Below are 277,080 nucleotides of genomic sequence, written 5' to 3'. Positions count from 1 at the left end.
GCATGTATGTGTATTTGTGTGGGCGTATCAGCATTCATTTCTTAAATTTTGTTCCTGCTGTAAAAATGACTTGTATAGCGGTTTATTTTAATACCAAATTGCAAGGTTAGTTCATTTTACAAGATGGCAGTTTAACACATTCGGAGAAGGAGGGAGAATAGATTTTTCCTAAGTTCTGCAGTGTCTGTGATGCTCTGTAACAAACAGAGCAGAACAAAATTCTGGTGACCATTTTGATGAAAAAGTGAATGAGCTCAGTGAGCCAACAAGAAGCAGTAAGGGAAATCAAATATGAGACTTGATAATTTTTTCCTCTTCCAGCCACTCCATCTGAATTTCTGTAATTTTATTTAAGGCAAAAATATTGTACTTAAGGGGGTTTAATGCTTTTTTTAATTAAATATGCTCAATTAGTTTGTGAAGAAACGTTTCTCTGTAAAAATCAGCTGTGATACTTGGTGAGTTCATTCTTTCCCTAAAGCTAAAGTCAGCTGTAATAACTTTCCTCCTAACTCTAGAAAAAACATTCTGTAACTTTGGCACTTTAATCTCCACAAAGGCCATATGGAAACAATCACAACAAATGAAGATTGAAGAACGAAGGCAAGCTGGCTTTAGGGCTCCATTACACTAAAAATGGGAAGAGAAAGGAAGTATGTCTTCAGAGCCTGCAAAGTACTGTAGCTTATGCTACGCAAAAAAGAAAAACTCAGCTGCCTGCAGCTGGCTCACGTCCCGTCGTCTCTGCGATTTAAGGCAGTAGGAGTCTCCTTTCTCTATCTCTGCCCAGATGAAAAATTTTTGCTTGTCATTTTGATGTACCTGTTGGGTAAAATTCACATCATCTGCTTAAACCCCATCATACCTGCTCTCGGCAGGCTCTCAGTGCCCCAGTCTCCCAAAGGCTCCGCCAGGAGGGCCCTGTCTTTTAGGAACACATACCCCGGCAGCCCCACCCTGACCCAAGCACAGGATTGCATACTGTTGGCTGGGGTTCACCAGGGTCTGCCTGAGACCCAGGCGCTGTTAAAGGAGGAGGGAACACCACACAACTTGTGGCTGGGTGCAGTGCTGCAGATATATCTCCTACTGCCTTTTTCTTTGCTATGAATGACAATGGTTTTGTACTAATGAAATGCCACATACCAAACACACCATGTACCTCCATTAAACTGTCAAATGCTGTAAAAATAATCCAACACTGAAAAAAAAATCCCTTTCTTTCCCTTATCTTCATACTCCATTTAATAGTGCTGATCCTCTGATACTAATTAAGTTCTCTGCTTTTGTCTCTTCCATTGCACTCCTATGTATTCATCTATGTGTGTACACACACACATACATTGTCACACTGTGAACCCTGTGACACTGTCCTAACCATGTTCCTTTTCTACTCCAAGCCCCTTATCCCACCTACGTTTTTAACCCCAAAAGACTCCATTGCTCAGCTGAGGCAATGTCACAGCAACCGTTTGCAAGGACAAAAAGAGGAAGGTGCAGCTGGCTCGCACAGCTGGGAAGGAGCAGGGGACAAGACAGGTGGAAGAGCTCTTTCATCATTCCTATTATGCCCAGGACTAGTGCCTGCTGGCTATAACAAAGACTGCAGTGCTGAGAGGTAAGGGTTAGGTCAGCTGAGGTCCAGGGCACATTTTCTGACTGAACCTTGCAGTACTTTTATTTTTTCTGTACCCTGTGAGCTCTATAAGGGTGTGTAGCTGCTAGGCAGCTCTGCTGTGCTTTCCACCGCTGTTCACTACGCTGCAGATGTTCACCTGTCACTTTGCTCTAGGCCATCAGACTTGATAAATTCCTATTGCAAACAGAAGATAAGCTCCATGTTTACCAAAGTGGAATGATACCAAGTCTATTTTCATTTCTGCTACCCCAGGAATATGCATTAGGCATATATTTTACATTTATGCCAGTCGGACTCAATTCTGCATCTTTCTGTTAGCTGAAATTATTACCTTTGTTTTTGGCAGTGACATGATGATGCTGTATTTACCTGAACAGTTTTTAACTCATGACCCTACTCAGCAGCTTAACGTATTCTGCTTCAAGCCACCTTATTGTGAAAGAAGATGCAGAAGTTGGTGTGGTCGTTTCAGTAGCAATGGTAGAGCAGCCCCCATAATCCTTTAATGTTCCCCATCCCTTGGAGTTTTAGCCCCTGTGGGGGCCATCTGTGACAGGGGGAACAAGGTCACAGTCCTGAGCAGCAGCAGCACTCAGACTGCACAGGTAGTGCAGACCCTGGGAGGGTGCTGGCCATGCGCCAGCACCACTTCCATGGCAGTGTTTGGCCATTAATGCCAACCTGGGACCATTCCCAACAGGCTTTCTGGACACAGCCACCCTGTTCAGTGGTATGAAAGCATTTAGCCCTATAAGTGCAAGCTGCACCAGGGCCAGTCAGCTTCTGAGTGGTCCCCGGGCCATTTTGCAGACATAGCCCACAACTCCCATCTGACTTTGCTCCTGTCTTTCCTATTTTCACCCCATAGATTCAGCTATTTCATGCTCAGCCACACCTCTCTAAACAGACACGCTCTCTCTCTCTCCCCCTCTCTGCATTCTCATTTGCAGCCAACTCTTGCATGTTTCCTCTTTAAACTCTTTTGGTCCACCACCTCTTACTGTCTTCCATTTCTTGTCATCTGAACACTCTCTCCTTCAAATCTTCTGTAAATTCCTGGTGCTCTTCCATCCTTGCTATCTCCCTTCTTCTCCTTTCTTCTGTTGATTCTGATGGCAGCACCCTGGTAATAGCACTTTTTATTCAGAAGCGATAACATATGGTAGTAAAGGTTTTAAATCTCATAGTTCTTCCTTTACTCTCTCATTCCTTTTTCTCTTGGTTATCATCTTCTCCATTGACTTTCTTTCCATGTCATTTCATATTCATTTTCCATATCTTTAGAATTCACCAGCACCCTGCTATTCCCTCTGCAGCTTTGCAAGCTTTTTTTTTTTTCTCTTTTTTCCCTTTTTCTTTTTTATAGGCAGCGGCCACTCTTAATCTTCGCAGGAACTATTCATCTCTGTGCAACACCTGTCATCTTTCGTACCCCAGCTTCTCATTTTACATCTGGTCTGCATTTGCATAGTCTAGTCTTCAGCTGGGTTTCCTGGTGCCTTTCATAGCTTTCCCCACATCATTTTTAATCTTTTCTGTACTGCTTCTCCCTTCCTTTTTATCCCAGAGGCAGAAGGGCCCTGTTAGCTACTTCTGTTTCATAGGAAATTTTCTTTCAACATCAGAGAATACCAGATTGCAAATACTGTTAAAATTAGTGCACAGCTCTAGATCCTGGTGAGTTATAACCTTGGAAAAAGATTTATGCCCCAAGATTTCTTACTCATCCTTGGTTTTAGTGCCAATCAATTTTGTCTAGCCCAGAGGTTTTAGCACTCAGTTCATCTCTTTTTCCATGTCTGTACCTCTATGTCAGTTTTGAAAATCATCATTTCCCTAAAGCCTTGCCCTGCTGTTCTCAGTCACTCACTTTTGCCACTAAAATGCACACTGAAAGTATACTTCTTGTTCTAGGATTAAATAATTTCTCAAAATTCCTTAGTGGTGGAGCTCCCACAGCCTTCTCAAGCGACCCGACCCCTGCCCCACTAGCGTTGCTCCCTGTCCTTGCTTATCCCTGTTGCAATGTCAGCCTGCTTTCTTGTGCTAACACAGTGGACATGGTGAACTATTCACTCCTTCCTCTTTGCAGATACTATTTAGATTTTGCACTTACCTGCTTTCTCCCTTCTCTGGGTTGAGCTACCACAGGGATTTCTTGATCATATTTTCTAGAGCTCTGACCATTGTTCTCTCTTCAGGTCCCTCAGGATCTCTCTCCCTGCCAGGTTACTCATACTAACCACACTAACCCTGCATTACTGAAGAGAAACATTTGCCTCTCCATTAGTCTGCTTATTCCCCAGTAAAGTTTATGCCTACACTCTTCTGTACTGGAGAGGAAGTCTCGGTGCTCAGGTCTGGGGTTTATATATGATCTAAACATAAGTGTGGAGCATTTGAAATAATTCTGATATCATGTAGATATTGATATATAAGATATAACACTTGCTTCACTCCTGAGTCATCCTTGCACCACAGGGTATGTTGCTTTTTCCTAATAGTTGTTCTCTGAATTCCCTTAGTAGTGTCTCTGGGCTGAGGGTACCATTGGTTTCACTGTCAACTGCTCTAGTTGACAAGATTTTACTTCTAAGTAGCAAATTTCATTTTCACCAGCAGTTTTCTTTCTTCCTAAAATAGCAGGGGTTAATTACAGGATTTGTATTATCCATCAGTATTTAATTTCTAGAATTTCCTGAAGACATATAAAGGGCCAAACACACAAAGTTCAGTGCTGTATTTCTATTTGAAATAACAGAAGGATATAAATCCACCTACAACCAGTGACCTTTCAGGATTTGCAGCATTAGATCACATTGAAAAAACTCTGACAGATGAAAAATATAAGCATTAGGGAAAAGTAATATTTGGGATCTCTGGTGTAATGTCTGCAAGAAAAGATTTTATAGCAGTTATTCTACCCTTTGATTTATTCACACCTTCTGCCTCTATCCTCAAGCCAAAGTGCTCAAACTTCTCCATAAAAAATTCACATTTGGCCAGATTTTTCCTCTAATGAGATGCTAGCTACCTGTGGTAGTTTTTCTGAGAGTCCTATCTAAGTTTTTCCTGCGACAAAGGTTGCAGATAATGTTAAGCCTGTAATTTCCTTACAATAACTTCATGGCTCCTGACAATACTGTAGGAAATGAGGATGCCCCAAAGGGCAATACAGTAAAATGAATGGTGAGAATTTGCTCTGAGTGATAGGTAAGACCTATCGGAGGTGGATGTCCATCCACAGACATGCACAGACACACAAAGCGTGTGTTAAGGTCACAATGTGAATTTTTACACTGATGTTTATTACAAATCTCACCAGAGAATCTTTTCTACTTTTAAAAACTATATAAGCATTAATCTGAAAGAACTATAAATGCTGACATACCACTTTTCATGATAGATGAATCCAAGAGAATAAGCAACACCAGTTCTTTCACCCAAGATTCCTTCATCTCTAGCTTTGGTTCAAGTTTTGCTCTCAAGTCACACAAAGTCAAATAAGTCTTTCTAAATCTTGTTTGGTCCCCTTCTTTCAATAGTCCAAATAGCCTTATATAGGCTGTGGATGTTTTCTACCTGGACTTTAGCAAAGCCTTTGAGACTGTTTTCCACAGTATTCTTCTGGAGAAACTGACTGCTCATGCCTTGGACGGGTGTGCTCTTCACTGGGTAAAAAAACCAGTTGGATGGCCGGGCCCAAAGAGTTGTGGTGAATGGAGTTAAATCCAGTTGGTGGCCGGTCATGAGTGGTATTCCCCAGGGCTCAGCACTGGGGCCAGTTCTGTTTAATATCTTTATCAACAATCTGGATGAGGGGATCCAGTTGCATCCTCAGTAAGTTTGCAGATAACAGCAAGTTGGGTGGGAGCATTGATCTGCTCGAGGGTAGGAAGGCTCTACAGAGGGATCTGGACAGGCTGGAGCGATGGGCCGAGGCCCATTGTATGAGGTTCAGCAAGGCTGAGCGCCAGGTCCTGCACTTGGGTCACAACAACCCCATGCAACACCACAGGCCTGGGGAAGAGTGGCTGGAAAGCTGCCTGGGAGAAAAGGACCTGGGGGTGTTGGTTGACAGCCGGCTGAATATGAGCCAGCAGTGTGCCCAGGTGGCCAGGAAAGCCAATGGCATCCTGGCTTGTATCAGAAATAGTGTGGCCAGCAGGACTAGTGAAGTGGTTGTCCCCCTGTTCTCGGCACTGGCGAGTCCACACCTTGAATACTGTGTTCAGTTTTGGGCCCTTCACTACAAGAAAGTCGTTGAGGTGCTGGAATGTGTCCAAAGAAGGGCAACGAAGCTGGTGAAGGGTCTAGAGAACAAGTCTTATGAGGAGAGGCTGAGAGAACTGGGGTTGTTTAGTCTGGAGAAAAGGAGGCTCAGGGGAGACCTTATTGCTTTCTACACCTACCTGAAAGGAGGTTGTAGTGAGGTGGGTGTCAGTCTCCTCTCCCAAGTAACAAGAGATAGGACGAGAGAAAACAGCCTCAAGTTGCACCAGGGAAGGTTTAGATTGGATATTAGGAACAATTTCTTCACTGAAAGGGTTATCCAGCATTGGAACAGGCTGCCCAGGGGAGCAGTTGAGTCACCATCCCTAGAGGTATTTAAAAGATGTGTAGATGTGTCACTTAGGGACATGGTTTAGTGGTGGAGTGGGAAGTGTTAGGTTAATGGTTGGACTTGATGATCTTAGAGGTCTTTTCCAACCCAAATGATTCTATGATTCTATTTTTACTCAAGCCATTAATGCTAAGATTAGCACCCAGAATTTGTTGTGCTCTTTCTACAGCTGTGAATGCTTTGTCCTGGTAGGTGGATTGCAGTAAATGAGCCTGACAGCATCCTTTCTCAAATGCGTATCATCCTGGCCAGACAAAGTTGACACATTAACCTGCAGTTCACCCAGCAGCTTTATTTAGCCTCTTGGTTTCTGTCAATGCACTGTGCCTGAGTGAAGGGCGCTAGATAATACTCCAGTCTTTACATGCTGTACCTGCCCTGCCTACATCTTTTTTGAAGGCATTCCGGTGTGTTGCCAAGGTCAGAACTCTGAGGGGGATTTTTTAGCCTTGTGTCTATTCCAGGTACCTTTACCTGCATAGGGCTTTGATGCAGTAGTGATGCTAGTCTAGTGTATAGCACTCCTGTCCTGAGCCATTTCTTTGGGGCTTTCCTTAAAGTCTCTGCAGTATTTCTCACCACATGACAATATTTCAGATCAGGCTCTGCCAGAAGACAACATAACTCAGATCATTTACCTAACCCAGCCACAAACCTCACACAGAATGCCACCCCCTCCAAGTCACACTAATTTCTTAAATGCATCTGTACCATACATAGCTTACAGACTTTTGAAGGCTTCTGGACCTCTGAATGGAAACAGGAATATTCCATACAATAACCCTTACCTGTTGATGTTTCATAAGATAATCTTTATCTGTGAAAGGCTTGTGCACTTCAGAGCTCTTCATTGGGCTTTAGAGGTGAGATACTTGAGTATGTGTAAAATAGGGTGGATTTTACTCTCCATAAACAGCAACCTTTACATTTCTTCTTGTGGAAGCAGGTTTAAAAGAAAAGGGAAAAAAAAAAAACCTCTGCCACAGTGATCTGTTGCTATAATAAAAGCATAAAAGCAGCCATCATTCCTGAGATCCTCAAGGCTGATTAAAGAAATGTTACATAAAGCTGTATTCAATGACTAACAGAGCAGCTGAATAATTCTACCTGAGCCAATACCCTGCAACCTGCAGTGGTAAAAAACAATCCTCTGACATGTCAGTGAGTGGAATTTGCCTTTAATCCTTAAAGGTAGACTAGAAATTTAGTTTTCATTTTGTTCCTGCTTTAGAGTTAGCAACCTGAATAGCTATGAAGAGCTTTTCCTAGGAGGCTTAACAGCAGGGATAGACATTAAACTCTTATATGGTGCAGTCTTAGGAGTGAAACCAGCTAACACCTTTGGAGTGGGCTAACAAAGGCTCCTTATTCAGGTACAGTACCCTGAGCATCCCTCCCTAGAGAGGTGGGGGCTCTGCAGGCAGAGCCTGCCTGTGTGTAGGCTGGTATGCGGAGCACCCATAGCAGCACCCACCCAGCCACTCACCCTGGCCTGGGATCCCCAGCCAGGGGCTGAAGGATCCGGCAGCCCGGGGGATGTATAATATGGAAACAACATTAGGGGGAGCTCCATTACCTAGTCCAGTTTTTTAAAAGAGTGAGCGTTTGTGTCAGTGGCAGAGCAGTGACTTCAGTTCTCTGAATCACTGTCTTTCCAGTTCAGTCTCAGGCTGCTGCACAAGGATAACGAGTGCTGGTGAATAATAAGGTCAGGTTGATTACAGATATTTTCTTATTAGAAAAACTGGCAGCCAGCTAATCCCACCCTTAAAAGTGGCCAATTATCAACAATGATTTTATAATTTTTGACAAAAAGTCAGAAATGCCGCAGAGTTACTTTTAACTGTAGTCTTTACATCCACAGACTTATTAGCTAATGAGATCAATAATTAGTCATGGGAACTTCATGCTCCCAGGTTGTGGTGCTTGTACAATGAAATGCTTTGGCAGTTTCCCTGCAATTTTTAGGGCTTATGACCTGGACAGTTTACCGCAGTAATTATCCCAGAATATTTATTATTTTCATATAAGCTGTAATGTGCATAATTTAATTCATAATAATCATTAGAGAAGAAATGGAGAAAAAGTGAAATAAAATTCTGATTCAAAGGAGGTGGGATGAATTTGAGTTACAGAGAATAATTGTGGGCAGATCATGGCAGAGCAGTTGTGGGGAAGGGCTGAGATGGGTACTCTAGGAGAGTGGAGGAGAGCAGGAGACACTGGAAGAGACAACAAAGTCTGTGTAATGCTACCAGAGGTATTATTATTCTCTTTTAACGTCTTTAGTGCTGGGACACGAAGATCAACTCTAGGCTTATTTCAACAGGAAACATAAAATGCTTTGTACTAAATGGTCTCTTACCCATCTTAAAACGCTTCCTACCCTAACTTGTCCCGGAAAGCAGTGGCAGTGGTCACACAGCGGTCCACCGTTATGCCTTGAAGCACATTTTTAAGCACCTAAGACAAAAGGAGGAGGCTTTGTGTTCAGGTTCTGTGTGCACCATCTGCTGAGAGGAGACACACAGACTTTCAGAAGGCTGCCAGCTGGCTGGAAACATTCAACATGTTTTCAGTAAATTCTGAATGATAAAAGTCTGCTTTTTCCCTTCTGCAGTTCTCACTGGAGAGGGTGAGAGCTTTTTTTTCTCTTGGCTATATTATATATTTCCAGCAAGACGAACTTTCATTTCAGACTGTTATTATCTCATAAAAATAGCCCACACGGAATAATATTCATTATTAGGGTATTATATTATGAACTTTAAAGGGGTTATTATCTCTTTGAAGAAGGATGAAGAATAAGATCACTTAAAGATCCCTTACAGAGCCTATACCTGAACTACTCCAAGGCTGTTCCAATAAATGAAGTAATTTTAAAGAGAGATTTTTCTTCCTAACGTGTTTCATTTATAAAAAGTGAGGAATGCAGACACAGCTACTTTCACTGCATATAGTGATCCAAGATAATAAGCCAATGCCTTGTTTAGCTAGGTATAGGACATTGATAAGTATCATGACTCGATCACTCTGTATTTAGCAAAGACCCTGCAGCCAACACTGAGTGTCTTCAGGAGTTAAGATCTCAGTTTTATGTCTCGGAGGATGCTCATCATCCATGGACATGCAGGTGTTCATGTTTGAAGTGAGCAGTATGGAGCAGCCTGGCATGGGGAAAGATACTTTTGTAATCCAAAAGCAAGACACACCTGAACCACACTGTCACCCTCAGTAGGAATGCAACACTATAACACCACTTTCAAGTTTTATCTCAACATTTTCTAAATAAAATCATAAGGAGTATCAAAGTTGTTGGAGTACCTGATTCTTTCCGCCTCTCTTTTTTAAGGCCTGTGAGAATATGCAAGCAATCAAGTTATTGTTACTAGAGGAAATTCCAGAGCATCAGCTACTGTTTGATAATTGCTCATCTGAATACTCTTCCTTGCAGGACATGTGAGGTTATTTTCCCCTCTTTCATTCACAGATAAGCAGTCTCAGTTTCCTTGATCTGGAGACCTACACACAGACAATTGCCATGTAGCCCTAAACTGTAACTCCCATTTTGTCTGCCTCCTAGGAATCTGTGCCTATGACCATACCATTTATACAGGCATTAACTCTTAATTTCAGACTGTTAATCTGTCCTGGCACTTTCTTCCATCTGCTGTTTGCATCTTGCATAAAATAATGTAAATTTTTGTTCAAATGTTTTTAATTTATGATCCATGCACTATGTAAGATGTTTCATTGTTCAACCTCAAGTATAAATACCAGGTTTATGTCAAAGGATTCAAAAGGTTTTGGGTGGCAAAGACAGGTGGACAGGCAAACATAAAAAACACAGTGTTCTTTGAGAGACCTGGGTAAAAATATTCATAGCAACAGCCTGATCCTTCAAACATTCAGGTCAATAACTTTTCTTAGGCATATTCTCTTATCACCTAAGTAAGTTTGTGTAAAATTATTCGCATGCATAAACATTGACAGAATCTTTCCAGGGGTCATTTCACATCACTCAGTATTTTAAGCTCGTATTTTTCTTTGGTGATATATATTGTTCACACATCAAGAAGCTAAATAAAAAGCACAGTGGTATTTTACTGGTTTAAAATCCCTTGGCTCAAACCATAGGACAGTTTCCTTCCCAGGAGGATGTGTCATCTAAAAGAAGTTCTGACATAGCCTTTCACCCTCCACCCACCCCAAAAATGTAAAAAATTTCATATTTATCTCATTTCCTTCTGGGACAGAGAAATAATGTAAGTGAGAGTACATAGGAGATTTGTGACCATTAATTTACTGGCAATACCAATAGCCTGTCCAATGAAGTAGGAAGGAAGTATAGTTCATTTCAACTGCAATTCCTATTGTAAGAAATGTTTCACATGCTGAAATGTTCCGTATGGCCATGAAAATACATTCTCATGATACTAAAAACAGACTAGGACATTATTACATACAGAAATGTAAACAAAAAAATCCCAAAATAGCATAAAAGAATGAAGAAAACAATTAAGTTACGGAAATTCCAAATTAAGGTGGTAACTACATTAGGCAGTGGCATAACAAATATAGCGCACATAAATAAACTGAGACATAATATAAAGTAGATTTACTGAAGTGTATTCTGCACAACTCATATCCTGCTGCATTACTTCCTGTCATTAATTACCCCATCTGCATCCAAATATCAACCAGCCAATTGGAAGTGCAAGTTAAGGAGCAAAATTTCATACTCTGGGGTCAAGTTCCTTTTCTTTCATTTGTCTTCATTAGCAGCACCTCTCAAGGCTTTCCCAAAATAGAAGGCAGTGAATTAGTCAAAGAGATTTTAAAAGTCGCACTCAAGAATGCTCAGAAATAAAATGTCAGGATTAACCTCAGAGCTCTTAGGATGAAATGGAGATTGTTATTGTTATTAAATAAGATTACCAAAACTACGTGTCTTGCCTTCCTAATTATTTTAACCATCTGTACTCTTGACTGGGTGTTACATTTGCCTGGCACCTTGGCACTGAAGGATAGACAAATGCTTTACAAATTACTGCCTGGTCTGTAAACTGTAATGACTTCCTCTTCCTGGTTACTCCTGTTCAGTACATTGCAGTCAGTGAGTTTCCCTTCACAACACCCTGTCCTTTCTTCCTGCTCCAGTTAAACTGGGCTTATCTCTTTTCTTCCCAAGGACGAAGCAGGAAAATCAGGCACCACTGGTATTCCATAACATCTGCACAGAAATAAGGAGACCAATGCAGCCATGGGACGACCACACGGAGGTCCTCCTTCTCTGCAGCCCCCTCTGGGAACCCAGTCTCCTCCAGCTCTGTTGCCCTTGAAGAAGTCATGCACACCAAGACTCCTCTGCAGAGTCCAAATTCCTTAAAAAAATAGTTATGGGCAGGAGCTGGAGAGGCAAACAGGGAAGTGGGGGGTTCCTGTGCTCATTCTCCCAGGAATTTTCTTTGGCTTATATCATTTCTGCTCCTGAGCTGCCAGGGAAAAGGAGAAGACAGCGTCTTAGGGAGCCCTTCTTTATCAGTAGCCAGAGTCAGCTTGAAACCTCTGCCCTTGACTCACAGTTGGGAAAATACAACATAGCCTTATAGTCCTAGGAAACATTTTGGTCACCATAGATATACACCAATATGGGGTGATAACGCAGCAGTTATTTAACAACTCCGGCAGTTTGCACACACATGGTGAGGTCAGAAGCATCAGCAGCACTGAGAGGCAGCACATGGTGGAAGCGTTTGGAGATTAAAGGTGCACACAGCACATCTCTGCACTGGGGCAGAAACTCCTGGGGTTTCCAATGACCACGTATAGAGGGATCTCAGATTTATCTCATGAGAATTCTGCGCTGATCCTATTCTATTTAGCACTAACACAGAATCTGTTCATAAAAGAGCAAGTGATAAATGGCAAAAAGCTGCGCTTCCCTTGGAGCAGAGAAGTATTTTACTTGAGGGATATAAAACAGACTTCCAAGGCTCAAATGGTGTCACATAAATATGATCAAAATCACCCTTTAGTGCGGTGCTGCCTACACATAAAGGAACAGGAAAAGAGGAAAAGATTTGAGCGCTTGGGGTTAAGATGCGTTGGTGGTGGGGAGGTTCACTGTGTCAATGAAATCCAAACAGTTGGTGTAGTTTGAGGTCTCCAGCCATGTGAAGGCGGAGGGCACTTGCAGGGATCAGACTGAGGTGGTGAGGCACTATTCCCCTGCTCCGAATCCCTCTCAGGAGGCTTTGCTGGATGACCTTGGCCAAGGGCCTGCTGTGTCCTCTGCCTGCTGCCTGCTCTCTAAGAAAACCAGGAAGATTTAAAAAACCTGACAACAGTCTGATTTTTGTGGTAGCTCTTTTAACACTGAGCTTTCTAACCAGGTGTTCAGGACCAGGTGGGGACTGACCCCCTCTGTTTCCAGGAGTGTTGGTCACACTCAGAAGCAAAGTTGGTCTTTGTGAGGACCTGACCAACCCTCCTAACAGAGCCACTCTTTGGGGCACCCTTTAGTACCCCCAATGCAACCTTCTGGAGAGCCTTTAAATCACTCAAGTTAAAAACTGCATTATCATTGTGAAAAAGAGCCTTTTCAAAATAATTTTAATGTCTTTTTGGTTTTATTCTTAAATCATAATTCAATTGATAACTGTTCCTCCCAGGGACTAGCTTTATTCTCAACTATTTGGCTTTCTTATCTCCTTGTCTCCAAACAAAACCTCTCAGCTCTCTGAGCCAGATCAGCTTTCAGGTCTGGGTCAGGTGTGTGAACCGATGGCAAGTAAAGCCATGGCAGGCCAGTCCTCCATACAGCGGGCCCCGTTGCTGATTCCTCTCAGTGCACCACTGAAATTAAGCCAATTCCTGCCTTAAGGCAGCTGCTGACAGTGAGAGCAGGTGATACCGAGGTGGTGCAAGTACTGCATGGTTAAACTACCTCTGCATAACAAGGTTCTCCAAGGACAGACACCTGGACCAGGGCAAAGGAGGTACTGAGGGAGGTTGGTAGTAGGACATGGTGCTCTCACAGCACTGGGGCCCGGAGGGAGGCAATCCCACTTCAAGGAACAGGAATGACTGAAAAGTTCAGGGTGCACAGTCCTACCTGAACACTTACCTGCCTAACCTGGCTGGGCAGAGAGAAGAAAGGGTTGGTTTGGTCTTTTTTAGTTTATAAGAAGCCTTCACTAATGCAGCTGAGTGGATATTTAATAGATGAAATAGGAAAATTAATTTGCTTAATTTTATCATCAATTTCCTTGAAAAAGCTCAAGAGAATTGCAATGCCAGACTGTAGATATAAAATTATTTCTGCAAGAAAACAGATGCTGAGCTGCAAAACTGGGCCTTGGAAGATTAGCCCGGGTCTTCATAAAGCAGGCTGGGACTTCTTTTGAAGAAATCTTCCAAATCTAATTTAAACAATTAACTCATTTCTAGTATTTCTAGATCCCAAGACAGTCCCTGTGAAAGAAAGAAAATAGGCCAGCCAATGTTTTGACCCTACAAAGAAGCCATATTAGTGACACCGTCATGGCTGCTAATGAGACAGCTATTATTGCTATTGATTTTCTTTGGCAAATTGACAGAATTGTGTAGCCAAGCCTGATAATATGAGATATATGATTGATTTTTATACCAACTGTCCATGTACCTTGTTCAGTCATTTATACTGGCAGATTGATTCTAAGTGGAATAGTGATCATTTTGGAAATCTGTCTATCAGCAATTTATAAATTCCAGTTAAAGACTTCTATTACAAACTCTCAGTATGCAATAGCAACTACATATTAAATTGCAAACTTCATTTTGTGAGGCTAATCTGCCTTTCTTGCCACTGACTTTCCAGTTCTTCTGGGGAGTAGATGCCAATGCTGACGACAAAAGACAGACTTCAAGATTTGCTCAAGTTTACGTGCCTCCTACTCAAACAGAAACCTTCTTCATCAGAGAAGGTGGCCAGAAGAAAACTGACTAGTGTCTACTCAACAGATCCCCGCTGTGAGGACCTTAAGCTTCTGGTGATGTTGATCAAGGATTACACAATAGGCAAAAGTGATACCCCAAAGCCCTAAAATTGTGAAGCCTTATTATCATATCTGTACAAATGAAGCAGTGTTGTCCTTGAGCGTGTGACAGGTAAGCCATTAGACATTATGCCTGCCTGTGATCCCTCAAAGAGCTGACAAAGGTTGAGGTGAGACAACTGTGGTACTGCCTTGAGCAGGACGTGCAAACAAGGAAATGGCTACACATGGCATTAAAAGACATGCAGCATGAACGGCACACACTGTTGTATAAACTTCTTGAATAATCTTAATTATTCAATATATTTCAATATTCAGTATTATCATGGGCGTTGGTATGTAAAATAGTATAAAATAATCTAGAAGAAATTTAAAGCAAGAGAGGTAGAAGAACATGACTGAATGTTACCACAAGCCTCAGCCTGATTTAAATCATGCTAATTTAGGTTAATAGGAAATAAAGTAACAGGAAAGCATTAGAGGCAAAGACTGTCAGACGTGAAGGATAAGCCATGATGTCCTATCCGCTGGTTTAACAGAAAGAAGCTGGACTGCAAACAGCGAGGAGGTGTATCTGCTGACCTTAATAAGACAGAGATAATTTCGTATTAGAGATAAGCTATTAAAGGAAGAACTCAACCCATATCTGAGCTCATGTTCAAGGAAAGATTCCTATCTGCAGATGTCTTGGGAGCTTCCTTAGAGCTCAGGTAAGTATAGGTAAGATTTCTTCCCTGCCAGAGAACTGGCCCCCTTATCAGTGAGGGATCTTTAAGGCAGGGCTCAGAGCTTTCAGCTATAATTCCCACTCCTATACCTGTTATCAGAAATTTAGTACTGAAGCCTTAGAGAAACTCTTTGCCTTAGCAATATCACATTGTCCTTTTTCTACTCTTTTTATCATGTGTTCAGAAATAAAAATAAAACTCTTTTTGATCCACAACAGTGAGCACACCATTTCTGTGGAGTGCATTCATTGGACGTTCTTCCTTTCAGCTCAGGTTTACAGATCAACAGCTGCTAATGACAGGATCCCACTTAGCACATGTTAATATAATTAAGCCATTAGAAAAATGCATCATGGGAATAGGAAAATAATAAAAGAATATATGCTGCAATGTATAGGGAAGCAACTGAACTGTATAAAGGATGATCACCTGCTGCAGGTCAGCTGATCAGCTTTCTGTCCACACCAGGTACAGAAATCTGCATAACAAATCCAGCATCAGGCTAAAATGAGGAAGGCAGAGGGAGTTTGGTCCTAGAAAGTGGTGGCATTAGAGCAGGCTCCAGCACAGCTGCCCATGCCCGTGAGTGAGAAGTGCTAATGGTGACCAGTGCTCACTGTCACCAGCAGCTGGTAGGGGAGTCAACCCTGGAAGGGGCATTCAACACTCAAGATGGTGAAAGAAGGGTCCTTCACCTCCTCAGCTGGCACCTGGCAGCCAGGTATGCATTTCCATTGACCCCGTGAAGACAGACTAAACCACCCAGAAGTTGGAGCCCTGAAAAGAGACATACCATGAAATGTGTGAGGTAGAGAGTTTGTCCCCTGCAAACCTGCAGCCAGGCCAAGCAGACATCAGGCTGGAGCTGCCCTGCTGGTGCAAGAGAGGCAAATCTTGTTATGAAACACAGCCATCAGGTCAGCATCTGCACAGGGCATTTAGAGAGGACCACTTGATGGTGTGCAAACCTCTGGTGGGTGCTGGAGTGCAGGGGTGTTGCTCCAGCATGCCCAGGGAAGCACTGCAGAAATCTCTGTGCCTGTGGAGATCGGAGCAAGCATTTCCAGCAGCTCAGTGCAGCTTACACAGTGCAGTTTGGGCCTGGGTGTCTTGATCCCATTTATGCTGGACTCCATTTGAGCAAGGAGACTAATAGGTCTCTTGGTGGAATTTATTAGCTCGGATGAAGCCTAATGTTTGTGTTGGGGGGACGGGGAGCATGAAACACTGCTGTAGTACCTGACTAAAGGTGCACTTGCTGCATTAAGCTGCTTCCCCCATAACTGCTTTGGCCTGTCTGCAGTTGCGTGGCACGGCATCACCACAGCTCACCAACAGCCACGTCTGAGCTGGCTGCCTTGACAAGACAGCTGTGGCTGCGTGTCCTGTCTCTCTGCAGCCATGCCCACAGGTTCATTGAATTTTGAACAGTTGGACAGACTCAGACAGCCATGATCCTTGTAGCTGTGGTCCTTGTCATTGCAGGGAAAATCTTTAGCATACGAATTGGGTGAATCCACAGCTTGCAAGACAAACAAAAATGAACACAAACATATTACATAGAAAATCTTGTGATTTTAGGTCAGTCCGTTCCCTGGCAATCAGGGCTAGTGGTATAAATACAGCTAAATGCAGTTTACCTACCCTGATTCTGGTCTATGCAGTGTCTACCCACTTTTCACTGCATGACCTAAAAATCCAAGCAGGAGGTTTTCCCCAGCTGTTAGCACTGGCCGCCTCCAGCCAACTGCCTGTTGCCATGCTCATGGTGCTACCGCCTTCTCCTCAGTCCCTGCTCATTGCAACAGCTTCCCATTATTTTTATCCATCTTTTTCTTTTTTTTTTTTTTTTTTTTTGTCCTCAAACTCCCCTCTTTTGCTCATCTTTCTCAACAGCTCTGTCAGGCTGACATTATCCATCTTACTGTCTTGCTTGATTAGAAACCAGTTTGGTTAGGCTACATAAAGGGTGTTATATGAAGTAAAGCCATGACAGATAGGTCTTCTTTCCTTCTCCTGAAGTCTGCCTACATACCACCCTAAGCATCCAGCTTCCAGGCCCAACGTGCAGCTGGGTGTCCCATCAGCTGCTGACAGTTACATTTCTTTCACTTGAAGTGGGGCTAGTTTCTAGCAATGTTGAAGCTGATTAAAACTCTTCACAAGATCAGCTGATTAATCGAGACAACAGAAACATTGATCAGCAGGAACCAGCACATCATGAATATTCAGGAGGCCCTAAAGTAAAATTTCTTTAATAAAAACACCCCCTCTTTCATGATGACTGAAAGTGTCTCATTCATGACTACTGAGCTAGTAGCTTCCCCTCCAGCCTCCTTGCATAGCAGAGTCTGTTCACTGTCATGCTCAGGAAATACGCTGAAAATACTCAAAAAGAGTGGCAGAGATTGTCATGCACTGATTACCTGTCCCAAGAGAAAGCAATAACTTAACCTTGATAGAAGAAAGAAATTTTTTTACAGTGAGAACAACCATTCACTAGAACGACCGTCCCAAGGATGTGGCAGAGTCCCCATGACTGAAGGTTTTCAAGATGGGCCAGTCCCAGCATGCTAGATAACAGGCTTCCTTCTCCACAAAGGTTGGATCAGATGGTCTTTTGAGGTTCCTTCCAACCTGGGCTGTTCTATGATTCTGTAATAAAAATGAACATGAGCTCCTGAAAATATAAAGCAGGTGATCATGCTCCGCAGGTCTGTCTTTCTCTGTTGGCTTTGACCAGTGATACCTCTGAACCCACTGCAGCCTGGTAAAGCAGGCAAGGGTGACCTCGGAGTCGCCTCAGTAGCAGCGTCCCTCTTTCCCAGGCAGCAGCAGCAGCTGCCAGGATTTTGCAGGAGCTGATTGTTTTGCAGTGTACCCATACCCCAGCCCCATGCAGAGCAGCTCCAGCAGCAGAGACGGGGACAACATCTCCAAGGCTGAAGTGCTCTTCCTTACTGTGAGATTAAATACAGGTAGTTTGGCATATTTCTGTATACAGAGAAATCTAATTGGATTCATTATAGCAGCATTTGCATACATTAGCATCACCGCTGACACAGAGCTGAGTTATTATTATGTAACTGTCCCCATTTGGAAAGGGCCGTCAGTCAGCCACCTACGACGCTGGCAGGAGGCATTTTGTTGGCGGAGAGACTACTGCAACCCGTTCTCTATGCCATTTGTTTGACAAACAGTATTGTATCAGCCAGGAGACTTAGCTATCTGTCACTGTGATGACACATATCTGGTCTATCATTAAAAGGGAAATCTCTCTAAATATATATGTATGCAAATTTAAAAAGTATTGTTTCAGCAGCTTTTTAACCTAACTAAATTCTGAGCAAAATGAATATAAATATTCCATTAGACTTTTTGCCCTGTTTTGTAAATCATAAAAGAAGCTGTGAACCCTTTAATCTGTGACTGTAACCAGAAGCACATGTTGAAGCAAAATTTCTTACATCAGTTATTCACAACTTCTTGTAATGTATAGAAAATTATAAGCTTTGTAGCACAATCAATAAGTAGTTGTTGTATTCTGAATTAGAAGACTTTTCATAGAATCATAGAATCATTTAGGTTGGAAAAGACCTCTAAGATCATCAAGTCCAACCATTAACCTAACACTTCCCACTCCACCACTAAACCATGTCCCTAAGCACCACATCTACACGTCTTTTAAATATCGCCAGGGATGGTGACTCGACAACTTCCCTGGGCAGCCTGTTCCAATGTTTTACAACCCTTCCAGTGAAGAAATCTTTCCTAATATCCAATCTAAACCTTCCCTGGTGCAACTTGAGGCTGTTTTCTCTCGTCCTATCTCTTGTTACTTGGGAGAGGAGACTGACACCCACCTCACTACAACCTCCTTTCAGGTAGGTGTAGAAAGCAATAAGGTCTCCCCTGAGCCTCCTTTTCTCCAGACTAAACAACCCCAGTTCTCTCAGCCTCTCCTCATAAGACTTGTTCTCTAGACCCTTCACCAGCTTCGTTGCCCTTCTTTGGACACATTCCAATACCTCAACGTCTTTCTTGTAGTAAGGGGCTTGATGGGATCAGCATAAACACTTTGATTTCTAAAAGGTTTTAATGCAGTTTTTTCTGGTTTTCTTTCACTGGACAATGAACATACAGGATGACACTCTTAGGAACCTGATGTTAATCTCAGCCCCTGACAATGACATCATTCCCTCTGTGCCCATATGAGGTCAGTTCTGTTGACAGAAGAAGAAATAGAAAATTTTGGAAACAGAAATTGTAATTACTTTTTGATACAGAATTTGCCTGGAATGTTTTATAAACCAGATAGATATTAAATTTAAAATTATTTTTATTTTTGCAAATAATACTACATATTTGGTATGCAAATACATGCCTCATGAAAAAAAACATGTTATCAACCTCAGAGGTGCACTCTTTTATCACACAAGTGTGCTAACAAACAGGACCAAAGATCACAGAGCAAAACCTGAGCCATTAATGACTCTGTGGAAAATACAGCTAATGAAAATAACAGAGCGGCTCTTCAACCTGCAGAAGCCAAAGCTTTGTAGAGATGCATCTTCCTGCTGCACCAGAGGACTTTGTGATGATTAGAATCCCACGGTCCTAGAGAGACTAGTCAGTGACAGCCACGTAAACTGGGTGCTGATGGGCCCTTCCCAAAACCTGGGGATAAGTACATTTGTGACAATCTCTGTGATAAGTGCAAAGCAGCCCCTATTCTGAGCCTCATTACGGATAAAACTTGTGATGGAGAAATAATGGGAAAGGTGGTGAAATACTGTCAAACTCCTGTCAAGGCAAAAGCCAAATGTCATTTTCTAGACAATGCTGCTGTATTAAACAGGCGCTGTAAAAGAGTGCATTATGCAAAGGAGGCACAAGATGGACAGTTTGGCAGCAATTCAGTTACTTTGGACAGGTAGATCACTGCCAGTTTTTCTAGAGGACAAGTATTTTGCTAATTGATAGGAAATGCCAATGAAGGAACCTATGAACCACAGACCAAACTCAGAACTTTGTTTGATTGAAGAGATCTACCAGTTACACTGAAATACAAGATGACTGTACACTTTTTGCTAGGAGAGGTTTGGAGCAAGTCTGTTTTCTTCTCTCTGCAGATATATGAGGATTAAAGAGAGCAGACACATAGTGTTGCTCTCAGATTCCCGTTTAGGACACCTCTTCTGACAAGACTGGTTTGCTACAGCCCTGGCCATTTCCCAACACAGGACTGTACACTTGTGTAACATATAACGTGTTCAATATGCTCTCTGGAGACTTCCTCATCTCCACAGAAAACGAGCCACAACACAGTCAAGTTTGGAAAGAATGTGAGAAACCATGCGGAAACCTGAGAGGAAGTGCTTCAGAGGGCAAAATGCAGTTACCAAAGCAAATTTGATCATGACTTTCTTAAAAATGTGTTCTGGGCTCTGTCATGTCCACAAACAGAGAGGACTACGCTGTTGCAGAATGAGGGTAACTCCTGCCAGACATTCAGAGTCTGTTGCAAAGCTCTCTCAGACAGAGTCAGATCATCTGTCAGGGGAAACACTGAGCTCCATCTATTTGCAAAAAAAAAAAAAAAAATCTGTGTCAGACATCACTAGAAAAATACAGGGGCGTTTATTAGCCACAACTTTTTAAAAATAAATAGCTTTTTAAAACAAAGCCATGATCTGGAGAGCATAGAGCTACTGCTTTAGAAACAAACTGTTCTGCCCTTTGCTCTCCTTGAAGGAAGGTGGATGGTAGATCCCCGCTGCACAGTCTCCCCACAGCCCCCTCTCCAGAGAACATGGCACTGCAGAGATAAAGAAGCTGTTAGAGCAGCCGTCGCTTCCCTCCCAGATAAGGATGACTAATAAATCACTCAGCAGGCCTCTCTTTTTTGGAAGTGCCATTCTTAAAGGCTTACAATTAGTCAAGTCTGAGTGAGGAAAATAATGTTTCCTGGGGAGTGGTAACCAGCTGAGAAAGCTGGTGGCCCAAGATGAATCAATTAATCCTCGGCAGCCAGTTCCCAGAGCAGTAGATGGGTGGAGGTCTTCAGGGCTCTGCATGAAAACCCGATTTTACTGAAGCATGAGCCAGCGTGTACTGGTACCAGGCATTTTTAGAGGATGGGTCCCCTTCCATCCATCAGCATAAAATCCTGAAATGACTAACCTGCCTGCAAGAGAGACCACTGAGACTGCTGAGTCCTAATGTGAGATTGTTTTGGCGAGTGTCTTAGTCACATTTTTACTAAAAGCTAAGCTTGCCACTCACTGGCTTGACTGGAGGAACTCACCAGCTGGAGCCAGCATGCTCTGGCAGAAGGGAGGGCAAAAATATCTTCACCCCAGAGCTCGGTGCCTGGCGCCTCATAGTCAGGGGTACTAAAAAAAGGCAGGATCTCAGCTACTGTCACTGATGTTTCCCCAAATGTGTGCCCCATACAGCAACACAGATGCACTTTTTAACCTCTTGGTGCCTTCAGCTGCAGTTCCCCAGTGCTGCTGCTAATGCACATAATAGAGGAGGTTCAAGTGCCCGGAGAAATCTCAGCAGCAAAGGCCAGGGTTGGGGACAACTGTCAGGAGGAAAGCAGTGCTTTTCCTATCACTGCAGAGTGCCCTTGCTGTGAGCAAACTCCTCAGTGAAGTGATGCCAAAATCTGAAGGCACAAAAGCACAGAGGGTTTGTGCAACCACAATGCAGCATCGGATGCGTCTGAAAAAGAAAGCAGGATGGTATGGCTGCGGGCTTGTTATTGAGGGGCCTCAGCTCTCCCGCTGCACTGATCCAGGCACAGTCCCTGCTGAACAAGAAGAGATTGGAGCAAGCACACCATTCCCTGCATGTCAGCAAAGGGAAACAACAGTCGGATTAAACCCTGCAGACTTCAGTCAGCAACCGCCGCTTACACTGACAATTTTGGGTTGCAGATAGAGGTCGTGTAGATGTTTACATACAGAATTTTAAATCAGTTCCTGTGCTTCATCATAATACAAATATTTTCCTCACTGAATGTAGGCATATAAAGATTACCTGCAGAACTGCTGCCACATTTAACTGCTGCCGTGTTGTAAATATCAATAATTAAATAGTAACCATTCTGAAGATCACAGGAGGAAACAACAGACTAAACTTATGATGTTGTGAGAAAAGGATATTTTCCTATAATAACTCTGAGAACATCTTAAAAAAAATCTTGAGACTGTGTGTTTTCCATAATCTATCTAGTAACTCTTCAGCTTTCAAGTGAAAGCAATATAAAGGATTAAACAAACTGTAATTTAAAAAATTCAGTTAAGATAAAAAAAACTCATAAAATGGTGCTTTCATTCTGCAAGTACATGCTCTCTCCTGCTTTACCCAGCCACATTACCCACCTAAAAAAATCGATTTGCCAGCCCCCCAAAGGCAATAGCACAAGAGGAGTGCAGCAGAGTCTTTCTGCCCTTTGTATTGTTGGGAAAACTGAATGCTGCCTTCTACCTTTCAGCTATGAATGTGCATACACTGCAGAAAACCAGTCTGGCTTTCCAGCATACAGGTTATGTTTAAAGGGACTGGGGTGAAAAAATGTAAATTGTAAGTCAAGCAAATAGTCTATGGTGTTTATTAAAAAAATAATAGGCCACCCCACAACTGATAGCTGCAGTTATGGCTCTAATACTGCTTGTTTTACAGGACAGAAGGAGGGTTGGAGAATGGTCCTGAAACACAAAACCAGGCAGGCCACCATTTCAGTGCATATTAGGTAGCAACATAATGATCTGTATGAAATGAGCTGGTAATATCACCCCACTTTTGGAGGCAGTATATGCTCCCTTCAGAAAAATCATCATCAAAGGTATTGTCTTTCTTACTGGAGGCAGACAATTCAGACATGGGCCTCCATCCATTCCCAGAAATGGTCTTTCTGCGCAGTGTAGGGATAGGCAGGGATGCGGATGCCCAGGCCGCGCTCCTCGGGTGCCGTCCCTGTGCTGCTCAGCAGGCAGGCTCAGGCATTTGCCTTCCCAGGGTCTCAGGGCAACACTTCTACCCAGGTAGCAGCTCTTGTAGGTGAAAGAGCTGTACCAGCACATGTTAACCTGCCACTGCAAACTGTTACAACCATGTCAGTAAAACTCTCCCACACATAGTCTTATTCTAGGATCAAGGTCTTTTTCATTAACTGTACCACGGTGGACTAGAAATCAAAAATCCACTGTTATTCCAGAGGTGGAGTTTCCCCATGGGGATTTATACCCATGCATCCATGTTGGCTTACACGTACTAGAATAAACATATTGGTAACTGGTAAATACCACTAAGCTGTTTGGAAGTATAATGGAGACAAAAAAGCCTGGGGAAAGGGGAGAAAAAGGGAAGGAGGAAGAAGGAGAGGAGGCAAAGGGCTGCTCTGTTTAACTGCTCTCCAAACTAAGAAATCTTGGAGCTATGTCTTTAAAGTAAGGTTTTTCAGGTGATGCAGACGTCCCTTTCACATGTGCTTTATCAATTCTAGGAAAGCTGATGAGGCTCTCTTTCTGAGAAAGCAGGTGGCTCTGCTCCATCCAGCTCTTTGAAATCACCTAATGAGATCATTTCATCCAGGAGACAACTGAAGAGCCTGCACTGCACGGCAGCCGCTGAATGGCAGAGCAGTCTCAGAGTGAAGGGCATTCAAGGTTTCAAAACCACATCCTTCCTCATCTGAACATGATCAAATCAGTGATGAGATGGTGTCTGCAACAGCCCTTGTCAGCTATGAAGAAGAGTGACCGATCTGTCGGTCAGTGATCAGTGGGTGAAAGGGAGAGCACCCCAGTCCCGGGGAGAAAGTAATGAACCTTCATTTCCACTGCTGTCTGCTCTATGACAGATAAAAACTAGATTTCACTGCTGACCTTGTCAGGTGATAAATTCAGCTTAGTTTAAGGCAGGAAATCTGGAAAACGCTTATGAATGTTGTCAGCTGTGAGTGCATGGCGGGGACCGTGGCAATGCCCCTCCTGTCCGACAGGAACGACCTGAGCAATCAGCTGCACTGTGGAAGTGTAAAAGCTAAGCGGAGAACTCATACTTAATTATCTTAAAGTTCACATAATGTCATACAGAAAATGTCATCCCTACAGTGTCAGGAGATCTGTTCTTTCAGCCACTGAACTTTTTATGCCCTTAAAGAAACAGCCTGTCTGTCTCCTCAGTCTGGCATGATTCTCCAGTACACCTCTCTGGCTCATGAGAAGCCAGCTACTCAGAAAGGAGAGAGTGCCACTGCTGGTAAAACAAACTCAAAATTCAGGTGCTGGATTTACAGTCCTTCCTTGGGGTCAGTGTTTGGCCAGGCAGGAGAGGGGGGAAAACATCTTCTGCTGTTATTTCTTAGTAGATGACTTATGCCATAAGCAGTGTTCTTGACATAGCCTTCTTTTCTCTCCTCAGCTCTACAGCAGCACTCTGAGGTCTGGAGACCTGATTTCTGTCCTCAGCTACTGCTTTTCCTGGCTGCTCACAAGTGATCATCCAGGGTATGGAGGAGCTTGAGGTGGGAAGTGTGTCCCTGAAACACTGCCAAGCATCTTCAAAGCATGAGATCCTGGGTTCGATAGAAGCGGCTTAATACAGTAGCTGTTTCCCACTGAGCTACAAAACACCAAGATAACACAAATAGCAACAATAGCAAGGTTGCTGTGCTGCAGTGAGATACTAATTTACTTGGTTTTGATGAGGATAATGCTTGTGCTTGTTATACAGATAGTGTAGGATTTACACTCACTTGAGGATAAGCAAGTTTAGAAATGCTGAGTATTTGAAAATGCATTACTGGGGGGCAGAGAGGGAAGCTGTCCTTGAAGGCAGAGAAGAACAGAGACCTAGAGCAGACAGCCAGGTCACTAAGTCCTGTCCCCTGCTGTCACACAGCCCAGATTGTGTCATCCCCTCCAGATGCCGGCCACTTTTCTTTGGCAAAATAGGAAAGCATTTCCTCTGTGAATAGCTTGGAGGACTTACTGAAAAAACCTCAGTATCTAGGGGGGTAGAAACTTCCCAACTTAAATATACTCTATGTTCTCTCTGCACGCTGGTTCGTGGGCTGATACTGCCCTTTCAATAGATGCATCTCTTCTTTCCCAATGTTTCCCCTTTGGTGCATTGGCAGGCAGGGACAGTGGTTTGCTGGACTCATCCTGCAGCCACATAGGATGCTAACAACCCCTAGGCAGGCTGGACACATCCCTGAGATCACTGACAGAGCTCTGCAAAGAGGCCATGCAGTCATCCCTCAAATGACAGAGCATCCTTCTCTCCAGTCCATACCGATGGGACAAAACCTCCTGGGTCTCCCTGATGAAATTTCCCCGATGTAAAAGGGAAGAGAGCAGTAGTCGGAAGAGGGTCAGGACAGGACATGTGAGCCTGCACGGTAGCTGATGCAGCCGTTCCTTCTGCCCATCACTAAACTTAATGGTGAGAAATGAGTTAGTTTTCTATTATGATTTCTTCTTGCCATTGTCATCTACAAAACATGCTGTGTTTAAAAGAGGTTTGTACAAATATTTAGTTAACATGCTTTAAATACCACTGCATATTGTCCCAGTATGAAGAAATATTGTCAGGACTGTTTTGATCAGGCTTTTCCCTTGTGGGACACCTGCTACTGTTTATTTGGGTCCTACATAGAATCCATCCCAATGAAAACCACACTACAGAGCTTTGTGACTATTCCTTTCCCTTTGAGAAATGCACCTGAGCCATCTTCAAAGAGGTGCAGTGACTCCATTCCTTTAATGTGTCCCCATGTCATTTCACCCAGGGGGACAATCCCGCTGTGGCAGCAGGCAGGTGCAAACTGGGCAGCCTCACTGGGGAGGCATCAAGTGTTGGCACAAGTTTTTGATGTTCCCATTCTGCAAAGCTCCCCAAAGGCTCAAGGACATTCTTTAAATTCCTTTCTCCCAGCCCCTTGTTTGATAGCCCATAAATAGCTCCTCTTCAACCACAATGCTGAAAGCCCCAAGTAATGAGCCAAAAGTGAAAATGTTTCAGTATTTAAGCACTTTATTGTATTTGCAGAGGCCAAAAGCTTCAGTGCTCTGTTCAGCTTTAAATAATAAAAAAAAAAACCATATTCAAGAAATGTTCTCATTCCCAAGATTCCCATAAAACAGGGCTGTTTTCCTTTGGTCATCACAAATATACCTACAGAGCACAAAAGGTTGTGAAAATAGCAAGGAAGGGCTGAGCTGCAGCAGCTCTGTGTACTTTCATGAAGTCAACTTGGAGATCATGGCCAGGGTTTTCACATTCAGATACCTAAATATAGAGCTGAGCATACTCACCATGGCTGAATTGCCAGGAGCCTTTATGTTCAGTGCTGGAACATGATGAACAATTTGTAAAAAATTCTCTGTGATGTCTAATTTTGGGTACCAAAAAGCAAATCTATTTCAGAACACAAATTACTTATGGAAATATTGAGATCTATTTTCTTTCCTGTATTGTTCATGGGATTAATTTGTTCCATGACTGTGAAGGCAAGACCAGGGAGCAGCAACCTGAGCTTTCTTAGTATTAATATATAATATTAATTTATAAATATCATACCAATACATGCCAATAATAACCTCGTTATCCCAACCTGTTCATTCAGCACCTCCTCATAGCAACATGAAGTCAATTTTCTGTTTTTAAGGCAAAGCAGTGCTTTTGAAGAAAGCATTTTCCAAAGGGAAAGAAAAATGTTTTGCCTTCCTGAAGAACTTTTCACCTGTGCCTGTGTGTGTTCTGTTAACTGCCCCATTCAGCACAAGTCTTGCAGTAGTCGCTGGGGTGCACTTCTGCTGTACATGCATGCACAATGCAGCATTCTTGAACTCCATGCCGGTGATTAGAATTATTAGGAGTAATTTGATGTCATTAGATGATAATCCATGGGTTATAACAGAGTAAAATATATGTTATCAACTTCCTCTGGGATCAAGAAACACTGCCTAGTCTTTTTTACCCTGCCAAATCTGACCTCTCTGTAGCACAATTAACATTCCACATTAAACGGCCCATAGTATCAGGGATGTTTATTTAGCCCCTAACCTAGCCTTACTCTGAAGCATGTGTTTACCTTTCCACCTGGGAGTATTCTTTTTAAATGATACAACCTGTGTGATCAGTTTCAGCATGTGTGAAATTGCCAAAGCAGACGAGGGCCTCCAGGAGAAACACCACTCCCTTCCCTGCTTCACTGCCAAAGACCTCTGCATCGCATCCATCCTGGAGCAGACTAAGAGACTGAAGATGTATTGCACTCATTTCGGTGATAGCTGCTGTAAATGTTAAGTGGACTGTGAGGCTGGGAATATCCTGCGGAAAGCAGCTGTGATAATAAGTCATGATAAAAGTATTAGAAATGCCTCACAGTTTGCCAGCTCGTGTATTTTTGTAGAGGAAAAAAGCACGAGGAGCAGAAAACTCACCTCCAGTCTGGTCACTCTCACATAATTTTCTTGCATTGACAGGAGGTGGTTGAAGGTGCAATTAGGTCTTGTTGTGATTGTTTGGCTCCCTGTCCCTGGACATGGTACTAACCTCTGCATTCACTGAAACGCAGCCTGGGAACTCAGAAGTGAGACACTCCCATCCCATCTTTGCTGAAAAAATACATCTGCCTCCCCTGCTCAGGTTGCTGCTGTCACTCTTGCTGCCCAGCTGGGAAGAGACGTGTGCCTCTCCGAGGTCTCCGCTCCAGCTTGCCCCTGCACTGCTGTGCCAACATGGATGTGGAGGAGCTTGTCCTTCTCCTGGACTGGCTCTGTCTCATGGTTCTAATAAAATGACTTGTTGGGTTAAGATGAAGCTGTGTCTCAAGTTGTCTTCCAATCTTAGGAAATTAGACGATTTGTTTTTCAACTTGATCCGTAACTCTGACAGTTTGACCAGCTACTCAGCCAAATGCAAGACCAAACATTATGCCATTTTTCTTCCTTCTGTAGGGTGTAGATCCAACTTTTTTCCAAACATCTTGCTACTTTTATATAATCATTCACTCACATGTCATTCAGGAAACAAAAATGGGCAGGAGCTGCGAAAGATGTGGCCCCTAAAGATTTGAGGAAGACCTTCAGCTGGTACAAATGGCATTTCTCCAGCTGGACAGTAGAGTGCTGCAGCTGTAGAGCAGCTGAGCTGGCCAACCCTCGTGGTGCCTGGACCGCGGAGACCTGGCACAGTGTGTATCACAGTGCCCAGGCTGGAGAGAGAGGCAGTGGAGGCATCCTCAGCCACAGGAATCCGGACTCCAGACAAACCCAGGCTCACCCTGCTTTGAAGGAATGCCAAGAACTACTCCTAACACAGAAAAATGGGTGCACCTTAATGCTCTTCACAACATTAGGCCCAAGCACAAGAAAACTGCAGGTCCTTTTATAAGCAAGAGGAGAGACAAGCTCCGTAAAGACTACTAGGTGCTTCCCTGTTGCTGAACTGCATTACTCAGGAGGTGACCTTTGACTGCAGTGATGGGATCTGTCAAGTAGCTCATCACAGTTTCACATGTTCTTAAGTAATGCAAATGACAGTGGGTTTGGTTTAACATGTATATCTACTCTGCCTCCTGCTCGCAAACTGTAGCTGGTGATATCCAAACCTAAGAGCCAAATAAGGATGCAGATTCATTTACAGAATGATATTAAGGAGTTTTAAATAAAAGATATACAGCCCCTTCTCTGGGGATAAAATTTAATATAAAACAGTCACAGCTTCAGAAGTAAGGTTGCTCTAGTATAGCAGTCAGAAAGAAGTAGATCAGGCTTACAGACTTTAAGCACCAGCTGTACCAAAAGGAGAAAGTGATGCTGGCAACTATTTGACTATCAGTTCAGGAAAGGGAATCCCCTCCAGGCCAATGTGGAAATGATGGGGGAAGAGAGAGTATCTTTGCTGTGGTGATATTAATAGCTCATTTGCAAATTTTTACCCAAATCTATTCACTTCAAAAGCTCAGCTTGGGGACTGAGAGAGATATTTTTCAACAAAACATTAGTCTCAATTAACTAAATGTAACTAAGATAAATGAGCTGGGAAAAAAAAAAAAAAAAAAAAAAAAGAACCAGATAAAACTGGTGAGGCCATTAAATCTGTAAAGGAAGGATGCTGAAACTTGGAAGGCACCCAAATACAATCCTGCAAGTATTCCAAGGCAGGGTCAGAAAGGGATAATGGGGCCCTCCCAGGCTGGAGATGCTGAGTGGCCAGACGGTATTGACACAGACAGTAAAATAACAGTGTAGCCCAAAGCAAACACTCTGCACTAAGGTGGGAAAGAATTTTAATGAGCAATTTCAATCTCATACATGCTATGAAAAAAGGACATGGCATTGTTCCCAATGATAGTGCCCTCCAGATTAGAGACTAAGTCACAGCATCCTCAAGGGAGTGTGAAAAGAGGCAGCAATAGAGTTTTTCTCTTTCTTTCTTTGATCCTGATATACTAATAGCAACATGTGTGCATAAGAGCTATGTTGGAGCAAAAAGAGCAAGCTGAAGAATAAAAAATAAAATAAAATAAAAATAAAATAAAATAAAATAAAATAAAATAAAATAAAATAAAATAAAATAAAATAAAATAAAATAAAATAATAGAATCATAATAAAATAAAGTTAACTAATTTTAAGTCATTAATCCAAAGTTTTATGAACACGTATAGCAGGTCAAGCACTCTTAGGTAAATGTAACTTATTTAACCAGTAGGGCCCCTTTAAAAGACTATTTTCTGGTGTCTTCAGAAGGACCAACATCCCAATTCTCTCAGACAAGGCAGATGTACAAAAGCAAGCAATATCTTGTGGGATGACAGGTTCTGCTCTCAAAAACACCATGGAGGAACCAGCGTGTACAGTGAAGGCAAAAGGAACAAAACGCTCTTCAGGCATCAGGGGGCATCAAAAAGCTCAGCTGCCTTCTGCAAAATATCTGCAATATGTTATTAGCCCAGGGTAAATGAGTCAGATGCTTCCCGCAGGAGCCATTACAGCCCGGCTGGGCCGGGGGCGGGGGGCTGGCAGATGGCTGCTGGGGATGCCTTTCTGTCCAGAAAACGGGGAATGAAAAGAGCGCGCCTCCGAGCACAGCTGATCTCTTAATGACAGACTCATCGCCGCTCCGTCCCCGAGCCCAGCGTGTCCCAGGAGCTCTCCCACCCCAGGCTGTGCCAGCACCAGAGCTGTCGTCGCTCTCCCAAGCAGAACACAGGCTGCCACGGCATCTTCGTGGCCTTGATCCTGCTTTAGACTACAAAAGTATGATATGAGAAGTCAGCAAAACTCTTGAAAAAGCCTACTGATACCATTGTAAGGCTGAAAGAGCAATGTGCATGTTATTTCCCCACGTTATTTCCCTGCACTACAATGTGTCGTGGAAGCCATCCAGGAAAGCAGCATTTTCAGTTTTTCGAGCAACTGTGCTGCCACGCTATTGAGGGCTCGGCCCCCTCGTGAGAGCGATTCCCCAGCCAAGCTGCAGAGCCAGGGATGGCCGGTTTGCTTCATCTGTTACTGCCACAGCTTGTTAAAAGGACAGATCCTCTCACCACTGTGCCGTTCATTTCCATTTGATCCTGTTCATTATTTCTAACCAGCTTTTTATAAATCAGTGTCCTGCAAGAAAACTCAAAATTGCATATAATTGAGACCTGGGCACATATGGTGCTTATAAGCAGATAAAGAAATGCCCATTAAACTGCAGATGGCTCTGTGTGACACTGAATGTGCAACCTCCCTGCCATTCACATGGCTTCATACATAGGTCTCCAGCAACCCTGAGCCAGCTCACGCAGCTAGGACCACCCTGGGTGTCACCTGGACATCAGACAGACACATTTATCCTTTCAAACTTTCCTATCGCAATAATCAGGAACTGGAACACCTGAAAGCAACTAAATGTTTGAAAGGAAAGATATGCAAGCTCTTTGTTCCCCCACGAACTTGTGAGTAGCGACATTTTTCTACTTATTTGGAGAGGTTATCATTATTTTTGAAAACATAAGGTATATCTTTTACAGAAAAGGCTTTAAACTATTGGTTTTTTTCCTTTTCTTTTTCCCTAGGTAGACCCAAAAACCTTCAGTGTTTTCTATATCAGTGGGTTCCCTCAGGTTTTTCACTTAAAAATCAAAAAGGTATAATTTTGCCTTGGTAGATTATTTCTATTATTTATTTGTGCATTTTCCTGTAAACAAGACTGACTGCTTAATGGAAAGTCATCTCCTGTGTTTCTCAAATAAGAAAGTAGCTGCTGTCCCAGATGCAGACATGAATAATTGCTTGGTAACAGCCAGTGCAGGGCTTTGCTTTTCACCATGGACCTACTCCCCTCGCAGAGACTAATTAGCTACTGCCGAAAGGAAAACGGAGACTTGAAGAGCTGCTCGGCCACTCTCGTTCCCAGTGATTTGCAAGGTGTTTCCTTACACCTCCCAGTCTCAGATCAGCCATGGCCTGACTCCAAACTCCTCCTTAGCATGTTTGGCCACCTGCTCTGTGCCCTTCCTCTGTGATAGGATTTAAAATCACACTGCATTTTTCCTGTCTCTGAAGCAAAATAAAATCCTCAACCCTCAGCTAGCAAGGATGAGCTCTTCCAACCAGGCAAGGGGCTTTCTGGTTAATCAGCAAGTGGTGGGGCTGTACTGCTGGGGAGGCACTGGGTCATCACTTTGGTCACTGTATTTCCCGTGAAATATAAGGGAGAAGCGGATGGGACAAACAGGCACATGGCTCCACTCTCTCTTCTGTGAGGCCCCTATAGCTATCCTCAGCCAGGGTTGTCATGCCAGGTTGACTTTGCCTTTGAAACTTTAGGAAATTAAAGAGTTTAGATCAAATCTTTCTCTGCTGGGTTCTAATCCATTACTTTCTGTGAGACATGAAGACCCAGCTTATAGGGCTACATAAATACATGTATGCTCACAGTAGGTATTAGGAGGGAATTTCAGGAGGAAATTATCTGTGATGATATAATTAAACACTGTATTATAAAGGGTATATATAGGGAAACTGAGCTAAGGCTGCCTGGGAAGTTATGACTTGGTTATTTCCTAGCAGTTGAATATTTGACATTGGAACTGTAGCATTTTTTTATCCAACTTTTCACATGTCATATTAATAGGGAACTTCAGTAGCTTCAGTCACAGACTTGACAAGTATCTCCAGTGACCATGTCCCTTGTTGTCTTTCAGCTTCATTACACATGGCAAGCATGAGGGAGATGGAAAGAGTGAATGAGAATTTTAATTGCTTTGGAAAGAATGATGTTCTGTTTAGGTCCAAATTTATATGAAGTCACTCGTTGGGGTAGCTGGCTTTTAGCCTGTGTAAAACAATAATGAAAGGGTTAAGAGGGAATGTCATGGACAATTATTTAAAAGTTAATAAATATATAATTAATTTCCAGTCTGCATTTTGCAATAATCCAGTCTTGCTCCTGCCTATCTCTACAGCAGTTTTGTGATTCACTTGAAATTAATCAGGTTGCAGAGCTATCATAAAGTAAAACACAGCACCTAAATAAACCCTTTATTCTGTAATTCCAGGGTCTTCTTCAAATATGCATAGTACTGTTACTCCCATTATACAGACGTAGATGCTGATGTCACACAGAGTCACCCAGGTGGTCAGGTGACGGACAAGAAAAGAATAATTCATAGGCTGCTTAAATAAATGAGCTTCAATGAAGCTACAGATTGTATTTCCAATGGATAACATCATTTTTATTATTTACAAGGGAAGTTCAGCTTCTTCTTGCAGTCCATTTTTAAATGCCATTTGGAAACTGCATTCCAAATATTTATTCCAAAATAAAATATTACCTTGTCTATTAACTGTTAAGACATCTGTTATCACCTTCCCTAAATACCCAAATCAGCCCAATGGCTCTCAGCAGTGCAGGTAAAACCACTCACTGCAGGGAAGCAGAGTGGCACAGCCAACACTGGCCGTGCTGGGAAGCTGGACCCAGCCCTGCACTCATCCCGGGCGTGATACCCACCTGCTCCCCACGGCAGGGTGGTGAAGTTCCCCAGTTCCTGCACTGGCAATGCTCTGGGGAGGCCACATGAGTTCTGTTGCATCAACAGCCTCTACAGGAGGCACATGGCCTCTCCTAGACCTCAAAGTCAGGCTTGGCATCTGTAGATCTGCAAAAACCTTTGATGAATCAGGAGTGAATCTTCCCAGTTTTCTCTAAAAGTGCCTGACAAATACAGACAGTGCATTCACAGCTGCATCTTTCAACACAGCTTCCGAGCTACTCCTTCTTGGGTCTTTTTCCCGTTAGGGTACCCATACCAGCAGTTTGGGTTTAGGCATCTTGTCAGCCCTCTAACACACTCTTATTCCCCTTGGACAGGCTCTATAAAGCAATGGGCATTTGCTTTGCATCATTATTCTGGGTCCTGGCTCCCAGCTGAACGCTGTCCAGACTTCTTGTGGCATAAAGGCACCTGGACTCCTTCCAAGAGCAAGATGCAGATTTCTGGTAGTTACTCCCTACTAGGGATTGCTGATTTTGTCTCACAGCAATGAGTTATTTCCCTTCGTCCGATAACTCAAAGTGTTTCTTTTGGAAATTATGTATTAAAAGACTCAGCAAACTGAAAATTATCAGTGATTTTCTTTTTTTTTAACAATAAAAGCAACCAGTATTTCCAAAAATACTCTTCTCATTTATGTATCAATCACAAGGCAGAAACTGCTCTTGAATTACCATGGCTTGTAGGAAATTGCCTTAACTTTACAGATACCAGAACAAAGTGCTTATTTTTGTAATCATGAAAGAAAAACTCATACACCCTTCAGCCTGCCTATATTTCAAAGCCCATCTGAAGCAGAGCAGCAGGTGTAGTAGTTTCTCAGTCAGTTGAAAATACTGATGATGAATTGCATATTATGCCCCCAGATCTCTGCCCCCCCTCCAAAAGCCAATCTCTCGGACTAGGCTGAACACAAACAGGGCTGCACCAGACCACCTGCTCTCCCTTGTGCTACATAATATGTTCTCCAAGCCCAGACGCAGCTGGAAATTTAGTGAATCTAAGTTCAGAGGAGGCAACTAAGGACAGTAGAGTATAATGGAGCGGGCTGCAGAAGAGGATCATTTATTTTCCAGTTGCTAGACTGCTGTGAGTCTCTCTCCAAAATGTACCTTTTGCCTGTTTAGCAAATGCCCAAAAGTAAATGCTATTGTACGCTGTGCAACAACCTTTCTTGCTTCAGCTTACACTAAACAGATGGATTTGCTTAGAGGAGCTTGAGCAGCAGCAGCTGCTACAGAGCAGGAGCTCACAGTGCGACTAGGAGGCTTTTCTTCCTGAGCGCCTTCATCTCTTTCTTTTGTATGAAGTCCCACTTCTCCAGGTTCCTGAGTGATTTAATCAATCACGGCAGGTTAGTTCACGGGATACATTTTCCTGCCTTTTGTCTATATCTAGTTCACACTTTGTAGCTTTGTAGACCTCTCACCAATATCACGTCTCACTGCTACTTTGCAGTTAACATTCATGGTTTTTTTGTTGTACAGCTGCAGAGGGAAAATCATCTGACAACAAAGTTTATAGGTCAAACTGAGGTCACATCTTTCTCTGTAATAAACAGCCTTCCAACATCACTGCCTAATTTCTTCCCAGATAAAAAAAATCTTTTTACAGCTACATTTTGTTTCCTGCTTTTTGCCCAATTATCAACCCAATGAGCCAACTTTCCACTTATTCCATTACTCTGCATCACAGACATTGTACTCTGATCTGAAATTTTGCCAAATGCTCTAACAAGCTATTGCACTCCCCTTCTACACTATAACATTAATATCTTAAACAATTCCACTACATTAATGAGTTATGACCTTTCTTCCTAACACTACAATCACCTTCCCACCTTCTGCCCCTGCATTTTGGTTGGTTTTCCATCATTTGTTTATTCATGTCTTTAATTAAGAATACGCTGAAGGAATTTCTTAATCACTTCAAGTACCAATTCATATCTCTGATTTCCCTGAATGTTTCTATTTTCCAAGCTTTAAGGTTTTTCTTTAAATATCAGTTGGCAAGTAGCAAGCATCATTCATGCATTTGAAGTTACAGCTGAAATCCACACAATGTTATTATATACTATAATAAAAATGTATTGATTGGCCTGATTGAAACCAGTGAATCAAATGTAACTTTCACTATATGCCAAAATGGATACTCTAAGCAAAATCTGAGATAAATCCCATTTCAAACCTGCTCCTCAGAACTGACATTTCAGGGGCAGCTAAATTGCCAACCATTTTGTGTTTGCATCTTCATTTAAAAAACAAAAAACAATCAAACCCAATCAATCAATCAAATAAAAAAAATAAAATGGATGGAACCAACGTATCCTTGCAGTCCAGTTTAGATTATCCAGGTAGTCCCTTCTAGTCCAATGCCCTTCTGCTTGCTTAATCACCTGGTTTGAGAAGTGAGGTGAAGAGATGGGCAATGAGAAATATGGTGCTGGCAGGAATGGGCCTGTTATGAGAGACACGCGGAGACAAGGAGACACAGCATCTCCAGTTAGGCTGGAGGAGCTGCAGAGCAGGTGCCAGTTGGCACACACATTTCATCCATGTCCGAACCAAGTGAAAAACAACACAGGTTCAATAAGGCTTTGCTACATCTGAATGACATCTATTTATACGCATAGTATATCCAAACATTAAGCCTATAAAGGCTACTAGACATTCCCAAAATGAAATTATTTCTTTAATCAGAGGGATCCAAAGGCAGCTGAGAGTCTACTTCTGCCATTATGAAACATGGCGTGCTTCTGGGGACAGCTGCTGGCTTTAGCTGTGGCAGCAAGGGAGGGCCTATGCCAGGGCCCAGCAGCCCGGGTGACCACTGTGATTGGAAATCAAAGCTATTTTCATCTGGGTGCTTGCATAAGCAATAGTGCAGAGTCTCTTTGCCCCCAACCCTGGATACCCACATTAGGGCTGGGAATATTGTTCTTGCTCCTCCAGCCCTGATGCCAAGCTGGACACCTGCTTGGGTGGCCAGAGGGCTGGCTGGTCACTGCAGCACTCCAGGGCCACCACACCATGCTGCTGCAGACATCGGGGGCGAGAGCAGCCAGAGCACAGTACCACATGCCAAGTGTGCCTCAGGGGTTATAAGCTTCAAGTGATTTTGCTGAGTAAAATGACAGCAAAGCAGTAAAGGGTAACAAGAGGCACTTTTGACCAGAGGCTGATTAGAGAAGCATTGCTCAGACAGGTAAGGAGGCAACTGACAAGAGGAGATGAGGATCAGTGCAGAAAAAACGTGGAAAAGGAAAAGGGAGAGGGGAAAAGGACAGAAAAGCATATGAGGTGGTTTCTGTTGCTATTTATTGGTGTTGCAGATTTTATATTTCATAAGAAAAGTATTTCAGTCATGTCAAAATACCCCAGCAAATCAGTACAAGTCCTCACAGTTGCAGAGATGCAATCTTCTAAGTCTCTGCTTTCTCCCTCAGGTTCTATAGATTCCACGCCAGTATTTTGTCCCCAATCCCCAAGACACTCTTACGAGCTCAGCACTTCCAGTTCTGCCTGTTTTTACTTTTCTTATCTTGCATGGTTTCAGTTTACATACTCTCACAGCTCAGTGACAGTGAACCAAGGTCAGGCAATGGTGCTGCACAAAACCAGCCACAGGTCAAGGCCAGCCGGAGCCCTGGGCCGCCAACCACGCTGCCTTCCTCAGCCTGACTGCACGGCTCAGGAAGGTCGTGTGGTCCCCCGACGACATCTCACACTCATGGCATAGGAGGGACAACTGCATGGGCCAGATCCCACCTGGAACTGCTGATGGCACAGACTGGTGGTACCCATGGGGACGCACATCTCCTTCTACACATGATCTAAGATGCATCAGTTGAGATGACTTTCACAATGATCCTATGAGCATGATATTCCATGTACACAGAAAACTGAAATACATATACAAACTATATGCATAGACTTTATATATACGTGTACATATGCATAAATTCTCTCACGCTTTCGGTCTCTCAAAACATTCAGTAAATTGAACAAGATACTCTGGGAACCTCCATGATCAGGAAGAAGTCATACAGCTTCAGTTAAACAGATGGCTAAAGTATAAATGCTCATTCCATGTTAAACACAATTTTTGAGGTTTAAAAAAAATTTTCAATGCTTTCTTCTTCCTTTATCTGAGAATTATTGCCAGACAAAAAGTAGAACCACCCCCTCCAGCCCCCCAAAAGCTGTTTCCTTGGTATCTAGCCTCACTCCAGCAGGAATTTACACAAATCTCTGAAGAAAACCACAGCTCCAATTTTATAGTAAGATTTTAAGTCTGGAGATGGCTTGTTTTAGTCATGGCCATGTTTAAAGGAATTGTTTAAGGGGTCAGAATTTCAATCTTGGGCACTAATTCACAGACACTTAGTAGAATTGTGTCCAGCTTCTAGATCTGATTTTTGCCACTGGTTTTCCCCCTTTTTTACTTTCTACATATTGAAGTCTGATTTTAAAAATAGCTCTTCATTTTTGTGACATTTCAAAAAAAACCCAAAATCCCCTAATCAATTTGAACAAAAAGCAATGTTGCAAAAATCACCATTTTCAAGCTGAGAAAGATATCAGCTTATCAATTATCAGTATATTGATGCATATACACCTCTTCTCTAGATCAAGTTACAATAACAAATTAATGTCTTCTGGTTTTCCTCTTCACTGAAAACTGTTGCATACATATACTTTTCCTTCCGTTCAGAACACATGGCAATTTGTAAAATCCTGCTAGCTGTCAGAAGTAGAGTTAATGACAACACAGTTCACAGAACTTAAGTATGAACATTTCAAAGGGTACCTGATTTCAGAAGGGAAATAAAACTCTTGATTTGCAGTCCAAGCATCAGCCTGAAAGGAACTTAATTACATTAACTACAAAATGCTTATTACAAGATTCTTATTTTTTTAATTTTACGATTCTGGTACTTTGAGTTGTAATATAGAGTTAAATTTACTCTACAAAGACTGATTTTAAATTCTCCTGTGAAAAGGATTAGAAAATTAAGAAATAGTTATGCTAAAATGACTTTAAGAATTTCAGTGTATTACACAAACATCTGCTTTGCAAGACAAAAAAAAAAGCCAAGGTGGTCTCAATGACACTCCAAATGTGGCTTATTTCTTCTGTCTACCCTGTAAAAACAGATCTACAAACCACATCATCACTAACAACATCTATTGTGGCTATCATAAAAGGAAAAAAAAAGGAAAGGCAAAGGAAATACGGTGCATATAGAAGGGAATTTAGGAACATGGGACTGGGCAAATTGCTTTCATAAATTGATAAAAAAAATGTTAAATTAAAGTGACAGGAAACTCATCAGGGGAAAGCTAAGGGACACTGGAGGTTAAAGAGACCAATTTTTGTCTTTTTGGTCCTTACCCACACAGTCACAGTAGCCATAAGGCACAAAAACTCGTCAGCTTCTCAGCTGCACAATTACTTCTAAGCTGTTCCATTTATATGTAATTTGATTTATGAAGCAGATCATGCAATTAATACAACGAACAAAACCTCATCACTAAAGAGGATGATGCTTCTGCTGCCCCTGAACTGACCGAATAGCCACCACTGTGGGGGGTGGGAAACCCACTCTTCAACTCATAGGCTTAGTACAACAAGCTAAGCACTCACAGAAGGCAAATTTTATTTTGGATGGTTTTAAAAAAAAAAAAGAAACGTAGTTTAAATTTCTTCATTTCCCCCGTCAGCTGTCAGCTGTGCCTTGCGGAAATGAGTAACAATTTGTTGTATTGGGCACTACAGAGATCTTAGTAGTTTGTGAAGTAGTTTTCATCTAGCTTTTATACTGGCTCTATACAGCATTGGAAAGTTCACTTTGCACTCGGTATCTTCTGGCTCAGGTTTGCTACTCTGCATTTTGAAAGGGGTTTGACTGTGTATTAGGTTGGATTTGTCTTTAGAAAATTCTAGTGTCAGGGAAAAGTAACAGTGGATAATTGTGTCTGTTTTATATTCAGATGTCTTTGAGAAGGAAGGGACCTGTACTTATAACTATCTCTTTTCACAATAATATAAATTAATAAGGAATAAGAAATGAGAGCTCTATCATCAGTGACCCAGGAGCACAAGGAACAGATATGTTGGCAATTCAGGTGCTGCACACTTCCTGGAATATGCACTTAAAAACTAGTTTTAACAGTTTGAAAATATAACATCTTTTTGCTTTTTGTAAAGGAAGTGAGGACTATTTTTCTGTTTTCAGTAATCACCAGTGTATCTTCAGCATCCAATATAAATTCAGAGAATCCAGCATATTGATCATAGATAAAGTAAAATGATACAGTTTGGAAGTATATTAAATATTTAAGTATCTGATAATTTTCTAAAATGTGTATTTCTAGATTTCTGAGACTGAGGAAGTGAAAGGGAGACAGTGAAAGAGGTTATGTTACTAACTCGGGGAAGCAAATCCCCATGCTGCATAATGACCCTTTGTATCCCACCTATTTAAAAACCTCATGGAAGTGTTTTATAAACCTAACTTCTGTTCAACAGGCAACCCTGGTCATCTACTGAAGGTAAACAACTAATTTCATTCAGAGTACAATTATTCCAGAAAAATCTTTCATCAAAAAATGTAACCCAGAGTGATAAATCATTTAGAACAATAAAATCACTTGCATGAACAAACACAGCTTCTGTCAGTAATTGTGCTTGCTTGCCCTAGGCATAAGTTTGTTACATATGGGAAGTGATAATACTTGTGGTTACAGTTCCCAGTATCACATTTTCCTTTCCCAGTTCACACTTACTCATAGCTATGCTTATCCAGCAGCAGTTACATAAGATGCAATTCCAAACATTTATAATCCACCTCTGGCAAACAATAAACTGCACCAAATTAGCCCCTGACGTGCTTTGTACTAGCAAAGCAATTTGCAGATGCATCATGAAGTATCAGTACTATTATTTGTCAGCATCAGTATTGCCATTTTTTCTGATACTGTTACCTGCAAGTGCTTGGTTATATGAATTTATAGTGGCTGTCATGTAACTGAGAGACCCTGAGGCAAAAGGACAAATTCAGTGTCATTTATACCCCCCACTTCTGGGAGCTGGAGTACATATCCATCTGATTCGACATCATGAGCTGTCCCAGAAGTAACATAAGCAATAGCGGAGACCACTGATTCCTACTGGTGGTGTCCATCGACCCCTACTCATCATGGTATTTTGTGGGATCCCGAACCCTGCTGTTGCCTGGACTAACCTGTTTCACTAGTTTAGCTGTGTATATTTCTACTTACAGACTATTGCTCAGGATAAGCCCTCTCCACATGCCAGCCATCAGCCCTTAAGAGCAGACAACAGTTTCTTTCCTCAGCACATTTGTTTTTCCTCTTTTTAAACCTCCTCTGTGGGACAGGCTTCTTTGCTCTTCTCAGTGGAATCCTGTCCCCATCTACTCACCTAGTGCTACACCTAACTACTACAAAGGAAATTCAGTGTGTAACTTAACTTGTAACAGCAACAGATCATTTACTTCCACATCAACATTTCATAATTATTACGTATAACTTTCTTTGTACTGCCATTTCCACATCCTTGAAATAGTAATTTTCACTTCATCACAATTCTTTAAAATTTGCAGCAAGTGGGAAATGTTCAGGCCCTCAGATTTTACTGGTAGTCAACACGAGATACTATTAACTCAGAAGGTTTGCCTCTGCACTCTGTGCCAGATTCAACCAGCAGGTAGGTTCTACCAACTTGATCATTCTGAAAGTGGTTTTTTGACTGACAATTGTTTTCAGTGAACAAAAATTCATATTCTGTTTTGCATAGACACCTTTGAGAGATGGCAGAGGTATAACAGCATGTTGGGGAAAAAGAACATCTGCTTAATGTCAGAGTAGTACCCGCTCACTCAGCAAAGACTGTCATTAGTGTCAGCAGTGGCTGCAGCTACTACTCTGTCCTCTCAGCTGTGTTAAATGATAGGAACTAAAACCAGAGGGCTGAGGCATCAGCGGGGGACGGCACATGGAGCAGAAGGATTAGTAGGAAATGTACACATGCATTAGAAAAGATGTCATGGAAGTTTTGTTACCACAAAACAATTTAAAAAAAATTCTATTATAATCCTTTCTGGTGACTTGAAATAGACTCAAAAAAATTCCACAGCTTACATTGGATCCCACTTTAAGCACAAACTTAAGGTAACGTCTTTTTTTCAAACCAAAATGCAACTAGGGCACTAGCTAGAATGGAAATATAAAAGATTACTTAGCTCAGGTTTGATCTTACAGAGTCAGCAAAATAAGCAAAGATCAGGACTTTAGCCGCAACGGTTATATAAAATCCAGTGGATTTGTATAGGTTTAGTAGGTTGCATTATGCTCCCTTCATGCTTGTATTTAAGGAAAAAGAATAACAAAGTATTTGAATTTAGTATGCAAAGATTACAAGAAACTGAAAAAGATACAAAGCCTGAAAGAAAGCAGGGCTGCCTCTGGGGTCTGTTACCAATCTGGATGACAGGCTTTTGAAAATATGTTGCTTGGTCATTTTAATATTAAGCTTTTTCCTGTGAATGCTGTTATCCGCTCTTCTTCATCCCAAAACTCACTACAAGCCCCATATGCTGCATTGTATTCAAAACCCCAAACACTTGGGTTTTGCATATAAGACCATGGTATTGTTTGGGCTCTTGATTTAACTATTAAAGAACTGAGGGGTTTTAAAGTTTAGATTCTTATAATAAAGCAAAATTGATTCAAGATTTACAGCTGAAAATCCTCTAGCAGCATATAATGCCATGAATTAACATGTTTCGCTGACCTGGAACCATCACATATTGCTGGGTACTCCACATATCAATGAGTATTAACCTAGTTATCATTAAGGTTTCTTCCTTAAATTTCTGTTAATTACATTTTATAAGAATGAAAATATAAAAAGGTCATATAACATTACAAATGCTTATGATGGCTTTTCATTTAGAGCCCTTCAAAAACTGCAAGAAATTATCATGTCTAGCAAACTTCTGTTAGGAATGCCATCTTGTGGTTAAAAGCTGTATATAACAACGATTCGAGGTAATTTTAACTAAATTTTTACTTGCAAAATACTGTTTTGGCAGAAATGAGCTATTCATGTACGACCTTTCAGAACTGTAGAGTATTCTTTTATTAACCATTCTGGATGAAAATGACTGTGAATATGGCTTTCCCGTCCTCATCTGTATACAATGCTAGTTAATTATGCAGGGAGCACTCGTTTCATTAGGAGATGGGATGCATTTATTAGCATTTTAAACAGAGCCAGATTGCCACATGTACTTAGCAAAAAAGTCCACTAAATGCCTACTCTAGTAGATATAATTTAGTGAATTAGTCTAAAATGTATAGAAAATACATTTTTCTCAAAATATGCTTGTAGAGCAGAGCCCTATGCGCACACTTTACCTTCTCCAAGCTGTACGGAGCATCTTTGGTCGGTATATAAAGGGTTGAGTTTAACTATAAAAAGGAAACACTGGATTTTTCAATTTGTCTTATATAGATCTTATTACGAGCTGAAAATTAATTGAAGATGGCCACTGGATTGCAACTTGTTCACAGAAGTAGAGAGAAATGCCAGGTAAACAAGAAAGGAGAGAAGGGGTCCAAAAGCATCTAATAAACTTTAAAAGATCTCTAACTTTTAAAAGCTTGGAAAAATAAATAATAATTAGCTAGATACAATACAGCTGACATTTGCATAGGCACTTTCCTCCTGTGTATGTTCGCCTCATTTTCATAATGAAAGTATATATCACCCAAACCATCACAACACATATTGTATAATGAAATTTAAAACTAATGAGCCATATCCTAATGGCCATGAGTCAAGTCAGGGTGTGCATTAGTAGTCCATTTGCAATTCTCTAGAGACAGAAAGAACGAGGCTAAACATATCCCGTAGCCTATTTAGCGCACAGCTTGTTCTGTGTACTGATAATACTATAGCAGAACTGAAATGAGTTCACAATCTCCAGCACTCAAACCCCTGTGAAATACTGTTCATACTTCTGTTAGCGTGCAAGTTACTCCTGGGGCAGCCAAACAGGACCACCATGATTATTTAGTTTGACTTCTTGCATAACATGGATGTAACTTGCCCAAATTAGTCCTCTTTCTATCAAATCACATTTTTTCAGGAAATCATCTAACACATCCAAACTAAAGAAACCTTTAACACTCCGTTCTGAGACTTTGTCTCTTCTTGTAACGTGTCTAACTTCTAACTTACAATCGCTGGATCGCTTTCTCTGCTAAATGGAATAGACCTTTATTTTATTATCAAATTTTTATTCCACAGATGGTTCTTCTAGGCTACCTCTCCTCTCACTAAACTAAGTAGATTCTGCTTACTGAGACTCTCATGACAGTGCTTCTTTTTAATCCTTTTATTGCTCTCCTGACTCTTTTCTGTGCAATTTTCCAGCATTACTGGAAATTGTGACCATCGGAGTTGGGCACAGCATTCTTCCAAAAGGTTACACCAAAGTCAAATAAAGACTGCAATATTACTTCCCTGACAGCCTTCCGATTTCTAAACCTGAGGATCTCTGGTCCTTTTAGCCACAAGGCATGCTGAAAATTCATGTTCAGCTGAGCATGCACATCATCTCCAGACACTGTTCAAAGTCAGCATCTCCTACAGCAAATTGTTCTACTTAGTCAGTATGTTCTCAAGCCCCCACTCCTAGAAACACAGGTCTACTTTAGGCCACAGTGAAATGCAGATTGCTTACAGCTCCCAACCCAGTCAGTCATCTTACTCTGCTTAAGTAGCTCCTTAGATTTTTGTGGCACCCATAGATTTGAGCAGTCATTATTTTATTTCCTTCTGTGTTCTTAAGAAACTCATGGTTAAGAGACAAATCCTGTGTGAACTCATGTAACAAATCTGTTCAGTCACAGCTGTCCTCTCAGATTTACATTTTGAGATCTTTCAGGTTTGGACTCAGTGTCATGATGAATTTTAAATTTGGGGGTGATACTTTGCATGTTTCTACAGCAATAACTTATTTAAAATAAAATAAACTATTTGAAAATCTAAGGGTATGCCAAATACCAGTGATGAAATATCTAAATAAAATGCTAGAGCAACAATTCCTGTGCTACGTAACTGAATTTCTGGAGTCTGAGATACACTTTTGATGAAAAATGTGTTCCTATGTTGCGCAGGGAAAACACTGTGGTTTCTCTACTTCGTTAAATTTTACACATTATTGTACATAAGCAAGTAAATCAGGTGTTTTCTTAAATCTGCTGAACAATTTTCCTATTAAACATTTTATTTCCTGTGCTTTCAAGAAATCTAGCCAGAGACCATCTTAAACAGTTACCAGGGAATAATCTTGAGTAAAAGTCACAAACAGCTTAGATCCACCTCCACACCGGGAGACCTTCAAAAGTTTTTCCTAAGTTGGAGAGCAAGACCGAGGTTCATGTCTTTCAGATTGCTGCATTCTGAAAAACTGTTGAAGCAACAGCTTCCCAGTTCTGATAAGCATGCTGAGCACATTCATGACTACCGTGAAAAGACAGTAACATTTAAATCCTCCTCAAGCTGCTAATATATGTTCAGAATTAACTGCTTGTTCATGTTAATTCACTGAAATTACTCGTTTCTTATTGCTGTTTCAACCGTTCGGTTTTTAAGCCTGTAATCCTGAAATTATATTCCAAGTGAACCAAAGTTGCTCTGCAACTGTTAACAACCAGCTCATCCCTCCACTGACCTAAGCGTGAATAAGAAAGATTAAACTGTCAGAGATCTCCTTTTCCATATTAATTCCTCAGAATACAGACTTTCCATGCAGCACCAGACAAGTCTGTGGTGCAATGTAAACAGAGTGTTTAGACATTTGCTATTTTTGATGTGGGTTTATTTTTGTTATACATACTTTCCTTCCAGGATGATACAAATTATCTCACTAACATCTGTCAATCTCAAAGTGAATTACTAGATCATTTACTATACACCTAACTTTCAAGTAAACACAGGACGGAACACGTCTTTCAAGATTTAAGAATATCAAACTCTGAAAACACTTCTTTTAGTGGATTTTCTTTATACCACGTTGATAAGGATTTATGACCATATTTGTAAAGACAGTGCTACAGAGTGGATCCTGCAGTATTTATTTAGAAAAAATATACTGGATACAAATGACTAATGTATATTTCAGGCATGCCAAACATGATATACCTAACAATGTCTGTTCCTGATGTCCTTGAAGAGCAAAGTTGACCTCTTGAAAAACAAGAATCTTCCCTTTAGAATTCCATTGCTAAAATATTCCATCACCTCAAAAACATAAATAGCAATTCCTTCTAAATTGTAACATACTGAGAAAAACAGAATTATCTTCTGAAGTCATTCCCATCCGCTCTATTCACCCTTTACCTCAAATCACTCTGTGTCACCCTGAGAAGCAGGACTGTGACCAACAGCAAGCAATGCGCAGCTGGTAAATGTGTAAGCAAAACAAAGTATTTTCCACATAAATATTCTTATAATAAAAGGGTAAATATAGATGTTATATTTGTCCTTATATTTGCTACATTTGTCCTTAAGGTTTTTCATGTAGTATCAGCCTTTAGCAAAGATTTATCTATACAGAAGAATAATAGCTTAACTAAAGCTATGCTATTACTCCAGGTCGACAAAGCTAGTGGAAATGTGTACATATGCATGCTCACACTCTGTAAACCTGGCTTATATTGATTTAGACTGCAACATTCTATCTTTAGACAAATAGGAGCAAACTGTGTATACACTAAGCCTAAATGGCTTAAAGAATCCTACTAACCGGCACAATGTAGATTTGCTTTTGTGTATCATTAGCACACCATTTTTACCTTAAGAAGTTAATAGGAAATATTGCATGACCACATTCAGTGTGCACAATGTCTGCAAAAGACAAAAAACTAGCACTTATATCCACATTTAATGCCCTTTGAATCTTTCATAATATAGCGGGGGAAAAAAAGTACAATAACAGCAGCATATATATTTTGCTGACTGACATTCAGAAAAGCTGGGCCAGGAAGGTGGAAGGATTGCTTGCCTCACAATTCTATGCCCCCGCAGCCAGCTATATCAAGTATGCTGCAAATTTTTCTTTTCCACTCCTCCAGGCCCAGTGGGACAAGGCAAGCCAGAAGACTGTACATTACAGCTACCACAACACAGCACCAGCACCTGGTCACAAATACCGTGTACATCCAGGATCACGACACTGCTGCAGCATTTTATAGTGCCCATTACTAGAATCCACAAGCAGATGTGGTGCACAAAAATAGTTCACTGAAGTTATAAGAAAGTCCAAAAAAATAATTATTTTTTTAAATGAGTAAATACTGTATTGTAAAAGCCTTTAGACATTCTGAGAAATGTACTAATAACCTACGTGCTCTTTAACCACTGCCTCTATACACCTTAATTCCCCACTGAAAGCCCATAGCTAAGTACTCATTTTTTTACTTATTTAATTCATATCAACTGTTATAATGGCTCATGTGATAGGAAAATATCAACTAGAAATTTTACTAATACATTACTGCCATGAACTTTGAAATATTGATTGTTTGAGTCATGCCAAAATAAATACTCTGCTAGTTTAGTTCTGACTGTTTTATCTAATAACAGGCTAACTCAAGGTAGGACATTGGCTTCTAGCCTAATCTGGCTTAGAATCTCATCTTTTCTCATTTAAGTACTTTCTATGAAAACAAGCTCTTCGTGGACATTTCTATAAAGCACTGTAACAGCATGTGAAAAATTGCCCTATGGTGTCAAATGACATTAAGCCCCATGGAACCAGGTACCGCAGAATTTCCACAGAGTCCTTATGCTGAAACCAATTCCCGTTCCAATAATTCAATCCAGGCAGTTGGGTTTGTTTGGAGGGTTTTTTTTTTTTTAAGATTTAGAATTCTGGTTTTGTACTGAGCATATCCAGAGAAAGCATTACATTTTTTTCCACTCGGAACTACTGTAAGAATCAAGACTGAAATATACTGAAATGCAAGGTAGATATGCACTTATCACCTACACAAGCAATGTTTCTTTTTTAGCAGTATGCTTATGCAACTTTTTCTTACAGAACACAGATTATTTCTTTTAATTACATATTTATGGTCTTTCTCATTTGTGTCTGGAAAATGACAAAAATTCTTCTGCCCTAGGAGAAGATTGAGAGTTAGGTCTTTTCACGCTGGAGGAGGCTCAGGGGGCACCTCATCACAGTTTTCTAATACTTAAATGGTGGCTAGAAGGAGGACAGAGGCTCTTCACAAGGAGCCACATGGAGACAACAAGGGGAAATGGGTGAAAGTTGCACAGAAGTTTCATCTTGATATAAGAAAGAAATTTTTCACAGTGAGAATATAAAGTCAACCTCCCCATTGCCAGAGGTTTTTAAGATGTCACTGGGCAGGGTGCTAGATAATCTCATCTAGGCTTCCTTTCCCACAAAAGGTTGGACCAGATGATGTTTTGATGTGCCTTCCAACCTGGGCTGTTCTATGATTCTGTGAAAATAAAAAGTTATTTTCCAAAGTTACTGCAGAAATAGTGAACAAGGATTGAGCAGAGAAAAAAACTAGAAAGGTCCTAAAAAGGCATCCAAGAATGGCAGAATCTAGAAAGCTATTGTGTCAGCTACATTTGTTATCAGCTACATTTAATTTTATTGTATAATGTGTTCACTGTGGCAAATGCACATCATGCTTGGGTCTTTTACCTTACACTGGAAGAAATGGCATTTCTTTAAAATAGTTCACTAGATGGTGTCTTCTTTACCTCTAATGTGGCAAAAAGTACAAGCACACACACAGAGGAAGCTGGTGGGTATGACAACAGTTCAAAGCCCCAGATGAGGCCTGACATCTAGGAGATGTTGCCTCTCAAAGAGGCAAAAAGTGTTATCAAATACCACCTCTCTTGCCAATACTTTCCCTATTTGAGTCTTGGTGGGAAACACAATCTCCCATAGCTGTATGTCCTCATGTCTGATGACTCCTAGCTCTTTATCTCTGACTGCATGCAATTCAAAACTTGCCAACACATCATTTTACCATTTCTCTTAGTGTGAAATGTAGTTATATTTTACATCCTTGCCAAATATACTACAGTTAGCAGAATACATTTGCCTATAACCACATGATCTCTTAGGGCAACTTGCTCTATTTTTTTTTTCTGATGCAAAAAAACCAATAAAGAGGTCTCATTAGCAAAACCAGCTTGCTAACATAGATCTATTTTAAGTTACACAATTAATACCTCTGATGCTATCACACTTGCCAGACACTGGAATTCTTCCTTCACTTTCCTTGATGAGATGCCAGGCACTTTGGGAAGCTTCTTTCTTATACTAATTCATGCAAAGCAAGAATGGAATGGAATGGAAATTAAGAAAAATATGAAAACAGAAGTAATTAGAACAAGAAAGCCATATGACCTCAGAGATGAAACTTATATTCTAAAAACTTAGAATACAAGAAATAAATGTAAATGGTGAAGTCTGGTTCTTATTTAAGGAGACTGCTGCTACTACTAGCAAATTCTTCTACAGCATTAAAAAAGGATTCTAAAGTTGAAAGTTCAAATAGAAAAAAATCTAGGAAAGAGACTATAACACATTGGAAGAAGAGTCACAGCTCAAAAAATATAGAAAATATTAAAAATATTGAATGAAGGGTTCTGTTTTACACAGGAAAATATATGGGAGGAAAAAAAGCATGAAAAACAAAATGACTAGATTTTTTTATGTAAATGCTGGCCTCACAATACAAAAACAACATTCTAAAAGAAGATAACGTCCCCAGACTGAATGGCTCAAGGTTTAACAACAGAAGTGTACTTCAATCTTTGTAGTGAAATCAACCCTCATTAGTAACATATGAGCACCACTGCAGTATCTTCTTATGTTTCGGTGCCCTAAATAAAGTGAGTTGAAGTTTAAGTAATCACCCACTGACCGAATGATCACATCATTCTTGCATCAAAACAAGATCTATTAGTTTCAGAAAGGTCAGACTTCATTATCTTCCTCCTTCCATGGAGAATACTTCAGGTTTGTGAAGGAGACAGCAGTGCCAAGGAAAGCCAGCAGTACTGGTGTCTCTACTGTGTATGACCTGCAAAAGTCTTTTATACTCTCTATTCACAACCTTCCACCACTACTAGAATTCTTACAAGCATTACTTACAAATACTGTTGACAACTTGACAACTGAGTAAAAAACTGCAGACATTATTCTGTGGACTGGGCACAGGCCAGATGAATCATGACTTTATTAAAATATGCAGCTTGTTGTCAACTGACAACAGTTGATATCTGGTAGGTTGCTCAGAAAAATCTCGTAAAATGATTTTGAATTAAGGTTTCTATACAGGACATCAGCATACTCATATCAGCAGCACAGACCTGGTGCTCCTCATTCCCCTTCTTTTTCAGGGTCTCTAATAGGCCCCAGTGGACTGGAGGCAGAGGGCTGTAAGAACTCAGCAAGTGAAGCTGACTTAATGGATTCTGGTTTATTTCTGCAATCCTCAAGGCTCTCAAGATAGCAGGTGCAAACTTAGAATAATGAGCCGTAGATGAAATAATAATTGGGCAAGTTCTATCTTGTAATCGATCTGCAACTACTTTAGCAACAGCTGTGTGTGTATCCAAAATATATCCCGTAGTACTGTACACAGAGTGAATGGCAGCTAAACAGTCCTCCTCAGAGCACCAGCCAGCCACCAAGTCCTGCTGAAGCTTTTCAAGTAGATCTTTCCGTAGCTGGAAGTGACCCTGATTTTCCAGCTGGTTATATAATTGTGTCACCAGTTGTCCATCCTCATTAGCAATCAGGTGCAAGTATCGCTCAAGATTGGAGGACTTCAAAATATCTACCGCTGGTGAAAAAGTGGGAATTAATTTTCTTCCCCTCAAATCATAAACACCTGCTCTTATGAAGTCAGTCAAAACATTGTTTTCATTGGAAGCACAAATACATTTTCTAATAGGAATTCCCATCATTTTAGCATACAAAGCAGCTAATATGTTGCCAAAGTTTCCTGTAGGAATGCAAACATCTACAGGGCTTCCTAAAGGAATAATAGCTTGATGAACAAGATCAAGGTATGCAGAGGCATGATAAACTATCTGAGGAAGCAGTCGTGCCCAGTTTATGGAGTTTGCTGCAGCCAAAGATGTTCCATATTCTACTGTAAGAAAGCCAGTATAATCTGAATTAGTAAAGATTTGCTTTATAGCTGTCTGGCAAAAATCAAAATCAGATTTGACACCTACTGACCAGGCATTTTCTTTCTGACAGCCAATCATCTGTGATTTTTGAATTGGGCTTACTCCATCCTCAGGAAAAAAATTCATCACAGCAATTCTCTGTTTGTCAGCGTCATGGAGACGACTAAAGCCATCTAGGACAGCGCTCCCTGTGTCACCAGAAGTAGCTACCAGAACCAAGTAATTGCAGCTTCTGGGAATGCAGTATGCAAATATATGTGGCACCATCTGTAATGCAAGATCTTTAAATGATGCTGTTGGTCCATGAAATAACTCAAGGAGAAACTGATTGCCTGCCAGATGCCGAACTGGTGCAATTTTAGAACAAGTAAAGTTTTCTCCATAAGCAGTTTCAATAATTTCTGCCAGCTTAGAAGCAGGAATATCAGCAGGATGTATGCACCTTTCTAGTATCACCTGGGCTCTTTCAATGTAAGTTGCTTCTATTAGGCTTTGCCATTCTCCAGCAGTGAATTTTGGAAGTCCTCTCTCAGGAACAAAGAGTCCTCCATCAGGGGCTAAGCCCTCAGTAACAACGTCACTGAAATATTTATGACAGTCTTTTTCCATACTCCTTCCAGACCTACTAGACCTAGTTGAAATGAAAGTTTCCAGTTCCGAGTTTTGGTATCTCTTCACAGCATCAAGTACCTTTTCTGCTACAACCTCTGCTGCAACATCCCCTCCACAAAGAACACGAATGTCGTACCACCTTTTGTAGAACTGCTTCCTAAACTGAAGTATGTCCTTGAGAGAAATACCAAGGGACTGGCCCACGATGCGATCCACTTTCATTGATTTCAGCCTGCTCATAATGACTGTTGTGGGCACATCCAGATAGACAACTATTCCAGTTTTCTTCATATGCTGCATGCTAGCAGCATGCATTGGATTGGACCCAGTAAGGGAAATGACACTTCCAGATGCTGAAAACTTCAACAGGGCTTTTCCTTCCTCCTCTAAAAATTGCTCGTTACCAACATCCTGCAGTTTTTCTGACACACTCATATTCCAGGTTGTTTCAAGGACATCATCATCAATGTCTATGACAGGGCAATCTAGTTTCTGACCTACTATTCTCCCAATCGTTGTTTTCCCAGCACCCGGAGGTCCCATCAGGATAATATTTTTGTTTCCAACAAGAGAACGGCTTGAGAACCATGACTTCCATATCTGTGCAAATGCAACAGGCCTTGAAAGCACCACTTTTAAACACATACTAAAAAGACTGGTTTGGGTTATTAGTCTCAAAGGCCGATACTGAACAACGTGCAACATCTTCTGCTGGGTTGGTTTTGGTTTTTTTCCAAGCCAACTTGACAATCCACTTAACTGCTTCAAAAAGAAGAAAACAGTAATTAGTCCTTCAGCAAACATCTAGGAAAAAAACCTAAAGGATGTGAAATTCAGAACAAGAATTCAAACATAAAACCAGTTACGACTTCATCAGTGACAGGGAGGCATTTTTCAGAATAAGACTCATTCCCCTCTCCTGCATAGTTCCAGCTCGCTTCCACTGACAAATCCAACTTCAAATAGCTCATGTCCTCAGGGTAAACAAAGACCTCCAAACCTAACACTACAATACTATTTGGAAATAATATTGTTTATAGGAATTCAAAATCAATTAGTTTTTCCTCTAGTAGACTTAGTTGCAGATTAACTAGATTAACTTCTTGTAATCAAAATGCTAACAAAATGTACATTTGTCCCACCTCCCGAAATACTTTGATTTCTTATACTTTCTAAGAAAACAAATGCAAGATCCACATAAATACACAAAAGACTCACAGACTTGTGCAACAGCAAAGCTAGAAGAGATGCATCCAGTTCTCTTCTGAAGGGATAGCAAACCAAGCAAGTGATTTGTGAAGAATTCCTATAATGGAATTGTATTGAGTGTAGTTTGTGTAAAGTGACAGAGAGAGAGAGAAAGAACACATCACGAAGACACTCTACCCTCAAAAAAAAAGTCACTAGGAAAGTTGTATCTCCAACAAAGTCTAAGCAAGAAGCTCTCAACACTGTATTCTGTATGCTTAGAGAAATCAACACAAACAGTATCAGCACAAATTGCAGCACATGATTTGTGCATGATATTTAGGGCAAAGGGGGAAGGACTCAAAACCTCCATAAAGTTCAGGTGGGGTGGGGGAGAAGCAAGCACAAATTTGCACAGAAAATCCCTACAGAGTAATTTTTTATTTTAGTTAGGCAAACAAGTATCACTTTGTTATTGTTAATTTTTCAATATTCATGATGAAAAATGGTTAAGGAAAAGCAACACTGAACTTCCTTTTAGGAAATTATGAAGTTTTATATGGAAAAATCCAACTCAGTTCTTGCTCATCAACTGTAAAAAAATAATATACATATAAAATAAAAATATCTATTTGCAATATATATAAATAAAATTTAAAATGAATACTTTTAGTTGCTGGAGTCTGCAATACAAAGAGATGGTTGACTAAGCAGCAAGTTGTACTTTTTTTTCCTCCTGGCACTGTAACATGTAACCAAAACAGCAATCAGCAACTTCTAATAACTACATTTTAAAGACTCAGTCTAGCTGCTAGCACCCCAGCATTTGCTTTGCACTGCTTATTAAAACATTTTAGTTTATATACCAGCTACTTTTAGCAGTGAAAAAAATTTTCATGAGAAGGTGCTTCCCCACATTGATCAAGACAGACTAAAAAGAACAATTAAAGGAATTCACTACAGACTAGGTTTCCACATCCTTCAATTGTTCAGGCCTGTTCTCTAGATGCTCTCCAGTCCAACAGCCTTTTATCACTGTGAAGAGCAGAAGGTGGCCTGGAATTGCAGTAGAAGGCAGGTGAGCACCCAATGGGAACTGCATCATCTTCCAAAGACCTATTCGTGATTAATCCATGTTTACAGTTGTCACACCAGTCCTTTAAAGACCCTGCTGTTCCCCACCAGAGTGCATAATACCAAATGACTCCAGAGACACAGGTCACAAACTTCAAAAATGACACAGAAGCTCAAGTTCTGTAAGAGCAAAGCGCAAAAACAAAGACTCTGCTTCCAGATGCTCCTTGCTCTAGATAGTGCTCTGTGTTCCTCAATCTGTCTTTTACACTCTACTTTCTTTACCAAACTATTAGCATACATTACAAAGTCAAAGGACTTCCAATAATTTAAATCTTTGCATTTGCTCACTTCTGCGTGGAGAAATGATCTTGCAAACAGTAAGTATCTGTGTTTGCATCCAGCGCTGTGACGTGATAAAGATGCTGTAACTGCAAGGCATAGATCAGAGTACAGATGGGCAGTCATACTGTATATTTTTTCTCAATACTTGCAAAAGTATAAGGGAATCATCTTGTGTAGATGCAATATAAGTTTTTTTCTAATAGTTATTAAAAAAACAATCTGCAAAGAGTAGTTGTAATATTCAGTATCATTATAAAGCTGTACTGCAATAGTAATGCACTCTAGCTCTGTATGTATGTATTCACTATAGGGCCAGAAAGAGAACTTCTTATTAAACTTCCAGATTTAAAAAAGGTAAACAACATTTTAGTGATTTTATTTCTTGAATGTAAGAATCACTTCAAGAATTGTGTGTGAACTGAGGGAGTACAAACCATGCTAAGCATAGTGACCTTCCTACCATGTCTAGTTGCACTACAGATTCACCTGGAGGTGCAGTCGCTTGGTGTGCACTAGACAGCTGCTGGATGTAACATCTGGACTGCTTCATGAATCTAGGCCATAGGTATTGTTTGAAATCAATTTAGTTAATCTGGTGCAAAAATTTGCAGGGAAGTCCTTTATTCAGCTACTCAATTCAGCCTATTGCAGTGTAATCCGATTTTGCACCCACGTAAAGTACACGTACACAGAAGCTTGCAATCATTGAATGCAACTTGTTTCTTTTAAATAATTTTTTGTTCATTTGGCAAAACTTTACTGCAAGACCAGCTCGAATTAGACTGTACCACTGGTAGAGTTTACCGGTCTAGTTAGAACACCAAGCTATCTAATTTTATATATAAACCCCATGCAAAAAGGGTGGGGGTTTTTTGAAGCAGAGCTTACATCCACACCTGCAATGAAATTTTAAGTTTTGACAATACACCTTGACCCTTCACTTGGATGCTGACAGCACCTACATATCATTAGCAATTATCCACAATTTTAACAACCATTGCCGCTGACAAGAGTTCTAGTGAAAACCAGGCTTTGGTACTGGTATAGACACAAAGTTTGCAACAACATAACATACAGTTAAAATTCAGTAACCAAACAAGTCAGTGGCAGTTTGCAGCTGTCAAAGACCTCAAGGTAGCTCCAGACTAATACGTATCCTATTTCAAGATTGTTAACACTGGACAACTTCTATTTGACTTTTCTCAGAGCTTGTATGCATAGGAAAAAAAAAAAAAAAAAACGCCAATCCCACAGCAAGCCATTCAACTTCAATCTTCTCGTGATCATCCTACAGCCCAAGATCCTGCAAAGGTTCCCGCCTCACCACCGCGCTCCCTCCGCCTCACCGTTTCGACGCCCCAAAGGTGTCAAAGCGCGGGTGGGAGAAAGGGGCCGGCCGGGCCGCTCCGCGCCGGGGAAACGCAACACCACAGAGCCGAGTGAGCCGCGCCCGCTCACCCACACGCCCAGCGCAGCCCCGGGCTCCCCACCTCCCCTCCGGAGCGGCGGTGGTAGTGCCCCTGCGGTGGCGGTGCCCGTGCCCCTGCCCTGCCCTGCCCCCGCGGCGCGGCTCCCTCGTCCTCAGGCGCCTTCAGGCGCCCTCAGCGCGGCGCGCGCGCGCACGTACCGGCAAGGCCGGGGACAGCTGCCGCAGGCGCCACAGACACCGCGCGCGCCTCACGCGCCCCCAACATCCCCCGCACCGCACCGCACCGCACCGCACCGCACCCCTCTCCCCCACCGCGCACGCGCAGGCACGTGCCCGCCCCGCCCCCTCGCGGCTCCGCCCTCAGCTGCCCGGCACGCCCGGATTCGGCCCTGCCGGCTTCACCTCCTCGAAGTACGCCTGCGCGGTTCTTGACGTCACGCGGAGCGACTGTGCCTGCGCTGTTGCTCCCGGCCAGAGGGAGGCGGAAGCGTGATGGCGTAGGTTCCGTCCCCTCGTGGCGCGGTTACTTAGCAACGGGTTTCCCTAGTAACTGCGGAAACAACAGCGTGCCGGCCCGCGCCTGCCTCGGCGGCGGCCTGAGAGGGCGACCGGACGGCCACCGGCTGGACAAGCGAGGGCCGTGCGCTGAAGTAGGGTGAAGAGGGAGCTGTGAAGAGGGAGGAAACGTGAGGCCCCCTCATGGAGGTGAGCGCTTCCCCGTGCCGGGGTCCCCTCGGCCGGAGGGTGACGACGCAATGTGCTGAGGAGAGCATCCGTAACTTCCTGCCCCACCTGGAGGAGAAGCCTGTCAAACCTCCCAGGTACGTGGGTGTGACAGTACCACTTGCAGACACGGTGACTGGTTTTGGCAAGGCAATACAGCTTACGGGTAACAGGTATTTAAAAAGCCCCATAACCTAGTTTTTGCGTAGTTATTGCTCCTCCTAATGAGTCACTAACATCCGAGGGTTTACAGCCTGCTCCATGAGCTGATGATTTGTGTCTTCAATGCCATCTTGATCATTGACAAAGCGCTCTTTCCACGCAGAGGAATTACATGGCATCTTTGTTATTTCTACTTTATAACACTTTTTCAATGAGCAGCTGGAAAGTTGGGTTTATAAAAATTTTTTCTCAGTGCTGCACTTCCATTCTTTTAACATGTCAGCTGTGTCTCCTGACATTGTTTTTTTTGCTTCTCTTTCTCACCCCTTACCTTAAGAACATAAAGGTGTTTTGTCCTCCCTAGTATTACTTCCTTTGAGAGTTTTTGTAAAATTCTTATTTGATAATTGTGCAAACATTGTTTTTTCAAGTCCCTATTACTTTATATGAAAGAAAGCTGTTAGCATTTTTAGTGAAAGGTTAATGTAGGTCATAACTCAATGTCTTTAAAACAAGTAGAAACATCAATGACGCTATTAGAACAAACATAGTTATCCCTTTTCAGGTAAAAGGGTTCAGATTTGTGAGATTCCTAGTTCTGAGCCTTTTCCATGTAAAAATAGATCATACATCTTTTTTTTGTTTCCAATGTGAATGAAAGACACTTTTGTCAGACAGAGGAAAGTGAAATGACAATATTGCAAAGCACGCAGCACACTAAATCCATTCCTGTCCTAATACCATTCTGAGATTTGGATACTCCATAACCCTCAGGTTCAGTTTAGGCAAGAGATTCCTTAGGTTGGATGCAATCTGACTAAATCCCCTTCTGATCTCACTGACTTATGTTGTCACCCCACTTCCTGCTTTGGTTCTCAATGTGCCAAATATCCAGCTGCTAACAACAGCGTTGAACCTGGTTAATATCATGATCTGACCAGTATTAACTAATGCGTATAAAATCTAGAGTCTCTTTTTCAAATGAAATCATATATATTTCACTTCCAACTGACCGGGTACTACTTATTTTCCCCAACTCTGATGTCCCAAGATGACACCTAAGGAATGCTAACTGTCTTCGTACAAATGTGTTATCTTTTTTCCCCTTGCCCAGTGATGAATGGATTAACATTCTTAAGTCTGCCATAACCATGTTTTCTTCCTTGCAACCCTCTCTAACCATATTGGTGTATGACAGCATTTAGCCACTGTCTTGGTCTGAAAATCACTGAAAAGATACAACTGCCACATCTCTTTGTCCAAAGGAATGCCTATAGCTGTCTTACAAAAGTCATCTTTACCTTATGCCAACATGTAATAAACTCAGTACTTTCTCATTCCAAGACTGTAGGAACCCTACTAGGTCAAACTCCTCATACAATCACTACCTTTCTCTACCGTGTGGCTACAATGCCACTCCTAGCAAATGGTGAGGAATGCAAATATTTATGAATGTGGTGGGTTTGTGCCTGTGGCTATAGCTGTTTGCCCTGAATTTAACAGAAAAAATAAATCAAACCTCATTCCTTATAATTAGGGGTATTTCTGGAATTATATGTAATCGTATGTACATAATCCTCTTTCTGATTTTGGAGACCAAATCTCCAGAAAACAAAATAACTCCCATTTTTAATGAAGTCCTCTTACACATTCTAATGTTATGATCAAGTACAAATACATCTATTGGACATTTGCAGCTCACATACAAAAGCTTTTATCCGTGTTGCTACTATGATTCCCATTCACTGGCCCCGCATGACATCATTTCTTTCATACAATTTCAGTATTTCCGTAAAGTAGGTTGTGTTATAGGTAATTGTTTTTGTTCTTTTTTTCCTTACCTGAAAACATACTATAGTTTTTTCATAAACATTTACATTTTTCCTGTGGAAGAAAAGCGTGACTGTTTTATCAGCTTTTCTCTACCATAAATTAATATGACATGTTTCCTAAAGATGGACAGATTTTAAAAGGTATGATGAGGTAGCCTTAACCTCAGGAGCAGGGAGTTCTGCTCCCTCAGGAAAACATCTGTGACAGCTCAGTCCTTCAGATAGAGGCAAGATGCTGCTCATCAGCTAATCATCAGCATTTGGCTTCTTTTGGAGAACATGTTTGCATACTTTTGATTAAAGCAGAAGTTGCGGTGCCATATGTAACATTATACCAAAACAGCAGTGTGTGCCTACCATCTGCATACAACTTTTCATGTCTGAGCCCTTACCAATTTTCACATTAGCTGTTTCAGTTAGGGCCAAAACCACCACTGATTACAATAGTTCAGGGTCATAGTTCAGGTCTGGGTAATATAAGAGTTTGCTGTGCTATTTCAGAGCAGTTACCCATCTCATCTAGTCTTTTATAATAGTCTGTAACAGATAGTTCAACAGGAACATTGAGACAATGACACAGTGGACAGTAATTAGATAAACTGATGATCAAGGACATTCTGTCCAACTCTCAACTACATTTGACATGTTTTCTGAAGCATGAGGTTTTACATACGTCTAAAGTACGTTTCATCCCATAGAATGAGGCAGTGAATGTTCTCATTATCAGTACAGATCTCATATTTTTTTAAGCCAGCTGAGCTTTTCCCTAGATGTGTTTGATTTCTGTGTAAGGCCCTACAATGTACTGCAACTGCAGCTCCTGAAACAGCTGAGGTACATTGGCATTTACATCTGTCTCATACTACAAACTTTCAAATGTAGAAAATCTAGCAAAATAGGTTCATGATTACTATTTTTCTGTAGATGCATAACAGCTGCCTATTTTGGATGCATTCTTGCACAAAATAAATAGCCACATTAAAAAAACTTCTCAAAATTGATTTAATTAAAAAATAAAGATTAAAGCATGTAATGTACAACCTCATAAAAATAATAAATTCATGCAAGCAATACTCAAAGCAGTTTATTTCCAAAATTTAGGTTTTGTTGAGTTTCAAAATGTCTGTGTTCAGTATTTATATGAAAAGTGCATATAGGAACCATTTCCCAAAGTGTGATAATACTGACCTTGGAGACACAAGAGAAGAAGGAAGAAGCAAACTAACTTCAGATTCAAAAAAACCACTTGTCAGTGCAGTGCTGGGCTTAGCCTTAGTACGGAGGTTGTATAAATGATGGCCTTTATTTGGGAGAGGGTACAAACCAAAATAGCTTAGGCTTTTGACATGAACTACTGCAAAAATGTATATTCTTTGAAGAAGTATTTTTAACAGTTTTCTGACCTTTAACTTTATGGGCATTTTTTAATGTCTAAGGTATATATCCACATTTAGACCATCCGTGAAACGTGAAGCAGAGAAAAATAAATCTCAGTGGAAAACTATGGGACCAGCAAAAGTTGCAGAGCCAGCTCCAAAAAATTTTCTGCAGAAACATTCAAAGGAACCCAAGCTACCAGCAAGTAAGTGTACATATGAAATGTGATGTATTTTTAAAGTTTTTAAATTGATAATATTAATGTTGAAAGTAACAGTTATGGAGAATCAATTTTTTTAAACATTTGAAATAATTTTTATATACTGGGGCAGTTTCCATTGTTCCTTTTATAGTATCTATGATACCAAAATTATTTCTGTATTTCACAAAAATGTTTATTATTGTGTAAAATACTGAAACAAGCAACAAGGAGATTACATATGTGATTAGAAAATACAGTAAGTATTTACTCTTGTGTGGTACAAAACCAGCTGAAATATAAAGAAAAATTATATCTCTCTTGGCTGCAGCTATTCAGATGTTGAAGATGGGTTGATGGTACTTCCATCCTGCTGATATTTCAATTTGTAATTATATAGTTGAGATTTATACATCATTGTTTTCTGCAACTGAAAATTAATATTAAAATAAATAATATGAATGGGGGTATTAAAAGTGAGCTAATTATTTTTAACGCTTGAAGAGATATGGGAAAAGTATGTGTGCCTTTCTTGATGTTATAAGCGACATAGAGCTTTTACTCTTCAGCACTCACTGTTGGCTCTTAATCCCGTAGCATTAAATTGGCTGGCAGCATTCAAAGCATAGAATTTTTTGGAGAGCTGCATGTCGCAGAAATAAGAAAATTGGAATATTTTGTTGCAAAATGCACCCTATCTTTGGGCACAAACCATAATTCTGAGTAAAAGGAGTTGGCAGTTCTAATGTTCAGCCCCACGGCAGGTTCTGCAAGGGTGGAGTGACCTTCTTAGTGCTGCTGGAGTTATTAAGTACATTGCTGTCAGAAGTTGTAATTGAGTTATAAACTTTTGGCTTGAAATTGCTTTTAGCCTGGAAAAATAGAAGAGCTTAACGTACTGTATAAAAAAAAAAAAAAGCTGTCTAAAAGAATGTCGAAGTCCAGCACCCAAATTTGCATGACACACGCAAATGGCTTTAGCACTGAAAATACAGGCTGTCCCAGGAGGCTTTGGAGGCTTAATGCCTCAGGCAATATGGGTTATTAGAACCTTAAGGTAGGCTTTGGTCCCAAAGGTCCTGTAGCCATCCTGGGTTGTTTTTGAATAAAGCCTTCACTTTTTCAGGGAATCTGAACAGCATTCAGTATACTGGAATGTAATACTTCATGACATCTGAGCGTGAATGCTTCCAAGCACAAGACCTTATTAAATTACCACACTAGTGTTTTAGATGGGCATAGGAAAGGTTGATACACCAATAATTTGGAGCAGTCCATAAAATCCCTTTTGAGTACTTGTATTATAAAATGAGTGTTATCTACTTCAAATTTGCTATACATTGAGATACAGCGGTCTGACTCTCTTAGGCAAGCAGCTCACAATATTTCTATTTCAACTTGTTGATTCAGGGCTTCATAATAGCAATATGTGCTTTGGGGCTTGCATTTGGAGTCAACGTTCCAGAGCCTCAAAATTGCTATGACACATCACAGCTTCAATCCAGGCTAGTAATTTCATTGCCATGATTAGATCCTAACAGATCTTGAGAAGGAACTGTATCATTAACTCTTGTACCTTTGTTGAATTTCATACTTACCTCAGAGAAGTCAGGCCGCTTAATCACTTCTTTTAAAGCATGGCACTTCCATCACTTGAAATTTAACCAGTTATCAGTTGTCTAAATGGGATCATGGCATTGTGTTTGTGGTATCTGTGCCGTCTTCAAAACTGGGTTTGATCCAACTATTTAAAAAATAGATTGCAAGGACAGAACAGAAAGATTGAATTCTTTTTCCCTGAAGTCTGGGATAGTGTAATTCTTTTAGAGACTGATTACTCACCACTTCCTTACAAAGGGTGTGTTTCCTAACCTTCAACTGAATCTTGTTGTATTACTGGACTTTGGCATTCATTTTAACCAAGCTCAGTTGATGGCTCCAGAAGAAGTGGGGGCTCCCAAAAAGTGTGCACCATTGTATTGCAGGTAAGGGTGAGCCACTGCCCACTGAGAAGCTTCAGAGATCTTGTTTCTAAGAAGACATCCTAAGAGAAATAGAGGTTTAAATCTGTGTGTCCTATGGTACTAAGTTATAGCAAGCTATCACGTTGTAAAAACAAAACCCAGGAGAAGAGCACTGGTTTGTGGGTCAGTATCAGGAAACCAGCTGTTGTAGGAATGAGCTCTGCCACTTCTGACCTTACACTTATTTTTTGCCAAAGAAGAACATGAACTCAGACAACCTGAATCAAATAATTATCTCTGATAATGACTGTGAGTTAGAGTTATATCTCATGGGAAATATGGTGGGAAATTAATTGTCTTTCATCATTCACCTGAAGTGAGACTACTCAGGAGACTACTGACTTTCTGTTGATGCCTTGGTGAAAAGATTACACTGAAAAGGAAGAGTTTCTGTATTCTCTGGAGAAAGGATTGTGGGAGGTTGTTTACGAGTGTTAGGAAGCAGCAAGAGCAGGGCTTTTCTCTAAGGAGAGGTGAGCCAGAAATTGAGGGCAACCACAATGCAGGCTGGGAAATAACCCCACCAAAAGGATGCAGTCCCACCACAGCAGAGGCAGGCAAGCAGAGTGGAGTGGTGATGAAAATGTGTCCTATCAATGGCCTAGTGACCATCAGGCAAGATGGGGTGACAGGCCAGGTTCATCCACTGATTCCCCACCATCCTAGGACTAGGGCAGGCATGGCTGAGACAGCTCAGCCAGGGACTGACAGCACAGGGCTGAGCTGAAATGGGGTTCCTGAACCTAAGGGTGTGGGGTGGATGCCCCAGGTGAGACTGGGCAGGGCCATTAATGCCTAAGGGACCTGACAACGAGCTTCTCTAGTAAAAGTATTTTTAATTACATTTGAAAAAAGTCCCGTGCTACTGCAAGAGGAAATGAGTGGCATGTTATAAGGAAAACCCATCTGAAACAACATAGTATTTCCTAGGTTATGAAACTTCTGTTATGCCAAACAAGCATACTCATTTTCATCACAGTACATTCCCAGTCAATTCTTTCATTGTAGATACAGTTGGTTTCTATTTTAATGTAATTTTGTACATAATTTTTCCCTTTTGAAAAATGTAATAACATTAAATCACAAAGTTCTTCATGGCTATTGCTGAGAATGTTTACATGCTCAATTTACAGGAAAAAAAGAACAGGATAGTAAGAAATTGCCTGCACTATCAGTGCCACGGAGGACAGATCACCCAGTTATGGGAATTCAGAGTAAAAAGAATTTTATAAATGCAAATGCAGTTGCTGCTATCACGGGATTGCCTAAAAAACCTCAACCTATTTATGTCGATAGAAGACAGGGAGATAAATATCTGCTTGAAACTTCAGGACTTGTTCCAAAATATATTAAAAAAAAGGTACGTTTTATTAAATTATAGTGGAAATACTAGTAGCAATGCCTATTTTAGGTTCTCTATTGCATTCTCCTGTGAAATGTTTATGATTCTTTTTGCAATTTTTAGATACCACTGCTGTTTGTGGTAGACCTTTAAAATTCATCAAGGAGAAATCACGGGCACTAGAGTTGTGCCTTGCCTTTGCTCTGTATTCACTTGCTTATGCTGTCAGCCAAAAATTAGCAGAATGGTGCTGCTAAAGCAATAGCATATGTGTTGCATTGGGAACCCACGGAGTATCTAATGAGGAGACGAATGGAATTCTGTGATGAATGAATGCTGGCTCTGTAGGAAAGACAGACAGGGAAGAAGAGGAGGGCTTGTCCTTTGGATGAAGGAGCTGTTCAAATGTATGGAGCTCTTCTGTGGAATTGGCAACAGGCTGGTTGAGCTTGTGGATCAGGATAAGAGGAAAGGCCAGTAAGTGTCAGAAGTGTGTTTGTTATGGACCATCCAATCAGGTGAGGAACTGGATGAAATCTTTTTAGGCAGCTTGAGGAAATCTTCAGATCACAGTGCAGCTTCTTATGGAAGACTTCACCCTCCTTGGTATCTGCTGAAAGGACAACCCAACGGGATGAAAGCAGTCCTGGAGCATGTCAGCAACAGCTTCTTAGCACAGAAGGTGAATGAGCCAACCGGTGGTCATGCTCTTCTGGTTCTGCTACTTACAAATGAGAAAGAACTGGTCAGAGGTGTGATAATCAATGGTTGTCTTGGTTGTGCAGGCCATGAAGTAGTTCAAGATCCCCTCCTCCTCAGAGAGGCAGGTGATAGCCTACAGACCCGGTACTTCAGGAGAGCAAACATCACCTTGTGCAGGGAACTAGTATGTAGGACCCCGTAGGAGACAGCTCTGAAAAGCAAAAGAGTTTGAGAGAGCTGACATGCCTTTAAGGACAACCTCCTCCAAGCACAAGAACAGTCCATTCCACCATTCAGGAAAACAAGAGGTATCCGAAGGCTGGCTTATCTAAACAGGTAACTCATGACAGAGCATTATGCAAAAAGAGGCATGACATATGACATAACTCATGAGATGCAAAAAGGTGAAACTGTAGCCCTTGCGGTACCTTTGCATGGCTAAACGTATATTAAATAGATATATATAATACATATGTATTCAATTTCCAAAGGATAAGGCAAAATAGATGTGTTCCCCCAGCTACATCTGGGATATTCAGAAATTATTTTTCCTCCTGGAAACACAATTCTGCCACATCCAGTATGGGATAGTTTATCATTCCTAACTAGTCCAATTTTCATGTATGTGTTAACACTATTCACTCTCTTCTGTGGTATGCAATGTTCAGTAAAAATCAGGATATAGGAAGACATTTCAAAGAAAGTATCTGAGGAATGTGCTTCAGAGAATAGAATCTGACACCATATAAAAATGTAGAATAGCTTGCTGTCATTAACAGGTTTCAAACTCTTCATTCAACCATCAGTTCTTCTAAATAGATGTTTTGCTTTCTGGATTCTGTTGTCTTCCAAGGTTGCAAAAAGGCATTGAAGGGAATTGTTTATATGTTTTGCTCAAGCTACAAAGACAATCATGTTTGATACTTCTAACACAGTGATTTAAGATTTTTTTGCTCAGTGGCACAAAATTCCATTTGAAGCTCTCTTTGCAAATGTAATATACTATGGATTACAGGTATGTCTTTGTTTCCTTCTTAAAAGCACATATAAGAAACTTCTTCCTTACCCTTATAGGATTATGGTGTTACACCAAAATACGTAACACGAAGAGATGAAGAAATGAAGAGAGCTCAGAAAGAACAGGAGGCCAGTAACTTGGAGCATCTCAAAAACAGAGCCATGAAACAGCTATCTGATGAAGAAAGGAACAGTCTTCTTCAGGTGCATATTTTAACTTAGTGTAATTAGTTACATGTACAAAACATTAAATAAGGTAATGTAAGTCCATACAAATAAGAAAAGTATACTAGATTTTTTAAGCGAGGCAAATGAGTTAGCTACTTTTTCACTAGATGGAGCTGTAGAACAGTTGTAAACTGAGCTGAAGAGAGCTGATCTAGCTACAGTTTTAGTTCAATTTTACAAATACTTAAGTTCTGTTAGATTCCTATCCACATTAATGACTTGGAATTTCAGTGAAACTTCAAACGAATGCAGAAAATCACCTATATGGATTTAGTGACAGTTCTGACTCTCTACTTGTGAGAGAGCACACGTGTGCTTTTTTTTTTCCTGATGCATAACATTGCCACTTTTATTGGCAGTTTCTATCTTTATATTGTGACCTCACTGACTAAAGCATAAGGTCATGCTATAAAATGTGGCAAAACCAGAAAATGGAATTCAATTGCAGTATATTTGTAGAACTATGGCTGGAAAAACTGTATTTTGTCAAGCTGTTTTGGATACTGTCTTTCATACAGTTTTTATTGCACAAGATTTTCTAAAGAGAAATAATACCATGAAAGAAGTAGAGCGGAAAAGAGACATTTTAAAAGTATATCCCATCCTTGAACTGGAATTTCTCATGACCATATTTTAGTCAAATTTCCTGTGAAAATGAGGTTTACATTACTGTGATATCTATTTATCAGTCTGTCCTTTAATAACTTGATCTTAGTAGCCACCTGAAACAAATTAGCAGATGGATGGACATCTCCAAGACACTAAATCCCCACAAAAAAGCCAGCAGAATATCTAGAGAGAAAACACAGTGTCTAACTTACAAAGATTAAGTGGTTAATCAGCAAGATCCAAAATAGTTAGCACAGTGGTGTCTCTTGCTTATGCAGCAAGCCATAGAAGGTAGGAAGGAGAGGTGAGGGCATTGCATTGACAGTAATATAAAGAACATAACAATAAGGCTGAAGATTAAGATATTTTTATGGTGGGAAAGGAATGGGACAAGCTGTGACTCTGTGATGGACTGGCAAGTTAACTATGCAGCAAAAATATATGTGCAAAAAGGCATGTGAGTTCAGCTGCTCACAGTTCTGCATTTAGTTTGATAAAATTATGTTCTATATTTTTAAAATACAAGAGTGCACTGAAATATTTTTAATTAAAAATTCTTTAGATCATTTTTATTAACTCAGTATTTTCTTTCTAATTTTTTCAAAAAAAGTTTGCTCTTTCACATAGGCCAGATTACTTATACAGTTATATTGTCAGGAGGCATTAGTGTCCCCAGGGTATGTGGCTTCTACCCAGTACTCAGCTGTAGACATATGGGAATTCCTGTCTTTTAAAAAAATTGACATTGCTAGTGAACACATGTGCACTATCTGATTTGAAAGAATAAGTGGCAATAGATGTCTGAGAACAAAATCAAGCCTCATGAACTTACAAAAATGAAGGGAAATAATTTGTGCTAACATTTTTTGAAGTCTCCATTATGCTTGCTTTGGTTGGGATTTTATGAGAATAAAAGAGAATGTTGATAAATGCAGTACATATTTCTCACTGATCCAGCATATATTAGAATTCCTTATATAGAGTTAGATATTCAGTTTTGTGATCTAGCCCATAGCAATAGTGGTTAGCATATTTATATTGCTGTTGGAGGAGCTGTGAGGGAGATTTTTACGGAGGGAGTCATGATATGCATTTGATCTCTCCACTCTGTAGGGATGGAGTAAATTGTGATGAGTACATGCTCTAATGTGTTTTAAAATTCATTGTTTTCAATGATTTCCAAACTAGTTTTTACTAATGTACACAAAGATGAATTATTTAAAAGAGGCTATGAATGACTCTTGTTTGAAAGTTTTGGAAATATGGTAGACTCGGAGCTTTATTTAAGTACTTTACAGCCATGGATTGTAAAGACCACTAGCGATAGAAGACAGTAAATAAATAGCCTGTTGCTCTAAGTTTCATGTGTTGAGGTAGCGTTTTTAAATTCCTATAGATATTACAATGAAGATTGCTGAAGAACCTTTCCGGACAACACTTAGATGCTTAATACGAATATGCAAAAAGCACAATTTGCTATGCAATAAATACACTGCTTTGAACCAGTAAAATATTAGTTCATATTCAAAGCTATGCTTTTTCTTAGGCAGTACTGGCAGGAAGAGGTAACTTTTTTCTGTTAAATCAATTCATACAGTGGACAAAATCAGTCAAGTTTTTAAGCACAAGCATCCTTGAGTTCTGAAATAGAAGCAACAATTTTCAAAGCTAAATATGTGTTAAGAATAATTCCTCTAAATTTAACTTCAGTATGTTAATCAATTAGCCAGTCTGGGAGAAAAGAGCTTAATAATAGTGGAGAAGAGGACATGAGGTTGGAAATCACAGTGTGCCATAAAATCAGTGTGTCAGTTGAAGCTGGTTTTAGTTATGGAGGAGAGTTGAAAACGTTATCTCCCAAGAGAGCAACTTCAGTTCTTCATTTTTGAAGATACTTTGTGATCTGTAAGGAAACAGAACTGAGAGCCAAGAACATTTTGTGAAAGTGTTTTCTCACTGATAGCCATATTGTATTATTTACTGATTGCTGTATGAGTTCCTTGTAGTAGGTGTGACTATTAAGTTCACACATCTAGTTTTCATGAGGAAATTTGATGCACTGAATAAACTCTACTAAATCCTCATATATGCATGTATAGGATGTGTAGATTTTGTTTATCCTCTTGAGGAGAGAAAGTAAGAGCAATTGTTGCAGTAATTGTGAGGATGTAAAGACAAGTTTCAAATTTTATTTTTCTACCACAATCTGGTTTCATTCAGCATATATTGGTGGATTGTCTCTGATGTTGAATTAACAGGTTTATAAGTATGTTTCAGACAACTGCATGGTTTTTTTAGGCAGGGTTTTAGTCTTAGGCTTTTATATATGGAAGATGCAGTTCACTATATTTAGTAAGGTAATTCTTTGCATAGCGGCATTCAAGAGAGGTAGCAGGTATTGAAATTATTGTTGATAGGGTCAGTGACAGCTAGGTTTTTTAGTCCAAATGATAAATAAGTTGCCTATAAATTCCTGTAAATGTAGATTAGGAAGGGAATGCAATAATTTAGAATTTTTTAAAAGTAGTTCGTAGAAGTTAAAATATTGTGCGATCAGTTTGGTGTCCATGGTCTGAGCAAAGTCTCAATTATGGAAAATGAAGCTGGTGGTTAGGTGAACTGAAACTGCTGCTGAATTTTGGCTGGAGTTCCAAGTATTGGTATTCTTGTGAGTAGTTAAGGTAGGTTACACCACTGCGTGTGACGCGGTGATAACTGTAGTAGCCAGGTTGCTGTTTGTGGGAATGTGGTTTCTTTAGTGCAGTTTGATAATTCCTGTTGCATTTTGGAGAAAAGAAGTGATACGCGTTTTGAGGCTGCTTTTATGAATCCTAGTAGTTCCTCAGTGAGCATGTTAGCATTAGATACAATGGAGCAGTCAAAGTTGCCTACCTGTAGGTGATTGAAAGCAGAGAAAGTCTCTTATATAGAATAAGGAAGAGTCAGTTGTCATTAACCTTGTGCAGTTTTTCTTGAAGATGCTGAAGACTAGAAATGAAGTGTACAGGCTTCCTTCAGTTCCTGGTAGGCTACAGAGTTGACTGTTAGTCACACTGACATACTTCTCTTCAGTTTAGCATTTTGTAGCTCATCCTTCATTGGCTAGTTTAATTAATAAGAGTAAAAATTATTTCTGTTGCAATTACTTTGACTTTTAAGCGTTTAATTAATTTGGTTCAGTTAAGATGATTAAACATTATCCATATATTTATCTAATATTTTAACGTTGCAGTGACACTTATCAAATGCAATATTAACAAAAATGCTTAAGTAGTTTATGTGCATATTATTCTTAATGAAGTAAGTTTTTTATCATATATTTCCTTTTCATGTAACGGCACTAGGGGCTGAAAAAGAACTGGGAAGAAGTGTATCGTGAATTTCAGGGTCTTTCATTAGAAATAGACACCATATCGAAGAAGATGTATAAAGAAAAGCTGGAATTACAGATGAAACAACTGGAGCATGACATAGAAGTAATTGAGAAGCACAAAGTTATCTACATTGCAAATGAGTAAGAACTGTTTTTCAAATACTGCCTCTTTCCTCCTTTTCTTTTTCTCTATTCCTACATCTCCAAGAAGCACCCCCCTAAATTCTCAGCAGAAGTTGACAGCACCACCTTTTCAGAAGGAAATATTCAACTAATATATGTAGCTTCTTAGAAAAGTTGTTACATATAGCTCTCATCTGTATAATTCACAAAATATTTTGAAATAAAGTTCTTAATTAAACTTTGAGTATGAAAACATGAATTTTATTATTCTTTGTAATTTTTATTAACTACTAAGATTTCTATAAACATCATACAAAAAGCATTAAAAAATACTGTTTCATATGTTTGGAACACTTCTTTCCTTGCATAGCCAAAACAAAATGAAATAACTGGCTGCTGAAGACAGCTTGGTAAATATAACTTCAAGGTGGGATGGCTTTTGGACTAATTATTAAGCAGCTGTTGCACTTAAAAGCTTGAGTGATAGTATTTCTAAGCAGCTTGGCCTCTGCATAACATTTTGTGTACTCATTTTTTGTTACCAAAACCAATTTTTATAGTGGAAGTGCATAATAATATAGACTTCACGCAATACAGATACCACATGTAGCTTGCTGTGTGTGTTTATGTATAATTCTGCAATACTATAGTAAATCTACAACTAAAGTAGAAAAATGTGGTTTGATTGCTGTTATATGTGTAATGTTAGAATGAAAGCAATATACTAGCATGTGAGTCAAGACCTAGGCAGAAATTAGCACACTATACTGCAATTATTTGCATGAAAAAGAAAAATTGTTTTTCTTTCCTACTGCTTAAGCTTTGCTTCAGAACGCAGGTTTTTCTGTATGGTATCAATCATTACCATGAGCAGCTGTTGTGACATCATAGTATCTGACATCAGCAGAGGATGAAGTAAATAATTTTAAATGAACTAGTAAAAACCAAATTTTCAAGTACATTAAGTTCCTTTCATAGATTTGTCAGGGAATGGCTTTGAAGGCTTCACAGTTATTCTAAGCTATATTTCTTGTGCATTTTAAACTTGTCTATGCTGTGCACTAGGAAAGCATGGGTGAGCAGGAATGTGTATTTTGTTCTTTGTTACTTAATGGTAAGCAGCCATGTCTATTTTTGAAAGAGACAAGCTGGAAGAAAGCTGTGGTCTTGTAAAATATGAATTTCATTTACTGTTTAATAAGGACTTTTACTGTATATTTTAACAAAACCACACCAATTGTAAGCACTTAACATGTCACATTATCTCCTAGTGAGGTCCAAGATGCTTTTCTTAAGAAATGCAATATAATCAAACATGGCTTTTTCTTATGGCTTAAAATAAAAAACTAGATCTGACTCCAAAACAGCATGCACACTCAGCTTTTAGTTACTCGTAGACCATTTGGCTGATTCAGTTGAGGATCTGGATTTGGTTCTTCCATTTATCATCAGTGCTGACTTTATGGAAATGCAAGTAGGTGATAGCCTATCCCAAAATTTGGGACAGGCAACTAGACCACAATTGGAAACATTCATCAGTCACCAGTAATAATGACTGCATTTTAAAATTGGCAGAAGGGTATCAGTATATTATTGGGAAGTTAGGAAGTGAACGGGAAGGGATGCATAAAGTATTCCTGCTTAACAGGAGAGGGAGAGACTAAAGCCAATGCACTTCTGTAGCTGAGTGGGCTGTCACTAGTGTCTTTCAAAACTGCTGTGGGGTTTTTTTGCATAAACCTCATGTAGCTCTTTGCAGGTAGCTCTGCTGCCACGCAGGATGTTCCCCTCTTGATACATGTGAATAGCTTCTGTCACCCTTTGGGGAGATTATGACCTATTTTGATGTATATTCTGATTATGGAGAAAATATAATGAAAACCATTGAAAATACACATGGAAGGATAACATTCTTACCCTTTAACTCTCTCTGGGAAGTTTGACAAAATAAATTTACAGAATCCAAAGAATGTAATTCTGTATTTGTATGTTCAGTAAATGCCAATAATTGAAGGTCTAATGTTCATGAATCCACTAATAGGTACTGTTAGTGTAACTAAAGCAAAAAGGTGAGTAAACTTAATTGTTCTGATTCAATCGTTCCTTCATAAAAGATATTAAATATTTACAGAAACAAGCCTGTCCACAGGCTAAAAAGTAGCATTACCAGTTGAAATGTTTTCTAAATTCACTAGTCAATTACTGATAATCAATGAAATAATGAGAAAGAAAATCATCAAAATGCTTCTAGTACTTCATAACTATCAATTGTATTTTTAAATGGTCCATATTAAATTGGATAACCGTCGCTAAACACGGTATGAATGTTTTATTGGTCAGTAAGAGTTATGTTGCCACAAACTGAAAATATTTCCTGTTGGAAGTTGTGCATGACAAAACTGTGTATCTATTTTTTAAAAATAGCAACATGAAATTATGATAAATATCTCACTGGCTGTTCTTCAGAATGAAACTATTTATATCCAGGAAGGAAGGGATCAGATATGGCATCGTCACAAACACAGGGAGTTCCTGATTGTATGGCTCCGATAGAGCTGCCTCGAGCAAGCATCAGATCTGACAGGAGCATATGGGCTCCATGTGGCTGGTCTCAAAGCACAGTGGTTTCTTGGGCTCTGCGTGCATTCCTGGGGACTAAGTCTGGGACAGTTCCTCAGAATCTTCCTTGCAGAGGGGTCACCTCGTTCCCCTCACGAAACAGTAAGGGCAGAATTCTGTGGGAGAACTAATATGGGAGAAATGCCTTACTGATTTAATTTTCCTTAAGTCTTTGTAGGTTGGCTTTATTGTAGGAGGGCATGTTCTGTCCCTTTGTGTATTTTTTGTAAAAAAACTGGCATCACAAACAGCTGCTGTGATCGCTCTGCCACAGAACTAAAATCTAGTTCTTTCACTGGAACACGTTTCAGGGAAAACAACATATCTAACAATTTCAGCCCTAATGAGGGCAGACTTCTCTCAGATAAGAAAATTTCACATATATGCAGAGTAATGGGAGTCTTAGATAAATGCTAGTCCAAGTCAACACTTTCATCCTCGGCTGTATGATGCTTATAATATTAATAATATAATTACAGGAGAGACAGGTGGCAAAACCTATTATTAAGGTTGCCTGACTTTTCCCATAGTCAAGGAAGCCAGCTGTTGAGCCCTGCAGCTGACTGGGATTGTCCAGCAACTAGAGGCATACTGAGCCTGACCAAGCTAAGGAGGCCGTTTCTCCCCACGAGTGGATATCTGAGGTAATGATGTATACTTGACTGCTGAATGCCTAGATTGTTTTGTTTGGTTGGGGTTTTTTTATTCTGTTTTAATCTTGCTCCAGCTCCTTTTTGTTATGTGATGTTATGTAAATAAAATGTGAGTAAATTCAGGGTGTTCATCCTCCAGGCTAAGCAGCGGCATTATGGTAGGAATCCAAGGTGAGCTGAGTTTCTCATTTGTGTGTTTTTCTTTACTGTTTAAAGGGTGCTGAAGTAAATGTGACTTCCATTTCACCAAGTTATAAAAAACATAATTTTTTTTCTAGACTGTACCTCCAACAAGTGGTTGTAGCCAAGTAGACATAGGCAAATAGTAGACTACATTCATGTCAGCTGGTCTTGTTGATGCTGCGGTGAGGATGAACTGTTCAGTCACAGTACTAGCCTGTGTTGTTAATTCATTATTCCATGCCTGCCTGCCTCCACAGCATGGAGAAATTCACACAAACATGCAAACACGGGAATAACTTTGTCTTCAAATCCTTCCTCAAATGTTCTTTGCAATGGTGCCCCACCAAAAGTTTAACAAGAGCTAAGCTGTTGGTGAGCTGAGATTAGGGCTTATCTCTCTGACCTGTGCAGTTTCCTTGAACTCCCTTGGCACTGTAGCCAGTTGTTTCTTGTTTTAGGCTTAGATTCTAAGTTATCTGTCATGTGGATCATTTTTCTCTCTTTGCTTAGTATCTGACACAATAAAATTTTTGTCTGTAAGTACAGCTCCTACGTGCTTATAATGATAATAAATATGATCATCTGGGAATGAATTAAGACTGTGCAATAAAGGGAACGGATTCAAGTTGTTTACTAAAAGGATCTGTTTTCCAAGAACCCTCATCTCATTTGTTTCAGCAACAGGAAAGCAGGAGTTGAAGGAAGAGAAATGAGATTTAAAGCACTTAACTTATTCCCTGGAGCAATATGATTTATTCATGTCTTTGTCATAGAATGTTTTTGAAATGCAATGGTAAATGACTTATACCTGTCTTTTTCACTGGTAGCCATTAATACTACATTTGTCATTTTGGGGGTTCCTGACTTCTGCAGTATGAGCCCATATGTTTTAAATACAGGATATGTGTGCCTAAAGTTAGAAGCTATTCTTTGAACCTAGACAGCACTGTATACTAGTTTGAAAGCTATTGCCTCAAACTGGTCACTCAAAATTAATGAATGTTTAATTTACTCTTGCTGGGTGAGAGACCCCATATACAAAAATCAGGTGACTCAATCCTTTGATTCCCAGAGCTGCTGTAAAGATAGACAAGTACCTCTAGAACTGTTCCTGTATTGCTTTGAGGGCCATATTAAAGCTGAGGAAGCAATGTAATAATTCTCTCTTCAGAGGAAAAAAATTTCAGTAGTGTTCAACATGTGGCCCCAAGCACTGCACAATGGAGAAACAACCACGTTCTGCTGTTTGCTCAGGAGGAATGGTCTGTCTTTTATACAAACAATAAAATTTTGCTGGTCTAAATCCAGCATTCCAGCACCCTTAGGGAGCAGGTCATTCTGTGCAGCAACAAAGCTGGGGTTGGCCGGCCATAAACATTTAGCGTTCCTATGCCCACGCTACAGGAGAACTTGCTGGACCAGATTCTGCTTTTCAATACGCTTTTGTTACTGCAATGTTTATTCTAGGCAAGCTGTGAAGTATACAAAATCACATCAAAGACGACTGAGCTATTCTGGGGGGAAAAAAAGTCCTTAAACTGTGATTTGTTTACTTGTTTAAAACACTCAGAATTCTTTTGTTTTGCAGATTTTCTCAAATTTGCTATGGTTTATTAAAAAAAGAAAAAGAAAAGAGGGAGGAAGCCAAGTGAACAACATCCTTTAAAAAGAAAACAAATTCTGATGGTTAAATTCATGACACTGGGTGTGACCCTCTATATATTTACAATTCCCTGACTAGTGTTCATGGCTGTCCATGATGAATTTGTCATAGGATATGATGTGAGCAGCATTTCTTGAAAATAATTCTTTATCATTCAAACTTCAATACTTCTCAACAGCTGGTTAGGGGAAATATTTGCATAATATTATGAGGGAAATAAAGTTTATTCTAGTAGTAAAGGATGAGAGGAAATTTTTGTTTGCATTTATTTCAGCTATAAAGAACTCTAGATTAATAACATGAACCTGAAAAGCAGGAAGAGTATCTTCAGGAGCCAGGAAATTGCAAAGTGAAGCTCTCGCTGCTCTGGTCTGGCACAGTGAGATTAATAACAAACAAAAATGTAGTTTTGTATTAAAGATGTTTATCATAGACCAAGTAAGTCAAAGCCCAGAATTCTGTCAAGCAGTGTCTAACACTGATTTAAAAAATTAAAAACTAGATTAACATCTTGAATGGCAGCCTTTAGCCATTTTCTTGCTATCAAAGTTATCGTAGTTAATTTTCAAAGCCTGTCAGTCTTGCAGACTCAGTACAGGTTAGCTCTGATAGCTAAAAGCCCTGAGCTTCCCTTGGGGATCTTAAATGCTGCAGTTGCTTTAAAGCTGAACTTTCCAATTCCTTAAGGTGCTAATTCTGCTGAAATTGAAGGTGGACAGGAGCTAGATTCCAACTTGCGGTGCCACTCTGTCACCTGCTGTTGTTGTAGTCACAAAGGGGGAAGTATAGCATCTATACTAGGGGAGGTATAGCATCTATACTACTGTACATCATAGGATGCTACCTAGCTCTGCCAAATTGGACAGCTTTTCCTATGGTCTCCCTAAATTCTTGATGTAGGGGAACGGTTTGAAATACTGCTTCATGTTTTCCCAGATGTCTGTAACACTGTCTGGCAAATATGTTCTGCTGCACTCAGGGTCTTCAGCAGCCACCCTATGGACTGGGTAACTGCCTCAGGTAATGCAGAAGAACTCAAAGTTCTGCTATATTAAAACTGGATATGAAAGCAATTTAGAATTGCTTTCAACATGCCCTAAAGTTCTGTGTATGCTGGACTTTAATATTCTTGTCAGTGACCATTTTACCCAGAAATGTCTTTCTCTGCAACTAGGGGGGTTGCTTACCTTTAAACCACCAAGAAATGAAGGTTTATGTTTGATAAGATTGTTTACAGTCCTGCTGTTCACATAACAGCTGCAGCAACAGGCAGAACCAGAGTAAGAGCTCTTACTTCATTCTCTAATTGGCAAGCTTCTACCTAGGTAAACCATACCTCTTGTAATATTCTGGATTTTCATGCTCTTCTTGTCTGTTTTTGGTGTTTACATATTAAACAGAGTTGTCAAATGTTTTTTATAACTTCCTGGGAGGAGAATACATAATGGAGTTGCAAAGGCTAACAGGTAACCCCATGATACTGTTTGTCTTGGACTGCGTTCTTGATATATCATCCCTGCTCCCAACCTTCTGTTTTCAATATTTCTTTACATTAGAGTTGTGAAAGGGTAGATACTACACGTCCTGCTTTTATCAGTAACAGGGTAAGCGCGGAAAAGATGTGTAACTGAAATTATAAAGTTCATTCTGTAAAGGCCCAAGATACATCCACAAGGGATTTGTGTGCAAGTCTTAACTCTGGTTTGTTTCTCTGTGTGTCGCTTCTTCCATCTGCTCCTTTATGTCTTTTGGCTATGTGTCCAGATCTACTCAGACCTACTTGTTAGTATGATCTACCCTATTTTCTTTGTTCTTTCCTCCTTTGATCATTTCCCATGGTCGTACATCTAAAAGTGTTTATTCTTTTCCTCCTATTTTTAGTTTATAAACAAACAGCTAAACAAAGGTAATAGGAACATTCTTCAGAATGCTTACAGCCTTCTTCACAGTTAAAGCCCCAATATCATATTTTAAATAATCTTATTTTGGTCCTAATTAAAAAAGGTTTTGAAAATTCATTCATTCTACACCAGTTCATACTGTATAAAGCCAATGTAAACATTCAGTAACTACATATACCTCCACACCAAAATCCTTAGCAGCTTCATTTCCATCCTACAGAAAGAACCTCATTAATTCTGGTCTCTATTAATTCTGTGGATTTACAGAACCATGAATTTGTCTCATTTGCAACAGAACTAAAAAAAATGTATTACATTTTATGCCAATGAAAAAATCTTACATGGAGAAGAGCAACTTTGTGGATTGGATCAGTGGCTGCTGATAGCAGTACTACCCTTCAAACTGTACCCCAGCTAATTTTCATTTCCATTTCCATACTCTTATTTATTGTTATTACCAAGACATGACACTTCATTACACTTCTTAACTGTAAAATTACTGGAAGAGAAGAATACCAAAAGGAAGACTTGACAAAATGCAGTTGTCCAACCTTGACAGGAAGAACAAACATTTCCTGCTTAAGTTTTTCAGCAGAATGCCAGAGGAATTTATTTTCTAGTATCTTGTTCATGTTAATCTTTTGCAAATAGTTAAGCTTCTGTCTGTAGGGTAATTAGAACAATCTCTTGTATTGCAGTGGTCTAACAAAGAATGTGGTTAAAAAAACCAGAAAACTCCGTAATAGTAACCCAACTAGTCCAAAAGGTAGAAGAAACCACTAACTCATACAGCAGTGGCAAAATTAATCTGAGTTTCTAGCTGTAATACAAACAGCTTCAGAACTATAGAGCCCAGTTCTGTGATGTTTATGCAACACCAGCTTTATCTGTATCGTGGTGGTAACTGAATCAGATTGCATTAGCTTTAGTGCAAATATGGGCTTTAGAAGGGGTTCTTGCCCACCTCCAAGCAAGAAGAATCTTCAAATCTTGAAAAGTGATTGTGGGTACAAATCAGTAGCATTTAATCCCAAAGTTTAGATGAAACATTAGACTTTCTTTCTCAATAGCTGTATGAAATGTTGACGTGCAATTGAAATGCAAAAGTATTTAGGGATTTTGCCCATTATGAAAATCTATATATTTCACAAAAACATTTTTTATTTACTTTATATAGGTTTGTACAAATCTGTATATGCTGTTTATCAAATTCAATACTTCTTACAGTTTATTTTAAAGTTTATTTTAAAGCACTGTGAACAGGAACTATTCTTTTCCAGCATACCTCAGTCTTCATATACAGGCATCACTTCCGAGGCAGACATACTCTGGAGTTGGCCTCTTTCACTTTGTAAGCCTTGTCTTCTATTCTTTCAGACATGTTGTCAATTGTAATGATACTTCTTCTAAGAGTAGCTCCTTAATCCACCAAAAAGCAAACAGATCTGACTTCAAGAAACAAAGCATTTATCACAAGATAAATTTCAATTGCTTTAGTACTTAGCCAGACTTTAATTGGTGATTCATTTATAGAAGCCTTCTTAACACCAGATTCCTAAGCTATTAATTGTCCTAACAGTTCTGATGTAAGTGCACTAACAGGATGCACCTAAAAACCAGCCCACAGTGGACACCAAACTCCTAGTGTAGGCACACCCATAGCGTTCTCTGGATTCATCTAAGTTGTGACCTACCAGTCTCCAGGACTAAATTCTAGAAAAGCAGTGTAACGAATTGAAACGTCTTCCAACTTCATTGGTAAGAGCCCCTCAGGTATCATTAGACATATTTCATTATGCCCAGGTCTCCCCTAAAAGCAACTTTTTCTTCCTTTAATAGTTTCTAGTATAGTTTATAGTATAGGAATGGCAGAAATCATACCCAACTTTCACTTTTAAGAAAGAAAAGCTGTAATTTTACCCACAGTGGACTGACAGGCTGTCAGCATTGTTCGCGAGAGACAGGATACAAAAAGGACAGATCAAGTCCAAATTTGAACTTCTTATATTGGAATGTAAAGGTAGACAATGATCAGACCAACGCAATAGAAGAAACAATCCTCATCTGTGAGGCTGTGAAAACAAAATATTAACAATAATTTTAACAGAGTTGGAAGGGAGGGGTGGCAGAAGGCTGTGTGGTTCCTGATCTGTTTTCCTTCTACTGGACAGACAGCATGAGCAACGTGGCGGTGGGCTGAAGGCATCGGGACGACACAGCTTGCTCCAGCATGTACATAGTGGTGGGGAAGAAGGCGCATCAGTTCAGAAGTCAGCAAAAGATTAACGAACTATTAGAAGTTTGCTTTCTAGCATCCTTTTTCTCCCTAGAGTATAAGCAAAAACCTGTTAAAACATCAGTTTAAACCACACCAGCTTAATCTTATCCACTGACTCAGCCCAGGCCTCGCACCTAGCTCTGTCCAAACCCTCCTGCCACCCTGCCAGCCCGTCGCTAGTGCCGGCTTCTTCAAGCCGCACATATGCCTGGAGCTGCTCTCATCTCGTACCACTTCACAGACAAGGGCAGTTCAGCCCGTCTCGTCACGGCGTAAGAAAAGCTGCCGAGTGCCTGTTTGGTGAGCCCCGGCGGGCACACCGCAGGCCCTCAGGGAGGCGGCGGGACCGGCCCCAAACCCAGGGGTGCAGCACCCCGCCCCGGGGCCGGCTCCCTCGGGCACCCACCCCACAGCCCGCCGGGCCCCCCGCCGCCTCCCTCCGCCGCAGCCAGCCCGGCCCCCGGCGCGGCTCCAGCCCCGCTCCCCGGCCCGGCCCGGCCCGGCCCCGCCCCGCCGCAGCCCCTCGGGCGGGCGCGCAGGAAGATGGCCGGGCAAGGCGGGAGCGGCGCGGCGGCGCGGAGCGGTGGAGGCCGCGGCATTGTGGTAAATGCAGAGCGTCTCCCGGCCCGCCTCGGCCGCTCGCCCGCCGCGGTGCGCGATACCCCCGCCCCGCTTCCCCGCCGCTCCTGCCCGCCCGCCGCCGCCGCCGACCGCGCGCCGCCCGCCCGCCGCTCAGCGCGGCTCCCCCAAGGCCGTCGCTCCCTCGGCGCGTTGTGCTTGACCCCCCGCGCCTGCCGGGCCCCGGCACCGCTCCGCTCCCTGCCTCGCCCCTCTGCCCGGCCCCCACCCCGAGGCCGCCGCCAGCCCCCGCCCGGCCCCTCACGTCCTTCCCGCCCGCGGGCCCCCCCCGCCACAGTCCCCGCTTGCTCCGGGCTCCCCCGACCGGCGCTTGGGCCGCGTCGCCTCACCGTGCTCTGGTCCCCGCTCTGGCGTCGCCTCCCGCCACACGCGCCCGTCCCCAGCCCCGCGCGGGCTGCCGGAGGGGGACGGTGCCCGGCCCGGCCCGCGGGCTGCGGCGGGAAGGGGCGTGTGGGGCTCCCCGGGCTAGAGGCGGGCAGGCCGGCCGGCTCCCCAGGCTTCACCGGGCTTTTGGCTTCCGCCGTAAAAATACGGTGCTGAATGATCCCGAGCGGCGGCTGTGGCTGTGGCTGTGGCTCTGCGTTTCACCGGGTTGCTTGAGTACTTGAGATCAGGAGCCCCCGGGATCCCGACCTGTCTGGCTCCCACCGACATGCTTAGAGGCCTCCCAGGATCTGGGAGCACCGAAAGCACGCGGTTAGGCTGCCCCTTGCCCTGCGGTGGTGGGAGAACCCCCGAACTTTGGCAGGACGTTCTGAGTACCTGTGTGGCTGAATATATTACACAAAAAAGAACAAATATGCTCCGTATTCAGAGGGACAAACCAGATTCTCTGTGAAGCAGATACCATCACTGCCACCACCTGAGCTATGTTCTTATTTTATGTGGCACTGGGATTTTAACCGTGTGGCAGAACAGCCACCCAGATCGTGGCCCAGAGCTGGGAGCGCCGTGTAGGCAGCAGTTACACCCTGTCCACGCCAGCGTCCCCTCCATCCCCCTGCCTGAGAAACCCAGCACTGTATGTTTGAGCTCTGTCTGAAACCACTGTGCACCAGTGGCCTCTCCTGACACCCGTGTAATAAATGACCTTTTTAAAGTGGGTGACTCTGTTTAGTGCCAAAGCAACGTGAGGATATTGCAAAGGAGGAGGTGAATGCTCATAACCATGTTCGTTCTGATTTCATTTCTTCAGCTTGCTACACTCAGATGCATGTGCTCCCCAATCCCCCCAAAAACAACCAGAACTAAGGCCAGTGCAGTATGATTTAAGTTTACAAAAGGCAGACTTCGCTTGATGCTCACTCACTTACCAAAGCAGAATCCAGATTGTTGTTGCTGTGAAGCAAGTACTGTGCTCAGACCTCACATGCACCCACTTTGCCAGACAACGAAACTAGCAATGTTCTTCCAAGGGTGGTGCAATTGAATGTCTCCAGCTTTTCTCTTATGCCTCAAGGGAATGCTTTTGGGTATTGCCATGTATTTGTATTCCTTTTTATATACATTCACACCAACTTTTTAAAGACTTACTGAAGAATTCCAGCTGGGCTGCTTGAACATGCCAAGCCTGAACTTTAAAAATAGCTCTGTCTTTCACTTTTTTTTACACACTTGTGTACCAGTGTATTTAGTAGATATATTTACTTATCCAGTTGAATACTTTCTATTGAAACAATCACAAATATTTCCTTCATATTTTGAAGGGCTAAAAGGCAGAAGTAAATAGGAGTTGAGTTTAATTTGAGATGGATATTTTTTGATGCTGAGGATAATTGCACTTTTTTTAAATTCACAAGCAGAATACTCATAAAAATTTAATTACTTGAAAATTGTCCTATAGCATAATGGTGTGAATAGCTTTAGGGTAAATGAGAATTTCTAAGCCTTATTGTTGGGAAGTGCCTGTTCAAAAGAAAGACGAAAATGAAATAGGCTTATCATATTAGAAAAATAATTAATTAGAAAGTACACGTGGATTTAATTTTATTTGTCAAATGCCAGTGAGCTCTTGTAAATGAGAACTATATTATTGCAAAGTGATGCAGTTAATGTTTTATTCAAGAGAACCAGCATAGATAGGAGAATCAAAATTTTATCCTGATCCTGTTTCATAAAGGACTTACTGTAACCTAAGTAAAAGCTATTGGTTTGTATGAATTCTGAAGTAGTTTCCATCCATTTAGTTTGGTCTTCTGCATCACACTAAAAATGTGCACTTTGACGAGAATGCGTAAGTAAGCAATACTGACAAGGGTTCTTAGTAGGTGTTTATAGTTCTTATGCAATTTAAAGCACTATATGAAATTGTTTCATTTTATGTTAAACCACTTTTGAACAAAATCATGCCAGACAGTTCATTGCTACAAAATGTTTAAAAAGTATAATCCACCCCTATGTATTAAAAATGAAGATGGGAAAATAGGCTTCCCAGGCCTTCTGCAGGAGTGTTTTTGGAGCAAGATTTGCCTCTAATTAAAAACCTCCCCAAGGAGGATATTTATAATCTCCTGTTTCTATGGAAGTGAGGAACATAACTAAGTAACTTTTTTCTTTTGTGTTTTCTTTTGTGTAAGTCAGGGGAAAAGCTGTCATTGATTCCAGTGATCTCCGAGTCATGCTCTTTATGTGCAAATGTACAGTAGTAATTACCAACAAATAGCTTTTTTTTGATACAGGAACTGCTGGGCAGAGTTAAGAAAACATGACAGCTGAGGTGTCTGTAGCTGTCAATGAGTATGTAAAAAAAACCCCAACCAAACAAAAATCCATGAGGCAGAACACTGTTTTGGTACAGCATGAGGCAGGGCTATGCCTAAATTCAAGAAGACTAGGTGTGGAGGAGCAGCTCAACACCAAATATGTTGTGTTAGCCTAGATATTTTTGAGACATGGTTTATTGTTCTACTCTATGAAATCATAAACAGAGGTTAGTTTCAGTGATGGTCCTTTAAAGGCTATATTTAGCAGAAATGCCATTAAGACATGTGCTTTACAGAGGCAAGTTTCTCACCATTTATCCTTCTACTCAAGGTTAATGTGGCCAAGCTGTAGAAAGAAGAAAGACATAACTTGAGGAACATGGTTGTAAAGAAAACCTGTTAGGTGTCGCTTTTTATCCTGAACCAATATTGAAGCAAAGCTTTGTAATGATTCCAAGGTACCTTGTGAATCTGCAGGTGTTGTCTTTCATAAGAAATTGTGAAAATTATTGGTTTAGAGTTTGCTTAGTTCTTGTGCTGATGACTTTGCATGTTCATAGCTTTCTACAGCCTTTGCCTGTTGGCTGATTTTTTTCCCTACTAAATCTCTCCTGCCATTGTATGCTGTGGGATCTCCTCATTGTTGTTTTCGGATACTTACGAAACTAAGATACATTAAATCTGTAAAATATTTTTTCTATAAATGTATGGATTTACAGAGTAGCTGATAGTGAGGTGAGATGTGAACAATTTGCAATCACCTTTGATGACTTACCTAAATTAAAAATCCCACTTTTGGCAAGAAGTACAGTCTTCCACTGATTTGTACAGATACCATCCATGAACCACATAATTTATCCTCCCCTTGTGCTGTTTCATCTGTAGAATATTAATTTATTTATGTGCAACTTTAAAATACCTCTAAACCAGAAATATATGATTTTATGACTTATAATTTAATCCCACTGTCTGAATCTCCTGTTGGAGAATCCCTTCTTACATTTGCATTTTGAGTTTGAAAGTAGTAAGAAACTTTGACTCGCCACTAGTTTGGTAACAAATATTTCCTCCTATGTAGTTGTTCATAATTTCAGGTGAAATTTCCCACACTCTGTGGGGAGAAACCATAGCATTTGATTTCTGAGATATACTGAGGAGCAAATTACTTATTAGGAAAAGTGAAATAGGAAATTATAACTGGAAGAGAGTATGTCATATGGTTAATTCAGCCAACAGAATGTACTAGAACACTGATTTTATATCAGTTACGTATTGCCAAACACCATGAAGCATTCTTAACAGTACTTTCTGATATGCAGATTTCAGACAATTGGCCCGGATACAGTCTGGATTTGTTCACTTATCCTCAACACTACTATGGAGATCTGGAATATGTGCTCATACCTCACGGCATTATTGTTGACAGGTATGTGTAGTTTGAATGTTATTAAATAAATTCTTCGGTGAGTAATATTATTCATTTTTATAAAGCCTGTCATCCACAGACAGTGTGTATATAACATTTGTCCTAAAATATTATATTAGCAATTATAAAAATATTTCTATTTATTTAATTTGGAAAGTAAATAAATGCTTGAAGGTTAGCGAATGCTAGACTTGTAGTTGCCTTTGCAACTCCGTGTCTCGTTTTTTTCACCTGATTTCTGGTTTGGGCATTGAGACAAGGGGTCCCGCAAAAAGGAGAGTGTGATCATAGAGTGAAATTGGCATTGGAGCGTAAATTACAAGAGAGCTGAACTGAAGGTGAAAGGACGAGTACAAAGCTTTGTCTATACTTATACCTGAGTGTCCCACTTGCACTCTCACCATCATTTTTAATATAAAAAAAGAATAAACTACATTCAATTATGTACAACTTGGGCAACTCCCTAGTACAAATCATTAATGCCGATTAACCTAATGGTTCCCGACTGCACCATTGACTTCTGCCATTCAGCACAACCAAAAAGTATATTGTGGACTGTTTGGGTCCAGATGTTAGGTTTGGAGGGTGGCAGTGGGAAGGCTTGATCACACCTCATTCCTTACCTTGTAGTAGTTCCTATGTGCTCTCAGTGTAGGCATTTGATGGTGCTTTGGCATTTGTGGTGGTCTAGCCCAGTGTTCATGCTCAGCTGCTATTTTGACATGCTGTTAAAGATCTTATGAAAAAGTTACAAAATGGAAATGGTAGTTTTCAACAGTGTATTTATTGGGAATATCTGAATGGAATTTCATGGGACGTTTTCTACCTACTACATTTAAACAGCTGGTTGCAAGTACTGAAATTATTGAAACTCCTTGAAAGAAGATTGTAAACATCCGTCATAAGGAAGTGTTATGACTCCTGTATTTGTTTTTAAACACAAGCTTCCTTTCATTGCCTTTTCAGTTACCATTGTGTTGAATTTTTTATCTCTTTTGGTTAGAGTTAAATGGCTTTTAATTCCTCTTTTCAAATAAATATGTTATAACCTCGGTTCTCATAGAATTCAATATAAATTTGTTTGAAGTAAGCATTGAACTCCGGTGTTGTTTTTTGTATTCCAGCAGATGAACTCCACTGTTTTTTCTTACTTTAGTAGAAAAGACTGATTCTGTTCTAATGGAAAAGGACACAGAAATGAATATATTGTGATCATGCAAAATTTTCATATAGGAATAAAGCTCAGCACTTGAGAAAATTCTCTTGTTAGTAGCAGTTAAGTATAGGTTAAAATCTGGTATGTTTTTATTTTAAAATTGAAATTAGTATGTTTTTGTCTGTGCTGGACTTCATACTCTTCAAAAATACAAAGTGGTCTTTGGAATTTTTGTAAATTTCAGCTCTTCAGACAATATGAGGAAGAATGTAAAAAAATGAAAATCACCAGAGAAATATTTCTTCTTAATGAGAGTTTTTCCCCAGTACTCTCAGACTCGCTGAAAGATGATAAAAGACTATTTTACTGATCTTCAGTAAAAGAAGTGAAAGTCTTTTACTAATCTTCATTCTTACATCAGTAAAAGGAATTACATATTTGAGGTCAAACAAGATGGTCTGATGATACCTTCTCTTTTTCAAATCTAAAAAATACTAATTACTGCTGTATGGAATTTACTTGAGCGTTCCAAATACGAAGATGTGAAAATGAAGTGACAGCTTTTGCTCTTAACTAGTATATTATCTTCAATTTAGAGCTTATTCTTCTCTGGCACATGCACGTGTAGATTTCTCTAAAGTTCAATGTATTTATGTAGTGGGAAATGGATTCCCATATTACAGTGGGTAGAGAAAAAAAAAATACGACAAATGTATTTTGAGACGTGGGATAAATTGCATCCTGTCAAGAAGTCCACTCTCATTGAAATTACTAATCCAATTCAGAAAGCTATCAAAGAACTTTCCAGCGAAGTGTTTACAGAAAATAATGCACTGAGCTGTTCTTCCTCAAAATATCACATGACATTGTCCATTTTTTTGTTGATACCTGCTTTACATCTAGAAATTACCTGGTACCCTGTTTTAGGTCTAGAAACACCATCTACCTTGTTCTTTAGAAAGCAAAGCTACTTAAAATAAGCATTCATATTTGTTATTTGTATCTTGAAAATGTATGTACTATTGTATGGCAGAAATATGTATCTTTTGGTTTCAGGCATCTGCCGCATTGTGTTTGCACTGCAGAATTGTCAAAGAGAAGACAGATATGGGAAACCTGCAATTGCAGATTCATTGGAGCATAACCTTGATTATTCTCATGTGTGTGACCTTGAACAAGTCACTTTAAGCTCTTCACACTCTTCTTTTTTTGCTGTATGAAATACCAATACTGTACACTCTTTATACAATTTTGATTGATGCTATATTTGTTTATGGTATTTGTGTATATTTTTATTAAAAAGTGTAGGGGTAGTATCTTCCAAAGCCTATCAGTGTGAAATATTTCTAATAATTCTCTTCCCTATCTTTCACTTAATCTACTGTTCTTGCAAGGTACTAACATTACGAGTTAGGGGATTGTACAGGAATATTTTATATTGATGTTTCCTGAGGTAAAATTGAAGGCTAAGTTTCATTCTTTACTCCAAATCTCTGAAATGCTTCTGAATTCAACATGTACTGAGATGAGTAATTCCCTTTTCTATAACTGGGGAATTTACGCATTTAAGGTTAACGAGTTTGATTCACATGCTTTGCATCTTGCATCCATCACTCTATATCTGCCTACTGTGAACTTGATCCAAACCCAGTCAAGACAGTTAAACAGACTGTAAGTCAAGCTATATACTCACCATAGTGTTTCTTTGTAACCACATGGAGAGCATACCATGAACTTAGAGAATCTGCATCTAATGTTATTTTATTCTTTTTTTTTTTTTTTTTTGCCACAGGACAGAAAGATTGGCCAAAGATATTATGCAAGACATTGGAGACAATGATATTGTGGTTCTCTGTGTCCTCAAAGGTGGCTACAAGTTCTGTGCTGACCTTGTGGAGCACATTAAAAATCTCAGCAGGAATTCAGAAAGGTTCATCTCCATGAAAGTTGATTTTGTGAGACTGAAAAGTTACCACGTAAGTCAACAGCTTATTTATGTAGATTCTGGTTGTATGTTCATCGTAAATAGTGGACTTTTGTAAATTGGAAATTTATTTTTTTCCCCCCCAAATTATAAGAAAAATGGTGTGAACAATATTTTTGTTTGAAAAACCTGTGAGGTTTTCCTTCAAAATATTTGCTCATGTCCCTTCATACTTTATGGATAGTATGAATGAGGATATGAAGCATCCTCAAGCTGTATTTTTTTATTTAGTCTGTCTTAACTTTTGGACAGAAAATTATTCAAGTTTCTGTCATGTAAAATGTCGGCATGTTGTTTGTTCTCAAAATCCTTAACAGTTCTGTCAAGTTTATTTCATGTTACTTTATTTTCCACCCCCACCTCCACATAGTTTGGCATAACTGCAAGATGATAAATCTATGTCTTATTCTAAATGTTTAATGCTAAGTAAATGTAATGCTTTCATCTTCATAACATGCAGTTTACATAGTAGCAAAATATACCACTAGATGATGATAGTGTTTTATAAGAAAATGAAATAAGTCAGTGAACCAAATCCAGTGTTGAAGTAAGGATCAAGACTTCCTCTTTAGAGGAATTATGCAGTAATGATTCATTTGTGTCAGTGAGGCAATGATAGTGAGATGACCGGCCTTTTTTTAGAATGCTTGATTACAATTTCTGTTTGCATAAGCTATACATTTATATTCCACCTTGTAGTGCACACTCCATAGTGAGGGAGCATTTCTAGAAGTAAGTTGTCCTAGAAATGTCTGAGGAAGTACACTAAATAAATGGAGTGATAATAGCTTCTCTCTGAGCATAAATGCAACTTGCTGAGTCTGATAGTTCCCACAAGACGTCCTTTCCCCAGACAGGCTGTTGGCATTTTGTTTTGACCCCAGTGACCATAAACTTTTCTTAACTTTCACAAATCCCATCTGAATTTTTTCCATCGTAGAAGAGAAGTACATGAGAGCACTTTGTAGCCATTTGGTTAGGATTTGGTCCTGGGACTTCTCTTCCAAGACTTAGTCATGTCCATGAAGGACATGTGCAATACTAATATTATACAATTTCTAGATATTTAGCAGTACTACGGAACTAATTAATAAAGTTGAATATAATATTTGTCTCACATAAAGGCACATGGGAATTATACTCAATTTTTTTTGGTGTAGTAATGATAGCACTTCAAGAATACTGCTTGGCGAATAGTGGAATTACTTAAATTGTTTTTTGTATTGCACCTGGCATATAGGTAATGCACATGCTTTTCCTATTGGGTTATCTCTTACCCAGTATGAAGATACCCTGCTTCCAAAATTTCTTTCCTTGGTGACAAGTCAACTCTTACTAGCCAAACTAACCCATAACCAATGAGTGACAGATGTATACTGCAAAAGTGTGGAAATCTTCACATTATTGTTTAGGAAATACAACAAAAGTGTGTTACATCAAGCTGAAACTGTGATACAAATTTTGTTATGCAAGGATGCAATTATCAAGACTTAAGTCTTAGATGATCCTAGCATTTAGTGGCTGTGCATATTTTGGATCTTAGCCTCATGCTTTAGCAGGAAGGTACTGCCTTCCCTAGAACTAGTGCTTGCATCTAGTTTTTAGAAAATAAATCCTTTTTTCTTATAAGTGCTTCTAAACAGGTGTCATGTATTTAGAGCCTGAAGCTGTGCTTGATTTAGTGCTTGTAACAGTGCTTGATATCTGCTTGGTCTTGAGAAGCTGAATGACACTGCAGTATAAATTTGAAATTACATTAATATTGGTAGATTCATTCCATGAGATATGCATAAATGTAATGCTGACTACAGTATCAGTACCACTACCTGTCATCCTTTGCATTTTATGTGGTGTCCGGTCCAATTGCAGGTTTTAGGGAATGTACCCTTGTCAGCATAGCTGTGGTCAGAACACTTGAGGAACTCACTGTTACTAGTTTGAAGGACTCTTTATCCCAGCCTTATATGAGACTCCCAAATCCCCCATGTCAGTTTATTCTGTAATAACATACCTCTCACAGTGTTTTACACTTTAATCTGAGGCAAATAATTACAGATTTAGAATTAAGACTCTACATGAAGTCTTGGAGCATCACCAGTTCCACTCCTTTGCTTCATTTTGCTTTTCCTGTTCCACTTTCTATTAAGATTTATAACTGCTCTCTCTTTTTATCCCTTTTTCATTTTATATACACTGTTCTCACATTATTTATCCTGCTTCCTTTTACTAACTGTTCTCTGTTTCTCTCCTAAAGGGAGTCCTGCTGCTCTCAATATACCTCATTCAGATATGTCTCCCTTCCCCCTTCCAGCTGTTTAAATCCAACAACTAATTTCAGCTCAAACTCATGGGATTTTTGAATTGTCTCATTCCAACATCAATACTGAAAGGTTAGTCGATTTTTAGAGGTTGCAATTTAAAGTGGGATTTCTTGTTTTAATCATGTAGCAAAAATGGGCTCTGACTGTCTCCCAAAGTCAGATCTTGGCATCAGTGAAAGTACGACTTAACTGCAAAATATCAGTGGAAAATGTTGTACTTTGATATCTGGTGTATGTACATGACTACAGGAAAAGGATATTGCAAATATGACCAGCTTTACATGGCTCTTTGTTTTTCAAACCTGTCATCATATTCCAGAATTTAGACACTTAATTAGTATGTTAAGATCTGCTTTCACAGTAAGTAGCTGAAAGTTGGGCATTTTTAGACTTCTTCATACAAATGAATTGATTTTAAAAAGAAAAGCATAGGACATTTATGTTCTGTAGATATTAATGAGATGAGGGGCTGCTTGTATTTCCATAATCAGGATGGTTTTATCTGATTTGCAGAGTATTGACATATGTGCCTAATCATGGACATTTTTAGGAGAAACTTTCCTGTTTTTTACAAGGAGTGTCTTGTTTCATTATCTCAAATTGGCATGTCAGATTACTGAATTTAGTATATATACAGGTAATGTTGGAAAACCCCATTTGGTTATTATTTTTAGAGGAAACAAAATGGAATACAACTTCGGAAACCATAGCCTAAAAATAATGTTTATAGCATAATAATACTGTTTATGTTCTACTGACATCAGTATTCGTTCTTAGACCTTTAATAGAATTTCTGCAACTGAAACTGGAGGTGCATCCTTGTCTGAAAGCATATTTTTATTTCCTCTAGAAATAGAACTGTATTTTTCCATTTCTTTAGGTTTTTTTTCACTAGAATGCTAAAATGATACAGTAGAGAAAGTTAAGGAGTTTACACGTGGACAGAAACTAATAGGCTCAGGTGTACATCAATAAAGAAAAAATTAGGTGTGCTTAATTGTAAACAAAGTTTCTATCTGTAAATTGAGAAATATACAATTTACAAAGAAACACTTGATAACATTGTTATAACTCAGAATTTTAAGGCTTCTTAATCAGTAAGAATGACATTAAAAATAATTGTGAAATGGAAAAGAATCATGACTGGAAGATATATGGATAGTTTCCCTCCATAGAAATACAATTTTTGGAGAATGCCATTTCTTGTAGACTTACAGGTGATACGATATCCTTGTTCTCATTTTAATTTTGTGTATTTAAAAGAGCTCAAAATAAGGAGATTGTTTAAGTGGGGACTTGATTAGAGGCTGTATGGCCACTTTACAAGCTTCTAGCGCAGCGGGCAAATTAAAAGAAAGCACCAAGGTGAGAGTTAGAAAATATGATTTCAGAATAAACATATGTGGAGGTATCCTGTAGACTTAAGGGCAAGAGTCAGGAAATAGATGGAGAGGAAAATAAAATCCAGTGATGGAAATTTGAATGAGAAGCCGTGGCTCTGAGTTTTAAGAGGCAGAACAGAGAAGACACACTTTTTGAATGAACTAAAGAGAAGTGAGGCAATAAGTATAGTGGGTAGGCAAGGAAGCACTAGAATAGTCCTCACATGAAATCTGATGCAGGTATGGAGAGCTGCATGACAAGTTTTAGGGGAAAACAATATATTCTGGAAACATTGAACTGATAGAACTGATAGAATTTGGCAGCTCCTTAGATATTAAGTTCTAAAATATTGGATTTTAGTAGAAGTTAGGAACAATGCAATTGACTGCAGAGATTTTTGAGTTTAAACGTGGATGGATAAAATTTAATATATTCAGTTTTCACTGTACTGAATTTTTTTCCCGGGTGATTGCTCCTCCACAGGGAATCAGAGCTCTGAAGTTGGAAAGAGGTGAGAGTTTCAGATTGATAGAAGAATTCAATATTATTTTCAGAAACATGGTAGTTTGAAGTCAAGGATGAAAACTAATGGAGGAAGAAGCTGGGCTTGGGAATGTCATCTAAGGAGAAAATGACACCAGCAGGAGATGTAAGAAACATGGATCCAGAAATTCTTTAATATGTTTGTTATATTGATAACTTTAGGAGATCAAAGAATGAATTAGGAAGAATCCAGAGGGAGTACAACAGAGGAAGCAGGAAGGTGTTTTACTAGGGTGTTTACAAATTAATGGACAGGACTAGACAAGAAAGAATGAGGATGAACCAAAAGAGAGTGAACAAAGGAATAGAAGGACGTGGATGTCATGAAGGACAGAATGGGATATGTTTTAGTAAAAAATATAGCATGAGAACCATAGCAAAAGAGTGTTCACAAACAATAATCAGAGCTTCTCTCTGTTCAGCGTGGAAGGGACAATTTAGGACAGGCTGATAAAGGTAGAGGTTGAATTAGAGTTTGAGACAGAAGAGGATGTTCCGGCTCATCAAGTCTAATCCCCTGCTAATAGATGTAACAATATCACCTAATCCTCTTCCATGGGTATGCCAAATGTGATATTTAAACCAAAGCTCATTTTTGAAATGGAATTGGAAAAATTTAAGTGGAGGAGTAGAGGAAGTATGCAGAGTCTGTAGACTTTCTGGAGAAGTTCTCAGCAACCTGTCAATAGAAGAGAAACTAAATATGTGTGAATTAAGACTTCTTTAGTGGGCAGATGATGGAAGCTAAAAATTGAAAGAATCATGCTAAGGCTCATTGAAATTGGTGGTGGGAGCTGGTGGAAGAGAGGAAAAACACCACATACTTTTATTAGGCAGACCAGTGTGCTTTCTACATGCATAGCTTCCTGTTCTTGTGAAATATCCTTATCCATAGATGTCTATTTAATTCTCTTAATGACTATATTTTACAAAGTAAGTTTGATAGTAAACCTCACATTTTGGGAGAGGGCAAGTGAATCTTGGTGGTATAGCTTTTTTTCACTGAAAAACATGGAGAGCTAAATTAGGACTGAGATTGATTCTTTTCCTTAAGACTTTGTGATTTATTTGGTTGTTCCTGTGTGGACTAAAGTGACAGAAGACCAGTCATCTCTGTTATTTTGAAATAACACTGTTATAATAAACTCTGTTATTTTGAATAACTTTGAGACCCCACCTGGAGTACTGCATCCAGCTCTGGAGTCCTCAGTACAGGAAAGACACAGATCTGTTGGAGTGGGTCCAGAGGAGGGTCACAAAGATGATCAGAGGGTTGGAACCCCTCTCCTGTGAAGAAAGGCTGAAGGAGTTGGGGTTGTTCAGCCTGGAGAAGAGAAGGCTCCGGGGAGAGCTTATTGTGGCTTTTCAATACTTAAAGGGGGCCTATAAGAAAGATGGGGACAGAATTTTAGCAGGGCCTGTGGGGATAGGACAAGGGGTAATGGTTTTAAACTAAAAGAGGGTAGATTTTGACTAGATATAAGGAAGAAATTTTTTATGATGAGGGTGGTGAAACACTGGAACAGGTTGCCCAGAGAGGTGGTAGATGCCCCATCCCTGGAAGCAATCAAGGTCGGGTTGGATGGGGCTCTGAGCAATCTGATCTAGCTGAAGGTGTCCCTGCTCATTGCAGGGGGGCTGGACACCTTTAAACGTCCCTCCCAACCCAAACTGTTCTGTGATTCTATGAAATTGTGCAAATGCACTTCTGAAAGAGAATGGTAGATGAATTGTTGATAATCAGATTATACATCATAGTTGTTAATTCCATTCTGAGCAGAGATTATTACAGAATATTGATCTGTTTTCCATATAGTATCTGAATTGCAGATTCTAGAAGTGCAGTTTTCTTCTGATGTCAAGAAGATACTGTTGAAAATCATCCTGAAAAATATGAATGAACTTCAAAGTAATGTTGTTTGCTAGTCACTTGGAGGAAACTTCTAGAGGATTATGTGGATTTGGTCAATTCATAATTCTTTAAAATTGATACATTATTTATGATTTCTAGAACATAACTAATTTTAAAGTGACCTCTGAATTGTAATCCATGCACAATGGTTGCATTGAAGTCTGTTCACAAACAAATCCATTGATATGATCTGTTTCCTCTTCAGCCTCCAGTTTGAAATATATTTACAACTGTTGGTTATTAATCTTGGCATAAACAGGAACATTAGTGCTGTAAAATTCTGAAAACAAGCAACAAAACAAGCATTGTTTAGTAGAAATCTGAATGGTTTTGCTTTATGAAGCCATCTCAGTAAACAGTTTTGCTAAATCTCTCTACTGTAGGAGTAAGAAAACAGGGATTTTATAACAAGTAAGTTGAAAGCTGGTTGGTAAATGTAGTAAAATAATTTATTTTTCTGCCATGTAGCTTTAGTTCTCATACACCATTACTAAATACTTCCATCTTAAAAAACACAACAGCATGAAGCATCAGACTATCATCAGAGAACGGTGTAAAATGTACATTCCTGCTTTGCATAATAACCTATTCTTATTCAGTATAATTTTATGGTATGAGACTTGTTTTTTTAAGATCAGTATGAACTCTATGTATGAAAACAGTATGCTGAATCCTGACCCTAAAAAGCAAGTAACTTCAAAATGGTTTTATTCATTTAACAACACAAAAGAAACAATAAGTGTATTCCTTGCATTTAATGATTCATGTCTATACCCAGACTCTACACCAGTGTTACAATCATTGTACAACCTCCATGCCTGTGTGTCATGAAAACACAACATATGATCGATCTCCTGAGAAAAATGTGGATCCTGAGATGAAAGAGAATCCACATTAGCTTTTGTGCTTACAGGTTTTCTCTTGGGCAGATTGTGTGTTCCCTTTGTTTTGCTTTATGCACACAATTTAACTGATGACCACGTCATCTTCTTCACGCTGAGTAGCCATGAAGGAATTACAAATTGGAGTCTACCTGGTAGAATGAATTCCTATCAACTTTAAGGCCAAATTCTGCAATAATTTCAGAGGATTGAACTCCAAATTATCAGTGAATTATCAATGTGACATGCAAATAAATATCTTCAGTGTAGGCAAAATGTGGTTTATTTATTTAATTTGGAAAGAGTTTGTGCATATACTAGACATTCCAAAACTAAAATACACTCTTCTAACCTTTTTCAGATGCATGGCTTGCGGTCAGCACTGTAGACAGTGAACACCTGTACAGAGAACTTTGTAGCATGATATACTTTTAGAAGCATATTTAGAGCAATAAAAATAGGACATTAATTTAGTCCACACAGGCTACCAGTGTCATGGGTATAGGCCTTAAAGTTGTTGCTGTTCTGAGAAATGTGTTCTGGTGATTGTAGGTGGTGCTGCCAAATAGATGTCTTATGGGCAAGCTAAAGATGAGAGATTTAGGACTAGAAATCTACTCCTAGAATTGCCAAAGGGATTTTATCTCTGTGTACTTTTCCATGTCTCTGAATGGATAAAATGGCATTTGCATCCTGAAGTAGTAATATCTTTCTGAGTGAAAGCTCTGTGAAATGCTCAAACCTGATAAAATGAGCAAGTAAAAGGTCCTTTACAGTTCTAAGCCAAAGATATCCCAAGTCTTAAGCAGGCACTGATGCTATCTGTGTACCTCTGGTGCTTCAGTTATCTCCTGAAACGTCATAAGACCTGAGATGGTTAAGGTGAGGAACAGTAGAAACAGATCATATTTTCTGTGAATAGAATGTTTGGAGATGCTGCAATTCACAGTCCTCCTAACTGTGTCCAAATGTTCATTTTCCAAGTGTTGACTTGTTTAAAAATAGAATATTTTCGTGAAAGAAACAAAAACCACTTCTACACGCAGCAGTGTCTTACTGCAAAATGTCAGCCTCAGAGACACTAAAGCTTTTTAGAGAAATAGCTGAAAATGTGTTAGTAGCAGAAGTTGTCCCAAAAGCTTATTCTTGCAACTAGGTAATTAATTTTTTTAAGAAATTTACAAAATTGAGAAGAACAGCAGCCTTGCTTAAATTGTGGCTGGTGTTATTAGAGTAACAGCGTGATTCAGGCAACTTTGAGAATAAACTCTCCTGCCAGATTCATCTGTACATCAGCTACAGATAGGTAGTGGTTTGGTGTGAAAACTAAGACACTGGAAATGGGTCTCTTTTTTGATTACATCGGCACTGGCTGGAGCAATTATAGTCTCCAGTTCATTCCTCAGCGACTGCAGTGCCCTCCTGCCAGTCACACTTGCCAGCTCAGCTGCTTCTGAGCACTTCCTAACCTGTCTCAGCCCAGATGAGACCAGTTATGAGAGACTCTATTTGAACCGCTTCAGCTTGCTGGATTCATTTTTACTGACCCAGATGCATACATGCATCTCAGCGTGCCAGTAGGCCTTGCCAGAGGCAGAGTTACAAGCAGCTGGGACAGCTTGTGGGCAGTAACCTCTTTAGCTGGCACAGCTCTTGCTGGAAAAAGAAGTGTGCCCATAGTTAAGGAATCCTCGTTACCAAGTGTGCAAGCCTCGGGCTCTCCTCTTCTTTATCTGAGATGCTCCTCAGAGGTATCAGAGGGAGTATGGATATTCCAACCCTAATTATTTTTGTGAACCAACCTACTTTTCATAGTGTTCTAAGGCAAACTGAAGAAGGCTGTACTATATGTAATAAAATGTGACCTTAAAATTCAGTGTTGTGAAACTTCTCAGGCTTGGAGGCAGATGCTCTCCTTTCTAGGCATCTACAGCTTCCATTTAACGTGATGCCAGAGTTGTGAGACACAAGAACTTAAATTCATCCCTCGCTCAAGGCTGTCTTGAGTGTGAGGAGGAAGAAAATGTTTCTGATTTAAGTTATTTTAATTATACAGTATTTTCCTGTTGGACACAGCTTAGGGGCTTGGAGTGTTACTAATAATATAAGTAGGCGTTAATTTGTGGGCATAGTTCAGGAAAGGTCATAATAAACCTATCATACTGTCAGTTTATCAAGTTTATCTGTAATGTAAAACTTACTCATAGAGGGGTGATCTTTGTAACTGTGTGCATCAGATAACACACCTACACACCACTTAAATATGTTAGCACCATCTGAATTCTTAGTGACTTTTTTTAAGTATGAGTAAGTGTTTCGGTGACTCACATGTAAAAGGTTTGGGGGAACCAAACATCTCTGCCGGGGGAGAATTGAGTAGGAAGTGGCCTGATTGCCATGGGGACAGAACGAGAACAGATGTGGCACTGAAAGCAGAGTGGTACTGAGCTGTGCTACAACTCTCTAGCAATATCAAAATACTGTTTTAAGGCATTTATGGGGCATATTAAAGCAAGTAATTACTTGCTTTGTCAGGATACTTTTCATTTTATCCGTTGTTCCATGCTTAGGTGTTACCTTTCTTTATGCTGATTTGTGATTTTTAGCTGTGGCATTCTTTTTTCTAACTGAAAACATTTTCCACTTTTCCTGTATTGTGGGTTGATACTCTGTTCTTCCGGACTTCAGATCTAATGCAAACTCCACAAGGGGTATTTTCTAATCTTTCTGGAGAAATTTGTCTCCCCAAGGGTCACGTTTTTCTACCAAGCTGTAATTTTTTTTTTTTAAATGTTTTCCAATTTGAAATAAATGTTTTAGATTACAGTATGTTACAGAGGGTACAGCTACTATGTATAAATGGAGTTTTAGATCTGAAGTTCATTTTTCTTTTTTTTTTAAATATGTTTTTCGCATGAGCTTAAATCTTTGGTATTTTTAAGCAGTCCAGGTTTCTGGAACATCTTAACATTTGAGACTGTGGATTTTTTAAAATTGGTCTGTTTTAGAGCAGATTCAAAGCATCAGGGGATTTCATTAAAAGCATTCAAAAGGCCATCTTTTTAAAGAGATTCTAAAGTTCCCCTGGATACAGTGTTTGTTGTAAAGCAGTGATTTGTTATAAAGCCTAAAAAGTTGAAGTTTAGTCTTAGTAAAATATTTTGTTTCATATTCTGCCAGAAATACAGCAAGCTACTACTAAATTATGGCATTTGCAGCAATACTATATGCCATCATTAAGAGAGACTATCGTCTGTATTTTCAGCCTGCTTCACAGATTTTTACAGTGACAGGGAGAAACGCTCTTATGTATAAGGTCCAGAACATAATGGTTGCTAATCCTGTTGTACAAATAAGGTCTGACAGGTTTGAAAGTACCGTGACATGTTTATGCATTGGAAAAATATCACCTTGATTACTTATTTGGATACTAATAATACCATCTAGTGTGTGGTTTTTTTATATTGAGATCTGAAATGGGGCAAAATTAATTAAAAGAAGCCGGAGGGTTCTAATTTTCCTGGGGAATTCTATGACTCTCTTTTACTGGCATCTCTTAAATGCTGTTTCTTAAAACAGATCATAGCATGTGAGATCTTCATGCAGTGCCACACCCCAAGGGTGCTGGAAGGCATAAACCAAAAAGGTTACTTTAAAGGAATATAGCAATAACAAGAAGTACTGTATTATTGCAGTGCTTATCTGTGTGACGAATACAAAATTCTTTTCCCTCCTCATTTGATAGGTAGAAGTTAGAATACTTAAATAGAGAAGGGATACTATAAAATAACCTTGCAAGAAAACTCACAAAAGCTATGTGTGTTGTCAAAAGTTTCCAAGTTGTCACTAGCCAAGGGACCAAACACAGTGGTATGAAAGAGAGTGATACTGAGTTGTGAAAGTCAGTGATACACTAGACTCCAGATTGCTGGAAGGGGCTAAGCATCTGAGGTTTTTATCAGTCTCATCTTTTGTGAATTTGCTTACACCTATCTATCTGTTTTCTCAGCCTGTGGCTATTTGACAAATTTGAAGATTCTTCTCCTACCTTCCTTTTATCACCAAATCCTAGGAACTTCTGATAGTCAGGGTCATAAGGTTAGTACTTTGTGCTTAGTCTAGAGAAAACTGTTTTATCTTGTGCTTGCAGAAGCCCCCAATGACAGTGTTCTTAGCTACAAATTCACTATACAATTTTTTACAATGTTCATTTGCTTTTGTCCATTACTTTACAACACAATTTAAAAAATGGGGTAAGATGGTACACATGGATCTAGTAGTGTCCCAACTGGCATGCTGAGACCCTCTGTTGATGCTGGGAAACATGACTTCTAGTTCTGCTGCTGTAATGTTTGAGGAAGGTTTTCCCTACACTCTATAGCTTATGGCGGTCTTCTGACAGCTGAGGAAGAAAAGAAGCCCAAGTCTCCTATTCCAAGAGTGTGGGCTGTATTACATTATTATCACAAAAGGTGGATACCCTTAGTAATGCCTCCTGGCAGTCCAGAATGAGTACTTGAGTAAGATTATGGCAGTTCTGGAGAGTACACTTCCTAAATCGTTCTTTTGTCTGTAAGTTTTAAATTTTATTTGCCTCCCATCTCTGGAGACAGTGTATGTGGTCTGAATCTCACCTCACGCGACTGAACAGCCCTACGAAATTGCTAGTACCTTTTCTCATCCTGGAACATATGCAGATTTTATTTCTATGTTTTAAATACTATTGTACAGGATAAAAGAAGTTATAGTACAAGGAAACCTCAGACTACACTCTGTAGAAACTAACCTGAGTTTTGAGGATCTATTGTGTTTCTGATTTATATACAATTCAAAACGTTTGTTATCACATGTTCCTGATTTCAGTTCTTGCTGATCTTTTTAAGTGTACAGGTGCTTTTTGTGCCATATTGTTGTATGTGGTGATGCAGTCTTAATGCCTTATTCTTAAACAAAATAGCCCATTGAACCAATACCAAGCAAATATATAAAATTGAATTGCTAAACCAGAAAGGAAAATATGAAATAACTTATTGTCTATGATCCTTATTAGCCAAGTTAATTGGTCTGAATTGTACTGTGATTTACAACAGTTTAGCCCATTTCCTGTAGAGTTACTTCATGTTTATGCCAATAAAACTGAAATCATATCTCTGTTTAGAGATTTTAAAGGAAGTTTTACCCACAATAGAACTACAGGAGTAGGTTATGTATGCAGCCATGTTTTTAGAAAATTTTCTTTATTTGAAAATACTTGAAATATCTTCAGTCTGTATATCAGTGCTAGGTTAACGGTTGGACTAGATGATCTTCAAGGTCCTTTCCAACCTAGATGATTCTGTGATTCTGTGAGATCTACAGAACTTATTAATAGGTGGAAATATAGTGTTGAACACATGCTTCCAGCAAAATAAAAAGAGTGTAAAGAATTTACAGCTTTTAATATTTGCCCCTAGCAAATACACATTATCATTGGATGTGAGTTCACCTTTGTTGATGTCTGAGAGTACACACAAGAGAGATCAATTCCGGATGCCTTATTGGGTAGGGAGAAGCTTCAATGGCAGTTTATGCTTCATTAGATACCACAGACTCTCTGTGGAAGCAAGTCCTACAGGGAATGAATTTTCTGGTATCTATTTCAAGATACCTTCTTTGGATTAAATAGAGAGAAGGCGTGCAGGAGTCCTGGTACACAAGAAATTACTGAATGTGTGAACAGATGATTGTAAACAATCCAGTTTATTAAGTTTAATAACTTACTGTTGCCCTGGGAAGAAACATACATGTGTTACCACAGGTCAGTGGATAAGGAGTACCTTGCTGTCAGTAAGTTTGTTGTTTGTCTTTCTCTGTCCAAAACCAACTTCCTCATTGCAGAACTTTGGCTTTCCCTGGAACTGGATAGACTAGCCTGAATTTGAAGCACTTCCAAACCTGTGTGATGAAACTTTTACTTAAGGAATAATAACAAGGAAGAAAAAGAATTTTTAAAAAGTGGAATCTTCAGATTAGTTATATTGTAAATGTAACCATAGAGAAGTACACTGTAGTAACTAGAGCTCTGATAGATATAGCTACACCAGTTTAAAATTTACTACCGCAGGTTATCCTGGCAATAGCAATAAGGCAGATCTCAGTGCGGCATAGTCAGTGGTGTGGTTACCAAGCAGCTCAGGAAGGCAGCTTTAAAGCTGACAGGTACGAAACCATCAGTGCTTCAGTGCTAATGTACCTTTACTGTCCCTGTGAGATGTGGATGATGTGCTGATGGTGGGTGTATGCCAGTTTACTGTATTTGATTTCCAGTTGGTTCAGCATTGTTGGCTTGTTTGCAAGGTATTCAAAGCACCTCCTTCAAATATATCAGTGACCTGGCACTTGATTATTTTGAGAGTGGGTGTGCCCTGGAGGTTGCAGTCTGCCCATTGGTATACATTTGATTCTGGACAAGGGAAGTCATGCTTTCCAGTCTTTACTGGGAAGCGATCCATATCATTCCCACTCATTTGCACATGTCTCCGGCTTAACAGTACTTACTAGCTGTCATCTGAATGTTGCTACTTAAGCCTGGATAGTCCTTCTAGTTGCCTGCCATGAAAACCTTGACGGTCTGTGTTCTGACCTACACTCTTGAGGTTCGTTGTTCTTGGCTGTTGTTCTTTAGAGAAGAAACGCAAAACGGTATCAGTTCAAGTGTATGTTGCTTGTACAGCATCTTATGTATTACCACTCTACTGATGTCATTCTTACTTCTGCTGATATAGTGGGGATAATTTTAATTTCATAGCCTATACTTTATATATCAGTTTCACTTTACCTAGTAGTCAAAATAGGTTAACAGGTGATGTAGGTGCCATACTGACACTTCCCTGACCAACATATTCGTATATTGAAGTACTTCTCAGGAGACAGGCTACAAAGCAATTAAGTTTCATACTAGGGTGTCTGCATCCAAACTGGAACATCAAAATTTTCATTTTAATTATTATGTTCATGACTGAGATGGTAGAGCATGGTCATGTACCAAAAGGTATCATAATTATTGAACATTATATAATTTCAATGCAGAAGTCTTTATAATTGCAGATACATCTATCTAAACTCTGACAACACCTGCAATTAATTTCTGCAATGCTATTTTTTAAGTGCAGAAAGCTTGGTCATATTGTGAATCAGTTTGCTGCAGCTAAGTTACATAGAAGTAATAATTTTCTATTTCAAAGTTGTGTGAGAGACATTGCTCCTGTGGTGTCATTTTTGAAAGATATTAACTGGAAGGTAATTTCTTGTCATATCTGCTCTATTTTCATCTGAGCATTATGCTTTTTCTTAACTGAAAAACATATCTGTAATATGTGTTAATTTTTATGCCAGAGTATACAGTTCTGCTTGGGTTTAATGTCATTTTCAATTTCTGTTATAGTAGTGTATTGTAGCCATGTCTCTGAAAACATACATCCATTTCATAAATTAATTGTGTCCATGTGATGTTTCAAATCTCAGCTTTTCTTTACTTTATGAAGAATTTGGTTCAAATCCTCATCATTCATTAACTTGGTAAATGTCTTCTCCCCTTTGGCTTTAATGCCATCCACCTTGTTCCCTTGCCATTCCAAATGTAGCTGTTCAGATCACCTTCAAAGGTGTAGCCTAATTGGTTGCTATCCTTCCTCCAGTATCAAATGCAAGTTATTGTTTTATTGAGGTTTGTTGAGACTCCATTCTTGATGTTCATGGATCCCACACACATGAAATCCAATTGTTTTCATTTTCCAGTGGATAGACCCTATAGGTAAATTTATATTTCTGCTCCAAGAAGTTCAGAGTGTAGACCCCTATTAATCATCCAGTGTAATCTTTTTGTAAAAAGTATCCAACAACTAGTTGCTAATTTTTTTTTGTGACATAAGTTGGAAGAAATATTAGATTGGTTGTATATTTTGAAATCCCTCCTCAAATATATTTCACCTAGATTAAAATGAAACCTCTGAGTAAACATGCAAGCAAATTATCCTGGAGTGGTACCAAAGAGAATTGTGTTAAATGTTTGTGAGACAGCCTGAGTGGATAGTTCATGATCTTAGTTGTTCTCTGCAGACCTTACCTCTCATTCTTTCTCTTTTCCCACATTAGTAATGGAAAATAGTCAAGATCATTGCTTCTTATGAGCCTGTGGTAAATGTGATTGAAAATAATTTCTTTCTGAGTGCTCAGTGAGGTTTTTAGGAAGAAAATATTGATCTCTCCTCTTAAGCTGGGATTCATCTCACCTAACTTCAGATTTCTTACAGATAGATGTCTAGGTTTAAGTTATTTGTTGTAGATTTCCCATATGGTGAAATACATGATCTATGTGATCTATTTTGTTTTCTCCATTGATTATAAAGGGAGCCCAGGATGCATAGATTTAGATGTCTTAACTTTCAGATACCTAAATTAGGAACAGAGTAATCCTCTTTAATGAAGACATTTCAAGGTTCTGGGTCACCCTAGGAGAGCAGAAGCAGCATAGATCATGTGCAGTTAATGACAGTCTCAAAGGAAAATAAAAAGGGGAGGCCAAAGTGAATGTGAAGACTGAACTCTACTCTGCTTTAGTGGACATGTCACACCAAACCTATTGGTGAAGTGATGCTGGACTCTTGCTTTTCAAACTCTGCCACTTGTGGGTATAAGTCAGAAACTTTACAGGCAGTAATTCTGTCCTAACCATTTCATTTAGCCATTAGGGAGGGATAAGGTAAGCCTTAGAGATGCTCTGTATTCAATAGCTTGAGGTTCCAAGGGACAACTGAAAGTGATGGTCTATCAATCACTTCTTTTTGGTCAAAACCTTCCTGGAAGGCTGTTATGGTTTAACCCCAGCTGGCAACTAAGTCCTACACAGCCACTCACTCACTCCCCTCCCTGTGGGATGGGGGAGAGAATCAGAAGAGTAAAAGTGAGAAAACTCATAGGTTGAGATAAAGACAGTTTAATAGGTAAGGCAAAAGCTGCATGCACAAGCAAAGCAAAACAAACCACTTCCCATCAGCAGGCAGGTGTTCAGCCATCTCCAGGAAAGCAGGGCTCCATCGTACATAACTGTTACTTGGGAAGACAAATGCCATAACTCTGAACATGCCCCGCTTCCTTCTTCTTCCCCCAGCTTTATATGCTGAGCATGATGTCATATGGTGTGGAATATCCCTTTGGTCTGCTGGGGTCAGCTGTTCCAGCTGTGTCCCCTCCCAACTTCTTGTGCACCCCCAGCCTGCTCGCTGGCAGGGCAGTATGAATCACAAAAGGCCTTGTGTAAGCACTGCTCAGCAATAACTAAACCATCCCTGAATTATAAACACTGTTTCCAGCACAAATCCAAAACACAGCCCCGTACTAGCTACTGTGAAGAAAATTAACTCTACCCCAGCCAAAACCAGCACAAAACCCCAGATGCAGGAGATGGGATCACGATGCAAAGTGAGAGAGCTGTTCTCATGGGATTCCTCAGGTTGGCAGATCTACTGTATCATCCAAGTGGCAGAAAGCAAAGTAGAAGAGGCCCAGTGGTCACATCCTTCTTTGTTAAGTGTTGCCCTGATGAATTTTGGGAGAAAAAGGTAATCACATTTTTTCAAAGAAATTCCATATGAACTCTGCAGACTGTAGTAACTAGATGTGTGATAATGACCTGGTGTCCATATTTCATAATTTAGTTATACATTTAAACTGTTATGTTAGAGCTACTTTTTTGCCATGATTAAAGAATCCTTGTTTCACTGAGCCCAGTATTAATGTACTCCAGATTCCTTTTCTTTAGAAGAGTAACAGATGTTCACAGTTTGGTGCAATTTTCAGATGAGCAATGCTGTTTATAATAAATTTTCCTGAGACCACCCAATTCATTTCACTTGCAACTTGAACCATGTCCAAGTGTTGATCTCAGGAGATGTAAGAGAGATGTAATAATTCTGTGCCCCACCCAGTTCAAAAGACATGACTTAGTATAGATGGAATTTAAATATCTATACTTCCAATCAACATAGAAAGTCAAAGTTGTATCTTGCATGCCATGAAAAATGGAGGTGGAAATAGCAACATTCTTGCTTTCATTCATCAAGTATTCATAGGGTCTGAAGATGTATATTGACAAGGTCTGAATGAAATAAAGTTATAAACCAAAGATGAACAGGTGAAAAAGCACAACACAGCAAGTAAAAACAAAGAAAGTGATATTTATCCTGGAAAATGCAGATTTATTAAACACAGAAAAAATCAGAAATGCAGTATTAAATATAGCTTGGGATGAGGTGTAGGGATGCGACACAATGCATCATATCTTGTTAGAAACAGATGCAATAAATTTTGTGCTGCATTAACCAAAACAGTGTGATTTTGATATGTCTCTATCTGGGACAATATGTTTAGTGTCAAGCATTGAACAGCAAAAATTCTGTTGATGGGGTTTAGGGATGTTAGAAAGGAAGTATTGAGGAAATTTGTGTGACAGAAAGTGAACCTTTAATCCATGTCTGTGCATTTATAAGAAGTCCTAACAACTTGATCATATCAGTTTTGTCAAGGTATGGAACAACTCCCAAAGGAAAAAAGAAGCTCTGAATGACTTGAGACCATAAAAATTAAACAAACAGTTCTGAATTGACAGTAACTGGTACTGAATGAAACAGATTTTTTTCTTTCCTGACATTTATTGTACTTTATACTTAACATTTAGTGCAGTGTTATTTTGAGATTATAAACCGAGAACTCAGAAAAAAGCATTGAGAGGTTCCTATGGCAACCAGTGTGCACATTATCTATATGAGCATTATGATTACAGTAATGTGATATTGTGGTATTGAGTCTTGGTGTTTGGCAGGTATGTATTTTGCAGTATGAGTTAATAGATGAATGTAGAGTTGGTTATAAATGGCATTCAAATCAATGATCTGAATTTATTTTTTGCAAGAGAATTGCTCTACTGCATGATGAAAGTAATTTCTTTGAATTTCTTGAAAGCACCTTGGCTGGAGGGTTCTGAGCTGCATTTTTCTTACGTGGTTTTTAGTCACGGTGAATACTCAGCCTTGTCCTCTGACAGCAGTCATTCTCCAGTCAGAACACGAGGATTTTCATAATTGTGTGCAGTTGTGTCACAACAGCCAATGTATGAATACGCAGATTGACAGGACGCTCTGATCCCCCAGCTCTCAATGGCTTTTGTGTTTGCTTAACTGCTTTTCAGCAATGAAGATGCTATTTCAGCATCTTCCTTTCAGCTGGAGCCAGAAATACAGAATGCAAAGGAAACAGTGCTGCTGTGAAGACTGCTGAAAGAGATTTTTTTTTTTTAGTTAAAAATAAATAAATTCATTAATCATTGCACCTCACTGTTATCGTTTTTTTCCCTCTCTTTTTCAACTAGCAACTAAGGGCAGACTGCCTCTTCAGTAATTCTTGTGTGCTGGTTGTTAATGAAATTCCAGACTTTCTCATTTGGAAATGAAAAAATATTTTGTCAATGCCTTGGTTACACATGCCATGGTAGATATTAGAAACTACCTGCTTTTTATAGTCTTATAATAGTCTTGAACTGAATATGTCCCTGACTTTTGAAGAGTGACCTGTCTTGCTCAACAACAAAAGGCTTATGCTTTTAAGCCTGAACTTAAAATTTTCTCTATTTCCACTTTTTATTTAGTTTTAAAATAATCTCCTGAGAAAGTCAGTTGCTTGCTTTGTTTTTAAGTTTTTCTTTCTGTTTTTCTTTACAAAAATAAGAGAAATGTTGAAACTTACATTAGAAAACATATGGGATGTAACCTTAATTCCTGCTCTAGCTCTGTTTCCCAGGAAACGAATCAGAGCAGCATGAAAAGGATCTAAAGCTCCTCGATCCAGTGCAGAAAAAGTGAAGGCAGGTCTAAAAACTGTCTTTTAAGGCAATGACTGCTAAGGACCTCTTACAAAGCTGTGGTGTGAGAGCTTTTTGGGGAGTGGAGTCTGAGTAAAAGGGGAGCCTTTTGGTGGGTCTGCAGTATGCAAACCTGGAGAAATTGTCATCTAGGCGATTCTGCAACCTTTACTTACAGTTACTCAGGAAAGCTGTATTAATTTAGACAATCCATTCCCATGGGGACCACAAATAGTTCCTGGGGTTGTCAGATTGCTTGTGATCAAGTGGCTGCAAAGGTGTCTTGGAAGTCCCTGGACTTCTGCCACCTGGGCTGTGAGAGTGGGCAGATGCGGTTCCCATCTGCACAGGCGTGCAGCTGTAACCGTGCTGCATGGAAGGCGCATCCGTGCTACCTCTGCTGGTGCTGCTTTGTCAGGGGAAGAAGAGCTATAAACCCCCTAGCCCAGTATATCCTCACCTACCTCATAAGTCCTGCTGTGCCATTCATGGAGAAACATTTTACTTCAGAGCAGCGCATTTATGAAATAAAAGCAAAGTATTCAAGTATTGCATTTTTGTGAGTTGTTTGTAATGATAAAGCTTCCAGATGTTACTGGTAAACTACAGTGTCACATTATGGTGCTGCAGCTGTTACTGAAATTGGACTAACGCTGTCTTCCTATGGATAGGGAGATTAGATTAGCACATGCACCAATTTGGCAAAACCCCCACATTAACTATACTTAGTTTTGCTCTTGCTTTCTCTGGAAAGTTCATACAGCCTGGCCATGACTTTGTATTTTTTAATTTGCTACCTTCTTTACAGCCTCTTTTGTCTTCTCTTAAAAGTGTGTCTCCCTTATGTGATCTTAACTTTGTGTGCTGCTGATAATGACTTTGAACTAGAGCCGGTTGAGAATTTTCCATCAGAAAAAATTTCAGCTAGAAATGACTGCAAAACAAACCTGTCAAAAATGTTTTACTGTTTTTTTTTAAAAAATACCTTTTCTAATAGGAAAATCAAAGCATACTATTCTGTTGCGTTTGGTTTGACCTGGTTTTCAGTATTTCATTTTACAAAATTGGACTCAAGATTTTATCTTTGAGTTAGTTGAAAAAGCAAAACCAAACCTCTTGAAACTGTATGGCACACTGAAACTATTCTTGATAACAAGTGATAATTTTTGCAAAACTTTTTTCCCCTGAAAATAAATACTGAGTGAATTTCTTCAAAAATAGCAGAGTTCTCTGTGTGAGTGACAGATATAAGCACATTTTGCCTGTGTTTCTAAAGACTGCTCCAAAAAAAGAATGTGCTTACAGGTGTTTGGTCAAGTGTTGAGATGCTCCTGTCCTCCCGTTGTGAAAGGGACAAATACGTTACTCAACATGTGTCATATTAAGAAATAGCAAGCAAGGAAACATTATTTTAAAAAGAAAGATGCAAGTTTTTCTAGTTCAGTAAAGCCTGGAGCTCAATGTTAGCTTAAATACAATCAGGAGATGATAGAAGCCATAAGAACAAGTGAGAGTGTGGTTTTGTCATACACCAATACTAATAAGTATTAGAAATACTGGTAACCAAGACTGTGAAAGATCCAAAAAAAGTTAACGTGTTTATGCTTTTATTTTATACAGTTATATCCAATTTCAAGGTTTGATCTTTCTTCTTTCAGAATGATCAGTCTATGCAAGATATGCAGATAATGGGAGGAGATGATCTTTCAAAGCTGACTGGGAAGGTTTGTTAATTTTAAATTTAAGAAAGAAAATAGATTTGCTAAAAGCACTTGAGAAAAGCTGTGTAATTTTTCACATGGACTGTCAGATACTAATACTGGAATCAAAGAAATTTATTCATCTATTAAGTTGCTGTAATGACATTGCTTTCAGATTGCAGATGCCTAAAAATGTCAGAATGTAGTCCCTCCATCCTAGTGTAGGCATTTTCCAATAGGTATACACATAACATCAGTGAGACTGTGGGCAAAATCCTTGCTGGAATGCTTCCCCTGAGCTTGTTTATGTCTTGGAGCCTTGTTTTTTCTGCCTTTGATGGGTGCATGCAAACAAACTGCACATTGAGTATCCCTATTGAATTCAGCATATGAAGAGTTTAATACAATTTTGCCTACTGGACAAAGTTCAGTTGTGGAACCTTTCACTCAGATGATCAAATGGGATTTTTTTTTATTTCAGCATCAGGCTGGCTGCATGACTGAATTTGCTTTGCATTATGCTTGAACATTATAGTAATGAAAGAGAATGGTTTGAGTCAGTGAAAAGGCTACTTTCATCCAACCAGGGTAATACAAAGCAGTACTTTGAAGAGGAAGGAGGGCTGATTTCATTAGGCAAATGGTCTATGTGAAAAATTATCAGAAATGGATTCTTTACTTATGCATTGAGGCAACATAATACTTATCTTGTTATTTGTACTGCATGTGCAGTTACTCTTTTATTAGCTGGCACTAAATAATACCAGTTCCTTCAAACCACTCAAATGTAGCACTAGCAAACTTGTTTGTTGTACTATAGCACACAAGAAAAAGAAGAGAAAACCTTAACTTTAAATTTTTCATTAATATTAAATAGGTTTTGATGCAGCTAGAACTTAAATGAAAATACTGTAATTTAGTGATATGTATGTCCTCAATTTGCACTTCTAAATACTCCTGCTAGGCGTTTGTTTCCAAATGATCACTAAAGCATTAGTCATGTTCTTGGGAAATATTAATGAATTTGCTACTTTCTAATATTCAAACACTGGAGCTACCTGTTTTTCTATGATGATTTTGCGTATGTTTCTCTACCTCACAGGTAGTCCAAACGCTTTCTAAGCTTCCAGGTCCAGCTCCCCTTCCCCATCTTCCAATCCCAAATTTTCTCAATGAATGATTTCAGTTATTAATATCTTTTCCAGACATAATCTTTCTAGTATCATTTGAATTCACTGGGGCAAAACATTATTTTCTTTTGCAGGACTTTTGTGTATTTGTGTATGTCCACACGTGTATGAGAGAGAAGGAAAATTTCACCCCAAATAGTTCTGTGTTTTCCAAAACTGAAGTAAATTGTTTTGTTATAGTGAAAATCCCAGTGACTTTTTCTCATTGGCACGGCCCTCCTGTTCCCAGGTATGGAGCAGGACATAAAATTTGGCTGTTGGGAAGCTAGGAGATACTTGGGGAGAAGACTGAACAGCAATATAGTTTAAGGGGCTGGTAAGGAGGCTGGGATCTTGGGTAGGCGTGAAGAGGCTGGCTTGGGAATGAAGATGGTTGCTGATCAGGAAGGGAGCCCAGTGCTGGAAGCTGGCTGTGGAGAGGCTGAAGCAGAGCAGGAGGCGGGGGCTGGGACTGCCAGGGGAGCAGACTTGATGAAAGGGCATATTTGGTGGTTGTTTGGATGTGTGGTTGTCTGTGACACAGCTGATGTATGAATAATTAAATAGCATTTTCACTATAACACCCGAGAATGGGGTTTCCTTAAGACTTATTTTACTTACTGAAAAGCTGGGACACAGCGCTTGAGCTCAGATGTTCATACTTGCACGTCTAAAGTTGGATATGTGAAGGAGTGGCCTTATGTCCACAGATGCCAACTCCTCCATCTGTTGTTGACTTAAGCAATTAGTGCAAGTATTCAGCACATTTTACTAATCAGCCATTTGCAGACTGATTCAGAGCCTCCTACAGTCAATGTAAATCTTTCCCTGAAGTGTTTTTTAGTACCTTAGTTTAGCTGCTGGCTTTTAAAACTGCTGGCTTTAGTAACCATTCTAAGTCACTGAGTGAATTAGTGGAAGACTTAACTGATAGAATTCAGCTTCCCTGCTTTTAAGTGAGCTGGGTGCTTCTTCTGCCTGCTTGGAGTACTTACTAAGAAAAGATTGTAATTGTATTGAAAAATTAATATGCCAGGTTAAGTCCCATTAACTTAATGATCATGGAAGATGTTTTCAAAAGTGCCAGCATGCGTTTGGAGTGTAAGTTCCATTAAGTTTCTGTAAAGTTTAAAAGCATGAATAACGTAAACAGTTTTGAAACCTGCAGACAAAATATTCTGAGATTTTGATCTTAAAGTGCTTTTCATTAAGTAGTGATACCTGGAACCTCAGCTAGCCTATAATCTTAGTGAACAACAAAATCATTTCCATGCATTACTTATTTTTGGAAAAAAAGATTACTGAGTATATTCATGAACATGCTGTTCTATAACAATTTTTTTTCAGAGAAAGCTTAAAGCAAAAAATTTTAAGAGCTAATTAAAAAGAGGCTGTTAAGGATAATAGCTCTTCAGAAGGAAGAATATCTCCTATGTACTTCTCTACAATATGCCTTTGTTTATAAAAATATAAGCCTGGGAAAAACATATAATGACCCAAACCATGAAAAAGATAAATATTCTGACAGGAGAGTTAGCATACAGACCCAAACTGTTAGCTGAAGAAGATCATCCCAAATTTGAAGTTCTTCTTCTGTGAAGAACAAGTCACAGAGGCAAGAATGAAGATTTCCATGGCATGAATCATTAATAAAGGTACTTGAAGAATGAGTCCTGATATAGCTTAAGACTCTAGTGCTTTGTAACCGTTTCTATGCAGAAAAAATATAATTTTAAACCCTCTGCTTTAATGATGTAAGTAGTGAACATAAAATTTCTCAGTAGCTGATTTCATAGTTAAGTAGCTGCTTAGTTTTCAATTACTTTAAAGCTGAAATGCTCATTTGGGTAAAAATTATCATTAATGTTTGTAAAGAGGAACAAATTTTGAAAACAGGGAGATAATTAATAACTGTCCAGAAAACTAGATGCACTGTTTCAAAGCAAAATGTCTATGAAAATTTATGTAGATGTGGAGAAAGAACAAATAATATAACCCTGTTTATTATTAATACTGTAATCATACTGTAAAAATTCATAACATATTTTAAAGTATTTGTGACATTTAAACAAAGTTAATTTTAAAACATCTAGGAACTTCAGTAGATTCAGCTGTACCAGAGTTGTGAGTTATCACTGCCATTTACGTCTTATGTGTGTATATTTTGTCCCAAGAGCTTTGGAGCTGGTTACGTGATCCAAGGTCTCTGCTGACAGGAATTATTCTGTATATCACTCCATATGTAGTATGTCCTATAACCTTTCAAAAAAGCTCCTATACCACTTGGACTTGTCTCCTTGCAAATGAGACAAGTTAGACAAAATCATAAACTTAGAGTTTATATCGTTTTGCAATTAAATACTTATTACAGTTGTATAATGTATTTGATGTCAAAATTAGATCTATATATTTCTGTCATCACTACTGCATAACATAGAATGTGAACAAAATCATTCTTATATGTTAGGTTAATAAGAACTTCTAATTAAAACAAAGTAGATATGTAGTTAGCATGACACAATTACGGAGCCAGTGAATTTCTGATATTCCATCTGTCTGTAATATGGATCAATGCTTATGTTCTTTATGAAGGACTATTCCCCTTGTTCATATTGAGTAGATCTTGTTGACAGCCAGTGGTTTTGGTATTTTCAGAGAAGTGTAGAAGGTAATAAATAGCGATCAAGAAAATAAGAAAATGAATGTCTTGTATTCTCTCTGTACTTCATTGCATTAGTTTGAGCATTCCATCACTACTCTGATGCTCTCCTAAAATGACTGATCAGCTCATATCAAAAAGAGGTTTCACTCAGAGGAAGATGTTCACCATGCAGCACTTCTCACTTCCTTCTGGCAGGATTTGTGCTATAAAATCTCCAAACTTCCTTTATATGTCTCACCTAAATCAATTCATGCACTATCTATCATTTTCTTGCTCCACTTGTCATATGAGAAGATGTTCCAGGAACATAATGCAATCTCACTTTCTTATGCCTCTCATTTCTTCTTTTATTTTACTGAACCATTTTCTCTGCACGTCATAGGTTCTAACAACAGTTCTGAAAGCTGTTTTTCTAGCATCCTCCTAAACATGTTAGCATTTTGGTATTTAATAAACCATACATGTGGCAGCTGTGTAACACAAAGTTTTATTCTCTAGATTTAAAATACATATTATCCTCACTATTCCAAGTTTGTTTCTCAGAATTCTGTTGGTTCTATACTTATTATTTTTTTCTCCTTCAGTATTCGCTGCCTTGACTAATGTTGTACTTTCTCTCCCTATATGCATTCCTTTCTGGAATAGCACCCATAAATTTGTAGAAAAAATAATGGCTTTCTCCTTAGAACATTATGTACATTAGCATTATTTATATGGCAGTAAAAGTATACAAAATCCACTATACACTTCTGCAACAATCACATCCCCCACTCGTATCTACATCTTACTGTATTCCTATCAGACGTGCAGCCTTGCCTTTTTCATCTTTTCAAAGGTTGACTTTATGTGTCTTGAAGCATTCTATGTCTTCAATACCTCTACTTAACTGCCATCCTTAGTCACTTCTGTTGTTCTGCATTTTTGCTTAATTATATTTTATGGTGTCTACACTTCTGACAGTTGCCATCCTTCACTGCTTTTTCCACAGCAAAAGACACTATTTTTTTCTTCCCCAAAGTCAATCACCTTTCTTTGCACTTCCTTCTTAGGTAATCTGTTCTATTGTTCATCATTATTTTCTTTTTTTCTTGTTGTTCTGAAAGAAGGAAAGTACAAAGAAAACTTCCCAGCCTTCCTATCCCATTTTTCACATGGGCTATGCTCACCCACTGTCTATCTGCTTCTACATCATACGTATTCATAATTCTGTTGATTTTGCCTGTGTCCAGAAAATCCTTTTCCAATTCCAGATGATCAGAAAATTACACTTTTTCCTTCAAGTAAGAGAATGGAGACAGTGATCCATTCCTGCATTACCTTTAGATTGATTATGGTAATTTGCTCTACTTCTTATGCACAACAGAAGCATGCTGTAAAGATGGCTGCAAGCAGAACACGTGCTTGTACAGCATTCAGCACAATGCTCTCTAAGAACAAAACATCAGTGAGAGCATATCATCCTGCCCTCCATTATGTCTCCCATTCTGTTAACTCTTGGAGATACTGAACTAGTTTTACAGACTTCGAGTAGCTGGAGTCTGTATACATAGACTCTTAACGCACTAGCCAGCTTGCTCCCATCAGTATCTGACACTGACTAAATCGAGTTTCTAAAAAAAAAACCAGTTCTGAGATATGATATATGTCCTTTCAGGAATCAGCCCAGCAGAAAAGATTAAAATCAGACACCCATGACCTTTTTAGTAGAAAGCTCCTACTTAGATCTCAAAAGTCTTTCATACTATTTTCTAACATTTTGATGATGTCATAGTATATGTGGATTTCATTCCTGTGCATACTGTAAAATGATTTCACTTCTAATAGCAGTCCTTGTAGCTTCCTTTGGACCTCTTCACTGAAACTTGATGCATTATTGTTTAACCTTTTGTTTGCTGATGATTCTGCAGCCCTATGGCACTGCTTCTTCAACTTAAGTTGTCATAAAATGTCTTGTTTAATTGGTGGTACCTGAGGTTCGCCAAATACAATGCTAAGAAAGCAAGTACTGCAGGTGTGGTGACTAAGCTGATAATCCATTAAGAATTGTTTGAAGAATCACATTATCAATTTATGTATTTCTGATGATATGGAGTACACATGAAAAGAAGGTGTCTTTAGAAATAATGTAACTGAAAATGCAAACTTCTGAATGGAAATTGAACTAAAGGGAATGAAAATGCACTGTTTTGTAGCCTTCCACCTCCCCCCCAAAAAAAGAAATAGAGATAGGTAAAAAGGGGCTGAATCTTTTTTTTTTTTAGTCTTTTGTATTTTTTACAAATATGCCTTCATCTGTGGAACTGGATGTATAAAAGAACTCAGCTTTTCCAGCAACTGTGTATTCATGCATACTTTATAAGCTGGTATAGCTAACTATATGTTACATGTATCCCCAAATAATTTAAGAATAGTTCTATCCAAGAAGGAGAGAGGAGGGAACTCAGGACACTGATGGGGACTCGATAAAAGTATTTCCATCATTCCCAATTTCCATGTATTTTCTCCACTTGTAAGACCACCATTACCACCATATGAAGTAGGATGAAATGTCTGTCTAGGCTTGTATCATGTCTTCAGCAGCAGACAACTGGAATTTTATTAGGGAAAGGATATATGAAAGACAGCAAGAACAGAGACTTCCAAAATCCAGATTACATCTGGACTATCATTTTGAATACACCCAGTGCTAGAATTGTTACCAATGTCTGTGTCATCTCTTTGTAGCTGCAGTTACACCTCTAGTCCCACAAGATTCTATAGCAAGGAATTTCATATTTAAGTAGCATCTGAAAAAGTTCTTTCTTTTAAGCTTGCTACCTGTTTATCTTTAGTGAGTTTACAAGACTTAGGTAAATCTGCCTTTTTGAATTGCTTCCTTAAAAATTTCTGCAAATTTTGCCACACTAAGGTTCATTTTCTTTTTTTTTTTTTTTTTCCCCAGTATGGTTACTTGGCCTGATCACAAACAGAGCTTTGCTTAGAGATTCCTATATTTTAAGGTCCAAAAGCACGGTTATATTTTTGTCCAAACTTCTGGGTAATTAGATTGAAGGGTCCCAAATGATAATTTCTTTGCTGGGCCTACAGTTTCTCTTTTGAGTTACCAACTATTTTGATTTAAAGGCTTGATGCAGAAGCCTCCATACTTCAGGCATCTATTGCCAACAGTCAACCATCGTCACTGCTAAAATGGTGAACCTGATTTTCTCTTCTGAATTTGGATAACTTTTTGCCTTTCATTGTTGCTTTTTATAATACCTTTGCCTACTAGATTGAGCAGCTTGCCATTTATCAAATTTATCTTGCCACATGGTTGCATATTTGCCTATCATCCAGTCATTATTTAAGCTTCTTTTGGATAAACTAATACAGTGGAAGCCTGCTGTAAAGTACTGGCATAGGATGTAAATGAGACAAGGCTAGAACATAGAATTAATAACAGGAAATTAATGCTAGGCAATTGATATAGTTGGAAAAAACAAAATTTCAAGCAATGCAGATCCTTCTCTTGGTCTGAACAGAACTGGCAAACTTCAAGCTAAATACAGATTGGGAGAAACTCTTAATCTAATGTGGTTATCAGACAATTTGGGAGAAAAAAGTAATTGCCCTACATGATCACCTACCCTGTGACCAAAAGGGCAGATAAAAATGTTAAGAATTCCTCTGAGCTAAAATAAGAGAGCAAATTATCAGCTGTGGAACACTGATAAATGAGTTGGAGGTCAGCTGCAGTTGAAGATTATAATGTGCCGTAAAGCCAGTATTTTATTGAGTCCGTATTTCTAGTCCATACTGCAGTTCTGGATTTTTGTTCCCAGGCTCAGCTTTTGAAGGTATTTTGTGGTCTCTTTGAGGTTGTGGACTGAAAGGTCAAAGTTCTTTTGTGAAAAATGTTCTCCCACTGGGAACTGGGCTGTTAATTAAATAAAAGCTATTACTTCCTGCTACAAACCTTACTTCACTCACTGTAAGGTGTTTTTTCCAGGTCTCAAATCATTATTTCTCAGTCTTAAGTTCTTTCTGGGTTTTTTTTAATGGCTTTTATCCTACTGATTTTATGCTGAAACATTTAAGGAGAAAATACCCTCTTCATGTACCTACCTGTTTTTCTTGCTATATATGCAAGGGCTGTGTTTGTCCTCTTAGCTGTAGTATTGCATTAAGTATGGTTGCTTATTTGATTACTTAAGTAGAGTTTCTGCTTCCCAGGAAATACTCCCTCTTTCTAAATATGCAACTTAGCATTTTACATTGTTAAAATTTTACATTTTATGTGAATCCCAAGACAGCCTTTTCCTCAAACTCTTATTCAGTGCTAATTTCAAAGCACTGCTATTTCATAGCAGTTTTTCCTTTGAAATCAGTCTTCTGAATGGAACATAAAATCAGAATCTAGAAAAAATTGTTATTCTTCTCCAGGAAGGTGAAAAATAGTTTCCATAGCACTTACTACTGTCAGGCAGGAGGCATACGTGATCTCATTACTCTGCTTGGTCTTGTTAACTGACATTGTTCCATTTATTACTGACCTGTAGGAAGGTCAACAATAGAAATGTTTTGACTCAGGGCCGGAGTATTTTTCAGTTTATTACCAGTCAGGATTTTTCTTACATGTATTATAATAACCTACTTTCTTGCCATGTATAAGGTCATGTGGCTTTGTAAAGCAGCAAACTACAGATTTTCAATTTTTGCAGATTTCCAGTCCATTATTAAAAATTTTAAAATTCACAGATACATTGAAATTTATTATAAAAGTGGAAATGTGGCTTTTTAACATGAGACAAATTCACATGGAATGCAGGGATTAGAAATTATTTCTTTTTCATTTTACATAGTACTACTATTGTAAAAACCCTCCTGCTTTTTCCAGATGTCCCAAGACATGCTGCTCTGAACCATATCTACTACTGTCTAAAAAAGGATATAAGAGCAGAAATTTTATTTTTGTGTAGATCCAGTTCACACCCCAAATATTATTTCTGCTCAGTGCAAATGTCCATGTGCAGAATCAAAAATTGTGTGCACCCTGATCACTCAAAATGGGAATTTTAAACTTCACAGCACCCCTTTGCATTTTAAAACACAGTTAGAGTACAATTTTAGGGCCAGTGCTCTTTAATATTTTTATAAATGACTTGAACACAGGAATTGAATGCACGTTAAGTAAGTTTGCCAATGACACTAAACTAGGAGGAGCTGTGGACTCCCTTGAGAGTGGAGAAGCCTTACAGAGAGATCTGGATAGGCTAGAGAGCTGGGCAATCACCAACGGTATGAAAATTAACAAGAGCAGTTGCTGGATTCTCCACCAGGAACGGGTTAATCCTGGTTATACGTACAAACGGGGACGAGAGGCTGGAGAGCAGGCCCGTGGAAAGAGATCTGGGGGTTTGGGTTGATGGCAAGTTGAATATGAGTCAACGGTGTGCCCTGGCAGCCAAAATGGCCAACCGTGCCCTGGTGTGCATCAAGCCCATCATAGCTGGCTGGTTGAAGGAGGTGATTGTCCCACTCTACACTGCACTGGTGCATACTGTGTGCAGTTTTGGGCACCTCAGTGTGAGAAGAACATCAGACTATTAGAGTGTGTCCAGAGAAGGGCAACCCAGATGGTGAAAGGTCTTGAGGGCAAGACTTACGAGGAGTGGCTGAGGTCACTTTGTTTGTTCAGCTTGGAGAAGAGAAGGCTGAGGGTGACCTCATCCCAGTGCACAACTTCCTCAAGGCGGGCAGCGGAGGGGGAGGTGCTGATCTCCTCTCTCTGGTGACCAGTGATAGGACATGAGAAAATGGAATGAAGCTGCATCAGGGGAAGTTCAGATCAGACATTAGGAAAATGTTCTTCACTGAGAGGGTGGCTGGTCACTCAAACAGGCTCCCCAAGGAAGTGGTCATGGCCCCAAGCCTGTCAGAGTTCAAGGAGTGTCTGGACGATGCTCTTAGTCATATGATTTAGTTTTAGGTAGTCCTGTGAGGAACGGGGAGTTGGACTCGATGATCCTTATGAGTCCCTTCCAACTTGAGATATTCTATGAATCTGTATTGCACCAGTCTACTTCCTGCCAGCTACATGGTAGAAACAGCTGTAAACACAGGATGAATCACAGTCATGCATATCTATCAGCTCCCAACCATCCCTCTGATCCATCAGCAATGAAAGCTGCTGATTCTCTTGGAACAACTCAATAGTCTCGGAGAGTTGAGCCATGCCCCTTCTTTATTTGGACTATATAAGAAATCTTTCCAGGACATATTTTAAAAAACTGACTGTTCTCTGTGTCTCACTGTAAGATAATATTAGCACCATTATCAGATTTCTGGACATACTTCACAGATTGTATCGGTGAAGATGGCTGTACTCAGAAATTAAGCCATCTTAGGTCTAGTCAACATGTCAGTAAATATTCCTATTTCCTGTTCTCCAAGCTCCAAAAATAGACAGAAAATATCAAATGCATGCCAGAAGGCTGGGTTACTTTTCTTGTGGCTTCATTATCTGCATTTGCCTCAGATATATCTGAAAGGACAAAACAGTCTTAATCTATGTGGTACAGGAGCTTCAAACACATATACTTGAAAAAAGATCTTTTCTTCAGCACCCTTTAGCTTCCTATCATTTGTCCAGCTGTCAGCTACTGCTGTAGCACCACAAGCTGATGACTTTCACCAGTCTCCTGCCCACCAGCTCATGGGTGGATTTCATGGTGAAGCTGAATAAGGTCTTTAACCTAGCTGTGACCTTTCACAAGATACGCTGGATGTAGCCAGCTGTGCATTTAGGGTGATGGTGACATTACTGATAATATACCAATTTGTTGTATCCATTGCATTCTTCTTTTATCTTCTTCTATCCATCTGCTCAAGGATAAGCTAATCTATTTCAACAAGTTTTAGATACACATCACCACTATCTACTCTTGGATACTGTATATCAAAACATTTCTTGGCAGTTTGTTCTACTCTGCTATGCCATCCCTTTTCTGGAACCCTTCTATCAGTAGCCTGCTTGAACAGGAGAAAGGTAGGGGATAGGCAGCAATACAGTCGGTTTCCCAGCACATCATGTCATTTTGCCGGAGATGGTTTCTGGTACCAGAGGATGGCAAACCATTTTGAATACCTTCAGTCATGAGCAAAGTTAAGTATGATGACTTTAGTCAAGAGTAACCCTGCCTAATCAAAACAGGGATTAATGTATCACTCTCAATGATCAGAATGCCTGCTGATTAATATATACAGAATGTTTTCATATCTAAATATCTTATAGTGGCTTTTCCACTACAAAGTCCTTATATACAGGATTTCTCCATAGCACAGAAAATCCTGATCAATGTTTTGGAAATCACGAGAATGTGCATAATACAAAAGAGAATCTGTGTTTCCTGACCTAGACAGCTGCCTGATTAAAGGGACTTTCAAAGGCCCAAATGTCCCAGTGCGTATCATTTGCATCTGTTGGACTCGTTGACTCTGAGGAGAAGAGGAAAGAATAACAGAATGCTGGTCAGACAATTTCAGGGTCCACCAATATCCTTCCTTCACAAGTTAGTCAATAAATATGAGATCTTACACTTCAGCTGAAGTCATGCACAGGTGACTATCATTCTTGTGGCCAGACAAACCCTTCAGGCATGTCTGGATCCATGCTAATCTTCTTTCCTTCATATGAGTCATTTGTGATAAGGAAACGTAGACAAGATTAAATTTCTATTAGACGGATATATAACTGGTTGGAAAGCTGTTCTCAAGAACAGTTAATTATGCTTCACTGTCAGACTGGATGCATTAAAGCATGTTCTCCAGGGACTTTACAATATTTAATTCATGATTTAAAAGATGGAATTAGCATTTAATGCTAGTGATACTACCTGGAAAAATACTACAATATAGTATTATGATCTTAAGAAATTCTTTTAAGAATTTAGTTCAAAAAATGACATGTAATGACAATAAAGATGAATACTAACTTCTGTGTTTATATAGAAGTAATCTTTTGCATAAACACAAGTGAGGAAGGACTGACTAAGCAACAGTTCTGAACTGGAGACGATAGGTGGATCACAAGTTGCACATGAGGCAACAACATGTCTTTATAAAAGATGTAACTGTTGTACTGGAATATATAGAAAGGAGGATTATTTGTAAAGCCTACAAAGTGGTTCTTTTATTCTTCTTGACACTGGAAAAAGCTTGTCTCTGATTTGGGGCTCCATGACTGGAGAAGGATTCTGACCAACCAGACAGGTTCCAGAGGAGAACAGAAGAATGATCAGAAAGCTAGAAAATATAACATGAGAAAATATTGAATAAATAAGGGTTGTTTAATCTGAAGAAGAGGAAACTGAGGAATACATCTGTCTTCAAATATAGAAGAAGTTCAGAAGAAAATAAATCTTTGTCTATGTCCATTGCAAAACAAGTTCAGGTCAAATAGCAACAGAAGTTTTCTAACTGTATTTTTGCTCTTAGATAATGAGGCACTGAGACACATTGCCTGGGGAAGTTCTGAAGTCCTCATCATGTTCAAGAACAGGTAAATCAGGTATCTGTGAGAGATAGTTTTAAGTTGATTCTTTGAGCCAACCGAATAGTCTTGGTGACCTTTCATGATCTCCTCAGCCCCATTTTCCGTTAATGTGTATGATTTTTTTCTCACAAGTTAATTAGTAAGGTCTGCTCCTCCCTGTTTGTTTAATCCTGATTCCGTGGCCAGGGACGCTGCTGTCTCCTCATTCTGTCTTAATTTTATGATTTCCACTTGTGAGTAAGCAAGAGAATCCCTGTTGCTGCTCATGATAGGATAGCTGAAGCAGCTGTGGTAGCAAAGAAACATTTGTCTATCAATGAAATGTCCCAGGACTATGCTTTTCTCTCAGTCTGTCCTGGCCCTGTGTGCACTAATAGGCCTTAATGGCTGTGACCTGTGTCACTTGGGGCCTCTCTCCGCACCTGTGGGCACAGGAGCCTCAACCCTGGGCTTTTAGTCCATGCCTGAGCTGTGCTGTGTGGGTACTGATCTTCAGCTCAGCTACAGCCATGCCTGTACATTACTACAGATACTGATCCAGACCCTAACTCACAGACTGACTTCCCAGTTTAACCTCAGACCTGTCTCATCACCATGGGCCTGCCTGTGTTTGATCATGGTTACTCTCACTGGCCCTGATCCCAATCTGTGGATTGACATCCCAGCTTGACCTCAGATCTGCCTTGTCACCGTGAACTCACCTGATGATATGCACTCTTGGTTGAACAAGTCTCAGGTCTGCCTGCTGGCCTCGCTGGGGCACTGTGGGGCTGGGCCCTGGCTGGTGAGGACCCTGCACTGGCAGCTGTGTTGCTGCACTCAGCTCATGGCTACCCTTCACTCAGGGAGCACCCAGCCTTTGCTGCACCTTGACTCAGTCTGCTAATGCAGGACTTTGCAGCCCTCTGCCATGTCAGTTTTGGTATGTCCCATCTCCTGCCATAGCTGGTCTTGTCACTAGAAGATCTGTGCTTTTCCTTTCAGAGGAAAGTTCTTGTCAACTGCATGAAGAACAGCAAGAGATGCACGAAACTGGCAGAATGGGTCAGGATGTCAGGCTGATGTCAGGTCAGCCTCTCTTACCAGGTTCCACTCACAGTCATCCTGGACTGTTTGCTGGTACTAAAGGAGTTCATTTCTGTCTAGTTCTGGTGAGGTTCTTTCCCTGTCAGCTCTTCTGCTTTCTCCCTATATCATATATATGTGTGTGTATGTATATACACACATAAATATTTGCATATATCACCAGCTGTGCAAATTCCCTGGGGGATGGTTAAACCATTACTCCTGCACATAATCTTCAGGTGTCCACTGACTGAATCAAGTGATTTGCTTATGCCTCAGACCCAGGTGTCCTGGGCTAGTCTTTGGAAGTGTTTTTCCTAGTTATGACTTCATCCAGGAAGCCAGATGAGAGCCAAACCCTTTTTGAATCCAGATAGCTTCCTTCAAGAAAATGTGTCCCTGCACACCTGTCATAAGCTTCTCCTGAACACAGTTTTGGTCTCTTCTATCTAGAGGTCTGACATACTTCCATTCTTTCTTGAAAGAAGAAACTTCTAGAGGCAGGGCATCTTTGGACTTTTGTTGTTAAGAGGCCTTTGACTTTTTACCTCTTCAGGACTAGGTCTTTCAGATCCAGAGTTGTTTGTGTCAGCAGCTGAGAGGTTGAAAGTCAGGAGTGCCAAGCAGGATAACCACCAGTGAAACCTGTTATGAAAACACCAAAAAGGAGCCACCCTCCAAGATTAATACACATTCCACTGGAGCTCAGTCTAAATTAGTGGCTTTCTTGAGTGATATCTCCATTGCTGACATCTGCTGAACTACTGCCGTGAGTTCCCTCCACACCTTTACCAAGTGTTTTGCTATTTCAGAAGCATCCAGGTATAATACAGTGTGTGGTAACATGTTTCTGCAGTGGTTGATGCATGAAGCATGCAATGTCTCCCTACCAAGTACTGTGATTGTTAGGAGGAGCTGCAGTACGAGCATAAATATGAATAATCTATATTAATAATTTCTGTTTTGAAGATTAAACAAAATATTTACATATCAGTTAATGAAACTGTCAAAGGTGTGTTGTTTATGAGCACACTCCCTTACACAGTCCTTATTCATGGTGTTTGAATTTCTTGGAACTCTGAACCTTGGGATTCTGTGATGGAAAAGGAAGTTAGACAGTCGCCACATTATGTATGTAGCAAAGCCAACAAGCCTGATGGAAAGGAAGTGGAATGTAAGCTAGTCTGGTGAATACTGCATGGATATGAAACTATCTGTCTCAAGGTTTTGCCAGACATACAATGTGCACATGCATGTAAGATGCATGCATAGATGGATAGATAGATACAGGTATTTGTGAAATAACTTTCCTCTTGCTATTGCTGGTTTCACTTCAGAAAGTAGATCTTAATGCAAGATTGTAAGAGTCCATCCTTTTGAACATGCATATGATAATGGCCACTAATAAATGGATTTTTATTTCTTCTAATAAGGACGTTACTTCTTATTGCTTCTAAAAGAAGAACAGAAGTCACATTAGATACTGTAATTCCTGGAACAGTGATGAATCATTTCAGAAAAAAGATCAGCCTGTGTGATCGTGCTGTCATAAGGCTTGACATCACTGCTCTTGACTGGACCACTCCCCTTCTCTTCAAGTAATAACTACTGATTTCAGCAGCAGTATTTGAAGAGAGAGTGCTTCACAGTATGAGAATGGGTGGCACAACTTGACCTGTAATCCTTTACTGTGAGGGTTTTGAGGGGTAGGGGAAGGGAAGCGGAGCATTTATTTCAGACTAAGAATATTATTGCTGTAGTCTCATATCAATATTGAAAATAGTATTTTAGTGAACTATAGGGTTCACTGTAGTACACGGCTAGACACACTGGAATGAAGTGAAGCTCATCCCATTTGGACTTCTTCCATCTAATTTTATTTTCCAAAGCTACATCCATTCTTGCACAAAGAGTAATCTAGACAGAACTGAATAAAGTCATAGCCCCTGACTGCAGGGCTTGCTCTTATAGCTAGCTCTTTTTCAGGGCACAAAAATGAAACAGGTAACTCCTTGTGTCCTACCATGTTGTACCTATGCATATGGATCTCTCTTATCTTCATTTCACTTTTTCAAACATTTGTTTCTTTTAGCTTGTGAATATTGTGTAATTGTATTTCTTCTTGTTTGTTTCTTTCAGAATGTTCTCATTGTGGAGGTAAGTTGGGTGCTTATGTCATATTGTGCTTAGATAAAGTCACATAGTCAAGTTGTGATTGTGTGTTCAGTTGCTAAAACCTGTCTGTGTTTATACTTCTTTAGCTGGGAGGTGGTGAAGAGGGAGAGGGGTTGATTTGCTTAATGACCTCTCAGTCTGTTTGCAGTTGCGTGACGGATCAAACTACATTGCTGCCACTCTAATTGGTAGTCTGCCTTGTGATACGCAGGAGTCTTTGTTTCTGCATCATTTGTTCTTTCTGTGGTTTCATCAGCTCCTGTTCTGCAAGTTGTTCTGTTCCTTGGAGGACAATAAATCAACTGCAGTGATGCCCCACACTTCTCAGTTTGCATGACTTTGAAATAGTAGCATAGCCCTGCACACACTTTACAACTTCAGCGTTGTTCACATGCTGGCTGAGAATGTCAGTCATTCTCTTAAGTCCCCATGACTTCTGCTCGTGAGCTTTGCATCCTGCAGTGTCCCCCAAGGAGGAAGACTCACCACAGATACGTTGCTGATGTAAATCAACAGTGTTCAGTTGTAGAGAAAAAGAATGTGTCACCTCACTGGTGCTGCAAATTCTCTCTTCATTAATGCAGGTGATTCTCTTTTAAAATGTTGGAAAAGCAGCTGGGATGGTTAGAGAGCACATCAGGATCTGACTGGCATTTCAGGCCCAGTCTGCTTGCGTGGGAAGTAAGCTGGACAGTGTAATGAAGGAAATGTATAAATGTTGGAATGTCTTTTTTTAGCAAAGGAGGGAAAAAAAGTCATCAGCCACAGAGATGGCTGGTTACCTGAATAGCTGCTAGGAGCTTTGTATTTGCTGATGCTAACTGCTGTAACAGGAATGAAAAACATCTTCAGCAAATTTTGTTAAAGCTATTAGATAGCTGGGGAGCAGAGACAAGGTGTTGCTAATGAAAAATCCACACCCACAGAGTTCAGGATCAACAGCTGCTCTCCGTTTCATGGTCAGTTTTGTAGCCAGACATCTATGGATCTCATTCAGATCAGGTTGGGTACAGCAGCTCTGGAGAATACTCATTTATACTGGACTAATAAAACAACAGATAGAGCAGATTTAGCCCTGACATGGGGAGATGTTGACATACTGTAGACTTGAGCATAACATGAAAAGTTTGATCCCTGCATCCTTGCAGTGCCCAGTAAAGTCATCTCCAGTCCCGTGTTACATCCCAAGTACTAGAAACATAGCTATTTTGAAGAGGAAGTGGACAGTCCTTTAACTGATTATTTTATGAGTAGAAAGTACTTGTTTCAAAGAATGTGAGCTCAGTTATAACCTTTTTTGGATGTGGCTCACAATACACTGGGAAAAATACATCATTTCCACAAAATAAGAAGGTGGAACTGCTCAGTCATTGTCCATATTTACTCTTTTCAGCTTTCCAGTGTTTTTTACTTACTCTGTTTTTCATGTTTTGTAAGGATATTGTTGGAACTGGAAGGACTATGAAGGTTCTGCTTAATAATATAGAAAAATACAAGCCAAAAATGATTAAAGTGGCAAGGTGAGTAAAACGATCACAAAACTTAGTCATTAATTAGTCTAGCCCAACATATTTTCCAGTGGAGTTTCCCATTCCGAGATCCTGCTTTAATTTGCAGCTGCAATGGCGCATGGGGAGTTCTACAGAAGAGCTGCCTGAGTCAGTAAGAGGAGGGTAGAGGAAAGGAGAGGAAACGCTTTTGTATTGTTCTGCAGTGGCAATGACCCTGCAGCCATTTCAAGACTGGCACTGATGGACTTGGAAGGGGAACACACCCATCTCTTCCCTGCCATCAGGACGTTTTTGGGAGGAGAAGCAGAATGAGAACAGTGATTCACATGGCTTGGAAGTTTTTTTGATAAAGGAAATAGTTTTTATGCATGCTATTCAGGTAAATATCTATATTTACATGAGTTTTATTTTGTTTTTAATTACAGTTTGTTGGTGAAAAGAACATCTCGGCCTGATGGGTACAGACCAGATTGTAAGTGGTTGTGTGAAAATCTGTACATGACAGTACGAGAAGTTACCACTATTCTACCACTTGCCTTTGATATCATTCTGTGGACTGCTAGAAGCATTGTAAAATACCAGTGTAAAATACCAGTTGTCAATGGGACTATGGAATGCAATGGAAAGATTTGTACAATTATGGTTTGGAAAGCCCTGCCTCCTTACAGTCTGATGTTTTCTGCAGAGTACTAAATTTATAAGGAAGCTATGAAAGGGTTTAATTTTATCTTTGAAATGTGAGTGTTTTGTCTTCTGTCTCTGACAAATTATATAGAGGAAAAAGTCTCTTTCTTTTCCTTCCTCATTGCATCTGTTTGGAGGGGCTGCAGGATTCCAGCTGAACATGAAAGGTGTTTTATTGTGTCCTAGTTATTCACAAGTTTTACATTTTTATAACAATAACATTTTCTATTATTTTTTGAAAAGTATTATTGTTTAAAGGGTGAACAATGATATTATCATTAAATCCCACCCCTCAAAAAACAGAAGATAAATTGGGCTTTTAAAACTTCCTCCTGCTGTTTTATCACACCAGTACCACTTCTCTCTGAATTATTGGTACATGTACTATGATGAACCTGCAAATGGAGCTATGCCAAGCTATTGTTACTTTAGATTTATTAGAATAAATGGTATAATAACAGGTATGTGGTTAAATACTAAAAAAAATAGATCTCTCTAGAAGAGATTGACCAGTGTTTGCTACTGAAGAAGGCTCTGGTCAGCTGAGCTGGGGAGGAGGGTAGAAGGAGAGTAGGCAGGTGAGTACCAGGAGACAGCATGAAGGGTCTTGATTTGGGATGTGGGAGAGAGGGAAACTTTATGAAACAAAAGTTACTCAGTGTTGGGCATGGCCCTGTGATTTTAGCCCAGTAGTCTGAACTGTAACCCAAACATTTTGTTGTACAGCTTTTTATACAGTGGTATTTTTAACATTTAGAATTTAATCCAGTAAATTAAAGTATATATTTAACTGGATTCACTAATGTTAAACATATAAAAAATACAATAAAGTTACTTCATGAAGGGTAGCTTAAAATTTTTATGTAATAACTTGTAAAATGAAACAGGTTTTATCCTTGTTTATTCATACTGTGATGACTTCTATAAAACATCAGAGATCTCTCTTTTAAATCACTGACAGTGCTGTGTCATTTCCTCACTCAAATTTATGATTCCAAAGTACCTATTACCCACAATTTTTAACAGTTGAATACATTCCTTAGTTGAATACCTGTAAAATTTTTTATGCTGACCTATTTTTGTGTCCATAAGGTTGTGTTTTTCTCTAGTTACTTAGTGAACAATTTGGAGAGAGTCTAACTTGTTTTATATAGTCTGATACTGCACAGACCTTCACATTCAAAAAGATACATGCCTATGCTTAGCTTCAAGTGTGTGAGTTGTATGATTCAGCTACACTGCATGCATTTACTTTGTTAAGCATGTGCATGAGTCTTCATAAGGCTGGGGCTTTAATTTAAGAAGCATTTGACATGTTTTGGTAGCATAATATGCAAAATAGTTTTTGCTATTCTCAGAAGAAAATATATAAAGCTCGGAAAGTTACTTCTGAATTAAAACTGTACATTTTTTTCATCTTTAGCATGATACTGGACAGTTGTCATCACACATGTATACCAGTGGAGATTCCTAACGTAGGCAGAATTTTCCAGCTCTGATTTTGGCTTTCTTCCACAGTGTGTCTGTTGTGCCAGTGATAATCGTATACAACTCTCCTACTCTCCACTGACTATTCACATGCCTGTCACAAATAGTCTGTGAGTGGGAACTGGGTATAGGGCTACCGCTGACCTTGATGTCTCGGAGTCAAAAGTAACATAACCTCAACTGACTACATATATCTATAGTTTGCTTGTCAGAGAATGAACATATGAATTTAAGGGCTATATAATTGCCACTGATCTTCTATTGATGGTGTTTGTTATTTGTCTTAATACAGATTACGGATTTGAAATTCCAGATTTATTTGTGGTAGGTTATGCCTTAGACTACAACGAGCACTTCAGAGATCTAAACGTAAGTTTCTTAAAAAAAAAAATAGTTTAAAAAAATCACTGTTTTACTTTTCCAGGGTGTCTTAAATACCCCATAATTTGCCTCCTCCCTGGGACCTTAATGTCATGGTTGGGATCCTTTCAGTGAGTGTAGAACTCCCTGCAAAAACCACAAATAATCCAAAGGAGTCACTGCTCAGCGCAGTGAACTGTTCCTTCCCATCTCTTCCCCCTAAGAGCAGAAGTTATACCTCTGCTACACTTCCATCTTCTGTGAACCTAGGACTTCACAGGTCCACCATTCCCAGTATATGCAGAGACAGCAGTACAGTTCAGACAGGTTTGGACTTTTACTATGTTGCCTGCCCCTTTTCTCAGTGAGATAACGATGGAAAAAAGGTTCAAGCCTTGCCTTTGCTTCCTGTGCTACTGCCAGGGGTGGACCTCAAAGCGGGGAACTGCAAATGAAAAAACTTGCTGTAGCTATAAAGTGAAACCAGAATTAAATTCCAGGTCACTGGAAGGGAAGGGGTAATCACAAAATCACTAGATTGGTCAAGCAAAAGTATTTCTGAACAATTCACTAATAATAATGTAATCAACTATGCTGTTGCAATCAGTGTTATATTTTTTCAGCACATATGTGTTATCAATGATCATGGCAAAGCAAAATACAGAGTCTGAAGCGGTAACATCCTCACCTGAAGATTTGTAAGATCAGTGAAGCAGAAATTTGACTACACTCCCTCAAGCATCTGTCAGAAGAGCGGTTCAGCTGACTTGGGTTTCTTTCAACTCATTATACTAAGGGGTTTACTCTAGAGATACTGATTAATATTTACAGAAGTGAGAGCTCTTATCTAAAATGTGAAGTAGAGGGCTTTTTAAGTTATTACCTTTTTTAAGTATTAAAATTACTGCATAAGATGCCTTTTGACTAATAATTTGTCTGCCTCGAGTCTCATTGTGAATGCATCTGTTCTTCGCTCAGTCCATCATTCTACCCATTGCAATTCATGTACTTCACTGTGTTGCATAAGATCATTCAAAAGTGCCTTTCTGTGCATGGAGATTATTTTACAGAATTTTATTGACTTCAGCATCCCCTTAGTCTTGGTCAGAGATGCTGCTGCCAAATTGAAAGCATTATTTTGATTTAATGCCACAATTCAAAAGTTTCAGCTGAAGCTGTATGTTGTATGATAGTACACTTCTAGCAGTTCATTACTGCCTCTTCAGAAGTTTTAACCCTCGGAATGCACTGAACTGGACTGCTGGTATAAAATGAACCTTTGCAAGACACTGGTGATCTGAAATTGGAAGATATCATGGGTTTGGTATGTCATGTAGCCATAGATCTAACCCATTTAATGTGCTGAATTTTAATCAAGAGAAAACAATGCCAGGCAGGTTTCAATTTCTGCATTGTATCCTTTTACGTCTATAGGACACAAACATGTAAAAAAACTAACATAGTATTCTCCTGTGCGTATATTCTTAATTAAACCTCATTAAGAACAAAAGTTCAATGCTAGTCAGACAATTATTCAGTTACTATTTGATTTTTGTAGCATGTCTAAGTAAGTTGAGACTTTTTGTAACCATCTGCCACCTTTAAGAATACAGATCTAGCAATGTTGGAGAAGATGATTAAAAAAAGAAAAAAAAAAAGGTAGGAAAACATAGAAAACAAGTTAACCTATGAATACTGTAGACTCGAGAGATTCCTTCCTTCCCTTATACATTGTGTTTGAAGAATTTTGTTAATTTACATGCTGTATTGTGAAAAATTTAATTCTGTACTTCCCGAGGGAAGCCGATGCAAAGTAAGTAGCTGTATATCAATATCTTTGCTCTGAACTGTAAGAGCTAGATTGTTATTAGTTTCAGGTTCCTTTAAACTAATAAAGAAACAGTAAGAATACTTGTTACATTGCACAGTTGTTTATTTTCCTGCTTCAGCATATTTCATGCATCCTGTAGAAGCTTTTCAAAAATAACGCATTTAGTTGGTAATCTAAACATACCTTATGTATATATCCTGCGGCTCACAAGCTATTGTTATTTGGATAAAATCCATTATGTTAATGGCATGGAGAAGTAAGATCAAAGAATTATTGTGGTTGCCAGAGAAGTGCTTTAGCCCTCTCTTCTTTACTCTTTTAACCTGTATTAAAAATACAGGTTAAATACAAGAGTTCTGTTGAAAAGCTTTCCCTCATAGAATAACTTTCTTCTGTTACAGAGGAGAAAGCACACCTGTACAGCCCCTGGAAGAAGCTGGTGAAAAGAGTTTAATCTCTTTTTCTTTTATGAGAGTGTTAATTTTTTTCTTAATGCTTCTGATTTCTGTGGATCTAGTAGTATCGGCACATTGCATGGGCAGGCATGCTTTTAAGCTTAGGCTTAGTCCAGGAGATCCAGGATTAGGTTATTTACTTTTTTCCTCTATTCTTAAAAAGGCACAATCGAATTTGCCTTGATACTATGATCAGCCTTCAGCAACAACAACAACAAAAATGTAACAAGTGAATTAGCATGAAATTAGTGTGAAAATATGAAGTAATATAAATGCAAATAATTCAGGCTGTGTTAAAGTTGTTTCACTGGAAGACTGACATTATTAAAATCTACATAATTAATAGAAAAGACCAGAGTTATAGAAAAGATAAGAACTGGAAAGTTTCTTCAAATTAATTTTATTTCCTCCTGCCATCATATTTTTAACACTCTGATAAAGCACCATACAAATTTCACTAGTGAATTTACAAATGCAATTATACTGTGAATAAGAGGTGTTGTTCTCTTTTAATGTCATATTTGAATTTTGTACCTTTATATATCTGAGCATGTCCCGATGTCTCAGTTGCCATTGCACATTACTCTTTGCTTAAAGCAATTCCATCTGAAAAATTAGTTTTCAGTTACTTTAATAATCTGATTCCAAAATATCATTAGTGTAACTGATGGAACAGGTAATTATGCATATATGTCTGATTATTATGCAGTCTATTTTCTTCAGTGTGCTCAGATATTTTTAAAAAATCAAACTGTAGCTGTCTCCTGGTTCAACAATAGTGTTGATTCCTTGTGTCACAATGTACTTTAACTAAAAGGCCACTAAACATTTTTTCAGTTGCAGTTGAACCCTATGACCCACAAAGCAATGTATTTTTTGTTTAATATCAGTTCAGCAACATCTGTTGCTGAAGAAGAGAGGATGTTCTTTACAGTCAGTTATTTTTCTGGACATCGTGTTTATGTATTTGGCGGGCATCCATTTTTATCTGTTTTTCTTCTCATGCACTCTTACCAGCATCCTTTCCCTACCCGTTGAATACAAACTAACATGGGCAGTAATGTGTTTTGAAGTTACATAAATGTTTAGCAGCCATCAAGTTTTAGACTTTATTCAGTTCATTCATGCTTGCATCTGATCCAGTTCCAAACTATCTGAAAGTAATTTTCTGGAGAGAAGGCCAAAGTAGGAAGAGTAATTCCTGCAACTTGGTTAACTGAATATCACTTAGGATTTCATGGTACAAACTATAGATATAGTCTGAATATCTAGGAATTTCTGCTTAAAAAATAGAATTTAAATAGTCTAAAAGGTCTGTAATTAAAATTTTTTTCAATTTAATTAGGTCGAACAAAATAGAAAATAGTGCCTGGTTTTTTTGATCGCTTACTATTAGTGTTATATTTCCTGGCCATACTGTGTTAATCCTCAAAGTTTTATTATTAAATTTCTATAATGTAAAACTTCAGCATTTCCTCCAGAAGTACAGTATTAACTGTATGCAATATTCAGCTGCAAAACAGTTTCTGATCTGTAAAAGAGTCAAATCATCACAGTTTATACACAGTAAAATGCTTAACTTGGAGGTGTACTTAATGTCATGAATCATCATTATTGCTCTGTGGTGAGAGTAACATTTATTTCAATAAAAATACTGGAATTTTAAGTTTTAATATTTCTTTAGACTGAAGAAGATAAAGGCCAAATCATCTTCTCTGCATATGTTTGCATTTTGATTTTCTCAGATAAAGTAGAAGTGAAAACCCCTATTGTAATCAAACTTGCTCTACATGCAGACTGTAATTGAGTCTAGCTACCTAGAAAACTTTAGTTTTCTGTTTCGGTTTAAAATGAGAATCTCAAAAGACAAACATTACAGGGTGGCACAGCAAGAGCTAGAAGGATCATTGCCTTTTTGTAAAACCATCACATTTGGGAGTGGTTTTCCCTTTTGCTTTTTTTAATGTTTTCCAAAAACTCTGATAGTCTACATATAAAGATCTGAGATGAATGCAATATCTGCATGTACTGTGTCTCCTTAGATTGGAGGGAGAAATTTACACGTAGTTATATACAAGTTCATGTAGGTGTGTGTTGCCTCAGTTCAGTCTTCCAAAAGTTAGCTCTGGCTGTACTCACCAGAGCGCACACAAGATAACTAAGAGGATGAGTCAACCTCTTTCTGTGCTTATTTCAGCTGTCCCCATTTGAAACCTCGTAGGGGAATGAAGCAGAGTGTCAGGTACTTTACCCATCCTCTCAACAAAATAAAGTGAAAGGAAAATAAAAGCTTTCACCCTGATTTCATAACACCTTTCACAGTTATTCATTTAATGCTATATGCCTTCCTCTGGGAAGTCAGCCACACACAGCTATCCCAGTACCTGAACTAATAGTGTTTGTACCAGTAGGGAATGAATGACTGCTGTCAGAACACCGCAACAACATGTAGCTGGATAGAAAAGATTGATCACAAGCCATAAACTATACCGTGGGATTATTTTGTGGTGTTAAAAGGATAATTCTATATTCTGCACTTACCATAAGTGACAAGAGGGGAAAGATAACCAAAATAGAGAAGGGAGTGCTAACATAATGAAGAAAGGGGGTCATTTATTTTGCAGAAAACATGGAGAACACCCAATACTTTTTAGAAGGGAAAAAGAAGACATCAGTTCTGGGTGAGGCTCTGTAAACCCCTTGAAGGTTGCCAGCTGTAGTTTGGATACTTACTTGTGCTGTTACGAAGTACTGGCTGACGCTACCTTCCTTTCTGTCAATAAACTAGTGCTTGGTTTCTTTGTACCTTCACATGAACACACATCTATCCACAGCTGAACTTTTCACTGTTGCCACTGATTGTTTCGGAACACAAAGGGGGTTCCCAATCTGCAGAAACTTAGACTCAATTAGTTAAATACTTGCTGTCATGCATTGTTCCTTCTGCTGCTGCATGTAGCAATGAACTACTGACTACTGGAGATGGCAGTACAGCAATTTATCTGTAATACTAAGAGAGAAAAAGATTTGGATACCATTCAAAGGCTGACCTTTAGTTTGTTTCAGGAGTGGCATGAAAGATTTCCCCTTTTTTTCTGTAGCAGAAAGAGACAAAAATGACTTGTAATATTGTGATCTAGCAGTCTTTCTTAGACCTGCATGATTTGGCCCCTGATAACAATGAGAAAATCTCATTTCTAATCATGACACAAAATTTCATTACATTAAATCATTAGTACACATGTTCCAACATCCATTGGTCCTACTGTTAGTAAAGCTTTGTACATTTGTCAGCACTCTTAAGTCATGAGGTTATACAAGGGACAACTCTGTTGCTGGAAGATGTATGTTATGCCTCCATACCTATTGACTTTGCATCAAAAAAACATTGGAATTTAGCTAAGATGTTTTGGAAGCAATGCCATAAAACAGAGTTATCTTGAAGCGCCTCTTCTCAGTAATTTTTCATTTTCCTAAGCTGTTAGAAGTATTAATCTCTTTTCTTCAGATTGCTTTTCTCTAGTTACACCCTATTTTTATGTTGTGTTCTATCCTGGTGTCTTTTAACCAAATTTGTGCCAGTCCTGTCATTTTTAATGACATTCACAAACATTTGTTGTTTTCTGGGAAAGTTAAGCCCTTATTCTGAAACATTCAAGGGCAGATTTTTGAAGGTGCTTAAGCATCCAAGAAAATTTTATGGAATTTCACCTGCTTAGGTAGGTACCTAGCTGCACCCTTCAGTGATTAGGTACCTTTGAAAAAAATGGTTCTTGCCTAATATGGATAGACTGGGAGAACATGCAAAAATATAACTTGGAATAAAAACAGGAGGTACCAGAATAAAAAGAGGCGGCAAGTACAATTGTGTTATTCTTTGATGTGGGCATGAATATATGTTTTCTGAATCATTCAAGTGTTGTTTAATTGATTTATTTGTTTGGATTTTCATGAGGATTATTGTAATAGTGTTTCTGCTTTTTCCTAGGAAATTTGGAATGAGGTGTGAGTGCTCAAAATTTAGCTTTTGGAAATTAGAGCTCAGCATAAACACTAGCACAGAGATTCAAAAAGTAGAGCAGATACAAAGGAATATTCAACAGTAGCATGAGCAGCAGAAGAGTGAGGGAGGGTAAAAAATGAAGTGTCATTAAAAACTTTAACTGTAGCTTATTGACTGGAATGGATCCACCAGTGAGTGTACAGGAAGGAAATTGAAATCCGTTAAATATGACCTGCTGAATGAGTGCAGAGATGGAAGGCTTTCTGCTGCAAGCCAGTTTGGTCCTGGGCCCATTTCTGCCATGTGGGAAAGAAAACCATAATCTTCCTCCAGAAGGCATTTCACATAATAACATGATGCTATTAACTGCATTCAAGCTTTTAACTACAAACACCCAATTTAAGCTTCCAGTACTATTTTGCCTAAGCTGTATACAAGGCAGTCTCAGCTCTGTAAGGTCAATCTGAATCTCTCTGTGTCTTAAACTTAATCAACCACATTAGACACCTAAGTTACTCCATCTGAATAGACCTCAGTGTTGTTCCTAACATTCTCTTTGTTTTATTTTCTGAGGTTTTTAGGTCTTCCCATCTCAGGCTTTATCCTATTCCTTTGATCTTTATTTCCATTTCTCCCAGTTCCTCTTAACCCATGCTGAGCCAAACCAATTTACAAGCACAGCAGGTGCTGGGATCAAGGTGAAGCATTATCTGGAGACATGGTACAAACTCTGGTGAGTTCACAACCCTTAGAGAAAAAACACCATGAACCACTGAGATACTCTACTAGGTGGCAGTTATTGGTCTTTTCATGGGAGATTTTTAAGAAAAGTAGAAAGTAATTTAAGGGGAGAAAAAGATCTCTGTGTTGTGTCCGAAACTATCATAGTGGAGAAGCTAACTGGCTTGCGAGGCGTGGAGAGAGGACTCTGTGCCATTACCATCACCCAACGTGGTTTTGTTTGCTCCCAGAGTTTAGGCAGCATCTGCAGCTGGAGGAGAAATCCAGCCATTGAGATGCAAATCAGCATGACAAACATCCCACTTTGCTTCGATATTTCTAGCTCCAGTACTTAGAGAAGCACAGAAGAGGGCTTATCCAGGTCAGGTCTGGTACACAGTTGATTCTGTCAGGCCTCAGCCATATCCTGCAGCAGCCTAGACAAAATATGCCCCAAAATATTTTGATATTTTCCCCACACAGGTCACAAGCTGGAGTCCAAAGCTAGCGAGTGGGGCTTTTTTATAGAAAAAGAGTCAAAAATAAGAACACATTTCCTGTCCAGAAGGGAAGAAGGAAGTCAAGGCACATCATGTCACTGCCCCAGGCTGATGTGAAGTCTTCGTTTGGGCACAGATTTACAGGGATTATTTTCCATTCCTTAAAATGTGTTTAGACTGTCTCAACGTCAGCAGTCTCTGAGACATGTAAATTATTTTATGCAGAAGGACAACAGCATTTTGTGAAGTCAAAATAGGTTGTGAAAACTATGTAAAGCTACTCAAGAGGGAGTGCATGTTCTCTGTATTTGAATAGCAAGCTAATGTCATAGCATGTGGGCCCCATTCCTACAGAGAAACACAGACCAGCTGAACACAATGGCTCATACACCCCGAGTTAAGCTCCTACTGAGTCTTGGAGCCACAGCTTTTAGTTAGTACAGGTGTACACATGAAAATAGTACAGTCCTTCAGCCTCCTTTAGTATAATGGCATCGGCCTAAAAATGGAGATGCTTGTACTGTTGTTAACTACGAGAATTTAAATTTTTGGTACATATAATACATTACTAAATAATATGGAAATGCAGTTGTGCAGTTCATGGTAAGGGTCACCAAATGTTCATCCACCAACATCCTCTGGGAGTCATGGCTGTTGAGGTAAATCTTCATTACCTGAGGAGAGAAAGGCACATCATAGCTGTTCTCAGCTGTCATTAAGTAGACCTTCCAAAGTTCATAATAAAAACTTACAACTCCTATTTCTAGTAAGAAAAAAAAAGAGTAGAATATAAACTCTTGTTTATGAATCATAACAATCAGCATGGAGCACAGCTGCTTTTTTCTGCTCTGTAGTTCACCTGCTCATACATGCCTCAAGCTTTCTTCCTCGAGGCTCCTCAAGGCCAAACTTGGCCTGCCTAAAGCCATTGTTCCATGTTGTAACACAGCCATTATCCTGACAGAGCGGGCAGAACCTCTGCATCTTCCACCTTAATTTCCTAAGAGAAACCCTTCCCCAGCTGAAGCACTAAACTATGTAAAATTATTATAAATTATGTGTTGCAGGAGCGACCACAAAGTACTAGGTATCAGCTAAGCCGATGAGGTAACAGACTTAGGTTGAATGAGGATGTGGATAGTGCTGTTTTACCCTGCCATTTTTGGAAGAGTTGGGAGGATGAGAAGGACTATCATAGTCTCTGGTTTACGCAGCAGCCTGAGTGCCTCACCAGAATCACGGTGCTCCCTCAGGACTCAGAGGCTCTCGTGGCAGAGAAGGGACAGCGATGCAGCTACCAATGTCAGCTCCAGCATCCTGCCGAGGTCTCCTGGTATTTTCCAAGCTCAGCTCTCAATGTTAGAACAGATGGGATCACAGATTAAAACTGTAAAGACATAGGAGTTAGCTTTTCACCAAGAACAAGCTCTAAATAAAAAATATCAAGTTAACTTCTTTAAACATCCCTGCCCTTCTCCTGGGGGTCTGTGCTGCCCTCCCTGACTCCCAGGGCTGCCTATACTCAGCTTCTTTTCAGAACCAGTTTTTCTCACCCTCTGCTGGCTCTTGCCCCCAGACTGCTTTATAAATGTGTATTTCTCAGTCCAAAAATACCATTTCTGATTTAACATTCCCTTGCCAGCCCAGGGTTCCAACTGAAATAATTGGGTTGGTGGGAAGTTATTTTGAAAATCAAGGAAGTAGGTGATTTCCATGTTTAGGTTTAATCAAAATTATAGTACCAATATATGTGAAACACTAAGGCAACAGGGCCTGCCTAATGTCCTCGCTGCTCTTGAAAGGAGCTGCTGCTTTCACTCCTTCGGATGGCTTTGATATACAAGAAAATGTAGTGTCCCAGTAGATAGTACTGTATTTATCCATAACGTAACTGATAGCTAACAGATAGAGAGCTCAAACTTATAAACAATTATTTAAGAATTTAGGGTTTAGAGAGGTTGTGGGGTTTTTTTAATCTTAGTCTGTCCTGCCATGCTTTGCAAAAGCCCTTTGCCAGCATATTTTCAAATGTCTTCTAATTAGTCATTCCAGGAAAACAAGCATCTATGATTTGATCTTTTGTCTATAGGTTCATCTAAGGTGAAAAATCCTGGGAAGTTGCCATTACTCTTCTGAGTTAATTCAACGCAAAGTCGTCATACTAAAATTGCTCTAAAAATTGGTTTTAAAATATGCAATTAAGCATTCATGTGTCGCCATCTGCATTAATTGCTTTCTGAAAGACAAAAAGTAGTTCTTATTTATGTATAATATTCCTATAATAATAGTTGTTAAGAGAAATGTGGACATAGAAAAACAGTTCAAAATAAAAATCAGTAATTTTACTCCTCTTTTTAATAAGGTCTCAGCTAAAAGGTATTTTTCTATTTCTCATATTCTTAGTTATTTTCCAGAGCTCTACCAGAACTTCTGCATTCAACATTTTAAGTCAGTCACAGGATTCCTGCTTGATTGCCTATTGAGTGTACTTCATTAGCTCAACTTTATTGACCTTAGAAATTACAGTTAAGGGAACCCTCACAAGTCTGGGTTTAACTAAGGATGCTCACTTTCCCTCCTTCCAACCAGTATATTTCAGAGGTGGCATCCAGATTGCTCATCCAAGTGAAATTTCTTTTTGCCCTTCCTTGTGCTTTCTGCAGCAGGTCCACTCACCTTACTTCTTCCGATACATCAATAGCACATCGCAGTGCTCCCATTTAAATGCTGAATTATTCAACAACTAGGAAATTGTTTTCTCCTTCTCCAGTGACATTTTATGGCACGATAAGGCAGCCTTAAAGTGAGAACAACTAGCTTTAGGGGAATACCCTTCATCATTTGAGCCCTTCTGGCCATGACAATAGCATAAAATATACGTTGGGCCTCATCTTAGCTCCTGGCCCAGACTTTTGAGGCAATGGCAAAGCTTGCCAATCTGCTTTTCTCAATGCATTGCAATTTCCAGTTAACTGAGCAACCCCAAGTTTGCTTTCCCTGACTCTCTGAACTGGGCAGGCTCCTGCACAAGCCTTGCACAGTGCCAGGATGCCATAACCCCCACCTGGCTCCCACCCTCAGTACTTGTTTCACACACAGGTGCAGCATAATGCAGGATTACTGTCTGATGCCTCATGCCTCTCCTACTATTTTTAATTATTTGCAACACCTGGAGAAACTTCTAGAAGTCCTGCTTCTGGTTTTAGTCTTCTTCACCTGTCTGCCAGCTCACTTCTCTTTGTCTCTAAAGATCTGTCAGTCTTTTCAAAAACAAGAACTTTTATTTCCTGACAAAGCCAGATTCTTGGCTCATTCGTCCAGCATTCCTTTGTACAGCCAGTCAGCAAACAACAGCGCAAACACTCGCCTGCCCTCTCATTGTTTCCTGACCCTGATTTACAAGAGGTCAGTGTGATAGATGTTTAAACTAACCACAGGCTCAGTTTATGCCAGGCCATTCCATCTGAGCTTTCATGTCATATTAATTACAATTCCTTTAAATTCTATTGCAATTAAAATCAAAAGCAACAGTTGTACGTTTTGAACACCTCTCACCCAAATATCGTGTATTACTTGTGGCCAGATTCTACCACTCTCCTTCTTTCTGAATATCATCTTCCCTTCTATTATTCAAATTTCAAATCACTCTTGAAAAATGTGGAAGTTCATCAAATCAAGTGGACAGCCAAGCGTAGCGACATCCAAGAGCAAAGTTCTACTTTAGATAAGAGTGTTACAAGCTGGCCCGTTGCAGACATTTCTAAGCTGGCTTTCACAACATAAATACACAATGTGGACAATCATACGGTCTTAGATTTTCTGTTTTGATAATCAAGAAGTTAGAGTCCTGATTTTAGAGGTACATATCAGCTCTACTTTCAAACTATTAGGGAGTGTGCCACAACAAATGTAAACAAGGCACTGTAGGATCCATAGTATCAATGCTTTTTCATATCCAGCAGCGGCACTGCACATGGCAAAGTGTCCTATTTAGCAGCAGCAACTTGAGAGGATGCCCTTGTCACAGCACTGGCCAGTTGCACTCGGGTTTAGCTACTCGACCACTTGCCCCATAGATCAACTGCTGGATCATACTCTGCTTGCTGCACCTTGGCCTCTTCCTAATACCACCTCCTTTTTCCTTTGCTGCATTTCTTTTCCTGTCTTCCCTCATCTTTTGTTGTATTTTTAATTCTGCCTTTTCTTAATTCCACTGGAACTAGCAGCCTTCTGCTGGGCTCTCAGACTCTGAAGGATCTGCTGCACTTCCTTTCTGGTCTCACAGGACTGCTGTTGAAGCTTCTGGCAGAATTTCTTTCTTGGAGCTTTTTTTTTTTCCCCCAGACTCTACTGAAATAGCTGTTTGACTTTCCAATAAGAGATGCTGCATTACTACCAGGAGCAGGTGGTTCTCATTTCAGCAATTTCAGTCAAGAAACTGAAGCATGTGACATCTTGTGAATCACAGATTCTTGCTTTCTGTCCTGACATTTCTCTTATCTTTCTGAGTTGAAAACTGATCCTTAAAATGGATAACTAAGTGAAATTGCATACCACACCACTACAGCCCAGCCAAGTAATATCTAGACAAATGGCTTAGGTGGAGTCACTGCAAAATGCAGAATTAAAAAAGATCACTAGATTTTGGCCTATACAATATTTTTGTATTTGTACTATTGCTTTCCAGATGAAATAAAAATGACGTAGCCTGACAACTCCTAAGTCAGTGTTTAAAATCTCCTTACATCTTCTCTATCAGCATAACCCCATATTTATTTTCTTTTTCAAAAAGTTCAACCTGAGATCCTATTTGCCATTTTGCAGCCTTTCTTCATTCCTGCCTGAGAACTGGAGTGCTGGCAACCCCGGCCAGCCACCAGGAACTTCAGCTTGTTCCATGCTGTAGGAAGTCAAATTGAAAACCATCTTAAACCTTACAATCTGTCCAATGAGAAAAAATGTATAAGGAAAAAAAGCAAGAGATCATACAGAAAATTATTTGTTAAGCATACATTACAGAAGGTTATCTACAGCAAGAGAGGCTATCGAGTTTAAGCATCTAAAATTCAAAATATGAATGCCTTACACATTTGAAAACATATCTCTGGCTAGGGTCTATCTCTCTATTTGGTGTTACTTGAATTGAGCTAGTTGAAAGGAGATTCTGCCGTCTCCAGACAAGTTCATCCAGTTTCTATCACTAGCCCATCACATAACAACAATAACTTTACAGTTAGCTCATGAAGATATGCCAGAAAATCTTCTTCCACACCTTGCTTCAGTCAAAAGGGGCTGGAGGGCAGTGTCCTGGGAGTAGCTGTGCCTGAACCCAAAACAACCGAGGGTTTTGTCCCACTTAGTATCTGAACATTCTTTATGTTTTCAGTTGTGTGCAGAGGACAAGAGCCTGGAGCTTGTGCATGTGCTCTCTGAGCGGCTGTTGATAATGTCAGTGCCACAGAGTTACAGTCATTATCCCTGATAAAAGTAACGTTCTCTTGCTGTCTCCTCAGTGGATGCACTGTGAGAGAGGAAATAGCATATTTGCAGATGCAAGGAGCAATGCTTCCCAAGGATAGGTTAGTCTCTCCCACCTTAAGGAACCTGTCCTTGACTCCAGTTGCCCATCCAGGTGTTCTCTCCTTGCTGTGGGTCTTCTCCTTGATCAGCACATCTACACTCATTGTTCATAGGTTTCTTCTTCAGTTCTGACCTAGATCTTCCCTGATTTGGCTTCTGCCATCTGTGCTCCAATGAATCAGTGTACTTAGCTCGTAACTTCCATAAAGTTCTGAACTGGAGGTAAGATGAGTCTTTCACTCTAATTTTAAACTGTCACTCTAAAAACATTTTAAACTGTTACCTGTAAAGCTCGAGTGTTTTAAAGACACGAGCTTGTGGGGGAAGGAGAAGGAATAGTGCAGCAGCTTCCTTATGATGAAGGCTAACAAGGAAAAGACTGTTCTATCGATGCTGCATTTCAGCCCAAACTTTCCAGCTATCTCTTCAGCGTCCCACAAAAGCCTCTGTTAATTTATTTCTAGCTAATACTACTGCTCCCTCCTCTGACCTGTCTCCTACTTTCAAGAGATTTGCTTAGGTTACTCTTCATGCTTTAATTTGGCTTCCAAAATTCTATTTCAGCTTCTGCATCTTTAAACTTTCTTACAAGGTGTTAAGGGATCCTCATTCTCTTTTCAGCCTTTTCTGCAAATTCAAGGAACAGCTGCATTCAATCACCTTTTCTTCCCACTCTGTACTTTGCCTCTGAAGGATCTCACCATAAATACCATTTCAGAAGCTTTCTCCATGCTTATGATTCACCAGCCTTTCTACTTCAGATTTGTCGTATTCTTTCCAAGTGAAAATTTTGACTTGTCTCTCTGGCATTAATTGCCACACTACTGTCTGGTATTTCCTAAGCTGAGCTAGTGCAGCACCCACATTGAGATATTTTTGGTAGTCTTTTTTAATGTCACTCCCCTAAACACATTTTCTTGCAACTCTTTAGCTTCTGTGTCCTCTTATTATAGAAATCTGATTTTGGTTTCCCACATCTGTTACTCCCACCTTCTATAACTTGTGTTCCCATAGTTCTGATACAGGTAGGAAAGAGATAGTAGGTTTGTGTGGGGTCACCAGTGACTGTATCCTAAAAAACGCAAGCAGGTCTCAGCCAGGTTTTGTGAATGGAAGTAGATTAAGTCTTGAAAACATCCTTTAAGACTAACTTGTACTATCCTTTGCTCATATTTTTTTGCTTTATCTCTGCATCTGAGAAGGTGAATAATACATAATCAAGACTACCAGTTCTTTCTAAAGACAACTGTATCCAACTGTGAAGGTGTAAACACAAAAGAGAGGGGCTGAGTGCTTAGCACTGACCGACAGGGAATAACTGGGAGTAATGAGATTAAACTGAACAAAGGAAAACCACTGAAGGTTGAACGTCAGGAAAATATCCTGGCCGTGTCTATCAGACCATGGACTAATTTCCCACGGGAAGTGGTGAAAACTCCATCTCTTGAGTCACTTAAAATTAGACCAGAAAATCATTAAAAAACAGAGGTTCTGGGAAAACCCAGTTGGAATTGGAAGGGGATGAACAAGATAGTTTCAAAAATGGTTTGTCTCAGTTTCTCTTATTCTGAAATTAAATAACATGGCTTGTTTAGGCTCATGCAGGACTGACAAACCTGCAGCTGCACTGTGTTCTCCTCATTATGGTCAGGTTGAAATGCTAATGTGACTCTAACTAATCATTCTTCTGTGTTGTGGTAATGTTACAGCTTAAGCCTGCTAGGGTAACCAGAGGAGTCCCCTGTGGGCCCTGCTCCTCCCTGTATTGCAGACCTGGTTGGGGACTGTCATAGGATTTTTCTGCCAAAATGCTTCTTTGTTTTGGACTGATTCCTCGTTATTTCCTCTACCACGTACCCTGTTGGGCTGAGCTCCCCTAGATGGCAGAGCTGAAGCCATTTAAAATGCAAAATGCTTTATGCAGCCTTGCTGTAACGGGGACTGCCATAGACAGCCCACTAATTTCTCGAGAGCTTCTTGCTAAAAACAGCTTCTGTTGTCATGGTTCGACCTTTACTGCATGTGAGAGATGGTCCAACGCCACATACAGCTAATGCAGTTAGGATCTGGCCCCAAAATTATATTGTTTCCCATAAATGATTCAAGTTTCCAGTTCTCAGAAACAGCAGGCCAAGAAAACGGTTAATTTATGGTTGTGTCTTTAGCAAACCCCCATGGTCCAGCTACACTGACTTTCAAAAAAAATCAGCTTTGATACAGTTGTGCAAATGCTTGGAAAAACAATGAAAGTGATGAGGCAAGTTCAGAGAAGCTACAAGTAACCTTCTTGTCCATTTACACTTTTCAAGCCTTCTGTTACGTAAAACTACGGGTTATCCCACTAGCAGGGTTAGTCCACAGAGTTTTTCTTTCTGTTCACACACAGAAGTTTTTCCAACTAATTGAATTCTACTGCAATGCATTTTTTCAGGTTGAAGTGCTGAAGAATACTGAACCCAAACTGGGTCACATTTTGAGGATTTCTTTTGAAATTACACACATAATTTTCTTTAAGGATCTGATAAAAATATTTGACTTCTGTTATCTCCAGAACTATATTTTCTACAGTTTGCAGAAGAGGACAATAGGTCAGAGGCTTTTTTTGTGTGTTATTTCTTTTTTCAGCTGAGCAGCTCCACGTGGTGTGTTGCATTTCTCAGCTGGCAAACGACTATATTTTTTTTGAACTAGTGTTGGATTAGCATGAGATGCCTGAGAGTTTCCCATCTTACAGTCAGAGACAAGGTAAATAAACTGATAATGGCTGTGGTAGATATATAGAGGGGAAAAGGAAATTACTTGGGAAGCAAGAAGATTGATCTGAATTATTTCAAGAGTCTCCTTTTCTTGCATATCTAAGCATATAAATTTAGGTAAGTAATGCAATTCAGATTGAGAGTTGTGAGTAGAGCATAGCAAAAAAAAAAAAGATATTTTACCTGTATTGGTAAGTCATCAGTTCAGAATCAGGCTAACCTTCTTAGCTTTACAGTTTACTCCTGAAGAATTTTCTTCTTATATAATGGTTGTTTTGCTTGCACCCAGTCTTTTACTGATCATTTCCTTATTACTCCTTCTATCTGTTATACTTTCTCTTATTTTCATCTCTTTTGCTGAGTTTTATAATTTCTAATTTCCTTCTCCTCTTTGATTGTCTCCAGCTCATTTCAAATGTACTTTACCTATTTTGTCAGCTTTTACTTCCTCTATCTGTCTTATCTTTATGATTACTGTTTATCTTTTTTGATTTTCCACAGCACAGCTTCACAGTATCAAATACTCACGTTGCAAAATTTCCCCTCATATAAAGATCAACAATAAGTTAGCTGGAAGTCATCCGTATTTCATTATATTTGGCACCGAGAAGTGCAGCTTTTAAAGAGCCTCCACCCTACAGCTGCATCTCATCATTGATCCATTTAAATGCACTAATCTAGCCAAAAAGCAAATGTTTCCCATTACAACCTGTCTCTAAGTGACATCTATGTGCTAGTTTAGGAATAGATCTTCATAACAGAACTACTTTGGAGGTAAAACAGGAAGAGATATTCTTCTGGTTCAGTGCTAAACACTTGCATGCTTTTAGCCTGAAATAAGTATGGAGCCATGTACTTCCATCCAGTTATACAGTGGGTAAGATAAACATTGTGAGCTTGCTCACTGAATACAAATTCTGTAATTACAGGTTATGTGTATGACCAGTTAGGTGACTGGAAATTGGCTCCTACATTTGTTGGGGTTTCTCCACAGCAGAGGAAAATCATGAAAAACTCTGAAGTTCCCAATGAACATAGGGGAGGATATCTACATGCTACTAATATCCCAAAGGCCCTCAGGTCTTTATAACAGTGATCATACCACTATAGCTTCATGAAAGGAGCAGTGAGGCCTGATCTGCCCACAGGCTAATACAAGAGTGTGTGAAATGGCTTTTTAGTTTGTTTGACTCCACTGACATAGTTATACTACTGGAAATCCTGCTATTCAAGATGAAGTGTCTCAAAAAAAAAAAAAAGTGGGGTTTGCAGGTCCTGTGACACAGAAGCATTTTGATGTCAGCCTTACAGAAAGCTGAAAAAGGGGTTTCTTACAATTAAGAAGGAAAATACACAATATATTCAATACTATATTCATTATTTCATATATGCATATGTTGAAATAATGATCAATAGCCAGTACAGATTATCTTTCAGTCCTCATGCTGCCTTCGTACTTCTTAGCTGTCGGTGGACTGCACAACTCTCCCCCAGCACTGCTCTGTTCCAACTACTGTCACAGGAGAACTAGAGGGTTTTATAACGAGAGAGTGGGTAGCTGTAATTTTGGTATTCAGGAACTCGTGGGAGTCTGTTTCTTGACACAAAGCAAGTAGAAAACGAGAACGTAGAGTGAGAGATGCACAGGCTTTGGAGCACTTTGCAGGAGCTGCTACCAAGAGATCCACCGAGGCCATACCCAGCTACTTACACATTCTGGCACCTTTTGAAATATGGTGGTTTCTCCTGAAGGCCTTTCTCACTCTCAAATGATTTTTGCATGTGTTAGATGGGTCCCTGAATCATGCTTTCTGCAGTGCTAATGCTCACAAAACTGTATCTATTTTTGATCACACTGGCATCTCCTTTCCAAAACTTCTTTTCTAATCCGCAACTGTAGTCACAGCACCTTCGACCTCTGGCGTGCCTTCCCATACAATCAACCTTAGGATAGACATACTGTTGAAACCCTGAGTTGTATTTGCTTTCTGAATTAACATCCCATCTGTGATAAATGTGGCAGTTCTTAGATAACAAAGTTATTGTTTCATGCTGTTTGTTGGCAGCATCAGGAGAATAATTGAGGTGGTCTTTATAGCCACAAGGACTGAAAAATAACCTGCTGTAGGGAGGCTTTGGTTCTCAGCCCCAGTTCCATGAAAGGGACACATGTCCAACTACTATCTTGTCCAGCAATGAACAAGATAAGGATTTAGTCGCTCCTTGCTACAGAATAGTTTAGAGAGTATCTGTACTGAAAATCTTTCTACAATGCTGACACAGAACAAATCTCCAATGAACAAAAAGCCCCAACCCTTGTGAGAGTGTGTACTGTGAAAATATAAGATTTGAATTCAGTTTGAATGTATTTGGCACATAATATATGATGCTTAACTGTTCACCTCAAGACAGGTTAATTAGACCATGTCTCAATATTTTACTTTTCTCTGGACTTACACACAAGTCAGTTGTGAAACAGATCTAATAATTTGTTACGGTAGTGGACACCACTGCTCAATTCTTTATGACTATTAAATGAACCCAATTTCTATGTCAATAAAAATGACATGTACTAGGCATATTATTTCCAGGGTCACAACCATTCCTGGTATAGTCTGAGACAGAAAAACTGCTAAGTTTTGTAACATGATGAATGAAACTAAACTGAAAATCAGTATTTTCTTTTATAGAAGGTTTCAAGATAGAAGTCCTGGTGCCTTGCTCAGAGTAAAAAAATCCTTCCTTATTAAAGGCAAACCTCCAGTAATACAGATCCTGCAGCACAGTCACACTGTTGCTCTCACCCCACAAAACAGCATAAAGCGATAAGCCAAAGAATTAGGAAATAACTAATTAACATAATTGAAATGTCTCAGCTAATACAATTGGTTAACAGCAATGTTACCAGGAGAAGATTCCCCCTACACACTTGGATGAAAGCCTTACTGTTAACTCATGGCATACTTATTTCTTAATATAGAAATAATTAATACTTGTATATGTGCGGTTATATAGAGCAGAATAGTACAGCTGTCGCCTGCTAGTCATCAAAGGGATGCTGTTTTATACACAGGAATAAAGTGTTACTTTTATTGTAATTCTCACAATATGAGGGTGGACAAAAAGGAAATGGGCTAATAATATGTCATTACAGTTAGAGTAGTCTGGGCTCTCCCAGAAGTCAGTGGAGAGAAACAAGAACCCTAAGAAGTTGATGCAAGCCATCTTAAATAGTTGTATGAACGTGCCTGGTCAGGTTCTGTGTCTCTCTTCATTGACTATTGAGAGAGCCTAGCTGATTAGCTCAGATCAAATGAATAATTTATAGATGCATAAAATCAGGTGTCATGAATACCATCCTCAGTGTCTAGTGCACTTGGAGAGCACAAGGCAGGCAGAAGATTTCCCTTGCCCCAGGATGTTAGGGGCTGTGCTATTAGGCTCCCTGTTTGCCCAGGAAGAGAGTCCTACTGCAGTCAGATTTATAAGGATTTGCATGCACCTGGAGTTAGTGGCCATGCTGGAACACCTTTATCTACAAGAGCCCCTCATTTTTGTCTTCACAGTGATCTAAACTAAAGGTGAACAAGACATTCATATTTTTGAAAGAGAGTACCCAGTATACGCTTTGCTAATCCATTAACGTTTTCAATATTTCAGCAGTGCTCTTGCCCTGAATTGGAACCAACAGCAAGTCTTTTCATTAAAAGCCGGAAGGAGAGAGGGAATATGAGATCCATTTAATTAAAACATTTCCAGCCAATACGCTAAGGAATGTTTAGATTCTGCATGTATCTTATGCATAGTCAATGGAAATTGCATGAGCGGAGGCTGAAAAGGCTTGGAGGAAGCTAATGCAGAATGAGCAAAGACTACAATAGTCTAGACCACAGATTACAAGAATAACGCCCTGGCATTTATCAGAGAAGAACCAAAATATTCAGCTATTAAGTGGACCTGCTGTCTGTCGAAGAGTGACAAGTGAGCCCTGACAGCCTGCCAGTCTGCTCTGCACTGTCACATTTGACTTTAATAAGGTGTTCCAGCAATGCTTCTGTGGAGGATGCTGCAAGAAGCAGTATCATGAGCCAGCACAATCCCTTTGCCCAGAAGTGCCAGTCTCCCTATAGATGGCACATCCTCTAGCTTGGTCAGTTGTTTCTATACCCTCTTTCAATGCAGAGTAGCATAAAAGGTAGGGCACTATTTCATTAGTCCAGCAGACTGTGAAATAACCATTTGGCTCTAGGTGTAGCTAAAGTAGGCAGCTGTTTGAGGTAGCTGTCTTCAGGAGACACTAACATGGACCGTTACTTCCCAGTGATCCAAGCAGTGTGCCTCACTCTCTGTCCTCATCTCTGCCCTCATCAACAATATTGTCATGATCAAGAAGAGTGTAATCCTCCAAGCTGGAGTCAGAAAACATCTTGCAGGAGGAAAAGCCAAAAGATGACTGCTGCAGTGTTTCCACTCAGTTCATCCCCTTCGCTAAAGCAGCTAACTGTTGGAAGGGGACTTGAGCTCTGCACAGCTGTTATTTACCTCTGTTTTGAAATGCAGAAAGTTGCAGTAATCTGTTTATTTTTCTTTAACTCTTTTGTGCTTCAGAAGTATCACACAGTTCAAAAGGCAATATGACTAAATTTTAAGAAAATTATTGTGCTGGCAGTGTTTTAACAACTGTTTCTTTGGAAAAGAAAAGCAATGAGGGAAAGCAGATTAAATAAACATAGAAGCTATTAACAGCACAAAAAAGAAGTCTTAGAAAATAGAGAAGTTTGACAAATGACGACTGGTGCAAATCTTTGTTTTTTCTCTGGCTTTCATCAAGATTTCTCTAAAACTTAAGGATGTATCCTAAAGAGGAGCTTGATACATCACAAATGGAATGGAACCTGTTGCTCCTGCAGCTGGTCTTACAGGTCTGGGAATGAGAAGAGCAAACAGGAATACAGCATATAAAGGAGAAGGGTTTTCCCTTTAGATTTCTTTTTTATATTAATCAAATCCAGTTATTAAGGTTAATTACCTTTACAGAAGTTGTATAATACTTGTGGCCCTCACATCAGGCAGTTACATAGTCCTGAAATCTAATAGTCCGTTCCCATCTTATCAAAAGACCACTCTTACTGTATCAGAAAGATTAAGCCATGTCCTTAGACTTTGGGGAAAAATGCTTTGCATGACTGTGCTCAGAGTTTATTTTGTATTTTGCTTAGGGCTTAAGGACCGCCTTGAGAATTAAATTAACTTGGACTATATCCCCTTGCCTCCCTTGTAACACTCTGGTCTAAGCCTGCAAATGACCTTTGTGTGGACATACTTGGAGCCATTTGGAGTCTGGTGCATGTGAAACAGCACAATACTGCAGCGAAGAGTTCAGTGTATCTAATGAGTTAAAATATTTGGCTGCTGCTTTCTTCTGGGAAAGCAGTTCTGAAATGAACATCTGAGGGTGTCTCAGCAGAAGACTGGGCTGAAAATATTCTGTAAACGTGGCTTTGTTCCTTAGCTCATTACTTTCATTTTGACTTCTCCCAGCATTATGTTATTGTTGATCAGATTTCTGGATTGACTGTTGTCTGGATTTGCAACTCTAAGTCCATTGCCAAACAGGGACAAACTGGTGGAGGGTGCTAACAATTAATTTAGTCACACTAGAAACATGTTATATTCAATGCTTTCTTCAGTCAGTTCAAAAGCATGTTTCTTCTTTATATGCTACACTTTGCATAGGCAGTCAATGTAGCCTGTTTACAGAAAATTAATGAGCATTTCTGTTCATTAGTTGAATAATTTACTTGGCTGGGTTTCTATGTTGGTTTTTTTTTCCATACAGGCAGATGAGCTACTTGGAACCTGAACCCAACCCCAGGTGTCCCTAATTCCCACAGTTGTCTCTGTTGGTCCCTAAAACTAGAGCAGAATCACTCATTAGATAGTATCTCTAACTCTGATCAGCCAGCATTTTCTGTAGCATTTGACATTTGTCCAAAGGGATGTAAAACACTGAAAGAGAATGAATCCAATATTTTCTTCTCCTTGAAAGCAGTGTCATAGACAATCCTTTCTCTGGAAGTAGGATGTAGCTTGCTGCGGAATTTATAATACTTCTTCCAGGAAGCTATGGTGACAGTTTAGCTCTGTTAAAATACCAAACATATTCCTAATCCAGCCTCTTCTGGAAAATTCATACCATACAGACATAAATACAATCCAGTTTGCCTCACAGATTTTTTTTTGGGGGGGAGGTCATGCTTTCCTGACTACTGTCTCCCCATTTTTGATCTCACTTCTTAAAAGACAGAGCAGGAAGATGGGTGGTGGGAAAGCAGTGGGAAAAAGAAAAAAACGACAGCGTGATATCACTTTCAGAGCCTAGTCCCCATAAATAGTAATCAGCTTACAGGTTTAGAGACCTTCTGGCCTTTAGATGGCTCCTGCTGTCTCAGAAAGCAACTCTTGTGTCTCTCTTCAGTGAAAAGAGAGCTGAGCAGCAGTCGGTTGGCATAAGTAGCAGCACATGGAGTTAGGTTTAGAAACAAGTAAGAGCCGAGTACCTGGTTTCTACAGGGTATCTGGTAGTGAGGTTCTGATGAGCTCAAAATTAAGTAAAAGCTCTTTGGACAGAGTAGGCAAAATAAGAAAGCAGCATCTGATACATTGCCTTTGGGTGGAGCACGTCATTGCTGGAAGGAGGGAAGGTTCTGATGAAATCAATATATTCGTATGATATAAATGTACCATTTTTACTCCTGAGCTTTTTCTCAATGTCTGAACGCTATCTTGATCCAGACCCAGCTATAGAAGAAATTTCTTGAATGGCAGGGCTCAGGAAAAAGCTGTCACACTTTGTCCATCTAGAGGGAAGCTGTGGATAGTCAGAAGAAGTACAAGATGGGTAGCCTGAATTTTGGAGACGGCTGTTAGCACCTCTGTGCTACTAAAACAAGGTTTCACTAATCAGCAGATCAAGCTGCTGATTATGTGATAAAGCAAGGAGAGAGTGATAACACTGTTGTCAACTCATCACCAGCTACTTCCACCTAAATTGTCAGTTCAGTAGTTAAACTAAACATTTTACAAAATAGGGCTGATTTATCACCTCCTAGTCGGCAGCACAGAACCAAACACAGAGCTGTTATTTCAGTAGAGGAGGTAAGGTAACCCAAATTGTCATTTCACTTTTCTCTGCCATTGGAGCACTTAAACCTTTTCTGTCATGGCCAGTTTTAAATAGATTGGATATTTATTGTGTTGAACTCTTTTAAACTGTGTGTGTGTGGGAGGGGAGGGTTTCTGAGGGAAAATACTGCACATCTAATAGTCCCTGCTGGCTTTCTAAAACAAGTTAGCATTGTTTGACCTAAAGTGAATAAACCCTCAGCAGAACTGAGGCTGATGACTTTATCTGTTAGACTCTGGCTCCTCTAATTTAAAACAAATGAAAGAATGTAGATAGTTTAAGTGAATGCAGAAGAGATGGGAGTGATATTTTTTTTCCCCTAGACTTTTACAAAATTAGGAAATCTTGCCGTAAACAGGCATGGCATTTTCAGAAACAAGTTGTTATTCCACAGTGACTGTTTCCAACAGCAAAACATGAAAAACAAGAGTTTTGCTTTGCATATGGTTTCAGTAGATTTTCACTGCTAGGAACCCAAGTTAAAAGTAAAGTGAGTTCTGCTGGGCTCCTCCTAGCCATAATCTTGCTTGCTCAAATTTTACACTGCAACTCATTCCCATGGGCTCACTGAATTATACTTGAAATTGTTTTTGTCTCTGGCTGGATGATGGTAAATTCCTGCAGGCTTGAACAATTCCGTATTGCTTTACAGAGTACCAAGTTTGCTGTTGGAGCTGAATTGCTGAAATGCCCCAAACTCACCAAAATGTATCAAACCCCAGACTCAGAATAGCAGTGATGGTTGGTGTGAACAACTGAGGCTTTATTGCTGTAAAAGTCGTGCATCAGTCTGCCTTGGTGCACATCAGTAGCCTCACACAAACACCTCCGGGTCCAGTTCAGAAAGACTATTATGCAGGCACACATGGGAGTATTAATAACTACCAAGTTAGGTTGTGAATTCACAGAACATCAGAAACTTTTCACCATCTCTGTTTTGGACATATTTCTCATGGAAGAATAACCTGCCTCACTACTGGGTCATCCTTGCTCTGAGGAGAAATGAAGTACCACGAGCATCTTATCCAAACACAGTTTCCTCTCTGTTTGGTGATGGATCAGTGATGCCAGCCAGGAGGAAGAGTCATCTTGCTGTCCACTCCTTTGTGCCTTGGACATTGTCACCCTGACTGCACAAGGAGCAGGATCCTGACAGCGTTGTTGTCTGAGAAGACTACACTGAAGAGTGAAAGACACATCAGCTGAGACATTGGTTTTCATATGGCAGCTAGGTGGTTCCCAAAAGTAGACAACTGCCAGAAGCCAAATGGCTCCTTTCTCCTTAAAATCCAGCAGGATAAGGACTAGATGCCTAGACATCCACCCAAGCTATGATGATACTCTCTGTTGGTAACCTCAAACCCACTAAGTATTTTGAGAGTGTGCAGTTCATTGCCTCCTCTTCCAAACCATGGGTTTTAGTCTGTGCACAAACATGCTCTTCTGTCATTGTGGTCATGTCACACCTCCTCTTAGCAAAGGTCTTGGAGGCATATGTACATTAGTGCACACACACACATGCACGCATGCACACATACACAGAGTTGCTCTGCCCCTAAGGAGAGCAAAAAGGGCCCGGAAACAACAGCAACACACAGCCTGGATTAAAAAAAAGAATCTCTTTCAGGTAGCACTGAAAGGCAAGACCCACCTTCCTACTTCAGAAAAAGTTGACCCAAACCCATGATGTCTGGCAAACCACCTTTCCCCCCATCTACCATCATCATCCCACAGCTGGTATGGGAGGAGACAGCCTGACCATTTCTGCACATATTTCAGGCCAGGACACCAGGGCCATTACTTACCCTGTGGGATAAGTTTTGCGGTCTCATGCTGCTACTGGAAAGATGCTGACGTGTTCTCAAAGCAGTGGGTGGGGGAAATGTCCTGGCACAGGATAGGAAATGAGCCCTGGTAACTCCTGCGTGGAAGGGGCAGTCATCTTCCCATGCACACCTCTACTCAACAGCCACAGTCTCAGGGTCCTGAAAGCATAGCCAGAAATATTCCTCACAGCTTCCCTGAGCACACCCAGTGGTGATCTTCACCTCATGGTCCTGGACCTGCCATCAATGTCACACTTGAGCTGTCTCATTGTCTCAAGTCATTTACAGCTGAGGCAAGAAGGAGGATCACAGAGGAAGGCAAGAGGCTGCATTGCCCATCAGACTGGTTAGCTACATGCTGGATGATATTCTGATGACATACAAGTCAGCAGTGACACACTTCTGGTCTGCACAAAGAATCCCTTTCTCTCCCCCACATCTGTATTCAGTAAGCCTGGAGGTGCTGGCTCTGATCTGTTTCAGTGTCCAAGACTCACAGGAGTCTCTGTTTCCCCTTTGTTCAAACCCAACACTTGTCCTGTACCTGCTCTGCACATCTCATTATTTGTGGGTGCTGCTGGCAAGCAACCTCGTATCTCAGACTGGAGACCCTCCTATACATTTTTTCCATGCCTTCAATACATTCTTCTTTTTGTAGCATATCCATTTTCTTTTTACTTTATCCACCTGAATTTTGCTCCAAATGATTAATCCTTCTCTGAATGTCTGAAGTAAGTATAGTCCTCTCATGTCCTATCTCATTTCTTGTGCCTTGACGGTCACCTCTGGTGAGGTCTGACACTTTCTGTTGCTACCTCTCTAATCACAGGATCTTTGGACATCTCTGATCAGTGGTCCTAAGCTGACCACTGTTCCAGCTCATAGCTGACACCTTACCACTCTCCAGATACACACCCCACCACATATCTTAAGCATCCTACTTGGCTTTTCAGTAGGCAAACGCCTCCTTTTCACCACAACTTTAGATAGGCAGAGAGCTTCCCTGAGGGCTAAATCCTGCAGAATACTGTATGCACTAAAATGATGTTACTCCTACAAGGATATTATCCTGTGGCTGATGGAGACAGCATGACTGAAGCTTCAGGATGCCAAAATCCTTACTATGGACCCAGTGGCAGGTCTGGCTGCAATTCTCTTTGGCAGTGCTCTGGAGCACTTCAAAAGCATCAGCATCCGGGGCCAAGTCAGGTAGGTGTGATCTCCTGAAAAGAGAAAATTTAAATAAAAGAAAGGAGACACTTTTGTCAGAGTTCAGTGTATACACGGAAGCCAAGACATAGGCATGGCAGTGATGATTTATTTCTGTTGCCAGAGTGTAGGTGATAGGAATGTCCATAGAGTGAAGGGATAATATTGTGGTACAGTTACCAAGAACACAGCCATCACTAGTGATGTCTAGGATGAATAATACACTGGTGCTGGACAGTAAACAGATGCCTGTATCATGACTGAATCAGAAGAATCTCAGTGCAGAAATCTGTAAAGCAAATATAGTTGCAGACAATGGTGATATTACTGTGCAGCTCTAGTCATGATTTCATGCCTTTTACATGTCCAGGAAGGGCCTGTCTACTAGCTGCAGTATCTTGGAAATATCAGTTAATGAAAAATGTATGTGTCATCCACTTTTTGACCTCCCATTCTGGGGAGAATCTAATGAATCGTTCTCATGCAGGGCACCTGTCAACATCCTTGGGAGTGGGGAAGCTGTTAGGCTGATGCCAATCAGTGCTCTGGCCATGTGCTGAAAAGTCTGTAGCCAGGGTGCTCACGAACACTTTCAGGGAGGTAGTAGCATTCATTACCTCCAAAACAGAGGATATTGAAGAGGCATCCATGTTCAGCCTGAACCTCTCAAAGCAGGCCCTGACTGTGAGATTTAAGCAGCTGGGGTCTATGGTGAAAGGTGTTATCAGAATGATCATTACCCCAGCAGCTTCTACAAGTGACAATTTCTAAGAGCAAACATCAGTACAAACATCTGCTTGCTTAGAGGCATATCTCCTCACACTCACTCTTCCTTTCATCCCCAAACTCAGGGCCTGTTAAACTTGGACCTTTTCCTACTCAACTTCTCAGACTTTCTAGTCTTCTCCTTATCCCAGCACAAAATACTGAAGATTTACTGCTATCTCCCACTACTGCCTACCTAATCTACCCCACCCAGGTACTCCACACTAATCTAATCTAAAAAGTCCTGTTAAGAAACCTGCTCTCACTTTAACTTCTGTTTCTCTGCACTCGCGTTCTTCTCTAACCCAAAGGTAGGGCATTTGGGACTGGCTATGGCTGAGCCTCCTCACTGCTTGTGGCACCTCAGGTCTAACACATCATGGTGGGTGGCAGGTGGTGACAAAAGAGAGGGCCTTCAGAATGGCAGGGACAACAGAACTGCTTGGGAAGTGAGTTGCTTCACAGTGGGCTGGGTGCAGGTTAGATGTCTAAACACATGTTGTACATGCAAGAGAAAGGCATGCCCCTGGGCCCTGCTAGAGGCAGATGTTAAGGACCACGTGGGAAGGAGGCAGGTACCTAAAACGTATTTCATGTAATGAATTTCAGTCCTCCAGTCTACCTGGCCAAATGAATTTTGATGTTCGCAATTTAGCATCTAGAATTTCCATATTCTTAAGATATCAACACGTTCAGTCAGCAAATGATAGTTTAAGAAGACAGAGGCCCATAATAGTGTCACCACTGACCCAGCAGAACAGGCAGAACAGAACGACTGAGCACACCTCAGCCCCTGGACTGCAGTGCAGGTTTAACTCTGCCTACCTCAGCAATTTAAATTCAACTGCTAGACTTTGCGCTGAAGTGGCTGAGATGTGCTCAAAGATGTCTGCACTAGCTCTCCTGTGGGGATGATACTCTTTAGCAAGGAGTGATAATAAACAGTAGGATGGTGCTAACACTTTAAGCTGCTGCAGCTGTCTGCTAAGTGAATATGTGTCAACACCTTCAGACTGGAAGGTGAGAAAGTGAAATTATAGCTTTCAGTTACCCTAATTCTGCTTTTGCAATCTCTTTTATTAAATCACTTTCAGGGGTGGTTAAGGGACTCTGAGGTTTTGATTGCGTGTTATGAATCTGAGATAATGAGCATGTTACTGAAAGCCTGCCTCCTTCTTTAAGGTTTTCTGTTGTAACTATGAGACCGTATTTAGAACAAAAAATTACAGCAGCATAGCCTTACACATGAAGTCCTAAAAATACCCCAGTGTCTCAAACAAAAACATCTGCCACAAAAAAATAGAACACTGTGATTAAGAGTAAGAAAATGAAGTACACAGTTTAATAAAGATTTGCTAGTGTAAATATTCTTTTGATAATTACACAAATATAACCTTCTGAAGAGTTAATAATAAGATCTGTTTCCTCAGCTATGAAGTAATTTGTGATTCTAGGATCACATTTTCCTGTGCGATATTTTCATCTCCCTGTTGTAGTTTGAAAGCTAAAGCTAGAGAAATTGATTGGCAACGTAAGAAAAGTAAAAATGGAAGATTTGTCACTGTACTGATGTAGCTGTGCTGATATAAATAGGGACTTGATAGATACTAAATGATCACCCAGAGTGGTTTAATCTCTCTGAGACATTTTGTAAACCTGAGAACTTTCGACACGGATATTAGTTATGATGCTAATTTAGATTTGGAGTCAGTACTGTGGCTCCTATAGAAAAAGTGATTATTATGAATACACAGAACTGATTCTATATACATCACAGATTTTGATGTTCTGTAGATTGACATGATGATTACAGTGCAGAGAGCAGTATCCAGCTGAGCACACAGCTACACTTCTTGGTTGTTTGACAATAGCTTCTAAACAGGAAAAGTGCCCTGACTGTTCTCCTTCTCCAGCCTTCAAAAATCTCAAGTGATTTTAATCCTGGTCTTTTCAACTTCTTGACAACCCTGGACTAGACTATATTATAACAGTTTGCTCAGGGTCTGGATGGCAAATAAATCTTTAAACGTTGTATGACAGTGAGAAACGATTAGTGAGCTGGACAGAATCATCCTGTGGATTGCCAGCTGGACAGCAGTATGCTTATTTAAAATATGTATGTACAATGTCTGGTCCAGGTTAGGTTCAGGCACAAAGTAGTCTTTAATATCAGAAATTTATGAGGAATTCAAATTCTTTAGAAACGACTACAGGTTTTTAACTGTATATTTGCCTAATGAAATCCATGGCAGCACACAGAATTGTAGACCAGTATCTGAATCAGTGTGACAGGCCTCGAGTTGTGACACCCTTTTAAACTCGACAGATGTGACCTTAGTTGACAAGAATCAGCATTTGGACCTTGAGACTCTTCCTCCAGCCATTGCATGTAAGCTCTTTCCTCGGCTTGCTGGATACCAATATTCATACCTGCTGCCGATGCCAGCTGCTGATGGATAACCAGGTCAGTCACCTCTTTTCAGAGATCACTTATGAGTAGCATAGTAAAAAAGCCACCACAACCCAAAACATTATTATTGTTTTGAGACCACAAACAAGACACAACCTTTCATTTCACACAAGACCTTTACTATTTCTTATGTTTTTTTTACCTTTGTTCCCTTTCAGAGACCTTACCTGCCCAGCCTCTACACTGAAAATCACCAATCTGAAAAAGGGAAAAAAAAAAAAATAAAAATCACACAGTCCGATAACGATGCATGAAGTATATAAAAATGTTTACCACCATCACGGAGACAACAAAACCAAGCCTCCCCCAGCCCAGATGCTGCAGGGCTTCAGCCTGGCTCCGTCCTCGAGGTCCCGCCGGGGGAGCCCTCACGAAGCCAGGTACAGGTCGGAGCTGGCGACAGAAGCACTAAATCCTGAGTTAGAGCGGAAAAACTGAGATTATTCCTGTGTGAACGCCCCCCCTCGCCCCAAAAACGCTCGGGGCGGGGGGGAGGACACGCCACCGCCCGCCGCCTCAGGGCGTGCTGGCGGGCGGGGGGCGGAGGCCGGTGTTGGGGTGCGGGCCCGGGCCCGGCGGGGCTCCGCGCTCCCCGGCCGCAGGGCGGGTGCCCTGGAAGGCAGCCGGGAACCAGTTCCTGCCCTCGCGGTGTCGTCGGAGGAGGTGGGTGGATTTTTGGAGGGAACAGAAACCGCCAGCCCGGAGGCGGGGGAAGGGGACGGGCTCCCCACCGGCCCCAGCGGCGGAGGCAGCGGGAGCCGCCAGCCCCGGGAACGCCTCGTCGCCGCCGCGGGGCTGAGGGGCCGGAGCCCCACCGGCCGCCGAGTAAGAGGGGGCCAACGTGAGGGCCGGCGGGGCAGGGCCGCGCTGCCGGCCCGGGCTCGGCGGGCTGGGGGTGGTGTCTGCCCCTGCTCCTGTCAGGGCGGGGACCGCCGTGAGGCGCTGGGGTGGACCCGGGGCCTTCCCGGGGCGGGGGGGGTGGTGTGCGTGTAAGTGTGTAACGGGACGGCGGAGAAGGAGGGCCGTGCGCTGGCGCGGAGGCCGCGGACGAGGAGGGATCGCGGTCGCCGGTGCGGGGCAGGCGGTTAAGCCGCGCAAACCCCCGCGCCTGCAGGAGGGCGCTGGCCGGAGCGCCTCGGCACGCCCGCGGCTCCCCCTCACGCCGAGCCCGGCCAGGAGCGCAGCGAGGCCTCCGCCCGCCCGCGGCGGTGGGCGAGGCCGGTGCCCAGGTGGCCGGGGGGGGGTAGGGCGCGGCGGGCGCAGCTGGCGCGGCGCGATGGCCCCCAGCGCCGAGACGCCCCAGTTGGCGGCGGTGACGGCGGAGCTGGCAGCGGGGGGCAGGGCCGGCCCGGAGCGGCCGCCGGCTGCGGTTGTCGGGGCGAAACGGCGCGTCTGTGTGGAGGGAGGCCCGAGGGAGGGGCGGCGGGAGGGGCGTGGGGCGCGGTGGTCTGATCGCGAACGGCTCCGGCTACGTAGCCGGGGGGAGGGAGCCGCCTGCGAGCGGGCTCGGCTGGCGTGAGAGACAAAAGCCCGGCTCTGCCGAGCGAGGGGCTCGGCCTCGCCGCTGCTGGGGGCTCCTTTGTTGCCGTTTGCTAACTGGAGTTTGTGCGTTTCCCGCCGCCCCCCGCCCGGTCACGGCGCTGGTTACGGCTGGGTCGAGGACCGCGAACAGGCGGCGGCTTCCGCCCGGCCCAGTGAGCGAGCGGCCCGCCGGCTCCGGCCCCGTCCTCCACCAGTTGATCAAAGTTTGGCCGGGCCAAAGCGAGGAGCGACCGGGCTGCCGCCACTGCCAGTCGGGGCTCCCCTCCGCCCCTCCCTTCCTCCGCGGCCCGGGGCAGCTCTCCCCCAATCCCGGCTCCCTCCCGCGGCACGGAAGCCTGTGTGTAGCGAAGTAGGAGGGAGTGGGCGCCGGGCGCCTCCCGCATTTCTCCGCCTGCCCTCTCCTCCCCGCGGCTGGGGCTCTGGATAGGAGGAGTCGGAGGAAGATGACGAGCGGGTGCAATTAAGCCGAACAAGGGACGGGTGGCGGCGGAGGCGGCAGCAGCGGCGGCCCTGCGCCGAGGACTGACACATCTGCGCTCTCTCTCTCTCTCTCTCTCCTCCTCCAGCCATGAAGGCAGAAGCCGGGAAGAGTCGCTGAAGCCCAGGGCCGTCCCGGCGCTCTTCCCTATGGCAGCTGCGTGAAGGGGCCGAGTCCCCCTCTCCCGGCGGCGGGGCTGGCCTCGCCTCGTCGCGTCGGGTGTGCGCTACTGGCTCCGGCGCTGGTTCCCCCCCTCCCCTCCCTTCCCTTCCCCGATGTGGGCTCCAGAGGATTTGCTCCTCCTTTGTAACCGGGAATGAAATAATGGCGACCCGGTGGGCAGCGGGGCCAGCCGGCGGAGATGGAGACAACGAGCCCCCCCCGGGCGGCGGCAACGGCGCCGGCGGCCAGGTAGGAGCGGCGGGGGCGGGCGGGGCGCGGGCTGCGCGTACGCGGCGGCGGGCAGGGCCGGGCCGGGCCGGGCGGCCGCCTCCCGCTGCGGGGAACGGCTTGGCTGGAGCGGGCTTAATGGCCGCCCCCTCTCTCCCGCCCTTCCTCCCTCCCTCCCTCTCTCTCTCTCTTCCTGCTCGCCCGTCCCGGAGTCGCTGGGAGTTGGACACCGGGAGTGGTGCGGCTCCCCGGCAGCGGGAGGGGAGGAGGCTGCCGTCCCGGCCGGGGGCTCGCCTGGCAGCCGGGGCGTCGCTGCCGGGCCGGGGTTGGAGGCGGCGGGGGGGGGACGCCTCCGCTGCCTCACGGCCCGGGCGGCGGCTCCGCTGCCCGCCCCGCCGACCGGCCGCCGACCTCGCCCTCGGGGCAGCGGTTTCCGTGGGGTCCCCCCGAACCCCCCCTTTCGCAGGGCAGCTCGCGGCGTGTCGCCCTGACGCTCCGTCTCTCCGCGTCGTCCCGACGGCCGTCTGCCCCGGCCCCGAGGGACGGGAGCGCTGCGCCCGGCGGCACTGGGGTACGGCTTCGTCCCCACCCCCCCGTCACACTGAAACCTGGTGCATTTTAGTAGAAAGACGGGCCTGGCCTCTGCCTCCTTGTAGTCGGTACTTGCCCCCCTCCTGGGTGTACGCAGCGGCTTGTATGAAACGTATTTCTATCCATGGCATTTGTTGCTGGAACAGTCCTCTGTGTGTTTACTTTAAAAACTTCGTAGCATGCCCTATGGTGGCACCATTGCATGTTTGGACTCGCAACCCAGAGTTTTTAACACAGAGAACCGTGTCTGATGCTTCCTTCTGTGCTCCCTCTTGATAGTAATGTCTGCAAAACAACTGTAACTTCAGATCCAACGGAATATATATAACAGCTTCAGTGGACTTGTTCTAAGATCTGCCTTAAACTTTATTTGCAAGACAAACTTGCTTTTGTATTTCTCAAAGTTGCAACATGTTGTGCCAAAGACAGAAAACTGACTTAAATCTGTGCAGGGCTGTGAAATGGATGCCCCTATAGATGCTCCCCTTTTGTTTGCTGAAATTGAGATACAGTAGACTGATTTCAAACCTACAGAACTTAAAGTGTGGGTGAGTTTTAGTTTGGTTGTGGGGCTTAGTTTTTTGAGTTTTGTTTGATTTTTTTCAGGACACTGGGTTTTAGTTTACTGCTACCCTCAATTCACCCCTTTGCCTTGGTTTAAAAGTGGCACATATGGTGTTGTAAGGTTTTCCTTACTGCCGTCACCTCAATTGAGAGATTCACACAGTCTCTTAAAGCAGGTGGGTTAGGTGAGGACAAAATGTGAGTTATTAAGAAGATGTTAAGATTTAAGACTTTGTGATAAATTACTCTTAATTTGTATGTAGATTTAATCATGCATTATTCTTGTGGATGTCCTTTCTAAAAACGTGGCTGAAAACAAGGCCATTTTTAGAGAACCTGTCCTTTAACACTATTCAAATGGTGTGGGAAGAGGGAGGAAACCACATGTCTAAGCATAAAAATTAAAATCTGCTTTTTAATTCTTGAGTATTGAGACTGCTGGTGTTTTGGCACTGGCACTTGTCATAATACACCTATCCCTACTGTGGTAAGCCCTAACAAGGCCTGTAGCGCTTTTGGAACTCATCGTGTTAAAGCCGTCTAATTGGGGACTAGTAATAGGTACCTATTCCATAATAGGTATGGAATTGCAAAATGGACTGCTCTGCCTGTTGTTTTGCCTGATACTTACATGTTGCAGTTAAAACGTAAGTGCTAGAAAACATGCACTTACACTGATTGCCTTAATCACAGCAGTCTGACATAATCTTTTCTTGAACGGAGATAGCCCTCATGAATGTCTAATCAAGGTTGCAATGCTTTCTCAGTTACTTTACTATGCATATCACTGCATGGCTTAAAGTCCGACTTATTTTCTTGCAACTTTTTTCATAGATTGGTGTAAAATACTGAGAGAGAGTGAAGATTTGTGGCTTGGGATCTTCTGGACTCAGTTCAGTTGATGGAACAGTTACTGTGTACAGTGCTTGATGTGCTATATGTGAACAAATCCCTTTCAGTGAAGTCTTACTTGTATTGAACAGTAAGAACTGCTTTTCTGCTGAAAAAAATCAGAAAACACCTTTAATGAAACATAATTACTATAAAAAAGGAATTTTAAGTTTGAAAAAAAAGTTGCTTCAGTTGCAGGGTTTTATAATTTGCTAATACTGACTTGCAAGGTATTAACAATTTTGAGAAATGATTTATGGTTTTGGAACACTGTATCCCATATGGTGTTTGCATTGTAATGCAATATTAACTCATCTACATTTAATGTTTAGCTGTAGACCTATATGCACAGCAGGTTGTCGTGAGAAGGACTCCAAGTATAGTCTGTGTTCATCATGGGCAAGGGAGTTGCAACAGAAATTAGGAATTTCAGCCAGTTAAAGGTTTTGGAAATGTACAGCTATAATACCCATGGTTTGATTGAGAACTGAAAAACTTGTCTGTCCTCTGGCTTCAGAATCAGTGGTCAAAGAAAGGGAATGTCTGGCTGAGGAGCTAGTGCTTCTGTGTGTCTTTGCATACAGAGGTGGGAGAATTGAGGACGTGTGATTTGACTCCTTTAGGTAATGCTTGTGTTGGTTGAGAATTGCTTTCCGTTTTGGAGGTCTGTCTGCTCTGATACTATGTTTAATTTGGTCATGCCTTGCCATGGTTTCTATTTTTGTTTTCACTTCATTTTTCTGTTTTCCTGTTGACACCGTACCTGGTGGTCTTTCTCACTTCAGAGCCCCTTCACAGAAACGGTCGTTGAGAACAAAGATTGCGCATTCAGGCTTGCAGGCTCCTGTCTGAACATACAGCGCCTGTTCAAAGGGACAGATCACGTATTCTGGGCTCTTGGGGGAGCTGGCAGAGAGGGCCAGGGACTCTCAGGGCTGTTTGCCATTCTGTTTGAAATCTGACACACATTTGCAAATGGGTGCAAGAATTGCTGAGGGTATGTTCATAAGCACAGATAAGTGAGAGCGTGTTCTTTCTGGATTTTAGATTAATAGGCATATACTATCTCTGTTCCATCAGGTTGTAACAGGGTTTTGCTGGAGTGATTAAGCCCTGCTGAGGTACAGGCAGTACTACTTTAGTCACAACATCCCATCTACAGGCCTGTCCAGATTTGAGGCTAGAACTGGCTTCTTTGTTAGTGTAAACTTAGTCTCCCTTTCTCTGCCTAGAAAGGCACAGCAAAAAGTGCTCTTTTTTTGCTTTTCTATTCCCACTATTTTGCATTTACTTAAAAGAATTGCCAGATATGTTTGTGGTGTAGTTTACTGTTAATCTGTATTAAAATTACATTCAGAATGTTAAATATAGGATGAAAAAATATTAACCACAGTGTGTATGGCTTAAAAGCCAAATTTTTGTTGTAAACAATAGTTTCCTCAGTTTATGAATACTAAAAATACTTTATCAAATAATTTTGTTAAGAGCGTTTGATATTTTTCTGTTGGAACTCATTAGAGCACACATACATTTAGATATTTATTGCAGATTTCTTACACTTTACTGCAAATTTGCATTAAGAGTGGGGTTTTATTTTTGTTTTTTCTTAACAGCTGAGTTAGGAATAGTTGACTGTCTTCAGAGATTCCCGAGAGTTTCTGTATTTGGCAATAATTAGGAAATACGTTTTCAAAGACTTCTGTAAAAGAAGAGTTAGAGGTTATTTAGTATTTGCTTTGTAACCACAAATACTCGATTTCAGAAATGGGGAGAAAACCCCACAATATTCTCACTCCTGTACCTTATCAGAGAGAGCTCAACTGTGTAAACTGAAGAGAAGCTTGTGCTGGAAGGGTCAGGAACCAGAGAAGGGCAATGATGACACTAAAAATAGAAAATGATTGGTGTTCTCACTAACAATAATTAATAGATCGTTTACTATTCTAACAACACAGTTGGGATGACATTGGTAAACTTCGAGTGGTGATTCCCAGGTGTGTGTCTCTACTATAGGGGCACAAGCACTGAAGGGCTGTATTTTGATCCTGCATTTCAGTCTTTATGTAATTATGCCTGTAAACATGTAAACTGTTTGGGAACTCTGTATTATTGGATATCAGTGCTTTTTTTAAGCCTGATGCTTGAAGGCCGGAGGGTTTAACCATAATGTTAAAAATCAGAATTGGAGAAATGCATTTTTGAGATTTTATACGTCAGATAATACACAATACCAAAGCTAGTCATTAGAAGTGTATATTGCTTACGGTGATAGAGAATTGTGCACAAGCCTTACATCAAGGGGGAATAAATGCAATATAAATACCAGCATTACCAGGAGTTGTGGTTACAACTGTTCAAGAAGCTTTGAGTCAAATCCTGTTTAATCATGCAGGTGTAACAGTGACTTCTGCTCTCATTTATGTTGGACTAAGCCTAAGATAATTTGACAGAACATGGACCTCTTCAATGAGAAAATGTTATGTATTTGATAAGTGACAATATAAAGCAGCAAATAGTTCCTTCAAGAAAAGGAAGGCATCTGCCTTCAAGTGTAGCTGCATCTGATGTTTTTTAAAGTGACTTTTTGCTTCCCAGAAATACACCTTTGTTGATTGTACCACTTCAGTAATTGTCTGAAAAAACAGAATTTTTGTGAGAGAAACCTGATGGACCGAAGAATATTTTGAACTGTGTCAGTACAAAATAATTGCGTTTATTGCATGCAGTATATGCATTGTAAGAGTGAACTTTTTTCATTAGCAGTTTAACAAACATCAAAGCACTTGAGTTTTTTCCTTGTATAAGCTATTTTTAATGATTTCTATTATTAAAATGTGAAATAATACATCTGAAGTAGCAGACATTTATTTCTTGTTATATTTACTTGCTTATGCAAAAAACAACTGAGAGCACAGTTGGGGAAGAGAAGGTATTTCATCTTACACACTGTATGCATTTGTGATCTTGTCCATATTGAATGCATGAAAATGTCTTCCTGTAGGTGGATGACCAAATTGTAGCTCAGCAGAACAGCATAGGCTCTGCAAAGAGTAAAAGTTGGTCTTTTTTTTTAATTTTGTGAATACATACATATGTTGCTGTGTAGAAGATGATTAGAATATAAACATGTGCAGCCTGAGCCTTATTAAAAGAAAAACTTTCTGTATTTCTTCCTAAGGAAGTCTATGTAGTAGTGATAGACTAATGTGTTAGGAATATATACTGATGCTTTGTAGCTGGTGGGTTTTTTTCTCTGATAACTGGAAGAAAAATGAAGGTTTTCTATCATTCAGAGGTTGCGCGTTATACTTCGCAGTTCTTTGCATATTGCATAGCATAGGAAGCAGATTTTAAAAACTAGGAAATGTTAAATGAAAACAGATTTATTTCCTGTTGTTAACAGGGGTCATTGTTTTTAAAAAGCATGAGTTAGCCCAACTGTAAATGGTGAGGCTTCTAAATTGGTGTTGAAACAGTCTGAACTGACAGCACTCCAGAAGTCAGTCTGATGAGCTGTTAGGTATAACTCCACAGCTGTAGAAGGCGTTGGAGTCTATGATCTCATCAAAGCCTTGAATTTAGGGCCTTGCTACAGAGGAAGTGTTTGTCTGCCTACCATGATAGATAATATATGTATGCATACTAAATAATATGTTGTGCCAAGCATAGTAGATAAACACTGGATGAGAGTTATGCTGTCTGGTCAGATTGGTGGATGAATGAGGATAATCATGTCACACTTTACATAATCTACATTCTGTATAATAAACAGGCAAATACTGTGCATTTCTCCTGTCCAAATCCTTCCTATGTCTTGTCATTTTTAATATTTTTGCAAAGACAATTCTGTGGTATTTTTTTTCCCCATTACCTAGTAGTGGGTACATAACAGTAGAAGTGTAAGTACAGCTGATGGATGGGAACAGCGACATCAAACAGGCTTTGACTGTGTTCATATAAGAGGGTCAACATATCTTGTAAACCTGTAAGTGCTAATCTTACAGTTAGAAGGTGGGATAAGCTGTTTTATGTATATCATTCTTAAATATTTTTAATATTATTAAATTATAATATTAATATAAATTAAATTAATATAAATTAATATTAAATATTATTTAATGGGAGGGCTTCCTCTGTTGTATTTTTCTTTTTTGTACTTTTTTTTTAAACCAGGTTGAAATGCATTTTTCCTTTACTTCAGGGAACTCTAGCTACTCCCTGAATTATTGTTTAGCATCTTTCGTTAGCAATGGTGAAAGAATTTTCTGAATTTACTGTTTTATCATTGCTGTTGGATTTGAGAACTCTTCTGGGGAGAGATACTAGAGTTTAGAGGTTGGATCACTTAGTAATAGGAAAGTAAAAACTAGGCCCAGCTATATGCTTTGTTCTCTGAATTTCTCTATTTGTATTGGAGGGCCAGAAGTACTGTATCTTTCTGAATTGGTGTACCCTATAATAATTCTGTATGTCATCAGTGAATTGTGTTCAGCAAGAAATGTTGCTGCCTTATATTTTCTGTTCCTGATTCTTACACTGAAAACTTGCAGTTCAGAAAGTATTTATGAGTGAAGCACTGGGAGCTGTTGCTGCAGCTCTCTGAACAGCATGATGTTCTAGAGAGCCTGATACAAATCATGTTAGTAAATACTTGGTGCTGGGCATGAGAGGTTGTGTGTGGGCATTCTGGAAAAATATAAACAGCTGTTTAGATTTCGACTCTGGCTTGCAAGCATGAGCATACACCTTTGGGAGTGTAGGTAGTAGGACTATTTTTGTTCTAAATTTTTTTATTTCCATTTGCCAGCAGCTGCTGCTTTGCTGAGAGAGAATGAGTTGCCTCCTTAGAGGACATGGCTAATTACAGATCTGCTGTTGGTGGAGGGGTGCACTTTGAGATAGACATTTTCTTTTATGTGTGTGTCATTTGCATAATGTGTTAGGACACACAGTATGGACTGCATTAAGCACTAGCGAATACACTGTAGGGAGTAATCTTGCACTGGCAACACTGAGCTGGCTGGATGACATAATCTTCCTCATTTTAATTCTTGAGGTTTGTGCTTTTTTTTTTTTTTTTGCTTGGAGGACCAGGGAGAAGAAATCAAATAGAAAGCTATGAATTGTATTGAGGAGAGAGGTTTTAAATGCTTGAGTAAGAGTTGCCGTTGGTACAAATCAGTTGAAAAGAGAAACCTGAGCCTGTTTCTGAAGTGATTTTTTTTTTTTTTTTTTTTTTTACCAATAGAGATGGTAGTGTGCCCTCCTACTTATATCTATGTATTCTTCTTTGAATACTCCAATGGAGTCCTATTTCTTATTGAATCTTAATTGCAAATCACCCACCCTTTAAAAGACTGTATTTTATTCTATTGTATTTTAATTTTTCTTCTAAGTATGTGGAACTTTTTATGTTACAAAGTTGATGAAAACATAAGAGAATGAACGCTCTTGTAATAAAAAAATGGTAAAACCAGAGCTGCTTAAACTGCCTTAACATTAATGTTGAATATGTACGTGTTCTCTACTTCAATATCTGTGTAACTTTTTTTATTCTAAGTGTGAGGGCAGAAAAGGCTAAAATAAAAATATTTTCGTGTGGTACGATTTAACACTTTGAGATGAATAGGTGTCTTGGGTACTACCTGTTCTGACAGTGGAATGAGCTAATTTAAATTCTCAGAAATGCCTTCCAGATCATTTGGCTCGTGACAGATAGTCTACCCTGTGATATTCTCGTGTCATTGAGGCAAACTTCTCAATTCTGAGAACTAAAACTGAGCTCAATCTACATTATAAGTTGCATTTTTGTATTGGAAAACTTCACATGGAGAGACACTGTTCAAAAACTAGTTTATGGAGCTAAAGTCATGTGGATTTCAAAACCATAAGACAGTTCCAGTTATTTTGGAGGAAAACACAACATTTTAACTTGTCCAAGGACTGCTGTATTGTAATGGAATGTGGAAGTGGTTGATTTCCTAAGAAACTTGACTGATATTTAAATACAGTTCTTTAATTAAACTTAGTCTGTTATAGTTTAGACATGTTTAAACTCATATGTCCTCAATTTTATAATGTTTAAAAGGGCTGGAGTTCAGTTGGTGCTTGCAGGGGTATGCAAAACTGTCAAAATTTCTTTGTGATGCCAGAATTGAGAATTGAAACATTCTGTTGTTTTGGCCAGCAATAGAAACAGCAGATCTAGTATGTGCACCTCAAGCAGGTGGCTCTTACTACCTGTAGGTTCTGACCTGTTTTTGTAAGATAAAGATCTGGTTAGGGTTATCTCTGAAAGGAATGCCACAGTTTTCATGTAACAAGCCGGCCCACTGCAGTTCATGCTTTGTTATTGTTGCTGTGCTTTTCTCAGCTCTCCAATTTTGATGCAACTTTAATAGGGAGCCTGTGACTCTGGTGAAAAGTATTCCCATGTGTAGCCACAAACATTTCTTATTCATCAGTGGTTGTAAAATCTTACTTGTTCCTTCTTGCATGCATTTTAAAATTTTATTATCCTCAATCACCATGGTAAAAGGTGAGTAAGTAAACTTTGCCCGGAGTAATCAATTTTCATGGCAATTTTACAGGCCTTCTGCTCCATTCTGTGTACTTGCTGTTTTTGTATGGGTCTGTCTGAATACAGTCTCGCAATTCCTGTTCGGTTTAGTTATTTTCTAAAAATTTCTTGAAGTTGTTTTGGAGCTACCTATGAGGTGGGATTTGAATGTGATCTCCTTTTTTGTCTTAAGGAAGAAGAATGAATGGCTTATGTACTGCTCCTGGGGTGTTAAAGTATCCCATCTTGCCAAATTAGCATTAATATGAAAGTTTGAAGAGTGAAACAAGCTTACATGAATAGTTTCCAATGTTCCTTGCAATCTGTGCTTCTGAATCAGATGCTGAAGTAATTCAGAAGCCATAAGTAGTTTGGGAAGCTGGTGTTCTGATCCTGATGTCATGGAGGTAATCTTGCAAGCTCATTAATTGCCTCTCTTTTGTTAGCATTAATAAGTAGTATTAATGCTTTTTAAAAATACTGCATACCTGACCAAAATGGTCCTTGTAGCTGAGTTTATGGAACAAAAAATTTTTCTGTACGCAAGTGTTATGAAAAATGATGTATAATGGATGCAGGCCAATACTGGTAGTGTTTCATAGCCTGTGCCCTTTAGGTGTTGTTTTTCATGACTTCTTTATAGATGGTTTTGAGTAATTTTCTCTCTGTTTGCACTGTGACTGAGAATATGATTCAGTTGTATATCTAAATAGGTCTGATAGCTTTTTGCTGTTTTCATGAGTTAAATGGCAATGGAGAGATAAAGTGCTTATTTCTGTATCTTCCTTTTTACACAGTTTTTGCTTGCTGATGCTGTTATTCAGGTTAGTGAAGATGAATTGTCTGTAGAAATGCAGAAAGACCTTTTGGTGTTCAGCACTAGTTGATAAAGATATAAAATGAAAACTCAGTGTGCATAAATGTCAAGTACTATGTCACATGTAATACTGAGAGGTAATGATTAACTAGGAGCTCATGGGTGAGGTTTTGGAGTTGTGATAGGTAACTCTTCAGGATTAAACAGCAGCTTAATGCTCAGTGTTGGTCAAAAAAGCAAATTGTCAGCAATTTCCTAATAATTTTGAAAAGTTAATGTTCTCTCTCATGCCTCAATGTATAAATCCATAGTGCACTTGGAGCTGGTGCTAGGTCTAGGTGTAGTTCTGTCCCACCCCCTTCATTTTTTCCCATGTCAGAAACCAGAAAGTCTCAGAGAAAGGGTGGCTGTGATAATTGAATATATGGAGTTGTTTCTGTACCAAAACCAAATAAGGAAGCTAGGACTTGGCAGTTTGGGAAAGAGGAGACTCTGGAGATGGAGAGATGATTTTGAGGTGTGGTAGCTTTTTCCATCTCTCTTGAATTTCTATGGATCAGCTTTTTACTGTCCAAGAACTTGGGGGCATCAGATAAGCATGGTGGAGTGAGAACAAACAAAAGGAGATGGCCCTGTGCAGAAAAGTTAATTAAGCTTGTTACTCTGCACCTTAATATTTTGGAAGCTAAAAGTGTGTATGTAAGCTGAAGGATAACCCGTATACATTTTTGGAAGAGCAATACTTAGAGTTACTCAATACCCTTGTAGTGGAATGAATTATGGATTTGTGAATAACTGAAGCTGGGAGGATATTCTAGCAGTGCTTGCTCTTGTGTTCTTTCCTAATTATCTGCAACTGTCTGCATTTGGCCTCTGTTGGGGATGGGCTAGCTGGACCTTTGATCTGATCTACAAGCATTCTTACATGTTACGATGCTGATTCCCTGATAGCTCATCAGAATTCCTCCTGCTTTCAGGAGGTTCTGTACTAAGCCTGCTGAAACATGGCAGCTGTTTGCGATCAGCAACAGGAAATACAATTTTTCAAATGTTGAGGACTTGGACTTATTTTTGCTTCTTGAAGGCTCAGGCTACATATCAAACTTAGTCTTTGTTTTTGCTCAGTTTGTAAAAGTTACTGTTAATTCTTGCTGTGTCATATGGGTCTAATGTTCTCCAGTGTTGATAAGTTAAGATGAAATACACAATTACCTACTTTTGTGTTCACCTCATCTTTTCCTCCATTCCCCCTCCCAGTTGAAGGAGAAGTCAAGATGATTGTGTGGCTTGTACACAAAACTTAAATATGCTGTTGTAGTTCTCATTTATTTTCTATCTGTTTGAAATCAGGACGTAGCTTTTATTGTCTTGATTTGTTTTCTGTATTACTACTTCTAGTGGACTACATTCTTGATTCCAAGTCTTGCAAATACTGCAGCAGCAAAACCAGTAAATCCCTAAGAGCCAGTGGAAAACTCCTTTCTCCTTCTGTGGTGAATGATGCTACTGCGTCTTTTTGTTTGATGTAGAATAGTTATTCTTCCACTTCAGTTCTGTGATACCAGCTTAGGGAAAGAAAATGGCATTTTGAGAGGCTACACAGCAAGTTACATAGCTTCAAAGGTTGCTGACAGGACTGAGGGGTGTACAGGTAGGGAAGGTACTGGAGGGAGGGAGAAACCCTACCTGGCAAAAAAAAACTTCTCCCCTTCACCAATCCTGAAAATCGGTTATCAAGAAGGTAAAAAAAAAAAAGTAAACTTTTACCTAAAGAACTGTGAAATGAGGTGGCCACAAAGTAGTTTTGCAGAGTTGGGGTTTTTGTCTCTTGTGGGTGGGCAGACCAACAACCCACACACCCCAAAACTTTTTAAAGCTAGATCTAAAATGTTAAAAGGCATCTGTGGCTAAGATGATTTCTGCTCTTGTAATCAGTGTTTCATGACTCTGAGAAAATAAATTCTTCAAGGTGAGTGAGTAGAGACAGTGGTAATACTAGACAGTTACTCAGCAAGGCGTGTTCAGGGTAAGTTTGTATGTAGAGAATCATTTTTTCCTCATTTAAACAGGGGAGTTGTACAAACTTACAGAAAAAAAATCTTGTGTTCAGTTTAAGACTTCTTAGAATTCAGTGATGCCTGTTTTTCATACTGTCTGGTGTGAGTTTGGGAAAAAAGATTCTCTCCCCCCGCCCTCAGCATATTAACCTTTATCCATTTCATGGCCAGTTGTCAGTGCCTTAAATCGTGGATAATGCAACATCAGTCAGTGATGTAATGGTTGTCTGTAGGCTTCCTTGCAGCTCACAATGGGAACCTGAATTTTGGAAACAGAATTTTATCTGTGTATTATGTTCCATGTCTGCTGTGAGGGAGGTGAAGTACAAACACCGCAATCATCTCTGTCCCAGAAGGATGAATCATAATGTTTTAGTGTGGGGTTTTTTGTTTGTGGTTTTGGGTTTTTGGTTGGGTTTTTTTTGGTGGTATGTTGTTGTCTGTTCTGTGTTGTTTTTTGTTGTTTTGTTTTGGTGGTTTTTTTTTTAATTCATTAATTCCACCGGATGAGTTGAGAGGAAGGTATTATGTGTGAGATTAAGAACAGGATTTGTGGGAGTGACTTGACCTTAAGTTCAGTTAATACTGTGGTCTCTTACCCCACTTAGATAATCTGTCCTGGCAGATTTCTCTTTGCTGCTTAGGACCCAAGATACCATGAGCTTTCATTCCTTGGAAGGCTTTTGTAGTCTTCCCTACTTTTGTAAGTGAGAAAGCAGGGATTACAAGAATATGTCCTCAACTGAGTATTAATAGCCTTTTCAACCCATGAGGAGCAGTGGTTGTTCTTCTGATTCTTTATCCTATGGTGCAGTTGCTTTTTTGAGGAACTTGGTTTCTTCCTTCTAGAGACTCTTCATTTGGGAAGGGAGTAGAACTAGTTGCATTTTAGAATGACTTGCTACAGAAGGATCTTCCAATTAATTCTTACCCCGTAATAAAGCCTTTCTGGGATAGTTGCACTTTCTTTCACAAGCCTGTATTTTCACTGCTACCTTATTTTATATATTGCTGTTACAAAGTGGTAGTAGAGGCTTTACTGTTCCGTTATACTATTTTGTACTTCGAGTTCCATCCAGTTCCCAGAATTTCTATCATATTTATTGCTTAAAATGATTGCAGTCCAGACTACTTTTTTTTTATTAAGTGCAGATTTAGGATAGATGATTCTAGAAATGATAAAAAAATACCTGTAGGAAGACATTTTATGATGATTTATGTTAATTAAAGGTTTTCTTTAATAATTGCAAAAAAGTATTTACAGTCTAATTTAAAATACTGAAATAGAGGGGAAATGACACTGTTCCTGCTTCATAAAATAACCTGTGTAAGTCCTTTCAGCAGAAGATTCCCATGGACTTCAGCAGGCTTTGAATCAGCAGTTCTAGTAAATAAGCTTTTGAAAAAAAGCTCTAATTCTTGCAAAACCCAGTTGTGCCTATTCTATTACTGTTCTTTAAATAAAGCTGACTGCTTTTGGTATTATATGCTAGAATACAAGTAAATAACTTGTATCATATACTTTCTGCAAACCTTTTGGAGGAATCAATGCTAGGTTTAAGCACAGATACACCAAGTAACAAACATTTTGTTCAAGAGTAAAAAGCGTATAAATACAACTTCTGTTTCTTTTTGTAATGCAAAACTATATATAATATCTAAAACCTGACATGCTGTTATATATGAAGTTGCAACGTGAAAATAAGAATGTTGTAAAAATAATAGTATTTTGAAATTAAACACACAGTGAAAGTAGATATGTTTGTTTCAGGAATGAAAAGTTGATGCTTTTCTTCAACTCGTCTATTCTTAGCCAAATCTAGGGGAGGAAAAAAGCGTGTCCCTGGAAAGGAAATCTGGGAAGGATAAGGACTGCTTTTTTGAATGTCTGCAACTTTAAAGAGTTGTAGATACTTCTCCAGAACCAGGCAAATAAGAGCGATTGCTGTAAACATAGTACAAATTGTGAATTTATAAACTGTAAATTTAATCTAAAAAAAAAAGACATTCTTGAGCATCTTTCCATAGAGAGTCATGGATTGAAGTATAATTATACTTCAGCTAGTGTCTCCTTCCAGCATTTACACAGTCTGTCTGTTTTAAGAGAATTATCTCTTTCTGGTTTTTTGCAACTTCATGGAACAAAGTTTCTAATCTTGGCAAAGTAAAGCTTATAGAAGCCTTATTTCGAAGGGCAAAGGTATCTCACCTGGAAATAATGGAGTGGATGGTTAAATGCCGAAGCACTGAGCTGAGAAAGTAGTGAGAACATACTAGTATAAGAACACTGTTCTTGGTGTGTTTTTTTATCGCAATTGAATTTTATCTGTCCTTTTGCTATGTGATCCTTTTGCAACTCATTGTAGTCAGCTATGAATATTTGAAGCATTTTCCTCCTGCTTCATGTTGGGCTTTGTATAATGAGGTGGATTAATGTGAAAATACACCTTATTAAAGAACATAGTTATAAATTGGGTAAGTAGATTTTTGTATTGTCTGAACTTGAAGTAAGAGGTAGTCAGAAGACTGCCCACAATGTCAAAATACAGGGATCAGCTGGTATGTGATAATTAGCTGTGGTACAAAGAAAAGGCTTTTCTGTAGTATTCACAGGATTTCATGTTGAGCCTGGAAACCACTGCTATACCTGCTGCAGTTAGTCTTTGGTATGACACCTTTCCGTGACTTGAGAGCTTCTGGCTCTGAGTTCAGTATCAAGGTGAATTGGTTCTTCTGTTTCTTCCTTTCTTCCCTATACATATGTGATTATGTGTTGTAATTGCAGATGCTGTAAGTGTTTGTTGAAGTGAGAAGTTTGAAAAAAGGATGACAGTTGGATGAATAACATAGTTTCAGTAAAACTGGATGAGGATGGCAGAGAAGGAATGGATACAGCTTTCCACTTACCTGTGAGGGCTTATGGTGCATGTTAGCAGAGAGTACTACCAGACTATATTGGACATGAACAGTTAGGGAGTGTTAGGGATTTGAGCTAGAATATAATGCTGTGCCAAAAAACAATCTGAGCTTGATTTGTCTGTAGCTACCATTTGTGTAGCTGCTGTATAAAGAATTCTCACCATTGAAAATAAGGGATGGAGTTAAAAACGGTTTTCACAGAATCGGTGAATCACTGAGGTTGGAAGGCGCTTCTGGATGTCATTTAGTTCAACCAGCTGTGGCAGGCTGCTTAGGACTGTCTCCAGGCTGGTTTTGACTCCAAGAATGGAGGCTCAGCAGCTTCTCTGGGCAACATGTTCCAGTGTTTATCATGCTTATAGTAAAAGGTTTTTTCTTTTTAATGTTTAAATGGGATTTCTTCTATTTCAGTTTGTGTCCATTGCCTCGTCATTTCATTTTTGACATCACTGAAAGAGTCTGGCACCTTATTCTTCACCTCTCCCCCTGCTTCCCCCATCAGGTACACATGGATAAGTTGCTGCCTGCTGCCCCCCTATCTCTCCAGGCTAAAACAGTCCTAGGTCTCTTAGCCTTTCCTTGTGTGACATGTTCCAGTCCTTTAATCATCTTTGTGTCCCCTCACTAACCTCACTTCAGTCTGTCCTATATCGGGGACTCAAGAGCTGAACACATCACTCCAGATGTGATCCCACCAGTGCTGAGTAGCAGGGAAGGGTCCCCTCCCTCAGCCTGCTGGCTGTACTCTGCTTAATGGAGTCCAACAGGCTGTTGGCTTTCCTTGCTGCAAGGCCACATTGGTGGATTGTGTTCAACCTGTTACCCATATAGGAACCCTAGGGCCCTTTATGCAAAGCTGCTTTCCAGATGGTTGGCCCAGAGCCTGTTCTGGTGCTTGGGGTTATTACTCCTCAGGTACAGGACTTGACATTTCCCTTTGAATTTCATGAGGTTCTGGTTTGTCCACTTCTCCAGTCTGTCAACATCTGCCTGAATGATTGCATACCCATCTGGTATACCAACCATTCCTTACAGTTTTGTATCATCTGCAAACTTGCAAGTCATCAGTGAAGAGGTTAGTCTTGGCCCCAGTATTGACCTCTGGGGCATGGAACCAGTGGCTGGCCTTCAGCTGGACCTCTTGCTGTTGGTCATAACCCTTTCCATCTGGTAATTCAACCAGTTTCCAGTTGAGTTCGCAGTCCATTTATCTAGCCCATACTTCATCAGCTTGTCCGTAAGGATGTTATGGGAGACAGTGTCAAAGCCCTCCTGATGTCAGGATAAACATCTGCTACTCTCCTGTCATCCACCATGCCAGTCAACGCCTTACAAATGGCTATCAGGTTGATTAAGCATGTTTTTCCTTTCTTTTGTTGTTGCCCTTCATGTCCCTTCCCAGATTGAAATCCAGGGGGAGCTTTGGCTTTCCGAACCTCATTGCTGTGTGCTCAGACAGGATTTCTGTTCCTCCAGAATCACCTCAGTCTTGCTTGCTATGCTTGTATGCTTCATTTTTACATCTGAGTTCAGTCAGAAGCTTCTTGTTCATCCATGCAGGCCTCCTGCCACCTTTGCTTGATTTTCTGCACATTGGTATGGACTGTTCCTGAACTTGGAGGAGGAGATCCATGAAAATTGACCATCTCTGCTGGACCCTTCTTTTCAGGACAGTCTCCTGTAGCATTCTTCCAAGCTGATCCCTGAACAGACCTGTTCTTCTGAAAGCCAGGGCTGTGATGCTGCTTTGTTCCCTTCTCTTAGGATCCTGAACTCCACTGTTCGTGATTACTGTAGACAAGGTTCCCCCTGAACTTCACATCCCCAACAGTTCTTCCTTGTCTATAAATATGAGGTCCAGCAGACTGCCTCTTCCTTTTTGAATCCTCAGTCATCTGTGTCAGGAAGTAACTGTTAGCATATTCCAGAAACCTACTGGATTGCCTGTGTCCTGCTGTGATGTTAATAAAATTATTAAAAATAGTAATATTGTTATTACATTTTTTTGTGAATACTTACTGAATTGTTTTTGTACGAGGTAAAATAGGAACTGCCCTCACAGGCTGTTGGCCAGGAACTTGTACAGGGGAATTAATTGCAGAGAAAAGAAAGTTTCATTAGAGGATTAATCTGTTTCATCATACAACAAAATTCAAATGCCAGGATATAAAATTGGTAAGAAAACCAGTGAAGAGGTTTGGAAAAGGACTGCTAAATAAAACTGAAGCAACAGCTTGCATTCCTACCATTAAATAGCTTTTAGCTATTGTTTTATGTCTGTTGCATATTCAATACTTGGTTGAAAATAAATTGGGAAATTTTGCCATCTTCATGTCTTGCTGCATGTTAGTGGTGTGCATGTCATATATCATTGTTTGACATACGATATTTTGTGCAAACACCTTGTGTGTTTTTAGATCTTGGACCTTCTGCCATTTGATCTGAAGTTGCAGTGTGGTGATTTTTGTTCTTAAAAAATCATTTCTCCCTTGAAAGACAAGGTTAGAAAACACATTGTCTTTTTACAGACATAGTAAAAAATGAAAACAAAAACCTTCACAAGAGAGGCGCTTCTATAGTACCAGATATTTTGCACAGTTGTATTACTGTCACTTATGTAATGAAGAGCTTGGCATGTGTGTAGTAGTTTCGTGATTGACAGGTCACAGTGTGCATACTCATGCTTAGGACAAGACTGATAAAAGACATTCCTAAGATATACTGTGAACTTAATATGACATGAAGTGAATTTTTTGTTAAGGATCAAGACCTGCTGTTGACTGAAAAGAAGGTTGTGGTGATACGAGGCAGATTTTCTGCTGAAATATAAGCAGCTCTGAATTTAATTCACATGACTTGCTGTTTGTTACATAGTCAACCTGTAGTCTTGCACTAATAAACCTTGTTTCTTGATTTCTGGTAATGTGGTGTTTCTGTTCCTGTACTCCACACATCCATCTATGCTTGTTTTTCTTACTTTTTGGATGTTGAAGTTTTCAGTAACTTGTTTTGTAGGTTTTTTTGGCTGTAATATTACTACTCCCCTGAGCACTGACGGAAGTCTGATGCCTGATACATCATGATGGGTTTAGGACTTGCCTGTTAAAATGGCATGTTTTTCTTGAAACTGTAATTTCATTAGGTTTCACTGACACATTAATTTCAGGCTTTGAATATAGCTTTTGTAGACTGTCTAGAACTTTTTCGTAACATTTTGTGTGGTGTGTTCTTCACATACAGAAAATTTGTTGGTGAGTGAACAGCTTTTTAGTGTGTTGAAGTATACTTGTTCAGGTGGGTTTATGTACTGTTTCCTGGGTTTGTATACCTGGATTTCTGGCTTAGGTTGTTTAAGTGGTAGTGTATTTATTTCATATTTGCTCGGAGCCTTTAAGGGTGGGATTTTTTAACCTTTTTTGTTTTGCATTGTAGCCCTGAACTTTTCAGTTAAAAAATAAAATAATAAAAAATCTTTGACCCTTAACTCTATCCAGCTTTTGCAGAAAGGGAACCTGTTATTCATAATTTTGTGTTTTGCATTCAGTACAGAGGAAGAGATTTTAACGTGTGACAAATATTACAGATTTGATCATTGTATATTCTGTGAAGTTTCTGGGTGCCTTTGTACATTATCAGTCACTTCTGCTGTGCAACTTAAAAATGAGGACCACTTAATGCCCTCTCTCACCCTACTCATCCTATCCTTTTCATCCTGAACTGTTACTTCCTCCACTCTTGGGGTTTCTTTGCATTATTTAGTGCATGACAAAGACTTTCTCTTTTAATGGGTAAAAGACCTGAGAAAGGCCATGGAATTACATACTGATTTTGCAGCTCTGGAGGGTATAGCTCAAACAATTCAATGAAGAGAAAAATTAATATGTACTATGACTATGAGTAATGCTGGTGGTGTAATTACTGTTGCTGTATCTGTGTAGCATAGTAATATAGTTGGTCATACTTACTGTTCACAAGATTTGTACTCTGTTATCTTCAAAACATGTTGGTGTCATTCCCCATCTGTTTGGTGCTATTGAGGTTCCTCCCAGAAGACCATACCCAGTTTTTGGCCCTCCCAGCAGGACAGGACAGGATCTTTTGTCCCTCTCTGCAGGACTGGAGAGAGGACAAATATTCAGGGGCTGGAGTGCCTTGACTGGAGAGGAAGCCAGTGGCACCAGCTTTGCTCAGCTCGGAGGAGGGAAGGCTGAGGAGGCAGCTGGTGCAGGTCTTCAGCTGCTTGAAGGTGAAGGGGCAAGAGGAAACAGTTGCAGTAAGTGAAACTATAGCTGAATACAAGGAGAGAAAATTCTCCTTGAGGGTGGCTAAGCATTGGAACAGGTTGTGGGAGGTTCTGGAACCTTCCTCTTTGGAGACTTTCAGGGACTTCACTGGGCAAACACCTCAACAGCCTTTTTATCAGTAGTCTCCAGTGTCAGTAATTAGAGCTGTGTGTTGTTCTTTCTCTAAATAACCTGTTTTGTTATTTTTGTTAAACCTTATTGGCATGTGCAATCTAATAAAACCAAGAGGTATATCTTAATATGTTTATGCCAGGAAAAGGACGTCTATCTGAGTCTGTAGAGTTGTTTTAAAAGATGGGGGAAAAAGGACTTAAATTCACTGCAAAACACTGACTTCTGTCTTGCTCTCACTGTTTGAATTTTTTTTTTTTTTTCTGAGGCCCACCTGTACCATGAAGATTAAGTTTTCAGTATAATGTAAAGCTCAGCAGAATCACGCTGTTTTGGACTGGTGGGAGTGGTGTCTATTTTAGATGTGAAGGTGTTTCAGGGATAAGAAAAAAATAACAGACAATCTTGATCTTAAGTCTCAAGAACTTCAGTGTGATGACTGAAGAGAACATGGCTTTTCATCATCCAGCATGAGTTTTGACTAGGCTGATGATTAGGTCACAGTTGCAGTCCCTCTTTATCACTTAACTTCAGAGAATGAAGTTTTGGTAAGGAAAATTAGAATCAGATTGGCTTAGGAGCTATCTTGTCTGTGTGGCTCCTGTATTAACTACCTTTCTGCAGGGTTGGTGCTCAAGTAAAGTGAAGGTACAAGTCTGTTTTCTAGAGGTTTCTTTCTTAGCTTATCCTTATGGTGGGGAATTCCGGAAACTGTATTTTACAGTTAGTTCTTGGAAGCCTGTTGTATTTTTCTTATCATGCTTTAACTTTTTAGTTTAAATCATTCTCTTCTGTCGAGATCTCAGGAATAGAGTAGGAAAGATGAATCCGACCTCAGTATGCTTCTGTGAGTTACAAATCTTGATGGTAATGGTGGAGTTATGATTTAGGCCTTCGTACCAGAGATACCATGCTTGTCCTTCATGTACTAGTGACGTTACTTCAGTGAATGCTATTACTGGTTTCAAAAGAACGTTAAAGCTACATGCAGATTTGTGTGTAGGGTTGGAGATAGCCTTGTGAGTAACTCTCAACTTCATGGGGTGGAACCCTGTTGACCAGAGGTTTGGTATGGCTCTGCTTATACCCTCTCATAATAGTAAGCACCCCAAAATATGTTTAAGCCGAAAAAAGCGAGATTTTGCACAATTTTCTCCTATATAGAAAGTTGATAGGAAAACAAAAGTATTAGATTAAGTTAGAAGTTAAAGGAATTTATTTCCAGTCCCTACTGACTAGAACAGAATTAAGTCCTTGCTTCTAGAATTAGTTTCAGATGAGGCTTCTTATTTATCTATTTTTATGAATTGAACAAAGATCACTACCACTCAGAAACCAGTTTTCTCTAGTCCCTAGGAAGCTTTTATTCCACCACCTCTGAGACCTGGCCGTGTTCCTTGTTTCTGGTGGTGTTCTTAGCAGTCTCTGGCTGAAGTGGTTCACTGAAGGGTCAAGCAGCAAGCTGTTAGGGTGGCCAAGCCTATTGCTTCTAGAAATAAGTCATGTAGGGTTTTCAGGTAGACTTGAGAGATCATCTGGAAAGTGAAACCTACTTATTGTTAGGTATTTTTTGATGCCAATGAATGCTAACATGCTAATATGAGCAGACTTCTGTTTTTTAAGATGCTGTCTACTTTGATGCTTCCTACATTGAGGGAAGATATAGCATTCTGTTTGTTCTATGTTTCAGAGAACGCACTGACTTAATTTTTGAGTTTTGAAGTATGAATTGTGCCACCACCATAGTGAGGTTTAAAAGTATAATTCTAAGCGACACATTATTACTAAGATCTACTTAGATACCATCCCTGTGGAGCTGTGTGTGTTGAGTCTGTGGTTTTTTTGCAATCAGTGTATTTCCTTTCAGTGGTAACCACTAAAAATTACCCTGGGTTCACAGTGTAATTGAAATTTTGAGGCCAGAGGGTGAAGCCATTGACTTCCTCTCTAAGTGCAATGGGGCAGTGCTTCTGGTTGAGGAAAAACAGGTCTTTACCAGTGCTACAGTAGTATTTTGTGTAGTGTTTGTTTTTATCATAAAAAGTTTCTTTTATCCTGTGGTTAAGAAATAAGAAGGTTTTACATTCCAGTGTATGAAAGAATTAAGTATCATGTCAAGTCTCTTTCATGCCACAAGTAATTGCCTGTTAGATATGGACAAATTCAGACACCTGGCTTCTGTGCTTTTAGACACGCATTACAGTAATGCTTAATTGTACATAGTGCTTTTCACATTCTGTCTAAAAATATGTTCAATTGTCAGAATTCTAGAAATAAGTGGGATTTTGGATGTACTCCTTTCTTCAGCATGTTATACTGCTGCTTTTAGCATCTGCCTCATCCACACCTCACTGTTTTGAGTTTTCTTGCTAAATGCTTAGATTGTCCATTGCCGAGATAGGAACATGAGCTCCTCACATTGTAAATGCCACTCCAGGAGCTATGCCCCATAAAGTGAAGTGCAATGCCAACTTTGCTGTGCCTACGTTCTGTGAATTTGAGCCTTTGCTCTCTTGTTCTTCCTTACAGACACATAGAAGATGTGGAAAGTAGAATTTAACCTATTGGCAAATGAATGTTGGTCAGAAAAAAATAGATTATTGTTCCACCTGTACTCATATAATTTTTTGATACAAATGTGGCTGTACACTTTTTCTGACTCAATAATTTTCAGTTTCTATCTTTTTTTTCCTAAAGAATTCACATGAGCATTATAGAATTGAAATGTATTAAAAGCACTAGCATACAGTTCTTCAGTTTTCTTCTTCTGGTGAGAAGATCACAATATCTGCATTTCTGTAGGACAATCTGAGAATGATAATACTTACAGGATTATGGAAAAAGTATGGATGGAGTAGAGAACTGGTTTATTGTCCAAAAAAAAAAAATCTACAGAATGTAGCTTGATGTAGTTTGTGTGGTAATAACTGCATGCTGAAGGAGTGGAAGGCAGTGTGGTTGAAAATGCAGAGCCTGTGTTCTTCAGGCAAAAGATATGGTAGGAAGCAAGTGCTATAATAGAGTGAAGAAGTAAAAATTCTCGAATGTCATTTCTTTTGTGCATGTCATCAGTCTGCCTGTCTGTTAGTCCCTCTACAGTTGCTCTTGAACTCATTGGCTAATTTTGGTCAAATTTCAAGGCAGGAAAAAAGTCTCAGAGATGATGAAGTGCCTGGAAGTTTGGAGCAACTCGGTAGCTAGTTGGAATTGAAGCTCAGGTTAATGCTTCACGCTGAAGGTAAGATGGGGAAGCTCTGGTGGCCAGTCAGCACATGTCCGACTGCTGTCTAGCCAAAAATCTTTCTTTTATAGGGTATCTGACGGGAGGAAAGAAGCTGAGGGGGAGATAGAAGATGTATGAGACAAAAGTCAGTTCTACCACTCATGTAGCAACTTGATATGTTTTAATTTGTTTCTATAATAAATCTTAAGCCTTCTTAGAATTCCAAAGCTTGCTGGAAAATATGTTAACTTCTTCTAAAGCATATTTCTTCCAAGTCAATCCAGCTTTGGATGAATGAAGGCTTTAGTGAAAGGGCAGAAACTTGCACAATTGTGGGGAAAGCCTTAATCAAGTGCACATATTTTATACAACAAAAAATACTGGAAGTGATTAAAGGTAGTTTCAGAATATGTGAGATGACTTATCTGATAACACTGTTCATGCAAAACCAGGCTTGGTCTGTGTGGAAAAAATGGTGGAGAAACTGAAGGAAAATTTGGATTTTTGAATTTCTTCCAACTGCTTAAATTGCCTGGAGAGATTACTAGATAGGTAGAGTTTATAGAGCTTAATCTTTGAGTTCTTTTTTAAAAGCAAAGACTGGTGTTTGAACCTCTGAAAACACAGCATATGCAAGCAAGGTTATAGGGTCTGAACTGAAATTTTATTTGTAAACTTGACATTCAGGGGGCAGGGATGTTTGTTTGTTTGAGGTACCTCAGCTTCATCTGAAAGGAATTATGATAAATTCCATCAAAATTTGTTAGACTAGCCTTTGGCACTGTGCAACTTACTAAAATTTGGGGTCAGTCAGAAGAGGAAGCTAGACATAACAGTCACCAAGCTGTATTAGTTAACAAGCTGTTTTTATTTAACTCTTCTTCACTTAGGAGTGACAGGTGGTAATACTTGTTTCTCTGCTGGGTTCTGTAGCTAGAGTGTGATAGGAGTTCTCTGTACTGCTTTATGTTGACTGTAATCAATACAACAAATTGTCTGACAAGTTTGAAAATCTAAACCTTAGTAGCTTTATTTGGTAGCATATCTTAGCTACTATATTTACACTTCATCCCCCTACAAAAGAAAAGTAGAAGTGCAGATGTAAAGAATGTTGCTCATCAGTAATCTGATGTCTTAGATCTATGTCCCCTGTCCATACATCTACAGGAAAAAATATGCTGTAGGTTTCCAAGTCAATGGTGTTCTCTTAAGGACCCTCTTTTTATATATTCCCTATCTATAGAGTGTGATAATCTTTAAATATCATGTTTTTAAAGTGTGCTTGAAAGTAGGGGTGCTGCTGTAATACTTCACAAGAGTTAGGCTTCAAACTGCAGTAATTCAGCGCTAATAGTGCTTCCAAGTGGCACCTTTCTCTGTAGCATTTGCATAACACTAAAAATGCGGGAGTTCTACTCAAGCCTGAAATTTATGAGACCACAGGTGGGAACAGGAGGAAGGTATTTGGAAAGGCTCTTGTGAAGGGTACTTTGAGATCTCTTTTGGTGTGTAGGTGGAGTGGCCGAGGAGAGTGATTGACGTGCCTGGGCCTTGCTGGCCTGAGTGTAGCTGCCTCTAAAGAGTTTGCTGTAGTAAGAGCTTGGAGCTCTTGCTGCTGTGGGAAACCTCCAGTGAGGTATTAAGGAATGTACCCACTGACTGCATGTAATGTTCACTTACAACTTTTTTTTCTAGCATTTTTAAGACATGTGCGATCACTGCCTGAATTTCAAGAGAGTTATTCTAAAACAAACTTATGTTTTCATTCTGAAATCTAACACCTTGAAGAACTAGTGCTCAGTGTGAAGTTGTCCACTTGGGTTTGAGTCTTTCTGACCCAGGTGGTGTATGTTGGAATGGAAGCAGAATGGACATGTAATGTCTTTTCTTTCTTGATGTGAAAATAGTGTATGCTTAATCATTATAGCATTAAAATTCCAGTTCTTCTGCCTTTTTCATGATTTTTTTTTTTTCTATGTGGCTACATTTGGAGCAACAAAAGAAGTTAAAATGATAAGATACTGTAAGAATACAGAGGAGACATAAGACTGTAGATAAATAGTGTAAAAATACATTGTGAACTAAGATAATTAAAAATAGTGTTCTGATAGTGCAGATGGCAAAGCTTAAAATTATAGAGATTAACCATCTGCAAGGGTAAGGTATCATTTTGTGTAAACATGTTTTTGTTACTCCAGCACACTCATGGAAAAAAAACCTGTGTATTTAGAATGGCAAAATAAAGATGTTCTGTGAAAAATAAGGTTAATAATGCTGTGTAGTGTGTGTGTTCCAGAATGCCAAAACTGATTTTCAGGGTTTGGGTTTTTTCAGTTCAGTCAGTGATATTAGTTCAGTTAAAGAAATGTTAGGAAATTCTTCATTGTGGTTAAGACTTCAGCTTTCTCTTGGAGCTTATCTTTCTGACTGACAGCTCTGTACTGTCCCTTTTTTGCTCCACCAGTGGACTCCCTTCCAACTGAGGGAAGAGGGAAGGCAGGAGAAGTGAAGGAGGTGGTTCTTTGCTAGCTGAGAAACTTGAGTTGCTTCACACAGTCTAGTAATTTTGTTTTAATGAGGATTTTATTTCCTCATTTTAGTTGGCTTCAGGAGGAGCTCAGCTACTCTAATTGCCTATGAAGTGAGGCTTTCTTAACTTCAAAATCTGTACTTTGTCGAAGGACAGTCTGCTATTATCTCCTATGAAACCCAAGTTGTATTTTGAAGAGACCATCTAGTGAAGTCTTGAGAACCCACTATACTAACTCAAATATGAATATTTCATTGAAATAGTGGTGAATAGTTCTTGTATTTACCAACAGTAACTTTTAATTTTGGTTTTCTTGTTATAGTCTTAGTTCAGAGAAAGCGGGAATACACCTTTGTTCTGACGAGGCTGGCAGAGTGTCTTCCTATGCAGTGTAACATAGGTGTTGCTTTCTGGGATCATCTGGTAAGAAGCTCAGGCAGTTCTCGGTACACAAACAGTTCAGCCTTCTGAGCACCCCCTGGTCTCAGTAAGAGGATATTGGGCTGTAAATTAAGGTGATCCGGTGTGGTCACACTTGGTGATTAGCTTTATCCGAATCTTGTATTCAGAGATTGCTAGATTATTGAGAGGACTTAACTATATTGTAACAGATCTGCTGTGTAAATAAATGTCCTGGTACATTGAAAGGATTTTCTCTATAATCACCAGAGCTAGCATGGTATTTTCCTATGTGTTTCTATATACATTAATGTATATTCATATCTCAAAATGCAAGTTCTAGGATTCTGAAGCCCAGTCTTGGGCAGGCAAGTAACTCAGTCTTGGCTTTGGTCTCAGATGAAGAAATAGCAGAGCTGATCACATGGCACTGCAGCATAGTGAAGAATATGAACGCAGCAGGAAGTTCTGTTAGAACTGCCCTTGTGGTGGGGCTCAAGCCAGTTGTGGACACATGTGTGTTCAGATAGGATCACTAGTACTGTAAATAGAAAACCTTTGAAAGAAAATATATGTGCTGTTAGTACCAAAGGCATTAAATTCAATGTGATTTAATTTAGATGCTTCTACCGTCATTGCTGGGGGAAAAAATAGAAAGCCTCTCTGTTCTCTAACCCAGTCATGTCTGCATCATTACCACTGTGTACAGTGTCTTCTAGAGATGCACATGTAATTCAGACACAGCTAGTAACGTAGCTTATGGTTGTTTTCATGAGGACAAATTCAGTGGTGGTGGTACATTATAGCAGCAATAAGCACTGCAGTATTTTTCCCATGTTTTGGTTGGACGTGAAAAAATTAGCATGGAGAGAAAGTTCCAGTTAAGTCATGTTGTGTTTCTTCTTTGAGTGGAGATGATGTGGAGTAACCAGGTGAATAGTACTATATGTGATTTAAAATGCAGTTAACACACTTGTTTTTAGTTTTTCTTGGTTTTGCTTTTTCATCCTGTTGACATATAAAACTAAGTATAGTGAGAATACGTCAACACTGAAACAAAATACACTGATACAGTTGCATGGACATTGGGTTAGACAAACAGGAATTTCCACAGGAGCATAGTGTTTTTCTTTTGCCATCCAGGAACTTGCAGGTGGAAAGCAAGTAATCTGCTTTTGTGAGATGTTGAGCTGTAGGTAATAGTGATGATAGCTTGCAAAAACTTCTGTGTTTTCATGAGTTTGATCTCATTAACACTGTAAATGTTACAGAAGTGCTTAATGGTACCACAGAAGTATACTTCGCATAAAGAGTATATATTGCTTGTATTTTTTTATTCAGTCCCTGCTAAATTTGGCTCTGCATTTCTTAAATAGAATAGTGGTAGAAGCTTGCGTCCAGTTCTTAAAGGCCCAGCTGCCTTGCTAGAGTTCAGTCTGGGGACTCTTATGCTGTTCGTTGTTTTTTGTTTTTTTTTTTTTCTCCAGTATATTCATTTTCATGGAATAACATACAAAACAATACTTTCCTGTAGCTGAAGTTAGTAAAACGTCAGTTCTTACTAGGATACCCAATCGTTCTCTGAAACAGAGGAAGAAATCTGTGACTGAATAGGTCAGATAAAGGGGAAGAGAAAAATGCGTCTTCTATCACACCCTAAACAGAAGTGGGTTAGAGTAAGGAAACACCAAGCTAATCCACTGAAAATGCCTGAGACTAAAATCCAAGGAAGTGAGCAGTACTTAACTGGTGAACTGGTAGCTCAAGAGGAAAGGAGTTTTCTCTCTGTCATGACTCTAACTCTTGACAGATCAATATTGCTATCCCATATCCTTCTTGGAAGCAACCAGGATAATGGCGAAGTCATCTGAGAGTGGATGCAAGAGGATTTTTGAAGAGTTAGGGAGCCAAACTCATGAGTACCTAACTGTGCATGAGTCTTTAAAACATTACTAGAACAACTCTATATTATTTAGATATTGTAAATTTGTGGGGAGGGGGTGGGGGTGTGTGTTTACAAAATCAATCACAAATATATATTGTTTGATCTAATGAGCTTACATGTTGATTAAAAATATAAATTGCATTAATGAAGAAGAAAAATGGCTAATCTCAGTTATTTTCTTTTGCTGTTAGTTTCTGATGGAAGAGTGCTAAGTCTTGTGTACTTCCTTGGGTTTTTTTCGTACTTGGACTACTAGGACAGTTGTAACAGACTGGTATCAACATGTTAAACAGCCTGAAATGGTACTGTGCTAACTGTCCTAGAGTTGCATTTTTTTTGCCTAAGGATGGCTGTTGTGTTTCTATTAACTGTATTGCATCTTAAAAAGAAGTTGATACAGGGGGAAGGAAACACTACAGTTGTTTTTTTTTTTAATATGGAGAGAATGATTTTTGTATTTACTTTTTTTTTTTCCTTTTTAAATGTTAATAGCTTTTTGTAACAATTCCAATGATAGGAAAGAATTCAGAGTGGAAATCATATTTCATCCCCTTCCTGCTCTTGACTTGGTTTGTAGGAACTTTTCTCATTGTTAGTCTTGTGAGCTGAGCAATGGAAATACTCTTTGTTTTTTCAGACATGCTTTTCCTTTTTGTTCTTGTGCACTTCTCAATTTCACTTACTAAAATAAGCCAGTTTTTCTCTGGAGCTTCACCATCATCATTATCAGTCTACACCTTGTTGGTAACCTCTGAAATACATTTCAGTTGCTTTTAAAATTTTTAAAGTAATCACTGTGTACAACCCTGGTTAATGGTAGCAAAGAGGTTTGAGAGGTGTTGTAAAAGGCTTCCACCTCTTCTGTGTTTGGAACGAAGGTGAGCAAAATCTTGTCCTTCCTAGGAGCTTGCAACTGGTGGAAAATAGTTGCTTTCCAGATTTGAAAAACACCTTACCTGATGTGGAAGAAGGAAGAAACCAATGAAGATGCTATTGCTTGTGTGTGTGCTGCTTTGTTTTATTTTTGAAGTCATTAAAATGTCAGTATGGGGAAGAAAATACTAGTTGCTCAGTGTAGAGTGCAGCAAAGCCTTTGTTGTTACATTTGACAGTAGTGCCACAGAAATTTCTGTGACTGGCTCCAAGCATGCTGATTTCTTAAGTGGATAGATGAAGTAATAACTAGGTTTTGCTTGTAATGGGACTTTCTCAATTCACTTGTGTTCTCAGCCCAGTCATCATTTACATTCCATGACAGACTCTCTTAAAAGATAACATTAGAGAGTCATTTTCATGCATTAGCATATATAAAGATTCACCATACCTTCTTACACAGGTATGTTCTCTAATGATAGCTTGACTAGAATTAGCTTAATGGAAAAGACTTTCTTTAGTAAAGGATTTACCCTTTCAAAGAACTTGGTGCTCTAAGTTTTGGATGGCATCTCTTCAGGACACACTTCAGTGTGTGCTGACGATGTGGTTGACCCAGCTTTCGTACGTGCTCATGTGCAAAAAGAATCTCGAGTTGTTAGGAAGTGGAAGCCCTTCCTTTCTGTGAGTATGAGATGTGTTTTTCTCTTTCAGAAAGCTCACTGCGGTTTTTAGATAGAAGTCTAGATACTTGAGGGACATTTTAGGAAAATCTTGCCTCTTTTCTGCTGTTCCTTTTTAACCTTCCAGAATTTGAATATGAAACTGACAGATTCTGAGAAATAACTGGTTGAGGAAGTTATGTTTCTGACCTGTTTTTAGCTTAGTTACCTCAAAATACGGAGATCCTAAACCTGCCATTTTTAACACTGAGAGAAAACATTAAACTTCTTGACATTCAGTCTTTGAGAGGACATGATGCTTTGGACAGGCTCTTACTTTTTAGTGGATAAAATACTTAACTGAGCTTCAACTTTATTGTATTGTTGGAATTTTAAGTGGTCACTTCATTATTTTAGGGGGATAAAAACTGAACTTCAAAAACCTGGATGTCATAATATCTTTTTTCAGTCAAAGCTCAGTGTATGACAAAGAACTCTTTGGGCAGTTGGACACTGAGACCTTTGGAGTGTGCTAACGTTGATGGTGTGTCTTCTGTTGTTCTCTAGTTATGCAATGAGTGAGTCTTTAAATGCTCTGTTAGCATTTTTATACTCCAAATTGGAAATTAAGTGTGAAAGCCTTGCTTTTAAATTTTGGGCAAGACTGTAAACTTTTTAAGAGTTTAAAATATTTACAACACAAATTGTCTTGATTTTGGTTTTGCATTAAACCTTTTTTAAGGAAGGCAGTAGTAAATTGAGTATTGAAGGCAAAAAGGCAAGCCCTCTGTTTATTGTATGCCTACTTTAATGAGGTTCCATCGATTCTTGTGCAAGCAGAATTTCCTAAGCATAGTTAACCATGCTTAGGAGAAATAAATAAGGTCTTCCAAAAAACATGTTAACATTAAGGAAGGTAAGGTTAGAACAGAGGAGTGCTAAGTTAGTGTAATTCAATTTAACCTTGTACCAGGAAGAAGATTGTCTCTTGTTAATGATACAGCAATTGTCAGGCTAGCCGAAGATTATCAGGAACAGTTTTGAGTAATAGCAGAACAAATTTACAAGTACACAGACTTACTTGAAGGAAAGTTTTGAGAGAGTCAGTTTTGAGCAATAACTGCAACTTACTGTTGAAGGTGCTGCTCTTGCAGCAGTTGCTGAGCTCCTCCTTTTATGTAAGGGACTTCAGCAAAGATTCAAGCTTGCCAAAACTTTGGTCCTCTCCTCATTCTATGCCTATTGCAATTTACAGGCATTTTGATACTGATTTTTGGTGGCAGCTGTCAGACCAATACTGACTATTTCTGAAAATGTTGTCCTGCTGCTCTATATTGTTATTTATGTTTTTATCCGCAGTATTTAGACACTTTTGCATGAATTGCAGCGGTACATGAGCACTGGCCAGATTGGAGGGGAAAAAAAAAAGTTGTATTAGAATTTCCTTAAAACAAATTTGAAAATGAATGTCAGAGTAACATGTTAACAATGGCTGCTGATTTTATGGGAAGAGTTGCACAAATTTGATTCTGACGTTTAACTGACTTTTTTTATATCATACTGTACAGTAGGGGACTTTTAATATACTATGTTGAATACTAGAGTTTGAGTACTTCACAGGGAATAAATACTGAGTAATACTTTATGGATCTTTAAAGAAGATAATTGATAATGAAACTGATCACTGCAGATTTATACTTAACATACTGCTTAATAAGAACCTGGTTCATGTTTTTAGTACAGAACAGCTCTCCTTTCCCTTCTTCCCTCCACCTTATTTAGTTGATGACAGCATTTTTCCACAGTGTAACTAACGCGCAGCAGGCTGCTTTTCCAGCCATGTGTAGGCTGCCCCACACGTTCTGCCAGCACCCCTGCTGCCAGTCTTGCAGGGTGCCGGGTCCTTCCTCGTTCCAGTGTTGCTGTCCTGGAGACTTCGCTGCCTCATTTTGCTCCAGCACCTCTGTAGTAAGCCACTGCTCCGCAAGACCTTCTCAAACATCCTCTCTGTCCATGATTTTTCAAGCTTGGATAGTTACGATGTCTGTTGTGAGGAAGTGTTATCTGTTCAGTAATTGTTGCTAAGCAGGCCATTTCTTCTAGCCCCTTGTCAGCACAGGCTGCTTCAGTGCAGACCATTTAACTTGTACGAGGAGGTTTTACTGCTCTTGTATGTCAAGCTCTTTAATCCTCTTCTTTAAGTGCTTTTTCTGAGGCCACATTCATTTTGTGCAGTGGTGCACTGATACTACATGTTGTCCCTCTTTTGTAATTAGGTGTTGTAAGGATAATAGAGAATCTCTGCCCTGAACATCTTAAAATGAACCAGAATAGATTTGTTGTACACAACTGTATCCTGGAAGTTCGCAGACTGCTCAGATTGGTGAGAAGGGAAGAGGTTGGTTTGGACTCTGGCATTAATTCCCAGGGCCCTTGGGATGAGAAATTAGAACAAGATTGGTTTGGTTAACACAAATGAGACCTTATTTGTATAACTCTTTCAAAGTTACAAGCTGCTATTTGGCCACACCATTTGTTTGACCCTCATGTACAAGTTTGTTTTATTTCCAGGCTGCTTTTATAGCACAGATTTTCTTTGACATTTGAAGTACTTTTCAGTCATTTGACCATTACTGAACCAAAGGGTGAACTGGCCACATGTTCTTGTAGCTGTTCCTCCATACTTTGTCAGGATGGAAGAGTCTTCTGCATCTTGCAGATGTTCTTCCTTGAGGCAGAGCATGAGTGCTGATGCAAACAGAAGGATGTCCTTCTCATACATGTCTCATTTCATGTTATCTTTATACTGCTCTTATTTGAAGGAGCAGCTGAGCCCAGGAATGGGGGTATCCTGAGGCCCATTTTCTGCGGGGCTGTCTCCGCTTGTTCCTTCTGTCAGTAGAGAGATGCTTGAGATCTCAAACACACTTTCAACAAATAACACATTTTAGTTTTAAATTATTTTGAGCTACAGCTGGCGGATAAAGCCTTGTTCATTTCTGAAGCATTTGTTAGTTAATTGTGTTTAAACTGCAGGTCATTGTAAGTTGTTTTCTGAGACTAGCAGTTCATGTAATCGGGTAAAATGTGTCGTGTTTCTGTGGAAACAAATTTCTTGTATTTCTGAATCTCACCTTTGAAGGGGAAGGGGGAATAAAGGTAGGCAGTTAAGACACAGATGGTGAAATGCATGCTGAAATAGGGTGTTTGTTCGCAGATTGCAAAATATAAATAAATAAATAAACTTTAACAGTATTTCTGCAGTTTCTTAGGATCCCTCTAGTGTTGCATCTTCCATTTCCCTATCAGCAGGGCTGTCATCCTTCATTACAAAAGGCAGACAGCATGTCTGTGCAATGCTAGCAGTACTCTGATAGGTTTAAAATGGAGTCTGCTGTTTAAGAACCTGAAGTGAATGAACCCATATAATTCTTCTGAAAACTGTGAAGTTCTCCTGACTTTGAAAAGTTACTTATATTGTGCTGTCTTTAAAATAGGAGCCCTAAGCTTTTGGATTTTGTGAAAACACAGAAGCAGTCATCACAACTGTGCCTAAGCAAGTTTAAGATTCATACTATATGAATTATTACACTAAATTGTTGATATTCAGGCTGGTTTCAGCAGCAGCAGAAATGAACGGGGGAAAAAAAAGAACAAGCACGGTTTGAGAGCTCCTTTCTGTGTCTGCTTTAGTGAATTTCTTAGGGTGTCCTTGTTTTCCATTTTTTCTCCCCAAGAATGTGTAATTTGTCAGCTTCAGAAGTATATTTTGAAGAATGTTATGCAGTTCTGTCAGTTTATCTGATTGAGTTGACACATGATTGGGGTGGGAAGGGAGACTGAACAGGAAGGAAGGTCCTTGTTCCTGAATGTCATTACTGCATAGTGCTCATATCCTCGAGGATCACCCGGACAAAAGCTGAGTCAGAGCACAGCAGCAGTCTGCGCTATAGCAAGACATGGCCCAGTTCAGGATTTTGGACTGCATGATCAATCACAAATGGAGTTTCATATGTAACCTGTACTGTGCGTGGAGTGGTCAGGTTTGTTGTTTGCTTATCCTTACATATTTTAATATGATTATATAATTTAAGGGGAAAAAAAAAAGGCTCTGATGGATCTCTTCTTCCCACCCCCAATCCTATTGAGGCTGTAGTATTAGAAATCTTGCCATTTACTAAGGAGTTTTCTAGAGTTATTAAGCATACAAAGCATGCTTTGACTATATAATTGGTTTTTTTAACACTTTAAGTACTTTAGATTGTTCTCTGAGAGTCTTAAGCTTTGAGGGGTTTTACTTCATGAATTGCACAAAAATTTAAGTATCACATACAGGAAGAGGGAGATATGCCAGGATAAACTGCATTGTTAATAAATATAAAGCTGATTTGTTTTCCTGCTTTAAAAAGGATTCAAACATCTTGGCTATTTCAAAATACTTGATCATGAATATGATAGTGTGAGGGGAGGTTGTTAAATGTTGTTTTTTTCCAAAAAAAAAAAAAAAAACCCACGCAGGGTAAAATAATTTCCACAGGATGTTATTCAGGTTTTAATATGGACAGATTTAAGTCTAATTGAGTGACTTACTGCGGAACTGGAGGGGAAAAAAAAAACAACCACCTGCCTGGATTTTGAATGGAAATGTTTTAAAAGATCCACTTACTAAAGGATTTAAAATAGTGTATGCAGTTGTAATACTACTTTCAAGGTACTCTAGATATTACCTGTATTTTTCATATAACATTCAGCCCATCACTAAAGAAAATTTATTTTATTCTCCAGCAGTGTAAGGGGAGGGTTAGCACTCTTTATAAAGTTGCAGTTTCGGTACAGTAACTAGAGGCAGGTCATTCAGAAATATTCTGGCTATACATAGAAGTCCTTTGGAACAATATGCCATTTAAAATACAAACAACCCCTGTATGTCATGTCTGTACTGAAATTTCTTAATTTCTTAATATGTGTTGTTGTTGGGTTTTGCTTGTTGGTGTTTTGGTTTGGTTGGTTTTTTGGGTGGTGTGGTGTTTGTGGGGGTTTTTTTTGTTAGAATGATGCAAAAGCTGATTCGCAATGTCTGGGTTTTTTGAGTCATCTCCTTAACGTTATAGGTTAAAGAAGTCTCTTCTGTTGAATTTGAAAAAAACAGGGGAAATGTGAGGCATTTTCTCACAGATGCTTAACTGTTTTCACTGTTTGATCTAGTTTGCTTACACATATGTAAGAATTCACCTGTATAGGCAAATGCAATATGACATCAAGAGAAATCAATAAGAAATAAGAAAAGGCTTGACTAATGTTCTGGGCAGTCCTGTAAGGTTTTAAAATGAGTTTGATATAACTAGAGGGAAGCGAAAGGGGGATTGTTTTTTGATCAGATTAAAGTGAAAGATTTTATTTAAAAAAAACCCCGAAAACCAGAACCAAACAAAAACCCCCCACAAAATAAAACAAAACCCCAAACCCCTCAAACCAACCCAGAAAAACCCAACCAACCCCAGAACAGGATTCACATAATGTAAAACCTGTTTCTTACCAAGCTGGAAAGAAGAACCAAGCCTTAGATCAATATACTTCAGATTACTTGCATGCTTGAGGTAGAAATGCTGCTGAACTGTTTGATCTTGCTAGATTTTATTATTTAAGTAGAATATGTAATTGCTGTGTTTGGTGTGGTGTGGTTTGGTTTTTGTGTGTGTGTGTGGTGGTGTTTTTTTTTCTTGAAGTCCCTGTAAACTATACATTTCAATGAGTTGGTGCTGATATTTTTCTTTGAAATGAAGCTGAAAGTTCATTTATGGAATATTACAATGCAGCTACTCTCATCCTACTGCACTGAAATGCCATGGAAGAAGTGGAAGCTGTCAGCCCTGGTGGGAGATGCTCACTTCTTCATATAGCAGTGCTGCTCTCCACATTCTTCATCTAGCAGTATCCAAGCAGGCTGCTGATGAGAAAATAAATGGGTGACCTGTGAAATCTGAGACTAACAGCGCTTTCTCAAGTGTACCCTCAAAGCACAACTCAGGTTTGACTCATGGTATGCTTGAATTAGTAGAAGTTAGGCAGCTTTTTTGACAATTTCCATCCATCCTGACTCCAGTAAAATCAGGGGATGAATTGCTGCTTGTGATCAGAGAGCTGAGTTGAAGGCTTGCCTTACAGGAAAACAAGTTTTCTTCTAAAGAGTTGTCAGAAATGTATATTCAGGAAGAAAGTACAAACCTACTTAATTGTCTGTATGTTACTAATAATTTCTCAAATCAGTTTACAGAGACATTCTAAGGATTTCTTTTGGTTTTTACGGCTCACCCCCCACCCCCCCGGCATACACTTCCCAAAGTTTGTTTTTTAAAACAGGAAGTGAACAAGTATGAAATAGGCAGGAATATTTTCTTCTGTGCACCATGATAATTTAGATTTTACAGAAAGTACTTTCACAGTGCAGCATGACAGTTACTACGACTGGAGACAGTTGCCCTTTGCACTCTAATACAGCAAACTGTTGTGTGTATTAGAATGTTTTCAAAGGATTTGCAGTGTTTTGTACTAAAACAGAAACCTCTAAAATCAAATTATTAGATGATGCAAATCTGTTGGCATCAGTGAATTACAGTTTTTAGTCCAGATCTTGGATGGGATTGATGGCTATCACGTGGTGATCCATGAATAATCACTCAGAAGTCTTCTGTGGTAACCTAAGAGTACAAAAATAAACCAAATTGCTTTCAGTTTTTCATCTACCACTCTTTGTTCATGGGACATGTTCATTACCTATCTTCCAATCTTTCTTAAAATGAGTTATTGCAAAGTACTGAAGTGCCTTGCTTATTTTTTGTGTTGTCTGTGACTGTTGTCTTGTGGGACATGGGGTAGATACAAGTATGAGTGTCTTATGGGCAATCTAGAATTTCAACGTGATTGCAAATGTAGGATTAGTGAAGGAGAGCAGCAGGTAAAAAGTTTGTATCCTGTGGGAGACCACTGTAAATAGATTTGTGTGCAGATTTGTCTGTACTTATCCAGACTGCCCCAACAGTATCGCAGATTATCAGTCCTATTATTAATATTGCCTGGTCTTGGTAAATAAGGAATTTTTAGTGTTTTCCTCTTTTTAAAAAAAAAAAAAAGAGAATGTCTTGAAAAATAAAGCTAAAGCGAATTTTTTTTCCTTTGAGTCTGGTGCTCATGGAGTTGTAGTCTCAGAATCATGATTTGGCATACTAGCTGTGATCCAAGTAAGAGTAGTTCTTCAACAAATGTATGGAAGTGCTAAGTAATATTTTTACTGAGTAACATAACAACTAGGCTCATCTTCAGTAAGATGCAGAAGGAGCTACCCCCTCTGTCCTCATAAGGACATCCTCTATCAGCTGTCAGCACTCAGGTAAGCTCTTCAGGTACTTGGTATTCACCTTGTGGCCATGGTGGGATATATTAGAGCAAGTATGTCTAAAACAATAAATACCACGTCTTCAGATGGTTGGAAGAATTGCTGGTAGATAATATAAAGTAGATGGCTTTGTTTTTTTCTCCTTACATCACAAATACCTTGCTTTCAAGTGTTAGATAGGGAACAGTAGACCACAAGTTGAACGTAGGTTGTTACCTTACCAGCAAAGAGGTCATCACTGTGCTCTAAGGGGGCTTTCTAGTTTGAGGAGAACAGATCTTCTCATGTGCTGTTCTCATTTGGTTCTTTGATGAACAATATCTGGCTCTATTTTTTTATCTTACTACTGCATCCTAACCTCTAAAAGTAACAATAATGTACTTTCAGCCATGTAAACACTTAAATCTTGGGTTTCTCAGCCAGAGACAGGTATTCTCCAAAGTTCTGTAAACTTAGTTGGTCAAATTTCATTGCACAGTGTGGGCCTGACCATTGAAGTTGTTGGGCTTGGAGGAACCTTCTCATCAAAGACTGTACTGATGTACATGAAAGTATGTTAGTATGTTGTGACATTATAGCAGCCAAGATTTTTTTTTTTTTTTAAATTTGGGTTCATTATTGCAGGCTATATTTTCTTTGAGACAGTATGCAAGAATGGGATGTTGCAGTGCAAGCCTGGCTCTCACATTGCCTTCAAGCCCTGGGACGCAGTAGTACTGCAGCAGCTGCTGCACTGCAGATATTTCACTTCCTTCGGAGAGTCACTGATAGCGTTAAAAAAGCTTTTTAGTCTTCCAAATGTGTCACTTGGAGGCTGAAATAACAAAGGTGACTGCATTCTTTCTGAGATATTTGCAACCAATATGGATTTTGAAATGTGATATTTATATTATCTTACTGTGCTCTTCTGTTTATCTGCTGCCTGGGGAGGGCGAGGGGAGGGGGAATATGATAAAAATCTTGTCTCACAGCAGTGCAGGGTGTGTTGTCTTCAGTTTTATTGAGTAAAAGGTGTAAAATCATTGCAGGAAATAGCTGGTGGCTTTACTCATTGTGGGAATTCGCATTGCTGGAGAAACATTTTGTAATGTTCAGAAGGGAAGTAACTCAGCAATGGTGAGCAATTCAAGACATAGTACTAGACATGCAAAGACAAGTAGGTCTTAAATAAGCAAATAGATTTGTGTTAAAATAGATTTCTTCTCTCCCCACCCCAACCTCCAGACAGATACAACTGTAGATTTAGTCATCTATATCAACCATTCTTACTGACATATTCAATGCAAACTGTGAGGAAATACGCAGATCACATATGATCACTTCATAAGTCAACATTCAGAAGCTTCTGGATTTGCAGTTAAACGGAAAATCCTGTGGACAACTTTCTCCTCTTTATCCTCTTAGTGTTATCTCTGGGCATAAAGATTTAAGAATATTTTTCAGGTTAATGACTTCACAGTCCTTTTTTTAAGCATCTTCCTCGCATTGTATCTTTGTAAATGAAGTTCTTCACTGAAAAAGCTGGTTTCTTTCTTCCTCTGCACAATAGATTACAAATTTAGGGTTTTGAAATAATGTAACTTGGGTGTTTGGATATGTGGCTTTGCATCTGTGTATGCTAACTATTTTTTTTTTTTTGTACAAAACTTAAGCCTTTTCACTTCTGAGTTTAAAGCTTTTAAAACCGAGTGCGTTAATTTGCACATTATATAGTACGTTCAAATTAAATATCTTGAAACACATGACCAGGATTATATTTAAGTGGTGAGTTTGTCTGCAGGAGTTTATTAATAGTCTCTGTATTAGAAGGCTTTAACACTGAGTAGCTCAAGCTGTCTATTTAAAGGTTATTTTTGAGGAGGGAAGCTGTGTATGTGGGCATGTAAAGAATCTTGATACATTTATCTTAGAAGTTTTGTGGTGTTTTGAGCCATGTTCTGTGTGTTAAGCTTCCTAAGAAACTTACGTTTGATACAAATAGGTCTTCTCTCACCTCAGTTGTTCTTAAAACTCTCCCCATGTGTCTAGGTAAATCTTTTGCAAACAGAGTCAAACTCTGGAATAACAACTCACTTGCAATAACCATGTTTTTTAGGGTGACAATTTGGATTTTGACATAGAGGATCAATTCTCTGATCTTCCAAAGGCTTCCATTTGGCTTTGGGCAGGTCTGAGACATTTCTGTTGTACATGAAATAAAATCTTAAGCAAATCTGCAGTATTGCAGAACTGAATGATCTTAAGTCTTAACAGTTTGAATTATCAGCAGGTATGGTGATGTGTTTATGCAGATGAAGTGGTGTGGCTAGTCTCTAAATTATCTAATTTTCTTGTTTTTAGAACAGGTATGTTGAAAAGGTCAGTAGCTTCAGTAAGAGAAGATCAACCTCATACATTCGATAGAGAGCTGGTGTAAGGTGTATTTCTGTCCCACTGCTGAGTCCACAAAGTAATGCCCTTACTCAGCATTGTAGCTGCCTCATGGAGTAGGCTAGTCCAAGCACAGAAGTTTGGCACAGGGACAAGGCTATGGAAAAGCAGGGACTCTCTTGGGTGGTTTGGCCAACTTAAACCATGTCCTTGTAGAGTTGATAATTTATTGAACCAAGGCATAGTCTCTGGCTACAGTGGAGAGAAACACTATGAACTGAAAGAAAAGTATAGGTAGTTTCAGAGCCGACATTATTAAAGCTGTGGTGTATCTGGTTATTGAAATGGGGTCTGTGCAGGTCAGGTTTTAGACTGTGCAGTGATTTTGTCTTAATGGCTTCTGCAGAACTATTTCACATGTAAATAGGTATGTTGTAATAGTCTGATGAAAGTATAGTGGAAGCTGTCTGGTATGTTTTGTGTTTGGTAAAGTCCATGTTATTCTAGAAAGCAAAAGAGTAAAAACTCTGTTGAAACTCATTCCTATCTCTGTAGTAGTGTGCTTAACTGGCGACACTGACGGTGTTTCTTACTGTTCTCTCCCCATTTGTAGGAAGCAGAGTGGGTCATGGGGTGGCTCATATTGGGTCTATCAAAAAGTTCCCGTAGGCCGAAAGAAGCACTGTAAGGCAGCCCTTGACAGGTGGTGACTGTGCAAACCACCCTCTATCACTTCTGTCAGACTGCTGAGAAGTCTCTTTTATCATGCATGGAGTAACCTCAAACATTGTTTCAATGCTAAGGGGCAGAAGCATGCTTTTGCGGTCTCCTGTCTCTGATATTTCTAGATCAGACTGTAAGGTGAGGACAAAGCATTTCCTATTCCTAACAAGCAACAACAGAACAAGCAGAGAAGGAAAAGCTTCAACTTAGCTAAATTAAGATCACATGACATTTTGCTGTTATGCTACCAGCCCTGCAGATGTTTCCTTTCTTTCCAGTTTAAGGATGTAGCTGTTAAGAGGGGAGGCTTTTGCTAATGAGCCTATAAGAAAACAAGGAAGCTCTCAATTTCTTTTTGTTTTTAATGTTTTTCTGACTAAATTTAATACTGAACTCCATGTTTATTATTGTAAATACTAACTGCAAGATATAAACAAACACACATTGTGAAAATAGTTTGCATCTCTGTCCTATGAAGTTCCTATAATTTTTACTCTTGTTTCTTGGTGCTGTTGCTTGAAATTGGCTGTTACTCTGTGGAAGTATAAGGCATGATGTGCTTTTAAATAGCTTTGAAAAGAATCTTGGTAAAATAGTACAGTTTTTGGATGTGGACAAGCTACTACATATATATGCTTACATATGTGTGCACACACAAAATGCAGTATACTTTTTTGTGTATATAAGTGTATAAAAATAGACATTTATATGGTAGATTAGGATCATTGAGTTGAAGTATCTAGTGTTTAAAGGGAGATCTGATAAGTTAGTTTATGTATACATCTAGATAATTTGGGAGTTAGGTGCTAAGACTGGAGAAGTCCTGTTTGAGCTGTGGTGGAACACTAGTCATGCCAGACCTGATCTTTCTCTTGGTGAAGTTAAGAGCGTAGTGCAAAAAGTCCAGGTATCAGAACTACAGTATAAGAAAAGCAGAACTTGCTCGGGGTGGGGAGGAAGGCTATTTCAAGTCTAGCTAGGCTTAGTATGTTGAGATTCTCCCTGCTTCAAAGTAGAGAAACTTTCTGCATATCCTCTGGCCTGGGAAGCTGATGCTCCTTTCATTCAATCAAGTGTGTACAGCTATGCTCAGATTACAGAGCCAATTGGTGTCACTGCATTTAATCCAGAGCCAGGTAAACTGAACAACTTTCCATTGAACAGACACATGAAAGCATCATTTTTGAGATCATTCTATTTCAGACTGTCGCGTGTCACTAAATGCTTGAGTGGTTTGCCAGTGTAAAGCTAGTTACATGTGTTGGGATGGACAGACTTGATTACAAATCAAGAAGAAGGAGTTTTTCAGGTACAGGCTTCCTCTAACCCTTCTTGCTTTTCTGTGTTTGAGTTCAGGGGCAAAAAGGCAGCATAGATGTGTGAGCATTTTAAGGTCGGGGAGGAAAGTAAAGGTCGCTGTAGATAGCCTTCAGCTTTGCTTTTCAGGTCTTGTGGAGTAGTGATGAGACTGACATGAGCATGAACTGCCGTGCTTTACAGAGCAGCCTTTCATGAACAGGAGAGCACAGTAAGGAAAGTCTGAGCTATGTAATAAGCTGCATGTGTGGAGGTTTTTATTGTTTGTTTTCTGTGTGCGCCTTGACCTTAGTGAGAACTGAAGTCCTTTATCTTGAAAATACTGTTTCTCCTTTGAATGATTGTGTTTACTACAACAGTAGTTTTAAAAGTACACAGAAACACATGTCCCACTGTCCTTCTCATTCCACCCCCAAGCCAGCTCGGTAGCCTGCGTGGTGCATGGCAGTAATGCATGTTTCCTTCCCTGTGCCTCCCAGCCATCTGCCGAGCTGGCACAGACACTTTGATTTTGAAAGGTTGCAGATTTCCCACTTACTTCATACATTTGGAGTAGTCACATATTGCTTTCTTGAGCCTTTCTCCTTACCAGGGCTTGGTTTGAGGGCATGATTTATGTATTTTATTGAATTGGCTTAATCAGTTCCGAGATGCATTTCAAAGTCTGCTTGGTGTCCTCGCCAATCTCTGCTACAGGCAGGCAGCAACTGCCTTTGTTACTGAATTAAAAGAATATTCTAGGTTTGTATTCCATCTGTGTGGGATTCACGCTCCTAAAAGAGATTAGTAGGTTTGCTGCCAGGACCACCTCTTAGCAAATACCTGAATTAACTTCAGTTAGTCCCCCAAGAAGGACCTGTTGCTGTGGCAACCTGGGCTTAGTGCCATAATGGTGCATTAAAATGCTAAAAAGTGGGCTCCTGTGAAGGAGATGCCTAGACCTGTGGTCCATCGAGCAATGCTCTCATCTTTCTTGCCCTGCCCTTGCTCTGAAATGTCTCGTCTCGTTATGGCTCTCGGCAAGACCCATGAGGGGGCTGCATGAGGGAAAGCTGTTCACAGAGACTGTCTCACTGCTGCTGGGGGCTGCTCAGGGCCTGCCTGACCAACCAAGTTGAGCAGAAAACATGAGGAATGGCATTGCCCATCCTCACTCATTGTCTTATGGCAATCACTAATAATTTATTTGTTTCCTTGTTGTTTGATACTGAAACCATTCCTTGTAGTAACTCCATCTGGAGTCATAAAGGATTTGGATCTTGTTCTAGAGAGATTGTTGAGTTCTTTGGTTTGTTTGCCTTTATTATCCTTTCTAGTTACTGCATCCTCCTCAGCTGTAACTCAAGAGAAATGTTAGTGTTGGGGAGTCTCAGCAAATATCCTGGACTTCATGTATGGATAGCACCTGCCCTTTAAGAGATGAATGGCGTCCCCTGGTGACTCTGATAGCTGACACTTTCCCTGAGTTTTGGAGTTGGAGAAGTCTTCCTCTGGAAACTGATTTGATTGTTGGGTTGTTTTTGGTTTGTTTTTTTTTTTTTCCTTCCTTCATGACGAGCTGCTGCATAGAAGAGCTGTGCCCCCCAATTCCAGAAGCAGACTGTCATCGTCTGCTGTTAGCAATGGCTCCAGAGAGGGCCCTGACTGGACCAGTTTTAGCTGTCTCTGAGTGCTGTCTACTGATAGTTGTGTGTGTGAGGACACACACTCCATTTATCTCCACATCTCAGCTTTCTCTTGTGGTGAGAGTGGTTCTGTAGCTGTTTGATCTTTTAAGCTTTGAGGGCTTGTTTGCATCTTCATTTCCAGTTTCAGGTGCTTCATGGCAAGGTGGCCTCCTCTTGATAACTACTGAAAACAGGCTGAGCAGTTACTGGCATTGGGTAACCAAAGTCCTTCCTTGCAGCTTTCTTAAATATGCAGCACTGAAGTGGGCAGGATGGAGACAGATTCCTTCTGTCTCATGCTCTGAGGGTCTTGCTACCAGTCAGTAGGTCCAGCACAGTCTGTTGGGTGGGATCTGCTGTCAGTGTGGGTTTGGAGATACTGATGGTTATACCTTCTAGCTACCTTGCAAGGACAGAAAATGATGGAAGACCTTTTTGAGGGAAGGACACTGTCAGTACATATACTGCCATATTCTACTTCCTACTTGAACTTCTGTCCTTGCCAACATCCTTCTTACCTGTTTAGGGGAAGACTACAGGATTTTTGTCAAGCATAAAAGTCAGAAATTTGAACAAGTGGTTATTTGACATGGAGACGTAAAATTGTTATGTATGTTTTGGCTTTTCTGCATTCCAGTTTTCCTGCTTGTCTCTTTGCAGAGATTTTTTTCAGTAAGAGATAAACATATTTCCTGAGGCTGAAAGTGATGGAACTGATTTGCTTGTTTTGAGGAGAAAGCTGTGTCCTGGATACTTGGAGGATGGATTTACTTAAGCTGTCACCTTTGCGTCAGTAACTTTCTTTGACCGGGACTGACTGACTTCTGTATAAGATACTGTTTGTACATTCCAGTTTGATTTAAAGATGTTAGAAAGATCTTACCTCACTATGGCTTGAGACCATTTCAGTACATGATTATAGTATTTGTCTTTATAAATGTGACCTATCTCCCTTGAAATCTTTGATTTATGAGCTTGAGGAGAACTGAAAGGAAAAGATTTGGTTTGCACCTTGTGTGAATGATTCTATCCTGCTTTTGAGGTGCTACTAAGATAAAATATTGACTGGCTTTCTTGGGATATACCTCCCTGTTACTGCAAATGAGGATGGAGATAATGAATCTCAAAGAGAAGCTGTATAACCTTTCTGTCTTTCTCGGATGTTTCTTAAAACAAGTCTTACCTGTTTTAAGAACACAGAGGAGCTGTGTGTTTTGGAGGGTTTGTGGTTGTTTCCTATCATATCGGACCAGGGGAACCATGTGTTCTCCAGTGGATTAAAGTTTCACTCTGAGTTTGCTTATGCGCAGGAGTCCAGGTCTGTGACCACATGAGAAAATTACAAGGGTCTAGGAGATGTGCTGTCCTCTGGGCATGATACATTTCTTTGCTTCATTGTTTCTGATCAGAGAGGTGTACCAAAAAAATTGTTTTTTTGAGGTACATATTTGTTATTGCTTCATTTGACTTTGTCAGCTTCTAGCAAAGTGATTTGAAGTTCTTTATATGTTTGAGACTAAAAGGGCCAGTGGTTTATTATAACTTTATTTAAAAATCATCAGTTAAAGAACCTGGTTTTTAAAGAAACAAAGGCTGACTTGCAGTGAAACATGCTGTTGTTCTGGGGGTAATGTTTTCTTGCACATATAGGCAGGGTTTTTTCTCCCATTCCGTAGCCCTAGCCAGAAAAGACCTTTCTTTTTTTTCTTCCCCCTTTTCTGTTACCTTTTTAAAGGATGTTATACTTTGTCACATTAAAATAAGATCAAACTGTTCTAGAAAAGCCTTTTTTCTCTGAAATTGCAGATTTAACAGGGCAGTTAACTAAGCAATAGATACTTGGGTACAAATATAGGGAAAATAAATGACCCAATACAAGGAATACCACTGTTCTCAAGTGAGCCCAGCATTTATTACAGCATTTGGAATATCCTGTTGGTGTCTCAGGATGATTTTACGATTAATAACTATATTCAAGGTCCTTTCTTATTCTGGTTTATGTCAGTAGTTACTAAAAGAAATTGTGATGGCTGTTGAATCAGTAAAATCAGGTAACATCAGCCCATTTTCTGTTCAGTATACATCCATCTAGCTGAACTGCAATTTCAGGTATCACATTTCTTGGTAGACTAGCTAAAAGTTGAACATTGTTAATTGCAGCTGAAGCAGACCCTGCTTAGCACGGGCTGTCTCCGTGCTCCTAATGAGGTATTGATAGGTAAGTCCCCTGGTTGGTCTGGTGGATGGGGTTTTGTTGGTTGATTTTGGGTGTTTGGGTTTTTTTTTAAATACAGATTTAGGTTTCAGAAGATGTAGTTTAGGTAACCCTTACATTTACAATGAGACTTTTATTTACATAATTTATTTGTGAAGTGTTCTATATGGTAAAAAAACAAAACAAAGAAGTTTAAAACAGTGTGGAGCAAATCTGGATGCCAGTCCTAAGTGTCTTTAGAAATAATTTTGAACTTGCATACTGAACACAAAGATAAAGATGAAGATCCATTACTCACACCAACTTTTAAAATGTCTTGAATGATTTTTCAAGAATCAGTAGTGCAGTGTATCAGTTATTTCCTGTGTTCATTGTTATTCATCTATTGAAGACAGTATTCAGAACTCAAGAGTATACGTACTTACCTGTTTAGATAGTCAAGAAGACGATCTTTATTGATAACTTGTATTGTAATTACCTGTGACTGCCACTTAAGGATTTTTAGCATTCTCAATATAGGTCTGTCTGTAAATTGATCAGAAGATTAAAAATCAGACACGCTTCGGAGAGCATGCAAGTTGGATGTGTTTGCCTTTTAAAAAAAATTTTTTTTTAGATGGATATAATGGGAAATTATTCATTTGATATTTACGCTTAATTGGAAATAGTATAATTTGCAAACATTTTGCTGATTTTACATAATTTACAAATATTATTTGCTGATTTTACATAATTGTGTTATTGTGTGTTAAGCTCCCAGTGAGTCATGTAGTCTTTAAGGTGCCACCTGATTTTTCACTGCTCAGAAAAGAGGGTTAAATACAATATTAAAAACAAAGTATGCATTTTACAATGCACTTAAGCATCTGTTGAATGTCCTTGTAATTGCATATAACAGGAAATGATGCTTTGAGATACTTTGTGCAGAAACCTTGTATGAAGAACTCATGAGGGAAATGATGCTTGAATCACTTTTAGTAGCCTGAGATTCTTCAGCCCTTGACTCAATTGTATGCATTCTGACTTTGATTTTGAGGATTGACTCTATAGAGAATCAAACATACAGATCTTCTGTGAGGAATATGGCAAAATAATTTCTGGTTTGTTAGATTTTATATGAAATGAAAATAACATAAAGCATTCATTTTTCATTCTCTTGAAATGCAAATGAGTCTACCTGAAAGACAAATAACCTTAAGAATATGAGGTATTTATGTATGCGCAACTTGATTACTATAATTCTTGGTTTGCAAGGAAAACCATGTAGGAACTCTTCAGTAACATATTCTTGCCTATGCTAAACATTATCTGTTTCTTGCTTGTTGTCATGCATCCTTGTTTTGTTTGTGTTTTTGAAAACTTGTTCCTTTTCAAAGCCTTCTCTGGCAAGGGATATTCTGGTGGGTATGCTGTAATGCTGTAGTGGACGTGTCACTGGGTTACTGAACAGATGTTGTCTCTCTTTATAATTCAGATTGTTTCTTGTTTGTAGTGGTGGCTGAAAGTTGCTGTTACTGAACATGCTTCACATTTATTATTAATATTGGCTTTTTCTTTTTCCCCATTGGCAGACCTCACAGGGGGTCCAACTTGGGCATGAAGGTAACCTTTCACTTCTGGCATGCCCTTTCAAGAAATATTTGACTGGGGAGTACCATTGTTTATGAATAGCTGTTAGTTCAGCAACTTGTATGAATGCTAAAAATTTATGTGAAATTACAAGGAAATTAGAGGTTCTCTTCTCACTACATTTCTCATTCTCATTTCTCAGACCTAGTGAAGTTCTCTGACTGTATTTTTGAACTCCAGTTACAGTATTCCTATATGTAAACTTCAGTGATCAGTTATTATACATACTGAAATTACCTTTGGCTAGTTAGGGAGGTTTTTGTCAGGAAAAAAATGCAGTATCGTAGTATATTGTAGACTTGGATTTTTCAGTGCTACATTTATGTGTGCTGTTTACTTAACTATAACAATAGGTGTTTTCTTATTAACATTTCTTGATGTTGTGTGATGCCTGTGGTTGTTTGAGGGTTCAAAGCTTTTGCATCAAGCATTGCCTGTAAAAAATTTGAGAGGAGAAACAAAAGATTGCAAGGGAATGTTAAATAGCTGCCCATTGCTTAATGGAGGAAATCACTGTCACTTTTTAGAGGCCAGTGATATTTTTTTATTAGGAGCTATTTCTTTTGAATTTACTAGGATCAAAACGTTCTTACGGACTTCAGTTTCTGCTCATGTCATGAGATTGAAAGCCTGAGAAGGGACATTTATTTGTGCGGAACTGAAAAAATGCTGTCATGTTCAGAAGCTGAACAGGTTTTTGGGGAACACTTCAATAAAAGACCCCATCCTTAGCCTAAAGGCTTATGTAACGTTTACTTTAATCTCTGCATTGCTTGAACTTTAAAGCAGAACCATTCATCTTGGCAGTTCTGTAGTTCTCCCTAATTTTTCATTTGTTAGTCATCTAATTGCACACTCTTTTCAGTTTTACACTAACAATTTAAACCGTGAATGAAGATGATAGATGAGGACAGACTAGGCTGATATCAAGTCCTTGATTATTTATTATTGTTCTTTCCAATATCTGCTGATAATCCTTCCAGGCTGTTCAGAGGAGCAGAGTCCTGTCTGGGTGCTCTGGATTCTCTGTGTTTTCTGGTTCCAGAAGTGACTCCATTTCTTGGCTTGGCTGTAGCACCAAGACCCTTCTTCATTTGTATGGTTTTTCCTTTGTGAAGAACAGGGTTGTTGGAGGTAGGGAGGCTGCTCTTTGAAGCACTGACTACTATTTCCTTGTCCTTCCTGTTGGATGTACTAAGGTGTTGGTTTCCAAGGGCAAACCATAGCATCTGTGTAGAAATGTGTTGTGTTTTACATACCTGAATGCAGAATGTTGTTCTGGTGGGTCAAGTATCTCACCAAGCAGTTGCAATGTTTTCCTTATAGTAATATGTGTTGCTATCATTGTTAGAGTGGAAATGCTTTGTCTTCTCTGTAGATGTTGACTGGAGTTGGCTGGGCCCACCTTGTCGATAAGCACTGTTTGAGATCCCAGGTGTAAGATTGGAGCAAAAGAGATTATTTTGGAGCAGCCCAGGGAGAAAACCAAGCAGTAAATTCTGACACGTATCAACCAGTTGTTGAGCCACAGTAGCAGAGCTACAGGAGGACAAGACGACTATTATTTCTGTTTGAATACCCTTTGAATAGGCTATAGGCTCTGGTATCTAACTTTGTTTCATGCATCGTTGAACAAGAATATTTGGAGGGGGGTCATAGGGTTTTGCATGCTTTCTTTGTATGTCTTCTGTCTTTGATTTGAAATATTATGTGTGGTGTGGCTCTCACTTTGAAAATTGAAATGGAAAATTTCATATAAGGCTGAGAAGATAAATATTTTTATAATATGTTTCTTGAGTCATAGATATATAATATCACCCTTAAGAAAAAAAAATAAGATGTGTTGTTTCTGCATGAGAGAAGGGATTGCAGTAGGCCTATAAAAGGAAACTAGCCTTTTTTTACTTGTATGTTTAGAATTTGCATACTGAAATGTTCAGAGAAAGTAGGTAAGGGTGGAAAAAACAAAGGTGAAGTCAAAGCTATGACTAGAGGAAAAGTATGTCTTGCTTAAGAACCCTAACCAGTTTGAATACGTTCTTCAATTCTGTTTTACTTGTTTTAAGTGAGGAGATACTAGTCAAGAAAACCATGCTTTCATTGTAAGTGAGGAAAAGTGGAGTTGGTTTTGTATGTGTGTGAGCTATATGCATGCAGAAATGGGGTCCCAGAGGACACATTTGTACCTAAGTAGAAAGCAAATAAAACATGCAAACTGTACACATTTCTCGTGGTTCATTTGAGCCCTTCACTGTTGTACATTGACTTTCTTAATATCTAACTTCATTTAAAATTTAAGAGTAATTCTATATGTGATATGATCAGAGGTGTAATGCTGAAAGGGATGCTGCTTTAGAATATACATTTCTTTTGAAAAAACTGGTGGTCATCAAGTTATTTTGGTTATTGGGGGACAAATCATATTTTCAAGTGTACAGGAATGTTCAGTGTGGTTTTTTTTGTTTTTTAATTATCCAAATTGCAACTTCTGTGTGTGTCTTTATTTTAGGCATCAAAAAATAAAGATGGAAAAGAACAGAGTGAAGCTATATCACCATTGGAGGAAGAAGAAACTTTCTCTTGGCCTGGTCCCAAAACTGTCGTGCTCAGGAGGACATCTCAGGGTTTTGGCTTCACCTTAAGACACTTCATAGTTTATCCTCCAGAATCTGCAGTTCAGTTTTCTTTTAAAGTAAGTGAAATTAATAATGATTCACTTATAGCTTTATTATACTTGTTAGGGTCAAAAATCCAGCTTCCTTGAAAGTAAACATATGTATAGATGTGTCTTACAGAGATTAAAGATCCCTTGTGTGTAAGGTGGGAAGGCTCACTTATTGCATCCTTTGATAGCCATGCACTGATCTGTTGCAAGAAAATAGAATTGACTGAGTATGAGTTCACTTGAGTTAAAAATACTTGTAACCATGGGTAAGACCAGTGGTTATTGCAGAATATGGGAATACTTCTCCGTACCGAATTCTTTTACCCAAAGCCAATGTCATTAGTCTTTATACCTTTTAAAGTGTGGGCTTCAGGGGTGGGAGGCTTGGGTTTTTTCTTTGGTGGTGGTGTTCTTTCCTTTTTTCTCCTTCCAGAATTGAGTTCTGTCATACTATCATACTAAGAGAATAGCATGGAAAAACTCTGAGTAGCCTACAATTAATGTATGTTAGAAAGATGTGTTGCATTTCTGTGTTATGTTCTTACTGTTGAAGAGAACAACAATCTGCAATTCCGTTAGTCAAGAGACAAATACATACAAATATATACAAGCCTATATTAAAAACTTCCTTAAATAAAAAACTGTAAAACATTTTAAGTTGCCGTAGTACCTGATGTTGAGAAAAAGTCCATTTAATAGTGACAGAAATTTGAATATTGAGAGAGGGTTTTTCCTTGTGAGTTCAAATAATATTTGCTCATTTTAAAGTCATCAAGTATGCAAGTTCTCATAATCCATGCCACCTCTCAGTTTTTTGCTTTTGCTTTTCAGTTAGGCAGAAGAATAGATTCTTAGCGAGGTGGGGAATGGCTATTGAAGCTTCACACTCTTTCTAGATAGCCATTTAACTCATGTCTCTGCAGGCGTCTTTCGTTAAAGTTGTCTTTTTTGACTGTCCTCAGTGGCTGTAAGATTTCTTCGGAAGCAGAAAAAGCTTTGCAGGAGAAAGTTGGCACATTTTTCCGATTAACTTCAGCTATTCAGCCTGCATTGAGTGCCCAAATATTTTTCCCCTTGATAGGAGTCACTGAAGCTAACTGGAAGTGAGACTATTAGCAGTATCAGGTGGTCCCAACATTTCTGTCCTTCAGCACAGGTTATAGAGAGTCAGCCAAGAGCAATCTCTGGTTGAATTCCAGTGTGATACAGAGGAAGGAGGGTGGGGAAGCCTTAGCTGAGCAAAACAAATCACAGGTACTTGTTAGCATCTCCCAACAACCACCCTTACTCACGTTGCAGGTGAAAATTAAGTAACATGAGCATTATTAATCTCCTTAACTAAGAAGCAACTGACTAGGTTTCTTCCTGAATGTATCACTAGATCTCTCTGAGGAGGTCGATATCTTTTTCACATGCAGAAGGAGATAGGCACAAGGAAGGACAAGGAATATAAAAAAGGAAAAGAAATACCGTCCCATCCCCTCTCATTCACCTCTGATGATTTCTGAGAGACACTCAAGCAGTACGTAGTGAGCCTGATACCTGTAAATCTCAAGATGTGTCTTGAAGTTCTACCTCCCTCTTTTTCTGCAAGAGAGCTCTTAGCACCTTTTTTTTTTTCCCCTCTTGTTTCTTCTCTGATATGTCAGCATCTGGTTAATTAATTCCGATTTCTGTCTTTTTGAAAAGGAGATAGTGAGATGGTTGGATAGTTGTAATCCATCTATTCAGGGATTCAGATACATCTAAAGATGATAAGGTTCATTTGGACAGAGCCCTGGTCAATGCTTCTGTAAATTAACCTGAACCATTATATTACTTTCTTTTTAATGTCTGTGAGGTGGTAGAAGAAAGAACAGATCTTAAAAAGTGTTACTCCTGGGTCTTCATAAGATGGCTTTTATAGAAGTCTGTATACCTAAGTTATGGTACTAAAGAATGAAATTCACCTATTGTCAGCCTAATCCTAATACAAGGCAAATCCGTTTTCTCTGCTGTTCTTACTTGACCAAAGATCATATTGGTTACCAGCTAATTACAGTGTCTGTCATTAATTCTAAGCTCAAGTATCATTCCTCTTTCTTTCCTCATTGATCAAAATTGTAAGGGCCTTAGAAGGCAGAGATGTTCTGTTTTGCACACCTTAGAGGTAGTATAATGATGGTAACTATGATTTGTTTTTCTGACTGTCTTGAATCTTGTAGTAGCCTTGTTCCTTCTTCACACCTTAGAATACATGCAGCTACCTCTAAGATAGAGGTTACAGCTGAAGTTAAAGATGCCATTGACATAACAGCCAGAGTTACTCAATCCCCTACTAGTTTCTTAGAGCCACAGACCTTTTGTTATCACAGGTGTCAACCTGATGTTGGCAATTTACCTCTACATCAGTGTAGACGTCTTTTTTTGACCCCACGGAAGGCTTTGCATTCTAGCTCTTTTGGTGTCTTTCAAGGTAAGCTTACCCTAGTATCTCTAAATCTTTCTGCAAGTCAACATAAACTGGTAGAGGTAGTGAAGAGAAAGAAAAGTATCTAAAAGAGCTTTCTTTCAAACATTCTTTGTGGATATATGTGTGTTTGTTTTTTTTTTTAAATACCTACTCCTGGTTCAATTCAGAAATATCTAGTGAAGATCTCTCCATTAAAAGTTCTGTTCCTGTTGCTTGCAGTTTGTGTGTGTTTGAAAAGCTGTTCACAGGTCAGGTGGAATCCTCTGGGGAGAAGAGGACAAGACTCCTTCATTGGGGATGAACAGTGGGCATCTCTAGGATAGAGAGCATAATGCTCCTAGGCTGCAGGGTGTGGTAAAATCACACCACAGCTGGATATTCCATGGGAATGGGAAGAAGAGCTTCCTACAGGCTGGAGAAGGCAACTTGGAAAGGCACTGAGGTGAATTTTCTTGGAAGCAAAGAACTCTACCCCAAAGGATGGATTGAGTGGAGAAGAGTGGGTGTTAATTTATAAAAATCTTTAAATTAATCTGTTCTCTGCCTAGGTGCATTTGAGGTGTTGGTTTTTTATTTAAATTTCAAGAAGTTTTGTTCTAGTTGTTAGTCTCATAAAACCTATGTTCAGTTGAAAAGCTTTTTTTTTGATTGTCCTGGGAATGGTCACCACAAGGAATAGGTCTAGGCAGATCTGCCTCAAAGCTCTGGCTGACTGGGAGTCTCAAAACACACTTTTTGAATATATTAGCACCTAATAGTACTTGTCTTATCTTCAGTTCTTCAGGTGATTTTTTAAAATTTTTTTTTTGGTGACATCTTCCCTTAATATTTCAGACTGGAGGCATACCTAACCCTTCCTATTCAATAAGGAGAGAGGTGTGAGGCTTCTCCTGATACTCAGAAGTGCAGAGCACCAGGTTAACAGAATGAGGGTCATTTTTGTGCAGAAGCGAAGTCCATCTTACGTGAAATTCTAGCTATCTGGTCCATCTCATGGATGTCTGTTGCAGCACTTCAGCAAGGGTTTGTTTTGTTTCAGTGCTGATCAGAAAAACACAACAGTGCTAAACTTTCATTTTACTTTTAAGGATGCTGTTGACTTTTTCTGAAAAGTAAGAACTGTTCAAAAACTGAGTAAATAGGTGGAGTCATGTTAACCAAGAGGCTTAAGGTTTGGTAAGGGTAAACTCTAGTTGCAGATATTTCTAGCCTTACATGTACAAAGCTGAGGTCTGCCTTTGTTAGACTTTCACTGTCATCAATGTGAAACTACAATTCCTGGTCAGATAACTAGACCAGTGCTCTGACTGGCACTGTCAGCCACCTGAGTTAGATGTGAAACACGCTTGTGCAACACCTGAATAAGCAGGGTGAGTTTCAAGACTAAAACTTGATACCTTAGTGACAAGGTGACAGTGACCTGCACAACTGCGTATGAGGGGCATCTGTAAAGCTTTTTCTCCATTTACATCTGACTGGAAGACAGGCCTTACTTGCTGTTATTGAAATGATTGAACATGATTGGTTATAATCAAGTCAGGGAAGTATCTCTGCATATTTTAATACTGAATACTAGTATGTTATATTTAATGTACATTATTAATGTTTTTATTATATATGTTTTAAATTTAACATTCAGTATGTACATAGTGCTGCAGGTCTAGGTCAAATTCAGGATGTTGTACTAAGTTCTACTATCTTTTTATGGTTCCTGCACAAAACAGCTAATTATCTACAAATCAAGGGACTTCCATTGTAATTGTTGTTAATTAACTAATTTATAAATGTCATGATAAAGGTTATGGAAGAAAGTGTTGTTTGGTAGGTCTGTTGGGAGAGAAAACCCTGTGTGAAGGGTGGTGTGAAAAGATAATCTTGGAAACTGAGGCTGTGGTTTAACACATTTAATTTTGGCAAAAGTACTTGGCTGTGCTTGTGTGTGGCCACACACTGAACTGGGAATAGCTGCACATTCAAGAGTAACCCATTATGTATCCTCCTTGCTTCCCATGCCTCCTTTGCTTTCAAGTGACTAGGGAGTGTATGGAAGATTTCTTAAGCTAGCATTGCAAAGAGCCTATGTTAAATTATGCTTTTAACATCACATGTTTATTAGGATTTGTTAGCAACATGCTTTTTTTGCACGTGGAGTTTGTTCTCCAAGTTCAGTCAGTCTGAGAAGCAAGTAAACGATAAAAGAAAGTCATCTCTTTAGGTATGGAAGCAGCATATACTAACATCTTACAGTGTGTAAGAGGTAAATATAGGAGGGAAAGCTAATTCCAAAACATTTGCGTTATAAAGCATTCCGTTTTTAAAGGCCTGAGCTCACTGGCTTGATACCATGAAAAGGTAATGTTTTGCAGCTGTCCTTTATAACAGAGCTTTGCACACCCAGTGACAAACTGACACACCCACTGCAGTATTTCATAAATTATTGCAATTCTATATTAGTTAACTTTTCATTTCTGTAATTGTTTTGTTTTATAGCATCAAACCAGGTAGCCTCCCCTATGTGTGACCCGCATTTTTCTGGACTATCAGCTCTAATATTCAGAGTCCTAAACATATTTTTTCCTTTGACAGATTGGGTGGAAACTAGAGACATACAGATGTTAGCCTCGTATAATTCTTCACTGCTGATCGTAGTTCAAAACCAACTGGCTGTTACAGGGTTTCAAGAGATATAATGATAAATCTTAACAGTACTTGTCTACTAGTGTGGTGTTTTTACCAAAGTATACAGCAGACAGGACTGTCCAGCTTGAGGTTACACTGGTTGCTGCTCTCAGTGTTTGGGTGGTAATGATAATTATTGTGGCTTTATAAAAGTAGGATGAGTACCAGATCTCTGTTAACTCAGTGTTTTGGGTTTTTTTTGGGGGGGTGGTTGTTTTCTTCTTCCTTAAACTTACCTTTCTGTAGTATCTTACAAAGCTCCAGCAGAATTTTGTATATCTCACAAGAAATGTATTGCACCTAGGAGAGAATTTTCTCATCCTCATCATTATATAGCATTCATATCCAGATCTTACTCCATCTCTTTCTTCAGGTCTTCCTCTCTTGAATGGTTGCTGAGATCAGTGTGCAGTTGCTTTGAAAATATTTTAATATGAAAAAGACAGTGATTTGTCTTTAAATGCAAAAGACCTAGAAATTTGGAATTAATCCATTGAAAAGTAGGCAGGAGTATACAGGTGAAAATTATTTGTGATCATCTCCTTGCTCCTTCTTTCCTTCAGGATGAAGCTGTTTTAATTAGCTGAGGTGAGTTGTTAGAAATACTTCCCAAATAGTACATATGAGTCTTAAGCAATTGTATTTAGATTGAAAGTTCATTGCTCCATGAAGTTACAATTCAAAGTAAGTACATATTTCTATATTTAAACAACTGTGGTTTTCAAATAGAATTTTGTACAAGGGATTAGCCATGATCTTTCAAAAGCCTTTCATTCATATTAAAATATTGTCAAGGAAGTAACTTAAGTAATAATTTTCTATTTTAGGCATGCCATTCTCCCTCAGTACATTCCAGTTGTGTGATTTTTTTTTTTTAAAAAAATTTTTTTTGGTGTGTGTGTGTTGTTTTTTTTTTTTTAAAGACTGTTGGTGATACCTGGTAGTTAGGATTGTGTATATATAGTGCAGTGAGCAGAAGGAGAATCTTTGAGGTTGTTACTAAGTAGTGTTTGGGGTAGATATTTTTATCTAGGCAGTATTACTGAAGGCAAAACAAACTTGGTATTTCAGATTTCAGGAAGCGTATTCATAGCTTGCTTACAAAATATTTTGTATCTCTTGCATATTATTTATTTTTGAATCCTTAGATTAAAGTATAATCTCTCCTGCCTGGCTTTCAGGTTGGAAAAATGCTTGCAACGACACACAGTGCAGTATTAGGCTTCATGGCAGCGTTTCGGGGGTTTTGGTACGTTTGTTTTCAGATAATGCTGTTCATGTTGTTTCTGTGGGGATGTTTCATGGAACTGCAGAAGTTGTTTGTTTTTTAAACAGTATTACACTTCATTGTCAGAATAAAATTTTGTAAATTTGAATATTTATGAAAAAATACAAGATACCAGAATGCAGACAATCTCACAAGTTCACTTCAAGCCTTTGTAGCTTATAGATGCTTACACATTTTTTTTATTTATTGAATTTTTAATATGCACTCTTTCTTTTTCCTTAGGATGAAGAGAATGGGAATAGACAAGGTATGTATTTTTTTTACTCTTTCACAGATCCACTATGTCAAACAGTTCTCTTTAGCTGTGTAATATACGTTAGTAGCTACCTGAGAGTTTGAAATGTGCAGTCACTTCAGTGTGACCACCAAGCTCATTGAATTTCATGGCAGTGGCCTGAAAGAAAATACCTGGTTTTTAGCTTTATCTATTTAGTGTAGATGTTTGCGTGGCCACTAAGTTAATTAAAATATATGCTGTACCACCTGTGCTGTGTATATCACCTTGTTATGTGTATGACAAGAAGACAAGAAACCAGCTCTGTTACCTTTTAGTACCAAAGTTTCACACTCTCGTAATTTGATCTGCATGTAAGACCCACAGTTATCTGTACAAAGTACTACTATAAAGGGTATCATGGATGTATTTCTATACATGCATTTAAAAAAAAAGGTTGTACAGTGTGTCTAAGAGCAGCCAGTATGAAATTTAAATTTTGTTGCAACTTTAATAAATGCAACACATAAGTATATGAACCTAGTGTTGGTAGAGGTCGTAAAAATTATCCACAAAAGTGGTATACAACTGTTCTAAAAACAGAAGATAAAAAAGGTTACTCCTGTTAGCTTCATGATACTTTCTTCAGTATTTAATAGTACAGATCTTCATCAGTTTTGGTACTCTCATGTACATTTTAAAAGATTCATGAAACGTGTTTCAGTGATGTCAGATAAGATGTGTGAACAAAATTCTTGCACTTGATTTAGGAGAGATGGAAAAAATTACTTATTTCTAGGTTATGCCTGTATCCTCTACTTTTATAGCTTTCTTCCTCTCACATTGTCTGTGTTTGCTCTCTTTCTTGATTCACTAATTAACTTAATTTTTTTAATTAACTTGTGCTACATCTCAGTGCCACTTAAATTTCTCTTTGGTATTTAGCTATTTTGGCATCCACGCTCCCCTTTTTGGTGGTATCTTACTGTTTCCTTAGAAAGGTGAAAAATGTGTTGATTTAGGTAAAGAAATTGCGTTTTCAGGTTGAGAGCCCAGTCCCACTTTTCTGTTTTTCCCAGTCTGTCGTGATGCTAAGGTATACAGAGGAGGTAGGATTAGTTGCATTGCGAGTGTAACATGCAGGGGCTTCAGTTTGTGCTTCATCTGGCAGTGCAGTGCAGCTCCCTGAGGACTGGCCTGTTCAAACGTGGGTACCTTTGCTCAGAGACAGCATAAGGTGAATGCTTGTTTTACTGGTGGGTTACAATTTGCTTTACACTGTAGCAGAGAATGGTACCTGGTTTTAATATACTTTTCAAAATCTAATTTAGTTGGAAGGCAGAGAACACATCTGAACTTTTGTTTCATTTTTTTTTGTGTATTTGTGATATATTAGAAGCATTCTGGGAAATATGAATTTACTTGAACTTTATTTTCCTTGGAAGCAGATTAATTCATCCATTTCATCCTCCTAGTTTTACTCAGCTGTTGTCACCTGCTTGTTAAACAGTGAAAAGTCAATCTCTTTCTGTTCCTCATGGGTTCCCATACACCCCCTCAAACTTGACCTCCTTTATCCATTCTGGCATACAAAAAGAAAAGGCAGATTCCTTTAGGGTAAGGGAAAGTTGTCAATTCTCTGTGCCAAACCAGCATGTAATATACCACTTGTGGTCTAGAGAACTAGGTTCTGCAGTATTCTTCTCATAGGGAGAACTGGATCAGCTGAAGATGCAAATGCTGTGGGTCTGCTTATCTAAAACGTTATCTGAGATCTGTTTTGCAGTAGAGGAACAGCAGTAAACAAACATTTATTTGGTTCACTATGAGATCTGTGCAGGTGGGAGCAAGATTACTTTCTGGAAATTTTTCTGTAGCTACTTAAACTATGAATCATAGTTTAACTATTGCTTATTTATAGCAACGTAGTATGTTGTATGCCTTGAAATACGAATCAGAGGGCACAAAGTGCTCTGGAAAGATAACAGTAGTCTCATCAGCAGGAGGGAATGTTGTCCTCTGGAAAGAGAGGAGTTGACTGTAAGGTCGGGGATGTAGGTGTCGGTAGAAATTAACCTGCCAGTTTTGTGTATTACACCTTCAAAAATAACAAAATGGGACAAAGTCTGTAAGACATTTTTCCCCAGCGTTTATCGTGATCTTGGTGGGGGCGGGTGGGAGGGGGATCGTGAAACGGTTTCTATTTACATTGATGCAAGTTGTTCCTGTTCCCAAATGAGGGGAGTAGGAAGCTTGTGTGGAGAAAATCCGGAAGAGCATATCTAATTTTTCGTGTTCACCAACATCATGTTACTTTAGCAAAAGCAGGTATGTCAGAAATTCTGTGAAGGATTATCACAAGGATTCTTAAAGTAATTAACACTGGAAAATGAGACCGAGCCGCTTTGGAACGGCACTAAGCTGTCTGCTGGCTAGAGGGTTCCTTGCTGCTAAGCTCCAGTTGCTTCAGCAGCTTGAGGAAGAGCATGTTTTGGGTAGGGTGCAGTGTGTGTGTGTGTCGTACAGAGGAGCCATCTAGTGGCAAATTTCATGTATTTTCCTTCAGACTTGATTGGAAAACTTGCCTCTGTGAAGCTCTTGTCTTAATTAACACTGAAAATAATAATAAACATTTTTCTTTTGAAGTTGGTCGATGATAATGCACTTAATTCACTTGAGCTTTCCCCTCTGAAAGACTGAGCTAAGGGGATTCAAGCTTTTTGTTTTTGTGAAGCAGTGTGTGCCAGTGCAAAATTGTCTTTTTTTTTCAGTATTGATTTTGAGTGAAGATTCCTAATTACCTTTGCCCTTTTCACAGGTTAAACTTACCTTTAAAAGTTGGGGGTTTTATCAGGTTCAGCAGTTACAGATTTGAGTGGGTGAGTGTGGAGAAAAGCATTTCAATTGCTATTACCTTTTATTGAAAGCACTTGAATATTCTTTTCAAAGGAGCTGAGTACCTAATTAAGTCTAGAGGGCAGAAGATAAAAGCATGTACCAGATTTTACGTATTCTAACAGTGAAAGAAATACTTTTATATGGTTTTATGTTCTGGTATAGAATTTTAGTGCAACTTTTTAAGTACGTATTTGGATCTTGCTCCTGGCTTGCATAATCTTGCTTTCAGTAAGCAGTAGGATTTCAAAGCATTTAGAATAAAACGTAATGCAAATTTGTCCAGGGGAGCTCTAAACTAGGAATGACAGAGGAGGGAGATGATGGCCCAGAAGCACGTGAGGGAGTGGTGGATTAGGTTATCAAGCGAAGGGGTTAAGATGCTGTGGACAGGAGACACCTCATGGTCAGCAGTTGGGAGGCAAGGAGACCACCTCAAGTGTATGCACATAACTAAGAGAATGCCTACAGGACAAGATGATGGGGAGAGCTCTCATACCTTTTTTTGACAGCCTCTCTGAAGCCCCTCATGCATGCAGCATATGGGGGACAAGCAGGAGGAACTGGAGGTCTGCATGCAGCTGCAGGGCTGTGATCTCATGGGGGGTCACAGAGACAGGGTGGGATAGGATAGCTCACAGGAGTGGGCTAGAGTGCTGCAGTGGATGAGTACAGCCACTTTGGGAAGGACAGGTTGGGAAAGTACGGAGATTGAGTTACCTTGGTTGTTGAGTTGTGAGACCGCAGCAGGGATGGATGGAGCTCTGGCTTGGGATGGATGGGGAGCCAGCTTAGAGATTATGGGCAGGATTTGCAGACCACCTGATCAGGGAAGAAGTAGATGAGGCTTTTTTCAGACAAGGGGTGGAAGCCTCACATATGCAGGTCCTGCTCCTTATGAGGGACTTTAGCACCCTGTTATCTGCTGGAAGGGCATCACTGCAGAGTTACCGTAAATATTTTGTAGTTATTATTTGAAAGATTTATGTTCTTTTCCTACTTTGACTGCTCCGGGTTGCTGACTTTAAGGTAATGTATTAAAATGCTTTTCTAACAGGTGCACTTTATCAGAAGATGCACATCTTTCTCAGTGGATTCTTTGGTCGCTGACTGGAAACTTTTATCAACTTCTATTGTTTTCTTGAGAATTTCTGCTATACTGAGCGGCCTGTATTAACTTGGAGTATTTTTCATGTGTTTTGAGGATGGTATACCATCAGTATTCTTCCTGTTTTCTGGAGTTTGCTCTGTTTCAAAATTTTATTAAAGTAATATCTCACAGGCAGAAGTCTCCCAGGAGAGCATTGTAGGAATATTTGGAGACAAACTGAAAAATACCTATACCTATTAAAAATATTTTATATTAAAAACTTGCACTGTCAACATGTGGTAAGTGGTGCTGGAAAAAACAGTCTCCATTGCCATGCTGTCTCCAAGCTATTTCATTGCACACTTAATATGGTGAATACGTTGTTGTCCCTCAGAGATCCCTTGAGGCTGTAGCTGGCAAACTGCAAGTTTAGTATATGTTAAATGGTTGTTTTGTGTATCTTGTCCTAAAACATGTTGTTCTTCAAAAATGTCTGACTTCTGGATCATGATTAAAATGAACAGTGATAAGCATATAGAAATAGTCTGAAAGGAATTTAATCTTTCATATGAGAACTAAGCTATTTTATCTTTAATACAGTGCCAGGAAATCTAGTATTATAATCCAATATCTTTTTTTGTTTAATAGGATGTTCTTGCTTTTCCTACTTTATCTCTTATTTCTATGTAGAAGTATCTATAGCAACTAGTAGCTTATCTTCTCATAAAAATGAAAGGCGACTTAGGTATATTGTTCAGTGTCCTTTTCTGTAGAGACTTGAGTGTGCACTTTCTAATGAGACTTTAGACATCTGTTTTTACTGAGATTTCTAGATCATTAAATTGTGATCACCAGGCTGGTTTTTTTAATGTGTCTAACTATGGATTGCAGTTTCTACCCTTCAGTTGTCTAAGCTAAATAGTTCCAGTTTATTACCTGAGCTCCTTCAGCTCTATGCAAGTCTGGTTTGATGTAGAGCCTTTGCGTGGAGAAAAATGCAAGAAAAGCTTTTTATTTCTTACTGCTGCTTATATAATGCCTCAAGTTTTTGATGTTTCATTTCTTTTAATCAGACTGTTGATTTCTGTAATGTAGTTTGTGTTCTCCCAGGATTTAATTCAATCCCATGTTTTTTAATATTGTCTATCAGCTGAGTCTATTATGAAATAAATTAATTGTGCCTGTGGTGATGGGGGCAAGGTAGATAAAGGAACAAGAGAATGAATGTGAAAGCAAATATTTGGAAGGGTCATAGATTGCTGGGATAGTATGGTCTAAGGTACATGATCCCAGTTGCAGGAGTATCGCTCTCTGGCTGGAAGTGGAGGTGAGACAGCAGCTACTGGATGTGCAGCTACTCTTCACTTGCAGCTGAACTCTAAGGGCCAGACTATGTCTCTGTAAGCACTCACCCAGCCTGTGTCAGCACCAGCACACGGAAGAGGTATATAACACTAATGCTTTAGCATAGCACCACTGTAAATTGTCCTTTTTTGTGGATTTTTAATCCAACTTAATTTTTTAATACTAAATGTTGAGAATGCTAAAAGAGGGCCTGTTTAGTTTTCCACTGAGACTAGAGCCTGATGATTCCTGGTCCTTTAAAGTTCAGAATGTCCAGCAGAGTGGCCTTCCAACTTGTTGCATGTATAATATTTCGCAGTGTCTACTATTGAGTTCAAATCACCTTTGACTTTTAATAAAAATATGAAGAGCTGTGTAAGTGTAACTTTGGATTTAGAGGAGATTCTGTAGGTTCACTACAATAGATATAAACGGAATGGCTTTCTGCTTATCTAAGAACTAAAGTAAATCCTCTATATGGTTTAATCATAGATTAGATTTTAAACTTAAAGGTTTCATTTTAGATTTGAGAGAGTTGAAAAGACTTGTCATAATATTGGCAAATAATGCAATGGGAAAACATGGTTTTGGAGTTTGTAATTAAGTTGAAACTGTTATATGTTTTCCATAACAATGGCAGGTTGGGGTTTTTTCTCCTTCTTCCCTACCCTGTCATGAAGATAGACTTGAGGTTGTATTAGTCAAACGGTTTAAGAGAAGAGTAAGCAAAAGAAGAAATACCATCTTTGAGTTGCCTAATCAAAATGCCAGAAGTGCTTTGAGCAATAAGAGTGTATTTTTCCTGTATCAGAGTTGAATGCCAGGTGTTTCTCTGGTAAATGACTCGAACACTATTTTGTTTGTTATCATCCTCTCTTAGAGGCTTATCCTTGGCACTGTATTTTGCGTAGTGTTTTTTCAGTTGAGTTAATTTGTGCTTGACGGTGAAATAAGCTCTGTCAGGGCTGGGCTGGGACCTTTGGGCTCCTTTTCTGCAATGGATTGCTAGTGGAGAAATGCTCGCTATGTATGAAATTCAGATTGCAAATTATAAAATCTAGAATTGTTTTTCGTTGGACTCTCTCAATTAAATGTAATCCTGACAGTTTTGTGATTTATATTTAAACGAAATCTCTGTTAATAAATGTAAGTTCTGCTGTACTTTCATGAATCTCTTTTTGAGTAGTTTGGGAAATGATTAGCAGGTGTTTGATTCAGTAATCGTTTAGAAGCATTTGTCCCACTGTATCTGTACATATTTCTTCTCCCTTTGCCTGAAAAGCATCCCAAGAATCAGTGCCAGTCGGCACTGCTGAACCAAGAGTTCAAATGCCTTGGATATCCAAAAGCATACTTGGAGATATTCATGTTCAAGAGGGATGTTTCTCCCTCTTGAGTCAGAGAAAGATGTACATAAGAGCCTGCCTTAATTTAATAATTTGAGGTGTTCCATGGGGCTGGTGATTCTTCAGTTTAAAAATGAAAGTCACCCTTTTGCTGTCTGCTGAGCATAGAACCAGGAGTAGAATTACTCTGTATAAGGTTAACAAAACTGTAGCTTTTATTCAGTTTCTGTGTTATGAGGATTTCTAAGCACAGTTCAGCTTCCCAGAGTGAAAGATTTTTGTTCCTCTAGGAAGAGGAGAAATGATACGATTTTAAGCAGTGTATTCTTAGGAGAGACTTTGTAAGAATGTATGTATCGGTACTGTGTCCCAAAACACTTGCAGGTTTATGCTCTGCAGGCCGAAAAGAAAGGGAGAGCTGTGTCAGCAATAGCACTTTGGTATGGTTTTTGTTTTGTTTCTTTTGGTTGGTGGTTGGTTTTTTGGTTTTGTTCCCCCGTCCCCCCCTTCAAAATGTAAGAATTCTTTGTCAGACAGGTGTCCTTTGTGTAGTCTTTGACTTGGATGTTTTTATCTGACTGTTTTATATCGGAAGTTTAATGACTATAGAGAGGGTATGTGCTTGTTGCTCTCTGGTAGTGTGTTGGTAGATTTGATAATATAACTTTTGCCATGTCATTTTGTTTTCCAGATGAATCACAAAGCAGTACAGTAATACTGTCTGGTCTGCCAAGAGTAGTTTAAAAACTAACTCAAGGTTACAGCATTTGATATAATACTAGTTATGTTCCTTGTAGCAGCTGTATTCCAAACTAGCATTTTAGGGGATTAAACTAGAATTGGCACCTAGACAGAGTTAATTTCTGTCAAGTTTAGGGGAGTTAGGAAAAGTATTGCTGTATGTGACCCTCTCGCCAATGTAAGTCAGTTATAAATGTTAACAACTCTTTATTCTACTGTCTTGTTTAAAAGTAGTGGGTTTTTTTAATATTCTCTTTTATCAGGGAGAAAGAGCAGATAAGAACTTTTATTACTTTGCACATCAGATGGTTTTCATAGTGCAAGTACTGCACTCATGGCATCTCAAACATTTGTCAGGAAAGCTTCCTTGTAACTTTATAATGGGAAACTTACTTTCCCCGGTCAGACTGTGGAGGTGGTATTGGCTTGTCTCAGCTAGGAGATCCAGATTAGATCAGTAACTATTATAAATATATGTATTATGAATAAAGTCTTTAATTTTATTAGTCATTAATTTGAACAGTAGTTGAAACAAGACACTAATCTTAATTTTGTAGATTCTACTTTGATTGCACTGGTTATTGAAGGTAGCAATTAGTATTTTTTGGTTGAAAATTGCTGATTAGAAGATTTGCATAGAATTATGAAAAATGTATGTATTGGCTAGGAAAAACCTTGTTGCAATAAACTGCTTTTCTATATTTGTCTCATATTTCATTTACAGGTGTGTGTGCTTCTTCAGACTACTTTTCTTAACTTTGCTTGTTTAGTCTAAAGAACCTCAATATAAAGACTCCTGATTCCTTATCCATGTTTGAGCCAATCAATTTTTGTCTTGAGCCTTTTATATATTTGGTGATTCATTTTTATTTCTTTATTTCTGATGACGCTGAATCTCTGAAGTGAAAGTTCAGTCACTAATTGGCCTTCTCTAAAGTTTTGTTTTCTTTTGAATAGCATCACTGAAGTGGGAGTGGTTGCACTGCAAGGAATATTTTAGTCGTTCTGTTAGCAAAACTACATTACTGCCTGGACAATAACTTGAGTTTCAATTTATTCTGACGGGCAACCATTTACTCATGCTGGACATTTTTATGTGCTTACAAGACTGATAAAGGAAAGGACAACTTTATGGACTGTTTTTCAGTTTCTGGTCAGCTAACTTGCATACTCAGCAAGTTTATATGCTTCTATTTCTTTTATTGCCATTATGAGAGATTGCGCCTCTGTTTATAGCTACACTTGTGGAGAAATGAAGTAAATATGTAATTCTTTTTCACAGAAGTTGTGCTTTTCATCTGCACTGCTTCCTTGCATGTGTGTGTTTCTGGCAGCTCACACTTGCCTGTTCTTTGTGTGTGTGTGTGATGTCTTGTTTTTCACTTGCAATTGAAGATTTGGCACAAATTGTCTTATTTTCTCATAGCCTGCAATGTAATGCTCAATTATGAAGTTGTTTACAAAAGTATGGAGAAGGAAGGAAGGAGAAGGCAAAGTAATAGGCAGTAATGAGCACTGGAAAAGCACTGGCAAATAAGGCTGCATGTCTGACAAACTAGTAGTGCGAGTTGCTTTACTGGTTTTTGTTGTATCACCTTGTAAGGAATCGCTGACATGCTCTAAAAATTTAGGCCTTTTGATAGTAGAAAGGAAAATTGTGAATCCAGTCTGACGCTGTAGTGCAGAGCTGGAGAATTTAGTGTAAAAGTTCCACTGTGATTATCTGCTCTAGATGGACTTTGGAAAGAGAGGAGTTTAGTCTCACATTTTGGACAGCATCTTGCTTTAGCCTGATGATTGGGTGCAGAGAGAACCCAATGGAGATTTAGGCACAGTTAAATTGGAAGTGTAGGGATTGTTAAATTTTGAGACATGAGCTAAGTTACTGGATTATCCATTTCACTTAAAACTTATTTCTGTAATGATTGAGTGTACATCTACAAGATTTATTCCCCCTCAGTCTGAGAAAAGTATCATTAGCTCCTGCTGTCAGAAAATATTGTTCAGCTTTACTTGAGTTTCAAAGTTAAAATATAAACATAGGCTTTGAGGCTACATATTCCCGGAAGTTCATTTATACGTTACTGATGGAAAAAAGTTTTGGTTTGTATCCCAAGTATGTAAAAGACCAAGAAGAAATGAAGAGCATGTATTCATCTACAAGAGCTTGGGAGTTCTAGGTTTTCTTCTCATCTTTACTTGTATTTGGATATTACTGAGCTGTAAAATGAACCTGCAAATGTAAACAATGTTTTAAACCTTTCATTGTAATTTTTTGCCCCTAAATTGATCTTTATCATTAGGGTGGTGGTTCACCTTTTTAGGAAGAAGAATGACTTCAGTATAGCCTCCTTCCACATGTAGGACAAAGAGCCAAGTTTAATGCATAATCACCTTTCTGAATTGGTCTATAAAATAGCGGTGAAAACCTGAAGTCAGTGCCCGTAGTGTTAAAGAATCTCTCAGTGTAGCTGACAGGTCAGTCGGAAATCAAATGTTCAGGGAATCCTTCTATCTCTGGTCTCCATAAATTGATACAGTTTTCCGTTCTAACTCAGAAGTGGGAAATGTATTAAAGGTATTCTGTGTTGGATATTGAATGGGAGTAACTTTATCTGCTTGACCTCTTGCTTTGTGTGTTCAGGTATGGACAAGGCATAAAGTAGCATTTTAGCGTTCAGCAAACTAGCAGTAGGCCACTAACATTTTTTTGAGGAGCATTTTATAAAGGAAGCTGAGGTGGCCCCTTGGTGTTGGGTTATAAGAATCAGATACTAAGTGTTATAAATTCCATGCACCATGGGAGCTGCATTATTTTTTATTTTTCTTGTCACTTTTGCGATTGTATATATCTTCAGTAAAAGATTAAGTGGCAACACTGGGAAGGATGTTTGGTGGTCCTATAAAAGGTCATATTGTAACTTCACTCTTGTAAGTGGTTGAAGCAACCTTCTGTTCATGGCATCTGGGTAAATTATTCTTGAAGCTTGTCTAAATGCTGAAATGTTACTGCCTTTTAAAGGATGAGACCCATCATGTGTTCAGTGTCTGTTTAAATCAGCAGATTAAAAATGACAGATATTAGCTTTGGTTCGCAAAGAACATTTTGTATATCTTGTAGCTGTGTCTTGCTAATCAAATTTTAAAGTATTTGGGCACTGAGCTGCCAGCTGGAGTTTCTTGATTTATAATTCAGTTGCTTTGTATATAATAGTTATCTGATCTATCATATCAACTTTTTAATTATTTTCTACCAATCTGGAGTTAGTTTGAGAAGGCCATTTAGAGCCATATGAGTAAGCCTTTTCGTTGAACTGTTCTGTGGTAAAATGGCAGGACACTGAGGGTCTGCAGAATGAAGGCATTAGGCTAAAACTTGTATTTGGAAAATGTGAATTGGAGTCAGAGGGAGGTCTGGTTTTGTGCAGTTTATTAAAATTCTTCAGATAATGAGCTTTTCCCATATGGAAACTGAACCAAAAAAGGGGTGAGGGCGGCACCTTATTTATATTTAATAAATAATGCTGTGGCTTAGTAAACATGGCCAGATGGGATATTTAAAGCTGTAGCAAAAGTACTTCCAAAAGCAGTGCCATTTGTGCCCAAGTCAAAGATTAGTCACTGAAGAAGTGATCAGAACCTAATACTTCAGTTCCAAGGAGTGTTTCTTTTATCAGCAGTGCCAGTTTTAAGCAATCCCTTTATTCTCTTATGCTTCCTTCTTTTTCTGCAGTTTATACCACTCTCTCCACTATGCCAGGGTTTGCTGGTAAACTGGAACCCACACCCAGCTTATTTTCAATCCATGTCAGTCTCCTGGGCTGACTCACCATGTAGCCTCCAAAGGGTGATACTATCACAGCTGAGAGCGTGGTACAGGGGAGGTAGGAGTTGGGAGGGACCAAGGCTGTTAAAGCCAGCACTGACACCATAAAATCTTGTCCATCTGAAACCTTTGAGGTTCTGTTGCTGGTTCTGTGAGCGCTTGTGTGTTGCACCATGTAGTACAGAGGGGTCAGGAGAGACCAAAAACACTGTAGAGCAAATTAAGTTCAGTGCAGTCTTCTGGCAGACTGGAAATAGTTTCAAATTTTATTCTTGGGTGGTTTTTTTGGTTGGGGTTTTTTGGTTGTTTGGGTTATTTTAGCTCACTGACATAAAAATTACAGTAGTGAAGTTGTGTAGAAGCTCTAAAATGGCTTATTCCAGCTACATACAGGTGTAGCTCAGGACAGCATCACTGTATTTTAGCCTGCAGTATAACTGGAGTTTTTTGTGTTGTGCTTTTGTTTGTGTGGGGGTGTTTGGTTTGGGTTTTTTTGGGGGGGGGGAGGGGTGTTTTTTGTTTGTTATACTGCACACACTCACCCATCTTGAAATTTGGAAGCAGTGACTACTTCAACTAAGAATTACTTAAATTTGGTGGCATGCATGTAAAAGCACAAGATACGTATGTTTCTGGAAGCATGGAAATTAAGTGTATGCTGAGAAGGCAAGAAGATGGAGGTGTTATGGTTTCTAAGTACTGTAGATTAACTTCTACGTTGTGTATTTATGGATACGTACAGCACACACAGACATAATTTACTTTGAATTATACCTTTTTTGAATTTTGGTAAATCTTCAAGAAACTTTAGACTTTGTCTTGAAGAATCTAAAAAACAGAAAATCAGTGTTACGGTTCCATAAGGTCTACATATCAACTTTTTTTTTTCCTTTTAAGGAAAGATTTTAAAATTTTGTTTTTCAGTTTGCACTACTAATTCTTACTTAGTTTGTCTGTGTTGGGCCAGAGAGCAATCTAGAAGAGGAAGGGATGATTCTTACTGTGCAGTGTAGGCATCAGCATGAGGACGATGTAGCAATGAGATGGTGAAATGAACCTGAAAAATACCACTTACTGGGACATACTTGCAAGTTTGATATGTCTCTCTCTCTGCCCCCCTCCCCTTTCTTTTTTCCCCAGACACCTAAAAGAACTTTAGTGTAGCCAGACGAAGTGCTGTCTTTAGGACTCCTATTCTTTCTCTCACCCCAAATTGAATTTGAGCATTTAATGTAACAATGAACATGGCAGGATTACATTTCAAAATAATTCTTAAAGTAAAAACATTGTAATGTAGTGTAATTAAATGCTATTAAGAAATATTCTTTCTTCCTCAGGAAAACAAAGAAATAGACTGGAGCCAATGGATACCATATTTGTTAAACAAGTTAAAGAGGGTGGACCTGCTTTTGAAGCTGGACTGTGCACAGGTATTGTTGTACAACACCAATAGCATGTTGTATACATGATGTAAAATATATGTGACTTAAGCTTCTACATGTAGTTCTATCTTCCATTTAAACCATATTCTTCCATTCAGAAGTTTGAAATCTCTCTTCTAAATTGCTCTCCAGTGTTTTCATCTCAAAAGCAGTGTTGTGTTCTCTCAGGAAGTGCTACATAAAATGTATTAAGGCATTAAATTCTTGGTCTTTTTGGTTTATTATCTTTGAAAAAGTAAGAACAAGTATACAATAAAATATGTGAGGAGAAAGAGAAAAGGAAGGAAAATGACACCTGTAAGCTGCTATTTGTTTTGCTTTGTGACAAATTGATAACCTCAAAACATTCAGGTTTTTGTCCTTTGAATCAAATTATTCCACCTCCTTTAATTAAATGGGAACAATCCAAGTCTATCCTTTCTTATCAAATCTTGTTCAGTTGTTTGATTTAATCAAACTGGAGAACAGAAAACGTGTTTTTATGAAGTGCCAGGTACTTTGTCACACCTCTACTTAGGGGGAAAAAAAAAAGGTATGCTGGAATAGGAAGTCTTACAAGTGATAAAACAGTAATTTATGTAGATGAATACCACTACAAACACAGGTTTCTGTTCTTAAAAATATTGCAAGATGTACATTCTATGGAAGGATTGTGTTTGTGTCGATAATGGGATGTTGATACTTTCTTTTGAAAACAGTTATGTACATACATTTGACTGAAATAGAATAATTTTTGTATGTTTCATCCCAGAATCTTTGTATTTCTTTAGGAAGATCAGCAACTTAAAAACAGTACTAGATCCTACTTGTACAGCATAAGGCATTTTTCTTTTTTAACTCCTCCTTAAGTAGTTATTCAGGGAAGGGCTACTTTGGTATTATTTTAATGCTATTATATAAAGAAGTGTTTTGGCTTGATAAAGTGCAGCATATGTTGAAGTTGTACAGAGGAGCCATGTTAATTTCTACTCTGTTCAGTGTTTGCCAAATTCAAAGAGATGAAATCTGTAGAGAATATTTTTAGGCATAGAAGAGCTTTTTAGGAGCCCAGAATAAAGAACAGAAAATAAATGAGAAAATAAGTTTTTAAATTACCAGAATATTCTTCTTAAGCATACTGCTGATAGCAGTTATATATAATTAGGTCATGCCACTATTTCTTGTTTAAAACTTTAGGGTGAAATATATTACTACATCTCTATCTTGAAATTATATTATAAAACACTCAGGGAGTGATCAGTCAGGTAGCTTGCTTAACCTCTGATACAGACACTGTATACATTTCTTATTTGGTAGAATCAACTGTATTTTTAAATTTTTTTTTAAATTCAACTTGACGTTGTTTCATGATCACACTAATGGAAAGAAAATAGCCAAAAATCTGAGTGTGGGTAGTTATATTTGTCAATTCTTATTTCACTGCTTCAGGGTCCTTTGTAATACTGAAAGTCTCAATGCAAGCTTTGTTACCCAGAATCAGTGAGCTCTGTTTCAGGAGCTTACCTGTCTGCTACTCACCAGAAAACTTGGAACACTCCTGCAAATTCGAGAAATTGGTTACAATCTCTTAAATATAAGACAATTCATTCTGAGTATTTTTTGAATACTCCTGTAAAATTATCTTTGTTACAGTTAGAATGATCATACTTGCCATATTTAACTTCTGAGGCATTTCATTAAAAAGAAACATATCTGTGAGTTCCAAATATAAATATTAGAAATACTGAAATACAAACAGCCTAAACAGATCCAGGATTCCCATGTCTTCATCTTCATGCTGTCATTTATGTATATGCAAGAATATAAATAACTAAAAATGCGTGTGGAAAGGCAGATGGTTTAAATGCATTCAGACCAATTTCTAGTTTGATCAAAGGTATTTAATGGGCCACCAGGTTGATAGAGAGCTATTAGAAAAAGCCTTTATGCTTCTATATCCTTTTTTGCACTATAGGCACTGGCTTTCCCCTTTATATATACCTGAAACTGAGCAAAGTTGTGTTTTGCAGAGTTGCCTGCACCTACTTCTTGCATGTAACCAGTTCTGCAGTGTGTCCTACCTGAGTTTTTTGGCAGCTTCATTGGATGCATGCGTCATGTAGACGTGTTTCACTGCTGTGTGTGACATAGTCTGTTTCTTTGATAAAGAAAAACTACGCAAGAATAAATAAGATTATATGACCTACTTTAAAGATATTCCTAATTACAGTTTTTAGTGGGAATACTGAGAAAAGATCTACATCTGTGGGTAAATTCTGAAACAGCCTGGCAAAAAGTCAGTTTTAAGTTCCAGAGAAGGATCTGGTGTGTTTTAAGGAAGTCTTGCCATATGACCTAGCAGGTCAGGGTTCAGAGCTTGTAAATAAGAGTATTTTTTGGCACAAACTATAGCATTTCTTTTTCCTGCAACTTTTTGAAAGGATTTATTTCAGTGTGGTAATGAGCATTTAAAAATAAACTTTGTTTTCATGAAAGTCCAGTTTCTCAGCCTAATTACATAAGGTGTCTGTATGCAACAGTGGGATAGGGTTTGTCATCCATCACAGGTGCCTGTCAGTCCTGTGGATTGCTATCAGCTGTTAAATGTTGTCACCAACCTTTCTTTCATTGCTTAGGAAGCAGGAGACAAAACTCAAGAGCTTTTTCAGGTGAGGAAAAGGGCAGTAACCAGCTGATAAAAGGGCATATGTAAACTTTCATAAAGTTGAAAATACTGCACCAGTTTATTTGCATGATGTTACGTCTGTGTGCAGACCAAATTAAACACAGTTCAGCAGATCCGTGTGGTTTGGTAAGTCTGGAAATCTCTGGGGTCTGTATAAGGAACCTCTGCAGAGCATTTAGAGCGTTATTGCCACTAAGTCAGGCTGAGTATTCAGAATATACAGCTTTTTCCTTGCTTTGGTTTGAACACACCAGAAACATAAAAGGAGCTTTCAGTTTCTAAAGCAGTGTTGAAAAAGCCATTCCCTTTGGCTCCCTTTGCATGGATCCTATCTTTTAGTTCTTCTTTCCCCAGCAGCTTTCCAAAGCTCCCTACCTGTAATCCTTTAGACCATTTTCTCCTCATTAATAAATTCAAGATAACCTTTTTGCTCGTCTGATGATGCAAATACCATTTTTGGTGAAGGAATGGGATGGATTTTTCATCAAAAGCTGAAAATAGCTCTACATGGTATATTTGTCACTTAATTTATGAGAGCGTATGAAGCTTTTAATGAGGAAGGTGCAACAAACTATTTGGAGAAACCTGATACAAGTGATGTTAGGTCTAAAGATCAATATCTATATGGATAAGAAATAACCTGTTACACTGTCCAAGATGAATTGAAGAGACAATAATGTTTTGAAAACAACCCAGGTTGTTCCAAGGAAGGAGGAAGCTGGAGTCTTTCAAAATATTTGTCCTTTATTTTTCAGAAGGAAGAAGTAAAAAATTGCAGTATTTGCTGCTACTAAAGGAGATGTGTACAGCTACCCCTGGCAGTGTTCTGAGTTAAAGTTCAGTTTTGTTTTGAGGTTAAGTGCTGGAATTGAAATGTCTACTAATAATTCGCTTAAGATTTGTGAAGAGATGTCAGTATGTGTTACCATACATCAGAAGCTTTACTTTGAAGATGCTTAAGTGAGCCTCTGGTATAGTTTACACCTGCTTGTGGCTTTCTTTCTGTGAGTTTCTAGGTGATTCATTTGGAAGCTTAGAGTAAGATACCACATCTGAAAATGTTCTGAGAAGAGTAGAAACTTGGTATCCTGTATGTGGTTACATGTAGTTGTATTGTGCATCTTTTATTTTCTTCTTTTTTCATTTTTAAAGATGACTAACCTTGAATTTAACATAATGGCGACCTTGATCACTGTGAGGTACAGAATAAAAATGATCAAAAAAATGTCTAGACAAATTAATTTAAGGTATAACTTTTCCTTTTACAGGTGACAGAATTATAAAAGTCAATGGAGAAAGTGTTATTGGGAAGACATATTCTCAAGTCATTGCTTTAATACAGAACAGGTAAGATACTAGTATTTATGTGTCACACATAGTTTTTGTATACTAAGTAGGAAATGACCACTTATGGTGGTTCTGAAAAAGTCATCCTATTTTTAAATTTTCCTTAATACGCACTCTGTTATACTATTTCTGTTTTTCTGTATTTACTGAATGCTGAGAAGGGTTTGAGAATGGGCGTGCTGAATTGTGCCACAGTCCTTTTACGTCAGTACTTTTCCCTTGTTAGCCAATCACACTAAGTGTTATAGAGGAAGATTGTCTGAACTTAAAATAGGCAGATTAGGTATCCACGCACCGCACATATATGTGTCAATATAAAAAGAAAATCAGAAAAATCTACCTTATTTGTGAGATCTGATAACTAGAAGTCAGCATATCTGGTAAAGGAAAAACTTTATGCTAGTGCATACCTGCAAGACATCTGCAGGTACATCTTGGCTTTCCTCTGTTTTGCAGTGAGTTATGAACCTTGCACAGGCTTGAGGAAATGGTGATACTTACTGCTCCTGCAGCTCACAAGGGCTTGTTAAATCATGTCCATACATGAATCTAGATACTCACTTTCATCTCTTGTATCCACCTCCAGTTTTACAGTTTTCTTGGTGTCAATTTCTGTTCTATAACAACAACTTTCCAATATAATAATAAGTTATGTGGAAAAAAGGTGTTATGATCAGCATGGAAGAATGTTTTCTAAATACATCTCACATGTCACATTCTATTTTTAGTGAATCTTCATGCATTAAGATATAATTACGCTTACAGTTAGGAGTAAGAAAAATAAGATCCTGATCTTCCTATTTCAGTGGAGTCTTTATTCAAGATTTCATTCAAAATACATACATCCCAGGTGCATTTTTTTTTTTTTTTGGAACAACAAGACTATGTTCAAAGGTATGACAGGCAAGGTAGACTGGAATGTGTTTTGTCACTAGTACTTTCTGTACAAGAGCTGGAAAGATGGAATCTTTTTTTAATAATCTTTACTAGAGATAACACTAGCCATGTATCGTTTTCTTATTTTGTACTGTACAATAGTGTATGCCCAAGGCACAGGATGTTACTTTACGGGCCCAACAGGTACATCAGTCAATTAAATCTCTTAATCCAAAAAAGAGGGAGAGCAATCACATTATGCAGTGGCCTATGCAGTTAGAGATTCTTAATTCTAGGTTTGCCCATGAATAAAGTTTGATTTTCATCCCTGTGAGGCTAGGTAGCAAAGTGTCCCAGCAGAATGCAATCCCTGCTGACTGTGCATAAACCGGGGACACATGAACAAGGCCTTATCAGTGATTATCTAGTGCAACCCGGAATGGTATAGCACACTGCTGCATCTGTTTCCCTAATTTCCTAGAGTGCATGGAAGATGAAGGGATGCTATGGTTAGTTAGGAGGGGAGAACAATTTATTATCTTGAGCCAGATGTGTACATCACAGAAGATCATAACAAAAGGTCGTGAAGTCTTCAGATGAATGAACCTCTTAAGATAAACAGATAAATATTAATTCTGATCCATAAAGAGAGCTAAGACTACAGATCAGGTGTGTCTTCCTTGTAGCTTACAGGCAGTGCTTCTCATGTGACTAAAGAATGAACTCTTAATTCTTTGCTTGAAAACAGTATTTGAGCTTAGAGCAGTTTGTTCTGCACGTATTTTATTTCTTGTGCTGCCATTTCATGGCAAGTAAATTAAATTATGGTGTATGCTGCTTGCTTTAGCATGCAGTTCTTGCATCAGCATAGCCATCCTGGGTCAGACTGATGGTCTGTTGATGTCAGTATACTTTCTGATAACATCCAGTAATGGCCTCTTAGGAGAGGACTATGAAAATACTGAAACTGTAGAGTGATATTTGGTCAGATGGTAATAGCCCACTTTCCAGAAATCCTTGGTTTAGGAGTTGGCTGAACCAAAGGTTTTATCTGTATCGCTTGATTTAATAGTTCTTGATAGGTTGGTCTTGCACAAGTTCACTTTTGAAGGTACTTAAACTCTTCATATTTAAAAATACCCAGTGCCGCAGTTCTTGCTCTATTTCGTGTCTCAGCATCCGGCATACGTTAATTTCTTTAGTAGACTTTGTGCAAGCAACATGCTGAAAGGCGTTTTGAAAGGCTAAGTTGTCAGGTGAGATCTCCTTTATTCATGACTAAAGACGGTTTCATTTGTCTCAGTACGTTGTGTGATGGTTTTCTAGACATTTTAATTACTGTATTTTTAATTATTGTTTTAATTACCTTTTCAAACACATTGCTGACTGTAAATGCTTACTATTTTGTAATTTTTCTGGTCATCTTTAGAGCAGTTTTCAAGGGTACAACACATCTCTCTTGCCTCTAAACAGAGTTCCTCCTTCTACTTGCTGTTCACCTGTTTTGCCATGAAACTCAGTTCAACTGATCTTTTTGAATTGGCTTACTCCTGCAGCTCTATTTCTATAGCTGCTTATTATTTTTCTAGAAAGTTGGTCAATTGTAGTTGTTTGTTCTCATTATATAATTCTGCAGACATCAGAATTTAGCTGCCATAAATGAAATTATCCCCATAAATTCCAGTGGGACTTATGGATGGGCTGTAATTCAGCCATGTTTCGTATTGTTCTCAGAAAAGTTTTAAGCTGTGTCTAGAACGTTCATCTATTTTGCTCTGGTTGGAGATAGCAAAGCTAAACTTACACTGATTGTTTTTTCTGGAAGGTGAAGGGCACACCTCAGAGTTGCTAGAAATAAGTATGTCCTGTAAGATTAGCCATGAGAACACTTTTAAGTCTAGATTTCCTACTCTTTACCAATAGTTGTTAGTTTGATCCATTAAGAATTTATTCTCATCTGTTTACATAATCAACTTGGAGATATGTTGATTACTAATTTAAACTCTGTAAATTATTTATGGTTCTAAATAAAACAAGAAACAGATTCTGATTCCCAACTTTTTTTTTTAAACTGTGGGGAATTTGAATGATTAGGTCTATTCCACTTGTTTATCTTGGCAAATTCTTCTCGAAAGTGTTGGGATTACTCAGAAATGTAGAGTTTAGCTACTGAATCTTTTTCATTAATACAGAATAGTGCATCAAAAGACAGTCATGATTAGTGTTTTAGTTTGAGTCAAATTTAAATTCAACTCTTAAAATGTGTAATGAAACTCACTTGAAGGATAGATATCCCTGAGAATTTGCAATACTGTGTCTAATACTTTAGTGTAAACTGCCACTTTCAGCATGGTGGGTCTTACTAACACTTTCTAGTTCATAATCTGCATGCACATTATAGAGTAGAATACACCAAAAGTATTCTTTAATACTTTTTGTTTCTGGTATGAGAACTGAAAAACATTCTGAGAGCGCTTCACAAAATGTACAGTAAGAAGATCCAAATTGTCTCCAGAAGGTTCTGCAGCAAACTGGAACAGAACCATTAAATAGTTATTTGAATGGTATATAAAACATTGTTCCTGAATGGAACCCTTTCCTCTTTTGGATGGCTACTAAAAAAGGTGTTAGACTCTGTAAATGGATTTAATTGCTTTCTTTTTTAAAGAAAAAAAAAAATATTTTTTGCTAAGAGAATGGTTTGTTCTGTGACATATTATATTCTTTTATATGAAAAGTACTTGAAGAATAGCAGTGGTATTTATCATATTTTTGACTTCCAAAGTCTTCATCCCGCAAGTAAGCGCTGATGATTATCAAATTGTAAGTTGCCTAATGGAATTTACACATACATGCTACCCATACATAGAAATGAAATCTGAATGCTTCATTGGAAATGCCTTAAGCTATGGTATCTCTTTCATGTTTTCTTTTTTTTTTTCAACTGATAAATAATTTAATATTCATACAAAGGGGTTAAGGCAAATGTCAGCTTCTGATGACACTAATTTTAAATAATTATTTTAAATAGTTTTGCTGTTTATGCATTCAGTCAAAACAGGACATGCAACTGTAAATGCACATAAATATCAATACTTCTGTGTTTCTTAAAACTGAATATTCTAAAAAGTCTTTAAAAGTCTTTTAATGACCTTTTATTTTCCTAGCTGTGTATAGACTTAAAAAGAAAAACTTAAATCTATCACTGTTGATACTTGTTTTTAAAAGTAAAGTAATTTATGCTGCTTGGAGAACACTTTTTTTCTAAAATCAATAATGGTTTAAGAAGATTGTGAAACCAAATACCCTTACTTTGCTATTTTGGAACACAGCCTTATGTCTGTGGTTGCTAACAAATGGAAAAGGAACCACAAAATAAAAACATTTTTCATATAAGAAAGCATAATAAATCACACACTACATGTTTGAGAAAATTACTTTCCTCTCTGCAGAAATAAGAAACTGAGGTCCTTCTCAGTGCTTTCATAGACTGTTCTGTGTGCCCTGAAGTTGAGGGCCAGTCTCTGTGCTGGTTTTATCTTTTCTCAGCAAATGCATCGTACTTACCAGCATAGATAACCTAATTTCTAGTCTGATATATCGGTTGTATTTTTTTTCTTGTGCTGGTATTGATCAGTTTGTTTAAATATACTTCTTTTTGTGACATGGAACATGAGAGTTATAAGTCATAATCTCTTCATTTTCTGTTTTTTTAGCCTAGTTAAAATAGTCTGTACAAGCCATCTTTTTTGTAGCCCTTCTCTGTACCTATTCCAGTTCACATTTAATGAATGTGAACAGAGTATTCCTCTCTTGGATGAGATAATGAATTCAGCTATTCTGTATCCAGCGTTAGAATCATATACTTCTCTCTTGCATGTGAAAATATGTTTTTCTGGTAGATAATAACAGTGGCTTTCACTGTTTTACAATATTTGACCCTGGGTAACTAATACATTGTACATTCAGTGTCCTGATTTTGCCTGTATTAAGTTACGTTGATAGAACTATCTGGATTCCTGGATCTTTATGCTGTTGTTGCTTTTGGTTTCAGCACTGACAAAGTCAGCACTTATAAATAGCACATGTTTTTTCATCCATATTTCAGATGTCATCTGACTGACTAAATATGTTTGATTCTGCTAGGAGGTGATTGGAAAGGAAAGGTGTAAATCAGTGCTTGCCTTGCTATTGCCTCACTTTTCACATGATGTGGTGGTTATGACATTTCCCCAGCAATTTTAAAGAGTGCTAACAGACTTTAGTTTTAAATGGAAGAAGGAAATTTTAGCTTGCATTCACAGATTTGCCACCTTGTTTTGTCTGAGAAGTTTCAAACAAATGTACCTTGGGAGTCTATGGGAGGAAAAAAAAAAACCAAACCAAAACGGTGTGTTGTCTTAATACACTAGTTTTACTGAGAACACAGGTATACTCTTAAGTCAGACTTCTGTTCTATTCATATTTGCTAAGATGGAATGGATCTAATGGAAATCGGTGTTTATTTCTGTTGGGTAAATTAATTTGACAGAATAGCTGAGTGTGGGAGGTTTTGAATGGTTTTGGTTTATGAAAGTTAATCATCTTTGTAACAAGAATTGAATATCTTTTCCAAAAGTTCATGTGTGGTTTTTTTTCTATTTGTTTCAGTGACAGCATACTGGAACTTAGTGTTATGCCAAAAGATGAGGACATTCTTCAGTTGGTATGTTTATGAAGCTTATATTCAGACAGTATGTTGACTAAAGAAAAATGTCTTGGTATTGTTTACGAACTGTGCTACCAGCAAATAATTAAAGAGTTAACATTTATCTCTGTCACTCCTTAGATATTTTCCTACTTGCTTGCCATCCCTGAAATTTCAGAGGAATCCAAATATAGGGGAGAATACCTTCTTCCCATGATATTTCTAGCATCTTGTCCAAAAAAACCCGATAAAATAGTGTTTGTATTTTTATTATATTTTAGATTAGTGTACTTACATAAGAATTCATTAATTTGATTGCTTTCTTTAACTAGGTTGTCTAATTCTAAAGAAGTTGGGAATCATTACTGAATTTGAATTAAAAACTAGCATATGACACTTAAAATGAGCTTTTTTAATAACTCACTAATTGTCAGTGGATTTTCAGGAAAGAAGCAGGGTGATGAATATGCTGAAGGTTATTACCAAATTTTTTTAATTGTAACTGCTCTAAATACTTTGTTACACTAGTGCCTGTATGTTCTCAATTTGAACTGAGGTCCTGCATCTATAGTGAGATAATTAACCTCCTGAGGACAAGCAGGGTAGACTTTCTGGTTAGTAGTTGGAAAATTGTGTTTTCTAATCCACACAGAAATAATAAGATGTGACTTTAAATAACAGTTAAGACAACCCTGTGGGTTTCAGTAGCTGTTGTCCAGTATTAAAGGACAGATTAATGGGTAAAGAAAAAAACCCAAGAAACTCTGTTTTGAGCTGAAGATAGAGGCTAGCATAGGAACTCAGCCAGTTAGGCCAACAAGCCAAGATTATTAGAATAGAAGTGATATTTTGGGAACATTTGGTAAAGAAATACTTCAGTAATCAGCACAAAAAATGTTGGGGGCAGGGAGTGAGTTTTGATTGTATGTATAAGTAGGAGGGAAAAGTTGGGAGGTTTTTGGGTGTGGGGTTTTTTTGGGTTTGGGTTTTTTTAATTGGAACTGTGAATATGTAGAAATGCAGGAATAGTTCTAACTTTTAAATTATCTGAGTGGCCATATGCATCTAACAGTCTTGTAGCCATAACTGTCTAAAGGATCTGGGTAAGGCAAGATTTGTAGGTTTAAAGTTAAACCTTTGAATTTGGCCGGGTGAGAAGTTCTCAGGCACATCTTCGCTCTGCTGATGAAACATGAAGCGCAAGCTTCAGGTGAAGTATAGATGAAAAATAATTGATTGGAATTTAACTTGTTATGTCAATGAACGAGATAATGAGGTAGAGGAGCAAAGAAAGACAATTACTTTTGGGCTACAGAAGGATATATTAGTAAAAAGAAAGTAAGGTCGTTCTCCTGGAGGAGATTGAGGGGTAAAGGAAAGAAAATATAGCTGCCTGTGGGAGTTCTAGAAAAAAACTGGTGATATGTGTGGGAGTAATTTCTAGGCATCATTTTAAAAAAAAAAACCTTTCTTTTGAGTTGTAAGATGTGGTAGAGTTGTGAATTTTGTATGCCAGGCTCCTCTTTTGAAGATAGAGGATTAGGTTTGAGAGGTGAGGTCATCCTTTTGCAAAAATGCTTTGCATTGCCTCTACAGTTTGTATGAGTTCCTTCTGACTGTTGTTTGCTGTTGTGTTGGTCTGGTACATGATTATGATACAACATGGAGGAGTTCATGCCCCTGTTTGCTATGATGCATTTGTTTGGGTACGAGGGGCTTATCTTGAGAACTGTAAGTTCCACATAGCATCTGCCATGGAGACACATGTTTTCTGTAGTCCACAAGACTGAGCATTGCGTGTACTCGGGCCTATTGGAAAAAACTTCCAATAGCTGCAGTTTGTTCATGTGGTTCTGTCACTGTCTGTATTTTAGTATATATGTTTTCAGGTGTCAATCTTTGGCAGAGTTGCAACATGTGAAGATACAGATGATAAAACTGAATTTCATCATATAACAGAAGTCATCAGTTATGGCCTGTAGTTTTCTTCCTTTTAGGCGACCACAGAGGAGGAAAAATCTTACTGTGTCTACAATAACTATCAGCAGTCTTTTGAGACACAGTGCGCCACTATAACTTCAGTCAAATTAAAAATCTGTGCAGTTCCTCTGAAGATGGTGATTATTAATCTTCAGCCTTTAGATGTTAGGATCTACTGTTCTCATTACAAGATTTGGTGAAGAACTTTGCTTTACTCAAAGCTGAACACTTGAGTTTAAAATATTTTTCAGAGTAAGAGCATAGAATGTTATTCCTCTCACTCCCTGTGAAAAGATAGTAACTTTTTGTTTTCGGCTGAGAAACCGCATGCTTTTGTTTTGTTTTTCTGTTTTTATCTTATGATTAATGCTCTGTTAGCTTTTGTGGAAATCTTATGTCTAAACCTCAGAGTGAATTCTTATTCCTGAATGAAGTACAGCTCGCATAAGTGATAACAATAATCTCTGTAGTGGTAGTGTCAATATAAGTGCAAAGTGAACAGTAAATATTAAGGTACAGTGCCCTTATCAATAGAGGAAAAACTTATACATTTGTCACGGAAGTTGTTATGTAAGTTCTTACAGTGTGTTAAAGAATTTAGTTGTTTCTCTGACATATGTCATAAATCTCACTGTAAACAGCTTCAGATGGTATCACTCACTGTAAAGTGTTGATGTTAAATACTGGTATGCTGTAAAAATAGAAAAAGCACTACTGGATATTGTAGTAGGAGCTAGTGAAAGGTTTGTCTAGTGCAGCGAGGATGAAATAGTTTCATTATATTCAGGAATGATGCTGGTTGTGGTAAGTTATAGTACTTGGCAGTCTACTCCATGTGGTGATGACTGATTGCTAGGTTAAGTACATAAAGAACACAGTTGCTTGTTTCTACTCCATGTGGTGATGACTGATTGCTAGGTTAAGTACATAAAGAACACAGTTGCTTGTTTCTATCCTTAGTTTGCTATTTATAAATCTTGAGTTTAGTCTTCAGAAATATCCATATATGTCTGTGAACCTCTTGGTATATTGAATTTCTTGAAAACAGGGCTTTACAACCATTCATCAATAGTAACAATGAAGTGGTCCAGTCCACAAGTCATCGCCCTCTGTGGCACATGCACACTGCTTACATAGAAGGGAATTACATGTTTAATCCTGCCATAGTGAAGTTGGTGTCAGTCGTGTTTGTCCACTGGTGTGGTCTTGGAAATGTCACTTTGGAGATGGGGGAAAAGATATTTAAAACATCTCTATCCATGACAAAAACTTGAACTCTTGACAACTATGAATGTGTTGGGGTTTTTTTCATGCTTCTCCTCAAATTTGAGATTAGTTTACTTAAAATAATTTCTTTTGATAATTTTGAGATATTTGTAGGCATGTAACCCTTTTGTGACCGTGAGGAGGATGGTTATTGTTATATTATACTCTCCTCACTGTTTCAAGTTTGATGTATCTATATACAATTTCTGTAGCTTTCTCAACCTTTTTTTGTCAGAATTTTGGCATCTTGTAGGTTTTAGTACTGCCAACTTCGTATGAGTGGGAATACACATTTAGGTTGACTACAAATAGCTCCTTTTCTCAAGTGTATTTAAAGGAATTGTTGCTGGTTTGTAGCCTTTAGATAACAAATTTAATACTAAAAAGTTGTTCAAATTATGACCATCTTCAGTTGTTCAAAAGCTTTTTGTGCTACACAAAATACTGAATGTAAAGGTGCTCCCTAGAGAGAAAATTAAACTTACTAAGCTCACTTACAGGTCAGCCTTATTACAGCTCTTCTCAATAGACTTTGTAGTGTCTGATATGTATATGTTAGGGTATCCTTAGTATGCAGGATTTTTGGACCATTTTTTCAAGGTATGTTCATGTTGGAATTTGTTAATCTTGTGTATTTAAAGAAGAATATAGCTTACAAGTCACTGAATTTCTAAATATAAAGCACTTGAAAAGATCAGTCTTAAAAACTGCATCTTTAGTATGATCTGCATTGGAGCTGTTCATTTGGAAGGTTATTTGTAATGTAGCATATGCATGTTTATAGGATTTATTATATGAAAACATATGTAGATACTCATTTGTAAATATGTGTATCTACTTTATGTATGTGTATATAAACACACATGCTATAGGCAAGTTATCCTTATTTTTCATCCTTCATTTTCTGGCACTTCCATCACTATCCACTCCAAAGTTCATCTTTCCTAACTTTTATCCTACCCTCAACTGTTTGAGTAAGTTTTAAAAAATCATTTCTTCAGAGGAATTGCCCCAAAAGGTAGCAGGTTACTTCTAGTCCTAGGTGTTGTCACCGGTAAATTTTAGTAGCACACAAATCTGTTGAAACATGCCTTAGTGTTCTAGGAAGATCTCTATAGTTTCATTTACAAAAAGATTTTATTGGGCATTCTGTGAATGGTAAACGTGGAAATAAAAGGGGGCTGTTCACTACTGTATGTTTTTGATATGTTTAGTTCCTTCTTTCACATCTTTTAATTTACATCTTAATCTTTCCTTAAAATTACAGACCATTGAAACTGCATATTGATAACTTAGTTGACCATGTTTGAACAGAAATGTTTCTCTTGTCATAGATAGTAGGGGAACAAAAAAATCCTAAATGGGAATGACCCGGAAAGCAAGTGAAAGTCAGTTGAAGTATATCTTCTTTTTTTTTTCTTTTTTCTTTCTCTTTCTAGTCAGGTGATACGGAAGTTTTCAGCATATTGGGAGATTTGCACAGAAGAGTTTGATGCTTTGTAGCTTCTGATATTTTTGTGGAATTTGGCAGCTCTCAAGGCCTTGTAGTATCCTGAAATTGCCAGTGATGCACCTGTATTAAAAAATAAGAAAAAAGAAAAATAAGTTACATAAGGAAGTTTATTCTAGAGTTTTATATACCCCAGTAACCTCATGCCTCTGACTACAGGTCTGCCCACAGTCAACTTCAACAATATTGTCTTGTTTGGTTTTTTTGCTGACACCATCCAGCTGCATCAGACCTAATGGAGCAACATGGCTGTTTTACTGGTGTGGTGGTTTGACCTTGGCTAAATGCCAGGTACCCACCAAGTCGCTCTATCACTTCCCCCCCTTCCCCCTTTTTTCTCAACAGGGCAAAGAAACTAAGATAGGAAAAAACCCCAACCCTTGTGGGTAAAACAAAAGCAGTTTTAATATAAGCAAAGCAAAGGTCTGTGCACGGAAGCAAAAAGAAAACAGATTTGTTCTCTACTTCCCATTAGCAGGCGATGTTGGGCCTTCTCAGGAAGCAGGGCTCCAATACGCGTAGTGATTGCCTCGGAGGACCAAGGGTGACCCCACCCCCTTCCTCCTTTTTCCCAGCTTTATACTGAGCAGACGTCATATGGTCTGGAATATCCCTTTGGTCAGTTCGGGTCAGCTGTCCTGGTTGTGTCCCCTCCCAAGATCTTGCCCACCCCGTCCCATTGAGGGGGGGAAAATGTCGGAAAGAGCCTTGGTGCTGTGTAAGCACTACTCAGCAGTAGCCACAACACCAGGGTGCTATCAACACCCTGCCAGCTACCAACATAAAACACAGCACCATGAGGGCTGCTATAGGGGAAAACCAATTCCGGCTCAGCCAGACCCAGTACAACTGGACAACTGTGAAATATTTTCATTTGCTTTACTTTTAATAGAGATGTTTTCATAAGTGGGTGTATTTAGTCCAGAGTCTTGGAGCATTTGTTTACTTTCAGATTTTGTACTGACGCAGTTATTAATGTGCACAGAGGTTAATATTAAAGCTCTGGCAGCAAGTACAATGGGAGGAGGGGTGTGGTGTGAAGACATAGTGACCTAGAAGAAGACCTATATGCAATGTTAGATAACAAAGTTTTTCAGAAAATACTGATCATATCAACCCTCCTCACCTCCAATTTAGACTAATATTTACAGGAAAATATTTTACACAGCTTGTATTTGGAAATTAAGTTTCTTGAGCTTAAAGCATTAAATTTTATATACAAAAATTTCACTGCCATTGGAAAGAAAGGGTGTGCATTGTTTTGGTGGTTGGTTGGTTTTTTGCTTGGTTTGTTGGGTTTTTTTGTTTGTTTTTTCCAAATAATGTTATCTGACCATAGTGTTTGCTGGGTGTCTCAGAGCAAAATGAAACCACTTGAGCTGTATTACTAACAATCTGGCCAGAGCAAACTATTAAGTGGAAAATGTTTCCTTTTTAAGACAGCTGAAAACCTTTCCTGGTGTGCGGTTCCCATACTCCTGCTAAATGTGAGAATAAGTTAGGACCAGGGAAGAGAAGAATTTAGTAGTAAAGAAACAATCTGAACCCAAGCTGGTTGGAGAAGGAAGGAAGGAAGAATGCCTCAAGCTCAGTCTTGCAAGGCACTGGGCACATTAACTTCTGATGCATCAAAACGGTTGCAAGTAGTTCGGTTGAAATCAGCGTTATTATTCATCCTTTAGTGAAGCGTAGTGAAGCATACTCATCCTCAGTGAAGCATATTGCCTACGTGCTTTTATGGATTTGGACTAAGGGGTATAGGACAAGGTTGGCTCAAGCTCTTGAAAGTACAGGGTGTCACCATGATTCTTGCTAAGAGGAATCCTTCTATGTTGGCTGTCGTTATTCTAACATTAAATGGCATAAAATCAAGTGGGAAAAATGTGAGCAAAACCCTTCAGCTGAATTTGAGGGTTAATAAAATATCTTGTAGAATGCTTTATTTGCTTAAAATTTATTTGGCATATCATACAGCTTGAATGTATTACCTTACCAGTTAAATCCTTAGTTTGCTAATGGTTATACAAATTCGCGGTAAGAAATTAATTGTTTGCCATAGGAGTTTGCAAACTTGATGCAAACAAAACCAGATTGCAAAGTGGAGAAGAAATCGTACCAAATAACTGGAAACACACTGAGTTCTTACTGTAAGTGCAGCAGTTTTCTTCTAGTAATTGTTGCAGAGCTATTACCCATCAAAGCTGTTAATGTCACTCTAAATTGTATTTGTATGGTAAGCTTTCCATAACTGCTGTTGTTTTGAGAAGGTGAGAAAGAGCTCATAAAATATCAAGACTGATTTTTCAATCATGTTGTAACTTCTGAGTAACTGCTGAGTACCCAGCCCCTATAGGAATTTGAGTGGCTTGGCTGGTGTCTGAATCAAGAGCATCACTGATCCAGATATTAAAAAAGTTGTTTTTTTTTTTTTTAAGTGGGAAGGCTTATTTTATTTTGAAGGCTTTTTAAAGGCTTAAATTTAAGCCATACCCCAGTGGCTTTTTAATGACTATATCCTCTGTTGCAATCACTTAGAGATTAAGGTGGTATTTCTACATACTGTATCATTTGAGGAACTGAAGGGAAAAGAGTAATATTCAAACTGTGTTTTATATACAGTTGCAACATATGTTAAGTGTCAAAATGGTGTGTGAATGCTAATAAATGCTTTGGTGTACTTATATTTTTTTTTAGTCTATAAACCTGTTCTGAAAATTTAACCATCACCTTCTGTTTAAAGCAATTAAAATATTTCATAGTAACAAAAGCTGATAATGCATCATTCAGTGTGACATTCGGAATGGATCCATACATTTCTTTGAGTTGCAATATTTCTCTGTAGGTCCTTAATCAGAACTATGAAACAAAGATATTTAATATTCTTTGTGGAAACATCACAGCCCCCATTTATAAACTTTTCCATTCTTGGAAGAAAGTTCAGCTTTCAGTGATTTCTTGGGAAGTGGGTGGAATGAGACTGAAAAGAGAACTACGCTTTCCATCATCAAAACCTTTTTTCCAGTAACTCTGTCTTACTCAGAACTGGCAGTCTTTCTGTCTGGATATACCTGCAGTCATGGAAACATTATTGGTGGAAGTGGGGGAGAAAGCCTAGCTTTTGGACCCTGTGAGAATGCTGTCTTCTGAATAGTATCTGTGATAAATTTAGTCAAGAGCTGAGAACTGATTTTTATTTGCAGTCTTCAGCTATGATCAGATCACACCAGTTTTGGAATTTCACCTTTCTGCTGTCAAAGTCAATGAAGCATTGTTTGTCATGGACATGTTTTACAAAAACGTAAACACAGACTATTTTATATTGGTGTAACGTGTGCGTATCCCAGGTTTTGAACTGTTTTATCAGCTGTATAAATTAATAATTGTTTTCTGATTGGGGGCGTGTGTGTGTGATTGTTTGTCTTGCATGCCAGTAGTCTCTTGGTCTTTCTGTTTTCTGGGTGCTCAGCATCTTTTCCAATTTTTTTTTTTCTTACAACCTATCAAGGTCTTAAATAGCCATTTTTTAAAAGATTTCGAAATATTTATCTTTGTATGTTCCTTCCCTCCATTAAATGTGCCAGTGGAAACCTGGCTTGATTTTTACTATGAGTGGAGGAAAAAAAAAAAACAAAACACGAGGAGAGTGTTTCTGCAGCATCATTCCTCTAATTTCAGATGTACAACATGAAAGCAGCTGCAGTCAGCTGACAGCTTGTGGTCATGTTTAGATATATGTGGGGAAGGGGCGTGCTTTTTTAAATGCATAATAAAGCCGTTGTTTCGTCACCGGGAAGCAGGGATGGTAGCAGCCCAGGGGAAATGAGAGACAGTAATGTTGCTGTAGCGGAAGGGAAGTCTTGTTGCATAGAGCCAGAGCTCTCTGCAGGCAGCTGTAGGGATGCACCAAGGCAAAGTGGCACAAATGTATTTTGCTTTCTGTAAGGGTAGAGGACAGATGCAAGGAGCAGATCAAAGCCTGAGATGAATATGCTCACAAGGAGGGTGAAGTTATTTTTTATGCTCTACTGCCCTTTACCTCTGTTGGTACCTTCCACTGAAATCAGGGTAGTTGTATTTTTAGCTTCCTGTATTCAACATCAATATGACAAGATAATTCTGTCTTTACATCTGTAAGCAGCTTTTACTATGTTTTCCTGTTTTCTGCCAGCTGCAGTTTACAAAGGATGTCACAGCACTGGTAAGAAATCTACAGTAGCCATTTCTCTGATGGGTTTGTAAGGCATGTTTTTCTTAATGATTTGTGAGAAGCAAGAATATGAAACAGCAAGTTTGTTGGAAATGAGCTAGATAGTCTCAGTTGAATTTTCTTCATAAAGCTAATCTCTTAATTTGTGGTTTGTGCCTGTGTTATTTGGTCGGTTTTCTCTGTGTGCTTTAGTATTTTGCACTTCACTAATGCTCAGTGTAACATTGCAGCAGTACTGTGAGTGCCTCGCCCTCCTCTGTACTTTGCTCTGTATTAATCTTATGGCTGCACTTGGGTTTTTATAATCTGTCTAGTGTTAAGACAGGGCACACTGATACTCCAGAATTGAGCATGTTATGATTTGGAGAGGAAATGCTATGATATGTTACTATGTCTAAGCGTGTAAAAGCTCTGAGAAATCATTTTAATCTTCTGTTGCATTGGCAGGCTCTGCATTGGCTATTTCATTCTGTTTAAACTGAAGTCATGCTAAAGTTTTTCAATAATAGGGTATTGTTTAAGTATGCTGTATGCTTCTCATTGATTTATTATTTTGAATGTTCCGTTAATTTCACAATGATAAATGCTACTTTTCTAAAAGGCTACAGAAACATACTAAGTGTAATATAACTGTAGGAGTCAGGCCCTTAAAGGTGCAAATAAATGCACTAAGGAAATTAATCTGAGATTTTAGTTTGTGTTTTAATAGTGTGTGGACAGTAGTTAAAAATGTTATTAGTATTTTTGCAGTAAGACTTGCGTGCCATGTACTGGCTGTCTCCTGTAAAATGTAAGATGACTTATAGGGTGTTGGCTCACAACAAAGATGTTACTGCTTCAATTTATTCATTTTATGTTTAGGAACAGTAGCTTTTATGTAGAAGACATCTTAGAGGAGCATGTGTATGTATATTTGTGTGCACTTTTCATACGTACTACGTTATGTGAACAGAGTTCTTTTATACAGAAAGTGACTAGAGAATTTTCTAGTGCTGGTTGAATTTATGCAGCATTTTAACCTGTTGATTGCTGTGAAATTCTGGTTTCCAGCAATGTGAAGCTTACACAAGAAGGTGCGAAGCGTCATGATAGAAAGCAAAATTAAGAAGGAGAAAAATAATGTATTTTGTGCTCACGGATTTTGGGAAACCTGCCTCAGTGCCCTATCTGCAGTATTTCCTAGAATTGGTCATCAGTTTTTTAATTGTTGAGGGCAGGAATGTATATATAAACGATTTTGCTTGTTCTGTTTCTGCTCACTAAGGGGATGGAATGCTATTTTTATCTTTTTAACTAACATTTTGTCTAAAATGATAGGTGTGAATTCTGTACTTGTGTTCCCTCTCTTGAAGCTTGATCATGCAAATACTAGATGGTGAACTTTTCCATCTCCCTCACTGCTGCATACTCACTCAATCTTCTCTCCACAGGCGTATTCCCAAGATGCCTACCTGAAAGGCAACGAAGCCTACAGTGGTAATGCCCACAACATACCTGAACCACCGCCAATATGTTATCCACGCCTGACATCCACAGCTTCTGTTATAGCACAAGCTGGTGACAAGCTATCTTCCGACTTCTCACTGGGGAAACAGCAAGTCAGTAGACCAGTACGGGCATTGACACAGCCAGAGAGGGCCTACAGAATGGAAATACAAGTGCCTCCATCACCAACAGACATTGCAAAATCAAACACAGCTGTGTGTGTTTGCAATGAAACTGTAAGGACTGTTATTGTGCCTTCTGAGAAGGCTGTAGATTTGCCATCTTGTAGAAATAATCATGCTGGTCCATCACACAGGACAGAGGAAGTAAGATATGGCTTAAAAGATCAAACCAGTCTAAAAGCACGGACCACGTCACCATCTTCTTCAGTGTCCACTGCCATTGTACTTCCCCAGACTCCAATAACAAGGCCAGTTGATCCAACTGGAACACTAAGTAAAGCTTCAAACTATGTAGTATGTTCAGAAGGAATCCCAAGCACTAGACCTCCTGCTCAAGCCACAGACTCTCCCTCAGTCTCTACTAATCATTACAGTTCTCCAACCTCCCACCAGCACATAGACTGGAAGACATACAAAACTTACAAAGAGTACATTGATAATAGGCGCATGCACATGTATGGCTCCCGAACAATACAGGAAAGGTTAGATAGTTTAAGAGCAGCTTCTCAGAATACAACTGATTATAATCAAGTGGTGCAAAATCGCACTGCTTCACAGGTACGGCGCAGGAGCACCTCTCATGACAGGGTTCCACAGTCTGTTCAGGTCCGGCAGAGAAGTGTATCCCAGGAAAGACTTGAAGATCCCATGTTGTTGAAAGAGTGGCCACGAAGTGCTTCGCAAGATACTCTAACTTCACCTTCAGTTAACACGAGGAATCACAGGGCTCGATCATGGGATTATCTCAGCAAACAGGGTGAAGTGCTAGAAAATTTTCATTCTGAGAATCTGATTGCGGATACAAATGGAGATAGGAGAAAGACTTACAAGTGGACAGGGTTTACTGAACAAGATGATAGGCGAGGTATTTATGAGAGGTCTAGACAGCACGCATTTCACATGTCCCTTCGAGGACAAAATTTTTCTATGCCTCCGAGTGCTTATATTTCAGATAACAGGAGAACAGGTAGTCGAGCTTCTCTGCCTGGTTCTCATTTTCAGAAAGTTCCACCAGATATAAAAATGTTACAGTCTTCTCGAGATTTGCAAACTCCTGGGGGAGTTTCAAAATCTACAACTGTTTCACAAGAGAGATTGTCTCTCACACCAGCCAGAAGTTCTAAAAGTAGCTCTTTGAAGAACTCTGCTCCCTATGCAGCAAAACCATCGTTTCCCCTTAACCAGGGCCTGGATGCTATTGCCAGCAAAGACCAAAGAACAGTAAATCACTTGCATCAGAGTGGTCTGTTAAACCAACAGTCAAGGATCGGAGCAGAGGGTGCCCCAGATCACAAAACAGAAACTGGCAAAACCATCCAACCCTCTTCTTTGTCTCCAGCTTCCGCCAAACTTGTTCAGCCAACAAGTGAGAGTTCAACTACCTCTGACAACGTAGATGGTTCCATCAGACAAAAGATTCATGATTTCGAAAGGGAAGATGTCCAAGAGCCTGAAATTCTGCAAACGGATGGTCAGGAAAATGACAAAGACACAGTGGTCATGCGGGACAAATCACCTTCTGGCCACCAAACTCCACAGCCTTTGAGGCATCAGTCCTACATTCTTGCTGTAAATGACCAGGAGGCAGCCTCGGACACTACCTGTTGGTTACCTAACGATGCTCGGAGAGAAGTCCACATAAAAAGAATAGAAGAAAGGAAAGCATCGGGTTCCAGCCCACCTGGTGACTCCTTGGCTTCTATTCCATTTATTGGTGAGTTAAACTATTCCAGTGTACATCAAATGCTCTTCTCTGCTAAAGATGATGGAGGGCACCATGCCAGGTAGCTGACTGCTGTTCCTGTAAACCCTGAGGCTGAGGAGCATGGGGGCTCTTTTTTCATCTAGACTAATAATAGGTTGGTAAAACTAAAAATGCTCTTCAGGAGGAAAAAAAAGTTCTGTTTTGTTTGGAGTCCTGGAGGATTGGTGTAAAAATGTCTACAGTGATTTAATATTTTTCTAGAGTTTTCCTTAACCTTCTGGAGAAGTCTGCATTATATAACTGTGTCTGGTTATCACTCCACATAATGCTCTGGTGTTACGTATATGGACAACTAGCATTTGTGGCACCTTTCAAAATATTTTTTACTTCTCTAGTATAAAACACATTTTCTCTTTACTGGATTCCAGAAATGCATGTAAATCCATATAAGGGTGATTTGTGAAAAAAAAGGTTGTCAGCTGAACAGGTAAGGTGAAAGCTTTCTGAGATGGATATGGGATAGAGGAAAGCTGATTCGGGTGAAAGGATAGCAATAAAATGAAGTGACTTTGCAAGTAAAGGTGCTAACATAGATATGAGTCAAAGAGTTTGTGGAAGCAAAATGTGAGAAGGCACAAAGATTCACCTGTGGGTTGTGACACAAGCAGGGTTGGAATTACAGGGATCTACTAGGAAGAAGGCTGAGCACTTTTGAGATAATTTGGAAGAAAAGAGGAGCTCATGGAAGGATTGCAAGTAGTAGTTAAAAAAATTAATCCAGTTTTGGATGCATGAGGAATTGTAATAATCAGCTGAAGACACAGTTTCAGTGGCAGAGCAGTTCTACTCAAGTAGTCAATGCATGTGTTGTCTTTGCCCCACTGTTGTTGTTGAATTGGATTTTCTTTTGTTGTGGCTGGTTTAATCCTTGGAAGTTTAGATGCTTGCGGACCGTTTTCCACACAGCTTGATTTATACCTGACTCTGTGTTCTTGAATTTAGTATAGGAAGTATTTAGAAAATGTTGTATTTCTATCCTCAAACTCATGTATGTGAAAAAAAAGTCGTCTTAATTCTCCTTAGATTTTTTTTTTACAGATTAGATTAAAGAAGTTACAGATACATTGTTTTAGCACAGTTGTCTTCTATTGTGGATCTGCAGCAGTGATTTTTTTCCCTCTAGAATTATCTGTAATATATACTACTAGTTTTTAAAGTAAATAACCAAAAATAGCAAAGAAGCTTTGTGTGCATCAAAGAATGGAAATCATACAAAAGATAAAATAATTCTGTTCTTTTGCCAAAATTTTGTTTAGACGTAACAAAAATGCTTTCTTAGTTAGCAGATGATTTTTGTATTAGTTTTTCCTTTTTCGATGGGAGTTGTATAGATTTTTTTTTTAGGTTTTTTGTACTACTGAATGCATCAGTATCCAGTGTAATGTTGGAATCTTCTTTAGAGCCTGTCAATCTTTCTTTAAGGATTAGTACAAGTTTGTAAGGCATGTAACCAGTCTTTGTGCAGGGTTTTTTAATACTACACCTAAAATCAACATTGGGCACTTGATTTAAGTTATGTGCAGTATTTTTACTCATTTAGGAGTGCTTTATGGGAGTTTTCTAATCCAGTACAATTTAAATGTCATGTAAAAGTCAGATCAAGATCATCAAAATCAAGCCCAACTTTTCTGCACAATCTTCTATCTTGATTTTGACAAAGTTTTGGACTCTTACTTATGTGACTTGATTCCAGATTTTAGAGAAATGGGATGATTAAAGTTTAAAGAAGCCTTAAGCATGTCAATTGTACTGCATTCTGGTAGCAGCTGAGCAGTTCAGAAGAAACAAAGTGGTAACTCTCTGTTGCAGCGTCTTGGCATAACAGCATGTGGGATTGTGTCAATTCTTATGAGTCCTCTTGGACTGAAACTTCCTGAATACTCCAGAAATACTAAGAAGTGGTGCTGCTAGAGCATGGGCGTGGTCTGAGCCAACACAGTACCGGTGGCTGTCTTCCTAGCAAGAAATTCTTGTGTAGTTACAGGTGCTGTGGAAAATTTCCAGTACCTTGAAATGAAATATAACCCTCTCTGAATAGGAAGAGCATCAAATGCCATTAAGAGTGGGCATCTTCCAAAGTTAGAATTAATATGCATGATTCTAACTTTGCTTGTTCCACTATCATTATGCTTAATTACAGCTTTACTTGTTAAAAGCCTTACTTAATCAGGCGGATAAAACCCTAGATCTACTTTGAAACTCAGTTAAAGGCTATTTAACTCTTCTGAAGGAAAATCACTTGGATTTTTCTGTTTTGTGTTTTGATTTGGGCTTTTACTTTTTTCCCTTCTGTCTGAGGATTGAGAAGGATGTTACTTTGAATAAAGACATACCTTGGTGTTGGCAACCCCCCAGCTTCTCATCAACATAATTTTTTTTTCCGGTATTAGGTTTTATTAGATATGGTTCATTTCATAAATGCACTTACTGAAGTTATTTGTACAGTAGATCTTTGGACTAGTATAAAAATGCAAATTTGGAGGGAATAAATATCTTCCGAGGTTACATATTATTGCCTTTTTAAATACTTTGTGGTGTGTTACCATTTTCTGCTTATTAAAAGTAGTAGATATGGCCAGACAATATTTTGGTAGAAATTTAGCCAGGAACAGTTGGCTTCTGCGGCAGTATTTTGTGACTAACCTGCTCTTGAGAATAACGCAACATCAGAATGATTTTAGCTCTTTGTAAGTAGCATGGTGCCTTGCACCACAAACAGAAATCCAAGCAGCATTTCTGTAAGCTTGCTTACAGCAGATTCTTGCAGGGATTATGGTGGGTCACTGAGGAACAGCCTTTTGACACTAGTCTTTTTGTAATGGCTGTTAGGAGGCAGGAAGATTAAATTTTGGTTTGCATTTGCTAATAGAAATGAGAGATCTGTTCAGAGCAAACCTAGTAGGCAGATGTAGTATCTTTTATAGGCGAAATTGATTTATTTGAAAAAGGTAAGATATTGTGTGCTTAAACTCTTCTTCAGGTAAGCAGATGTTCTTGGGGGATGAGGAAGCTGCCAGTTTTACAGAAAAACATACCCTGGTACTGCAGGCTTCAGTACTTTCCATGTGCTACTAAATGGAGGGTGTTGTGGTTAGCTTGGAAAGCTGCTATTTCTATTTCAGGTCCAAAGACTCTGTTCTTGCAATGCTTCCTATTTCAAACTGTATCAGTTAGTATAATGAAAGGTTATTCCTTTTACCCAAAAATGGTTTCTACCTGTTCTCTAAGACTAGTAGAAATACCATTACCTCTATCAGTGACTATATTGGCAATTGTGGTGTTCAGTGTACATTTTTTCAGACTTGTGATTTGTACACAATTTCTCAGAGAACAGCAGATGATAAATTTCTGATTTACTGGGTAATTTTGGATGTGTTAACCTGCACTGGGATGGAAATCAGTATGCTGCTTAACATTTTTGTAACTGTTGATTAAGAATGTAGTTATTTTAGTACATTTCTTAGACGAGATGTCTAGTGTGCGTGTCTGAGATTTGCAGCTAGCTTGAAACAATTTTTTTCCTTCTTACATCATTTATTGTAGAGTAGAAAGCAATTGAAAAAAAGGATAATCCAACTCTCAGATTGAGTTGAATGAACTACCTCTATGAGTGAAATGGAGAAACTGCTTCAGTACTTAACCTGATTGCAGTGTGTCTAGCTGCCAGTGCAGTTTAGTGCTTTGGCCGTTACTTCTGGGTGAATGTTCTTTCTGACTTTGCAGTGGGTTGTCACATGAAAATCAATTTTAAATGGATATGTTTTAAAATACTTAGCCTAAATAAACATCATCATGAAGTTTAATTTTTTTTTTTCAAATCAAATAAGTTTATAGTCATCCTAGTATACAGTTTTCGAAATCATCCTGTTTTCGAAAATATCTAGTACATCCTTATCCTAGAAAAATTTTAGGTTGCTTTATTCTGCTATTAATTTGTGAATAACTGAGAGAAAATTAGCCAGATAAAAATATTTGGCCGGACTTTGATAACACCAAAGTGTTGTAAAAATTAGATGAGTGTCCTCTCTCAGGCTGAAAGTGATACCTAAGGAAAGGTGTAATAACAGGACAAGGATATGTGATACTTAATGTTGTTACTTTCTATTCTCCAACCATTTGCACTTTACAACATCCCTGAGCCAAATGTGATTTTAAGTGCTCCATAAATTCCTCCATTCTCTTTTGTACTACAGTCAAATTTTGCTGTCCAGTACCCTGTATGATTTAAATAAAGATTTGCCAGGAGTTTCACAGCTTTAATTACATGATATTTATTCCTTTTTTTGTGCGTGTGTGGTTTTTTTAAAACCTGTCTCTTGCTGGCTGAATTCCTGATACAGATGTTGTAAGAGTGACCAGCAGACTGCTAATCTTGATTCACCCTTTCCATGCCACTCATGGTTTTATCTCTCTGTTGCTTCTACCCTTGGCGCAGGCAACCAACCATAGTGATTTCTGTGTAATAAGGCAGGCTCTGCTTTTCACCTTTTTATTGTGTTCCAATATCTACTTTTCAAGAAACTTGTGTCCAAATAAGTATTTGTGTACTTGCTGATTAACAGATAGGATAAATTTGGCTGGGTTCTAGTGAATTCTGCTCAACCTGCTTTTTAATTATTTTTTTGTTACCAAATACTTTTTTTTATTATTTTTAAAGTAAATTAACTAAGGAATTAGGAGGTGAAACATTCTAAAACACCCAGCATTAGTTAAACTTTTCAGGCATCTTTATTGTATATGTGATGGCATTCTTCTCTAATGCTGGAAGTAGAGGTGTGTAGGGTTTATCTTATCAGTACCTACCCTTAAATGATTAAGTCATGTACATAGCTTCCAAGTACTTTTTTTGTAAGTGTAATGAGTTTACTACCTTTTTTTTTGTGAAATATGTGCCATACCTTTCCTCTTCTCCCTCTACATCTTTATGCCTCTCTCTGGAGGCTGCTTAGGCTTTGGTACAGAAGACAATAATGTGAATACACACATACTGAATGCAGTTACATTCTTGAAACTAGAAAATAAATTGATACACTTAGACAGCACACTGTAAAAAGGGCTATAATGGTAGGAACAGTCAGGTTAAGGGAACAACCAGAAATACTATCACATGCAATGAAGAAATAATTGAAAGAATGTACTCATTCTGTTTTCTCCTTGTGAGAAGAAATAAGCGTCAGGCAAAGAGAAATTCAAAATCTCCAACTTCTGCAGCAGAGATTGTGGCTTGTCAACCCAAAATGTGTGGGCTACCTTAAGGGCAAATGATGGCTGAATACAGATAGTTGATATGGCATGATTTAAGGAGAATTTAATTTTAGCAAGAACTGTTAGCAGTCAAGATGAATATGAAAACCTTCAGCCATTGTGATTTTTTTCTACAAGTTACTGCCTAGCTATTCCAAACTATGAAAATATAAATGTAACTGCAGCAGAAATTAGAGCTGACAGATGTTCATTTTTGAGGGACTATTGCCTCCGTTATTTTAGCGATAGCATTGGCACAGCTTTTAACATGTCATCAGTGTTTCCAAGATAAGCATCAGTCTTCTGTTTCTTTTCAGGGTTTTACAGTGTGGCCTGCCAAATCACTATTGCTCCAGGCTGAAAATTTCGGCATTTCTTATCCAAAGAACAATTTTTAAATCATTGTGGTATTTTGAAGTATAGCAGCCAAAACACAAAATTACAAATTAGCATTTTAAATACCGTTCAAATTCTGTGTAACTCAAAAATCCTTTTTTAAATTAAGCCTTTAAATTTGAAGTCAATTTTTAACATTGAGTAGAAGCATCAGATTTGTTTGGTAATGGGTAATATTTTCAAAGCATAAATCATCCATAGTATATCATTATAACTTAAAATAATAATTACAGGTAATAAAGGAATGCTATAGGAGTTCTTGGCCCAAGAAAAGTGTATTGAGTATTGTACTTTTTTATATGACAGGGTAATACTGTGAACAGGAACCTTTAGAATTATTTTGTATAGAAAGATACATTTGTTTAACACTGAAATAAGCAACTGACTGTAATAGATAAGGCTTTCAGAATAGTCTTACATGAAGAATAACCTTGGGAAGCCTTTTTCTATGTGAAACTCAATCAGTATAATAAACATATTATTTACATGAGTGCATTAGCAGAGGGCTGGATTTGATGATTCAGGAGGCTTGTTCCAGTCTTGTGTTTGTGGCTTACAGAAATGAATGTGCTCAGCATGCAGACATGTTTCTATTATATTCTTTTGGCTACAAGAGGGTAATTACGTAAAGTAATATATCTATGAAGAAGTTCTTTGTAAAGACAATCAGTGCTGTGAGTGCTGGAAGTACTTAACAACTAACAAACAAAAAAAACCTTTCTAAAGGCTCTCTTTTGAAAAATGAGGTAGTGAGTCATGATGAATCCAGGCAATAGTGCATCTTCTTTCCAAATCATGTGTTTTAGGCTTGGAAGTCTTTAATTATTGGAGCTTTTACCCTTGCAGGTTGAAGTATAAAATGCAGCTGCTTGTACTTAAAGCTCAGTAACAAAAAGTCACTGCTGTGGGGTATTTATTGGTCCTTTGTGCTATCTTGTGTGATAGTAAGGTTAGTTTCATATAGTTTATTTTTGATTGAGCAGTTCATTTTTGTTTTATTAGTTATTTCTGGCCTTCTCACTATGCAAGTGAAATTGTATACATGGTCTTTTTATTTGGTTGTTTTCCTGACAGGCTTTTAAGAAAAATGGTCTATATTAGTATGTCTGTGTTTACCTTGAATTCAGCTTCTTTTAAGGTTTCTTGGAGATGAGGAGCCTCTGAGATAGACTTCTTTTTAACTTCCTTGCCTGTGTGTGGATGAAGATGGTCTTCCTACCTCCAGTATCCTGTCCATCCCCTCTCTTTTCCTCCTGCATTCTTCTCACTGGTGCCTCTTCCTTGTGGCCTCTGTCCCCCTGCTCTGCTCTCCCTTGCTCCGCTTGTGCCTGTGCCTCAGCAGCCTTTGCTTGACCCCTCGTGTCCTGCCTGCCACCGAGGTGAAGGGAGGGAGATCTGGTCCACATGGCTGTACCATAAGGCAAGAGCTGCCTATAGCAAGCTGGAGCAAACCTAAACTGAGAAGCACAGAGGAGGTATTAGATGTAGGACAAGATTTTAAAGTGTGCAGAGCCTGTCATGGTATTATGTACTGTGCAGTGCTTGGGTAGGCCAAGGATGCAGCATGCAAAACAGTTGTTGACAGAGGACTTGGAAGTAAGGGAGTGCCTCCAAAGCTGGTCTCGCTGCAGGGTCTGTTCATGTCACTGGCATGTCCTGCATGTCCTCCAATAAGGAAAATATTTTTTTTTAATTTTTTTTTATGCTTCTGATGAGTGTTTCATAGTTTTGTGCCTTTTCTGCCACAAGCAAATGAATTTGCCATGTCAGATTCGTTCCTAAATTGTACCCCAAAAACCATAACCTGCTGTTTGAGAGAAGTATTGAAGGAATAGAGGGTCAATGATAAAAATACTTACTGTAACGGCTCTTGGGTAGATGCCATCTCAGCGTATAGAAACCTTCACTTCTGTGCCTCCATTGAATGAAGGTAACAATTTTAATGACTCTTTTAGCCCTTTCCTTTGGAGACAGAAAGCAAGTATGTTACCTCCCTGTAGCCTTCTGCAGAAGGCTGAGCTTCTTACAAAGTGCAATCACTGTTACAATTCCATAAGATATATGAGTAACCAAAATTGCGTTAAGCGCTATGGGGGCATCTTTAAACACATGCATAATCTGAGAATTGGATATGGTTTTCAGATAGCCAATAATATTAAAGTACAGTTATCTTCTTCAATGTATGCAGTTTGGGAAATTGTATGTTGAGTGATACTTTTTTTTTGTGTCTCAACACTCTTCACATGAAAAGCAATTTAAAGCTGTTTTAAGTGTGTGTTACTGCACAGCTGTTACATTTTTATGATCTGAATCTTCAAAGCAGATAATAAATAGTCTTTGATAAAATACATACTTGTTGAGTTAAGGTTTGTAGCCACATACATTGTTTAAATTGAAATGCCTAATGAGTGTGTTAAATGGTAATGCAGTCTGCAATACACTTACTAAATAATACAGTTCCTTCTTAGTCTGTTGAGGTGTTGAGATACTGCTTGCAAGACTACCATGTCCGAAGGGGAATAAACATAAAAGATGGCTTTACTCTTGGGAAGCTATTTTTTTCCCAGTCACTTTCTATTACCAGTGAAGAAAAAAATCTGAATGATAGCTCAAGGGTACCTGAAGTTTAGTCTCTCTGGACTAAAGTTAGTCTGTGAATATGCTGTCCATGATTATATGTTATGATTGATTAAACAATTTCCTTTTTTTAAAAAAAGAGATAAAAACAAACCCCTAACAATTCCCCCCCCTCCCAACACAAACAAACAAAAACAACCCATCTTTGAAGGATCATGAGGACTGGGGGAGGTCCCCATTAACTGGAAAAAAGCAAATTGTGCACCTGTCTTGAAAAAGGATGAGAAGGACAATGCAGGGGAGGCAGTCAATTGGCTATATCTCAATCCTTAGGAAAATCATGGAATTGGTCCTCTTGGAACTTATTTCGGGGCACATGAAGGAGAACGTGATTGGTGTGGTGGTTTAGCCCCTGCTGGGGTCTGAGACCACGCGGCCGCTGCCCCTCCCCCACAAAGGGAGTGAAATACAAAGCCCCAAGACTGAAATAAGGAAAGGTTTAATACAACAGTGCAATAGCAACACAACCAACAACAACAATAACAATAACAGTAATAGTGATAGCAATGAACAGAGCAAAATAGCTACCAAATACAGCAGTTTGAAGCACGATGTACAAAACCACGAGTGCACCGCGCTCGCGCCAGGAAAATGTGACCTGCCAGGATGTGACGTCCCCCCCCACTGCTGGGGAAACTTAACCCTATCCTGGTTAAACCAGGACAGTTGGTAATAGCTAGTGTGGATTTACCAAGGGTAAATAGTGCTTGACCAATGTGATTCTGTTTTATGAGATGACTAGATCTGTGAATGAGAGGAGAACACCAAGGGGGGGGCACCAACCTTGACTTTAGCAAGGCTTTTAACCTTTTCTGCAACACCATCTTTGTGCCATAGTCTAGATGGGTGTGCTGCTGGATATGTAGAAATACTGGATCATCAGGTATAAAGGGTAGTGGCTAAGGGTTCATATTCTGCCTGGAGGCTGGTTATAAGTGGTGTTCTTTAGGGTCCATTTTGTTTATATCTTATCAGTGAGCTAGAGAGGAGATGGAATATTAAGTTTGCAGAGAACACCAAACTAGGGGGTGCAGTCAATACACATGAAGGTGTGTGTATTCAGAAGGACTTATCCCTCTAGGCTAGGAACCTCTTGAAATTGAAGCGGAGATGCTAAGTCCCGCTCCTGGAATATGCTGACCTCCTGCAGCAGTACCGGCACCTTGCTGGTGATGAAGACTAACACTGTACTGGTCTGCATCAATAAGAGCACACCCAGGATATTGAGGGAAGAGATTGTTCCTCTTTATTTGGCACTTGTTGGACAAAAGCCCTGAGCAACGTGGTCTGAATTCAATGCTAACCCTGCTCGGAGGAGGAGGATGGGCTAGGAGACCTTCCAAAGTTTGCTCCCACCTGAATAGTTCTGTGATTCATTTAAATTATATTTAAGCGTCTCAAAATGTGCCTCCTTTTTGTGTTCAAGTGTTCAGGTTGTTACTTTCATACCTTTATGTGTAATCCTGAAGGACTGCTCCAGGAGAGTCAGGTGTAAAAAAAGATACTAAATATTATGTTAATCATGATAAAATTGTATTGTAGCAACATACTAGGGTATGATACAGATCTGTGCTTTGTTTTTCAGTGATTTTTTTGGTGTTCATTCCTTTGAATTTTTGAAAAATGGGTTAATACTTGTTCCTGAGTTCTTCATTCACAGAGTGGGGATAATATGTCTTCTCTGTCATGCTTTCTCACCCATGTAATTCTCAATTTTGAAATCTCTAGTTCTGCCTCTGAGTCCATTCATTGTAAATTTGTCTTTGCAGAGTCAGAAGGTTAGTATTTTTCCTGACCACTTGCATTGTGTTCAGATGTTGCCTCTCTTTGTAGGTCTCTGATCTCCAGCTGCACTGAAGTATAAATGTACTTTGATACATTAATTTCTCTCTGCTTTAGCTAGCAAATCAGTTACTGCAAGTTACTCCAACGCAGTTGGACCTATGTTGCCTGTTTATTACAAGTTTTCAGTGTCTTATCCCCTGTAAATGTTTTTGTGTTGAAAGGCTCTTTCTGAAAATCACTAGTTGCAACTGTTGACGAGTTGCATGCTCATGTTCGGACAGAGGTGACAAGTGGCATCCTCCCACTTGCCAGAGATGCTCTGTCACCATGCTGGTTCATTTTCTGATGGCTGGTCTCTTGGGTGGTTTCATAGACAATAATGCAGAACAAATTGTATTTGTATCCTTTTCTCAAGTGAAAAGTAAAACTTTAAGTAGTCCTGGAGTCTTTGACCTTTTTGTTACAGATATCTAAAGGGACACTGGTAATCCGTGAGATAACAAACTGAAAGAATTATTTTGTGTGGCTTCTCCTCTGGCTTGTGTTTTCTATACACTTCACCGCATTCAGATACAGTAGTTTTCATCGATCGGTGAACTGAACACATCCTTTCGTATGCTGTACAAGGAGTTTTGGGCTGCAAATACACTGATTAATCAAGGAAATTGAAAAGAGACAAACACTGCAAGCACAAAAAAGTCAAAGTGCAAGGGATACATGTAGTCTTTTGGGATTTGTTTCTTACTGGACAGCAGCAGTCGAGTTTGCTAGTACATTAAATTAGTAGGCAGTAGCTCATATGGTGTACATCATAGTTTGCTCTGTAATCACTTTATATTATGGAAAAGCTTGCCGTTAGCTGACCTTCAACCTCTTCAGGGGTTGAACAGTTACTTCTCTCCTGTACCAATGTCATTTGCAGTTTCCTTAAAGCTTGCCTATTTCTAAAACCACTTTAATTTTGATTTATCTGGGGATTAGACCCACTGTGAAGTAATAATAATTTGAATAATTATTGTTGCTTTCAAGGGCTTAGAAACTGTTTTTCCTCAGCTGAATTCTTGGATTTGAGTGTTGTGGGAAATTGTGTAGTGTTGCCTAACACTTTGTATTCACAGCTTGCACAGATTTATTTCAAGCGTTAGTGTTTTTGTAACTTTTGGGAGTACAGACTGACATTTTGAGATAAGTCTGTAACATAAATAACTTAAAGCTGAGTGCTTCCAGTTTGCATATTATAAACTAATTAATTGTACACGGAGTGGTTATATTCCTTAGTCGACGTTCCTATGATTCTCTCAGGGTTTGCTGCAGAGAAGCTGAGCAAATGAAAAAAGGCAATAGGACAGTGAGCTGTTGTGGTTTGGAAATGAAAGTGTAACGGAGGTTCTTCCTGTCTCCTAGTTGCTCTAGAGAAGAGGTCTGTAAATGCTTCTAATTTATCACTGTGGACCCAAGTAAAACTTACATTTTTAAATTGTGGTATCACAGGTTTGCGGTAAATTCTTTTGCTTTCCCTTTTTATTCATGTTTCTAGTTTGCAGCTAGTTTTTTTGGGGGTATGCTTTTTTAACATATAATGTCATAAATTACTTTATTTTCCACTCCAGGCAATTTAGAGGGCTGTTATTGCTAAACCTTCCTGTATTTTAATTGTTTATTGCCTTGTTTTAAATTTACATTGCCAAATTTTGATGGTACAAGTGCTGCCTTAACGGAACTGTTAGTGACTGTTGGAAAAGCACAATGCAGCACACGCAGTTGTGTTCACACAAAGCAAAGAATAAACCTCTGTCTGTGAGTGTTCATTGATTTCAATAGGCTTTTCAGTAGCTCTGCATATTACAATTCTTAGCACCTAGAATACATTCATATTCATTACGGCAGTAGAGTTCAGCCCCTGCTTGTGACTTGATTTTATTTTTTTTTTTTTCTTTCTCCTTCCCATCCCCTCTTCTACCGGAGCATGAAGTAGAATTATTTTTCTCGTTCTGGTAATGTGTTCTAAAAGATGTTACGACTCTTTTCTCAGAATGATTGAAAATGCATCTTTTGGCTTCTTCCATCTTGTAAGAAGCACATTAAATATTAGAAATACTTAAAGCTTTCTGGAATCTTTCATGATGACCCTTGTGGCTATTGAGACCGTGAGGTGCTGGGCATGTACGGCATGCAATCGTTTGTATGAACAATTAGTGGAAGAACTAATTGGTATGTAGTAGTACCATCTTTTAAAAATATGAATACTTCTTTATTTGAATGTATGGAGGATGGGGGGGATTGATTCTTTGGATGCTGAATATATGTTTAAAATGCTTTTTTGTTTGTTTGTAACTTGGCTTTATTATTTGAACACACATTTAAACCAAGTGGTTTTCGGTAGTCTGATACAATGTGTGTTTTTCACTTATGCACATAAGCAAAAATAGTCTACTTCAAAATAGTATTATGAGAGTTTAGCAAATAATTCCTGTTTATTCACTCACAGCAAAATCTGTAATCAGATATGATGTTCTTTGCCCTTATCTCTAATGTACAATTAACATCCCTACGAAATGAAACAGGCTTCTCTTTCTTAAAAAAGAGTACATTTGACAGTGTGAATTAATTGAATCCTTATGTTTGTTTGAAAGTCTTCATGTTTAAGATATCTGATATCCCGGTAATGAGAAGTTCAGACAGCTATTTAGTTTGAGCATTTGATTAATGCATTTAATATGTTAATATATGACATACTGCCTTTGTAGATGAACCGACTAGTCCTAGTATTGACCATGATATTGCACACATTCCTGCTTCTGCTGTTATTTCTGCATCTGCTTCTCAAGCACCAGCTGTAACAACTGTTCCTCCCAGTCCCACATCTCCAATCCCTTTAATTCGGCGACAGCTTTCACATGATCATGGTGAGTGTTGATTTCTTCTTTCTTCTCATGCAACTTTTTCCTTTTGCACTCTGGAGAACAGGAGTGAAAACTGTGAACTCTTTATTGCTTGAAATAAATTGTAAAAATGTGTTTCAGGTTCCTACATACTCAAAAATTTCTATTTGTTTGTAGAATCCATCCGGCCTAGTGTCCTGGATAGTCAGCCTGCTGCAAAAACTGAGAGATCAAAGTCGTATGATGAAGGTCTGGATGACTACAGAGAAGAGGGAAAATCGTGAGTTCATGAAAAATATCAGTTAATTTGGAGATAAGTTTTTTTTAAAAGGTATAAAATCTCATTTTAACATTTGTTTTTCTCCCAACAGATCCATTAAGCATGTATCTAGCTTAAAAGGGATTAAGGTAGGTAAATATGTATATAACAACTCCTAAGAATTACACATACTGCTGTGACAAGTTGTATGAATTATACAACTCCATTATACAAAACGATGTGTTAAACACAGACATGAAGTTTATTGGAATTGCTACTTATCAAATTGTTGATAATTTGGATTGATTTTGATATTTAAATTGATTCTAATGTTTTTCCCCAGTTGGTGTTGTATGCATCACGTAAGTGAACATGGTCTCTTTTTCTACGCTCAACATGTGATCCTTGATTTTCATTTTCCTCAGCCTCTGTAAACAAAGCATACCTATGGCATGCTTTTGTAAAAACTTACTAAGGAGAGTCTAAGACTCCTGCAGTTTCTCAAAGTATTCTTGGGGTATGTAAGGTCACTATTGTTGTATGGAAACTTTAGAAATCATATTTTCCCAGGAGGATATTCCTAAGGGCATTTCTGAAGTGAGAAACATCTGGAATGTAGGGATTATAGAAAAATGTGTTTAGAAGTACATTGTGGGGTTCATTCTGTGATGTTTTCCTTAGGTCCCAGACAGCCAGAAATCTTCAGAAGACTCTGGTTCCCGAAAAGATTCTTCTTCGGAGGTCTTTGGTGATGCCTCCAAGGAAGGATGGCTCCATTTTCGTCAGCTTGTTACAGACAAAGGAAAGGTACCTGTCATGTTTGGGTTTTTAACCTAGCACAAATATTAAGCTGGTGAAAAACTAAGATAAGAAAATTGAAACCTTCCTGTTCTGCATTTTTAATTTAATTTTTTGGGATATGAGCGACCATAAGACTGACGAAATGTTAGACCTGTTAGAACATTAACTTTAACGAATTCCTCAGCTGCTTTTACAGTCTGCTGTCTAACCTGTCTTAACTTTACATTTCAAAGCATCTGTGAAGTAAACTCATTTCTGATGACTAATCAAGTAGTAAGAATCAGTCCTTTGAGAATTGCAGTTCATGGTCTTCCTGTTTGCTAAGAATGAAAAAAACTGCAGTTTTCGTGAATGTTGTGGAGTTGAGTTCAAATTAACCTTCTGCACAAGTATAGACTAACACGTAAGGGAAATTGGGAGTCTGGAATTGCAGTGGTATGTAAACGTGAGTCTGACTTGAATGAAGTGTAGAAGGCATGGGCAAGAGTCCACTAAATATTTTTTACTATATTTGTAATAATGCCTCTGTGAAATTCTAGTCACATTCTGTTTCTCCCTACTCTCATATGTGGACGCATTTCATGGGTGGTCAGGGAGGGCAGGCTGTTGAGCAATTCACTCCTCTAATGGAGAGCAATTAGTGAATCCCACTTTTGTGTAGTCTTTCCACAGGTCATTCTTAAGAATGGTATAGGTAGGTGGCGAATCTTTCTCTTTAAAATTTCTGGAGGTAGTTTTTGTAATCCAGAAACGTTCATTGTAACAAATAAGCAAATGAACATATTGGTTGATGTTTTTTCAGCGAGTTGGTGGGAGCATTCGGCCATGGAAGCAATTGTATGTTGTTCTTCGAGGTCATTCACTTTATTTGTACAAGGATAAAAAGGAACAAATGACCCCATCTGAAGAAGAACAGCCCATAAGCATCAATGCTTGTCTGATAGACATCTCGTACTGTGAAACCAAGAGGAAAAATGTATTTAGACTCACTACATCAGACTGCGAGTATCTGTTTCAAGCTGAGGACAGAGATAATATGTTAGCATGGATTAAAGCAATACAAGACAACAGCAACTTAAATGATGAGGTAATCATATAATACATAATGCAGAAGCCATAGTTTTTGTCTTTTAATTAAAAATTGATTGTGTTTTCTTGCAAGTAATACTTCAGCAAAATATATCATTTGCAATTAAACAATAGGCCAAAAGTGTGTGCAGGAACATGCAAGAAAATGAGGTGAAAGGCAAGGTAACAGAGTAAATAAATTGAGTTAAAAAAAGCCTGACATAATCAGAGAGCAGACTTTCGAAATAAAAGAATTAATGTCATTGCTGATTTGACTAAAGATACATCTGATCTGTCAAAAATCCCTAATGTTTTTTAAAAGTTAATTTGCAGTATTAGAACCAGTGTGTTCTGTTTTCAGACTTGCATTGCAAAGTGGTGTGTGGGCTGGTAGTGTGATGAGTTTCTCAGTAGTTAAAAAGTGAAACTTTGAAGGATGCCTGTTTGTCTCATTAATTATTGATGTTTCTATGAATTAAATGTTAATTAATGCTAATTACAAAAGGCAAACATGTACTATGGTACCTAACATATCGATATCTGTCACAATATTGTCCTCAGTGCATTTTCATCTCAGTGACGAGCAACAGAGGAATATTCTCATGTCTGTGGTGTTGCACATCTGCTCAGATTTGAAATAATTATCCAAAGGCAAATGAATTAATAAACGCTAATAGACAGATGGATAAAAGCACGTTTGAGAATTCACAGCTGTTTCAGCTGTATGTGTAGTAGTAATTAGTTATGTAAATACTGTGTGTGCATAGGACTGGATTTTTCATAGTAGGGTGTGTTGACTTGCATGTTTTCTACTTAAACTTACTTTTAATTTAACAGGATTTAATCAGATTGTATTGCTTCGAGGAAAAAAAAAGTAAATAGCAGCATTTAATTTGTAATTACTCACTTTAGTTTTCATCATAGCTTTTTAATGTTCTGTCCTTATTGTTGTTAGATTTATTTTTTTTAAACTGTACTGAAATGTTAATTTTTCATGTGTGGTCTGTTGACAGGAAGAGTGAATCGTATTCTGGAAGTAAAAAATATTTATTGTATTTTACAAGATTGTAAAGTAGATCTCAATTTGTTTTATAGGATACTGGTGTCACTAGTAGAGATCTAATTAGTCGAAGGATTAAAGAATACAGTACAATGATGAGGTAGGTGAATTATATGCTGCCAGTGGTTTCTGTAGGCTTCTTATCTAGCTTCTTTTTACTGAAGTAATATGTCTCGTTTCAGTTCTTCAAGCAGCAAAACAGAGCCGTCTCCCAAAACACCTCGCCAGAGTCTAAGTATCAGACAGACTCTGCTTGGAACTAAAACAGAACAGAGGACCCAGAGTCCACATTCCCCTAAGGATGAATCTGAAAGGAAGCTTCTCACTAAAGGTCTGTATGCTTTGCATATTTCTTTAGTTCCTTATAGCCCCAGTGTGAGGCCATTGAGGTGCCCTTCTCAGGTTTTTCAAATTCATGCATATGCAGATGCCAAACAAGTATTAACCAGGTTTTCTTAAGCTTCAGCTATAATCACTCATTTCTTGTAACTACTTCATTTAGATGTTATCTTATATATTTCAGGTCTTCTCAGATCCCTGAAGTTTTTTATTCCAGTCCTCTCTCAAGAGGGTTCTGGGTTTTGGTTTTTTTCCTACAGCTCCATGTAGTGTTAACAGTAGTAAAATACAGGTGTTATGCTTCTTATGACCAAAATTTTGCCAAGCTTTGGAAATAATTTTCTGTATAAATCATACTTTTGTCTCCAGCTGACTTGGAAATCACAAGGTAAATTCATATTTTAAATATGCTGTTAATAAACTAAAGTTTTCCACTGAAGTGTTTTAGAAGTAGAGAAGAACATATTTTTTGTCCTAATCTTTAAAATACAGAAGTGAAACTGTATTATTTTTTCCAGAACAAAATTAAAGCCTGCTGAGTTCTAAAAAAGTCTGGTGAGCTGGCACTGCAAACCTAAATCAGTAACTGAACTTCATCAAATAATGTCACAAGCTACTTCTGCCCCCCCCCCCCCCCCCCCCCCCCCCAAAGAATGTGTACACACGGTATTTCTGATCAGACTGTTCTTGTAAGGATGTTGCATACAAATTCAGGCAACTGGCTGAGCAATCACTTTTGATCAACCCCTTTTGAACAATTCAGTCAACGTCCCTTTGCTCTTGCTGTGCTACAGGTCATTTAACTAAATTGCAGATGTTAAGTAAATGTCAAATCTGCTGAAAGAGTACTTCTAGAAATACTTGAATAAGAAGGAAGTACTATTGTATTAGGCCACTTGCAGTACAGGATAAATGGGAATTACAACTTGCTACATGGATTGTATAAGAGAGGCAAACAGAGCAACTGAACTGACTTTTGGATGGCTAATACTTTTAAGTGTTTGAGTCCTGCTTGGAATAATTTAGGAGTGACTAAAATCTGGTAGTTTTTGAAAGAGTGAGTAGGTCTGCAGAAGTGTGAGCATGGCTGTATAGTTTCATAGGTATTTGGTGCAGCACTGTGATTCAGTAGAGGCTTAATCTTGCTTTCCTAAATGTAGACTTTAATTTTTTTAAATGTAATTTATGTACCTCTAGTCTTAGAATTATGAAATTCCACAGTACTATCCATCTACTTGCTTTTCTAAATCTGGGGTGTGAGTATGTTTAAATGTATCTTTTTGCATCACAGAAGAGTAAAAGAAGGTTTGTTTAAGGCAGACTAGAGTTTAGTGAGTTGTGGGAAGCCAGGCTGGTAAAAGGTAAAAATGCAGTAGGTGTCATTTGATCTTTGCGATGACAGTAGTTTTTGTGACTTAAACGTTCTTATTTTTCTTCTTTATTTCCTTGTTGGCATTATACTAACAACAAAAAGATGAGACAAGCCCACCAAAAGACAAGGGAACATGGAGAAAAGGCATTCCAAGCATAATGAGGAAGACATTTGAAAAGAAGCCATCTGCTGTAGGAACATTCGGTGTTAGACTAGATGACTGCCCCCCAGCTCATACCAACAAAGTAAGGAAGGACAATTTTTCTTTCCATTGTGATTTTAAAATTTGTATGAACTACTTTAAAATGTATATATAACTTCTATTTTTCTTCAGTATATTCCACTGATTGTTGATATATGCTGCAAACTGGTTGAAGAAAGAGGTCTTGAGTACACAGGTATTTACAGAGTTCCTGGAAATAATGCTGCCATCTCAAGTATGCAAGAAGAGCTCAACAAAGGAATGACTGACATTGATGTTCATGATGATGTAAGTCTTCGATCACACTATTTCCAGATTGAACTCCCAAAAACATCTGGTTGTGTTGTGATGATAGAAATATAAAGCCTATCTGTCCTCTTCTTCTAAAATGTAGAAATGGCGAGACTTGAATGTGATAAGCAGTTTGCTGAAATCCTTCTTCAGAAAGCTTCCAGAACCCCTTTTTACTAATGGTAGGTTGTTCACTTTTGTCTTTAGGAATTACTGTTGAACGGTTGTCTTAAAACTTTCAGGTGATTTGAGAGAAAATCCAGTGGAATCATCCTAACTCTGTGTTTTGCTGATTAAGGATACCAATTAAACTCGGACACCAGAGTGAAAAGAGTAGGCGTATTTTACTAGTGATAACTAAATAATGTAACAGAGTAATACAGAAAACATGTAGTAAGAAAAGACAGAATAATGCACTTAAACCAAACAAATAGGAAAATACAGGGTAATGCACCAAATCGTTACTACATGAGAGAGAGAATAGTGATTAAGAAAGATCCATCACCACTTGCATACATTACCATCATCCAGATCCGCAGTCGCTGGGGAGCCCCGGTTACAGCGAGGATTTGGAGAGCCTGTCCCGGCAAGTGGGAAGTCCTACGCGATGCGTCCATCCGTAGGTGAGGCTTCCAAAGTCGCTGCAAGCGGGTCCAGCCTTATATACTAGAGATTGGCAAGCCAGAATGACTGGCACCTTTGTTTTGAGAGGAAAACTTTCATTCTCCTGTTGGATTTCATCCAAAGCCTGGCCAGGGCTTGGGGGGGGGGAGGAAACCAAGGGAGTTTACAACAAGGCCAAATACTTGGGTTCTCAGCCTTGAACAAGGCTGAGAAAGGAAAGTTGGATACATTCTCTAAGCCTTTCATTTCCACTGCTGATTATATTCTATCTAAGTTGCATCTTTCACTAGTGAGTTTACATATTTTGTTAATGACTACATGCTAAGTTAGCAGCTTTGACTCAGGGCCTGTTGTTCAGGCTTCAGTATTTCAATGCTTTAGCACTTTCTACATCAGCATAAGTGGGTTGTTATAACTTAGTACAATACCTACTAACACAATGGTTGTCATAAAATATACAGGATTCATCTATAGGTCAACTCTGGCTTGGGCCTGTTGTCCAAGCCTTAGCACTTCACTCTGTAATAAATGCTCTCTTTCTTCCTTAAAGAGCAAGGAGTCCTGGTGATCATAGAGCTTAAGAATGAGAGCTGTAACTAGGATTTCTCTGATGGTGAAAGAATTACGAATTTGCAAAAAGAATTGAGTAAAATTTGCAATTTTACTGTTGTGATATTCTGTGAGAGCTGGGTTTTTTCTCCCACTGACATTTTACTATATTATATACAATATAACAGGCTAATTTGTGACTTCCAAAGGTCATTCATATGTATATGTATGTTACCTGTATTCACGGAGGGGTGGAGCTGGGGTGTGAGGGTGTATATACTTACATATATATGATTAATTTCTGCTTTCTTTGACAGACAAATACGCAGATTTTATAGATGCCAATAGAAAAGAAGATCCTGTTGAGCGTCTGAAAACACTGAAGAGACTGGTAAGCTGAAATCGGGTGTGTTGTAGGTGCACTACAAAATTAGCATTAAATGTTTAATGTTCTGAATAGTGATTGCTTGTTGCAGATTCATGATTTACCTGAACATCATTATGAGACTCTCAAGTTTCTTTCTGCACATCTGAAGACAGTAGCAGAGAACTCAGAAAAGAACAAGGTATCAGAAACAAAAGTATAATGTATTTTCATTTGTTTCATTCACTAAGTATAGTTTTTGTGCAGGATTATTATTTGTTGAGAAGATACTTGGATTAGACTAAGGACTCCTGCAAAATACGCACTTGTTTAGCGTGAATTAATTTTATTCAGATTGGTATTAATTCTTGTGGGGATAACTGCCTACATCCTAAATTTGTCCCAAGTCTATAAATTTCATATAATCCCATCTAGACAGCAATAAGAGTGTGCCTGGACAGGACACAGACAAATGTCTGTGACCTGAGTGAACCTGTTGAGAGAGGCTGTTGCACCAACCACCAGCTTTGTGTGAAGCCTGGCTTCCTGGACACTTGAGTAATTTTTAAGACTAGGACTTGCTGTAAATAATGATGACCCCGAAAGATGCTGGTTTTAAGAAAGAAAATTCTTGATGTAGAGGGTGGTAGTTCATCACTACAGGGTCTTAGTCCACCATTAAGGATAGCTTTTTGTCATTTTCATGGGGTGGGGAAGAGTTAGTTTGCGTTATGTGCTTCTATGCATGCTGTAATCCTACAGTAAATGTTTTTTTTAGCTCTTGGGGAGGGGTAGCTGGATGCAAAGCTTTACACAGTGTGGGTGTGCTTATGGATGCTTACCTCAGGGCAGGTAACATGGTGGCTTGTTACTTGGCTACCAATGTGCAGGGTACAGGAAAAAAATGGGTGTGATGGATTCTATATAGAAGAACCTGTGGCCAATTTTAAATCATTTAAAAGATCAGAAAATTCCTCAATTCAAGTGAGTATGGTAGGTTCCAACATCAGTTCTGCAAATAATACTTTCTAGTTAAACGTGAAAGAAAAATATGTGTGTGTGTACATATAAGAAAAAACATGTAACAAATTATAACCTTTAGTGGAATTATAGCTGGCAATTATAAGGGAATGATAGTAAATGTCATTTTTAAGTGCAATGCCTAAAGCAAACCTTTATCATTTTATGCTTTTGGTATGCTGTGTAAACATTGTTTAAATAATTGTTAATGTTATGGAATACGTAAAGCTAGATGAGTGAGGTGATACTGTAACTGCATGAGTTGACAAAGGCCAGAATTCAAGTCAAAGTGAGCATCAGGGGCTCGTGTCACGTTTGCAACTTCTTTCTGGTAAGCACAAGGACATTGCCTCTTATATATCATTAGTCTATTCTATGTCACAACAGTAAACTGTAAGTCAGAGAAGTAAGCAAAAATGCCAGATAAGTATTCTGCTGCTGCTTTCGTGGAATTATTTGTCAGAGATGTAACATTAAAAGTAAATTAAGTGGATGACTAATGTTGTGACATGACTGCATAACATGAGTCTGTCTCTTGAATAGATGTGTTGGGACTGATGTTGGTTGCTGCCGCCACCTCCAAAGTAGATGCAAATTGAATGAGCTCTTTGTCAGTACACATAATACAGTGTTTGATTACCAGCTTAATTTTTCGTGTGTCATGTAAACATTTTCAGGAAAAGAAACGGGCAACTACCAACGCCACCTTATTAAAAAAAAAAAAAAAAATCTTAAAAAACCAGTTTCTAAACAAAACAAATAGTCTTTATGGGGAGGAAAAAAAAATCCCCCTGAAAGTGTAAAGAATATATCTGAGTTCTTGAGTTTTCTGTGCTTGTGGAGCTATTTACTTGCAATGGGTTAAGGAAGGTTGACTTTTGAATTGCAGAAATGTTGGATGCATTTATTGCAGCTGCATATAGGAGAGTTTTAGTGTAGTGTAACATCCTACCTGAGTCAGTAATGTGTTCTTTAAAAACCTTTTCTTTGTCCTTATTTAAAATGGTTCTCAGATATATTAAAAGTGTTATATTAATGTACTTAGTCCATATTATTGTATTTTTTCATTATAAATCTATGATGTCAAAATATTTCATTTCTTAGATGGAACCAAGAAACCTGGCAATAGTATTCGGTCCAACACTCGTGAGGACATCTGATGATAACATGACACACATGGTTACGCACATGCCAGATCAATATAAAATTGTAGAAACACTCATCCAAAAAGTAAGTGGATGCATTTCATTATTTAAAAAATAAGATCATACACAGATTGACCAGCTCTTCTCTCATTGGGCCAGTTTGGGTCTGGTATTTATCCTTTGAACTCCAGGATATCATTTTTAGTAATTTCCATGTTTGATTGTTCCACATTTGGGTTTTGTGTTTCCTGTGGGGTTTTCACCTTTTTTATTTTAAATTGTAGCATGACTGGTTTTTCACAGAAGATGATGCTGAAGAACCTCTTGTAAGTATTGTCATAAATATTTGTGTTCTAATTATCTTAGTTTAGAATCTGCTTCTGCTGCTTCTAGAATGTGTATATATTTCTTATTACATCACTATATGGTTTGCTCTTCAGAAGCACCTTTTTAGCTCTCCAGTCCTTGCAGTAACAATTTTTTTTTTAAAAAAAAGCAAGCTATGCATTTGTTTCAAAAGCATAAAGCAAAATGGGAAAATAAGAACACGCGAGGAAAGCGTGTCCTCAGGTGAATAATGCGATTTTCTAAATGCTGTTGAATCGTAACGAATTATTTGTGAAACGATGATGAAGAGATCTTTGTTTATTAACTATAGACAACAGTTCAGGAGGAAAACACTGTAGAATCTCAGCCAGTGCCAAACATAGATCATTTACTCACCAACATTGGAAGAACGGGAGTATCTCCTGGAGACGTATCAGGTAACTCTTGCCTGGACAGTGTTAGTCCATAGGCTAGAATAACCTACTCTGTTAACTCACTGTAACTCTCTTCCTATTTTCTTTTACTAATAAACTGTTTTTCTCTTTTCCAAAAGATCATTAACACTTCTTAAAGACTTGAATTGTTGATAATCATGCATGATGTAATTTGGAAAACTTTGTTGTGTAACAGGAATATAATCATTAAAAGATGAGGCTTGCACATACTATTTTATTTATTCACAGTAACCCATGCAATCATCATCGTGAGGTGAAGCAGATAAGCTGCTGTAAAGTGGTTTGCTGTGATGGCAGAAAGACTGATCTTCAGTGGTGTTCTAATATTGCTCCTTCCCAACGTTAGGAATGCAAAACATTGAGTTATGTTTTCTTGTCAAGTGATGGGCACTTTAAGTATGTTGCAGTATGTCTATACTAAAGCTGATTTCCTTCTGTTTATAAATGCCATCCTCTTTTGTGGCTAAGGACAAGCATTGCAGGCTCTTTTTTGGTGACTTTTTTCCCCCCTCCCTTCACTATACTATTGCACTAACCCAGCATGTTGTATCCCACAAATGTTATCCCTTCATCTCTAGCTTTTATTTCAGTTTTCAAAGGGTTGTCCAGCACTTACTGAAACAGTCACTTTATACTGATGTTGTAACAGGCGAAGTGGGAGGAGTCTATCACACGGTGATGTCATTAGTGGATTCTGTGATGTCACTGATGGACAGCTGGAACTGTAGGAAGAAGGAGGACTGTTGCCCACACTGTAGCTGCCTTGTCTGCAGAAACCCCCGTTTCTTGTAAATGGAAAAAAACCAGTTGATCTGTGCTGTAAATTTTCTTTTAAGAGTATTTTAAACAGATCAATGCTACTTTTTAAAAGTTTTTCTGCTGTTTCTTGTTATCTCTGAAGCAGACCCTGAGGAGAAATAGCATGGTATGGTCTACCAGTCTTTCTAGTCATAAGCATTAGCCATGTGTCAAAAAGGGGTGTGGCAGGGGGCTCGGCTCTTTCTTCCTAGGGAGAAAGTCCCTAAAGCTGGAACACATCCAAGTTCATGCTTTTTTAGTCATTGTGCTAGCCCCTTCCTACCCCCTTTGTAATTGTATAATCTTGGGTTTTGCGAGAGAGTAAAACAATGGTGTCCATTTTTCATTTCATAATAGCGCTTGTTTATAGAAAAGTACAAAACTGGTAGCTGCTGAAATCTAGCCGATTTAAAAATAAAATTTTACCTATACATAGTCAGAGGTGGAGAGATGTGTAATTGGGGTTTTACACACAAAATATGATTTAATTCCTTTAAAAACTCACAAAAAGAATTATGACTACATGAACCATGATTTGTACCTAGGGCAGCCAACAGTATTAAGACATTCAATTTTGCTTTGTGTATCCTGAATCTCAGGAAAGTACACAGTACGATCCTGAAAAGGTGTCTCAGCTGCGGTTTTGCAGGAGCTGTATACTTAAAACATCGAATAAACATTAGTATTTCTGGTTTTTTAGAAGAACAGGGCTCCTTTGCCATTCCTATCATTGAGCTGGTTCTGCCTACAATTCACAGCATCTTTTCATGGCGGTGGCTTTCTGTGGTGCAGCTTGCATCTTTGTGAGCTCTGACTATTCACTCTGTTCTGGTTTTTATTTGCTTCACATTTTGTTCTGTGCTTGTCTTTTTCCATAAGTCCAGCATTGTCTGTAGCAACAACAAAAAAATTGCACAGAACTGAGCAGAATTGTTTTTTTTAATTTTTCCACAGATTCAGCTACTAGTGACTCAGCAAAATCTAAGGTAAACCATTTTGTGAAATGATATAGTTATAAGCTTCTGAAATCTGTTAGATATTTGCTTGCTTTATTAAATCACTTATATGCAGATGTACTATAAGGCTTATGTAGAATTTTTTGAATGAGTGGTAATACTGTTTTCTCAGCAAATAATTTTAAAGTGTTACATTGGAAAAGCGTCACTTGTTTGCAGTTAGCTGCTTCTGCCAAAGCAGGCAGCTGCACACATAAACAGCTTTGTTCCAAACTCTTGCAACTGTGAGCATTTACCTCTTTTTTGCATCTCATTTAGTAGAGGTAAATGTACGTAGTATGTTCCCTGTCATTGTTGGCATCCTACTTTACTCCCAGGCAGCATTTGTGTTTCCCTAATTCACTGACAAAAGTACATGTAGAATTTAGCCTTTTCTTCCTCACAAGGTAATGATAGCTCCTCCTCCTCAAGCTGAAGGTTGTGGTTAAAGGTTGCTATGCAAAACCTTCCTAGGAAGTATCCTAGGAAGTATTGCTGTGCTTGGGAGGACAGCCTCGTAGATGGTGGGGAAGTAAGACTGGAACATGGGCAACTGTTCAGTCCTCAGTTTAATGACAGAGTTCTCATCTGACCCATGGACAAATCTTTCAGTCTCTTAGGCTGTTGTTCAGTAGTTGCTAACACTGGGTGTCTGTAGCATGGAGTGATATGGCAGCATGCGGCTGGCCTCAGTCAGCTGTGAGTGCATGATACAGCTTTATGTTGGCGTGCATTCTAGGTGTATCACTGATGCCCCGCTCTGAGCTGAGAACCGGACTTAATGCATCCTTCTGGTTCATTGTTGGGATGGCAGCCCAGCTGCTTGGTGGCTCAGCCACTGCCTCAAAAAAGCCCAACTTCCAGGACACCATGTCACACTGCCTGTGCCAGGATGCTGCGCTGTTTGCAGGTTGCCTCTCGCTGACCACCACCTACGAGCAGCACAGAGCAGCAGCACAGTCAGACCACGGTCACGGGCCTGTGAGCAGCAGCACAGATGCACACAGATTGCCTGGGCCAGGAGCCTCCTTACTGCTCAGCCAGACACGATCCAAGTGGAGCTCCAGCTGGCTGCATTTCTTGATACATCCTTCTTGGTGAGAAGGACATGTACCTGTTCCCAACCCATGGGAAAAAATGTGCAGAGCCCACCCATCCTTTATGGGGACAGTAGCTAATGCAAGAGTGGCACCTGAGTAGTGAGAAGAATTGCTGTGGTCACTTGGAAAATGGTAGGCTGTGACACCCAGTGGTCTTTTGCCAGTCAGTTTTGGATTGGCACTTGTCTGCCAATTCAGAGGTGTCACCTGCTGCCCAGAAGGTTCTTTGTCTGTGCTGCCTGTAGGCAGTCATTGTGCAGGAGGCCAGGCTGTCACTGCAGGGCGGTCGTTGTGCAGGCTTCTCAGATGCTTGTTTCCCGGGGGCCTCTCCGCAAGACCTAATGCGAGTCTTCTGCCCACCCTGCCCTGATCTCTGGGCTCTGCATCAAGAGCAGGCGATATTCTCTGCCATGGAGCAGGAGGTTCTGGATAACCATGAATATTTTTGTTAGTGTTGGTTGAGTTTTTGTTGCAAACCAGTCTTGAAAAGGTTGTCTTGCTGTAACAGAGCCTGCTTTATTAGTCAGTCAGAAACTAAATAGTTGTATATACAAACTAGTTCTTGTTAAGTTGAAGGGATTCAGATAAAAAGTGGAATTCTCAGGATTAAAATTGACTTCTTGGGTAACGTCTTGTAGGCTACAGAAAGAGAAATATTTCCTGAATAAAGACAGACTTTCTGCTGTGAAGCTCAGAATGTGTTTTTAAAAAGTCTCAGGCTAACAAATGTTTCTGTGTGATTTCTAATCGTGTCCTTTCCTCTTTTTTTTTTTTTTTAACAGGGTTCTTGGGGTTCTGGAAAGGATCAGTATAGCAAGGAACTGCTTGTGTCCTCCATTTTTGCAGCAGCTAGTCGCAAGCGGAAAAAAACAAAAGAGAAACCACAACCAAGCAGCTCAGAGGATGAGTTGGATAGTGTTTTTTTCAAGAAGGAGCTTGCAGAACAATCTCGTGGTGACACAGCAAAAGAGGACATAGCTAAAGGGGAATATGAAAGAGAGAGAGACATAGGGAGAAAACAGAGGATGTTTGTCCTGAAGGAAAAAGAGAACAGCAGTAAAAAAGATGTGAATGTTGTGAAGGATGAAAAGAAGTCATTAAAGAAAGAAAGTATCCTGTCAGAGGAGTCTTCACTGCCTTACCATGAAAAATGTACAAAATTACAGAATCTCAGCTGTCTCCAAGCCACGCAGAAGAATAACCCAAAAATGCCTATTTCACAATCTTCTTCCCAGGTTGAGGAGACAGTGTCTGACTCCGGCACTATGCTAAGTACTTCGTCCCAGGCTTCCCAGCACAGATACTCATGCAAAAAAGTAGCCAGCCCTGAAATTAAACACAATGAGTTTTTAGCAGCTGATGTCAGTTCCATCACCTCAGATTATTCAACTACTTCATCTACTATGTATCTTACTGGTTTAGATGGCAGTATGCTGAGCCCTGAGGTGCAGTCGGTTACAGAAAGCAAGGGAGAAGATGCTGATGATGAAAGAAGTGAATTGATCAGCGAAGGGCGTCCTATGGAGACGGACAGCGAAAGTGACTTCCCTGTCTTTGCCACCAGTGCTGTTGCTGAAAGGCTGTCCAAGGGGAAAGTTTCAGAAGTGGTAAAGACCAGTCGGAGGAACTCTGAAGAAAGCGAAGTAAGTTGTACTGAGGGAAGTTCAACACCAAAGTTAGAGAGTCGCAGACTTTTTAGCTCACACAAACTTATTGAATGTGATACACTGTCTAGGAGAAAGTCTGCACGGCACAAAACGGACAGTGAGGGTTCAGGGGATGCAAAGAGTGAGAAGGACTTGCCTACTGTGACCAAAATGTTTGACATAATGAAAAAAGGAAGATCGACAAGCAGTTTAGCTACATCAGCCAGAAGTGAGGCTGACAAACAAGAACCTACCTGGAGACTTAAAATTACAGATAGGTTAAAGCTGCGACTCAAATCATCTGCAGATGACATGTTTGGAGTTGGGAATCAAAAAGCGAACTCTGCAGAGACTGCAAAGAGAAAAAATATCAGGCGAAGGCATACGCTTGGAGGACAGAGGGATTTCGCTGAAATAAGTGTCCTGAATGCTTGGAAAGCTCAAGAGCCGAGTCAAAGTAGAGAGAGGGAATCTGAGCTTTCGGCTGTGAATCGGTTGAAGCCAAAATGTCCAGCACAGGACCTCTCTATCTCAGACTGGCTTGCACGAGAACGTTTACGCACTAGCACAACTGACCTTAATACGGGTGAAACTGGAAAGCCCAGACTTGAGAACACTAGCTTAGCAGATGTATCAAAGGTAGATCTGCCTTTATCTGCAGAGATACAGGCAGATGAAGGCAGTTCTTCCAGCGGCTTGACTTTAATTAATAGAATACCACCTTCGGGACCATTTCAGCCACCAGACCAGGTAAATGGTGAAAATTATCAGAACGTGAACAAAAACAACTTTAGCCCAGCAGTTGATGCCCATCCTCATAAACTGTCTGGCACCCAAGTGGTTAGATCTCGATTCTACCAGTATCTTTGAAATGGGGAGATATGTCCACTACAGCAATTCATTAACTTCCTGTTACACTTCCCAGTAACTGTGTGTATGTGTGTGTGTACATATATATATATTTTCCTGTACTGTTGTTGTTATGCAGCCTCCATTTGGGCTGGTTTCATCAATATGCTCTGTGGAACGTCTTCACAGTGCATTACCACAGCCAGAAGAACACTAAAGTTAAAGTATATATATATATTTTAAGAAAAAGTATATTTGATGGCTGCATACAAATGTTGAACAAAGCATCTGATGCAACATGCTGTGTAGTGTATACATGGTTTTCTGACTGAGAGTTGGCCTGGCATTAGTATGCAGAAAAATTGTTCTTTTGGTTTAGTCACTAACAAGTGCCTCATCATAAATTCATTTGGTTTGTTAGGGTGCCATATTGTTAAATTAGAGAAACTTATTACAAACAAATGAATGCATTTTACTGTTAACGAGTTTCATTACATTTTACAAATGTTAACACAGGTGGCTACAGAGCTTCCATTCCTTAGGCATTCCAGTAAATATTGGAGTTTTATATTTCCAATTTTAATACAGATTTTGAGTTTTATGTGACTTGAATTTTTAATCTTTCTGTAAAATAAGTAACTTAAATGTACATATTACATGTGTATCTTTTCTTCAGATACCAGATTTGATATAAATGTTGTAACATAGGCGTGTAGATAGTGGATACTGGATGGAACTGGTTTCTTTTATTGAGAATATAATTCTGCATGAAGACCTAATGAATCCAAACCTGTATCATGCCTGTGTGCATACCCACTTAAACACTGGAAATAAAATTGTTTTGGTGACTCTTTGCATGATGCGAATTCATTCTAATGAACAGTTTTAAAATGTCATGTTTACAAGTTTCAAGCAGCAGCTGCCCTCAGGATCAAAAACCTGCAGTTGCTCCTGGATGAGAGGTGCTTCTCTTTAATGACTTTTGTGGGACAAAACCGTGAAGGTTAGCGTATGAGAGAGGTTCAGTTGGTTAAATATTTTCATCTTGACAGATATTCTGATTCTAAGGTATGTAGCAGGTTGGTTTGTGTTTAAATATACTGGTATTGTAGCACTGAAAAAAACATGTCCATAATCGTGTCCGAGTCACAAAGAGTGAATGCCAGTATCTGCCAGTCAAAACAATACCGTAGTATGGATCTTGGACTTGTTAT

The 277,080-nt window shown here is 39.2% G+C and overlaps 4 protein-coding genes and 1 long non-coding RNA gene across 14 annotated transcripts; 3 read left to right on the top strand and 2 right to left on the bottom strand.

Annotated features, from left to right (window-relative positions):
- Positions 1-45,258: 45,258 nt before the first annotated feature.
- THNSL1 (threonine synthase like 1) lies at positions 45,259-55,331 on the bottom strand. 8 transcript variants are annotated; one of them, XM_074866318.1, is made up of 4 exons: positions 53,619-55,147; positions 52,224-52,311; positions 49,566-51,767; positions 45,259-47,668 (listed from the first exon to the last, which is right to left on the bottom strand). In XM_074866318.1, the coding sequence occupies exons 3-4, from the start codon at positions 51,708-51,710 to the stop codon at positions 47,579-47,581; spliced, it is 2,235 nt and encodes a 744-aa protein (XP_074722419.1). In that variant the 5' UTR covers positions 51,711-51,767; positions 52,224-52,311; positions 53,619-55,147; the 3' UTR covers positions 45,259-47,578. The 8 variants fall into 8 exon arrangements, with proteins under 8 accessions (XP_074722419.1, XP_074722381.1, XP_074722409.1 ...); XM_074866280.1 differs by lacking the exons at positions 45,259-47,668; positions 53,619-55,147 and adding exons at positions 47,677-48,510; positions 55,240-55,331; XM_074866308.1 differs by lacking the exons at positions 45,259-47,668; positions 53,619-55,147 and adding exons at positions 47,677-48,510; positions 55,240-55,331 and having other exon boundaries at positions 49,566-51,764.
- A 235-nt stretch (positions 55,332-55,566) lies between these two features.
- On the top strand, positions 55,567-68,996 carry ENKUR (enkurin, TRPC channel interacting protein). Its single transcript, XM_074866351.1, has 5 exons — positions 55,567-55,862; positions 59,195-59,340; positions 62,492-62,718; positions 64,477-64,623; positions 68,601-68,996. Exons 1-5 carry the CDS (start codon positions 55,741-55,743, stop codon positions 68,772-68,774), a joined length of 816 nt encoding a protein of 271 aa, XP_074722452.1. The 5' UTR covers positions 55,567-55,740; the 3' UTR covers positions 68,775-68,996.
- A 7,920-nt stretch (positions 68,997-76,916) lies between these two features.
- On the bottom strand, positions 76,917-79,393 carry LOC141942642 (uncharacterized). The gene is made up of 2 exons (XR_012628691.1): positions 79,018-79,393; positions 76,917-78,097 (listed from the first exon to the last, which is right to left on the bottom strand). It is a non-coding gene; the product is annotated as an uncharacterized LOC141942642 (long non-coding RNA).
- PRTFDC1 (phosphoribosyl transferase domain containing 1) lies at positions 78,570-128,147 on the top strand. The gene is made up of 9 exons (XM_074866365.1): positions 78,570-78,652; positions 82,710-82,816; positions 85,765-85,948; positions 106,548-106,613; positions 122,158-122,175; positions 123,631-123,713; positions 124,130-124,176; positions 126,169-126,245; positions 126,860-128,147. Exons 1-9 carry the CDS (start codon positions 78,593-78,595, stop codon positions 126,905-126,907), a joined length of 690 nt encoding a protein of 229 aa, XP_074722466.1. The 5' UTR covers positions 78,570-78,592; the 3' UTR covers positions 126,908-128,147.
- Positions 128,148-157,084: 28,937 nt separating this feature from the next.
- Positions 157,085-276,714, top strand: ARHGAP21 (Rho GTPase activating protein 21). 3 transcript variants are annotated; one of them, XM_074866157.1, is made up of 25 exons: positions 157,085-157,968; positions 206,216-206,398; positions 213,013-213,037; positions 225,584-225,676; positions 229,622-229,700; positions 235,227-235,281; positions 244,188-244,217; positions 245,657-247,607; positions 260,468-260,626; positions 260,780-260,882; positions 260,974-261,010; positions 261,543-261,668; positions 262,465-262,749; positions 263,826-263,890; positions 263,973-264,121; positions 265,604-265,746; positions 265,836-265,991; positions 266,098-266,176; positions 267,485-267,558; positions 267,644-267,733; positions 269,656-269,781; positions 269,981-270,022; positions 270,355-270,460; positions 272,231-272,262; positions 274,154-276,714. In XM_074866157.1, the coding sequence occupies exons 1-25, from the start codon at positions 157,882-157,884 to the stop codon at positions 275,885-275,887; spliced, it is 6,009 nt and encodes a 2,002-aa protein (XP_074722258.1). In that variant the 5' UTR covers positions 157,085-157,881; the 3' UTR covers positions 275,888-276,714. The 3 variants fall into 3 exon arrangements, with proteins under 3 accessions (XP_074722258.1, XP_074722237.1, XP_074722248.1); XM_074866136.1 differs by lacking the exon at positions 244,188-244,217 and having other exon boundaries at positions 157,086-157,968; XM_074866147.1 differs by lacking the exons at positions 157,085-157,968; positions 244,188-244,217 and adding an exon at positions 190,316-190,435.
- Positions 276,715-277,080: the final 366 nt, after the last annotated feature.

Source organism: Strix uralensis, chromosome 1 (assembly GCF_047716275.1).
Source record: "Strix uralensis isolate ZFMK-TIS-50842 chromosome 1, bStrUra1, whole genome shotgun sequence".
Lineage (NCBI taxonomy): Eukaryota > Metazoa > Chordata > Aves > Strigiformes > Strigidae > Strix > Strix uralensis.
Note: the sequence above shows the minus strand (reverse complement) of the source record. Positions and strands in the feature narration are given on the sequence as shown.

Bases quoted from the DNA above. Each gene is read 5' to 3' on its own strand.
- THNSL1 (XM_074866280.1), bottom strand. From the start codon at position 51,710: ATGTTGCACGTTGTTCAGTATCGGCCTTTGAGACTAATAACCCAAACC. The intron at 48,511-49,565 runs GTCTGTGCTGCT...TGCATGAATTAG, and splicing joins AGGGGAATGAGGAGCACCAG to TATAAGAAAGAAGCTTCCCA.
- ENKUR (XM_074866351.1), top strand. From the start codon at position 55,741: ATGGAGGTGAGCGCTTCCCCGTGCCGGGGTCCCCTCGGCCGGAGGGTG. The intron at 55,863-59,194 runs GTACGTGGGTGT...TTAATGTCTAAG, and splicing joins AAGCCTGTCAAACCTCCCAG to GTATATATCCACATTTAGAC. The intron at 62,719-64,476 runs GTACGTTTTATT...TTACCCTTATAG, and splicing joins CAAAATATATTAAAAAAAAG to GATTATGGTGTTACACCAAA.
- PRTFDC1 (XM_074866365.1), top strand. From the start codon at position 78,593: ATGGCCGGGCAAGGCGGGAGCGGCGCGGCGGCGCGGAGCGGTGGAGGC. The intron at 123,714-124,129 runs GTGAGTAAAACG...TTTTAATTACAG, and splicing joins AAAATGATTAAAGTGGCAAG to TTTGTTGGTGAAAAGAACAT. The intron at 126,246-126,859 runs GTAAGTTTCTTA...ATATTTTTTCAG, and splicing joins AGCACTTCAGAGATCTAAAC to CACATATGTGTTATCAATGA.
- ARHGAP21 (XM_074866157.1), top strand. From the start codon at position 157,882: ATGGCGACCCGGTGGGCAGCGGGGCCAGCCGGCGGAGATGGAGACAAC. The intron at 244,218-245,656 runs GTAAGAAATCTA...TTCTCTCCACAG, and splicing joins CAAAGGATGTCACAGCACTG to GCGTATTCCCAAGATGCCTA. The intron at 267,559-267,643 runs GTAAGCTGAAAT...TGCTTGTTGCAG, and splicing joins TGAAAACACTGAAGAGACTG to ATTCATGATTTACCTGAACA.